The sequence below is a fragment of the Tamandua tetradactyla genome, chromosome 5, assembly GCF_023851605.1.
Source record: "Tamandua tetradactyla isolate mTamTet1 chromosome 5, mTamTet1.pri, whole genome shotgun sequence".
Classification (NCBI taxonomy): Eukaryota; Metazoa; Chordata; class Mammalia; order Pilosa; family Myrmecophagidae; genus Tamandua; species Tamandua tetradactyla.
Window position 1 is genome coordinate 85421651 of NC_135331.1, and position 281353 is coordinate 85703003.

At 43.2% G+C, this 281353-nt stretch overlaps 14 protein-coding genes, 2 long non-coding RNA genes and 3 pseudogenes across 48 annotated transcripts; 9 read left to right on the forward strand and 10 right to left on the reverse strand.

Moving 5' to 3' along the window:
- Window positions 1-14349: 14349 nt before the first annotated feature.
- On the reverse strand, window positions 14350-29908 carry GNL1 (G protein nucleolar 1 (putative)). Of its 3 annotated transcripts, none has more exons than XM_077161205.1 (14): window positions 29828-29908; window positions 29307-29712; window positions 28752-29158; window positions 28171-28336; window positions 27613-27749; window positions 27323-27474; window positions 27132-27203; window positions 25874-26081; window positions 25637-25732; window positions 25030-25227; window positions 15784-15962; window positions 15549-15711; window positions 15102-15242; window positions 14350-14714 (listed from the first exon to the last, which is right to left on the reverse strand). In XM_077161205.1, the coding sequence occupies exons 3-14, from the start codon at window positions 28822-28824 to the stop codon at window positions 14473-14475; spliced, it is 1827 nt and encodes a 608-aa protein (XP_077017320.1). In that variant the 5' UTR covers window positions 28825-29158; window positions 29307-29712; window positions 29828-29908; the 3' UTR covers window positions 14350-14472. The 3 variants fall into 3 exon arrangements, with proteins under 3 accessions (XP_077017320.1, XP_077017322.1, XP_077017321.1); XM_077161207.1 differs by having other exon boundaries at window positions 25030-25224; window positions 29828-29907; XM_077161206.1 differs by lacking the exons at window positions 29307-29712; window positions 29828-29908 and having other exon boundaries at window positions 28752-29296.
- Window positions 28755-34248, forward strand: PRR3 (proline rich 3). Of its 4 annotated transcripts, none has more exons than XM_077161213.1 (5): window positions 28755-30095; window positions 30798-30860; window positions 32576-32650; window positions 32747-32866; window positions 32970-34248. In XM_077161213.1, exons 1-5 carry the CDS (start codon window positions 29993-29995, stop codon window positions 33074-33076), a joined length of 468 nt encoding a protein of 155 aa, XP_077017328.1. In that variant the 5' UTR covers window positions 28755-29992; the 3' UTR covers window positions 33077-34248. The 4 variants fall into 4 exon arrangements, with proteins under 4 accessions (XP_077017328.1, XP_077017327.1, XP_077017326.1 ...); XM_077161211.1 differs by having other exon boundaries at window positions 28924-29366; window positions 29653-30095; window positions 32576-32866; XM_077161210.1 differs by having other exon boundaries at window positions 28924-30095; window positions 32576-32866.
- A 5282-nt stretch (window positions 34249-39530) lies between these two features.
- On the forward strand, window positions 39531-56143 carry ABCF1 (ATP binding cassette subfamily F member 1). 3 transcript variants are annotated; one of them, XM_077161202.1, is made up of 25 exons: window positions 39531-39727; window positions 46068-46114; window positions 46335-46424; window positions 46558-46687; window positions 46830-46867; window positions 46950-47057; window positions 47682-47756; window positions 47837-47950; window positions 49822-49923; window positions 50163-50285; window positions 50711-50811; window positions 50889-50974; window positions 51284-51423; window positions 51507-51655; window positions 51925-52008; window positions 52225-52349; window positions 52521-52633; window positions 52776-52947; window positions 53113-53187; window positions 53277-53347; window positions 54480-54512; window positions 54598-54766; window positions 54967-55031; window positions 55127-55199; window positions 55344-56143. In XM_077161202.1, the coding sequence occupies exons 1-25, from the start codon at window positions 39532-39534 to the stop codon at window positions 55508-55510; spliced, it is 2646 nt and encodes an 881-aa protein (XP_077017317.1). In that variant the 5' UTR covers window position 39531; the 3' UTR covers window positions 55511-56143. The 3 variants fall into 3 exon arrangements, with proteins under 3 accessions (XP_077017317.1, XP_077017318.1, XP_077017319.1); XM_077161203.1 differs by having other exon boundaries at window positions 46561-46687; XM_077161204.1 differs by lacking the exon at window positions 46068-46114 and having other exon boundaries at window positions 39617-39727.
- A 4732-nt stretch (window positions 56144-60875) lies between these two features.
- Window positions 60876-77232, reverse strand: PPP1R10 (protein phosphatase 1 regulatory subunit 10). Of its 2 annotated transcripts, XM_077161201.1 has the most exons (20): window positions 77054-77232; window positions 76312-76831; window positions 70028-70145; window positions 69314-69400; window positions 69022-69157; window positions 68015-68066; window positions 67052-67129; window positions 66732-66905; window positions 66395-66500; window positions 66160-66272; window positions 65570-65670; window positions 65156-65300; window positions 64920-65078; window positions 64564-64810; window positions 64340-64403; window positions 64030-64224; window positions 63636-63711; window positions 63282-63395; window positions 62413-63126; window positions 60876-62145 (listed from the first exon to the last, which is right to left on the reverse strand). In XM_077161201.1, the coding sequence occupies exons 3-20, from the start codon at window positions 70132-70134 to the stop codon at window positions 62036-62038; spliced, it is 2778 nt and encodes a 925-aa protein (XP_077017316.1). In that variant the 5' UTR covers window positions 70135-70145; window positions 76312-76831; window positions 77054-77232; the 3' UTR covers window positions 60876-62035. The 2 variants fall into 2 exon arrangements, with proteins under 2 accessions (XP_077017316.1, XP_077017315.1); XM_077161200.1 differs by lacking the exon at window positions 77054-77232 and having other exon boundaries at window positions 76312-77047.
- A 17-nt stretch (window positions 77233-77249) lies between these two features.
- MRPS18B (mitochondrial ribosomal protein S18B) lies at window positions 77250-83291 on the forward strand. Of its 2 annotated transcripts, XM_077161208.1 has the most exons (7): window positions 77250-77765; window positions 78959-79067; window positions 79167-79264; window positions 79391-79459; window positions 80673-80739; window positions 82079-82138; window positions 82686-83291. In XM_077161208.1, exons 1-7 carry the CDS (start codon window positions 77688-77690, stop codon window positions 82997-82999), a joined length of 795 nt encoding a protein of 264 aa, XP_077017323.1. In that variant the 5' UTR covers window positions 77250-77687; the 3' UTR covers window positions 83000-83291. The 2 variants fall into 2 exon arrangements, with proteins under 2 accessions (XP_077017323.1, XP_077017324.1); XM_077161209.1 differs by lacking the exon at window positions 82079-82138.
- A 531-nt stretch (window positions 83292-83822) lies between these two features.
- ATAT1 (alpha tubulin acetyltransferase 1) lies at window positions 83823-96292 on the forward strand. Of its 7 annotated transcripts, none has more exons than XM_077161220.1 (13): window positions 83823-83956; window positions 84425-84485; window positions 84605-84696; window positions 84819-84879; window positions 84978-85091; window positions 85271-85372; window positions 90881-90926; window positions 91042-91104; window positions 92207-92278; window positions 92486-92729; window positions 95339-95451; window positions 95544-95586; window positions 95945-96292. In XM_077161220.1, the coding sequence occupies exons 1-13, from the start codon at window positions 83850-83852 to the stop codon at window positions 96117-96119; spliced, it is 1293 nt and encodes a 430-aa protein (XP_077017335.1). In that variant the 5' UTR covers window positions 83823-83849; the 3' UTR covers window positions 96120-96292. The 7 variants fall into 7 exon arrangements, with proteins under 7 accessions (XP_077017335.1, XP_077017337.1, XP_077017339.1 ...); XM_077161222.1 differs by having other exon boundaries at window positions 95372-95451; XM_077161224.1 differs by having other exon boundaries at window positions 95761-96062.
- Window positions 92427-96877, reverse strand: LOC143684349 (uncharacterized). Its single transcript, XR_013175998.1, has 2 exons — window positions 94917-96877; window positions 92427-94597 (listed from the first exon to the last, which is right to left on the reverse strand). It is a non-coding gene; the product is annotated as an uncharacterized LOC143684349 (long non-coding RNA).
- C5H6orf136 (chromosome 5 C6orf136 homolog) lies at window positions 96478-100395 on the forward strand. Of its 4 annotated transcripts, none has more exons than XM_077161225.1 (6): window positions 96478-96747; window positions 98183-98584; window positions 98878-98966; window positions 99132-99332; window positions 99924-99993; window positions 100092-100395. In XM_077161225.1, exons 1-6 carry the CDS (start codon window positions 96676-96678, stop codon window positions 100203-100205), a joined length of 948 nt encoding a protein of 315 aa, XP_077017340.1. In that variant the 5' UTR covers window positions 96478-96675; the 3' UTR covers window positions 100206-100395. The 4 variants fall into 4 exon arrangements, with proteins under 4 accessions (XP_077017340.1, XP_077017341.1, XP_077017342.1 ...); XM_077161226.1 differs by having other exon boundaries at window positions 96479-96772; window positions 98529-98584; XM_077161227.1 differs by having other exon boundaries at window positions 96482-96747; window positions 98529-98584.
- On the reverse strand, window positions 100388-143572 carry DHX16 (DEAH-box helicase 16). Its single transcript, XM_077161214.1, has 20 exons — window positions 143020-143572; window positions 141573-141820; window positions 141314-141476; window positions 140959-141015; window positions 124879-125133; window positions 124477-124680; window positions 124204-124395; window positions 123391-123501; window positions 123121-123236; window positions 105631-105841; window positions 105342-105440; window positions 105088-105240; window positions 103501-103641; window positions 103165-103327; window positions 102941-103059; window positions 102753-102820; window positions 101885-102047; window positions 101627-101788; window positions 101163-101336; window positions 100388-100659 (listed from the first exon to the last, which is right to left on the reverse strand). Exons 1-20 carry the CDS (start codon window positions 143224-143226, stop codon window positions 100531-100533), a joined length of 3135 nt encoding a protein of 1044 aa, XP_077017329.1. The 5' UTR covers window positions 143227-143572; the 3' UTR covers window positions 100388-100530.
- LOC143684348 (ras-related protein Rab-18 pseudogene) lies at window positions 120030-121241 on the forward strand (annotated as a pseudogene).
- Window positions 143573-145259: 1687 nt separating the features above from the next.
- PPP1R18 (protein phosphatase 1 regulatory subunit 18) lies at window positions 145260-155424 on the reverse strand. 3 transcript variants are annotated; one of them, XM_077161217.1, is made up of 4 exons: window positions 155338-155424; window positions 152093-153719; window positions 146807-147017; window positions 145260-146187 (listed from the first exon to the last, which is right to left on the reverse strand). In XM_077161217.1, exons 2-4 carry the CDS (start codon window positions 153689-153691, stop codon window positions 146168-146170), a joined length of 1830 nt encoding a protein of 609 aa, XP_077017332.1. In that variant the 5' UTR covers window positions 153692-153719; window positions 155338-155424; the 3' UTR covers window positions 145260-146167. The 3 variants fall into 3 exon arrangements, with proteins under 3 accessions (XP_077017332.1, XP_077017331.1, XP_077017330.1); XM_077161216.1 differs by lacking the exon at window positions 155338-155424 and adding an exon at window positions 155164-155203; XM_077161215.1 differs by lacking the exon at window positions 155338-155424 and adding an exon at window positions 154798-154955.
- A 280-nt stretch (window positions 155425-155704) lies between these two features.
- NRM (nurim) lies at window positions 155705-158579 on the reverse strand. Of its 3 annotated transcripts, XM_077161229.1 has the most exons (4): window positions 158426-158579; window positions 157618-157814; window positions 156852-157028; window positions 155705-156498 (listed from the first exon to the last, which is right to left on the reverse strand). In XM_077161229.1, exons 1-4 carry the CDS (start codon window positions 158553-158555, stop codon window positions 156217-156219), a joined length of 786 nt encoding a protein of 261 aa, XP_077017344.1. In that variant the 5' UTR covers window positions 158556-158579; the 3' UTR covers window positions 155705-156216. The 3 variants fall into 3 exon arrangements, with proteins under 3 accessions (XP_077017344.1, XP_077017345.1, XP_077017346.1); XM_077161230.1 differs by lacking the exon at window positions 156852-157028; XM_077161231.1 differs by lacking the exons at window positions 156852-157028; window positions 157618-157814.
- Window positions 158580-163104: 4525 nt separating this feature from the next.
- MDC1 (mediator of DNA damage checkpoint 1) lies at window positions 163105-181879 on the reverse strand. 10 transcript variants are annotated; one of them, XM_077161233.1, is made up of 15 exons: window positions 181758-181879; window positions 179812-179950; window positions 178804-179184; window positions 178645-178741; window positions 176948-178368; window positions 176747-176812; window positions 176489-176581; window positions 175103-175894; window positions 174952-174995; window positions 167848-169938; window positions 167645-167764; window positions 167337-167519; window positions 166977-167102; window positions 166760-166870; window positions 163105-164620 (listed from the first exon to the last, which is right to left on the reverse strand). In XM_077161233.1, exons 2-15 carry the CDS (start codon window positions 179945-179947, stop codon window positions 164453-164455), a joined length of 5829 nt encoding a protein of 1942 aa, XP_077017348.1. In that variant the 5' UTR covers window positions 179948-179950; window positions 181758-181879; the 3' UTR covers window positions 163105-164452. The 10 variants fall into 10 exon arrangements, with proteins under 10 accessions (XP_077017348.1, XP_077017353.1, XP_077017352.1 ...); XM_077161238.1 differs by lacking the exon at window positions 181758-181879 and adding an exon at window positions 181551-181747 and having other exon boundaries at window positions 178645-178717; window positions 178804-178893; XM_077161237.1 differs by lacking the exon at window positions 181758-181879 and adding an exon at window positions 181551-181747 and having other exon boundaries at window positions 178804-178893.
- LOC143684352 (small ribosomal subunit protein eS24 pseudogene) lies at window positions 170527-171056 on the forward strand (annotated as a pseudogene).
- Window positions 181880-184851: 2972 nt separating the features above from the next.
- Window positions 184852-188539, forward strand: TUBB (tubulin beta class I). Its single transcript, XM_077161242.1, has 4 exons — window positions 184852-185089; window positions 186509-186617; window positions 186892-187002; window positions 187288-188539. The coding sequence occupies exons 1-4, from the start codon at window positions 185033-185035 to the stop codon at window positions 188343-188345; spliced, it is 1335 nt and encodes a 444-aa protein (XP_077017357.1). The 5' UTR covers window positions 184852-185032; the 3' UTR covers window positions 188346-188539.
- Window positions 188540-190176: 1637 nt separating this feature from the next.
- FLOT1 (flotillin 1) lies at window positions 190177-200062 on the reverse strand. Of its 2 annotated transcripts, XM_077161243.1 has the most exons (13): window positions 199580-199712; window positions 199201-199257; window positions 198842-198917; window positions 198664-198754; window positions 198239-198382; window positions 197981-198100; window positions 197797-197892; window positions 197437-197589; window positions 192327-192508; window positions 192096-192141; window positions 191841-191978; window positions 191441-191605; window positions 190177-190489 (listed from the first exon to the last, which is right to left on the reverse strand). In XM_077161243.1, the coding sequence occupies exons 2-13, from the start codon at window positions 199241-199243 to the stop codon at window positions 190460-190462; spliced, it is 1284 nt and encodes a 427-aa protein (XP_077017358.1). In that variant the 5' UTR covers window positions 199244-199257; window positions 199580-199712; the 3' UTR covers window positions 190177-190459. The 2 variants fall into 2 exon arrangements, with proteins under 2 accessions (XP_077017358.1, XP_077017359.1); XM_077161244.1 differs by lacking the exons at window positions 198239-198382; window positions 198664-198754; window positions 198842-198917; window positions 199201-199257 and having other exon boundaries at window positions 199580-200062.
- On the forward strand, window positions 199790-200604 carry LOC143684357 (uncharacterized). Its single transcript, XR_013175999.1, has 2 exons — window positions 199790-199932; window positions 200215-200604. It is a non-coding gene; the product is annotated as an uncharacterized LOC143684357 (long non-coding RNA).
- On the reverse strand, window positions 200183-201563 carry IER3 (immediate early response 3). The gene is made up of 2 exons (XM_077161245.1): window positions 201235-201563; window positions 200183-201139 (listed from the first exon to the last, which is right to left on the reverse strand). Exons 1-2 carry the CDS (start codon window positions 201442-201444, stop codon window positions 200879-200881), a joined length of 471 nt encoding a protein of 156 aa, XP_077017360.1. The 5' UTR covers window positions 201445-201563; the 3' UTR covers window positions 200183-200878.
- A 45741-nt stretch (window positions 201564-247304) lies between these two features.
- Window positions 247305-252651, reverse strand: LOC143682584 (N-acetyllactosaminide alpha-1,3-galactosyltransferase-like; annotated as a pseudogene).
- Window positions 252652-281353: the final 28702 nt, after the last annotated feature.

Here is a 281353-nt window from a genome sequence, read left to right on the forward strand (position 1 = left end):
AAATGTTAAAATAAATTTAGTTTGAAATTCTAGTGGTAAATGAAAGCGAGGGGTAAGGAGTATGGTATGTATAATCTTTTTTTTTCTCTGTTATCATTTTATTTCTTTTTCTGTTTTCTTTTATTTCTTTTTCTAAATCAATGCAAATGTTCTAAGAAATGATGAATATGCAACTATGTGATGATATTAAGAATTACTGATTATATTATATGTAGAATGGAATGATATCTTAATGTTTTGTTTGTTAATTTTTTAATTAATAAAAAAAGTTAAAAAAATAGAATAAATAATGGGGGAACAAATGCTAAAATAAATTTAGTTTGAAATGCTAGTGATCAATGAAAGGGAGGAGTAGGGTATGGTGTGTATGGTTTTTTTTTTCTGTTTTCGTTTTATTTTTCTGTTGTCTTTTTGTTTCTTTTTCTGAATTGATGCAAATGTTCTAAGAAATTATCAGGATGATGAATTTGCAGCTATGTGATGATATTGTGAATTACTGATTATATATGTAGAATGGAATGATCACATATTGGAAACGTTTGTGTTTCTTTCTGTAATTTTTAATTTAAAAAATGATAGTGACTGAATGTACGAATTTAAAAATGTTTTTGCATGAGGAAGAACAAAGGAATGTCAATATTGGAGGGTGTTGAAAATAGATGGTAATTCATATTTTAAAACTTTAACATATGTGTGAGACTAAAGCAAAAAAAATGTTTATTTGGTTCAAAATTTATATTTTAATTAGTGAATTTTCTAATATAACTTATGTGGACAGTTTAATTGAACACCATAAGTACGTGGAACCTTGAGTAGGGCATGAGATTTTGTAGGTTTGTTCAGAGTGATGCCCTGATAAATCCCAGAGTGATTTAAACAGTGAATAAAAATATATTTGCACTACCAGGGGACTTCCTGGAAGATGGCGGCTTAGTAAGACGCGCGGATCTTAGTTTCTTCTCCAGGACAGCTACTAGGGGAGTAGAAACGATACAGAAAGCGCCCAAAGCCACAACAGAGATAAAAAAGACAGCGTACCCCATCCTGGAACAGCTGGCTGGCTGAGAGAAGCAGCTCGGGTGAGATCGCCGAGGCGCGCGGGCCTCACCAGGCGGGGCGGCAAGCGGCCGGAGTTACTCCCTTCCCCCTTCCCGGGCCGGCTGGGAGAATTGGAGAGGCGGTCCCCTGAAACCAAGGTGGCTGGTGCCCACACCACGCGCAGCCCCCCAGACCAACTGAGAGAACTGGATCGGAAATCCCCAGGCAGTGGAGAACGGTGACGGGTGGGGGAGGCCCCTTCCAAACCCGTGACTCCCGGGGAACGTGCACTCTCTCGGGCGGGCCGCTGCCGCTGGCGCCCTCCCGCCACGCTTGTCGCCCAGGGCCGACTAGGAAATTCGGACGGGCTCTTTCCCGGGCTGCGGCGACCAGCAACCCTCCCTGCGTTCGGACCCCGGGCCGGCTAGCGAACCCCCCGGACGGCAAGAGTTTTCCAAAGTTTAAGGTCCCACAGCACCTTTTACTGGTGGGACCCGCAGACAAACGTGTGCCACGAGCGCCACCTACTGGGCAGGATAAGAAAAACAGAACCCAGAGATTTCACAGAAAAATCTTCCAAACTTTTGGATCCAATACCCAGGGAAATCTGTCTAAATGCGCAGACGCCAACAGAAGATAATGGATCACGCTCAAATAATTGAAAATATGGCCCAGTCAAAGGAACAAACCAATAGTTCAAATGAGATACAGGAGCTGAGACAACTAATGCTAAAAATACGAACAGAAATGGAAAACCTCTTCAAAAACGAAATCGATAAATTGAGGGAGGACATGAAGAAGACATGGGCTTAACATAAAGAAGAAATAGAAAAACTGAAAAAACAAATCACAGAACTTATGGAAGTGAAGGACAAAGTAGAAAAGATAGAAAAAACAATGGATACCTACAATGATAGATTCAAAGAGACAGAAGATAGAATTAGTGATTTGGAGGATGGAACATCTGAATTCCAAAAACAAACAGAAACTATCGGGAAAAGAATGGAAAAATTTGAACAGGGTATCAGGGAACTCAAAGACAATATGAACCGCACAAATATACGTGTTGTGGGTGTCCCAGAAGGAGAAGAGAAGGGAAAAGGAGGAGAAAAACTAATGGAAGAAATTTTCACTGAAAATTTCCCAACTCTTATGAAAGACCTAAAATTACAGATCCAAGAAGTGCAGCGCACCCCAAAGAGATTAGACTCAAATAGGCGTTCTCCAAGACACTTACTAGTTAGAATGTCAGAGGTCAAAGAGAAAGAGAGGATCTTGAAAGCAGCAAGGGAAAAACAATCCATCACATACAAGAGAAACCCAATAAGACTATGTGTAGATTTCTCAGCAGAAACCATGGAGGCTAGAAGACAGTGGGATGATATATTTAAATTACTAAAAGAGAAAAACTGCCAACCAAGACTCCTATATCCAGCAAAATTGTCCTTCAAAAATGAGGGAGAAATTAAAACATTCTCAGACAAAAAGTCACTGAGAGAATTTGTGACCAAGAGACCAGCTCTGCAAGAAATACTAAAGGGAGCACTAGAGTCAGAACCGAAAAGACAGAAGAGAGAGGTATGGAGAAGAGTGTAGAAAGAAGGAAAGTCAGATATGATATATATAATACAAAAGGCAAAATGGCAGAGGAAAATATTATCCAAACAGTAATAACACTAAATGTTAATGGACTGAATTCCCCAATCAAAAGACATAGATTGGCAGAATGGATTAAAAAACAGGATCCTTCTATATGCTGTCTACAGGAAACACATCTTAGACCCAAAGATAAACATAGGTTGAAAGTGAAAGGTTGGGAAAAGATATTTCATGCAAATAACAACCAGAAAAGAGCAGGAGTGGCTATACTAATATCCAACAAGTTAGACTTCAAATGTAAAACAGTTAAAAGAGACAAAGAAGGACACTATATACTAATAAAAGGAACAATTAAACAAGAAGACATAACAATCATAAATATTTATGCACCGAACCAGAATGCCCCAAAATACGTGAGGAATACACTGCAAACACTGAAAAGGGAAATAGACACAAATACCATAATAGTTGGAGACTTCAATTCCCCACTCTCATCAATGGACAGAACATCTAGACAGAGGATCAATAAAGAAATAGAGAATCTGAATATTACTATAAAGGAGCTAGACTTAACAGACATTTATAGGACATTACATCCCACAATAGCAGGATACACCTTTTTCTCAAGTGCTCATGGATCATTCTCAAAGATAGACCATATGCTGGGTCACAAAGCAAGTCTTAACAAATTTAAAAAGATTGAAATCATACACAACACTTTCTCGGATCATAAAGGAATGAAGTTGGAAATCAATAATAGGCGGAATGCCAGAAAATTCACAAATACCTGGAGGCTCAACAACACACTCTTAAACAACGAGTGGGTCAAAGAAGAAATTGCAAGAGAAATTAGTAAATACCTCGAGGCAAATGAAAATGAAAACACAACATATCAAAACTTATGGGATGCAGCAAAGGCAGTGCTAAGAGGGAAATTTATTGCCCTAAATGCCTATATCAGAAAAGAAGAAAAGGCAAAAAAGCAGGAATTAACTGTTCAATTGGAAAAACTGGAGGAAGAACAGCAAACTAATCCCAAAGCAAGCAAAAGGAAAGAAATAACAAAGATCAGAGCAGAAATAAATGAAATTGAAAATATGAAAACAGTAGAGAAAATCAATAAGACCAGAAGTTGGTTCTATGAGAAAATCAATAAGATTGATGGGTCCCTATCAAGATTGACAAAAAGAAGAAGAGAGAGGATGCAAATAAATAAAATCAGAAATGGAAGAGGAGACATAACTACTGACCTCACAGAAATAAAGGAGTTAATAACAGGATACTATGAACAACTTTACGCTAATAAATACAACAATTTAGATGAAATGGACGGGTTCCTGAAAAGACATGAACAACCAACTTTGACTCAAGAAGACATAGATGACCTCAACAAACCAATCACAAGTAAAGAAATTGAATTAGTCATTCAAAAGCTTCCTAAAAAGAAAAGTCCAGGACCAGATGGCTTCACATGTGAATTCTACCAAACGTTCCAGAAAGAATTAGTACCAATTCTCCTCAAACTCTTCAAAAAAATCGAAGTGGAGGGAAAACTGCCTAATTCATTCTATGAAGCCAACATCACCCTCATACCAAAACCAGGCAAAGATATTACAAAAAAAGAAAACTACAGACCAATCTCTCTAATGAATATAGATGCAAAAATCCTCAATAAAATTCTAGCAAATCGTATCCAACAACACATTAAAAGAATTATACATCATGACCAAGTAGGATTCATCCCAGGTATGCAAGGATGGTTCAACATAAGAAAATCAATTAATGTAATACACCATATCAACAAATCAAAGCAGAAAAATCACGTGATCATCTCAATTGATGCAGAGAAGGCATTCGACAAGATTCAACATCCTTTCCTGTTGAAAACACTTCAAAAGATAGGAATACAAGGGAACTTCCTTAAAATGATAGAGGGAATATATGAAAAACCCACAGCTAATATCATCCTCAATGGGGAAAAATTGAAAACTTTCCCCCTAAGATCAGGAACAAGACAAGGATGTCCACTATCACCACTATTATTCAACATTGTGTTGGAGGTTCTAGCCAGAGCAATTAGACAAGAAAAAGAAATACAAGGCATCAAAATTGGAAAGGAAGAAGTAAAACTATCACTGTTTGCAGACGATATGATACTATACGTCGAAAACCCGGAAAAATCCACAACAAAACTACTAGAGCTAATAAATGAGTACAGCAAAGTAGCAGGTTACAAGATCAACATTCAAAAATCTGTAGCATTTCTATACACTAGTAATGAACAAGCTGAGGGGGAAATCAAGAAACGAATCCCATTTACAATTGCAACTAAAAGAATAAAATGCCTAGGAATAAATTTAACTAAAGAGACAAAAAACCTATATAAAGAAAACTACAAAAAACTGTTAAAAGAAATCACAGAAGACCTAAATAGATGGAAGGGCATACCGTGTTCATGGATTGGAAGACTAAATACAGTTAAGATGTCAATCCTACCTAAATTGATTTACAGATTCAATGCAATACCAATCAAAATCCCAACAACTTATTTTTCAGAAATAGAAAAACCAATAAGCAAATTTATCTGGAAGGGCAGGGTGCCCCGAATTGCTAAAAACATCTTGAGGGAAAAAAACGAAGCTGGAGGTCTCGCGCTGCCTGACTTTAAGGCATATTATGAAGCCACAGTGGTCAAAACAGCATGGTATTGGCATAAAGATAGATATATCGACCAATGGAATCGAATAGAGTGCTCAGATATAGACCCTCTCATCTATGGACGTTTGATCTTTGATAAGGCAGTCAAGCCGACTCACCTGGGACAGAACAGTCTCTTCAATAAATGGTGCCTAGAGAACTGGATATCCATATGCAAAAGAATGAAAGAAGACCCGTATCTCACACCCTATACAAAAGTTAACTCAAAATGGATCAAAGATCTAAACATTAGGTCTAAGACCATAAAACAGTTAGAGGAAAATGTAGGGAGATATCTTATGAAACTTACAATTGGAGGCGGTTTTATGGACCTTAAACCTAAAGCAAGAGCACTGAAGAAGGAAATAAATAAATGGGAGCTCCTCAAAATTAAACACTTTTGTGCATCAAAGAACTTCATCAAGAAAGTAGAAAGACAGCCTACACAATGGGAGACAATATTTGAAAACGACATATCAGATAAAGGTCTAGTATCCAGAATTTATAAAGAGATTGTTCAACTCAACAACAAAAAGACAGCCAACCCAATTACAAAATGGGAAAAAGACTTGAACAGACACCTCTCAGAAGAGGAAATACAAATGGCCAAAAGGCACATGAAGAGATGCTCAATGTCCCTGGCCATTAGAGAAATGCAAATCAAAACCACAATGAGATATCATCTCACACCCACCAGAATGGCCATTATCAACAAAACAGAAAATGACAAGTGCTGGAGAGGATGCGGAGAAAGAGGCACACTTATCCACTGTTGGTGGGAATGTCAAATGGTGCAACCACTGTGGAAGGCAGTTTGGCGGTTCCTCAAAAAGCTGAATATAGAATTGCCATACGACCCAGCAATACCATTGCTGGGAATATACTCAAAGGATAAGGGCAAAGACACAAACGGACATTTGCACACCAATGTTTATAGCAGCGTTACTTACAATTGCAAAGAGATGGAAACAGCCGAAATCTCCATCAACAGAAGAGTGGCTAAACAAACTGTGGTATATACATACGATGGAATACTATGCAGCTTTAAGACAGGATAAACTTATGAAGCATGTAATAACATGGATGGACCTAGAGAACATTATGCTGAGTGAGTCTAGCCAAAAACTAAAGGACAAATACTGTATGGTCCCACTGATGTGAACAGACATTCGAGAATAAATTTGGAATATGTCCTTGATAACAGAGTCCAGCAGGAGGTAGAAACAGGGTAAGATAATGGCCAATTGGAGTTGAAGGGATACAGACGGTGTAACAGGACTAGATACAAAAACTCAAAAATGGACAGCACAATAATACCTAATTGTAAAGAAATCATGTTAAAACACTGAATGAAGCTGCATCTGAGCTATAGGTTTTTGTTTTGTTTTGTTTTGTTTTGTTTTGATTTTACTATTGTTACTTTTATTTTTTTCTCTATATTAACATTCTATATCTTTTTCGGTTATGTTGCTAGTTCTTCTAAACCAATGCATATGTACTAAGAAATGATGATCATGCATCTATGTGATGATGTTAAGAATTAATGATTGCATATGTAGAATGGTATGATCTCTAAATGTTGGGTTAATTTCTTTTTTTCCGTTAATTAAAAAAAAAAAAAGAGAGAAGGGATAATTGGAGCTGAAGGGATACAGACTGTACAACGGGACTGGATATAAAAACTCAGAAATGGACAGCACAATACTACCCAATTGTAATGCAATTATGTTAAAACACTGAATGAAGCTGCATGTGAGGTATAGGTTTTTTGTTTTTGTTTTTTTTTTGTTTTTTTTTTTCCTTTTTCTTTCTATTATTGTTTTAATTCTTATTCTGTTGTCTTTTTATTTCTTTCTCTAAATCGATGCAAATGTACTAAGAAATTATGAATATGCAACTATGTGATGTTATTAAGAATTACTGATTGTACATGTAGATTGGAATGATTTCTAATTGTTTTGTTAATTCTTTTTTTAATTAATAAAAAAATATATATATATTTGCAAAGTCCCCTTGGGAAATGGCGAGAAGGGGAAAATTCAACTTCCCCATGTGAAGAATTCCTGATATTCTTACAAGCAGTGGGGACAACCAAAGCAGTAGGCCAAGCCCTCAATCTTGGAGTTTGTTCATATGAAACTTATCCCTGCAAAGGATAGGCTAAGCCTACTTAAAATTAGGCCTAAGAGTCACCCCCAGAGAACCTCTTTTGTTGCTCAGATGTGGCCTCTCTCTCTCAGCCAACACAACAAGCAAACTCATTGCCCTCCCCCTCTCTACGTGGGACATGACTCCCAAGGGTGTAAACCTTCCTACTAATGTGGGACAGAAATCCTAGAATAAGCTGAGACTCAGCATCAAGGGATTAAGAAAATCTTCTTGACCAAAAGGGGGAAGAGAGAAATGAGACAAAATAAAGCGTCAATGGCTGAGAGATTTCAAACAGAGTGGAGAGGTTATCCTGGAGATTATTCGTACACATTTATAGGCATCACCTTTTTAGTTAAAGTATATTGGAGAAGCTGAGGGAAGTGCCTGAAAATGTAGAGCTGTGTTTCAATAGCTATGTTTCTTGAAGATGATTATATAATGATATAGCTTTTGCAATGTAACTGTGTGATTGTGAAAACCTTGTGTCTGATGCTCCTTTTATCTGTGGTATAGACAGATGAGTAAAATATATGGATTAAAAATAAATAAATAATAGGGGGAACAAATATTAAAATAAATTTAGTAGATTGAAATGCTAGTGATCAATGAAAGGGAAGGGTAAGGGGTATGGTATGTATGAATTTTTTTTCTGTTTTATTTTTATTTTTCTGAATTGATGCAAATCTAAGAAATGATCATGATGATGAATATACAATTATGTGATGATATTGTGAGTTATTGATTATATATTAGGAATGGAATGATCACTTGGTAAGAATGTTTGTGTTTGTATGTGGTTATGTTTAATAAATAAGTAAATTAATTAAAAAAAGAAATGCTAGTGATCAATGAAAGGGAGTGGTAAGGAGTATAGAAAAAATAGGGGAAACAAAGACTAAAATATATTGGGTAGATGGAAATATGAGCAGTCAATGAGAGGGAGGGGTAAGGGGTATGTTATGTATGAGTTTTTTTCTTTTTTCTTTTTATTTCTTTTTCTGAAGTGATGCAAATGTTCTAAGAAATGATCATGGTGATGATATACAACTATGATGATATTGTGAGTTATTGATTATATACTAAGAGTGGAATAATCATATGGTAAGAATGCTTGTGTTTGTTTGTTATGTTTAAAGAAAATTAAAAAATAAAAAAAGAAGTTTGAATGGCCATAGCCCAGATACCCCTAAAGAGTGTAAGAAAGATCAAAGGTGATAGTGGAGTTATACAGAAAAGATATGGTTTAAGAAATGAGTATGATTGCTGAATCATTATACTGATACTTCTTTTAGTCTCCAGTATCTAGAGCGCTAGAAGTAAAAACCTAAAATTGTGGAATTATAACCCATACCAAACTCTGAAATCTGTTCTACAACTAATTGTTGTGCTGTGCTTTAAAATTTATTGCTTTTTTGCATATATGTTCTTTTTCACAAAAAGAAAAATAAGTGATGATAAAATATATATATATTCCTTCCAGCCTCCAATATCCTGGAGCAGCTAGAAGGAAAAATCTGAGATGATGGTATGGTAGCCCATGACAAACTCTGGGATCTGTCCTGTAACTACTTGTTGAAGAATGCTTTGAAAACTATTGCTTTTTTCTTTCTTTGCTTTGTATATATGTTATATAATACAAAAAAAAAAGTTAAAAATGTTCAATGCCATAGGAAAGTTTGACTATGGACTTAATGTTGGATATTAGGGGATTATTAATTGCTTAGGCATGTTAATTATATTGTGATTATGTAAGAAAGGAATATTGAACTATTTAAGGATGGTTGGGCATGAGGTCTGCAACTTTCTTTTAAGTGCATTATTTAAAATATAAAAAGAAAGAAAGGAAGGAAGGAAGGAAGGAAGAAATTTAAGTGGCTAGCTCCCTAACTAGATAGGTAGAGAGGTAGGTAGATAGGAAGGTGGTTGGGTAGATAGGTAAATAAATGGATAGATAAGATGGGACCAGTAAAGCCAATACTAGGAATTGTTGCATCTGTGTTGAATACATTTGGATGTTTATTGTACTTCTCTTTCAGTCTCTGTATGTTAGATTTTTAAAATAAGTTGAAAGAATTTCCATACCCCTCTGATTTTTTGCACAGTTACAGAAGACATTCTAAGCTGCAACTCATTATTAATATTATCTCTTATTTATCCTCCTATAGGATCAAAACATTCTCATTTATGATATTTTAAAAGGCACATTAAGAAATATCAAATTTTGTTGTCTCTTCATTTAAGCTTGGCTTTAATATTTTATTAACAATTCTTGAGTTTGTAAATATTAAAACACTGCAACGTATTACGGCCGCAAGACTCACAGTGTACTAACAATAAAATCAAAGGAGAATCTTAAACTATTTAGAAGCAGTAGTAACTCCATAAACCAGGTAATTTTAAAGAGTTCCACAAAGGCGCGAAGCAGGCTTTCTGCCTGCAGTGGTGCCGGCCACCAGAAGATGGCGGTACAGAGCTTCTCCAGTGCAACGGAAAGCCCATTGGCTGCAGTTTAATCAAGTTAAACTGATGAATTCATATTAGAATTTATTTTATTAATTATTTTCCACTGCTTATTGCAGTTATTCTTATACTACTTACTGATACAGAAGTATTTTAATAACTGGTTGAGCTGTACCAGGGCGAACCGGCTGAATGTCAGCCCTGTTTCCTCCTGTTACTGTAGAAGCCACTCGTCAGCCTCAGGAAAACCTCAGGACCACTCGCCGGCTCCCCAGGGCTTGTTCCTTACTAACACATACTTTCTCTTGCGTTTTCAAGCTCTCCTCCTCCCTTGATCCTTCTTCCTAACGGCAAGTAAAATGCTCAAAACAAAAAACGAAATTCCTCAATCCCACATATTCTGCTCCTTCTATTATTCCTTTCATTGCAACCACAGCCAAACGTCTTGAAAATTATATCCTCACCACCACTGCCACCCCTTCCTGCCTCCAAATTATTCCTCAGTTCACTGACATCTGGCCTCTGATCTCACCTAACGAACTGCTTCCACCAAGATCATCGAGGTCTTGATGCCAGACCCAGGGGACTCACTTCAATTCTTCATCTCTTGATCCCTCAGAACATTCTACAACTACACGCTTCCTTCTTTCTTCCCTTGGATGTCTTATCACCCTTGCAGGTTTTATTCTAGTACTATGGCACCTCTTTCTCAGCCTTCTCTTTTATAAGCTCCCCACTTTCTTCCTCAGCATTCTTTTCTTATGCTGCACATTCTCTATGATGTGTTAGTTTCCTTCCACTTACCTGTTGATGATGCCCACATCTCCATCCCCAGCCAACTCCTCCCTTCCCCAAGTTCCAGTCGCATAAACCCCGTCTCAGTAAATTGGCCCCATGACCCACCTCGTTGCTCACGTCAGAAATGTGGGTGAACCTTGACTCTCCCCCATACAGGAAAACAATCCTCAAGATCTGCCAATTCTACCTCCTAAGCATCTCTTGAAACTATTTCTCTCCTTTTGGTCAGCCACTACCTTAATTTTTATTTCCATTCTCTCCCATTGGGATCATTGCAGATGTCTTTGATCTATTCCCTTCACAAACCAGTCTCCACAGTGCAACCAAGGTGATCTTTCCCAGGCACAGATCTCTCCTTGAAAGTCTTAGGCTTGCAGTCCTTCAGTATTCCCCCTGGATAAAGCCCTACATCTTCCCCACGGCTGAAAAGGCCTGTCAGGCGCTGAACAAAGCCCACCTCTCCAGCTGCACCTTTCACCATGTCCCCCTTACAACCTCTCACCACGTTTCTTGAAAATGGTATCTTCCAAAATTGTCATGTGTTCGTTCCTTGGCCTTTGCTCTTCCCTCTACCTGGAAGGCTCTTCCTTTCTCTGTGCCTGGCTAACTCCTGCTTAGCCTTCAGGGCCCAGCTTGGACCTCTGTTCATTTAGGAGGCTTCCCTTGACTTCCCAAGATTGGCTTGGCCACCCCTTTTCAGATGTTTTCATAGCAATTCTTTACCACAGGCTCCTTATATAACTGGCTGTACAATCATAGCTTCAAGCCCCGTTCCCTGACCCTCCCTGACCCAAACCCCAAGGTCCATCCTATATGAAGCCACCACTATCCCATAGGATCCAGTACCACCCTTCTTGTAGCACTTATCACACTTTTTTGTAATTGTCTATTTGTTTCCATTTCCCAATTAATTATGAGCTCCACAAAGGGTCATTTCTGCCTTGCATATCACTTAGCAATGACTAGCAAATAGTAACTGTTCAACAGATGCTTGGTAGGAATCCGTGTTTAGGAAGATTGTAGGGCCATCTTAATTAGGATAGGTCAATGGATAATGTATGAATCCACACAGCACTACAAAATTATGGTTTTGTTATTATTTGTATTATTGGATCAGTGTCTGACTGCTCTAAAAAGTCATGAATTCTACAGGGTACGGTTTATACTTTAAATATTCAGTTTTCTTTGGTCCCAAAACTCAGCATGCTTGGCACATACTATTTTCAACCAATTTTTGGTGGTGTGTCAATGATTATTAGAAATGAAGAAACAAAGGTCCAGATAAGTGAAGTGCCCTGAACCACACACAACTACTTTGTTCTAGAACCAGGACTAGAACCTAGAAGGCAGTCTGGAAAAAGCATAGGTTTTTCCAGAAGTTGATCGATGTCTAAATGAAGTTCCAGCATGGAAGAGAGGCAGTTTTCTCTCCATCAGGAGACTGGCCAGACGCTGTGGGGGCAGTGGGAGCCCCAGGCCTCATGGCCAAGCATCCACATAGTGGACACTCCAGGTAAGGAGTGAGGCCAGGGGTCTTGGATAGTTCAGCATAGAGGGGAGACTGAAAGCTGGGTTCCTTGGTTCCTTTCTCAGTTTCAACCTCAGCCTCGTTCTCCCGTGTTAGCAAGGCATGAGCAAGACAATGACAGCATATTGGTAGTCACTTACAGTGTAGCCCCTTGAGGAAATTACAGTTGCTTCCTTCCAGGTCATCAGCATAAAAATTTCCCCTCCACAGCTGCCCTCCAGCTCCAAGACTCAATTCCTAATTCCAACCCTGACTCTCACAAATGCCCCTGGTCAAATTCCTGACACTAGTCAAAGATGACTTTAAAAAAAGCAGCACAAAGGAGGTAGCATATAGAATCATGATTTTTCTGCCTTTTCTCCACTTTTTGAGACTGAATCCAATGTCCCTGCTCACCTCCAGCAACCCTGGGCATCATAACCCCACAAAGGAAGCTGAGCTGGGGCTCTTTTCCTCCATCAGCAGAACACTATTCATAAGGCTGAAGTGCTCAAGACAGGAAACAAGTGTTTTTTTTTTTTCAGCCAGGACTTTTTCTCTTTTCCAGGTCACTTTGAGAAACCTACAAGCACATACACACACTGGAAGTATTTTAAAGTCTGCACTGGAGTGTGAATACCGTGTTATATCCTCACTGGGAGCAGCGGAGGAAGTGGACTTAAGGGAATGTGTGGCCCAAATGCCTCAGTTTAATATCTTAAATACTTAAGTTTTCTTTGCTCCTTAGCTGGCAGGGTCTTGGTTGGGATCAGAGAAGCTGCCCAGTGACCCAGGACCAGAGTGGGATGCTTTAGAGAAAAGAGAAGGAAATTGATACTCCTCTTGTCCTAATGTCTACCCTAATGGCCAACCTATCAAACTTCACTACCATCCAAAACAGACCACACTGAGAGCAGGAACAAAGCCCATTCTTCCTTCTTCCAAGAATTAAATAAAAAAATTCAGCCACTCATTTACCAAGAAAGCGAGTCCAACAGGGCCTCAGGTGCCCTGACTGACAAGAGGGTTCTTCTCAGCTGAAATGCAGAGATGACACCATAAGATGGCTCTGGTCATCTGCTAACCTCTAGCTCAGACCCTGCATGCCACTTTTGCTCCATCTCCAAATCAGGGTAAATGGGATGCAGAAGGCTGATTCTGTGTCCTTTTATAGAGTTTGCACACCCACCTTGGTCCAAGCTGGAGGGAGAAAATAATGGGAAGAGAAGTCCATTTCCTTACCTGCTGGGCTTTTAAGTAATGAAACTTAACAATGTTAAGAGATGTTCTCCTCAAATAATAAATGTGCATACAAGTTGTCTGCCAGTAATTAAGACTCTGCTCCTAAACATTTAATCAATGTTTTCACTTGCATCTGTCTTAACTTGAAATTTCTATCAACAGGAAGTTCTAGAATTATACAGCATAAGCCCCTGGGATTTAGAGAATATAGTACACCCTTCTTTTTTCTTTTCTTTTTTTGGCATGGGCAGGCTCTAGGAAACAAACCTGGGTCTCTGGCACAGCAGGTGAGAATTCTGCCATTGAGCCACCAGTGCACCGCCCTAGTATACCCTTCTTAATCCAAATACTTAGTTGCCTAAGAATGGGTCTTTATCATGGCCAGGCTGGTAAACTTAGGTCAAGCCCCATTTGTGCATCTTCATATGCTCAGCACAGGGTGTGGACACACAGTGGATCTTTAATAAATATTTGCTGAGCTTAAATAAACCCTGTAAAAAAGTTTCACTTGGAGACATCAGCTTGTGACATGTTCTCCCACCGTTCCTCCCAAAAACTCCCTAGTCTGGAGGCAGGGGGCTCACAGGAGGGAATGATACAAACTCCAAAAGGGGGGTGGGTTTAGACCAAGCCCCAACAGTTTGACCTCCCGTCCCTGTACCCATCTTGATAAAGGGATTTCCAAGATGCAAAGAGGAGAGTAGGCAGAGGAAACAGTTTTCAGGGTCTTAGAACCCACCAAATTAACTTCTAAGAGAAGTCTTCCTTCGCTAGGAGAATATACAAGAAAAGAAGGCAGAAGAGGGCAGAAGCCTCCGACAGCTGTCAGCTGAAACAGCCTCTCTCACCTCAGTCCATTTGGGGAAGGGGCTACAAAGCAGACAATCTTTATTCACAATTGGGGCAGCAGAGGGGAGATACTCCCAGGTCAGTCCAAAAGCAAAGATATTGGGTAGGGAAGATGATGCAGGTATAGGGACTCAACACTCGTCCTCACCCAGAAGGGCATAAGGGTTTCGGCCAGGCAGGCTGGACCCTGGAGCCGAGGTCGGGGTATCCTCATCCCCTTCCCCCTCCTCATCTGCATCACGGTCCTCCTCTCCCTCCTCCTCACAGGAGCTGCTCAGCTCTTCTTCTTCTTCCTCCTCCTCATCACCTGCTGGCCCCACTCTGCCTTGCAACACCACCAGCTCCATGGTCTCTGGATGAGATTCCCAGGTACCTGGGGAACCAATATAAGAAGAGTTTTGAGTAGGGAACTAAAGCCAGAGAAAAATGGGGAGGAAGCAAACACTAAGAATAACAATAATTTGTAAAGTTGTTTGCATTCACTCATTCATTCACTCAACCAATACCTGAGCAACTCCCATGGGCCAGGCACCAAGCAGACGTCTTGTACGTATTAACCCCAATCTTTACAACAACCTTACTGGGGGGAATTTTTCCCCCTATTCTGCAGACCAGGAAACCAACTCAGAGATGTTAAGTAACACAGAGCTGGCCAAGAGGCACAGAATCCCAGCTTGGCCCTCATTTTGTCTCGCTATGAAGTCCTCACCCTTTGCCTACACGCTAGCAGGGGGTAGGGAAGAACATCTGGCTCTCTCACCTTTCTGTTCACTGTAGCCTGGGGGATGAAAACACAGGCTGAGGCGGCCATCCACGGCCAGACGCAGGAGGCTATTGGCTGCTCTGTAGACATCATTTCGAGCTGCCTTGGCTGTCTTGTAGCCACGTTTCTCTGCCCAGGCTGGGGAGAGAAAAGAATAACAGGTAAACAAGTCAGTTAACCAGGTCCCAGTCACAAGTCCCCATCCCCTATAACACAGCCCTTCCGGTTTTCCTGAGGACATTCCAGGCCACAGACCTTGCTGGCTCTGGGACAGAGACATATGGGTCAGTGGCCAGCTGCTTCATCAACCGCAGTCTCTGGGGAAGGGAAAGGAGTCAGGGACAGGTAAAGGGCAAGGCCAGAGGTAGGCAGGTAAGGGGGGATCGACTGAAACCAGGCAGGGAGAAGACAGGCCCAGGGAGAAGCCAGACCCATGGAGCTCACCTTCACAGATGTCCCAGGCACACCAGGGGTGTTCAGCTGAGGGGTCTTCAGCCTCTGGATGACGCAGATGGAGCAGGGCCTGCACGGGGATGCGGGAGGCCAGATAGCCCACAGCTGTGTAAGGCTCCTGGATCTGGGCGATGGGGTAGATCCCAGCCAGTACCTAAGGGAAAGCAAGAGCACTCAGCACTCTTCCTCCATTTCCCACCTTCTCTCCCTTCCCCTGCCCTCATACCTGCAATTGCCTGGGAAGAAGAGAGGGGAAGATGAGGCCTGGGCAGTCACAGAGCTTTACTGAGGGGGTGAGGAAGTAGGTCTGAAAGTAGCGGGTGTGGCCCGGGGTTCTGGAGACACTCACAACCTTCCGCCCCACCAGCCCGTTGATCAGTGAGGATTTTCCCACATTGGGGAAGCCTGAGGAAGGCAAGGAAAATACAAAGAAAATTAACATTTGACAAGTCCTTACCCTGCAACAGACAGGACTTGGTGCCTTGGCTACAGATGAAATGGGGACTGGAGGGTTCAGAAACTGCCAGTGTGACCTCAAGGCAATTTACTCAGCTTTCTGGCCCATGTTCCCTCATTTTACCTGTGTATACCTCCTACCCCAGAGAGGTCAGGGTTAAATGAGATAATAGCTGCAACAATATGGTCCAGTGCCTGCAGTTAGAGTAAGTGCTCAATATGAATCAGATACACATCCCATAATGATCACCAGTGCTATATCCAAAGAGAAGAGTGAAAGGCCTTAGCTCCCAAGTTGCTCTCTTCACGACCTGCACCACCATCATTTGGGCTGACTTCAATGTCTGCTTAGATCTGCTGCCTGGCACGCTGGCTTCTCAGGGTCTCAATCTCAGTTTCAAAGACTGTTTCCTTTACCCCACCTCAGCTACCCACTCCCATGGCCATGACCTTCGTCACTCTATACTTCAAAAATCTTGATTTCCAATACCCTTCCCTCTGCCCTTGCATTCCGTCTCTCAGAATAAGCTCACTTATTCTGGATCCTCCGTTCCAATAATCCTCTGACTCTGGCTCTAGCATGACAACACTTTTTAATACCCAACTCATGTCCTCATTTCCCTTTGTACCCAACTTGGATTTCATGATCCAGCTCCACAGCAAGTTCCTTTTATAGACCTTAAACTTCCTGGTCCTGCCTCTCCCCTCCATCTCATTCACCTGGAAAACCCCAACCAAGTAAAACGCAACATTCAGGACCTGCTCCCGAGCACCTGAAGGTGGCTGGGGAACGATGCCCCACTGGGCTGGATGCCCCATTGGGCTGGCAGAACTCCTTTTACAACATGCTGAAGTGTCTCTTTCTAATGCAGATAGATGGGAGGAAGGGAAGGGGGCATGAAGGGGGAGGGATAGAGAGAGAGAGAGGATTACAGATTGAATTATGTCCTTCAAAAAGGCAGGTTCAAGTCCTAAACTGTGGTCCCATGAATGTGATCCTATTTGGAAAGTTGACAGCAAGTCACCACCAGAACCCTACAGACTTCAGAGGGAGCAGGGCCCTGCCCACACCTTGATTTTGGACTTTCCGGCCCCTAGAACTGTGAGACAATAAATTTATGTTATTTTAAGTGACCCAGTTTGTGGGACTTGGTTACAAAAGACCTAAAAAACTAAGATAGAGAGAAAGAAAGAATCACATATAGATAGATGAAAAAGAAAGGGAAGAGAGGGAGGGAGAGGGAGAGAGAGAAAAAAAAAGAAACCTCATCAGACTACTCCCCCAACCCCATTTCTGTCTTCTGTCCTCTTTACACTAAAACTCCTTAAAAGACTTGTCTATTTTTTGTCACCACTTCTTCATGTCATCTTCTTTGTGAACTACAGCATACAAAACATGTGTAACACATAAATGTACAGCCTGATGAATGCCCTGGGTCCAGAGTGTGATATACTTCTACAAGGCGCTGTTTGTCCACTCTTGAATATAACCCTCTCAGTCTACACATGTGAACCTTGTCCTCACTCTTAAGGGATTCCATTCCTTACTTTCCTTTATAGATTTATGACTGTGGAGCCTAAACAATGCAATTTAATTTTGCAGCTTTTGAACTCTATATAAACAGAATCACACAGTACACCTTTGCTTGAGTCTGGCTCTTTTCATGCAAGTTTACATGAGGGTCACCCATAGTTTTGTGCATTCTCTCACTGGCCTGCCCCAACCTGGCTTCCTCTCCACCCCTCCACAGAAACCACTGATCTTCACATTGCCAAGGCTCTGTTCTCATCTTACCCAACCTCTCAGCAACATTTAATACAGCTAATCCTTCCTTTCTTTTTCAAATACTATTTACTTTTGACTTCTGGGACATACTTTTGGTTTTCCTTCTCTCCTTTGCCAGCTCCTCCTTTTCCCAACCTCTAAATGCTTGTTTGCTCTGGAGCTTGGTCTTGGGTCTTTCCTTCCCCACCTACCTCTCTCCCATATATCATCCTATCCCATGGCTTTAAATACAATTTATACCCACCAATGGCTGCCTAAATTCAAATCTCCCTTTAGCTCCAGACTCCTATACCCAGCTGCCTATTCCAACATCTCCACTTGGGATATTTAAAAAGACTCTCAATTTCAATTTCTTGCTCCCCTCCCTTCCCAGCCCTGCTCCTCTCCCAGTCTTCCCCACCTCTAAATTCCCAGGTGCTCAGGACAAAAACCTGTAAGTCGATGAGTGGCTAAACACACTGTGGTATATACATACGATGCAATATTATACAGCTGTAAGACAGAATAAAGTTATGAAGTATGTAACAACATGGATTGACCTTAAGGACATTATGCTGAGTGAGATTAGCCAGAAACAAAAGGACAACTACTGTGTGGGCTCACTGATATGAACTGACATTAGTGAATAAACTTGCAATATTTCGTTGGTAACAGAGACCATCAGGAGACAGAAATAGGGTAAGATATTGGGTAATTGGAGCTGAAGGGATACAGATTGTGCAACAGGACTGAATATAAAAACTCAGAAATGGACAGCACAACACTACCTAACTGTAATACAATTATGTTAAAACACTGAATGAAGCTGAATGTGAGACTACTAGAGAGAGGAGGGCTGGGGGCACAAATGAAATCAAAGAAAGAGAGATGATAAAGACATCAATAATCTAGGAATGCCTAGAGTGTATAATGATAGTGACTAAATGTACAAATTTAAAAAATGTTTTTGCATGAGGAAGAACAAAGGAATGCCATTACTGCAGGGTGCTGAAAATAAATGGTAATTAATATTTTAAAATTTCAACTTATGTGTGAGACTAAAGCAAAAAATGTTTATTTGGTACAAAATTTATATTTTGACTAGTGCATTTCCTAATATGAGTTATGTAGATAGCTTCATTGAACACCATAAGTACATGGAACCTTGAGTAGGACATGAGATTTTGTTGGTTTTTCCAGAGTGATGCCCCAATAAATCCCAGAGTGATCAGTGAATAAAAAAGTATTTGCAAAGTCCCCTTCGGAGAATGGTGAGAACGGGGGAAAATTCAACCTTCCTAAGTTGAGTTCTTGATATTCTCATAAGCAGTGTGGACAACCAAAGCTATAGGCTGAGCCCCCAGTCTTGGGATTTGTTCATAGGAAACTTAACCCCACAGAGGATAAGTCAAGCCTACTTAAAATTAGGCCTAAGTAAGTCAAGCCTACTTAAAATTAGGCCCCAAAAGAACCTCTTTTGTTACTCAGATGTGGCCTCTCTCTCCAGCCAACACAACAAGCAAACTCACCACCCTCCCCCTATCTATGTGGGACATGACTCCCACAGCTGTGGACCTTCCCAGCAATGTAGGACAGAAATCCTAGAATGAGCTGAGACTCAGCATCAAGGGATTGAGAAAACCTTCTCGACCAAAAGGGGGAAGAGTGAAATGAGACAAAATAAAGTGTCAGTGGCTGAGAGATTCCAAACAGAATCAAGAGGTTATCCTGGAGATTATCCCTACACATTAAATAGATATCACCTTGTTACTCAAGATGTAACGGAGAGGCTGGAGGGAACTGCCTGAAAATGTAGAGCTGTGTTCCAGCAGCCATGTTTCTTGAAGATGATTGTATCATGATATAACTTTTGCAATGTGACTGCGTGATTGTGAAAACTTTGTGTCTGATGTTTCTTTTATCTACCTTATGGACAGATAAGTAAAACATATGGATTAAAAATAAATAAATAATAGGGGGAACAAATGTATTAAATTTAGTTCATTGAAATGCTAGTGATCAATGAAAGGGAAGGGTGGGGGTATGGTATGTATGAATTTTTTTCTGTTGTCTTTTTATTTCTTTTTCTGAACTGATGCAAATCTTCTAAGAAATGATCATGTTGATGAATATGCAACTATGTGATGATATTATGAATTGCTGATTATATATGTAGAACGGAATGATCATAAAAAAGATAAATAAATTTTTAAAAAAGTAAAAAAATAATTACAAGCATACCTTGTTTTAGCGCACGTTGCTTTATTGTGCTTTGCAGATATTGCATTTTTTAAAAATTAAAAGTTTATGGCAACCCTGCATCAAGCAGGTCTGTTGGCACCATTTGTCCAACAGCATGTGTTCACTGCATGTCTCTCTGTCATGTTTTGGTAATTCACTCCCTAATTTCAAGTTTTTTCATTATTACTAGTATTTTAGCTCTTAGGTGATGTAAAATCAGTGATCTCTGATGTTACCATTGTAATCGTTTTGGAGCGCCATGAACTGTGCTCATGTAAGAGGGCAAACTTAATAGATAAATGTTGTGTGTTCTTACTGCTCAACCGCCCAGCCATTCCTCTGTCTCTCTCCCACTTCTCAGGCATCCTCATTCCCTGACACTATCATATTGAAATTAGGTCAATTAATGGCCTTACAATGGCTTTAAGTGTTAGTGAAAGGAAGAGTTGCAAGTCTCTCACTTTAAATCGAAAGTTAGAAATGAGTAAGTTTAATGGGGAAGGCATGTTGGAAAGCACACTGAAAGACAAGACAGGCCAAAAGCTAGGACCCTTGCAAGTTGTGAATGCAAAGGAAAAGTTCTTGAAGGAAATTAAAAGTGCCAGTCCAATGAACAAATAAATAATAAGGAATCAAAAGAGCCTTATTGAATATATGGAGTTTGCTAGTTTGAAAGTGTTGTGCACCCCAGAAAAGCCATGTCCTTTAACCCTTCAATATTGTAGGGTTTGAACCTTTGGTTAGATAGTTTCCATGGAGACTGACCCACTCAATTGTAGGTGTGGCCTTTTGATTAGATGGAGTTACGACTCCGCCCATGCAAGGAGTCATTCAAAGGGGGAAAATTTTGGAGAAAACAGTTTCTTCAGAGCCAACAGAGACACAGACATTTGGAGATGCTTGGAGTGCTGAAAAAGAGAGCAGATGCCTAGACAAGAACATTTGGAAATGCAGAGCCTAGCAGATGTCTCCATGGGCCTTCCCATGAGATGCTAAGCAAGCCAGAACCCAGAGTAGTGACCTGGAGGAGCTTAGTGAAGGCCCACAGATGCTTAGAGAGGAAACCTCCAGCAGCAGAAGCTGGAAGCAATGAACTGGGAACAAGGACCAGCAGATGCCAACCATATGCCTTCCCATGTGACAGACACTGGCCTTTTTTGAATCAAGGTAACTTTCTCTGGATGCCTTACTTTGGACATTTTTATGGCCTTCGAACTGTAAACTTGCAACTTAATAAATTCCCTTTTTAAATGCCACTCCATTTGTGGTATAATGCATTCTGGCAGCATTTAGCAAACTAAAACACAGAGAAAGTTTTAATGGTCTGCACAGATCAAACTAGTCACAGTATTCTCTTAAACCAAAGCCTAATCCAGAGCAACATCCTAACTCTTTTCAACTATATGAAGGCTGAGAGAGATGAGGAAGCTGTAAAAGAAAAGCTGGAAGCTAGAGGACACTGGTACATGAGGCTTAAGGGAAAGAAGTCATCTTTATAATATAAAAATGCAAGGTGAAATAGCAAGTGATGATGTAGAAGCTTGCAGCAAGTTATCCAGAAGATCTACCTAAGAGAACTGATGAAAGTGGCTATGCTAACATCAGATTTTGGAAGTATTCTGCTCAGAAAAAAAAGACTTCTTTCGAAACATTACTACTCTTTCTCATTAAACACTGGTGACCCAAGTGTTCTGATGGAGTTGTAGAATGAGACAAATGTTGTTTTCATGTTTAAACAACATCCATTCTGCAGCCCAAGAATCAAGAAGTAACTTTGACTTTCATGACTTATTATTTAAGAAATACATTCCGTAAGGTTATAGCTGCCATAGACAGTGATTCCTCTGATGGATCTAGGCAAAGTCAACTGAAGACATTCTGGAAAGGATTCACCATTCTAGATGTCATTAAGAATATTCGTGATTCATGGGAGGTCAAAATATCAACATGAATAAAAGTTTGGAGGAAGTTGATTCTTCTCCCATGGATGATTCTGAGGGGTTCAAGACTCCAGTGGAGGAAGTAATTGCAGATATGGTGGAAACAGTAAGAGATCTAGAATTAGAAGTAGAACCTGAAGATGTGACTGAATTGCTACAGTCTTATGATAAAACCTGAATCATGATATCATAATGGAAGACCAACAAAAGTGGTTTCTTCAGAAGGAATCTACCTCTGGTGACGATGCTGTGAACATTGTTGAAATGACAACAAAGGTTTTAGAATATTACATAAACTTAGCTGATAAAGCAGTGTCAGGGTTTGAGAAGACTGACTCCAAGTTTGAAAGACGGTGCACTGTAGGTAAAAATGCTCTCAAACAGTACTGCATACTACAGAGAAATCTTTTGTGAAAGGAAGAATCAAGTGATGTGGCAAACTTTCTTGTCTTATTTTAAGAAATTGTCTCAGCCACCCCACCCTTCAGCAACCACCACCCTGATCTGTCAGCAGCCATCAACACTGTGGCAAGAAACCTCCACCAGCAAAAAGATTACAACTTGCTAAAAGCTCAAATGATGGTTAGCATATTTTAGCAGTAAAACATTCTTAAATTAAGGTATGTACATTGTCTTTTTAGGTATAATGCTATTGTACACTTAATAGACTATAGTATAGTGTAAACATAACTTTTATATGCACTAAGAAACCAAAAAAATTTGTGTGACTTGCTTTTATTGGATATTCGCTTTATTGCAGTTGTCTGGAACCAAACTCACAAAAATTCTGAGTTCTGCCTATACTATTCCTGGTACTATTATCACTATTTGTCAGGTATTGTTAAGCATTCTCAACATTATTCCATTCAATTCTTATATCCATTTTAACTAGATATCAAAGTCCTTGTTTTAAAAATCAAAGTAACTGGGTGGTGTGACGGTGGCCCAGCAGGCAGAATTCCTGCCTGCCATGCCAGAGACCTGGGTTCGATTCCTAGTGCCTGCCCATGTAAAAAAAAAAACTTTATTAAAAAAAAAAAATCGAAGTAACTGACAAATATTGTATGATCTCACTGACAGGAAAACAATTAGAACTTGCAAACTCATCAAGTCAGAAACGAGAACACCGCCTACTCAGGGCCAGGGTGGAGGTGGATAACAGAGAATTGCTGGGTAATCGGTAGAGTTTCTGCTTGGGGAAAAACTGTGGCAACAATGGTGGTAATGGCAGCTCAACATCGTGAATGTAATTAACACTACAGAGTTGTATATTTCAAAGTGGTTAAAAGGGGAAGTTTTAGGTTGTATGTGTTATCAAAAATTAAAAAAAAAAAAGAATTGCCCAACACAGAGTAAGCCTAATGTAAACTATGGATTATAGTTAATAGTATAATTATAATAATATTGTTTCATCAATTGTAACAAAGGTACCACATAATGCAAAATGTTAATAAGGAAAACTATGGGAGGGAATATATGGGAACTCTGTACTTTCTGCATTATTTTTCTGTAAACCTACAACTGCTCTAATAAAATAAATAAATAAAGTAACTAAGACCCAGAGTATTTAAATAACTTGCCCAAGATCATACAGCTTGGGGACAACCAAATCAACAGGCCAAGCCCTCGATCTTGGGGTTCACCCCTATGAAACTTATCCCTGCAAAGGACAGGCTAAGGCCTACCTAAAATTAGGCCTAAGAGTCACCCCTAGAGAACTTCTTTTATTGCTCAGATCTGGCCTCTCTCTCTCTAAATCAACACAGCAAGCGAACTCACTGCCCTCCCCTCTCTACATGGGAGATGAATCCCAGGGATGTAAACTTCCCTGGCAACGTGGGACAGAAATCCTGGGATGAGCTGGGACTCGGCATCAAGGGATTGAGAAAATCTTCTCAACCAAAAGGGGGAAGAGAGAAATGGGACAAAAATAAAGTGTCAGTGGCTGAGAGATTTCAAACAGAGTCGAGAGGTTATCCTGGAGGTTATTCTTACACATTATATAGATATCCCTTTTTAGTTTATGGTGTATTAGAGTGACTAGAGGGAAGTACCTGAAACTGTACAGCTGTGTTCCAGTAGCCTTGTTTTTTGAAGATGATTGTATAATAATAAAGCTTTTACAATGTGACTGTGTGAATGTGAAAACCTTGTGTCTGATGTTTCTTTTATCTAGGGTATGGACAGATGAGTAAAAAATATGGATAAAAAGTAAATAATAGGGAGCTCAAAGGTTAAAATAAACTGAGTAGATTGAAATACTAGTGGTCAATGAGAGGGAGAGGTAAGGCATGTATGAGTTTTTTCTTTTTTCCTTTGCTTGAGAGATGCAAATGTTCAAAAAATTGATCGTGGTGATGAATACACAACTATGTGATGATATTGTGAGCTGCTGATTGCACACCATGTATAGAATGTTTGCATGTCAAACATGTTTATGTTTGTTTGTTAAGGTTTACAATGAAAATATTTTTTTTAAAAAAGGACATTATTGGGACATAAGAAAAAACTGGAATATGGAATGTAAGCTTTATGTTAAACTTCTTGAACTTGATAACTACACTTAAGGTGATCACATAAGTAAACAGCATTGTTCACAGAAAATGTACATGGAAATACTATGTGCTCAAGGCAACCTGCTCTTAAATGTTCAGAAAATAGATGGCTTGAGATAGAGATAGAAACAGAAGGCAGGAAGGGGAGGAGGAAAGGAGGGGAGGGGAAAGGGGGTAATGAGCTAAAATTGGTAGATCTGGGTATGGGGAGGGCGGGATGGTAGAGTTCACTGTAGGGAGTTTGTATTATTGTAAATATCCTGCAAATTTGAAATTATTTCAAAATTAAAAGTTAAAAATTAAAAAAAGATCATACAGCTGGGAAGTAGAATTGAACTCAAGCATCCTCATGATCCATCCACTATAGCAGATGGCCTCCTTGTCACAAAAACTGGCGGAAGTTGCCCCCTCAAAGGCCCTGGAAACTAATAAGGCCTGTCACTTTTCCTCCTGGTAAAAGCTTGAAATTCTGTACCTCCCTGGAGGCCACCATGCCTAGGCTGCTGCCTCCTTACCCACACAGCCGATGGTCACCACTCCATCCTTGTAGCGCTCCCGGGTTGGGCCAGTTGGCTCCATCGCTGAATCAGTCTGCTGCTCCACTAGGACTGCTGGCCCATCCTCCTCTTCCTCTTCCTCCCCAGAGCCATTACCCCAGGTGGCCCCAGCCACATCCCGAGCCATCTTCTCCCGCCAGCTGCTCAGGTCCACTGCTCAGGGAAGAAGAGAAAGGAGGGTCTCTCCATGGCTGCTGTACGGTGACAGATGGTATACTGCACAGCTCTGATGTAATCAGTGCCCTGTGGAGTTGTATCATGCCCAACCTGCACAACAGTGGTCCAGAGACTCTCCCCAGCTTTTACTTGATCTCAGCCCTGGAATCGTCTGCATTTCTCTGCCTGGGTTTCTGAAGAGTACACGGAAGACTGAAGGCAGCAAGCCACTGAGGTTCCTGCCTACCCGCTGCCCTACTTGTCCCACCAAATTAGTTTGCTCCCTATTTCATCCCTTCCTCTGGCCTCTCTTGAGGGTCTATAATAGAAACGTAGACTTCTAGAAAGGTGAGCAAAATGACTCTGGATCTTGGGTCTCTCCCATGGCCCTCCTCTAAGAGACACATACCTTTCCCAGCAGTGATGGCTTCACAGGCTCTCAGCAACTGCTCTGGTCCCAAGGCCCGAGTCCATCCTCTCCCCCGCTTCCGACTCTTCTTTAAGACTGAGGTCAGAAGGCACAAAAGGATTAGCACACAGGTTTCCACATTCCATCTTTCCTACCCTCGTCAACAAGTCCATTTGTTCTCCCCTCCTCCCACACCCACCCCAACTCTCCCACATTGCTTTTTTATTGCCTACTCACCACTACTAGAGTCCTGTGGGGAGTGGGGATCCCGAGGGAAAGATGTGAAAAGGACGATGTGGAGCTGGGGGTAGTGTTGGTGGAAATAATGCTTCCAGGCAACTACAAGAGCTGGCGGGGCCAGATCCACCTTGTTCAGTACCAGCACCAGGGCCAGTCCAAGTTCTCCAGTCACATACTCATAAAGTGCTGGTGGGAAATTCACAACCTGAGATGGGTTGATAAGAGGATGGAGTCATGAGAGGTGAACTGAGGATCCTCTACCTCCAGCTCAGAGACAATCTGCTACCCTGGAGGTAGCAAATTCAGGGGTAAAAATGGTAAATCAGTCAAACTGAGGAAAGCTCTAACAGGGACTAGTAACATCTGTGCATGAGTTTCTGGCAGGCTTCCTGCAGTTCATGATTAGTGACAAAGGTGACCCAAAATCAAGATAAAGAAATTGCAACACTCAGCACACTGAGGGAAAGGCCAAGACCAGGAACAAAGGATAGAGGATGGGAGTAGAAATGTTTTCATTCATTTCACTCATGCATTCAACTTGTATAAGTCTGTACATGTGCATACAGAGTGCATGTGTATGTAAACATGTGTTTGCATTTAGGGCCTGCATGTTTCCATTAAGTGTGTGTAACTGTGTGTGTAAATATGCCTATGTGTATAGATATGCACATGCACATATGCATGTATTTGTGAGGGTGTATGTAGGAATATGTGAGTACATGTTGTTAAAGATCTCAACCTAAATGTCCCCACAGACCTCCCATTCTCTGACTGGAGGACAAGAGTGAAGTGAAAAAGCCAGGATTTGCACAAGGGTAGTTGAGCACCAGATTCTATAACCTTAATCACTACTGTAGCATTCCAGGTGATACTAAGTTCCATAGTGTCTGACGTGGCAGTGCTAGAGAAATTAAGGAAGGAGAAAAGGACATCTTTGGGTGGTGTGAAGGAAGTTCCCAGCTATCTCTACAGAATCCCCTGGGACTTTCTTTTGGTTTAGCTCTCATGAGGTAGGAGACAAGAGACATAGTTCTTTGTCAAAGGGAGTGGAGAAAGATAAAGACAGATGACCTGGGGAGGAGTGGTAAATCATGACAAAAGATGAATAAAGAATTGGTCCCTGACTGCACACATCAGCAAGTGAGAGAGAAATCTGAGAAGGAAGAAGGATGCCTCTCTGTCTCCCAACTCCTGCCTCTGACCTTTACCCCACAGAACTTTGCTACCCCCACCCACCCTTATACTCAGTACTCACAGGATGTCGGATATCAGTGATGAGCAGGACAATGTCAGACATCTCTAACACCCGCCACAGCTGCCTCCATGTCTGAAAAGACAAGAGATGGTAGAAGAGAACCTGGACCCAGAGTCCTTCTTTCTCCTGACCCCAAGCCAACTTGACCATGGGTGGACTATGCCTCACTCCTGTCTCTGTGCCCGTCTTACCTCCAGATTGTGCTCAAAGTAGCTAAGTTTTTCAGAAGTGTAAGCTCCATGAATCTTCCCAAGATACTCCTGGAAGCTCCGTTCCTCCTGGCTCATTAGTTGCTCCTTGGACATCTCATAGCTCCAAGGAGGACGTCGGGGAAAGTCCAGAACTAGGAAACCAGGAAAAAGTCCAAGTAAGTATGAGGATAGCTTCAGGACTTGAAGTGCATCCCAGACCACTCCTTCATGATGGTCAGCTCTTACCCATCCAAGCTCCTTCAATATCCAAGTGTTGAGATCTTACTCACCAGAGCCAGGCTGATAGACTTCCCTGATATCCAGCTCCAGCACCTCAGCACTGACAGGCTGTAACACTTGCTCCCGGGCAGCCTTCTTTCTCCTCTCCACCTCCTCCCGGCTGTCTCGCTCAAAATGCAGCCGGTATCTAAGAGGACAGGAACCAAGGTATCCAACACTATAGATCCTGTGACTACAAATTCCAGTCTTTTCCCCTCTGGGGTGGACAACTTCTCAAAGCTGTTCCTCAAGTTGTTCGAGTTTTCTTTCTCAATTTGCCTTCCCCCTAGTCCCTCTTTCACGACATATGCAGCCTTCCCCTATGCCTCACCCTTCTGGAAATCAAACTCTCTCCGCCCTCTCTGGAAGACAGGATTGTGGCTGGCTCAGGGGAGCTCAGCGACCCTCCACCCACCTACATACCCACCCTGGGAAAATCTGTAGCATCCCTGCCCCGCCTCCTCCACTTTCAAGTCTCCACCAGCAGCAGCCCATTTCCCACCCCCAAACCTTCGGTCCAACTTCCAGGTGGGTGGGGAAGACCTGGCCAGCCCTCGGCCCACCCTCACCGATTTGGGTCATAGCCTCGTGGACCCAGCCCCTGGGAAGGCTGCTGGTTGAGCCTGCGGATATGATGGGTCACAGACTCTCCGTCTGAGGTGTCAGTCTGTTCCTCCCGCCGCTCCCGGCTCCCGCTGCGACTGTTGGAACTGGAGCGTAGCCCATCTTGAAGCCCTGCGGGGAGGGGCTGGTGACGCTGGGGCCGGCCAGCTCTCCAGGAGCTATATGAACCCCTCCCCAGGTGGCATGGCTCCCTCTCACCCCACCCCACTTCTTTCGAGGTCCGGTAGTCCGAGCCAAGCTGCTTGGGACCCTGCCGGATGTGCGTGGGGGGGAGTCACTCTAGAGAGCTGCGGGCCTGACGCCCCGTTGGTGCTGGAGGAATTCCCCTCCCCCAACTCCCCATGCTTCTCCACCCCTTCCAGTTGTAAGAGAGGGCTGAGGTGGGGGAATCCCATCCGCAGTGGCCCGCGCGTGTCGGCGCGCGCCCACCGCCCCTCCCACGCCCCCCAGAGGTGCGGCGGGCACACCCCTCCCTACAGATGTGCGGCTCCGGAGCCCCGCCCCCTCCTCCCGCTCCTGCACTGACCTCGCTTCCGCTCCCGCTTGTCCTGCAACTGCTTCTTCTTCTGCTTCACGCTGAAGGGCTTCTTCCTCGGCATGGCCCGGACCAGCCACCTGGCCCGCCCTCAGCCGAGCTCTCGCCGCCTCAACTGACACTCTTTGGGCAGCCCCCGCCGCAAGGGCCCAGGACCCTAGAGGGGGCGGGGCTACCCGGTGACGTCAGCGGGCGGGCCCCACCGACTCGCCGTGGCAGCCCGGGAGAAAAGCGCACAGGGGGAAATTCAGTCACTGCCCTCTGGGAGCGAGGCGAGAAAATGATGTGGGGTGGGCTACCTCCACAGGAGAACTAGCGGCGCTTTGACGGCGCAGGGGCGGCAAGGCTGGAGGCGCGCGTGGGAGGATCGGGCAGACTTCGTCACGGACGCTACCAACCTGCGTTCGGAGAAGGGGGGACGCGTGTCATCACTACCTTGCGCGCCGAGGAGAAGCTACCACTCACCTGGAGGAGGGGCGGAGCGGAGGACGGGAGAGGGGCAGCGTTGCGGGAGAGGGGAACGTGGACGCGCGGAAGCTACCTTACCAACTCGGGAACTTGACCTTAGTAGAAAGCCCAGACTGAGCGTCCCAGGAAAGAAACCAGGTTGCTGGGTTACGCTGGGGGCAGGGTCAGAGGTCATGTGGGGCGGGCGGCGGCCTGAAGGGTCCTTCCTGGGCGCCGCCCTGGTGAGACCCAAATTCCTTCTAAGAACGAGGATAAGGAGCAGATTTACAGATCATGAGTGCAAACGCGAGCGAGAAAGGAACCCAAATGGGACAAGGACTTTTGGGGGGAGGTCAGAGGGCATGAAGTTGTGACTGCCGCTGTTACCATAGTAACAGGGGACCGGATGTGGCGATCACAGGGTGCGACGTCTCTTTCTTCCCAGGCCTTCTGGCTCAAAAGGCTCTCCACGCTGTGACACGCCGGGAGGAGCTGGATATGTTGGCTTTTTTCCCGCGGGAGAAGAGAGGAAAAATTTTTTTAAGACTATATAGAAACGCAGCAAAGAGAATACTCTGCATTGGCGCCATGTTTAGTAAAGACGAAGGGAGGCAGTTTACGTGAGAATGGAGCTACAGTAAAGGTTCCCTGCAGCCTTCCGGAAGTGAAATGGCGGGAGCCTCATCCTCGCTGTCCACCAACCTTCCCGGAAGCGGAAACAGAATCTTAGTGTGCCCCTTTCTCACTGCCCTCCAAATCCCGCTGCAGCCATTGCCGCAGCCACGATGCCGAAGCGAAAGAAGCAGAATCAGCAGCAGCCACACCCGCCACAGACCCCACTGCCAGAGCGAGACGAGACTGGAGACGAGGAGGACGGGAGTCCTATCGGTGAGGAGCCCAGAAGGGGTGTTGCACATGTCAGTCAACGCGTCTGGGCGAGGGGCAATAGAATGACACCAGTTGGGGAGGGGGGTGGGCGTCTAACGGAAGGAGGAAGGTTGCAAGCATTGAGGTAGAGGTTCTATCCGGGATAGAACCCTGAATGAGTTCTCGTATTTGAACCTTAAACCTCAGTTCGGCCCACAAACCTTTCTAGGGAGGGCAAGGGAGGAGAGGATAAAGAATTTTTGTGCGCAGCCGCAATACAAGGAGTGAGAGGGGTTGTACAGAGGTTGCAAATTTAGATGAATGGGAAAATAATTTGTGAACACACTTTCACAATTGGAAGTGAAAGTTTGGCCTTCTCTGAAGGGGTGGGGGGGTGCATGGGCGGGGAGGAGAAGACAACCACCTGATTGGCCAACAGTTTAAGGCGAGTGACTGGATTACCTCTGGAAGAATTGGTGATGTTTTGGATAGCAACATTATAAGGGAAAGACATCCCCCAGAGATGCCTCTACGTTTTGCAAATCCTGAACAAGCATTGCAGTGGCAGATAGATAAGATGAGAACTCTGCAACACTGCTGAGAATGTACCTAGTTTTAACAGTTGGAGTAGGAAATGTGTACTGAAGAGAAACATAGAAGAACAGGATCATCAGTCCTTTATTTAGTCCATTCTGATGACCATATTTTCATGTCTACTCTCAGGACCACCTAGCCTTCTGGGCACTCCCCCCATGGCCAATGGAAAGCCTGGTGACCCCAAGTCAGGTGAGAAGGAAGGGGATCTAATTCTGGATTAAACCCTGGAGAAAAGGGAGGGAGTAAAACCGGGAGTGAGAGTGGGGACTTAAAATAAAAAGATCAAGGCTTCCATACCTAAATAAATGGAGAAGTTTTGTATATTCATAGAGTAGAAAAGTGATCATTGTAAAAATGTCGGTTCTTTCCAAATAGATTTATAGATTCAGTGCCTTCCTAGTCAGAATTCTTAGATTTTTTTTTGTGGAAATAAACATTCTTTATTTTTGTATGGCAATGCAAAGAGTCAGAGTGAGAAACTGCCAAGACAATCTTGAAGAATAGTGGGAGGGCTTACACTGAATGTCAAGATTTATTGTCAAGATTATTTATGCCACTGTGACATTAGCACATTGACAGGCATATAAGTCAAAAGAACAGCATAGAGAATCCAGTAATAGGTCTGCACATATGAACTTAATTTATGCAGGGGACACTGAAATGCAGTCTTTTCAGTAAATGATGCTGAATCAATTGGTTGTTTATGTGAGGTAGAAATGAAAACTTGACCTCCTATCATACCATACACAAAAATCAATTCCATGTGGATTGCAGAGCAAAGTGTGAAAAATAAAATAATACTTCTAGAAGACAGACTCATATTAATTATCAAAATAAGACTGATCAATTGAATTACATTAAAAGATGTAGGCTTCTGTTCATTAAATGACACTATTAAGAATTTAAAAGGGGACCATAGAGGAGAGAAGATATTTGTAACTTATATAACCGTAAAGAGAATATATGTTGAATATATAAAGAATTCTTCCAGATAACTAGTTAGGGAAAGGGCAAAAAATCAGAATAATCATCTTCTAAAAGAGGAGATCTAAATGCCCAATAAACATGTGAGCAAGTTCTTAACATCATAAGTCATTAGATTAATGCAAGTTAAAGACACACCACTTTTCATACTTACCAGAACGGCTACAATGAGAAAAGACTGACAATACCAAGTGTTGTCTAGGATACAGAACGATTGCTGGTGGGAGTGTAAATTAGTGCAACCACTTTGAGATAAAAAAATGTTTGACATCTGTTAAACTTGAGCACACATATGCTCTATAACCCAACAATTCCTCTATTACATATATATACAGCAGAAATGCATACTTATGTGTAACAGAGGCATGTATAAAAATGTTCACAGCAGCATTTTTCGTTATAGCCCCAAACTGGAAACTACCCACATGTCCACCAGTAGACTGGATAAATAAATTGTTGTATATGCATGCAGTGGGATACTACACTGCAATGAAAATGAACCAACTACTGCTACAGCAACCTGGATGAATCTCACAAGCATGATGTTGAGCGAAAGAAGCCAGACACAAAAGAATGCAGACTGCATGATTCCATTTATCGAAGTTCAAAAAAACAGGCAAAAACTAACCTGTGGTGTTAGAAGTCAGGAGAGTGGTTACCTTTGGGGAGGAGGGAGGAATCGTGGTTGGGAGGAGGCACAAAGGGGGGGCTTCTGGCATGCTAATAAGGCTCTCTTCACCTGGGTGGTGGTAACACAAGTGCGTTTATTTTGTGGTAATTGAGTTATACACTTAAAATTGGTATATTTTCTGTGTGTATATTGTACTTCAATAAAAAGAGTAAAAGAAAAATAATCAGGGCTTCTGTATCAGGATTAATTTGTCCATTAATCAGCTTTCTGTCTTTTTTTCCCTCTGCAGCTCTTAACAGAGGTCCTCCAGGATCAAGGGGACCAATGATTCCACCACTGCTGAGTCTCCCACCTCCTCCCCGGGGTAGGGGCCCAGTTCGGGGAGGCCCAGGTCCCAGGTCTGGCCCTTATGGTCGTGGTTGGTGGGGAGCCAATGCTGAACCTCCTTTTCCGGGACCAGGCCATGGGGGCCCCTCCAGAGGAGGCTTTCACAAAGAACAGAGAAACCCTCGAAGGCTTAAAAGCTGGTCACTTATCAAGAATACCTGCCCACCTAAGGATGGACCCCAAGTTATAGAAGGTGAGGTTCATTTTTTTAGCCTGTACACATTTTATACCTGTTACTGCCAGAGAGACCCAATTCCCAGGATGCCTATGACTGCCCAATTTTCATTGTTCCACAGACAAATCTGACCGCCCTGTCTGCCGACACTTTGCCAAAAAGGGCCATTGTCGATATGAGGACTTCTGTGCCTTCTACCACCCAGGCGTCAATGGACCTCCTCTGTGAAACTGTGCCTTCCCATCTAGGCTGGAATGAGCCCTCTGTGACTTGGCGGCCATGTATTTCCCTGTGATGGCTACTGTGAGGCCCTTCACCCAACACCCTCAGTCAATGACATGCCCACCTTCATTCATCACCTTCCCATGTGGGGTTCAGAATTGTGTTTCGCAGTGTGCGCTCTTTCTTCTGATCCAGCCTTGAGAGACTTGCCTTCAGGACCCCATCTTTGCTCCCTTCAACTGCCTCCTGGATCCCCTTTCTTCTCGCCAAGTGACTGCTGAACAGGAAACCTCGTTGGTGCTGTTTCTTGTGCATCTGTCCACCTGTGCCCCAGTACTGCCCTTGATTCCTGAGAGCCCTGATCAGTTTCCTACCATTCCTTTCTAGCTACTTATTTTAAGTCCTTTTTAATGTGATATACCCTACCTGCAATGTTGTCAGCTGCTCTGTGAAACTTAACCAGGTTGACTGGCCTGGGGTCTAATTTGAATGACTGGTACAGAGTTATTCCCTGAAAGGCCACTCTCCCTGCTTTTGGATTTTGTAGTTTCTGCGTCCATAGCATGATCCCCACCACTGTGGTCTGTGATCACTGTGTTTTGTGAAACTGTGCATCCCCTTGTAGCTTTTCTTAGTATCTGTGACATTTTTGTGATTTCCCAACACTAGAATAAGTTATCTGCCAAAATGAATGAGGCTCTTGGTGCCCTCTAGACTTTCCCTACCTCCCAACATGGGAGAATAGTGAAACTTCCATGAGACTGCCTCCCTGGTCCTCCCCTTTCTCACAGTATCAGTCATTCTGGGTCTGAAGTAGGCCCATGAAACATCTTTTAAAGCTTCTGATGGGCCTACCCTATCTTCTCTACAGCCCATTTTAGTTAGACTGTGTCATTGTGAGGCCACCAACCCTTTCATTTGAAATCTGTGAATCTCCACCTGGTCTATCTTTGGGTGGAATCTGGACAGTACTGTTGCTCTCTTCTCCTACATCTCTGGCACTGGTTGTTTTCTGTGAAAACAGCAATGAACAGATTCAATTTGGAACTGGCCCTGGGGAAATGGGTCAGTAGTTGTGTGGGCAAGAGGGAGGGTTGAGAGCTGTTGGAGAACTGAGAATGAGTTTTTTTTTTCTTTATAACATTTTTTTATATTAGTAATAAACACAGTGGAAACGAGCATTTTTTAAAATCCTGTGTTCCAGGCATCTCTGAGATGCCAGTGAGGCTATTCTTGTTGATGTCAGCTCATTCTTCATTTACTTCATGCGCAGTGGTGATAGAGAATGACAAAGTTTAAATTTCTTCCAGTTCAAAAGAAGTAATGGGTCCCCTCAACCTATAGGTTGTTTGTAGGTTTGGTGTTTATGGAATGGCAACGACAAAGCATTTTTTTTGAGGAATTCTTGTAGCATGCCTGTGGAACAGACAATACACTAGACAAAGAGACCATTGAAAGCTGAAACAAATGAGCCACTTGCAGAATTTAAAAATCCGAAGTGGAGACACTCATCAAATAATCACTCACATGGAAAGTTAAACTGTCAAAAGTACTGTGGAGGAGACACATGAAAGGAGAATATGTAATAAAGGGAGTTAGAGGAGATGACAACTGAGACAAGCTGAAAGAAGCAGGAGGTGGGCAAGAGAGCAGTCCAGGCAAATGTCCTGGGGCGGGCTAAGAGAAGTAGAGGAAAAGTGAGAGACAAAGCAGAAGAAAGGAGCTAGATCACTGACAGCTTTGTAGAATATAAGGATTTAGATCTCAAGAGAGAAATGTTTGAAGAGTTTTAAGCAAGGGAGTATCATGGATTAGATTGATATTTTGAAAAGATAAACTAACATGAAGAGGAGTAACCAAACTTGGAAGTGGAGGTTAGGTTACTTCATAGTTTAGGTAAGTCATGTTGGTAATTTAGACTTGGGTAGTGGCAGTAGAGTTGGAGAAAAGTAAACGTTTGGAAGTGAGAAGTGAAAAAGTATTTTGGCTTTTGGGGGATAGTTCTGGCTTGCATAACAAAGTGTCATTTAAGAAGAAAGGTGTCATTGGAATAGAATATAAGAATGTCATTAATTTGCTTTGGTATGATTAAATCTGAACTGCCTTTTGAGAGCTTGGACAAGTAGAGATAAAGCAGGGAGTTGGATATACAGAATTGGTATTCAGATTAAAGCTAGAGGCAGCTCTGAGGTGTTTGCATATAGGTGGTGATTCTAGCCATGATCATGGACATTCATTTACTCAGTAAATATTAAGCACCCACTGTTCCAGTTTATCAGGTTTAAATTCATTTGTAATAGAAACCCAGAATTAGTCTGAAAGCAAGATAAATTATTTCTCTCATAAGTCAAGAGATAGACAATCCAAGGCATGAATGACAATTATACCATAAGACATTCAAGTATTTAGAAATCCCATCCTCCAACTCTCAACTCCCCAATCCCTAGGGTGAGACCCTCTTATTCACAGTTCAAAATGAAGCTCTAACTTCCCCATCCATCCATGTTTCAAGCCTCAGGATGTAGGAAGGAGCAGAGAACACCACCTCTTTGGAGGAAATTTACTGGAAGCTAGCTAGCACACAGTTCTTCAACTTACATCCCATTGGCAGTTAACATCATCCCGTGGCCAATACCTAGCTGTGAGAGGCTGGGAGAAGTAGGCTGCTCCACGTAACTGTTGAGCAAAATTTCTGGGGTTCTCATCAGGTTTTCATAATAGGGTGAATAGCCTCTACCAACCACTAACCATGCTAAAATCTGGGCATGCGATAGAGAATAAGATAATGTATCAATACCCTTCAGCCAATGATCACCAAGAATACACTGATAGTAAAAACAGATTTGTTAACTAATGGGGTGACTGAGACATCTCATTAAGAAGGGATTTAAGATTAGGGCTTATGTTACATGATTCAGGGAAAGGTTCAAGGAAGTGGAGACTTGGTCTGGATTGGGTGTTGTCAGGAAGCAGGGGCAAGTCTATGATTGTATTTCTTAATGAACCTTGTCTAGAAGGAGGGAGGAATGAAACAACCCTAATGCTGTAAATGGTAAGAACAGTAGTCACTCATACTAACCAAGAGCAGGCCATTTAGTATTCTGTGGTTGGTATAGTGGCCTTGTTTTGACTGCTTAGTGAAGGTTATGAAGTTTGTCTCACTTTATCACAGTCACAGAAAGGCTTTGTTTGATATTGGTGTTCTGTGAGAATGTTATGCTCTGTTGCATGGCTGTGAGTGCCAGGTCAGCTTCTAGCAACACTAAGGCCCAGCTATTAGTGTCAAGCCAGTTGTCAGGGGTTGTTTTTCTCAAAAGTAGGCCAGTGAATAATTACAGATTGTGATTAATGATGTAAAGGAAATAAATGGTATATAGAGAATAATGGTTAAGGGCGACTCAAGACATGGGGTCAGGCTACACCTCTCCAAAGAATCTGAAACTGAGATCTAAGAAGAAAATGTCATACGGAAATAAAGGGACCAGTTTAGTCCTGAGGAGCTCTGATATTTAATGGCCAAGTAGAGAAGGACAAGGATGAGCCTGACAAGGAGAATGAGAAGGGATGGCCAGGAAGGCAGGGAGAAATCTCAGAGCATGGTATCATCTAGCTCCTTGCTGTGTGCCAGCTACCATGACAAGTTTTTTATATGCATTGTCATATTTAAGCTTCACATTCATTCAATGAATACTTCAGTGCCTGGTCTAGGCTAGGCACTATTTCAGGGCTGAGGATGTATTAATGAAAAGGACAAAGTTCCTGCCCATATGAAGCTTACATCCTATCAAGGATGATAGACAATAAATACGTGTAATATAATTTCAAGTAATAAGTGCTCTGAAGAAAAGCAAAGTGAAAGGAGAGGCTAAAGAGTGACAGGTGAAGGAGAACTAGGTTGACACTAAAATCAATATGGCTTCTTTGAGGAATTTACATTTGGAGAGAAACCTAAATTAAACAAGAGAACTATATGAATATCTGAGGCAAGTACATTCCAGCAAGGAACATCAAGGGCAAAGGCTTGGAGGCAGGAATGAGCTTGGGCTGCTTGAAGTAAAGATAGAAGGCCAGTGTGGCTAAAGTGTTGGCACTGAGATGAAGATGTATGGCAGAGGCCTGATCACCCAGAGCCCTGTAAGCCATCATAAAGTATTTGGATTATATTTGATTGCATGTATTGAGCAAATGATGACATTGTAAAAATACCACTGACAGTAGGTGTTGTGAACAGACTAGAGGATGAGAATGACAACAGGAAGACCACTTAGGAGGCCACTGCAGTGGTCCAGGGGAGAGAAAATAGTGGCTTGGCCTAGTAGAAAGGAGAGAGAAACAATCAAATCTGGGATATGTTGTGTAGTCTCAGTTGATGGCAACTCCATCTTTCTAGTTTCTCAGGTCAGCAGCCCTGGTGTCATTCTTATTTGTCTTTTTCCCATACCCCATAGCCATTATCAAAGCCTGTTATCTATTCTTTTCAAAATATTTTCAGGAACTGCCCTTTTCACCTGCACCACTATCACCCTCGTCTGAATCAACAATACTAGCTAACAGATCTCCCTGCTTCTGTTATTCTCGCCACTCCCTGGGCTCCTGCTCTACTCTCAACCCAACCTCCAGAGTCATCCTTTTAAAATAAAGGTTGGGTCATATCACTCTTATGCTCAGACCCTGCAGGGACTTCCCACTGTAGTCAGAGTAGAAACACAAATCCTTATGATGGCCTCCAACACCCTACACAATCCAACCTGGTTTTACTTTTCTGGTCGCCTCTCCAATGCCTCACACTCACTCATTCAACCCAAGCCACAGTGGCCTCCTTGTTGTTGCTCCTCATATGCCCCAAGTACTCCTGCTGTAGGGCATTGCTCTAGCTGTTCCTTCTGCCTGGGAGACTCTTTTCCCAGAAATCCACACAGCCAAGATTCTCACCTTCTTCAACAGTTTGCTTGAATTTCACCTCACTGAGGCCTCATGAATAGTCTTTTTAGTACTACAAACTGCCCTCTCAATACCCTTTATCTTACTTTTTTTCCCCAAGGCATGATGGAAAAAATTTCCAAAAGATATTTTCCTTTTTTTTCAATAGCATTATCTCCCCTGCTAGGATGTAAGCAGATTTCTTTATGTACTTTATTCAATGGAAGCCCAAAAGCCTAGAATAGTGCCTGGCCCACATCATACACCCAATAAATATATTTGTTGAATGAATGAATGCAGGAAGTAAGTTATAACCTGATGAATTAGCTAAGGAGAGTGAAGAAAGAAGATGATCTTCCAGTTTTGGCCTAAGTAACTGGATATAAGATGGTGCAATTTCCTGAAAGGGTGAAGCCTGGAAGAGACGCAGGTTTGAGAAGTTCAGTTTTGTATGTATTAATTTGAGATACTTAGCAGATAATTCAGGGAGATATCCAGTAAGCAGTTGGATACTGAGCCTGGAGTTCAGGGTTGAAGTTGGGGCTGTCAAGACACTTGGGATTCTTCATCCATTACAGATGATTTCTAAAGTCATGAGATTTAGGTGATAGATCTAGATATAGAAGACTGTCAAGGACTGAGTCCTGAAGCACTTCAACATTTAGACCTCAGAAGAAGCCAGCAAAGGATGAAAAGGGAGCAGCCCATGGTATGAAAAAGAAACCTAGAGGGAATGGTGTCCCTGAAGAAAACAAAGAAAGGAGGGAGTGACTACCTATATCAAATGCTTCTGGGTTGTCTGGGAGGTTGAGCAGGATGAGAACAGAGAACTAGTCCCTGATCTGATGGCCTTGGATTCAGGGAATGGTGGGGGCAAAAGCATGATTGCAGCGGTTTAAGAAGAAAATGCAAGCTGATAGGACTATGACCACCTTGACCAAGCTTCTACACCTTTTAAATGGTAGTTAAAAGTGAACCCAAGACTTGATAGTAGTGATGATTTAATGGGGATTAAAAGAATGTCAAAACTTACCGAATTTTACATTTTAAATATGTGCAGGTTGTTATATGTCAATTATGTCTCAATAAAATTAAATTTAAAAAGTGACCCCAAGCTCCACTACACTTGATTTCAGCTCACAGGGCTGTAGTTCCTCGTCTACAACTTGAGGGGTGGGGCCAGAATATACGTACAGGTTGGAATTTTACGACGCATCTCGATGGACGAAAAGGCCCTCTTCTTGAGTGGGTGCACTGCACCTTCTTTTCTGCCCCTAAGCGGAGGTAAGTGGCGGCTGTAAGGCAGCATCCACTTTTTTAAAAGAAGGTATATCTAGACTCATCAGTAAAAGGAAACAGTATATTAGGTTCACTCTTCCGAACAACGCTGCGTCGCACGGTCACCGAAGTTAGGATGCCTAGACGACCACAAACACGCTGCTGACGCGAAGGGAGTGGACGGGCATCGACCCCGCCCCTTCAGTTCAGGATGCTACCCTACTGGACCAGGGACACGCCCCTAGATGACGACATTGGCGCACATGCGCCGCCCGGGGGCGGAGTTGACAGCGCGGGCGTGGAGAGCTCGGCTACGGCTGGGCTCCACGCTGCCGGAAGCGGAAATAGCAGCGGGCGCCGCCAGAGTAGTCGTAGCTGTCGCCGTGATGCCGAAGGGTCCCAAGCAGCAGGCACCGGAGCCTGAGTGGATCGGGGACGGAGAGAGTACATGCCCCACAGGTGAGGCTGGTAGTCAGGAAGGGAGGAAAGAAGAGACAGGCGAGTGCGCGTATTTTAGGAAAGAGTTATGGGGCAAGAGACTGACCAGGCCCGTGTGAAGGCTACTGCGCATGCGTGCTGTGCAGCCGGGAAAAGTTTACCGCGGTAGGAATAGGTTTGGGGCTGGGGCGAAAGGAAAGGGGCTGGCAGTGTCGCGCATGGGCTTCAGCATCACTGGACAGAAGACTGGGAAGAGGAAATGGTACCGAGGGCGAGATGAAGGGACATGCGAAGTCCTCAGCCTTCTCTTTGGGACATCTTCCTCGCCTCGCTTGCACAGGAATATTTAAGTTCTGCCTGGTTTTCCCCTGCCCCTTGCACACACAACCTGAGGAGCCTATGATCCCCCATCTGTTTCTCAAGAGGATGATTCCTTTATGGAACTCTTTGATTAAAGAGGTACCCATCCAACTCAACTGGAGCAAAAGTAAATGCTGGATGTTGAAATGGGATTAATGTGTTACTACCCAGTAGTTTGAAGGCACAAACTACAATAGGTATACAGTGACTGATTTTACAAGCATTTGTTGGTTGCCTCTTGTATACTAGGTACTGTGCCAGAGGAACCGGGAATGCAGTGATAAGCCTTGCCGTCATGGGCACCCAGTCTAGTGGAGGAAACAGGAGTAACTAGACAGTGATGACACAGTGTGATAAACGCTTTGTAGGGTTACAGAAGAAAGAAGGGGTATCTGCTCAGAAAGCTAGCGTAGGTATGTCCATAAAGCCTCCTAGGACTATGTTGACAGCTGAGTTCATTCTTGAAGGATGACTATGAGTAAAGAGCATTCAAAACAGAGGGAGGAGCTTATGCAAAGGGACAGAGGGATAGGTGATCCTGGCTGATTCCTGATATTGGGTGACTAGTGTGATGGGGTTGGATGTGTAGGAGATACATGATGAAAGACTTTGTATGCTATTCTAGGGATTTTAATCCTAAAGGCATTAAGAAGGATGTTCTAGTTTGCTAGCTGCCAGAATGCAAAATTCCAGAAACTCAATGTCTTTTTTAAAAGGGGAATTTAATAAGTTGCAAGTTAAGTTTTCAGGCCAGAGAAATAACCCAATTAAAACAAGTCTATAGAAATGTCCAATCTAAGGTATTCAGGGAAAGATACCTTGATTCAAGAAAGCTCATGAAGTTTAGAGTTTCTCAAGTGGAAAGGCACATGACGAACACAGCATCAACTGCTAACTTTTTCTCCTGGCTTCCTGTTTCATGAAGTTCCCCGGGAAGCATTTTCCTTCTTCAGCTCTAAAAGTCGCTGGTTGGTGGACTCTCTGGTTCATGATTCTGCAGCATTCTAATCATTCTGTTCATCCTTTTGTGCTCTCTCAGAATCTCTTGCTTTCTTCAGAATGTTTCCTTTTTTATAGGAGTCCAGTAAATTATTCAGGACCCACCTGGAATGGGTGGATTAATGTCTCCACCTAATCCAATTTAACAGCCACTCTTGATTGAGTCACATCTTCAGGAAGATAATCTGATTAAAGTTTCAAACATACAGTGCTGAATAGGGATTAGAAGAAACGGCTGCAAAAAGTGGGATTGGGATTAAAACATGGCTTTTCTAGGGTACATACGTTTCAGACCAGCACAGGGAGGACCACGGAAAAACAAAAGGAGGAATAATATATATGATCAGCTCATCTTGACAACACTGAGGAGTGGAGAATAGCCTTGACGTGGCATAAGATTAGAGGCAGGTAAACTAAGAAGCTCTGGCAATGCCAAGACAATGAACACTAAACAGTTAATAAAGGAGGTGACATTGAAGAACTGGAAACTGACTAAATGAACCGAGAAAAATTAAGGATGACACTCAGGTAATTTAGTGGGAGCAATAATGAACTGTAGGGTAGGAGTGTGTGGGTGGGAAGAAATAAGGTCAGCTTTTGAATTCTGGGTTGGAAGTTTCTAAAAAATTGTTAGGGAGGAGGTAGTGAAGAGAGTTTGTTTAGTGGCTGTGGAGAGAGATCTAGACTAGAAGTAAAGACCCAGGCAAGTTTAGTTGAAGTGCTGGATATAGAGAAGGTCCCCAAGACGGGAAACGCAGATTTACGTGAAAGGTGGGCAGAAGGTAAGAACCCAAAGGGAAGAAAGCAAGGTAGGGAAGGAGGCTAAGGAGAGATGAGACTGAGGAAGAAGAGCAGCTAGAGAAGTTGGAGGCAAACCAGGAGCAAGAAGGATCCCAGACATTAAATACTTAAAGGAGAGGAGAATTAAAAAGTTGGGGAAGTGGGTAGTATGAAATGCTGCAGAGAAGTCAAGCAAAATAAGGACTTAAAAATACTTTTTTGATTGAGCAGCTAAGGGGTCAGTGGCAGCTTTAGTAAAACAGTATGCATTAGGAGATGATGCCCCAAATCAGATTGCAGTACATTTGAAAAGGAATGGGTGATGAAGAAGTGGAGCTTGTGTGGACTACTGTTGAGATTGTGAAGATGATGATAGGAAATGGTAATAAGAGGAGGGTGTGAAGTTAAGAAAAGTTTATATATATATATATATATATATACATAAACACATACATATACATATACACACACATAATTTAAGCTATTTATTTTGAAGTACCTTCAAATGTACAGGACAGTTAGAAGAATAACACAAACCCCATGAAGAGAATTCCCAACATTCCCTTGGCTTTCTGTTCCATACCCAGATCCACCAATTTTAACCTTACCACATTTGCTGTATCATTCTGTCTTTCCAACTGTCTACCTGTCCGTCTGTTTATCATTCCATTTTCTGAACATTTGTGTGTGGTTTGTATACATCATGTTCCTTGAACACTTAATACTGCCTTGTGTTTTTCCTAACACAGGGATAGTGCAGTTACCAAGTTCAGGAAGTTTAACATTGATATTAAAATGACAGTCTGTATTCCAGTTTTTCCATATGACCCGAAAATGTTTTTTTGGGGGGTCTTTTCTCCTCCTTTATTAGATCCTTTCCAGGATCACATGTTGCTGTTACTTGTTACTGTCCCTAGTTGCTCATTCTTCTTTTGAAATTGTGGGAACTTGTTATAGAACATGAACTTTCCCTTCTCAGCTGCTCCCAAGCATACTATTCAGTGGGATTATTCATAGTTATACTGTAAATACCTTACTGCCCTCCACCAGCAAAACCTTCTCATCTCCCTAAACAGAAACCTTATACCCATTATGCATTAACTCTCCAATCCCCCTGACCCCCCCCGCCCTTGACTCCCTCTGTTTTTAATTTCTTTCTCTATGTGCCTGCATATTCTCCAGTATTTTCTTTGTAGTTACCATGGGACTTAAATTTAATATCTGAAATCTATAACATTCTCATTTGCTTGGATAACTTTGATGGTATACACAAACTATATTCCTATACTCCTTGGTCCTCCCCCTTTAGATGTGGTTATTGCAATTGCATGGTTATACATTCTAAATCCCAAACTGCTGTTTTATCATTACATTTTGTGCATTTGCCGTTTAAATCCTGTAGCAAGTAGAAAGTGGAGTTTCAAACCAAAACTACAATTGCACTGGCGTTTATATTTATCCATGTTGTTACCCTTACTGGAGATCCTTATTTCTTCATGTAACTGATTTTTTGTCTAGTGTCCTTTTGTCTCTCGTGGAGACAAGTTCCATCAGCTTTTGTTTATCTGGGAATGTTTTAATCTTGCCCTTGTTTTTGTTTTTGTTTTTTTAACGCTTTTTTTTAAATTAAGGTATAGAGTCACAGCCCATATAATCATTCAGATTGTGCAGTCAGTGGTTCACGGTGTCATCATATAACTGTGTATTTGTCATCACGGTTGGTTTTTGCACATTTTCATTACTCCAAAAAAAAAAAAAAAGAAGAATTAAAGTAAAAATAAAGGTGAAAAAGAATACCCAAAACATCCCATCCCCCCTAGTTCTACCCCAGTCCCTCCATTTTGAAAGCCAGTTTTGCAGAAGATAGAATTCTTGCTTGGTTTTTTTTTTTTTTGCTTTCAGCACTTAAACGGTATCATCCCGTCGCTTTCTTGCCTCTTTTTTTCTGATGAGAAATTGGCACTTATTCTTACTGAGGCTCCCTTGTATGTGACATTGCTTTCTCACTTGTGACTTTCAGAGTTCTCTGTCTTTGGCATTGGACAGTTTGATTATATTATGTTGTGGTGTGAGTCTGGGTTTATCCTGTTTGGAGTTCGTTGAGTATCTTGGATGTGTGGAAAATGTTTTATTTTCCTTTGAAGTTAGGAAAAGCTTGAGCAGTATCCTAAAGGGGAGAAGCCATTTGAGGAGGAAAGATTGAAAATATAGAAGTTGGGAGGATCAGAGTGATGGTTAAAGTACAAAAGATTTAAAGGAAGGAGAGATGATGTGGTTGAGGAAAAATTAGTGTCCTGAATGAGTCACTCCTCAGTGACTCAAGGCGAGCTGATCATGTCATTCCTTAGGTACTTCTGTGAATTCTCCCTCTTAATGTCTATAGAATCCAACTCCTTGGACTAGTATACAAAGCCTTCCATTTTCTTTCTTCTGCACGTCGTTGCATCCCCATCACACTAGACAACCAGTAATACTGGGATCAGATTTTAAAGAGTGTTATGGACAGAGGACACAGATTAGATAAAAATAGACATAAGCACACCTGGGACTTAATGAAGGAACAGGAGACGCCAGTTTGTCCAGAGTATAGGTGTGAGTAGGGAAACAGATAGAGTAGAAAAGAGATAAGACAGGATCATTTTAGTCTGTAAAGCTCTAAATTACAAGGTTTATCCTTTGTTATCACCTTTTTTATCCTTTGTTTGGCATAGTAGATGCTCAGTAACATTTCTCTGAATAGGTAAATTTTTAATGTGGTAGATATGTGTCCTGAATGAGGAAACTTTTTTTTTTAATATTTAAATGATTACAGAAATACTTTTTGACTCTGCTGGATGGTATAGTTTAGAGGGAAAGATGATAGTGGGTAGGACTGGACGTGAAGGGAAACCAGGAGGCTGCTGGCTGCCTTCCAACCTGATGGGGGTAGCGTTGTTAGACATAGTCCTCCACCTTCAGGAGACAGGGATGAAAGGGAGGGAGGAGCTGGAATTTGTTTGGTTAGCAACTTTTATTGGCTTTCTACTTTCCTCCCTGAGAAAGCAAGCTAAACATTCTATCATGTCACTATAAAATGAAAAACTGACACAGTCAAATATGACTCAGTATGATATGGGCTATAATGTAGTGTGAGCAGAGCAGATGAGACTTAGACTCAGATGTTCATTTACTTACCTGGCAGCTTTGTGGGTGAGGCTTGCAGGTATCACAAGCAATCACAGTCCGAATTCATACCATCTTCTTGACCTTCGGCCCATGGATAGTGAAGGTAGTGCCAGAGAAAAGAACCTTATCCTATAGTTTTTGCTGAGTTTATGGCTGGTACACAGGCTCCTAATTTTGCCAGCTAAAAACATAAGTTATCCCTGAGTACTCTCTCCTCCTTATTTCCCACCTCTGCCCCCACCCGATGAATTCTGCTTCTCTACCTCCCGTTCAAGTCACAGTTGTTTGTCTCCTGGACTACTGCATCCGCCTGCCAACAGATTTCCCTCTCTGTTATACGTATTCCCTCTGTTCTTGCTTGACTCTGAAGCCAGAGTGAGAGTTTTAAAGTTGAAAAGTGATTATACCAGGTAAGTTCCCATTCCTTAAGCAGACCTTTATGGCTCTCCACTCTAGCTTCACCTTGTCTCTTTCTCCCTCTCAGTCTTTAAGCTTTAGCTATACTAACCCTTTTTCTCTTCTCCTGTTTCTCACAACTGGACCTGTGCCCAGGCTTTCCCTCTCCCTTTAAAATGGGAATAACACTGTAGGCCAGGCTAACTCCTCATACTTCTCATACATATGCATTAGCTTAAATGTCATTTCTTCATGAAAGCCTGGTACTAAGATGAGGTCATTGCCCTCTTCCTCTCCCCATGAGCAGTAGCCTTTACTGTCCCTTTTGGAACATTTAGCACATTTGTTTAAAAATTTCTCTTCCTAAGACTTGTGAGGTCCAGAGGAATCACTTTTGTCTTGTTCACTGCTGTGTCCCCACCACTGACACAGAGTCTAAAATGTAGTAGGTGTTTTGTGAAGTAAATATTTCTTGGATGAGTGACTTCAGATAGGAATGTTTATCTCTCAGGAATTGTGGGACTGTATAAATGTCTAGGGACTGAAGTTGAACTAGAAAAATAGTAAAATGAGGGAAGGGGAGCTACTGAGCTTTGCAGGGGAGATTAGACCACTTCAGAATTTGTAGATAAGTATTCATGATGTCACCTTAACCTTCTAGACAAAGTGGTGAAGAAAGGGAAGAAGGACAAGAAGACCAAAAAGACGGTGAGGAAGTAAGGGTTGAGAATGAGAAATGATTAGTGATGTTTCCAAGCAAAATAAGGGCCATGTGAAGAAGGTGGGAGGCCGAAGGGATGCAAAAAAGATCTTGTTGAGAGAGAAGGCAGGGTGAGGGTGGAATGGAGGGTCATTGGGCCTGGTGGAACAGAAAAGGGCTTGGTTGGTCTCTGAGCCAGTTCTCCCTACATCCTAACTGCTTTTATAGTTCTTCGAAGAGCTGGCGGTGGAAGATAAACAAGCTGAGGAAGAAGAGAGAGTGCTCAAGGAGCAGGAGCAGCAGCAGCAGCAACAGCAGGTGCAGTATTAGGAGAGGCATCTCGGGCCCACCCTTCCTGTCCAGCCCACGTTTGTTCACTTAGCTGATGTGGAACTGTGTGGTACAAGTAATAGCAGGGGCCTGGGCTTCATTCTTTCACTCTTGCTTGCAGCAGCAAAAAAAGAAGCGAGACACCCGAAAAAGTCGGCGGAGGAAAGATGTGGATGATGATGGGGAGGAGAAAGAGCTCATGGAGCGCCTTAAGAAGCTCTCAGTGCCAGCCAGCGACGAGGAGGATGAGGGTAAAGGCCCCAATGGGGAAATGGGTACTCAAATCCCAGAGTCATGAAGAGTGAAGTATGTCAGGCCTTGATCTTTCAAGTTGGATGAGATTGAGGAACTGGGCATCATAATTCACTTTCCTATCTCCTTTTGTCATTTCAGTACCTGCCCTGATACCCCGAGGAGGGAAGAAAACCAAGGTATGCTGTTTGTGTGGTAAACAGACCCCAAGGGTGCAACCTTGACTATCCTGGTGACTCCTCCTGCCCTTTCATTTTCTAGGGTGGTAATGTCTTTGCAGCCCTGATTCAAGATCAAAGTGAGGAAGAGGAGGAAGAAGAAAGACACTCTCCCAAGCCTGCCAAGCCAGAGAAGAATCGTATAAATAAGGTGAAAGTGGTGTCTCTGCCGATTATTCCCACCCCATTTAGCACCTTCTGACCAGGGTCTGGAAGTTCCCTGGTTTGCTTTCCTGCTTTCACACCAGCTCTTCTAGGTCTATCTTGCTTATACTGTCAAGGTCATCTTTTTTTAAATACTCTTCATCGCTCAGAAATCTACAGCGATTCCTGTTGCCTTTAAACTTAAAATCTAAAACAAAGACCTTCAAGTCTTTGTTCTTGGTTCCCCCACTGTCCTACATGGGACTTCTCCATATATACCTCTCAGTTCAGCCTGACCACATCTTGGCATCCAGTTTGACTCTGTTGAAGTTTTTGTTTTTTTGTGCTTCTTTTCCTCTATTCCCTAGAATGCCTTCTACTGTCATGTCATTCTCTTTTTCAATATTCTTAGGGAAGCTCTCCAGTCTAGTGCCACCCCACCCACATTGCTCACTTGCTTGCCTTTCTGTCTGTATAGAGCTTCACAGTCCCTTGACTGTGCAAATATTTTGTAATTAGTTATCTCTTCATCTCTTTGGCCTCAAGCTGGAGGCTAGTATTTTTCCAGGTCTCATTTCCAGCCTCTTTAGGCAACAAGGTAGCAAATTAATTATCTTTGTTTCTCTTTCAGGCTGTGTGTGAGGAGCAACAACCTGGGCTTAAGGGCAGAAAGGGAAAGGAAGAAAAGTCAAAGGGGAAGGCCAAGGTGAGGGAGTAATTGGCAGAGAAGGTACTGGGTCTCAGGAATTAGAATGTTTATCAGACCTACTGTCTTTTCCCTATTAGCTTCAAAATCAGTTTGCTGCTCTGGATAATGGAGAGGAGGATGAAGAAGAAGAAGAAATAAAAGAAAAGGAGCCACCCAAACAAGGGAAGGAAAAGGCCAAGAAGGCAGAACAAGTGTGTATTTTGGAGTTTGGGGAAGGTGGGGAGAGAAACTAGAATTCTATGGCCCTTATATGAGAGCCAGCATCCCAAGATAATGTTGCCATTTCATGGGTCAGAAAACTTTTTCTTTAAAGGACTACATAGTATATATTTTTTATTTTGTTGGCTGTATATACAATTTCTTTTGCATGTTCTTTTACTTCCTCTTTTTTTATGACACTTTAAAAAATAAAACCCATCTTTAACTCATCCGCAATACAAAAATAGCTTCAGATTAGATTTGGCCCATGGACTGAGTTCGTAACTGCTGATGTAGAGAGGAAAGGGCCCTGGAGTTAGCCTCAGTCTGGGTTTTAGCTCTGGTACTCATTTAAATGCGTATGACCTTTAATGCATCTTTCCATCTCCTTGGACTCAGTTACTTCATCTGTGTGATATAACTCTCGCAGCACTTTCTAATTCTGGGATTCTACTGGATTCCTAAGTGGCTAACGTATGAGTTAGCCCATATCCCTTAGCTCTCTCTCTCATTGACCCACAGTATTTCGATCAACCCAATTTTTAACTTTTCTCTCCCCCTATTATTTATTTTTTTATCCTTTTTTTAACTCATCTGTCCATACTAAGGATAAAAGGAGCATCAGACACAAGGTTTTCACAATCACACAGTCAGTCACATTGTAAAAGCTGTATAGTAATACAGTCTTCTTCAAGAATCAAGGCTGTTGGGACACAGTTCAACAGTTTCAGGTACTTCCCTCTAGCCACTCAATAATACACCATAAACTGAAAAGGAATATCTATACAATGCGTAAGACTAACCTCCAGGATAACCTCTCAATTCTCTTTGAAATCTCTCTGCCACTGAAACTTTCTTTTGTCTCATTTCTCTCTTCCCCCTTGTGATCAAGAATGCTTTCTTATTCTGATGATGCTTGGTCCCAGCTCATCCCCAGGTCCACGTTGCCAGGGAAATTTATACCCCTGGCAGTCGTGTCCCTCATAGTGGGAAAGACTGAGTTTACCTGCCAAGTTTGCTTAGAGAGAGAGGCCACATCTGAGCAACAAAAGAGGCTCTCCGGGGTGACTCTTAGACATAATTATCAGTAGGCTTAGCCTCTCCTTTGCAGGAATAAGCTTCAGAAGGACAAGCCACAAGATTGAGGGCTCAGCCTATTGAATTGATTGTCCCCACTGCTTGCTAGAATATCAGGAATTCCCCCAGATGGGGAAGTTGAATATTTATTTCTCCCCAGTCCCCCAAGGGGATTTTGCAAATAATTTTTTTTTCTCTGCCCAAATTGCTCTGGGATATTTGGGGGCATCACACTAACCTGTATAAACCACCAAGATTTCACATTCTGTTGAAGAGTCCATGCAATTATGGTGTTCAGTTAAACTGACCATGTAAGTTAAATTAGAAAGTGTGCAACCAGAAATATAATTTTGCACCAAATAAACAGCTCTCCCTTAGTTCCCGCACAGAGGCTGAAGTTTGGAAATATGGGTCATATCATCCTTTACCCAGATATCTGATTTACCTATATCCCATCCAGATCATTTTCGTTCACATCTCTAGATGATGTCTGATCACTTTTTCAATTTGGTAATTGTTTTTACATATACAATAGGTAATGTCTTATAACTCATACTGTCTGTCTTATACCATTCCTGGTGGCAAACATCAATAAAGAGCTGCAAGAGGCCAGGGGGTGGGTGTGAGAATGAGAGAAGGTACACTAAGTTATCTCAGGACTCTGAGTGGAAAAGAGTGTTGACGGAAAGAGCTGACGAACTGGGGGTGGGGATGAGGAGGGTTGAATGACATAAGATCCAAGTTCTAGAAGAGTCCCTAGTTTTATGCCATCCCCTGGTTGTTACAGGGTTCAGAGGAAGAAGGAGAGGAGGAAGAAGAAGGGGCATCCAAGGCGGATGATCCGTATGCTCACCTTAGCAAAAAGGAGAAGAAAAAACTGAAGAAACAGGTAAGACCTTGGGTTCTTAGTGATCAAAGGTAAGGGAATTTGATTTTTTATTCTTCAGCTAGGGAACATTAGAATTTGGGAACGAGAAGGAGAGCTTTGAGGGATATTTAAGTTAAATAATTGAAGTAAGGATTTGGATTGTGCTCTGCAAACCCTGTCTCTGTGTCATGGCACTGGATTATGTCATGGTGATGGGAAACAGGCAGACCATGGTCTTGAACCTAGTTTTTCCTTCTCAGATGGAGTATGAGCGCCAAGTGGCTTCATTAAAAGCAGCCAATGCTGCTGAAAATGACTTCTCTGTGTCCCAGGCAGAGGTATCCTCTCGCCAAGCCATGTTAGAAAATGCATCTGACATCAAGGTAAGGTCTGAGAGACCCAACCAGCTCTTGCAGGGAAATACCAGTTCTCTCGCCTTTCCCTGAGTGGCCTTGGCATCCAAAGCAGTGGGATGTGAAGGAGTCATTCCTCTGGCAAGAAAGTTTGTAGGTGTTTTTCACACCCTTGGGTTCTGCTAAATTTGAACGAGAAGATAGAAAACCAATGGAAGTAAAGGTGTACGCACACTTAGAAGGGAAATAGGGTAGAACATACTGGACCCACTTAGAATTTGGGAGATTCTCGTTAAGAGGAAAGAGGATTGGTATGGTGAGATGATTCCACTGGATATAGCTATCAGTTTGTCAAAAGGTTCCCCTGAAGGGAGAAATTTACAGCTCCTACCCCAAGAGGAGAATTCTCAAGTATTTGTTTCTTCCTCCTGCTACCCCTTCCCTTTTGTCTGCAGCTGGAGAAGTTCAGCATCTCAGCCCACGGCAAGGAGTTATTTGTCAATGCAGACCTGTACATTGTAGCTGGTCGTCGCTATGGGCTGGTGGGGCCCAATGGGTGAGGAGAGGAGGGGCTGGAAGGAAAAGAAGAGATTTCTGTGGTGTGGCCTGATTCTAATAGCACTTGTTCCTCAGCAAGGGCAAGACCACGCTTCTCAAGCACATTGCCAACCGAGCCTTGAGCATTCCACCCAATATTGATGTGCTGCTATGTGAGCAGGGTGAGACCAGGAGGCGGGAAAGGGACTTGGTGGAAAGGTGAACCTGAGGGGTCTTGGGGCAGCTGGTATAGAAGAGCCAGCCAGCAGTAGAAAGAATTGTGGTTATATGTTTGGAAAGGGTGTAAGAGAGACTAGACCTGAAAAGGAATGCTAAGGAAAGGGTGAGAATAAATGAGGGACTTGAGAATTTTTTTTTTAAATAAGTGCAAGGGGTGGGCAGGGTCAGGCAACAAGAAATGGAACTGAAGAGGAGAGGAAAAAGGATGCTTGGCCCTTGGACGGCCTGACTACTTTTCCTCTGTCCCCCAGAGGTGGTAGCTGATGAGACACCAGCAGTTCAGGCCGTGCTTCGAGCTGACACCAAGCGATTGAAGCTGCTGGAAGAGGAGCGACGGCTTCAGGGGCAGCTGGAGCAGGGGGATGATACAGCTGCTGAGAGGCTAGAGAAGGTAAAGGAGATGGCACAGGGGACACCATTTCAGACTCAGGGATTCCTGGGACCCTCTAACATGTGTCTTCTCCCTCCCCCCAGGTGTATGAGGAATTGCGGGCTACAGGGGCAGCAGCTGCAGAGGCCAAGGCACGGCGGATCCTGGCTGGTCTGGGATTTGACCCTGAAATGCAGAATCGGCCAACCCAGAAGTTCTCAGGGGGTTGGCGTATGCGTGTCTCCCTGGCCAGGTAGGCCACCACCTCTCCCCTCTTCTTTACAGTCCTAAACCACCATAGCTATTTCTCTTTTTATTCTTCTAAGGCCAAGTTTGAGATCAACTTGTCTCCCTTACTGTCTGTGTTTTGTGAACTCTGCCTGGTAGTGCGTTCTTGTTGATATCTGCCCAGAAATTTTTCTGAGGAGAGGTGGGGGAACAGCATTCATTCATAGACTTGGTTTCCACCAACCTGAGGATTTTTCTCCCCTCTCACCTACACTCTGCTGCCCCACCCAATAGGGCACTGTTCATGGAGCCCACCCTGCTGATGTTGGATGAGCCCACCAACCACCTGGACCTCAATGCTGTCATCTGGCTCAATAAGTGAGTTGCCTTTGATTATAGTCTTTGCATTGTTGGTTTCCATTCGATGAGTTCTTCCCCTTCTCTTCCTGACCTCACTTCCTTTAGCTGTTTTCCCGTGTTCTTGGCAGCTCTTGCTCAAGTTTGCCCCCTTTCGGTTCCATCTCCCATTGCCTGTTTGCTTCCTCGAACTTTGCTCTAACTTGACCATTATGACACTTCTTCTCTAAAATTCAGCTACCTCCAGGGCTGGCGGAAGACACTGCTGATTGTGTCCCATGACCAGGGCTTCCTGGATGATGTCTGCACCGATATCATCCATCTTGATGCCCAACGGCTCTTTTACTATAGGGGCAATTACAGTAAGTGGGATCATTTGTGGGCAGAGGAAAGGCCCAATGGGACATGGTGATAAGCTAAATTGTTTCAGAATTCAGACTGATCCCACCTGCCCAGATTCTCCCTCACCAGTTACTGGTTGTCTCTTGGGGAGTGGGGCCACTGCTGATACCCATTCTGCATTTCTGCCCCAGTGACATTCAAGAAGATGTACCAGCAGAAGCAGAAGGAACTGCTGAAGCAGTATGAGAAGCAGGAGAAAAAGCTGAAGGAGCTAAAGGCGGGTGGCAAGTCCACCAAGCAGGCAGTAAGCCCCTGGGGGATTTTATGGGTTGGGGAGCCTCTTTATTGCATGAGAATGGGGCAAGTGGAGGACTTTGTATCACCAATCTACTTGTCAGGGATTGCTGTGAAGGGTGCGGATTTCTCCCCTTTCCCTCCCTCCCCAGGAAAAGCAAACAAAGGAAGCTCTGACTCGAAAGCAGCAGAAATGCCGACGAAAGAACCAGGATGAGGAATCCCAGGAGGCTCCTGAGCTCTTAAAGCGCCCCAAGGAATACACTGTGCGCTTTACTTTCCCCAACCCCCCACCGCTCAGCCCTCCTGTACTGGGTCTGCACGGTAAGTGGACACAGGCTGAGTAGTAAAGGGCAGAAATGTTTGCACCTCCAAAGTCCTCCACCAAGTATGAGACCCAGGCCAAAAAGGCCCAAGGCCAGGACTTTTAGGAGAACCTTTGGGGTGGCTCTGAAAAAGAAATAAGGTGCTGGTTTTCCTGGCTTTCAGGTGTGACGTTTGGCTATGAGGGACAGAAAGCACTCTTTAAGAACCTGGACTTTGGCATTGACATGGAATCAAGAAGTAAGTTGGGGTGTTTGGTGACTCAGCTCAGGGTATGGAGGGAAGAGTTTCTGAGGTCATTCTTGTCTGACTGCCCATCTTCTTTGCAGTCTGTATTGTGGGCCCTAATGGCGTGGGGAAGAGCACCCTGCTTTTGCTGCTGACAGGCAAACTGACACCGGTGAGTTCTGGAGCTAGGATGGGGGGAGGAGTGTGATGGGAGGGCATGAGACTAGTGTGAGAACAAACCTGTTCACCAGAGGCCTGGAACCAGGGCACCCCCTTTGTAACAGGAAGTCATCAGAGATGATCCATTTCCCTAAGGGAGGCTATAAGAAGGAGAACAGTTTAAATCTGTTCAATGGGGAAAGCTACGAGTATTGGGATAGGACTACAGGCTATCTCCCATCCCACCCACAGGTGTTTGGGCTGTACAGGAAATGAATGTCCGTTATAGAACAATTAGAAATTGCATAAGGTAATGGAAGAATCTAGAGATAGCCAGTATTAATGTTTTGGTGGATAGCCTTCTCCGTTTTTTCCTATGCCAAGTGTGCAAAGTTTGTTTACCTCCCACCAAAAAAAAAGGGACTATGATAGGAGTTGTTGTGTAACCACCTATTTTCCAGGTAGCATCCCTGAAGCATTTTTCCATGCCAGTAATTATACATATACATTCATTTTATGTGGATCTATCATAATTTATCTCATTTAGATTATTTCAGATTTTTCACTAAAAGGGCAATACTGTAGTAAATATTCTTGTACGTTTTTATTAATTTAACCAGTTTTTCCTTAGGATAAATTGTTTTTAGGATTTTTGTTATGTGTCACCATATAGTGCTTTAGAAAGGCAACGCTCCTGTGAGGTGTTGAGAAGGCCCGTTTCTTCCTGCCCACAAAAAAATCTCTAGAAAGGTGTTATTAGGTCCTCCCAAAGACTGTGTTTTTTTTAGAGCTGTTGCAGGTTTACAGAAACATTGTGCAGAAAGTATAGAGTTCTCATATATCCCCCACCCCACAAACTCTTTTAATGCTCCATTTGAGGCAGAGCACTGAAAGTATGCTGTTCATAAGTCCGGCTGTATGGGACATGGGTGTTCTTTCACTATGGTCAGTCTTCTCCTGGTTCTGAATCTGTCTTTTTATCTCCTCTCCTTTGATCTTCTCCTACTCCACTGTTGCCCTTTGCTCTTTTAATTTCCTGAGTGTGCCTGGGTGGACATCCATGTTCCCTTTCTTGTACTTTAACCCAATTCTGGTATTTGTCTCCTTTTGCCTTACTCCTCTTATCTTTTGCTTTTTCCTTGCAGACCCGTGGGGAAATGAGAAAGAACCACCGGCTGGTAAGTTGGCTTTGGGAATTAAAGAATACGAATCTGATAGAAGAAGTATGACTTTCACTGACCACATCCCTCTCCTCTTGGGCAGAAAATTGGCTTCTTTAACCAGCAATATGCAGAGCAGCTGCGCATGGAAGAGACGCCTACTGAGTACCTGCAGCGGGGCTTCAACCTGCCCTATCAGGATGCCCGAAAGTGCCTAGGCCGCTTTGGCCTTGAGAGTCACGCCCACACCATCCAGATCTGCAAACTCTCTGGTACCACTGTTGAGGGGTTGGGGTAAGGGGGCACTCTCCTTATCATCATATCCACAAACTACCTAGAGACAGAAAGGAAGAGCAAGCAGGAATTGGGGACCTTAGTATGCAAAACGCACATATACACACACACTCAGCCTTCACCTTCAGAAGTATAAGGCTGTAGAAGTTGTGATGGACCTCCTTCTCCTTTGCTCCAGGTGGGCAGAAAGCCCGGGTTGTGTTTGCAGAGCTGGCCTGTCGGGAGCCTGATGTCCTTATCTTGGTGAGAGATCTGTGTTGTGGGAGAGGGAATGAGGGTAACATTCATGATTGGTACGAATTCTGAGTGCCGAGACATGGAGTTCCTCTTTTTCGTAGGACGAGCCAACTAATAATTTGGACATAGAGTCTATTGATGCTCTGGGGGAGGCCATCAATGAATACAAGGGTGGTAAGTCAGCTCAAGACATGTCCTCCTCTTTCCCTTGAGGACCAAACTGCCGTATCTTTCAGCCACTTCTCCTTTTTTTCATGTTCTTGATTGCTTTTTTCCTCCGTTCTCCCTCCCCTCCATTCTTGCCATATTTCTTCAAAGCTGTGATTGTCGTCAGTCATGATGCCCGACTCATCACAGAAACCAACTGCCAGCTGTGGGTGGTGGAGGAGCAAAGTGTTAGCCAAATCGATGGTGACTTCGAGGACTACAAGCGGGAAGTGTTGGAAGCCCTGGGTGAAGTCATGGTTAACCGACCCCGAGAGTGAACTTTCCTTCCTGGAAGACACCAAGAGGTCAACTTTCGTGGTCTAGAAGTCTCCTGCTGTCTCCTTTCACTACTCGGCAACTGATCCAGTAATCACTCGGGCATGTGAAGCAGAGAAAGGTCTTGATGCAACCAGGAGACCACTTTGATCTATTGCATTTCTCTGCAAGACTTCTCCATTGTGCTTTTCTTCAAATACTGAGCTGCCTTTATCCTTGACCACCTTCTATACTGAAGGTGACCTTCATTATTATGGGGTTCCATCAGTCAAGCCTGATGTGACCTTGAAGTCCCCTGATGTTTCCCTTTATTCCTCAGAAGCCTCTCTCTGGTCTAACTTAACACTTCAGACCCAGCTGCATCCTTGGTTTCGGAGTGGTGCAGTTCTTTTCTGGTGGATTTAATACTGATTTACTGATACAAACAGCTGTTGTAGCTCAGAGCTGAAAACGAGTTTCTGAGGCTTGTGCTGTCACTCAGTCAGGATTTGGTGTTTGCTTCTCATCTGGTTGAGGACTTGAGGGTAGGAAAGGAATGCTGCTGAACTTAAACCTCCCTTTATAGGTAAAGGAATAAAGGAAAGGTTGTGCTGCCACCCAGTTTCTCTTTGGAGATTTGTGGGAGCTAAAACTTCTCACTTGTGCTTTGCTTTATTTGCTTTCATAGCAGCGTTTGGCGTCCCTCTTCCCCACTAATACAGATGGATCTGATTTGCAGCCTTACTGCACTTTAGGTGGTGCTTGCTGTTTAAGCATCCTCCCTCCCTTCCCCCAACCCTCCGATGAAGAGAAGGGAAAGTGATTCTGCTCCCTCTTGGACACTTGAGCCTGTCCTGAATGAGGAGTTGCTTTGCCCTAAGGTCAAAGACCTGACTACTTATCCTCTCAGAAGTGATGAGACCAACCATCCAACATGCTTTGTACTGTGTGACACACAGAAAGGAAAAAGACAATGTCAGCCTTCATATTATTCTGAGTAGAGAAGACTTGAGAAATAAAACATGAGTTTAACGTGTAATCTAATTAATTGCTAAATGGATGGTATTTTAGATCTAAATTGCCACTTGTTCAAAGAAGGGAAAGATTGTTCAGAGCTTGGTTGTTTGGCTGAACATTTGAGGGTGAACCTTGAAAAATAACCTTGAACAGGCAGTTTTTCAAAACTAGGTAAAGGCTAGCTTTAAAGAGCAGATTTAAGACTTGGAAGGAAGGAAAACAAGACTATTGGAAAGTAAGAGGGAGTGTGGCTGCATTTGTTACTGGGTTGGAGAGATAGGTTTGGAAAGTAAAGTAGAAGCCATTGGTAATGTTTTTAGGTAGTAATGTGTGAGGTGGACTGTAAACTTAATGGACTTAACTTCTGTTACAGGGATAACTTTTTTTAATTTAGAAAAATTGTGGATTTGCAGAAAAATCATGTAGAAAATATAGAGCAACTAAATCTTGAATTCAGGTAGTAGATTTAGGGATGGAGAAGAAAAGACAAAGATTTAGCTGTGGAAGTTGGGGAGAGAGAGTGATCAGGAAATGTAGCCAGTCCTGGGGGCAACATGAAGAGCTATTCAGTTAAAACTTCTTGAGTTTGGACATCTAATTGGGAAGTTATTTTCTGACATAAATATACTGGACTTCAAGTACAAGGTTTATATCTGGAAGTGCAGGTTCGGTGTGGACATTGTTTGAAAGGCACCCATCTTAATAAACTTGAGGGAAAACACATTGGGATCTTGGTTGGGCATCTGAAAAGTAATTTAATTTTCACTATTCTGTAAAGTAGATCAATCACAGAACAGTTGGAACCCCACTTTGGGTCTACTTTCTAATTGTGTGAGTTTGGACAAACTATTCAGTCTCTTAGTACTTGTTACCTTTATTTTAAAGATGATAAATAGTACCTCCCTTATAGGGGATTGGATGTATACTTACTTGTAAATTGCTTAACGTTCTTTTATTTTTGTTGTTTGTATTTTATGTTATACCCAGTTCATTAGTCTATAGAAGATGATTCATAAAATATACAGGAATATTATTTATAAAAGGAATGCCAAATTTTGTATTTCAAAGTTTTTGATTACTATTTTCACTATAGGTATTTTAGATGTTCCAGGTACTTCCATCCACGTGCACAAATTTTATTTCTCCCCTCACAATGTACATAATATGTAATGGAATTAATGACTTATCTATATATGTGCAAAAGGATGTTGGGGGGAGAAAAGCATAGAAGTGGAATGCAGAAGGAAAGATGAGAACATATTTATATATTACAGTTCATAGGCAAATCAAAGCCTGAAAAAAGATGGAATTTCATCAACAGAATTAAATCTTTTTAGTCAAACTGAACTTTACCTACAAATCATGCACACAGGCAGTAGTACATAAGCACTATAGAAATGTTTTAAAAAGTCATGATTCTTCTCCACACCTTTACAAGCCTGTGAAGGAGTGGGACTGCCATGCCAGCCCTTGTTTAGCTGATTCCAGTGTCCTGGTTTTTTCTCGTAATCTCAAAAATTTGGACAAGATGACCAAAGTATGAGTCCCATCCAGGAAGGGGCCATGTTTTAGGAACACAAGAGGTATTTTAGTCAAGACTACCAGTACTACAGTGAAAATAAAAATTGAGACCAGGAAACAAGCACTGTGGCCACACTGGATTCAAAGGAGGCCTGAAATGTAAGAAGTGGTTGTCTTGTGTGGCCAGTGCTGAATATAAACAATTGAGACAGTTGGAAGTGGTGGTTCTACAGCAGCATCGGCATCGCCTGGGAATTTGTTAAAAGTGCAAGGACAGGAATTCTGCTGTTTTTGTCAAATAGAGCCAGTAAGGGTATAGGCTGAATGAAGGCAGGAGCAGAACTTAGGGGGGTTTGGCAAGAAAGACGGTAGCCAAGTTGGAGAAGGGAAGGGCTTTTTGGTTTGTCTTAGGATCTCCATGTGTTTTAAGGAAGCAAAGATAACTGGTATAAGAATGGAAAAGTAAATTTAAAATATGATTATAGATTGTAAAAAGTGGTATAAGGAAAAAAAAATGGTGCCAGGAGAGAAAAAGGGAGAGTTCTTTTAGATTGGAAAAGGCTTCCCAAGGGAAGTAGCATTAAAGCCGATGGCTGATGGATGAGAAAGAACCATCTAGATGAGTGAGAAGATGCCTTCAGGGAAGGGACCAGCATGTGCAATGGCCTTGAAACTGGATAGACTTTTACATTTTCAAGGAATATGGCTTGAGCAAAGCCTGGTACCCATACCGTTTATACCCTTGATAGAGATGGGACATAATTCTAAGAGGAGTAGAGGACTGTTTTTGGTGTTTAAGAGTTGATCTGGATTTTCACGTTTACAAGATTGCTCTGGTTGCTGTTAGAGAATAGGGGGTAGAAGGAAAGGGGATCAGGAAATCAGGCTTTTTCTTGGAAGGATGGAGAGTCCCTTCTTCCATCCTTTCAAGAAAAAAGGAAAATAATGTAGATTGGGATCCCTTTTCAGGTGAGGAAGAGAAATGACACATTGAATGGGGCTTATTTCTCAGCTGCCAGAGAATCAAGAAGACTTAGAAAGTTTTGCAGCAGTGTTGAACTAATGCTAAATATTTATACCGGGCCAACATAGGATATTGTGACTTGTCAGCATTATTTTTGCTGTATTAGGAAGCAGAAATTGAGTGATAGTTCGGAATTTGAGGTTGATCTGGCATTATGGGGAATGATAGATGGAAAAAGAACATCTAAAGTCTAAAGGGTGTGTTGGGAGTGGGGGGAGAGTAGAAAAGGGGAAAGAGTAGTAGGCCAATTGAAACAGGAGGGAGGGAGGTGCCTGCAAGGGTTCAGTGGAGAAACAGGCCTCAATGGAAATGGAGAAATAGATGAGATGCTCATTTTTGGCCCCAGCAAAAAGGAAAAAAATATTTTTCTATATGAGGGCCATGTGAATAATTTGAAAGAAAATGACTGCACTTTTTTTTTTGTATGCTATATGACAAGACCACATTTCCTTCTTGTTCCATGCAAGTATGACATTGTTGCAGCACCATTTGTTGAATTTTTTGTTTTGTTTGCTTGCTTGATTTGGGGAGTGCATGGACGGGGATTCAAACCCTTTTCTCCCACATGGAGAAAAGGGCAAGTGAGAAGTCTACCACTGAACTACCTTTGCACCCCTGAACTCGTTTTTATAGTAACAGAGAAAACTTGTTTTTAAAGTTTCTTGTGGCCTGTTGCAGGGGAGAGAGTGAGAAGCAGGCAGCAGAAAGAACAAGAGGGAAACACAAGGTGACCCAGTAGATTGTGTGACATGTTCATTTGTTTTTTTTCATGTGAGCTGTGTTCACTGGTATTTCACCACTTAATTTGGTCCATAGAGAACATCCTCTCCTCAGGTCTTCTTTTCCTAGTGTACAGAGAAATAGGCTGACTGACTTGAACGACACCCACAAGAGGTGGTTGGCAAAGAGGATAAAATGAGCCCCATTGGCCTTTAATGCAAATGTAGTAAAAAGTGGCTTATCAAGTGTGAGAACTTGTTGCCCTCATGTGGCCACTGCTGGAAATAGCAGCCAAATCGCTTGAGTTAACAAGGCAGGGGTTCTGTTCAGACCAACAGCCTCAAAACTGAGAACTTAATAGAAAGAAGCACATACTCTTGGGACCCAACTCACTCAGAAAATAATGCTGGCACCCCCCCACACACCCCCATGATCCTGATGCACACTAAATTAAAGTTGGAAAGTCTGTTCTCAAACAACTCATACCCCAACATTCCCACCCTTACTGCCTTCCATACATTACACACACAAAAAATGCTATATGCTTATAATTTCTAGTTTTAAGAATAACAGAACATCCTATTTAAAGTTAATCCCAACCTTCCATGTTCTGGTATACCATCACCTAGATCCTTCACTTAATATCTTTATAATCTTGACTTCACTTTCAGCAACAGGTCTGTTACTTTCCTCTCTACAGAGCTACTTTTTGGGGAATAGTCTGTAATAGTCTCCCTGTTCTTGCCTCTTGCTTTCTCAATCTGCTCTTAAAATCAACTAGTGACCTTTGTTTTCTTCTAGAGCTGTCACAAGTCTTTCCTTCCACCCCCCTCCACTCAAATTATCCCCTAAGCAGCTTCATAGAATGGGAAGTTCAAGTGGAAATGCAATGCAGACACCAATCCTGCAGCTCCAGCACTCCAGAGCTTCACTGGCTTTACCTCACACCCTTTATTTAGCATTTTGTCTGCTTTTCAAAGCATTCCTGTAACTGAAAGGTAAATCTTAGTCCAAAGGGCCAAAAAACAAGTACCACAGAGGTATTAATGTACCTAAAACAGCTGGAAGTGCTTAGGCTTTTAAAAAGAGTCCAAACACACCAAGGATTAAATAAGCTGCTTCTCTTCCCACTGTTTATTATTAATGTACAAAATATACAAAACCAAAAGAAAAAAAAATACTCATCCTCAAATCCATTGTGGCTCTAACCAAAAACCCTGCATGAAATCCAACCAATCCACTGTTTTCATAGAAAACAACTGATGCTGAGACAGGTGAAGGAGAGGGCTAGGAAAGGGCAAAATCATCCCCTTGACTCTGTCCAGGAAGGAACCTGGGAGGATTCAGAGGTGGCTGACTGGGCGAGGGAGCTAACTGGGTGAGGGACCTGGAAGCCTCCTACTGACAAGGCTCCAAGTGGGGACAAGGAGCAAGCAAACTCCCAGAGGCAGTGCATGTAGTGTGACTGTTAGGGCCAAGTACCAGGCTCAAGCTGATCTCACTGAAAATTTCATCAAGTCTCCAGAATGAACTGTAGGCAAGGGCACAGCCCAGCATCATGGGCCTCACGTTGCAGCTGAAACTTTCACTGGATGCAGACATCGATTTGCCATCATTGAACCCAGTAGACCCATGATGTAGACATGGGTGTTCACAGAAGGTTGGCAAAGTCTTACTTGAAAAAGGACTCAGTGTAAAGCCCAAGTCTGGGTAGGAGTGGGGATGATGTGTTCCAGAACTCAAATCCAGCCTGATTGAGCCCTCTCAGTGCAGTGGGATATGTATTACCCCTTACACCTCCCCACCCCATGAGGAATAATGAACTTGGCTGGGATGACTTCATAAGTGCAGCTGGTCCTGTGTCAGAGTTCTGTGTGCGTGTGGAGGACCCACAACAGGAGAGTAGAGGTGTTCTCCAGGATAACCAGCTTTAGGTTCTCAGGCATAAAAGGTAATACTGGAAAGGGGTTTAGGGTACAGGGTAAATCTCCTCCAAAAGTGAAGCCAGCTGGGTCTCCTTTTCAGCAGTCCAGGGGTACAGAATGTGTCCAGTCTCTTTCCTCCCCAGACTGGAGGAAAATATGTACATCAATGGGCACCAGTGATCAAAAAACCCCCCAAGAACCCAAGCAGGTGGGAACTGAGGGGGCCAGCTCCTCCTCAGCTGGGGAAAGGAAAAAACAGGCCTCACAGAAGCCATAACAGGGTTGAAGGAGCAAGGCTGCAGTCCACAGGGGGTGATGTGGGTGGGGTAGGTAGGTGGTCCCTAGGGCAAGGGGGGCCCATTGACACCCGGGTGGTAGAAGGCACAGTTGTTCTCATAGCGGCAGTTGCCTTTCATCATGAAATGTCGGCAAACAGGGCGGTTTGACATGTCTGTGGAAATGATGGTGGAATGGGTTAGATGGGAAACTGCTGAGAGGTTAACATGATCCCCACCCTCACCCCCCCACCCACCTCCCACTGAGAACTTTCAGGCATGGTCTGGAGGATTTGGGGGGAGAACAAAGGGGAGGACTGCCATGCATGCTGAGAAACCAAAAAGGACAGGGGGAGACTCATGTTCTGAGAAGGCACTTGCCCCACTCCCCAGGAACTCCTATGGGACACCAAAATCTGTAATGGGGCAGAGGGTATCCTCACCTCCTCCATGGCTGTGGCCTCCATCGTGCCCTCGGTGGCCCCCTCCCCCGTGGCCAGGACCATCATGGCCACGGTGTTCATGAGGGGGTGGCCCTCGATGGTCGTGGCCTCGGTGACCAGGAACATCATGAGGCCGGTGGCCATGGGGCCCACCGTGTCCAGGACCTTCATGGGGGCGATGGCCACCACTGCCACCCATGCTCCCACCAGGGCCTTCATGGGGACGATGGCCACCACCAGCACCCATGCCTCCACCAGGGCCTTCATGGGGGCGATGTCCACTGCCCCCACCCATGCCACCACCAGGGCCTTCATGGGGACGATGGCCCCCACCCATGCCACCACTTGGGCCTTCGTGAGGACGATGGCCACTGCCACTGCCCATGCCACCGCCAGGGCCTTCATGAGCACGATGACCACTACCTCCAACCATGCCCCCACCAGGCCCCCCTCGTCCATTTGGGGGTCCTCCTCCAGAGCGACCTCCTCTGGCCCCTCGGAATGGAGGAGGAGGAGGAGGTTCATTTCCTCCTCGGCCACCACGGCCTCTATGGTATGGCCCAGGACCTGGTCCTGGACCCCCCCGCATTGGGCCACCCCGCATGGGGTCACCTGGACCATCCCAGAAAGGATCACCCCCCCGGGGAGGGGGTGGGGGACCTAAGAGACGTGGACCCACTGGCCCACCAGGGCCCCCAGGGCCTCCATGGGGACCTGTTAAGGAAAAAAAAGGGCAATGGTCAGTTTCCTATTATGCTGAGGAACCCCCATCGCCCAACTGAAACCACCTTCCACCTTCTGGTAATGCTACTATTACTAGGCCCAAATTAAGCAGAGAAGCCCACTTCAACCTGTCATTTACCACCTACCTGGCATAGGTCCTCCAGGACCAGGGGGGAAATGCTGCATGCCCTTGGGGCCCCCAGGGCCTCCTGGTGGGAAACCATTGGCTATAGGACCAGGACCTAGGAGTCCATGTGGTACTGTAAAGAAAAATGAAGTAAAACAATCAGCAGAAGGATTCCAGAAGAGTGTCGACTTCCATCTAGATGTGGTCTGGTGTTCTGGTACTCTGAGGGACAATAACTGATCCTCTCAGAACAATCTGGCAAAGCAAGGCTCTCTTCTGTCCTCCCATTTGCTGCTGAGTGGCACTATACCAGCTCTGCAGCATCTATGAACCCTGCCTCCCCCTAGCCCCTGGGGTTGGCCCTGAAGATTACCCAGCATTTGCTTGAGCTTGTCTGAATAGTCAGGCTGTTTCAGCAGTTCTTCTGAGGGATGACTGTTTGGGCTACCCTGTGAGGATTTAAGAAGGTAAGGTCAACAAGCTGCAAGGGTAATAACAGGTAGAGAAACGGAGAGCCAATAAAGGAGGTCAACAGAAAGATAAGGAGTGGTGGGGGTGAAGAGACAAGGAAACAGAATGGAACAGGGAGGCTCTATCAAAAGTGGAAGAAGGGGGCAGGCCATGGTGGCTCAGCAGGCAAGAGTTCTCGCCTACCAGGCCAAAAAAAAAAAAAAAAGTGAAAGGATGCACAGGTGGTTCAGTGGCAGAATGTTCACCTTCCATGCACCCAAAAAAAAAGAGTAGAAGAGGGAAAGGAGGGCTCATACCATAATGGAGGTGAGGATCTCCTGGACATTGATGCCTCCTCCTCCAGGGCCCTGGGGACTCTTCCCTGCACCCATGCTCCCCATCAGATTAGCCAGAACAGGAGGCAACTTGGAGCCACCAGCCCCATCAGGTGAGCCACCTGCCCCTCCAGGCTCCAGGGTCTCAACATAGGTTGTTTCATCCATGGAACATTCCTGAAAGAACAGAAGAAAAATCAGAACTAAAAAGTGGTGAGCCATTCTCACATTAAAATTAACCAGTACCACACTCTCCATCCCCATTCCAGCACCTGCCTAGTATGGGACTCACCTCATCCAGGGGGATGAGTTTAGGGGGAATGGGCTCGTAAGGTTCAGGATCGGGCTCGTGAGGACTGTGAGGAATGCCGCAAGCAGTGGAAGAAAGAATGAGAGATTACTTATTCAGACATGGATTTCCTTCTAACTTCTACCCCCTTAATTATCACAGGTCATGTCCTCTTAGGAGTCCAACTGCTCATCAATACCCCAGGGCATGAACCCCACTCTGCTTACCTCTCCTTGTTCAGGAAGAGCTCCTGAAGGATTCCCTTCTCCCGTTCAGCCTGAATGTATCGCTCCTGGCTGTTGCTTCCAGGGGTGACAAGAGGTGAGGGCAGAGCCAGGGGCCGGGGACACACCCAGGGCACCTTTTCCTCCATGTTATCATGGCTCAGGCGACGGGCCGTCTCAAATGCATGGCGGTCTGACAGTATCTCTCGCTTGGCTGCCTCACCAAAGTCCTTGATCTTATTCACATTTACTATTGGCAGAGGAAAAAAAAAAAAAGCCAAAGGGAAAGTAAGAACAACCAAGTCCTTTTCAAATTCCCTACACCTATCTACTTACTATACATGCACTTGACCCCTTACCTCGTTCAGTTTCATCCAGTTCAAAGTAGAAGTATTCTCTCAGTTTGCCCTCTTCAGGCCATGTCACAGTTTTCCTCTTCCTGCCTTTACGTGTGAGTTGGCTAGAATCTCCAGGACTTTCCGCTGGCTTAGCATCCAGAGCCCCTGACTCCAAACATGCTGTAAACAAGAGAGGTTTCAGAGCCAGATCCCTCCTTTCAGAAAACCCCAAAATGTGAACTGATTTCCAGACTTACCAGTATCCATAAGCTCTGGAACTTCAACAGGGGGAACTGGGGTCCCTGGACGGTCAACGTCCATAGCCTCAGAAGGAGGTACTGGTTCTGGGGAAGAAGGTTTTGTGCTCGGTTCTGTGTTTGCTTTCCCTTCAAAGGGGCTTGGCTATTGTAAAAGAAAAAAATGAATGAGCTGACAGGAAAACCAAGACCAAGGCATGGTAAGGCAACTAGTCCTAAGTAAAACACCCCCAGTGTTTCCTATAAAGGAAGACTCTGCTTCTAACACTACCCCATTATGTCCTCCAGTCTACATCTGAGAGAAAACTCTTCCTTTATCGTCCTCCTCAATGATCTCTAGCTGCTGTGCCCTTCCTTCTACTTAGCCCTTATACCCTGTCTGTGGAACCCATTTCCATTTCCCAGCGCCTGTACCTTGGCAGCTGTAGGTGACAGCACCTTCTTCTTCTTCTTAATTTTGATGCCTGGAACAGGGGCTGAATTCAGAGCATCCAGAAAGCCCAGGCCCTCCATGGCTACAAAAGGAAAGCATGAAATAGACTCATTAGACCTCCTACATAGTCGTAATCTTAAAGACAAAGCATGAGCAGAAAACAAGTCAATGGAGACTTTGCTCAAGGTAACCGGGAAGCACATCAGGAAGATTCACATAAGAACTTTTCGTTACTTTTTTGGCAGGCAGGCCATGGCTTCGGATATGAATAAGAGCTCAGGCACCTGATGATGTGAGCACTTGTGTACCTGCGACTATTCTGCTGAGGTGTGAGTGGTCTTAACAGTCACTGAATAGTTTGCCTCCCTACCTTATCTCTAAAATGACTCCTAAGGAACCCTATGAGAGGGGAATTAAAGATTAGGTATAAAAATCAGAAGACATCAAAAAATCAAAGGAAGAAAATAAAGAAAGGGACAAAAACAAACAAACTTCCCCCTCCCAAGATATTCATTCCCATGAAAAGAGTTTGCTCCCAATTCAAAGTACATTCCCTCCACTTTAGACTCACGCTGTGGTGGGATGATCTTCACTTTAATCTCTTTGGTGGCATTGGGTGTTGTGTTGAGTGGCTTGTATTTCTTCTCCACAGTGGGGGCAGCATCTCCTGGAGTAGCTGCAGAGCTGTTAGAAGAAGAACTAACTGTCAACACCACCAACAATGACCGAAACTCTCTGGCTTGCCCTTTTCTCTTCCCTCATGTTCATAGATCCACCCTGTCCAAGTCCTAGAATGTGGTCCATACCTCTGACGCTTCAGGGGGATAGGTTTGAGGTTGTACTTGTCAGAAACCACCACTGCACTGGCATTCTTCTTCACAGGCACCAAAGATGGTGTTTCCAGCTCTAGTCCTGGGGGAAGAGATACGGTATTGGTAGTTGAATTCATCCTGCCACCCTCCTGACTTCTCGTTCTTGTTCCCACCCCCAACCTACACCTAGTCTTGTGTATGCTAAAACCTTTTCCAGTAGTCTTCCCTCTTCCTCAGGTTTAACATATCATAAATTAAACGGTGTCACCACAAAACCATAGGTGTATACATGCCATGGACTCTCAGTCTCCTGAAGCCAATCAAGTCTTACCAGTGGAACGGAACTTGGCATGACTGGGTGCTGTGGTTCGAAGAGACTTGGGTTTCTCCTTCTTCTTCTCTGGAACCTCCTCGGTCCGGGTCTCAGTCTTCACCTCAGTCAAGGGCCGCTCAGGAGGAGTGTTTCGACTCTTTCCCTCTTCTTTACGTTTCTTCTTATCTTTCTCTGTCATGGAAAAACAAAGCAGAAAAGGATTTTACTCAGACAAGAGGAGGTCTGTCAGTCAGAGGTATAATAGGCTGGGGACACCTGAAGGCTACATCCAAGCGCAATGGAAACAAACAGTAGAGGTAAAGAACTGAAGAGATTACCAGCAGGCTGGGTACTGCTCTGGGAACGGATGACAGCCATCCAATCGCTGACAAGGACTGAGGCCAATTTCCGGAGCTCTGTGGGTAAGAAAAAGGGGAAATGCCTAAATAAGTAAAAATGTTATTCTTTTAGTAACAGAAAATAGGGGTGGCTTGAAAATACACTTGGAAATCTCTGAAACAGAGATTTAGGTTTAGATGCTCCCTCCATACCAAACAGGCCAAAGCCTCTTACCAGAAGGACCTAGAAAACAATTCCCTTTATTCAAAGAGCAATCCTGTATTTTTATCAGGTATCAGGTCTGATATAATGTTGATCATTTGGTGGGATAAGTAATGTCTTGTGCTCCTGGTTTATGCATCTGGTAGAAATTACTCTCTAAAGGAAAGGCTGTGACTTTCTGGAGCTAGCTTTGCCTCGGAGCCAGAATTGCAGAGCCCTTCCAGGAGCTTGAAAACTCTTTGTCTTAGAAAAGGAAAAGACTCTATTGTTATCTGAGCTATGATAAATGCAAAGAGGCAAAATTCTGTCTGTGCTTTATAGGAATGTGTTTATTGGTAGAATGACTATATCTACTGATAGGAAAGCACATACTGAAGGTCCCAGAATATGCTATACTTATTTAGAAAAATAGAATAAGGAAGACATTTTTTCATTTTAAATCTATGCCTTTGCCATTTTAAGTGATCTTAATTATCACCATCCAGTTAAAGCTTCCCATTAAAGTATATCTTCAATTCAACAGTAGAGAAATGGATAAATCCCATTTGGAATTAAGTACAGGAAAATGGGGACAGGTTCAAGGAATGTAATTTTTTTAAAAATTAGAAAAATAAGGTGAGGGAGAAAGAGGAAAGTAAGGAATGAAGGGATAATCCAGGAATAGGGAGAGAAACAAAGTTAATTAAATGGAAATATAATGGAGAAAAGCCCATGACATAGAGGAAGAGCTGGCATCCTACCTTCATCCTCACTTGACTTGCTCAGTTGCTTCACCAGTTTGGCTGTGTTGTTCTATGAAAAAAGGCGAGCAGCAGAAAGGTAAATGCTACGAGGAAACTAAAACCAAAACTAACCACCCATACATACTCAGCTCCTTAATAGCCCTTTAAGAACAACTAATATTTATATGGTACTTTACCATTTATGAAACCCAGTTAGGAACAAATAATTGTTTCCACTTATAGGTAAGAACAATGAGGCCTTCCAAACAGAGTTGAGAGGTTATCCTGGAGGTTATTCTTACCCATTAAATAGATATCACCTTGTTAAAGACGTAACGGAGAGGCTGGAGGGAACTGCCTGAAAATGTGGAGCTGTGTTCCAGTAGTCATGTCATGTTTCTTGAAGATGATTGTATAATGATATAGCTTTTACAATGTGACTGTGTGATTGTGAAAACCTTGTGTCTGATTATCCTTTTATCTACCTTATCAACAGATGAATAAAATATACAGAATAAAAATAAATAATAGGGGGAACAAATGTTAAATTTAGTAGATTGAAATGCTAGTGATCAATGAAAGGGAGGGGTAAGGGGTATGGTATGTATGAATTTTTTTCTGTCGTCTTTTTCTTTTTCTGAATTGGTGCAAATGTTCTAAGAAATGATCATGATGATGAATACACAACTATGTGATGATATTGTGAATTAGGGATTATATATGTAGAAGGGAATGATCATATGCTAAGAAGGTTTGTGTTTGTTATATTTTTTAAAAAATTAAAGATTAATTTAAAAAAATTAATTAAAAAAGAATAATGAGGCCTGGATTTATGAAGTGCCTCAAATCACACACCTATTAAAAGGAGATAAATTTGAACTGAATCTTCCGACTCCAAATTCCCTTTTTTTTTCCTACCATTCTATCACACAAGGGCCAAGACTGCAGCCACCTCACTGTCAGTGTGAATTTCTCATCTATTAGGCTAAACTGAAAAAGAACCAGGATAGAAAGAATGATGGTACCTGCTTGAGATGGTCCACAGTAAGTGGCAGGTGCTGCAGGGTCAGTAGAATTTGCTGCAAGAGGGGAATATTGTTGGTTGTTTTTGAATATGTCAGCCAATTGTTAAGAAGCTTATAGCCACCAACATCAATAAACCTGTAGGCAGAAGGAGAAATTAACTTCATTCCTTGGTTGCCAAGATACCACACATCCTGTACTCCTTCCTAGACCTCCATCAGGAACCCCATTCCTCTTATCACCCCCACCTTCTAACTACATCTTCCCATCCCAGCAACCCAGATTCTTACTTACTTGACCAATACTTCTGGTGACCGGGTCTGCAGGAGAATGTTCAAGTAAGTACATCGACTCACCATCTTTCGTGCTTCCTTCATTAGACTGTAGAAGATGAGTTAAGGTTAGCAATCCAGCAGCCAGAGAGAGGCTCTTCTTTTAGCAAGAGAGTCTCTAAACTGTACAAGCACTAAAAGATACCTGCTCCAGGAGTGGGGGTCAATATAAGTGGACAGGATGAATCCAGAGTGACATGGATACTCATCAGTGGATGGAAGAAAACTGAGACACTGAAGTCTCTGGAGAGGGGGCATCACTGCTTTTCTAACATACAGGACCCGTCTAATTCTGACTTTAGGGAAAAACCCTAGCCTTCAACAACCACCCATCCCTCAGAAGGTTGTTCATGACTGGCTTGATCATCTGCTTTCCCTTTTGATGGGAAACTTGAGAATTTCTGAAGGAAAATTTTAATATCTGGAACATGATCTAAAACAGAACCAAGAATCCTATCATCCAGCTCCTCTGCTCTCATTCCAAAGTATTAACTCTCTTAGCACCACAGATGCTGAAGTCTGGCCAGCACCAAGGAGTTATTAGATTTAAATCCAATTGCATAGACTCTCTCCTTTCCCTCACCAGGAAGACTGATTCCTGTTTGCCTTAACTGTAGCCACATTACCATACTCAACACCTTCTACCCACAATGAACTCAAAGAAAGGCCGACTCACCTGAAGATCTTAGAAATCCCATCCACACTCTTTACTTCCCCATCTCGGTTAAGGAAGCTATCCAGGCCCTTGAGAAGCTCTTTGGGGTCTATGGGACCCGAACCCATGATCGTCGTTTCTAAGATGAGAAGAAAAAAGAAACGGGGGGGAAGAAAGCACACACATACAAAATAAATGGGTGGCAAGGATAGTCCCAGTATACCCTCTAATGAATCATCTCCACATTTGGCAAAACACAGCGACTGCTTATTCTATCTACATTCAACCACACTATCTTCTAGCTAAGAAAAATCAACATTAACCACTGTCCCTTCTAAGAAAACTGTCCTGGCAAGTACAGCATGAATTTAGTACTTGCCTGAATGGAAAGACAAGTGGTAAGGATTGGGGCAGCAAAACCTTATGTCTCTCCCAGTTATAACCTAGGACAGTCAAACTTCACTATATTGTATTAATAGCTAACATTCAAGTTTGCACAAGATGTTCAACTCTCCAAGGTATTTATGCTTGTTAGGTCCTCTCTCCTTAGTTGCTGGTAAATCTGAGTCGCAAAAAAACCGTAGTTTAATAAGAACTGGTCCAATCTTGAGTGATTAGCTACATCTCTTCTTTTTACCTTAGCCCATTAACACTCATAATCACCACAAATGCCAGAATATGTTCTGCTTACACCAGTAGACAATCAACTGAAGTGAGTAGGTAACAATGAAGAAAATCTTGGAAACAATTCCTCTCCTCTAGGGGATTGTAGAGCAGTCCCCAGAAATGGAGATAAATAGAAAGTCAAGCGGTTCCTCCTCAATCTTGAACAGAATGTCAATTCATTAAACAACATTGTGTAAATTTTTATTGTTTCAAAGTTAAGGGGAAGCTTGGTTTGTAGTTTTAAAAGCAAAAAACAAGAACCTGATCCCTTTTTCCCTCAAAAAACATTACCTTCCAACATCCCCAAGAAAAACCTGAAACTGGAAACCATGATGCCAAAAAGGATGGAAGGAATAAAGCTAAAGGCTTGAAAAATGCCAGTACATTTTAAGTGGCTTCTTCTGGCCAGGTTAAAATAGAAGTTAATTGAAAGCTAAACACTGCTGTTACAGAATGGATAAAGAAGAATGAAGCAATTTGTAAGACAACATAAATTCCATAGAGGTAATTTAGAATCAACATGATTCTGATTGGGATTTTTATCCACACTGCTTCTAAACACTGGCTTCTGAGAACCAAAAACGAAAATGACTTCTGTAAGATCTGCATTTGGGCTAACACTGGGTAAGAAGCCTAGAAGAAAACAATCTCCTAATCCAACACAATACCAACAGAGGGTGGCGGAAAAAAATTAGTGTTTTACGAAAATTTTGTACAGAAAAGAGAACAACTTTCTTATAAGAGAATGCAAATTAGTTCTCAAACCAAAAATGAAAACAAGTGCAACAATCGCAACTTTTTAGCCCTTCCCACAGCAGAGTCATAATATTTCTAAATTTACAGGTCCTAACAACCTAGGCAAGAGAGGGAGAAGCATTAAAAGGAAAGGGTGGTAGCACAGACTTGGTTGTCAGGATCACAACCTGTGGGGTTGAACATAAGGAATAAAAGAAATGAGGCAGAAATGCTGAGGTAAGCACATCTGAGTTAATCGTGCTGTCACTGCTGCCCTGGAACCTCCATGAGGACAAGTGAACCTGAAGTCAAAAGAAAACAAATTCAAGTGGAATACCAGATAAGTCGTCCATGGGCCAAGTCCGCTGAAGTACAGTGATGCAATTTTATACTCAGAGAGCAGAGAAAGGGATAAAAACAAAATTTTCCCATGTAGCTGAGATACTACAGATAAACAGAGAACAGATTTCCCATATATTAGAGACTGGAAAGGAATTAATGGGTCCAAAGAAGTAAATATTTATATTTACATACACACATACACCATCTATCATTAGGTCCCAAACCAAAGTATGTACAATTTGACCAAAAACCTTAAATTAAAATAAGATCATTTCAATCCAGTATCCCCTAAACATAGTTGACCCTATGGGTTCAAATCCAGAGCTGAATTTAATTTTGAGCTCAAACCTGGAGCACGTCTTTGTGCATATCCAGCTATCAAGTAATCTAATAGGCCCCCATTTTCTTCAGGAACTCAAAAAAGTTTAACTATCACCTGAGCTCAAATGTTCCTTCACTGATAGGGTAGGAGATGAGACAGAATAAACATCATCAGAAAGAACAAGGGATCAAAGAGTACAAGGCTAAATTCTGTCCTAATTTCCTCTGGTGGGACGGGAATCTGAAGCAACTTTTAAATTCCCATCCATATAATCAAGCAAGAATAAAAGAAAAAAAAAAACAAAGCAGAAGAAATGTTTAAGATTAATTTTCTACTATCAGTTTCCCTAGTATTTATATTTTGGAAGTATAATTGACCAAACTAAAGTTTGTCTCATGAGAACCAATCAAATGATAAAATGTAATTAGGTTTTCTCATGATGGCTTTCCTCCAAGCAGATTAGTTTCTACCATTTAAGACATATTTTTAATAAAACAGATTCGAAATATCTTAAAACCTAGTTTTCTAGAAGTCATTACAATTGGAAAGAAAGAATTCAAGAGACTTAAATGGAAAGGAAGAACCAGCATTTCTGGCACAAGACTATGGCATGAAAGACATGAGTCGGCCTGGGAAGGCAGTGGTAGTGACTGAGTGTCCTAACATTATCTACACATCACCTGGAGCCTGGAATGAAAGACTGAAGCAGCTTTCTGGAACCAAAAATTCAGGGTATGAAATGTTTTAATGAGCTAGTAATTTCCTTAAAGGTAGACCATGTCAAAGGAAAGGGGAGAATATCCCTCCCCCCACCCCCATCTACACCTTGTCTTACGCTGTTTTTCTTAGGGAAGATGATGCAAGTATAGATGTCCTCTACCGGCATAAAGTACTAGGGAATTTTCTACCACTATTACCAGAGATTCAAAGTTCAGGAAGTCACTCCAACTCCTGCCTCCAAACTGAATTTACTTGAAGGTTATTCAATTTTATAGAGTAAAAAATATCTGGTTGGCTCAAGTTATTACATACCCATTACTAATGGGACAATGAATTGGCTCAGGATAGAAATTCTATGCAACCTAGAGTTCTTCTAAAGAAGATCAGAACTATCTTCTAAAAGGAGAAAAGGACTCCAAATTTACCTCAACTGAGAAGGCCCTCGTACTTCTGGAAATGAAAACGCTTCGTAGCTAACCTTTACACTCTGTTCTGTTATAGGCATTTCCTACTATGCCTTAATAAGGGACTGAATTGTTCAAGTGATTCACAAGGCTATACCCCTCGCTTCTCAGTAGGCAGTCCCTACCCCTAAGCCATTTTCAAAACCTGGTACATGATCCTCTTTACTTATTTGCCTTCCACCATGGATGCCAAAATCATCCCCCTTCCCATAGGAAAGGATCCCAGAATACAATTCTGGCCACAAACTAGAGGGATCAGGTACTCCCAGGTTCTCTGGATGGATATGGCTCCCTAGTAGACCTTCTTGTTTCCCATCTCCCATGTTAAGGAAGCTCTTCTTTATTAATCCCCTGCTTGCTAGAGATCAGGAACCCCAATGGGTAGAATGTTCAGCTCCCAAGGAAGGTATGCTGCAGAGGAACATGGAAAACTGCTTAAAAGATAAAAAAAAAAAAAAAACTTTTGGTCAATGGATATAAGGAAGAGTCCCTCCCATCCAAAGCAGAAGTTTAATAATTTGGGAGTCCACATACAGTAGAAAATTAGCTCTGAAATCTCCCTCAAGTCACCCCAGGACAGTTATACAAAATGGTTTTCCAATTCTGCCTAGAACCTCCACCCTTCAATGCAGGACTTTATGGATACTGAGAAAGATTTGTGATTTGGTAAAGTTGTGGGGAAGAAAGAGACAGGGTATCCAGTATCACCCTCAGAAAGGGCATGGCTTTCAAACATGCACCAATTGCTACAGCACTGCACAAGTTGAAAATGGAAAGAGAATTTTTTTCTACCAATGTTAAGGGATTTTTTTAGAAGGGAAGGAAAAAGAAATTCAAAAAAAGGTGGCTCTCTGGGAAAAAGAAATGAAGGTTGTGAAATGTAATTAATACCAGAAAGGTTTTGCTTACCAGAAACCGTAGCTTGATTCCCCCTGCCTTGAGTTTACAACTGCCGCCTCTTTTCCTAAAGATTCACTTCTCATCTTAGTACCAATGTACAGGAGCTAAGCAACTGTAGAACGTGATACAGCACTGAACACAAAAGAGTTTATCCCCAAACCAAGAGGTGGGAATAAGGTTGATTTAGAAGGAAGTCCTAAAGTACCCAACCTCCCCCATTCTCATTACACAACCAAACAAATGCAGGAGGTTCAAGGAGCGGTGCCTGAGCATAAATGGCACATTTCAATTTCATTTATCTACTCAAATTACTCTTTCTCAAGCCTGTGTCTTTCCCCAACACCCATATATACATATACGACACACACACACACTCTTTCCCCCCACCTCCCCAAGATCCCAGTACAGTTGAATGTGACTGGTTTTCCATCCCTGGCAACTGAGGCAGGGAAAACTTCCAAGCAGTAGTGTTGAGTGCAGGTGAAAATAAAAGCAACGTGCTCTAATAATATAAAAAACTAGAGCTGCCCAAGGAGACGGACAGCCTCAAGACCTAATTCCTACGAGGTTTGATTTTTTTCGTTTTAAGATAAATAAGGAAAATTTCTCCTGTCTTCTCCTCAGCAGCAGCCTGCTTAGGGAGCGCCCAAGTCATCTGCTCACGGGTGGAGTTTCAAGAGGGTGGAGAGTGGAGGAAGAAAGCTGATTACATCACCTTTCAATGCTGCTCCTCCCCCTTGACCAAGTTTCTAGGGCGGCCCTAAGCTCTGGATGGCAAACGGGGTGAGAAAAACAACAAAGAAGCTGGGACGCCATTTTGTAATGGAGAAGAGGACTCAAATTAAAAAGCCACCCCGGCTCTGCCGGCAGCTACGGTTCCAGTATAAAAACACCCTTTTCTCGGTTAAAAACAAAACAAAACAAAAATCAGCCCCATCTTAAAAAAAAAAAAACCTAAACTATCTTTGTCTTTTTGAGTTAAGAGCGTGATGAAAATAAAAACAAATATTAAAAAGAACAATTTTCTACAGGGAAGAATTGAATTTGCAACTGAGGTTTAACCTGCTGCCACCGACCACCACCACCACCACCACCACCCCCCCCCAACAAAAGGAAAGGGGGAGGACCCGGACCCCACTCAACAAATAGGGTTGAAGTGGGAGGACAGGAGAAAAATGGGTCAAGAAACAACCTGCAACGCCGCTTGGAAGAAACAAAAGGACAAGGAAAAGTCGCCATATTGAAGCAGGTAAGAAAAAAATTCCTTTTAACGACACAAAATCTTTTAGAAAGCTAGCATTCAATTGCACTAAATGGCTTTTAAACTTATACTCCTGAATTCCACATTTCCCGTTTCACCCGCTATTTAACTGTATCCCCCCTCCAAAATATATCAAGTTAAAATGTTAATCATTTTTTTGCTTTTCAATAACCTATGCAATCTGCAACAATTACAAGACATTTTTTTTTACCTTCCCAACTATTGTATGTATTGGCACTGTTATATTTTGCCCTAAATTAAGTGTCTTGCAATCTTTATTCCTAGATTGCCACCTATTTTAGCCAAATATATCCCAAACAAATTACATTAAAATTTGAGAGGATTTAAAAATCATTTAAGTCATAGCCAGCTATTATTTCTCTGCCCATCTCCTTACCCTGCAATCTTTATGTACAGATTGCTTATTAATCTGGCAAATTGAGAGGCGCCCCTACTTGTCTCACACACAAAGAAGTGGGACTACTGGGGCCACAAGATCCACCATCTTTTGTATGTGAGCTCATTAACCCTTTTGAAGACTGCTAACCAGAGGAAGGTAACCATTCCTCCTCATAAGCCAGCACTACGGCTTCGGCAGTCTGGAAATTTGCTGTTTTACCAAGGGTTAACCATTAAAATCCTCACTTGCTGGCCCCCCCCCTCTACCTTTCTCCTTTCCTGCAGCAGTACAGGAAAGAGATCAGGTGGTAGGGAAGAGATAACAAGACTGTTCAGAGCCAAAGGCCCTTTTTAATGGAGATCAAGTGACCGGATTGGTCCTTCTCCAGTTCTATTTGTTCTATGATCTCATTTCTTCCTCTCATTATTTTTGGTTTCACAACGGGAAAGGTTGATTTCTTGTTGCAAGGCTGGTTTTTGAAAATTCGACACTTACTATCCAATTTTTTTGCGACGTCAGCACCTCGGGCTCAGGGGGGGAGGGGGCTAAAATTGGGGAGAAAAAAATAAAACCACCAACCAGGACCCAAAACACAATTATTTGGGGGGCCTCATTGGATGAAAAAGTCTCTTAAAAAAAATAAAGGCCAACTCAGTATTCATTCCCCCCCACCCAACTCCATTTAGGGAGGGGGGTTCGTAGTAAAAAATTCTGAGTGGTTTCAAAAAATTAAACGCTGGATGAGTGAATTTGGGTTGTTTTGGAAGGGAGGGTGGTTGATTATTTTTGAAGTTATGTGGTGTCGGTCCTTCGGCCACAGATTTCAAGTCCCAAGCAGCGTGGGCTTGTGGGGGGCAAGATGGGTGAGAAGGGGCAGAAGACACAAGTGGTTGGGCTGGTGGCTGCTGTTTTCCCTTTCCCCCCTCTCTCAGGATCCTTTCAAGGGCTTAGATGTTGCTGCGGCTTGTTTCTTTTTCCTCGTGGCCGGCCTGTCTTTCTCCGAGAAAACTCAAACCTGGGGTAAAAGGAACACAAGGGAGAAAGATGTAATCAGTACGGGTTGCTTCTAACACACCCCAAAGTATCACAAACCCCGAAATAAAGGCCCACGTCCCAATTCCAACGCAGCCGCTTTGTATAAAATGTGGCCCTCAAGTGAACCTACCCGACCCCCATTTCACAGGCCAACGCTCTCCGCAAAACTTTATCCACCCAATAAGATATCCACAAAACTTACCTCTAAACGAACCCCAGAATGGCGGCTGCCCGCTCGGGCGGAGTCTTTTATAGCAGGACGCCGCCCAACGCGCCCAAACGTGCTTGTGAAACGCCCTTGTCGCGAGACATTGTGCGCGAGGCGTGAACTCATTGGTCCACACGAACGACAATTCGCTCGCTGATTGGCTATCCCTCCTCCGCCTTCCTAGGCCCCTTTACTCCCCCCCCTTCCACCTCCTTCTTGTTCCCCGGCATGCGCGTGACCGGAGAGCCTAGCACCGCCCCTTCCTCTACTTCCACCACGTCCGCCCTGCGTGAACAAGTCTCACCCTCGGTTGGCAGAAAGGACCCGGCGCATGCGCACTTAGAAGAACTCGACCCAAAATCGCCTTCAAAATTGCTAAAAATGCTATTTCTACGTATCGGACCTAGAAGTTGTAGTGACTGGTTCAGAGAAATATAATTTTGATGCTTAATTAAGTTGTGACGCAGATGAAATTGGCTTCTCCCCGGGCTACTCGTTCACGCTTCCGTCCTGACGCAAGCACGTGGCCGGCTTCCGTACTGCGGGCTCGTCCTCGGTCGTACCTGTTCAGTTGCCGGGACATGCGCAGTCGCCTTTCCGGCCTTTCCTGCGTTTGGGCTGCGTCAACATGGCAGCTTCCTTATTGAACACGCTGCTGAGGCGGCTTCCTAAGATTCCACTCCTCAGAGGTGCCTACGGAGTTCAGGTACCTCCTCAGAACACACTGTGTAGTCCCAACTTAAATTATACTCTTTCATGGTCGTTGCTCCACTACCGGGGATCCGAGAGGTGGAGGGGGAGATTTTTCCATGTGCTCATGTTTGGGTGGGCTCGGGAACGCTTTGCTGCCACCACCATTCCTACCCGCCACAATACTTCGCACATTTTCTAATCTCGAACCGAAAGCAGAACCAGAGTTTGCGGTTATCCTCTTCCTAAGGTACTATCTCAGCTAAAGAATTAGGTGGCCGAATTGACCTTTATTATGCACATTCGTCTCTTAACTCTACAGATGGTGTCAAAATCTGTGATGACCTGGAATGTCTTTAATTTGAGGGACCCTAGCTTCTGGCTGTCCTCCTATTTCCCAGTAAAATTGGGATGCATCCTCACAACCTGAGAAACCAGTTTCCCAACTCTATTTATGTCACTAAGTCAACTTCTTATCAGATCATACTCGAGAGCTTCAACTCGGTCCTTTGTATTGAGATTTCCCTCCAACCTCTTGTACTCACCACCCTGGAGGTTCGTGGTAGGGCAGGACAGGTACCTTGGTGGAGCTGGGCAAGATGAGAAGGCTTGCCCAGCTGCCACTCCCTGAAGAGGGACTCCAAGAGTGTTGAGACTGGGGTCATCACGGATTTAATAACAGGCCTTGTAGCTTTAAAGCCTGCGTTAGGACTCGAGTTTGTCCTGCTCTCTGGAATGTTGAGCTTCAACTTTTTATAAGGCTGGACAACACAGTGACTCTGGATTGAGTTGGAGACGCATCAGTCCTATGCATCCTTTCACCACCACACGAATTTCCAAGAGACCAAACGTCTGCCCGTTTCCTTTCTTTTTCCTCTGTGACACTCAATTCATTTCCAAAAGTAATATCTTATAGGTGCCAGATTTTTAAATTGTCTTTTCAAATAGGTTTGCCTCCTGGTAGGATAGGGATTATCCTAATAATTCCCTGACATTAGCTTCTATTTTCAGGATTCGTTTGGAGGTAGGGAGAGTGTTTGTTGATTATGTCAACTTATTAACCCAACAAAAATATTACCTTCTGTATATATTACTGCTATAGTTCGTTAAAGCAGTGGGCATGCACCCCTTCCTCAAATTGTAGTAAGTGAAACAATGGAGTCCCTCTTTTTAATTCATTCTCGTTTTTTTTTCCCCCCCTCTTCCAAGGTTCCACTCCAGGTACTCTGCACCAAAGTCACCTCTGACAAAGATTCTTTGCCCCCAGCTCCTATTTCTCCTTATAAGGATGAACCCTGGAAATATTTGGACTCAGAAGGTACCTCTCAATGGAGAAGGGGAGAGTTAGGTGGGGGTCTGATGAAAGTGAGCAGAGACTTCTTCTCCCAGGATTAACTTGTACCATCTTTCATTTCAGAATACCAAAATCGCTATGGTTCTCGCCCTGTCTGGGCTGATTACCGTCGCAATCACAAAGGTGGTGTACCTCCACAGCGGACTCGAAAAATGTGTATCGTGAGTTTCTAGGGTGAAACATGGATGAGATGTGGAGTGGAATTAGCGGCCATAGTGACAATGACAATAGCACTTTTTTTTGACTGGGCTTTGGATATCTCACCTGCCAGTTTTTTCTCCCTGCAGCGTAAGAATAAAGTTGCTGGGAATCCCTGCCCCATCTGCCGGGATCAGAAGTTGCATGTCGACTTTCGGGTAAGGAGAATCCATATTTCTTTTCTCCATTTCTTTGCAATACTGAAGAAATTACTGCAGATGCTCCACACTTCTTCATATACTGGTGTCCCTGCAGTCTATTTTGTACTGGTGGTTTCTGGCACTATAAGGGCACTCCTTCCTCCAGCCTTTCCCCCCCTACTATGGATTATACTAAAAAACTTTGCCTTACCTGTGAAATTCACAAGCTTCTTGGCAGGTAAGAGAAATGCCCAAAAGACTTTTTTATAAGCATCACATTTATTAGCAATTATTGAACTGATTTTATTTTTTTAAGGTTTCCTTTCATTGCCTTGTCACTAAGGGAGAGATTAAGGGATTTGGGGCTGGATGGTGGATATATGAAGCAAGTTATAGAGGTCACTTGACTTTCTTTTTCAAAAAGCCTTCAATATTTTATAAAGGACATGTCTTGCTCCTTAAACAGCTAGAAAACTTTATAAAAATGCTAACAGGAGTGTGCTTGTCTGAGCTTGCAGTGCAGGTGTTGGAAGTGAAGCCAGATAGCACACATTCATGTATCAGCCAGCTAATTGAGGTGCCTATCTGCTCTAAGGGACATAGGTTATGGTGGAGTCACGCAGATAATTTCTCCATTTCAGTTGTATACAATTGGTTATGAGAAGAGAACAAGGGACAGAGAGAAATGAAAAATTAAATAGTGCAGATGATTCTGCCTGCCATCCACTCTTCCCTGGGGATCCCGTTTCCTGTGAGCACACTTGTTGGCTCAGGGTCATTCTGTGTAATTAAAACTGTAAAATTGTACTTAGCCAATATATACATTATATACTGTGTGAAACTATATATAATATTTATATACAGATTGCTGTGTATACTGCATTTTCTGGGTGAGTCCAGAAATTTCTATGTTTGATCATCCAAATGTTTTGGCTGCTATTAGAACTTAATCCTGCGGAGGAGAATTCTGTATAAGTCTTAGAGAACATAGGATGTGCATGTGAAATGGCTGAAAAGCCAGGAAAGGGGAAAAGTAGGCTGGAATTTTCAAGAATGCATTCAGTGAATTGATGGGGCTAAAACTTGGCCATGAAAGAGGGTAGATTTAAAAAGGTGTGGGAGGATTAAGGTAGTCCATGTGGATGTGGATTTTAAATACTTTGAGTCTATAAATTCTTGCCACTCTCCCCTCCCTCTCTTGCTCATATTTCTCTATTTTGCTTCCTCATAGAATGTGAAGCTCTTGGAACAGTTTGTTTGTGCCCACACAGGTATCATCTTCCATGCTCCGTATACAGGTTAGCTCATCAGCCCTATCACCACCAGAATAGCTTATCCTTGGGGCACTCCTTTATTCAGTCAGGCAACAGGTATGTGTTTGGTGGGTTCTACTTATGGCATATAAAGTGTGATTGAACCTTTTGGGAGTTTTTTTTTTTTTTTAACTTTTTTATTGTGAAGTATAACATATATGCAAAGCAAAGAAAAGAGCAATAATTTTTTTTCATCACATAATTGTATATTCATCATGATGATCATTTCTTAGAACTTTTGGAAGTTTTAATGGGCTGAATGGAGAGACTCTAAATCAGTAACACTAACAGTTACTTGTGGACAAAAGAAAAGCTACCACTACAAGCAAGTACTACTACAAGCAAACCATCTAAATGTAGCTCTGAAAGTTAAATATTGACAATTATTTCCTTTATATAAAATCTCTTCATATTTACAAAAGGGTCTCCTCATAAATAGGTTGACTATCAAACTTGTACAATTGATAGTTCAGTACCATTGACAGTTCAATTAGACTTCCTGAATTTGGAATTGTAAGCTTAATTCAGAATTATTTATATTCCTTAACTATAGCCCACAGGCCAAATACAGCCCACTGTCTGTTTTTGGAAATAAAGTTTTGTTGGACCACAGCCATGTCCATTTGTTTACATACTATCTACAACTGCTTTCAGGCTACTGCAGAGAGTTGAGTGGCTGAGATAGAAACTGGAGGCTCGCAAAGCCCAAAATATTTATTGTCTGAGCCTTTACAGGAAGTTTTCCAGCCTATGCACTAAAGCAAGATAAATTTATTAAAAAATAATCTGAACCCACCATTACTAGGATTATCGAAGGTGACAGCATGATCAGTGGAGTTCATGTTGTTGGAGAATTTTAAAGAAAGTTTTGAGTCCAGCTGTAAATGGCTGAAGGGGCTATTTTGTTTGTCTGATCACCTTCCCCAGATGTGAAATCCCTTTTTTCCTTGATGAACCTTTTTGTGGATTGTCTAACTGAACTCTTTAACCACACTTGCCTTTGAATTGTGTTCTGTCTTCTGTCCTGGTGTCTTTGCCATTAAATGCCCAATCATCCCTTCTTTGTAGTAGCTAGGCCATCTTAAGTCCTCATCCCAGCTCTCAGAGAGAGAGAGAAAGGATTCTCCCCCAATGGGAAGATGGGGAAATTGAGGTACATGGATGGGCCAAGGGAATCAAGGTCATTAGGTAGAGGCCAGGTCTTCTAAACCCAGTCCTTTTTCATCATTTAGAAGCAGTGGGTCCTTCTTTTTTACTCGTGCCTTATAGAATGAGTGCTGAGTTATATCTCTGCCCCTCTTCTCGCCCCCCCCCCCCGCCCCAGGGGTCTGTATGAAGCAGCACAAGAACTTGACCCAAGCCATCCAGAAAGCCAGGGATCATGGTGAGTGTGAGAAGAGTAAAGCTGTGACATTTCTGTGAGGCAGAAGGGTGGTTATAAATATTCCCACTTAACAGATAAGGTAGAACCCACCATATTTTTCCCAAGAATGCCTTTTCTTCACTGTCCTTTGCCCCTTCTGCTGAGTCCCATAACTTGCCATTGCCCTGTCCTCTTGGTCGTCCTCTTTTCCATTCTCTGTTATTTTTACAACTGCTGGTCCCAAGGCATAGGAAAATCTTTGTATAAATTTTTGACCCTGTTTGATGGTACATTTGCACAAGTAAGAAAAAGATTCCCCTTCTGCAGGATGGATGCAGTTTCAGAGCCCTGGTTTAGGGCAGCAGAGTTAAGGTTATATTGCCCCCTTGGCCTTTATGCACTGATAACATGCATAAATGTACCCAGTGGCTCTGATCCACCCCTCCAGTTGTCATTTTCTTTATTTCCCTCCCTCTCTGTTTTGTCCGTTTGTGTGTGTGTGTGTGTGTGTGTGTGTGCGCGCGCGCGCGCCCGCATGCATCCATGTGTGTTTTGATCCATTATCTAGGTCTCCTCAGATACCACATTCCCCAGGTTGAACCTCGGGACCTTGATTTCAGTACCTCTCATGGAGCTGTGAGTCGTACTCCACCAGCCCCCACCGTGGTTTCAGGGGATCCCTGGTACCCATGGTACAGCTGGAAACAGCCACCAGAAAGAGAGCTGTCCCGCCTCCGCCGGCTCTATCACGGCCATCTCCGAGAAGAGAGTGGCCCCCCACCAGAGAGAATGCCTGAGGTCTCCCCTGTAGTTGCAGCTGAAGTCTCCACCGAGCAATCGGGTACCCAGAGTGCTCTGCAAGAAGAGGGGCCGAGGAATTAGTAATTCCTAGTGCTTAGGATTTATGTCATGGGAACAGACTATGTATGTAGTCCAGGTCACCCTGAAGAAGCATGTCTTTTCTGCGGCTGGTTGCAGGCACGTAGCCAGATGTAGGAAATGATTGTTGAAGGTAAATAGACCTGAGACAAAGGGAGAGTAGTAGAGATGTGCATGGGAGACCGGAACCCCTATCTGTGGTAAATAAGTTAAATGTTGTTTTTTCAGACTTCTGTCAACTCAGCGTTTCCACAATAAAGCTCTCTCCACTCCGGCTTGCTTTGGCTGAGTTTCAAATTAATGCTATTTTACACGAGAACGCTAAGCCATGTTTGTATTTTTCATATAAGAAAAGTAATGGGGGGCAGGCCACAGTGGCTCAGTGGCAGCGTTCCTGCCTGCCATGCCGAGGACCCGGGTTCATTTCCCGGTGCCTGCCCATGTATTAAAAATAATGGGGTGGTGCCTTGGGGAGAGGTGGTGAAGCTTGAGGCAGCTCCGTCCCCACCCCGTGATTCCAGGCACCAGAAGCTTTCAGGGATGGGCAAATACGCGGTTCTGTCCCGGTTGCCTTTGTGGCCCCCTGCACCTGAGGCATTCTAGACACACAATACTCAGCTGTTCCACTGAGGGGCCGAAGGCTTTGAGTGTGAACTTCTGAAGCCAAGGAAAAATGCGTTGCCATGGCACGCACTACTGTGGGAGCCGGGGAGGTGGCAATGTTAAGGGGACAGCTGGCATGTAGGAAGAACGGGGTCTCCTGGGCCGGTCGCTAGGACGTTGACGGAGGGCGGGGAGGCGAGGGGGGCGGAAGTGACGTCTGAGGGGCGGGTCCGGCCGCGCACAATGGGCCATGGAGTTCCCGTTCGATGTGGACACGCTGCTCCCGGAGCGGATCACCGTGCTGGACCAGCATCTGCGGCCCCCGGCCCGCCGACCCGGAACAACAACGCCGGCCCGGTGACATCTCAAACCCGCCCCCTGGCCCTTCTCTCCCGGTTCCTCTCGAAACTTGGCCCCGGGGCCACGCCCCCTTCTCCCTGACTGTGGCGGCTCCTTTTGATGCCCTGCCCCCTCTTTTGGTGACCTTTGACCCTAGGCCTAAGGGTGGTTGATCAGTGCTTGAACCTGTGACTTTACACCCCTTTGCCCAATATATGGTCCCACTCAAAGGATGTGGATGATCTGCTCTTCCTGTTTCCCCACAAAAATCTCCAGGGAGGAGGGAGTATATCACAATGGAAGAGATGCAGCAAAAATTTGGGTTCCAGAGGGCTGGGATGGGGAAACAGATTGGAAGCCTCCAAGTCAGAGGCAGAGACCCTTATATATTGAACCTGGGCTGGAATTGTGGCCCAGGTTCTCAGGGATTGACAGCCCAAGACCTTCCAATTAAGTGAGTATCTGACTGTATATCCCTTTTTATAGTGTTGATCTTCAGCAACAAATTATGACCATTGTAGATGAACTGGGCAAGGCTTCTGCTAAGGTATTGGGGAATCTTAAGATGGAGTAGGGTGGGGAGCACTTTGTGGAGACAGTAGATATGGGAGGTACTGGGTACCTTGAAGGGGACTTGCAGAAAGTCTGTCTCCATCTTTCCTGCAGGCCCAGCATCTTCCTGCTCCCATCACCAGTGCATCAAGGATGCAGAGTAACCGCCATGTTATGTATGTGCTTAAAGACACTTCAGCCCGACCGTGAGTGCCAAATGCTCTTCCATCCTAGGCTTAATTCTACTCCCCATCCCTTTCCCCTTCTTTGATCCTCCCTGTTCCAGATAGCTGGTATTAGTTTGTTCATTATTTTCTCCATCCTGCAGGGCTGGAAAAGGAGCCATTATCGGTTTCCTCAAAGTTGGATACAAGAAGCTCTTTGTACTGGTGAGTGCTACTGTTTCCTGAGAACAAAAGTGATCAAGATCAGGGAACAGCTAAGATGCCTGGGTCCTAAAAGATATTTATTCTTCTTTATCTGTTAGGATGATCGTGAGGCTCACAATGAGGTAGAACCACTTTGCATCCTGGACTTTTACATCCATGAGTCACTTCAGCGCCATGGCCATGGACAAGAACTCTTCCAGTATATGTTGCAGGTATCACTTACGTCTTCATAGGATCTGCCCAAGGTAGAGATCAGAGGTGCTTTTGCCCTGAGCCTTCCAAAGGCCTTGTTTCTCCCTCAATTTCCTCTTTATCCCTTCCTAGGCTCCCTGGGTTCTTACTGGCTTACTCTTTCCACACCTCTTACCTCTAAGCTTCCTGTTCCTTGCAGAAGGAGCGAGTTGAACCACACCAACTGGCCGTTGACCGACCATCACAGAAGCTGCTTAAGTTCCTGAATAAGCACTACAACCTGGAGACCACAGTCCCACAGGTTAGAGATTTCAGAGAGCAGAACCCCACTGAACATTCCTATTGGATTTATCATTTGGGGTCAAAAAAGTGCTGCCTTCCAGGAGCAAGTTGTTGCTAACTATATAGGATTCAATTTCTACAACTAAGCTCCTTACTTTTCTTGTTGTATCACTCTTATCCTACAGCCACTTCACTAATCTTTTCTGATTCATCATCATGGGCTGTTTGCCAAACCTAATAATTTTTCACCCCTGTGCCCCAAACACAGCCAGCTCATTATCACCACTTTGTTTTTATGCAGGTCATTGCTCAGTTGTTCAGTTAACATTTATTAAGGGCCCAGAATAATATACATTCCCTGTCCTCAGGCAGATTTGGTCTAATATGGGAAATGGGTATTGTTTATAAAATGCAATGAAATGTTACTAATGCTATTCATTCATTCACTCACTTATTCATTCAACAAATATTTATTGAGCACCTGCCACCGTGTTCTAGAGTAGGAATATTTTACTCAACAAAACAGACAAAAGCCCCTGCCCTGTGGAGCTTATATTGTAGTGGAGGAAGATAGACAAACATAAAAAAAAAAAAAAGTATATATGATGGTTAATAATGAGTGCTCTGGAAAAATGAGAGCCAGTAAGAGGACTTGGCACTGTCGAGGCAGAGATGGGGGTGTGTGGCATTGGAAGTATAAATGGGATAATCAGAATAGGTCTCACTAAGAAAGTGTCCCAATGGATGTGGAAAAGAGTTAGATAATGTGTAGAGGGAGAACATTCCAGGCAGAGAGAATGGCTAGTGTAAAGACCATGAGGTGAGGAGTGTGCCTCTTAGAGCAGATTAGTATAGCCACAACAGAGTGAGTATGGGTGTGTTAGGATATCTGATCAGAGAGGAAAAACATTTAAGGCCTTATTTGCTATTGCAGAGACTTTGAAAAAAGGAGAACCCCCTGAGCAGAGGGATAATCTAATCTGACTTTTTATTGTAACAAGATCACTTTGGCTGTTATGTTAAGACACGGCAAATACTACTGGTCAGTGAGAGGTAGGGGTGAGGGGTATGTTATGTGTGAGTGTTTTCTTTTTATTTATCTAAAGTGATGCAAGTGTTCTAAAAAATGATCATGGTGATGAATACACAACTATGTGATATATTGAGAGCACTGATTGTACACCATGTATGAAATATGTGTGAAGATTTCTCAATAAAAATATTTTTAAAAAAAGGTGAAGGAGGAGTCATAACAGAGAAGTGAAGATTTAACAAATGAATATGACTGCTGAATCATTATATTGATATTTCTTTTTAGTCTCCAGTGTCTTGGAGCAGCTAGAAGGAAAAACCTAAAATGGTGGAACAGTAACGCATTCCAAACTCTGATACCTGTTTGGAATGTATTACAGATATCTGTTCTACTTGTTGCAATGTACTTTGAAATTCATTGCTTTTTTTGTATATATGTTGTATTTCACAATAAAAAAATGTAAAAAAAAAAAAAAAAAAAACAACCCAGCACAGGAGCAAGTATAGAGGCAAGTAGACCAGTTAGGAGGCAATAATACTGATGAAAAATGGTGGTGGCTCAGACCAAGGTGGCAGCAGTGGAGATGGTAAGGAATGCTCAATGTTAAATATTGTGAAGGAGTAACAAATAAGATTTCATGATGGATTGTATGTGGTGATGAAAGGGAGGAGTTAAGAATGACCCGAAAGTTTTTGGTCTGAGCACTTGGAAAGATGGAATTGCATTAACCAAGATGGTAGATAGAGCACCTTTTGGGGGGAAATACTAGGAGTCCATTTTGAATAAGTTAAGTTGGAGATTCAGTTGAACAAACAGTTTGGTACTTCCCTGGAATCCAGGGGAGAGGATTGGGATGCAGAATCCTCAGCATGCAGATGATATTTAAAGCAATGAAACAGGATGAAATCACTAAGGAGAGATGGAAAAGTGGTCCAAGGACTTAAGCCCTTGGGCTCTCTTTTAAGATATCAGGGAGAAGAGGAGGAACGAGAAAATGCAACCAAAGAGGGTGACTAGTGAGGCAGATAAAAACTTAAAAGTGAGGTAACCTGGAAGGCAAGTAAAGAAAGTGTTTCTAGAAGGCTTACTGGGTCAAATGCTGCTGATCAGTGACATGAGAGGAGGACTGAGAAGTGATTGCTGCATTTGCTTCTTCAGGCCACTAGTAATCTTTTTTTTATTGATATATATTATATATTCACATACCATGTAATCATCCAAAGTGTAAAATCAGTGGTTCACAATACCATATAGCTATGCATTTATCATCAAAATTGACTTTTTTTGAAAAATAATATATGCACAAAACAATAAATTTCAAAGCACATCGCAACAATTAGTTGTAGAACAGATTTCAGAGTTTGGTATGGGTTACAATTCCACAATTTTAGGTTTTTACTTCTAGCTGCTCTAAGATACTGGAGACTAAAAGAAATCTCAACATAATGATTCAGCAACTATTGCACTATCTAATTCCAGAACATTTTTATCACCCATAAAGAAACCCTGCATTCATTAAGCAGTCATTCCCCATCTCCTCTGTCACCCCCCACCCCCCCCCCGCCCTCCCCCCCCCCCCCCCCCCCCCCCCCCCACCCCCCCTCCGCGCCATAGCCTCTGTCAACTACTAATCTACTTCCTGTCACTATGGCTTTGCCTATTAAAGGCATTTCATTTAAATGAAATCATATAATATGTGAACTTTTATCTTTGACTTCACTTACCATAATGTCGTCAAGGTTCATTCATGCTGGAGTACATTCCTTTTTATGGCTGAATAATACTTTATTGCAAAAATATACCATAATTTGCTTATTAATCATATTTATCACTCAATGGACATTTGGTTATTAACACCCTTTGGCTATTATGAATAATGGTGCTATGGGCATTGGTGTACAGGTGTCTGTTTGAATCCCTGCTTTCAGTTCTTGTGGATAAATACCTAGGAATGGATTTACTGGGTCACATGGTAAGTCTATGTTTAAGTTTTTGAGGATCTGCCAAACTGTTTTCCACAGTGGCTACAGTGTTTTACTTTCCCACCAGCAATGCACAAGGATTCTAATTTCTCCACATACACTTGTTATTTTCATATATTGGTATTTCTTTTGGTCTCCAGTGTCTTTGAGTAGTTTGAAGAAAAAACGAAAAATCATGGAGTTTCAACCCATACCAAACTTTAAAATATGTTCTATAACTACTTGCTAAAATGTACCTGGAAATTTATTCCCTTTTTTTGTGTATATGTTATATTTTACAATTAAAAAAAAAAAAGCTAAAAAAAAGAGAGAAACCAATCTCATTGTGCTTTTGATTTGCATTTCCCTAATGACTAATGTGCTGAGCATCCTTTCATGTGCTTATTGGCCATTCGCGTATCTTCTTTACAGAAATGTCTATTCTAATCCTTTGCCCATATTTTGTGTTGTCTTTTTGTTATTGAGTTGTTAGAGTTCTTAGAGTTCTTTATATATTCTGGATACTAGACCCTTAGATAATATGATTTGCAAATATTTTTTCTCATTCTGCAAGTTGTCTTTTAACTTTCTTGATAGTCTTTTTTCTTTTCTTTTTTGACACGGGCAGGTTCTGGGAATCGAACCTGGGTCTCTGGCATGGCAGGCAAGAACTCTGCCACTGAGCCACCATTGCCCATCCTCTTGATAGACTTTTGAAGCACAAAATTTTTTTATTTTGATGAAGTCTAGTTTATCTTATTTTTCTTTTGTTGCTTGTGCTTTTGGTGTCATGTTTAAGAAACTGTTCCATTAATCGAAGGTCACAAAGATTTATACCTACATTGCCTTCTAGTGGTGTTTAAGTTTTAGCTCTAACATTTAGTTCTGTCATCCATTTTGAGTGAATTTTTATATACGATGTGAGGTAGGGGTCCAAATTAATTATTTTGTCTGTGGCTCAGTAGTACAACTGAGCCATGTACCATTTGTTGGGGAAAAAATATATATATTCTTTCCCTATTTTGTGATCTTGGCACCTTTCCTGAAAATTTTCTGGAATCTCACTTCTTCTCCATTGATCTTATTTCTGTTCTTACTCCAATACCACACTGTTGTTTTTTTGTTTTATTTTTTCACTGTAAAATATAACATATATACAAAACAAAGAAAGAAAAAAGCAATACTTTCAAAGCACTCTTCAGCAGTAGTTACAAGACAGATCCCAGAGTTTGTAACGAGCTACTATACCATCATCTCAGATTTTTCCTTCTAGCTGCTCCAGAACATTGGAGGCTAGAAGGAATAAATAGTTTATCATCATAATTGATTTTTTTTCTTTTGTGAAAAATAACATATACAAAAAAAAACAATAAATTTCAAAGCACAGCACAACAGTTAGTTGTAGAACAGATTTCAGAGTTTGATTTGGATTACAAATTCCACAATTTTGGGTTTTTATTTCTAGCTACTCTAAAATACTGGAGACTAAAATATCAGTATAATGACTGAGCGTCATACTCATTTGTTAAACCCTACCTTCTGTTGTAACTCCACCATCAACTTTGATCTCTCTATCCCACTTCTTAGGAGTATTTGGCTTACGTCCATTCTAACTTTTTCATGTTGAAAAGGACTGTTAATAATATGGGAGGGGGATGGAACTAGTTGATGTTCTGGAGAGGCTGGCCACTCTGCAATTCAGGATTTATCTGGTCCAGGGACTCATCTGGAGGTTGTCAGTTTTTGGAATATTACCCTAATGCCTGGACTCTTTGTAGAATATTATGTTTTTTAGGATTGGCCGGAATGGTTTTGGTTGGGATTTGGCAAGTTATGATAGGTAGCAGTGTCTAACTGAAGCTTATGTATCAGTGACCTCCAGAGTAGCCTCTTGACTCTATTACCTTATTTGTTACACTTATACCTTATTTGTTACACTTCTTATTTGTAGTGTACTGATACCTTATTTGTTACACTTCTTTTCCCCCTTTTGGTCAGGGTGGAATTGTTGATCCCATGGTGCCAGAACCGGACCCATCCCTGGGAGTCATCTCCCACGCCACCAGGGAGAATTTCACCCCTGGATGTCATGTCCCATGTAGGGGTGAGGAGAATGATTTCACTTGCAGAGTTGGGCTTAGAGAGAGAGTACTACATTAGTTTGATTACAGTAGCTTTGTAGTAATTTTTTTTTCATGGGCACGCACCAGGAACCGAACCCAAGTCTCCAGCATGGCAGGCGAGAAGTCTGCCTGCTGAGCCACTGTGGCCTGCCCTGTAGTAAGGTTTAATATGAGTTCTCCAACATTGCTCTTTTTCAGGGTTGTTTTAGCTTCTCAAGGACCCTTGCAGTTTCATACGAACTTTAGGATTAGCTTGTCAGGATCTAGATTTTTCACTAGGTCTGTCACCAAAGACAGGGAGGCTGACTTTTCCTCCTTCCAGTGTAGTTTTTTCTAGCACAGGGTTCTGAATCCAAATATATACTGAGTGGGTGAATGGACAACTGTATTTTGCTTGTTTCATCTTTTAGGTGAACAACTTTGTGATCTTTGAAGGCTTCTTTGCCCATCAACATCGTAAGTTTTCTTACTTTGTGTTAGTCATATAGTTGGGGTGACAGGAAGGAAAGAGGTAGATTCTTGGTTGCACTGGCCCCCTCACTGAGGGACACCACCTCTTCCTTCCTCACAGGGCCCCCTGCTCCCTCTCTGAGGGCAACTCGACGTGCTGCTGTGGTCGACCCCATACCTGCTGGTAAACCTGTACTAAATGGGTGGAAACATAGTGCACTGATGGCTAGTCCCTCTGTGGGCAGCAGGGAGTTCACTGCTCTCTGTGGGCAACTAAAGCAACCCTGTCTCCAGCAGTCATTTCCTAGTGGTCTTTGTCCTTCATGGGAGCTCAGTCCACTTTATACTTGGCAGGACTTCTAACTAAGGAAACTTATTGGGTCCTTTTGGATGACTGATGTTGATGGAGCTTCTTGCTGCTTCAGTCCATCAAAATAGCCCAGAGTCACATTTCCTTGGAAATTGCTCAGGTTTCTCTCAGGCAGTGAGGGACAGGCAAGTGCAGACAGCCCTTCCAGTTCCATTCACAGAACAGGTATAACGTGAATGATCCAAAGTTTAAATATTAGTTTTAAGGGATAACTCAGAATTTATAACATTTTCAACCAAATAATGAAGTTGACCTAGAGAAAACAAATCTGAGGGATTAAAATACTTCCTAAATTCCACATCCTAGCCTCAAACACACGCATTCCTTCCGCCCTTACTTTAGACAGTTCATTGTCTCCCAATACTTGGATAACTCCTTTTTGATGTCTATATTTCTCACCTTTCTTTTAAAAAAAAAAAAAAAGATTTAAATTTTGTCCCATCTTTGCACAAAAAGGAGAGGTTCTGTCTCGCCCCTAATGTCCCCTGACCTCTCCAAAGCAATTCCTGATTAAGGGCTTTATCTGCCTCATCTAGAGGGACCCAGGGTTCTTGGTGATCTGGCTGGGACCATTCCACAGCCCCAGAATCCCAATGACAGTAAGAGCGCACCTTCCTTTGGCTGTCTTACTCCTGTATCTCCCAAGCTCCCCAATTCTCCCCTTGGTCTTCCTCCTCATGGGTCTTTCTTCCCTAACTTTGGCCTATTCCATCTGGCTCTCCCCAGTATTCCTCCCCAAAATCCCTTTTGGTGTGCTGGTATTGCCAAAACGCTGATTCTGCAGCGGAGCTGAACTACTTCCCCAGGAGGAACTGGTGTCAGGGAGCAGAGGTTTGGGATTGTGGAGTAGTGGGAGGGGTGCAGAAACAGCTATATCTCCTAATGCTGACCTTGCCTGTGTCCCCTCCACCACCAGCTCCAGCGAGGAAGCTGCCACCCAAGAGAGCAGAGGGAGACATTAAGCCATACTCCTCTAGTGATCGAGAATGTAAGAAGGACTGGGGTGGGGTGTGTGGGCCCAGAGTATCTTAAAACACGGGAAGAGAATGCTTGGGGGACACAGGGGAAGGATAAGATTGCTCTAAAGGCTCTGATTTATCTTGTTTTCTACCCTAATATTTGCTTTCATATATCTGTTGTCTTCTCTCCTTTTTTTTTTTTTCCTGTCTCGCTCTTAATTCTCCCTCTCTCCCAGTTCTGAAAGTAGCTGTGGAGCCTCCATGGCCCCTAAACAGAGCACCTCGCCGTGCTACACCTGCAGCCCACCCACCACCCCGCTCCAGCAGCCTGGGGAACTCACCAGAACGGGGTCCCCTCCGCCCCTTTGTGCCAGAGCAGGAGCTGTTGCGTTCCCTACGCCTCTGCCCACCACACCCTACTGCCCGCCTTCTGCTTGCCACAGACCCTGGGGGCAGCCCAGCCCAACGTCGCCGCACCAGGTAATAGGGAGTTGGAGGGTTAGGGAGCCACAAAAGTGTCTTAGCGGATGCTGGAAATAGCAGAGGGTAGTTTGAATCTATCAGAGACTAGAAGAAATAGGATAGGTGGAGTCCTGAAACTTTGCAAGAAAAATATATTGAAAAATACACATGGAAGTGGTCTGGAAATTATAGTGAAGAAACAGAATAGGACTTATACGGAACCCAGAGACCCTAGTTTTAAAGTGAGAGTTGGGGGGCAAGGGCAGGAAGAGCACACAGATCCATTGGGTGGGGGGATTGAGCCTTCTCCAATTAGGCAGGTTGTGGTTTAGCACCTACTGGGAAAGGGGCAGTGTCTCTGACACAGATGGGAGCCACTGGCCCCGTGTGGCAGGAGTCCATCTCAGTGGGCAGGGAGTGGGCATCTCCTTTATTTCTCTCTCCAGCTTTCTTTTCACCTCTGACTTCTCTTTCTGTTTTTTTCTCCCCCATTTTCCTTCTCCCTTCTTCCTGTCCATGACATCCTTCCACAGCTCCCTTCCCCGCTCTGATGAGAGTCGATACTGACAGATAGCTACCCCTACTCCCCCTGGAGACTTAGGGATGGTAGCAACCCCTCTTGCTGAGAACCCCGGACCCACTGTTCCATTACATCCCCTAGAACTCATCACCTAGAAACCTGACAGAGTCCATAGGATTCCCTCTTCCCCTTGCTTGGAAAGCTGTATTGTCAGGGTCCCAAATAGTCTAATCCTTTGCAGCTTTTATTACCACAGAAAGTATCCCTTTTCTCCTAATGTGGGCTCTAAAGACTCTCCCCACAGACAGCCTAATCTGCTGCCAGACCCCTTGGCTGGGTGGCTCATATGTATTAACCAAGAAGCACACCCTTGCACGCTCTCAGACTCTATAACAAAATGGAAGGTCCAAAGGCCTTCTCTGCCAGGGAAACCTTTTAAGAAGTTTTGTCCATGGGATAAATCCCATATTACCTCTATAGTGTGTACCCACCAGGCTTGCCCTTTAAGCCTGCTATTGCCAGGCAGTAAGCTGTGCTTCTAAGCAGTCCAGATAGGTAGGACCGGGACCTTCAGAAATTACCAGCTCCCCAAAGGGAACCACTTAACATTGCCAAACTCTTTAATTTTCACGTTTTGTATATGTGTATGTCAGAGAACTCCCAAACTGATGTCTGCTTGGGGTCTCTACTGGAGACCCTAACCAGCACCACTTCCCCAAAATCAATTCTCTGAAGGAGTTTATTTCTTGGCAGTAGACCCTAGCAAGCACCCTGGGATTACTGTTAACCATGTTTCAGAAGATACTCCTGGGTCTCAAGATCTACTAGATCCTGGAATTTCCGCTAGCATCCATCCCTCCCTGGTAGCTAGATGCTGGTGTATTTCTGTCTTGTAAGATTGTCTTGAGATGATGGGAGACTACCCTTCCGTCTTTTTTTCTAAAATGTTCCTCCTTCCCTGCTCCACACCCCAGGATAGAGATACATCTTTCCCTCTCCTACCTTCTGAATGTGTAGATCAGGTATCCCACCATATTCCCCCAAATCCTTGGGAGCAGGATCTCCCTCATTCCCACTCACTCCTCCCTTTCCTTCTTCCTTTCAGTGTTGTCTGAATAAACTGTGAATTTTTTGTTTTTGTTTTTTAAATTGACATTTTCAATGAAAAAAAAAGTACCCCAAAAAAACCAAAACTTAAGGTCTCAGCCTCGTTTGTGTGTCGCCCCTTATTTTCCCCAGATCTCAGAACTCCTGTCACTCTCATCTTCCTCACCTCTAATATCTGCAGAGCTCTCCTTCCAAGAGCTGGTGTCTGTCCATCTGCATCTTTACTGCTGGGTCTCCTCCTGCAGATTCTGCATGTCTCCTGTCATGTAATCAAAGGATCCCTCTGTGAATGTTCCTTTATCTAGTCCCTCATTCCCTCCAGGAACCTTCACCTCTTCCCCCAATGACTTTACCCCCAAGCTAGCCCTTGCTGAGATGTCAAGAGTTATCAACATCTGTGGGATCCACTAAGTGGTATGTATGTGTATGTCAGGGAACTCCCAAACTGATGTCTGCTGGGGGTCTCTACAGGAGACTCTAACCAATACCAATTCCTTGGATAGCTTTTCCCACTTTGTGATTTCTGCCCTTCTCCCAACTAAACCCTTGAATATCACTCTCTCCAGACAATCCCTTACCTCCATTGAGAGTCCAACATGTTCTGTCATTTCTATTCCAAAGGATTTCTTCCTTTTCCTCCAGAATTCAGTCTTGCTCGGTACTCCCAATTTTCCTCAGAGGTATTCTTAAGGTAACCATGTTTTCCAAGCCAAACATCAAAGAACCAACAAATTCTTTTTTTGCCTATAGAAAACTCTGTTTTTATGATTTAGATCACATTTAGCCATACATTTAATACAGTATTCAACCAGAATAAAGCAACAAATCAGGACTGCTCCAGAAAATTTTGGGGTATAAAACGTGCCCCCTCCCTATTTCTGAGGCATACTTAGATTAGAATCCCATAGGGAAGGTAATTACCCCCTTCTCTTTGTTCCTTGCTGTTTATTTTATTACTCTCCTCTAATTCCTCCATACCCACCCATCTTTTGTCCTGTAGCTTCTTCCCCATCATCTCCCATTTCTTCTGCAGGGGAACTCCCCCAGGGCTGGTAGCCCAAAGCTGCTGCTACAGCCGCCATGGGGGGTTGAATTCCTCATTCCCTGACACAGGTAAGTATGCATTTTTCCTTACCCTCAAATCAAGTAGGCCCCATTCACAACCTACTTTAGCCTTCCCATGCATATGCCTGATATTCCCACAGGCAACCAAGAATCGAAGCAGGGGGAACAGGAAACAGAGAATAGGTGAGGGCTGGACCCCTACCAGCTATATACATATGCCCCCCCCACCACCACCACACTTTCTCATTCCTTTCCTAACACCACCCTCAACTACTACTTCCTCCTAAATCTGAACTGGGTACCAGCTCCTCCCTTAAGTCCTCTTTCTTAATAACTCATAAGCCTCTTTCCCTGTAGGTTCAACCTGGTGCTTCTCTGAGGGGCTTCAAATTGGAAGCCTCTAGCGATTCCAGCCTCATATCCTTCATGTGTCCTCTTTTACACCAAAACTTGACACTTGAAAGCCAGCCAAACCCTGAAGTCTGTGATCTTAATTCCCTATTTAGTACCCCTAATACTCCCTCTCCTTCCCACCTACCAGGTTTACCAGTGAGGAGCAGGTCTTTTCACAGGACAGGTGTGGGAAGGAACCAATGCACAGCGCCCCTCCACAGGTCCACGCCCCACCAGCACCCTCTTGGACAGTGGGCGGGGACGTTTTCAATGCCAGGTTTATTCGAAACCTGCAGGAAGGTCGCAGCACCAGGCCTTGGTGACCACTGCCCACTCTTACACCTCCAAAGACAGTGTTATCTCCTTCGCTACAAGAGCTAGCCAAAGCCCAGTTTTCATAGTGGTTGTATTCATTCACTCATTCATTCAACAGGTTAGCAGCTCCAAATCATCTGTATCTTATTTTTAATTAGAGTAATAAAAGTATTTATTTTTCTCATAAGAGCTATTCTAAGGTTTGTCATTATTTCAATCTCATCCCTCGCTCTCGTTACATCCGGCTGTTGGACCCCACCTTGGCTCAGCTTTCCGCGCAAGCGCTATAACTGCAGTTCACGGAGCCGCTAACTTACTACGCAAGCGCTTTAGGGCAGCCTCCGATCCGGCGAGCGCAGGCGCACTGATTGCGGACCGAGCGGCTCTGCTGGCTCCTTGAACCCGCAGTGCGCAAGCGCGCAACATCTTCATAGTTCTCCCCTCAGCCCCTTACCGCCCCCCCTCCCCCTTTCCCCTTCACGAAGCCGGTGCTGAGGCAAGCTCACCCCGGTGAGGAGGCCGGAGGTCGCACTCAAGAGGTGCTCTCTCCACTCCCAGAAGATCATGTACCACCCAAGCCGGGGGGCGGCCCGGCGTCTAGGCCCCTGCCTCCGCGCCTACCAGGCTCGACCCCAGGTGAGAGCAGAGAGGAAGCGAGAGGGTAAGAGAGGGGGCGGGGAGAGACCCTCAGATCCAGCACACGGGACGCACAGCGCACTGGCACTGCGCAGGCGCAGTGGCGCCCCACCGCCCCTTCCCACCCGGCCTTGGCGGCGCGTGGAGGGGTGGGAGGTCGCGGGGCGAGAGGGCGGTGCCACCCCGCCTGACGCTCAATGGGCGACGGCTAGCAAGGGTTTGGGTTGGGGGTAGGCGGGCAAATAAAGTCTAGGCTGGGGCAGCCAGGGGCGGCCGCTTGTGCGCCCTTGTTTCCGCGGTTACCTGTGGCTGGAGGTGATTTGAAGGGCAGGGGGCGGGGAGGTTACGGCTCGCCCGCGGTCCCGCCGGGGAGCCTCCTGGTTTCCATTCGACCTGCGGGCAGCGCTCCGCATCCTGCGCATCCTCCACTTGGATGGCGGACCCGGCGGGAAGGCCAGCCCGGGGGCAGCCGGCTCGGGGCCCCGCACCCGGGCGAACAAGATGGCCACGCCTCCGGCTGAGACAGCGCCTCTAGGGCACCGTTGGGGACAGAGGTACCCGCACTGCCCGCCTTCCCCGAAGTGAGACACACATACCGCCACCACTACTACCCACCCCACCTCAGGAGGCCTGTTTTTGAGTGACTTCCCTTATCGCAGTTATAGTGTTATTAAAATAGGGAAAATTGAAGCCCAGGCTCCTTGGGCTGGTTGTGTCATGTGGAAGGCCTGGACTGATAATAGCTCACATTTATATACCACTCTACAGGTTGCAAAGTTTTATTTCCATTCATTATTTCTTACTGCCTTAATAACCCAGTGAGACATTATCGTCCTCATTTATAGGACATTTATAGGAAAATAGCACAGGGAATGGAAGTGCCAAAGGTTGCACGGTGTAATTGGATTTCAAAGAAAAGCCTCCAAACTCCAGTTGGATATTCTTTTTTCTGTATATTTGCCTCACACACTTAATTATGGAGTTGTATTATAGGCCATATGATTTCATCCACAGCACAATAAAACCTGTTATTCATTAATTGGTTGATTCATCAAATATATATTCTGATATGATTCTTGCTGTAGAAGATGAAACTGACCCACGACAGCATTGAAATCTTAAATGTTAAGGTGTTGGCTAATGTTTTGGGAGGTACTTATTCCTGTGTATCAAGAAAGTGTTTCCTCCTGTTTTCAGGAGTGATGGCGATGAATCCGTTCCTTTTTTCCTGTAGTAATTCCATTTCTCTTGTCAGGAGGAACAGGTGGGAACAAGAAATCTGTTAATGAGCAGAATTTTTTTTGGGGGGGGCGGGTATTGCATGATCTGGGAATCGCACCCGGTCTCCTGCATGGAAGGTGAGCAGATAAGCAGAAGTTGAATGAAGGGACATCAGGCAGCTGGATTCTTTTTCCTCTTTGTTCTTCCTCTTTAGGACCGGCTTTCTTCACGGGCTCTACCATTCCCACCCCTTTGGCCCCACTCCACAACAACCACTTTTCCATCTTCTCCCCTCCTTTGGTCTCCTTCACCACCATGCTCTCTTGCTCAGCCACTTCTCCAGGCTCCCCAGCTACCTCTACCTCAGATTCAGGCCCTCAGCTCACCGTGGGTGGTCCTCCCTCCAGGAAAGAGGGAGGAGGGACCGGGACCTGAATTACATGGGGGCTGCCTGGATGGGCTTAGATGCCTCTTTGAGAGACCTCCCTGCCCCTCTCCTGGGGCTCTGATACCCTTCCAAGCCCCTGGGACCACCCACCCTTCCCCTTCCACACCATCAGGGGATCCCAGTATGGAAGAGCACCTGGCTGTTATGTATGAGAGACTGAGACAAGAGGTAAGTCTGTTTTAAAGTGGCCTTTGTCCACAGTGGGAGGGATGTAGGTAATGCTTGGAAATAGAGGATTAGTCAGCTGGATTCTTTATTTAACCACCACGAAGACATAGAGAGGCATTACAGACATTTTCCTGAGGAAAAGATGCTCCTCAGTTTGGGTTAGGGGAGGTTAGGGTTGGGATGAGATGACCTTTAACTTAGAAGGGAATAAGGAGGCTCTAAAAGTAAAAAACAGAGAAATGGGATCATCTGTTATCCTTCCCACTGGTCTAATGCCATCTTCTTCCACCTAGCTTCCCAACCTGTTCCTTCACTCCCACGACTATGCTCTCTACTCATCAGATGTGGAATTTATCAACGAGATCCTGAACATACGTACCAAGTGAGCCAGGCCACTGGTAGGGCCTTGGGGAGGAAAAGGCCTCTTTCCATTTCCCAAAACAGGCCCCAGTCTACTTCTCACAGCTGTTTCCATTCCTCAGGCAGAGGCCAGTTTGTATTCCTGTTTCTGCCATCATGAGGTTTCTTTCCCATCCCCTTCTCATAGAGGCCGGACATGGTACATTCTGTCACTGACCCTCTGCCGCTTCCTGGCCTGGAACTATTTTGCACAACTTCGGTTGGAGGTTCTACAGCTGACCCGCCACTCCGAGAATTGGACCCTGCAAGCCCGTTGGCGCCTTGTGGGGTTGCCCATCCACATATTCTTTCTGCATTTCTACAAACGTGACAAGGATGAGCTTTACCAGTAAGAGAAGAGTGAGAAAAGACCTACATTCATTCCCCAATGGGAATCATTTAGGGATCTAATCATTTAGTCTCCCAGACAATCTCTGATCTACCCTGACTTGAGTACAGCCTCCTCAAGGACAGTGATCTTATTTTAATGTAACAAAAAAAATAGGGCTTTGAGTATATTAGAAAACCTTAGAACTTTAGTTTCTTCATGTACATTACCTAACACATAGTAGGCACTCAAAATAATTCTTGAACAAATGAAAATTCCTGTCTCACAACCGTAGGTAAAGTACATTAGTAAAATTCTGGCACTGAGTAGAATCCCAAGAAATTGTCAGGCCTAGCCTCTACCATGTTTACACCACTGGTTCCTAAGCTTTGGTTCCAGTGGAATCACCTAGGGTTCTTTAGAATATACTTGTGCCAGTCATTCTGATTTAATTAGGACAGGGTACAGTCTGGGAGTCAGGGATTTTAAAAATTCCCCAAAGTGATCTAAGGAGAAGCAGTTTAAGAACTACTAGTTTAAATAAATGCATGAGTTAAATTTTGGGACAAGTTACCTTCTCCCTCAATAAGTCTCTCTTTCTCCCCTTCCCAGGACCTATGATGCCTATTCTACTTTCTATCTGAATTCCAATGGCCTCATTTGTCGCCATCACCTGGACAAAGTGAGTCCCAGAACTGGGTGGGTTGGAGGGGGTGGGGTAAGGACCATAACATTTGCTCCCTGCCTCCCCACCACTGGCATTAACCTTCCTTCCTGCAGCTGATGCCTTCACACTCACCCCCAACACCTGTGAAGAAGCTGCTAGTGGGAGCCCTGGTGGCCTTGGGGCTGTCAGAGCCAGAACCCAACTTGTACCTGTGTCCCAAGGCCTGATCCTGACCCAGGAATTGGAATGGAGGCAGCACTGAAGACTTTGTTATGCACAAGAGACAGCGGTGGAGGTCGTCAAGAATCTCAGTAGCCACCTTCCTCCCCAATTATCCTTCGTTCCTTTCCATCTCATGCTGTGTAAGGCTGCTGTGTAACTTAACTTGTAAATAATAAAGCTTACATGAATAAGTGAGATACGCTTTCTATATACCACTTTATCTGGATCCCTCCACAAGCTTTATTAAAAAAATAATTTTATTTTAATAGACATTAAATAATATTCAGAAGGACATGGAGCTGTGGTCAGATTTTGCAGATGTCTCCTTCTCTACCCTAGTTCTTCTCGTGTCTTGCCTGTTTTCTTGGGCATTTTCTTAGCATGGGAATCTTCTAGCTCCTTGGCCTTGTAATAGTGAGGAGCCACCTCCAGAAGCCAACTGCTTTCAATCTCCAGTACCTAAAAAGGGAGAGAAAAGATCAGTAGGCTTCTCTTCTTTCTGACCTAAATTATTTGGTCATTGAAAAGGGTTCTCTTCTTTCCCCTTTGACTGCAAACTAGGGGAAAGGTGCCAGGGCTCTATTAATATATATCCAAAGGTCAGACAAAGACACATTTTGTTATTCAGGATGCCAAATAGGTTATCCCTAAGAAAAGCCTGGCAGCTAGAGTCTCTATACTTTAAGAGGATAGAGTCCTCTGTCTGCCTTGTTCATCATTCTGCACCTAAAACACTGAAACAGCAGTATTCAGTTTGAGTGAATATATAGTTCTCAGCAGCTTTCAGAAGATGCTGAGACAGTTATTTGATAGGATGTCTCTCTAGTTTATCCTATCTTAAACTAATGTGTGTTTCTGTTTCTCTACCAGCCCCAGGAACTTGAACCTGGGTTCTTGGGCTTGCCAAAATACCATCTCCCCATATAATCTCCACCTGCCTGCGCAGGGGATGATACCTTTACCTGTCTCATGAACTCCTTGGTGGTCAAGACAAGTTCATGATAGAGCAACCAGCGTGGCTGTTCCTCAAAGAGGGAGGAGTTGGGATGAATGAACACTGTCTGCTGCTGTTTCACTGTGCGATACCCACTCCGAGTCAACCGTGCTGTGTGGTAGAAGTAACCAGCAGTTATGGCCTAAGGAGCAGATGGAAAGAAGGTCAAGGGGAAAGCCAGGTATCTGGCGACCCAGAGCATGCTAAACCTTCTTAGTTCAGGATTGAATTCTAGGGGACTAAAAAGATAAGGAACACATGAAGAACCCACTGAGAAATTTTCAGTGGGGTGGGGAACAAAGAGCCCAGAGAGAAAACATCTCAAGGGGAAGAGGGCACATTCTTAGGCTGGAGGAACTGCTACATGCCCCCAGCGGGGACACCTGCTCCCTGGAACATTAGGTGGAGACAGCTGACTGAAGAAATGCTGACCTTGCGTACACGAATATAGTCCCCCTGGCAGGAACTGAGACCAACTTCCACACGTTCCAAGAGCCCCTCCAGCTGTTCCCGCACATCCCGGGCTCGGCGCATTGACCGAAACTGTACAAAGTTCTCATAGCACCACTGGGAAGAGTAGCCACTCTCAGCCCACTGTGAAGAGATTAAAGGGGGCGGGGGCGGTTTACATATACAGCAAGACTAGAGACCCCCATGTCTCCCTCGTTTCCACTCATAAAACCCAGTGACCTGTGTATAAACATTCAGCAGAACCAGATGGTCTCCACCAGGGAGGAAGAAGTTAACACGGGCGTTGTCAGCATGGACGACCTTATCCTTGGGGCGGTAGAAGATGGAGTTGTTGACAGACAGCATAGCGGCTACTGTCAGGATCTCCTCTGAGCAACTGTACCTGGGGCAGGAAGGGGCAAGCAAGAGAATTCAAATCAGGACACACAAGATACACACCATGGGAAAAAGTGACTACTTGATAACTATTTCCTCAGGTGGGTTAGGATAGTGGCTACAAAGCAGATAGATTCTGGTGGTGGGAACAACTACATATGGTCAAGGAAATAGAGGCTATGGCTGAAAGGCAGTTGTATAAGAGTGCTATCCACGGAAGGGGTATAGGAAAGCACTGGGGACTCCTACGGGCTTCTGTAGTAAGAAAGTGTACATTATGTGCATCAGGGAAAGACGACCCTTTACATTAAAGGGATATGTGACCTCAACAATGCCAGAGGAATGGCATTTAAGTGGTCCCTCCACAGCCTCATCTAAATGTTCCAGTCTGAAATCTTAGCAGGAAGTAAGGTTTTAATTCCAAAACCAGCCTGAACTAAGTTCCTCTCACAGATGGAAAACTGCCTACTTTAATTCATGCCCCAGAATTTTCTATGTGTTTGTCAATCTTCCCATCTGATATCATCATCAAGAAAAGGAAAGTATCTTACTGACTCCTGCAGACCTCAAAAGAAGCAGTAAGACTTCTCTAATAACTTATTACTTGTCATTTCTTGAAAAAGAGAAAAAGAAAGAAAGACGGCCCCAAAGACAGAAGGACGCATGGCCAATCTGTGTGCTGGGAGGCTGGAATGGCAGGTACAGGGCTTACTTCTCAGAGGCCAAGATCATTTTAGATAGCATGGGGTCCACTGGCAGTTCTGCCATCTTTCGACCAGACTAAGGAGAAAGAAAGAGAAAATTGAAGCCAGTTCTCCCTCAGGTTCCCCTCTACCACTACAGAGAACCCCAGAGCCTCCCCTGACCCATGACCCACCCGACACTGCCCTACGATCTCACCGTTGTGAGCTCCCCGAGGTGGTTGAGGGCTCCCAGAGCATACAGCTGCTCCAAAGCCAGCAGCAGGGTCTCATATGGTGGAGGGTCCAGGAAATCAAAGTGCATCAGGTCATGGATCCCTAAAGAAAGATGTAAGGGAATAATAGAACAAAGTCCCCTTAAAATGACCCAGTGACTCCAGCCCCTACCTCCCTCCTCTCTCAGGACTGGAGCATTGCAGTCACCTAAGCTCTTGAGCAACAGCACAACATTGCCCAGGCTGGTCCTCTGGATCTCAGGCACTGTTGTTTCTTCTAGCTCGTGCTGATAGGCCCAGGCTGTGTATAGGCGGAAGCACTTCCCTGCTGCTACCCGACCTGCACGACCAGCTCGCTGATTGGCTGAGGCCTAGAAAGGAGAGGCAGGGTAGCTGACAGTTGGGTCAGAGAAAAGAGAGGAAGCAGTATTTAGGAAAGAAATCTGGGAGGAGGATGTGAACAGCTTATGCCCCATCTTCTAAAAAGCCCCCAGCCCCCTCCCAAGTTGGGCAGCAGAGACCCGGCTGAGGGGCCCAGGCTGACCTTGCTGCAGGGTGTGACAGTAAGCGATTCCATGCCTGTGCGAGGGTTGTAGCTCTTTTGCTTACAGAAACCTGGATCCAGCACATAAATGATGCCCTCGATGGTGAGTGAGGTCTCTGCAATGTTTGTGGCTACCACCACCTGAGTGAGAGGATATAGGGTCAGCCAGAGACACTGCCCACATACCTGCCTAGAAGAATGATCCCAGAAGGTGAGGAGCAGAGAAGCAAAGAGCAGATGAGGGGTAGGACTGAGGGGATTAGTGTCCCACATCAGGAGGTGGGGACAAGGCCAGCAGAAGGGTGACAGAGAAGTGGGGGTCAGCAGGTGCCTAATGAGGAAAGGAAATGTAGAAGAAGATTTAGGGTTTTTTCCATAGATGGGAGATAGAGGTATCCAGGTTCCTGTCCCCATCTTCCCCCCATGCCAATTTCATGATAATCTTCACGTATCACTTCCTGCAATAACAGCCTTCTAAACAACTCTCCCTGCTCCTACCACTAGCCTTCTTTGGCCTGTTATCACTTGGCATCCAAAATTTCCCTTTTAAATTGTAAACTTGTACCATCACTCCTCCATCCTTCAATGGCTTCTCACCTTACTTTACAACTAAACCCAAACTCCTTAAGGCCCTGTATCACTGAGATTATAGTTCCTTTCTGATCTCATCTCCTAGCATCCTGTCCCCGCTTCACCCTACTTCTGCCCAACAGTAGTCCCCTGACTTGTTTAAGCACACTTCTCACTTGGGTCTTTGCAAAAGCTATTCCCTCCACTTGGAGCACTTCCCCGATATCAGCTGGCTCCCTCCCTCACCAGTTCAGGCCTCTGCTCTACTTTCACCTTTTCCAAGGCAACCCAATGATAATACCTTCTTGCTATCCCTTATGCCAGATAGTCAGCGGCCATTTTCCTACATTACTTTGTATCTCTAGACCACTCATCACAAACTGATGTTATGCATTTATGTGCCTATTGTCTTTCTCACTTGACTGTAAATTCTATGATTCTAGGAACTTTGTTTTGTTTATCACTATATCCTCATCCCCTACAACAGTTTAATAAGAAGAACTCATTAAATGTTTGTTGAACGAAATTACATCTCTGCTCAAAATTCTTTGATTGCCATTCAGTTGTCTAAAGTCCAACTTCTCCTGCCTGCCATCAAAGGCCCTCCCCAATCTTGGCCCAAAGTTGCTTTTAGCTTTGTCTACTTCTCTTTTGCCATGTGAATGTTCCACTGCAAGCCCACTATATCACTTTCTGATCTCAGACATGCCTCTCTCTAACATGCCCCCAGCCATTTTTCTTAAAGGTCCAGCTCAAACCCCACCTCCTGGCAGATAAGGGCCTTCCTCCTTCCCTGAGATTCTACAGTGCTTACCTCCTAGGCTGTGTATTTGGCTCTCTCTTGGTTCATGCTGTATTCATCCTTTCTCTTTGGCTTCTGAGGCAAGGGATAGACTCCTACACAGCCTTGTATCTGCCCCTGTGCCCAAGGCACCTTGCATAGAGCATGTACCTATTTTTTTTTTTTTTACTACTAATCGTGTGAACTATAGGTGCAGAGTGGGTTTCTCCACTGACCTTTCGTGCCCCAGGTGGTGTAGGCTGGAAGATACGAGCCTGCATGTCAGAGGGCAGGTTGGCATAAATGGGTAGCACCAGAAGTTCCCGGATTTTGGATCCCAGACGGCGGCAGCGATCCTGGAGCATCTCACAGGCAGCTTCAATCTCCTCCTGGATTCATGGTGGAGAAAGCAGCTAGGGTCCCAAGTGGCCAATACACCAGTTCCATTTCCCCCTGGGGGACACACATCGTCACCCCCCATATCACACACCTGTCCTGTCAGGAACACCAATATATCCCCAGGAGGCTGGGTCACATGGATTTGTAGCACAGATACCACACAGGCTTCTAGGTAGTCAGCCTCTGGAGCCTAGGAACGGGGGAATGGGCACAGGAAGGCCACTTTCTTAGGCAAACTTTTCCCTTTCCTCCCAGCTCAATACTCATTTTACCTCAGTTTCCCTGTGACCCTCTATGCCACTTCTCCCTCCTTGGCACAATCTCCTCTAAAGGCGCTAGCTTCTCTGCTTCTCCCACCCCATCCTCCCCTAGGAGGTCACCTTGGTATAGAAGATGTCAACTGGAAACCTGCGTCCAGGGATTCGGAAGACAGGGGCATCATCAAAAAAGGTAGAAAAACGGGCAGTGTCCAGTGTGGCTGAAGCCACCAGGACCTTGAGCTCAGGTCGGAAGCGAGCAACATCCTTGATCAACCCAAAGAGAATGTCTGTATGTAGGGTCCGTTCGTGAGCCTCATCCACCATCACCACACTGGAGAAGCAAGAGAGAGAGCAATTAGGGAGGCAGCCAGGAAATGCAGGAGTAGACCACTAGGGTCCCCTGGATGGGAGTGGAAGGACAGATGCAAAGAGCTGGTCAGCTGGGTTCCTGGAGGGACCTCAAAGGTGAAAGTGGGGGGTACAGCAGATGGCGTTACCTGGGGCTTGAGTGGCTGAACCGGTTATCAGAGGACTGGTGAGAGAAAATGGCCAAGAATAAACCAAAAAGACAGAAGTCTAGGAATGTATTTCATATAGCCAGCCAAAAAAACTTTAAGACAAAGCAAAACAAGTTACCATGAATCTCAAGAAGATAAACATTGTGAATGATGAAAAAGTTAACAGAATAAAGTTTTGCAGACATACAAAAAGAACTTGCACACTTTTCAAAGGCCTTTACGTTGAACCTCTGCAGAAACAGCTGATTTTATTTTCTTGAATAATAAAGTTTATTTTTAGAGCAGTTTTAGGTTCATAGAAAAAATTGCACAGAGTTCCCATATATACCCCACTGCCAGAGGATTTCTCCTATTTTTTTTTTTTTTTTATTTTTTTTTTTAAAGGAAAGACAGAGAGAAGGAAGGAAGGAAGGAAGAAAGGGAAACATTTTTAAACATTTTCTTGTTTTATTGTATTCTGTTTCTCCGTTTTTGTTACATGGGCTGGGGCCGGGAATCGAACCGAGGTCCTCCGGCATAGCAGGCAAGCACTTTGCCCGCTGAGCCACCGCGGCCCGCCCTCTCCTATTTTTAACATCTTGCATTAATGTGATATATTTGTTATATTCAGTGAACCAATTTTGATATATTTTTAGTTATGAAGGTCTATAGTTTGCATTAGGGTACACTCTTTGGGCGCATATAGATCTGGATTTTTTGTTTTGTTTTTTTTTTCTTCATTCTCTTTTTAAATTTTTATTAATAAAACCAATCAACATACAATATGAACATTCTTTTGTTCATCACATAGTTGTATATTCATCATAATCATTTCTTAGAACATTTGCAAAAAAATAAAAAAAGAACATTTGCATCAATTCAGAAAACTAAAAAGAAAACAGGGAAAAATTCATACATACCTTACCCCTCCCATTCACTGATCACTAGCATTTCAATCTACTAAATTTATTTTGACACTTATTCCCCTATTATTTATTTATTTTTAATCCTTATGTTTTACTTATCTGACCACAAGGTACATAAAAGCATCAGACACAAGGTTTGCATAATCACACCATAACACTGCAAAAGCTATATCATTGTACAATCATCTTCAAGAAACATGGCTACCAGAACACAGCTCTACATTTTCAGGCAGTTCCCTCCAGCCTCTCTCTTACACCTTAACTAAAAAGGTGATATTTATTTAATGCGTAAGAATAACCTCCAGGACAATATTTGTAAATGATATATCAGATAAAGTTCTAGTATCCAGAATATATAAAGAGATTGTTCAACTCAACAACAAAAAGACAGACAACTCAATTACAAAATGGACAAAAGACTTGAACAGATACTTCTCAGAAGAGGAAATACAAATGGCCAAAAGGCACATGAAAAGATGCTCAACTTCCCTGGTTATTAGGGAAATGCACATCAAAACCACAACGAAATAACATTTCACACCCACCAGAATGGCCATTATCAAAAAAACAGAAAACAACAAGTGCTGGAGAAGATGTGGAGAAACAGGCACACTTATCCACTGTTGGTGGGAATGTCAAATGGTACAACCACTGTGGAAGGCACTTTGGCGGTTCCACAGGAACCTAAGTATAGAATTGCCATATGACCTGACAATACCACTTCTAGCTATCTACTCAGAGGATATGAGGGCAAAAACACAAACGGACATTTGCACAACAATGTTTATAGCAGCATTTTTACAACTGCCAAGAAACAGTCCAAATGTCCATCAACAGACAAGCGGCTAAACAAACTAGGGTATATACATACAATGGAATATTATGCAGCAGTAAGACATAATAAAGTTATGAAGTATGTAACAACATGGACGGACCTTAAAGACATTATGCTGAGTGAGGTTAGCCAGAAACAAAAGGACAAATACTGTATGGTCTCACTGACATGAACTAACATTAATGAATGAACTTGGATAATTTCAGTTAAGAACAGAGGTCATCAGAAGATAGAAATAGGGTAGATATTGGGTAACTGGAACTGAAGGGATACAGATTGTACGACGGGACTGTCTGTAAAAATTCAGAAATGGATAGCACAATACTACCTAACTGTAATACAATAATGTTAGAACACTGAATGAAGCTGAATGTGAGAATGACAGAGGGAGGAGGCCTGGAGGCACAAATGAAATGAAGGAAAGATAGATGATAAAGACTGAGATGGTATAATCTAGGAATGCCTAGAGTATACAATGATACTGACTAAATGTACAAATTTAAAAATATTTTGCATGAGAAAGAACAAAGGAATGTCAATAATGCAGGGTGTTGAAAACAGATGGTAAATAATATTTTAAAACTTTAACATATGTGTGAGACTAAAGCAAAAAATGTTTATTTGGTACAAAATTTATATTTTGACTAGTGCATCTCCTAATATAACTTATGTAGATAGTTGGTTGAATACCATAAGTACATGGAACCTTGGGTAGGACATGAGATTTTTTTGGTTTGTCTAGAGTGATGCCCCAATGAATCCCAGAGTGATTTGATCAGTGAGTGGAAAAGTATTTGTAAAGTATTTGCAAAGAATGGTGAGAATGGGGGAAAATTCAACTTCCCCAAGTTGAATTCTTGATATTCTCACAAGCAGTGCGGACAACCAAAGCAATAGGCTGAGCCACCAGTCTTGGGGTTTGTTCATATGAAACTTAACCCTACAAACAATAGGTCAACTCTACTTAAAATTAGGCCTAAGTGTCACCCCCCAAGAGAACCTCTTTTGTTGCTCAGATGTGGCCTCTCTCTCCAGCCAACACAACAAGCAAACTCACCACCCTCCCCCGTCTACATGGGACATGACCCCCACGGGTGTGGATCTTCCTGGCAATGTGGGATAGAAATCCTAGAATGAGCTGAGATTCGGCATCAAGGGATTGAGAAAAAACCTAGAACGAGCTGAGACTCAGCATTAAGGGATTGAGAAAAAACCTAGAACGAGCTGAGACTCAGCATTAAGGGATTGAGAAAACTTTCTCGACCAAAAGGGGGAAGAGTGAAATAAGACAAAGTGTCAATGGCTGAGAGATTCCAAGCAGAGTCGAGAGGTTATCCTGGAGGTTACTCTTACGCATTAAGTAAATATCACCTTGTTATCCAAGATGTAATGGAGAGGCTGGAGGGAACTGCCTGAAAATGTAGAGCTGTGTTTCAGTAGCCATGTTTCTTGATGATGACTGAATAATGATACAGCTTTCACCATGTGACTGTGTGATTGTAAAAACTTGTGTCTCATGCTCCTTTCATCTACCTTGTTAACAGATGAGCAGAACATATGGAATAAAAATAAATAATAGGGGGAACAAATGTTAAAATAAATTTAGTTTGAAATGCTAGTGATCAATGAAAGGGAGGGGTAAGGGGTATGGCATGTAAAATTTTTTTTTTCGGTTTTCGTTTCATTTTTCTGTTGTCTTTTTATTTCTTTTTCTAAATTGATGTAAATGTTCTAAGAAATGATCATAATGATGAACATACAACTATGTGATAAAAAAAGAATTTTGTATGTTGATTGGTTTTATTAATAGAAATTAAAAAAAAGAATAACCTCTTGAATCTGTTGAGAATCTCTCAGCCATTAATACTTTATTTTGTCTCATTTCTCTCTTCCCCCTTTAGGTCGAGAAAGTTTTCTCAATCCCTTGGTGCTGAGTCCCAGCTAGTTCTAGGATTTCTGTCCCACGAGAAACAGCTGATTTCTCAGCAGCATCATGAAATCAAACCAGTTAATGTTGACAAGGCTATAAGATTAATGGATCAGTTGTAAAATAGTGGTGATGCATCAAATTCCAAAAAAAAAGATCAATAAATTAAATGTTTTATACAACTTTAAAAAAAAGGTGATATAGCCTCCTACATTCTGGAGAAAATATGAGAGGATCATATGATAACCCATGACAACTCTGGGATCTGTCCTGTAACTACTTGTTGAAGAGTGCTTTGAAAAGTATTGCTTTTTTAAATTTCATTGCTTTGTATATATGTTGTACTATACAATAAAAAAGTTAAAAAAAAAAAAAAAAAGGGTGACTGTAGGGAGCAGGACTCCAAGGAGAAGCCAACCATTACTGTTACGGAAGACCAGTAGAGAACTAGATAATGCCAGGACTCTATGGTCTACAACCTACTCCAGGCTTGGCAGACAAAAGCTGGCAAGATCTGGAAACTGGCAGCTGAGGCCAGGACAAGTCAGACTTCTCTAGATCAAAGTCAGATTCTGTTTAGAGAAGCTGCTCTGAAAAGAAGAAGCAGAACAGAAAAGTTAGAAAAGGGACAAGAGGGCAACTGAGGCGGCAATTCGGGATTGCAGCTGACCAGGGAGAGCCTTTACACCACAGGCAGTAGCCTTGGTTGCAGAGGCCAAGGAATTGAGAGGCAGAAAGCTGGAGCCTGGCACGGAGGCTGCGGAAGTGTACGGACTGGAGCGCCAGTCTAGGAAGTAAGCCAGGACGTGTTCCTTGGGCATGCTATCCTCACCAGTGCAGCCCTGTGACCAGAGACTCACCCCACACCCCACGCGCCTGAGCCGTCACCCACTCCCATTCCCCACACTCAGACACCCCCACCCCACCTGCCCTCAGTGCACATACCTGCCCCACAACCCCACCCCAAGTGCAGCCTGACCCACATCTCCTGCACCCTTCCTGAGCACTACCTCCCCCTCCCTGTTCCCTGCAGGCTATAGCCAGTGCATAAAGGTTGGGGGCACTAACCTCCATACGTAGGTTACCCCTGCCCGCCACCCATAACATGGCACAGACTCACCCCACCCTCCCTGAGTTCAGCACATCCCTTTACATCACTCCCAAACCCACACATGCACACAGAACCACCAATCATGTCATTCAGCTCTGGGAACTGCACTTTATAGTAGTCCTAGAACGGCACATGCTACACAGCCCTCAGCCTCACTTCCCAGCTCTGAGCAAGTGCCAACCTGTGCAGCCCGATCACATCTGCCCCCAATCCATGAAGGCATAATGCCAACCTGCTGCCACAGCTCTACACATGCACACAAAGGGCCCCGTGCCTTAGACCAGTGCACACCAGGGTTACGCCCCCTCCCCAGACCAGTGCACCCACACAGCTACATCCTCCCTGGCTGCTGGGCGACTACATTCACAAGCATTAGCATGACATCACCAACCTGTGCGTATACCTGCCCTGAACCAAATCACTGTACTGAGTGCACCACCCCATGCCCTGGTCCCTGTTGTACAACCATTCCGCAAATATAAGGACTTAAACTACTGAAAGAAATCAACTTCCAAAGTAAATCAATCAAGATATTTACATGCAACAAAGACAGCAGAAGATCACTAAGCATATCACAATGCAGACAGATATAGCCCTGCTTAATCTAAATTAAAACACCAAAGCAGACACAGAAACTGGAACATCTAATCAAAGATGTTCATACAACTCTACTTAATAAAACGAGAGGGTTAGCAAATGACATAAAGGAGATCAACAAGGCAGTAGAAGGACACAGAGAGGAATCTGAAAGAATAAATAGAAAAATAGCATAAATCACAGAGATTAAAGACTCTGTTGACCAAATAAAAAACATACTAGAGGCACACAATACCAGATTTGAAGAGACAGAAGAAAGAGTAAGTGATATAGAGGACAGAATAATCGACTTCAAAGACTCAAAACAGCAAATGGCAAAAAAGATGGAAAAAATTGAATGGGAACTCAGGGAAATGATAGACAAAACAAAGGGCACAAATATAAAAATCACTGGTGTCCCAGAAGAAGAGAGTAGTAAATGGCTAGGAAAAGTAGCTGAGGATATAATGGGGGAAAACTTCCCAACCCTCGTAAAGGACATAAATATACAAGTCAAAGAAGCCCAAAGAAGTCCAAACAGAATAAATCCAAATAGGCCTTCCCTAAAGCACATTCTAATCAGTCTGTCAAATGCTGAAGTAAAGCAGAAAATCCTGAAAGTGGTGAGAAAAACAATCTACTACATACAAGTGAAATCAAGTAAGACTGAGTTCAGACTATTCTACTAGCACACTGGAGGCGAGAAGGCAGAGGTTTGATATATTCAAGATCCTGAAAGAGAAAGATTTCCAGCCAAGAATTCTGTACCCACCCAAATTGTCCTTCAAAACTGAGGGAGAGATTAAAGTTTTCACAAAGAAGTCCTGAAAGAATTTGTAAACAACAGACCGGCTGTTCTAGCTTGCCAGCTGCTGGAATGCAATATACCAGAAACGGAATGGCTTTTTAAAAGGAGAATTTAATAAGTGGCAAGTTTACAGTTTTAAGGCTGAGAAAATGTCCCAATTAAAACGAGTCTATAGAAATGTCCAATCTAAGGCATCTAGGGAAAGATACCTTGGTTCAAGGAGGCTGAGGAAGTTCAGGGTCTCTCTCTCAAGAGAGAGGCACATGGTGAACAGGGTCAGGGTTTCTTTCTTGACTGGAAGGACACATGGCGAACACAGAATCATTTGCTAGCTTTCTCTCCTGGCTTTCCTTCATGAAGCTCCCCAGGAGGCATTTTCTTTCTTCATTTCCAAAGGTCGCTGGCTGATGGACTCTCTGCTTTTCATGGCTAGGTTGTCCTGCTCTCTCAGAATCTCTCTCATTCTCCAAAATGTTTCCTCTCTTACAGGACTCCAGAAACTAATCAAGACCCACCCAAATGGGTGGAGACACGCCTCTACCTGATCCAGCTTAACAACCACTCCTGATTAAATCACATCTCCAGGAAGATGATCTAATTACAGTTTCAAACATGCAATGCTGAAAAGGGATTAGAAGAAACAGCTGCCTTTACAAAATGGGATTAGGATTAAAATATGGCTTTTCTAAAATACATACATCATTTCAAACCAGCACACCTGCCCTACAAGAAATACTAAAAGGAGTTCTGATAGCTGAAAAAAAAAGACAAGGAGATGAAGCTCTGGAGGAGGGCACAGAATTGAAGAGTACCACTAAGGGTAATCTAAATAATACAAAGAGAAAACAGGAAAAGAATATATAGATCTGACAAATAAAATTAAAAAGATAAGATGGTGGAATCAAGAAATGCCCTTTCAGTAGTAACTTTGAATGTTAACAGACTAAACTTACCAATTAAAAGATACAGATTGGCAGAATGGATTAAGAAACCTAATCCAGCTATATGCTGCTTATAAGAGACTTATCTTAGATACAAGGATACAAATAGATTGACAGTGAAAGGACGGAGAAAGATTTTCTACGCAAGTTTTGTAACCAAAAGAAAGCATGAGTAGCTATACTAATATCGAACAAAATAGACTTTAAATGTAAAGACATCATAAGAGACAAAGAAGGACGCCATATACTAATTAAGGGTCAATTCACCAAGAACATACAACAATCATAAATGTTTATGTTCCCAATCAAGGAGCTCCTAAGTACATGAGACAGACATTGGCAAAACAGAAGGGAGTGATGTTTCTACAATAATAGGAGGAGACTTCAATACATCATTCTCCTCTATAGATAGAACAACCAGACAGAAGATCAACAAGGAAACAGAGATGTCAAAAATATTTGATAAATGAATTAGACCTAACAGACATATATAGGTCACTGCACCCCAAAGCACAAGGTTAAACATTTTTCTCAAGTACTCATGGAACATTCTCCAGGACAAATCATATGCTGGGGCACAAAACAGGTCTTTGTAAATTTAAAACTATTGAAATTATTCAAAGCACTTTCTCTGATCACAATGGGATGAAGGTAGATCTCAATAACCACCTAAGAACAAGAACATTCACAAATATATGGAGATTAAATAACACACACCTAAACGAGTGGGAAAAGAAGAAATTGCTAGAGAAATCAGTAGCTATCTGGAGATGAATGAAAATGAAAATACAACTTATCAGAGCTTATGGGGCGCAACAAAAACTGTGCTGAGAGGGAAGTTTATTGCCTTAAATGCCTGTACTAAAAAACAAGAAAGAGCAAAAACCGAGGACTTAGCAACAAACCTGGAGGAACTTGAAAAAGAACAGCAAACTATCCATAAAGCATATAAGAAATGAGAAATAACAAAGATTAAAGCAGAAATAAATGCATGGGAGAACAAAAGAATAGAATCAATAAAACTAAAAGTTGGTTCTTTGTGAAAATCAATAAAATTGATAGGCCACTAGCAAGACTGACAAAGAATGAAAGAGAGAAGATGTAAATAAACAAAATCAGAAATGAGAAGGGTTGTGTTACCACAGACCCTGAAGAAATAAAAAAAATCATAAGAGGACACCATGAACAACTATATGCCAAAAAACTAGAGAACTCAGATGAAACGGAAAAATTCCTGGAGATACACAAACAAGTTACACTGACTTAAGAGAGACAGAAGATCTCAACAAACCAATCACAAGTAGAGAGATTCAATCAATCATCAGAAATCTTCCTACAAAGTAAAGCCCAAGGCCAGATGGCTTCACAGGGGAATTTTATCAAACATTCTAGGAAGAACTAACACCAATCCTGCTCAAACTTTTCCAAAAAATTGAGGAAAAAGGAACTCTACCTAATTCATTTTATGAACCTACAATCATTTTAATACCAACACTGGGTAAAGATGCTTAAGAAAGGAAAACTACAGTCCATCTCCCTAATGAACATAGATGCAAAAATTCTCAATAAAATATTAGCAAATCGAATTCAACAGCACAGTAAAAGAATTATACACCATGACCAAGTAGGGTTCATACCAGGAATGCAAGGATGGCTCAACACAAAAAAATCAATTCATCTAATATAGCACATTAACAAATCAAAAGGGAAAAATCACATTATCATCTCAATTGATGCTGAAAAAGCATTTGACAAAATTCAGCATCCTTTTCTGATAAAAAGACTCCAAAATGTAGGAATCAAAGGTAACTACCTCAATTTGATAAAAGGAATATCAGAAAAACTGACAGCCAGTTTTTCACTCTCAATGGAGAGAGACTGAAAGCCTTCCCTCTAAGATTAGGTACAAGACAAGGATACCCACTGTCACCATTATTATTCAACATTGTGCTAGGAGTTCTAGCTAGAGCAATCAGGCAGGACAGAGAAATAAAAGGCATCTAAATTGGAAGGAATAAGTAAAACTCTCATTATTTGCAGATGATATGATACTATACTTAGATGATGAGAAATCTACAGCTAAGTTACTTGAGCTAATCAACAAATTCATCAAGGTGGCGGGATATAAAACTAATGTGCAAAAATCAGTGACATTTCTATACACAAGCAATGACCTAGCTAAGGAGTCAGCTAAGGAAAAAACTCTATTCAAAATAGCAACTAAAAGAACCAAATACTTAGGAATGAACTTAACTATGGACATAAAGGACTTGTACACAGAAAACTATATAACATTGCTGAAAGAAATCAAAGGAGATCTAAATAGGTGGAAAGACGTTTCCTGCTCATGGATAGGAAGGCTAAATACAGTTAAGATGTCAATTCTCCCCAAATCAATCTAGAGATTCAACACAGTACCAATCAAAATTCCAACAACCTACTTTGAAGATTTGGAAAAACAGCTAACTACCAAATTCGTCTGGAAGGGAAAGAGACCCCGAAGAGCTAAAAACATTCAGAGAAACAAGAACAAAGTGGGAGGATCAACACTCCCTGACTCCCTGTTATAAAGCAACAATGGTCAAAACAGCATGGTACTGCCAAAAAGATAAAAGCAGTGACCAATGAAATCGAATTGAGACTGCAGAAATAGACCACATAATCTATGATCAGCTGATTTTTGACAAGGCCCCCAAATCCTCTGAACTGGGACAAAATATTCTTTTCAATAATTGGGCATGGAAGAACTGGATATCAACAGTCAAAAGAATGAAAGAGGCCTCCTTATTATATCCTACACAAAAATTAATTCAAAGTGGATTAAACATCTAAATACAAGCACTAGCACCATAAAGCTTCTAGAATAAAATGTAGAGAAACATCTTCAGGACCTAGTAATAGGAGGGAGCTTCCTAACTTTACACCCAAAGCACAAGCAACAAAAGAAAAAATAGATAAATGGAAAATCCTCAAAATCAAATGCTTCTGCACTTCAAAAGACTTTGTCAAAAAGGTAAAGAGGTAGCCAACTCAATGGGAGAAAATATTTGGAAATCACATATCAGACAAAGGTTTGATTTCCTGTATATATAAAGAAATCATACAACTCAATAAAAAAAGAACAAACAATCCAAATAAAGATGGCTCAAAAGCACATGAAGAGTGGAAAATGGTACACTACATGGCCATTTATTTGCAGTGTGTCTTGAATGGTGCCACTAACTGATGGATGGCAAGATTACATAGCAAGTTTTTATTTTGTTAAATCATGCAGTGTCCAAAGAACCAAGCAAAATAGCAAAGCTCTACTTTTTTAAACATTAAAGCGCCATAAATTTTATTACGCCTTTCTTTCCCTTAAATTATACTAACTATTGTGATTCCATCAAGCCTATACTTTTTTCCCCTCTATTTTGCAGCAGACAAACTACAAAGGTTTTTTTGTTTGTTTGGGTTTTTTTTGTTTTTGTTTGTTTGGTAAAAGTTTATTGTCATGCTGGTGCAGCTATATAAACTATCTTGAAGGCTTGGAATGGTTTATTGCTTATGGTAAAATTTGCCTGATTTCATACAGGCAACGTTTGGAAACTTTTTATTATATAGTTCTTTACATACTTATAAGTCTATCATTTAAAGACATGTACTGAAATAAATGTTGTATTTGTTTCATAAGCATCTTTCTGCAATCTATTATAAGGTTGAAATTAAATATAGAGAATGTTTTATTAAAAAAAAAGCACATGAAGAAATGCTCATTTTCATTGGCTATAAGGGAAATGCAGATCAAGAATATAATGAGATTATACCTCACACCTATAAGATCGGCTGCTATTAAACAAACGAGAAACTATAAACAACATTTATAGTCCCAGAGAAACAGAGACACTTATGCACTGCTGGTGGGAATGTATAATGGTGCAGCCACTATGGAAGACTGTTTGGCGGTTCCTTAGGAAACTAAATATTGAGTTGCCCTATGACCCAGCAATAACACTATTTGGTATATACCCAGAAGAGTTGAAAGCAACGACATAGATATTTGCATGCTGATGTTCACAGCAGTATTATTTACAATCGACAAAAGATGGAAACAAACCAAATGCCCATCAACAGACAAGTGGATCAACAAAATGTGGTATATATGTATGATGGAATATTATGCAGCAGTAAGACAAAATGACATCCTAAAGGACATGACAAGATGGATGAGACTTGAGGACATAATGCTGAGCAAAATTAGCCAGACACAAAAGGATAGATACTGCATGATTCCACTTTTATGACCAGCATAAAGGTATAATCAGAGGCCTGTAATACAGAATATAGAGGACTTAGAGATACATAGAAGCTAGAGATGGGTGAACCATTAGGTAATGAGGCTGAACTCCAATGCAAGGGAATAGATAGAAGCGAAGATGACTCTCTAGTGGGTCTAGAAGTAATACTACCATATTGAAGATGAAGAAGATTGAAAGGGGTTGTATAGACCTACGTGTCCCACTGACTCACACTCTAAATATGAATGAATTCTCATAAGAATTGCTTCAAAGATATGACTCCTGTACAAAGAGTGTTTAAGTCCAGACTACAGGGGGAAAACCATTGCATCCTATGAGCTATGCTCAAAAGGAAACCATCAGCATTACCACAGGAATAGCAGAGGTAAATAATGGGGTGAAGGACAAGAGTTAAGATGAGGTTTAGATTTCCCATTTGGTGAGGGTGTGTTTATTGGTTTTCGGTCTCTTGAGAACAATGCAATTATCTAAAATTGAGAATGTTGATGGACTGTGGATTTCGGGCCCTATACGTGATGCCTGATGAATGCAGGCGGCCGAGGGATACAGTGACGGGAAGTAGATTGGTGAACGATGGTGAATACTTATGAATGAAGGTTGTGCTACTACAAAAAGAACAACGTCATGAGGCATGTAACGATGTGAATGAACATTTGGGACATTTGGTGAGACAAAATAAGCCAGAAACAAAAAAACAACAATGGTATGGCCACCTTTAGAAAATGCTTATAAGAAAACAGGGGCCTAGATTGTAAGCCTTTAAAGGAGACACATCAAGTCCAGAGTGGTGATTATTATTTCTGGATTTTGAGAGGCTGGTTTATATATATAACCTGATATTTAGAGATAAGAATGAAGCCAGACAGGTTGGGGTTAAAGTAATTCAGAACACAACGGTATGGAAGATAGTGTCTATATTTTAGAACCACACATACTCTTCGAGACCAATGGAAGACAGATTTATTTGATCTGGAACTGAAATTTTCTGTAGTGCATAATCTAATTCAACCTATCTGCACAGCTCATTTGAACAACTGAAACACAGGAAGCACAGAATAAGAAAGAGGTCCTTTAATCCTGTATTGTAATGCCTGGAAACATCCTAGGGTATATTAAGCAGATAATCAAAAAGTATTAGCAACGTCCCCTGAGAGAGGGGAGGAAGACTACGGAGCTATTAAACCTTACCATCAGGGAATCCCCTGATACTATGTCAAACCTCAGGGATACCCAAATCAATAGGCCATGCCCTCGATCATGAGGCTTATTCTTGTGAAGCTTACATAGGTAGTGGAGAAGCTTAGACCACCTATAGGCATGCTTAAGAGTTACTTTTAGAGGACCTCTGCTGTTGCTCAGATGTGGCCTCAGTCTAAGCCCAACTCTGCAAGTGAAATAATTGCCCTCTCCCATACATGAGACATGACATCCAAGGGTGAAAGTCTCCCTGGTGACGTGGGAGAGGACTCCCAGGAATGAATCCAGACCTGGCACCATGGGATCAACAATTCCATCCTGACCAAATGGGGGAAAAGAAGTATAATTAATAAAGTATCAGTGGCAGAGAGAGTTCAAATAGAGTAGAGAGACTACTCTGGAAGTTGTTCTTACACAAGCTTCAGGTAGACCTTGCTACCTGTCATAACCTGCCAACCCCGAACCAGGAGCATTCCAGCCAATCTTAAAGTACACCGACGACAATATATAAGATTCCACAAGGGTTCTAGGCACTAGAGTAACTTTCCAGAAACCTACAACCTCCAGATGGGTCCCTGGTACAGGTAAGTCCTGAAACCTAGCCCAGCCTCTCCAGAACATCAGATAGTTCCATCTCTCTACCCTATATTAGTGATAGACCCTTCCAGTATCAAAAATTTAGAAATGATCATGATGATGAATATGCAACGATGTGATATTATGAATTACTGATTATATATGTAGAATGGAATGATCAAAAGATTTAAAAAAAAAATGGAAAAAGGTTAAAATAAAATCCCCAATGCAGATACAGGCAAAAAAAAAAAAAAAAGATTTGAGAATTACCATAGCGAAAACAACCCCAAAGAGAGGTATGGAAAGATCAAAGGTAATGGTGGAATTATACATAGAAGATAGGACTTAACAAATGAATATGAATGCTGAATCATTAAAAAGATACCTCATTTAGTCTCCAGTATTTTAGAGCAGCTAGAAGCAAAAACCTAAAATTGTGAAATTGTAATCCATGCCAAAGTCTGAAATATGTTCTACAAGGAACCATGGGTACTGTGCTTTGAAATTTATAGCTTTTCTGCATATGTTATTGTTCACACAAAAAAAGAAGGAAAAAAAGTGTATTGTGATGATAAAAAAGTATTTAAGCCCTCTAGCCTCCTATATTCTGGAGCAACTAGAAGGAAAAATATAAGAGGATCGTATGGTAGCCGACAAACTCTGGGATCTGTCCTGTAACCACTTGTTGAAGAGTGCTTTGAAAACTATTGCTTTTTATTTCTTTGCTTTGTATATATGTTATACTATACAATAACAAAAGTTAAAAAAAAAAAAAAAAAGAGGAAGCACAAGTAAGGATAGCTGTATTTAAAAATAAAAGTCAGGGTTAAGAGGCGGACCGTGGCGGCCAGCTGGGCTCGGAGCTGAGCTGGTCAGGATGGACGAGGACGTGCTGACCACACTTAAGATCCTCATCATCGGCGAAAGTGGGGTGGGCAAGTCGAGCCTGCTCTTGAGGTTCACAGATGATACTTTTGATCCAGAACTTGCAGCAACAATAGGTGTTGAGTTTAAGGTGAAAACAATTTCAGTGGATGGAAATAAGGCTAAACTTGCAACATGGGATACTGCTGGTCAAGAGCGGTTTAGAACATTAACTCCCAGCTATTATAGAGGTGCACAGGGTGTTATATTAGTTTATGATGTCACAAGAAGAGACACCTTTCTTAAACTGGATAATTGGTTAAATGAATTGGAAACATACTGCACAAGAAATGGCATAGTAAACATGCTAGTTGGAAATAAAATTGATAAGGAAAATCGTGAAGTTGATACAAATGAAGGCCTGAAATTTGCCCGGAAGCATTCCATGTTATTCATAGAGGCAAGTGCAAAAACCTGTGATAGTGTCTAATGTGCCATTGAGGAACTTGTTGAAAAGATCATTCAGACACCTGGACTGTGGGAAAGTGAGAACCAGAATAAAGGAGTAAAACTCACACAGGGAAGAAGGCCAAGGAGGAGGCACCTGTGGTGGTTATTGTTCTGTGTTATAAACTCTGGGAAATTCCATCTCTTGCATATTTGATCAGATAATGACATCTTTCTGTATATAAACTAACTGCTCTTTTAGGGACCTTGACATTTGCACATATTTGTTTTGTATCATGGCAGTAAATATTTGCAAGAAATCCCGCTCACCGGCTTTCCCAGGTAAAATGTTATAGTAAGCATGCATAATTTGCAGTCTACAGTTTTTTATGTAACATAAAATAGATGTACTTGTATAAGTACATTTGATTTTATGAATTACATTTATCATGTAATTTAAAAATCTATCCATCCAGTATATGTTAATACAAGGTCTGCTTTTGGTCTCCTCTTTGCTTACATCTTCCTATCAGTTACTGAATTACTTGGCATGTAGAGCTTCTGGAAACACTGGGACGTGTACAGGTATTATCACACTGGTCCTTCAGGATTAGCAAAATATGATTCCACAGCTTTTCTAGAACTTGTCCTGGCAGATTCTCTTTTAGTACTACACAAAATTCTTATTAAAGAATGTAGCCCAGGCCACTTATAATTAAATCTCTTTTTGTTTTGATGATACTTCTAAACTAGCATTGATACATTAAAGCAGTTTGGTCTTATGTTTTAATTTACTTCAATGAGTAACTCAGTTGCTTACCTGGAGTTTTTAATTTTGTGGAAGGTACACTGGATGAGTGGCCCCTTTGCACAGCCTGTTGGGTTATGCAGTATTGACAGAATGGCAATAAGAGCTCCCCCCCATCTTTGGTTTCACAAGAACATGAGTAGTGTGTTCATTGTGACTCATACAGTACTTACCACTTTGCAGTCCAACGCTTTTTTCCATAAATGTTGGTAGTGTTTGTCTAAGTACCTCAATTGTAGCTTGTTTAATGTTTATGAAGACCTGTATCTTATGACTTTCTAAATGTCTAGTCATTATTAAAAACCTATTTCTGTGTTTTGGGGGTGGGGTAGAAAAACTAAATGACAATTTGGAAAGGCATATTGCTTCCAGATTCTGATATGTGTGGGAAGATACTGTTGCAATGAAAACTTGATCATTTACTGTAGCAAGTAACCAATAATTTATCAAAACCAACTTGTACAGACTAATAAATCTTTTCCACAGTAAAAAAATAAAATAAAATAAAATAAAATAAAAGTGAGGGCAAGGCCTTTTCTGCGTAAGGCTGGGCTGCCAGGCTGGATGGAGATGAACTGATCAACTGAGCTGCTATCATTCAAATGACCCAGAAACCCCCAGGGTCCTATGGTACAAGAGCTGCTGGACATCCCTGGTGGCCCTGCTTTCTCTTCTCTGGATGGAGGAACACTGTGAGCCTTTCTACCCCAACTCTTAGAGGACACTGCAGACGTCTTAGTCTTTCCCCAATTTTGTTATTTGCATTTCCTTTCTCTCCCTTTATGCTTTGCTTTTCTGGGGTGCAATCAAGCCTGCAGGCGCACACCACTCCCATACCTTTGTACCTAACCCTGACCATGATGGTGAAGTCCTCAGGCATTTCACAAAGCAGACTGGCTCAATGGGAAAACCCCACCCTACAAACAGTCTTGAATTGTATGGTCTTCCACATTTCTCAGAAACTATTGTAAGGGACAAATCATATCTGACTATACTACTGTGCTCTTCCAGAACCATAAATTCATAGTCTCTAAGAGTTGAAAAGACTGGCCAGCTGGCCTGACCTCCCCCCCCATCACATATACGAATTTATGTCACCTCCTCAATGCAGACTCATCCAACCTGCTCGGCCATTTCTAGTACTGAGTAGATCTATTTCACAGACTAATCCATGCCAGGAACTGCGCCAGAGGAGCAAGAGCCTAGGTCCAAGCACTCTGACAGCCTCTGCGACATCTGGCCACTCTAAGGATTCCATGGCTCTTTATATGAGCTAAAATCTATCTCCCCGTACCTTCTTGCATGGCTCCTAGTTGTGCTCTCAGAAATTGCACAAAACAGGTCTGATTCCTCCTTCCCTGTAAGAGCACTTTACAAACTTAAAGTGAACCATGACGTCTCCCCTGAGTTTCTCCACTCTTAAGCAGAGTATCCTGTGTTCCTTCCAACATTTTTTACATGGCAGGATCTCAAGCCCCCACAGCAGTACTCTACCATCCTGGTTGTTTTCTAAACTCTAAAAATGATTAGAGAGGGAGGAAGAGCTTTTTCTGTAGTCTCTTCTACAGTACCCACCTCCATGGTACCTAAAAGGCAGTTCTTGGAACACTTGAACCATAAAGAGTCAATAATTTGTAGCTTTAACAGGGGACAATAGCCTAATTGGCTGGGTGGGAAGTAATGAAAGAAAGGCCAGAGATTAGAGGAGGAGATGGGATTGGAAAACCGTAGGGAACATCAGACGAGGAGGAGAGCAGGTGGGTGGCTCTCCCATGGGAGACTGGGGACCTTGTACGTACCTGTAACTTGCAAGATCAGGCTCAGAGAGGAACTCCCGGAGAAGCATCCCATCTGTCATGTAGCGGAGAACTGTTCGCTCTGATGTGCAGTCCTCAAAGCGGATGCTGTAGCCAACCTGGTCAAGGGGGCCATTAGTAACCAAGAATGGACTAGTAGTTTCTGAAGGAAATACAGGTCTAGAGGAAGGGGGCTGGATTCATGGTGCAAGGCCCTGAGTCCAGACACCAAAGGCTCCCCCCGCCACCCCCTCAGTCTTCCAAAGACTTCACCTCATTGCCCAGCTTTACTCCCATCTCCCGGGCCACCCGGGCTGCTACACTCATGGCTGCCACTCTCCGGGGCTGGGTGCAGGCAATCTTCATACCCTTCTTTGTGTAGCCCTGAATGACAAAGAAGAAAGAAGTTTTCTCTTTGCTAAATATCCCCTTGGAGGTCAGCACAATTCAGAGAAAGAAGTTGTAAAAGCAGAGCAAAAGCAGTGGAAAAGAAGGGAATAGAGAGAAGATGAAAAACAGACAAGAAGGGAAAATGGATGGGATCTGAGACCTAGGGTCCTCAGAGGAGTTCCTCACCCAGTCCTGGCAGTCCTAGCCCTTTGGTCATTAAATTCAGGGTTTGCTTAGATTTGGGCTGGAAAAGGAGAAATCAGCTGGGGAAAACCCAGAAGCAAAGGAAAACAAAAGGTTAAAAAGCAAGAAAATTAGTCCTTTAACTCTTCGTTCTTTAGGCCCCGCAGAAAGAAGCTGAACTGGATATGGTGTAGAGTGTGGCAGAGGTCCACATTCTCTCTCTCTCTCTCTCTCTCTCTCACACACACACACTATGTGGGTCACTTTACCATCCCTCCCAATTATACAATCTTTCATCAAGCAGGAACTGAATGTCTACCAGGTATGGACACTGTGGTGGGACAGGAGAAAAAGAAATATGAAAAATGTATAGTCCTCATGCTCCAGAAACTCACAATGTAGTGGAAAAGACAGCTGAACGATTATCAAAATATTATATAAGAGGAGCTGGGACAAGATTGTGCTTGTCAATGCCTGATATCCCAGCAACCTGGAAGATGTAGATGACCATACCTGCTCAAAGAGGTACTGGGGGATTTGGGTGGTCTTTCCTGAGCCCGTCTCGCCCTCAATGATGAGGACTTGATGATTAGCAATGGCAGCCAGGAGCTCCTCACGGAATGGAAACACCGGGAGGCTGCGGCGCACAGCCTGGATGGACTCCTTCTGCTGTGCCTGAGTTGGAGTGGGTGGGGCTGATGGCTCCTAAGGAAGGAGAAAGGGAGTAAGCTTTAGGGCCAACTTCAGACCCTCTTCAGAATATCCCCAGAGCTCTCCCTCTCTCACCTCATCGCCCTGGAGCTGAGTGGCCCGGACAAACTCGATGGTCTCCTCCTCCTCCAGCACCAACTGATACTTGGGCTCCTGGGACGCAGCATCTCGGGCCCCAAATTTCAGAGATGCTGCCCCCAAACGGGCCTCTTCCCAGCGCCGCTGCTCCTCCCCAGGGGCACCCGATTCTTCCTCTACCACATCCACAGCTCGTGCCGGCTAGGGAGAAAAGGGGCACATGAAGACGGAAAGACAGAGGATGCCCTCATTGTCCAGTCCCATCCTCCCCGACCACTGCTCCTGCCTCTGGGAAAACCAGTCAAGGAAGTGGCCAGCCAAGGTATTGCCCAGCTCCCTGAAGCCTCCCCTCCCCTCATGTTAGAGACCAGGCCTAAAGCAGACACCCCTTTGCCTCACCTGTCCCCGGGTCTCCTCGGGCATATGGTAGCGGTTCGTGGCCTCCAGCTTCTCCTGTTCCCCTGCTGCCCGGTATTCCCGGGCCAGATCCCGCACGCGGCGCTTGTATTTGAGCTCCCGCCGTTCATGGCGGCTCAGCTCCACATCCCCAAAGAGGAATTCCTCATCAGCCAGCTCTGCCTCCAAATCCTCAAGTTTCTCTCGCTCCCGCTTGGCCAGGTACTCTCGGCGGGATTTCTTCCGTAGCTCAGGGACCTGAGTCAGGAAAGGATGTCAAAACATCTCTCGTAGAGAAATGAGACAAAATAAAGTGTCAATGGCTGAGAGATACCAAACAGAATCAAGAAGTTATCCTGGAGGTTATTCTTATGCATTAAATAGATATCACCTTTTTAGATAAAGCATAACAGAGAGGCTGGAGGGAACTGCCTGAAAATATAGAGCTGAGTTCCAGTAGCCATGTTTCTTGAAGATGATTGTATATGATAGAGCTTTCGCAATGTGACTGTGTGATTCTGAAAACCTTGTGTATGATGCTTCTTTTATCTACCTTATGGACAGATGAGTGAAACATGGGGATTAAAAAAAATAAATAATAGGGGAAACAAATGTTAAAATAAATTTAGTAGATTGAAATGCTAGTGGTCAATGAAAGGCAGGGGTAAGGGGTATGGTATATAGGAATTTTTTTCTGTTTTCTTTTTATTTCTTTTTCTGAATTAATGCAAACATTCTAAGAAATGATCATGATAAATATACAAGTATGTGATGATATTGTGAATTACTGATTATATATGTAGAATGGAATCATCATATGGTAAGAATGTTTGTGTTTATATGTTGGTATGTTTAATAAATAAATTTTAAAAAACAAACAAAAACCTCTCTCTCTACAGAATAGTAACCCCCTTCCCTATTTATCTGTAAGAATGAAAAACTTACAAGAACTTAATGATGTATTCTCCATCCTCCCTCACGTAATGTACCGTCTAACGATGCACCCCAAGCTAGGCCTCCTTGGAATGCCATAAGCTGCTACCCTACACGGCTTTCAAGCAGCAGAATCCAAACGGAAGTGGATTCTGGGCAGTGTCATCATCTTTGTCAATATGACATATTAGGGCAATTAAATGAAAATGTCACATTTTACTCTTAATATTCGATCCAAATTAAAGAAAAGGTTGAAAACAAAAGGGCTGACATTGGTATTTAGAAGTCTAGGCCTCAAACTGAAAACAATAGAGAGAAAAATAAAAACTATTGGTAGTGCTGATGGTGAGAAATCTTCAGACCCAATTAGTTATTCCCTGCTTTTAAACAGAATGACTATAAATAATGCAGGGTATTGAAACTAGATGGTAATCAATATTTTAAAACTTTAACCTACGTATGAGAAAAGCAAAAAATGTTTATTTGGTACAAAATGTGTATTTTGACTAGTGCATTTCCTACTATAACTTACGCAGACAGCTTAATCGAACACTAGGGTACTTGGAACCTTGTGTAGGGCATGAGATTTTGTAGGTTTGTCCACAGTGATGCCCAGATAATTCGAACAGATTGATCTGAACAGTGATTAGGGAAGTATTTGCAGAATCTCCTAGGGGCAATAGTGAGAAAGGGGGAAAATTCAACTTCCCCAAGTGGAGAATTCTTGATATTCTCACAGGCAATCAGCTGAGCCTCCAATCTTGGGGTTTGCTAATATGAAACTTAACCCCGCAAAGGACAGGTTAAGCCTACTTAAAATTAGGCCTAAGAGTCACCCCCAAGAGAACCTCTTCTGTTTCTCAGATGTGGCCTCTCTCAACCGACACAGCAAGTAAACTCACTGCCCTCCCCCTCTCGACATGGGACATAACTCCCAGGGGTATAGACCTTCCTGGCAATGTGGGACAGAAATCTTAGAATGAGCTGGAACTTAGCATCCAGGGACTGAGAAAATCTTCTTAATCAAAAGGGGGAACAGCAAAATGAGACAAAATAGTGTCAATGGCTGAGAGATTCCAAACAGAGTTGAGAAGTTATCCTGGAGGTTATTCTTATGCATTAAATAGATATCACCTGCTTAGTTAAGGTGTAATGGAGAGGCTGGAGAGAATTGCCTGAAAATGTAGAGCTATGCTCCAGTGGCCATGTTTCTTGAAGATAACTGTATGATGATTTGGCTGTAGCAGAGTGACTGTATGGTTGAGAGAGCCTTGCATCTGATGCTCCTTTTGTCTACTTTATCAACGGACAAGTAAAACATATGGATTAAAAATAAATAAATAACAGGGGGAACAAAAGTTAAAATAAATTTAGTAGATTGAAATGCTGGTGATTGGTGAAGGGGAGGGGCAAGGGGTATGGTTTGTATGAATTTTTTCTGTCTTCTTTTTATTTCTTTTTCTGAATTGATACAGATGTTCTAAGAAATGATCATGATGATGAATAGACAACTATGTGATGATAGTGTGAGTTATTGATTATATAACAAGAACGGAACGATTATATGATAAGAATGTTTGTATGTGGTTATGTACCATAAATAAAAAGTAAATTAATTTAAAAAAAGAAGGGGAGGGGTAAGGGGTATGGTATATATGAATTTTTTTCTGTTGTCTTTTTATTTTTTTCTGAATTGATGTAAATATTCTAAGAAATGATCATGATGATGAATATCCAACTATGTGATGATATTGTGAATTACTGATTATATATGTAGAACGGAATGATCATATGTTAAGAATATTTGTGTTTCTTTATTGTCATATTTTTCTTAAAAATTTAAAAATTAATTTAAAAAATTAAAAAAACAGAATGACTATAGTTGAGAGAAGAGAGAAAAATAAATTACATTCAAAAAAGTTGGAATTAGAGCATTGAAGAGTGTTTTTGTAAGACAAATTGTTAATGGGAATGTTCAGCTCTCTGGGATTAACTTCTCCCCCCATACAGGGTGTCATTTGACTTCTACATGTTTACCTTCGATATAGGTTATTCAGGACACATTATGGATGACTGTAAAGACTGACCATATCCTTAAGGCCCTTGCCAGCTCTAATCACAATCCACCCACTGCTTGCTGTGGCAAAGCCCTGCTGATGGTCCACCCTGAGGGGCTCAGTTTCAATTTAATTGCTTGGCTTTTCTTGTTCATTATATGAAGTTGCAAAATGGAGTTGAAGATCATGACCTAATCTGAAAACCACACTTAAGTCACCCCTTCTGTCTGATAAGCGAGGCACATGGATGTCTATTTTTTTGAAATGTAGACAAAAAATCAAGGGAAGTTAAACATCAAAAAGAATAATGAACAAAAGATCATACATTGTAAAATATTGAAAAATAAAAATCCCTGAGTCCAATGTGAATCACATGTGCATACACAGAATGGAAAAAAACTTATTTGTCACCAGTGATGTCATTGTTGCACCAAACTTCTTACTCTGAAAACTGATAATTAAAAGGAAGCAAATCAACACCCATCCTGCCTCTCAAGAATAAATTATAGAGAGGTGTGGCCAAGATGGCGGCCTAGCAATGTGTGCATTTTAGTTCGTCCTACAGAACAATTGCTAAATAACGAGAAACAGTACAGAACAGCTCCTGGAGCCACGTCAGTGACGGGACACATGGCGTACCCCAGTCTGGATCAGCTGGACCAGCTGTGAGCCTTCCCAGAACTGTGAGTTCCCCAAGCCGCAGCGGCCGTCACCCCTCTCCCACAGGTTGCTCCCCAGTGGGGAAAGGAAAGAGACTTTAACAGCACCAGGGGCTGAGTCCAACCAAACACCAATTGTGGCACTAATTAACAAATTCTGACTACTAAAAACAGGCCCCCAGCTCAGGTAAACCTGGTCAAAGCGGAGGTCACTAACTGGGATAACGGAAAAAGAAAAAAAAAAAGAAACAGAAGTTTTTGTGGCTGTGTTTCTACAAAGGTGTTTCTTGACCACCTTGGATTAAGTGTCAGGATTTCTCAGCCTGCAACTGCCCCAGGCATAGAAAGAATCAAACTCCGTTCAGGGCTTGTCTCCAGCCTGTGCCTTTCCCAGGGGAGGGGTAAAGCCCAACTCAGGTGGAATCCCTCTCTCAAGGAATTCAGACCCCAGAGCTTCGTAATTTGAAGCCATTAAAACCAGCCTACAACCTCTCCTCTGTCTCCAACACTCCCCCAGCAGGGAGAGTCTTCCAAAGTTAAAGGTACCGCATAATCTTATGCTGGAGGGACCCGCAGGCAGATAAGCACCACAGACTGGGCAAGATAAGAAAAACAGAGCCCAGAGACTACACAGGAAGTCTTTTAACCTGCTGTGTCTCACCCTCAGGGAAAACTTTGATGCAGGTGACTTCTTTCCCCTGATAGGAGGCCAGTTTAGTCCGGGGAAACCCAGCTGGGGTCTATAATACCTACGTAGACCCTCCTAAAGGTGGGGTGGAAGGGCACCATACAAGCAGGGCAAGAAACAAGAAAACAAGAACTGAAAAATTCTCCTCTGTTAAACAAAACCTAAGCTAGAGGTCCAGAAAAAGCTGAACTGAATGTCAAAGAACAGATAGACAACAAATTTATCCAGTAAGAAAACCCTAGGTAAAAGAAGTGAAAGCAATCTCCAGAATAAGCTAATTAAGGTAATTAAATGTCTAGACGCCAGCAAAAAATAACAAATCACACCAGGAAAATTGAAGATATGGCCCAGTCAAAGGAACAAACCAACAATTCAAATGATATACAGAAGCTGAAACAATTAATTCAGAATATACGAACAGACATGGAAAACCTCATCAAAAACCAAATCAATGAATTGAGGGAAGATATGAAGAAGGCAAGGAATGAACAAAAAGAAGAAATCGAAAGCCTGAAAAAACAAATCACAGAACTTATGGGAATGAAAGACACAGTAGCAGAGATGAAAAAAAACAATGGAAACCTACAATGGTAGATTTCGAGAGGCAGAGGATAGGATTAGTGAACTGGAGGACGGAACATCTGAAATCCAACAAGAAACAGAAACTATAGGGGAAAAAAAATGGAAAAATATGAGCAGGGACTCAGGGAACTGAATGATAATATGAAGCTCACAAGTATACATGTTGTGGGTGTCCCAGAAGGAGAAGAGAAGGGAAAAGGAGAAAAACTAATGGAAGATATCATCACTGAAAATTTCCAACTCTTATGGAAGACTTAAAATTACAGATCCAAGAAGTGCAGCATACCCCAAAGAGAACAGATCCAAACAGACGTACTCCAAGACACGTACTAATCAGAACGTCGGAGGTCAAAGAGAAAGAGAGGATCTTGAAAGCAGCAAGAGAAAAGCAATCCATCACACACAAGGGAAACCCAATAAGGCTATCGTAGATTTCTCAGCAGAAACCACAGAGGTGAGAAGATAGTGGGATGATATATTTAAATTACTAAAAGAGAAAAACTGCCAAACAAGAACTCTATACCCAGCAAAATTGTCCTTCAAAAATGAGGGAGAGGGTGGGCCACGGTGGCTCAGCAGGCAAGACTGCTTGCCTGCCATGCCAGAGGACCCAGGTTCGATTCCCGGTACCTGCCCATGTTAAAAAAAAAAAAAAAAAAAAAAATGAGGGAGAAATTAAAACATTTTCAGACAAAAAAATCACTGAGACAATTTGTTACTAAGAGACCAGCTCTGCAAGAAATACTAAAGGGAGCACTAGAGACAGGTACGAAAACACAAAAGAAAGAGGTGTGGAGAAGAGTGTAGAAAGAAGGAAAGTTAGATATGACATATAAAATCCAAAGGCAAAATGGTAGAAGAAAGTACTACCCACACAGTAATAACACTAAATGTTAATGGATTGAACTCCCCAATCAAAAGACATAGACTGGCAGAATGGATTAAAAACCAGGACCCATCTATATGCTGTCTACAGGAAACAAACCTTAGACCCAAAGATAAACATAGGTTGAAAGCGAAAGGTTGGGAAAAGATATTTCATGCAAATAACAACCAGAAAAGAGCAGGAATAGCTATACTAATATCCAACAAATTAGACTTCAAATGTAAAACAGTTAAAAAAGACAAAGAAAGATACTATGTACTAATAAAAGGAACTATTCAGCATGAAGACATAACAATCATAACTATTTATGCACCAAACCAGACTGCTCCAAAATACATGTGCCAAACACTGAAAACACTGAAAAGGGAAATAGACACATCTACCATAATAGTTGGAGACTTCTATTCCCCACTCTCACCAATGGACAGAACATCTAGACAGAGGATCAATAAAGAAACAGAGAATTTGAATATTACAATAAATGAGCTAGACCTGACAGACATTTATAGGACATTACACTCCACAAGAGCAGGATACACCTTTTTCTCAAGTGCTCATGGATCATTCTCAAAAATAGACCAAATGCTGGGTCACAAAGCAAGTCTCAACAAATTTAAAAAGGTTGAAATCATACAAAACACTTTCTCAGATCATAAAGGAATGGAGTTGGAAATCAGTAATAGGCAGAGCACCAGAAAATTCACAAATATGTGGAGGCTCAACAACACACTCTTAAACAACCAGTGGGTCAAGGAAGAAATTACAAGAGAAATCAGTAAATACCTTGAGCCAAATGAAAATGAAAACACAACATATCAAAACTTATGGGACGCAGCAAAGGCAGTGCTAAGAGGGAAATTTATTGCCCTAAATACCTATATCAAAAAAGAAGAAAGGGCAAAAATACAGGAATTAACTGTCCACTTGGAAGAACTGGAGAAAGAACAGCAAAATAACCCCCAAAGCAAGCAAAAGGAAAGAAATAACAAAGATTAAAGCAGAAATAAATGAAATTGAGAACATGAAAACAATTGAGAAAATCAGTAAAACCAGAATTTGGTTCTATGAGAAAATCAATAAGATTGATGGGCCCTTAACAAGACTAAAAAAAAGAAGGAGAGGATGCAAATAAATAAGAACAGAAATGGAAGAGGAGCATAACCACTGACCCCACAGAAATAAAGGAGGTAATAACAGGATACTATGAACAGCTTTATGCTAATAAATACAACAATGTAGATGAAATGGACAACTTCCTAGAAAGGCATGAACAACCAACTTTGACTCGAGAGGAAATATAGACAACCTCAACAAACCAATCAGAAGTAAAGAAATTGAATCAGTCATCAAGAAGCTTCCTAAAAAGAGAAGTCCAGGACCAGATGGCTTCACATGTGAATTCTAGAAACATTCCAGAAAGAATTAGTACCAATCCTGCTCAAACTCTTCAAAAAAATTGAAGAGGAGGGAAAGCTACCTAATTCATTCTATGAAGCCAACATCACCCTCCTACCAAAACCAGACAAAGATATTACAGGAAAGGAAAACTGCAGACTGATCTCTCTAATGAATATGGATGCAAAAATCCTCAACAAAATTCTAGCAAATCGAATTCAGCAACACATTAAAAGAATTATACATCATGACCAAGTAAGATTCATTCCAGGTATGCAAGGATGGTTCAACATAAGAAAATCAATTAATATAATACACCATATCAGGAAATCAAAGCAGAAAAATCACATGATCATCTCAATTGATGCAGAGAAGGCATTTGACAAAATTCAACATCCTCTCGTGTTGAAAACACTTCAAAAGATAGGAATACAAGGGAACATCCTTAAAATGATAAAGGGAATATATGAAAAACCCACAGCTAATATCATCCTCAATGGGGAAAAACTGAAAAATTTCCCCCTAAGATCAGGAACAAGACAGGGATGTCCACCGTCACCACTGTTGTTCGGCATTATGTTGGAAGTTCTAGCCACAGCAATTAGACAAGAAAAAGAAATACAATGCATCAGAATTGGAAAGGAAGACGTAAATCTCTCACTGTTTGCAGATGATATGATACTATATGTCGAAAACCCTGAAAAATCCACAGCAAAACTACTAGAGCTAATAAACGAGTACAGCAAAGTGACAGGTTACAAGACCAACACTCAAAAATCTGTAGTGTTTCTATACTAATGAACAATCTGAGGGGGAAATCAAGAAAAGAATTCGATTTACAACCAAAAGAATAAAATATTTAGGAATAAATTTAACTAAAGAGACAAAAGGCCTATACAAAGAAAACTACAAGAAATTGTTAAAAGAAATCACAGAAGACCTAAATAAATGGAAGGGTATACCATGTTCATGGATTGGAAGACTAAATATAGTTAAGATATCAGTTCTACCTAAATTGATTTACAGATTCAATGCAATACCAATCAAAATTCCAACAACTTACTTTTCAGAAATAAAAAAACCAATAAGCAAATTTATCTGGAAGGGCAGGGTGCCCCAAATTGCTAAAAGTATCCTGAGGAAAAAAAATGAAGCTGGAGGTCTCACACTGTCTGACTTTAAGGCATATTATGAAGCTACAGTGGTCAAAACAGCATAGTACTGGCATAAAGATCAATATATTGACCAATGGAATCGAATAGAGTGTTCAGATATAAACCCTATCATCTATGGACATTTGATCTTTGACAAGGCAGTCAAGCCAACTTACCTGGGACAGAACAGTCTCTTCAATAAATGGTGCCTAGAGAACTGGACATCCGTATGCAAAAGAATGAAAGAGGACCCATATCACACCCTATACAAAAGTTAACTCAAAATGGATCAAAGAGGGCGGGCCACAGTGGCTCAGCAGGCAGAGTGCTCACCTGAAATGCCAGAGGACCTGGATTCGATTCCTGGTGCCTGCCCATGTGAAAAAAATTAAAAAATAAAAAAAAAAATTGATCAAAGATCTAAACATTAGGTCTAAGACCATAAAACAGTTAGAGGAAAATATCTTATAAATCTTATACTTGGAGGCGGTTTTATAGACCTTACACCCAAAGCAAGAGCACTGAAGAAAGAAAGAAAGAAATGGGAACTCCTCAAAATTAAACACTTTTGCACATCAAAGAACTTCATCAAGAAAGTAAAAAGACAGCCTACACAACGGGAGACAATATTTGGAAATGACATATCAGATAAAGGTCTAGTATCCAGAATTTATAAAGAGATTGTCAGCTCAACAACAAAAAGACAGCCAGTCCAATTACAAAATGGGCAAAAGACTTGAACAGACACTTCTCAGAAGAGGATATACAAATGGCCAGAAGAGATGCTCAACTTCCCTGGCCATTAGAGAAATGCAAATCAAAACCACAATGAGATATCATCTCACACCCACCAGAATGGCCATTATCAACAAAACAGAAAATGACAAATGCTGGAGAGGATGTGGACAAAGAGGCACACTTATTCACTGTTGGTGGGAATGTCAAATGGTGCAACCACTGTGGAAGGCAGTTTGGTGGTTCCTCAAAAAGCTGAATATAGAATTGCCATATAACCCGGCAATACCATTGCTAGGTATCTACTCAAAGGACATAAGTGCAAAGACACAAACAGACATTTTCACACCAATGTTTATAGCAACATTATTTATAGTTGCCAAGAGATGTAAACAGCCAAAATGTCCATCAACAGACGAGTGGCTAAACAAACTGTGGTATATACATATGATGGAATATTATGCAGCTGTAAGACAGAATGAAGTTATGAAGTATGTAACAGCATGGATGGACCTTGAGAACATTATGTTGAGTGAGATTAGCCAAAAACAAAAAGACAAATACTGTATGGTCTCACTGATATGAACTGACATTAGTGAATAAACTTGGAATATTTCGTTGGTAACAGAGATCATCAGGAGATAGAAATAGGGTAAGATATTAGGTAATTGGAGCTGAAGGGATACAGACTGTGCAACAGGACTTAATACAAAAACTCAGAAATGGACAGCACAATACTCTCTAACTGTAATACAATTATGTTAAAACACTGAATGAAGTTGCATGTGAGAATGATAGACGGAGGAGGGCTGGGGGCATAAATGAAATCAGAAAGAAAAATAGATCTCAAAGATTGAGATGGTATAATCTAGGAATCCCTAGAGTGTATAATAATAGTGACTAAATGTACAAATTTTAAAAATGTTTTTGCATGAGGAAGAACAAAGGAATGTCATTACTGCAGGGTGCTGAAAATAGATGGTAATTAATATTTTAAAATGTCACCTTATATGTGAGACTAAAGCAAAAAATGTTTATTTGGTATAAAATTTATATTTTGACTAGTGCATTTCCTAATATAACTTATGTAGATAGTTTGATTGAACACCATGAGTACTTGGAATCTCAGGTAGGACATGAGATTTTGTTGGTTTGTCCAGAGTGATGCCCTGATGAATACCAGAGTGATTTGATCAGTGAATGGAAAAGTATTTGCAAAGCCCTCTTCGGGGAATGGTGAGAATGGGGAGAAATTAACTTCTCCAAGTTGAATTCTTTATATTCTCACAAGCAGCGTGGACAGCCAAAGCTATAGCCTGAGCCACCAGCCTTGGGGTTTGTTCATATGAAACTTAACCCCACAAAGGATAGGTCAAGTCTACTTAAAATTTAGGCTTAAGAGTCACTCCCAAGAGAGCTTTTTTTGTTGCTCAGATGTGGCCTCTCTCTCCAGCCAACACAACAAGCAATCTCACCACCCTCCCCTTGTCTACATGGGACATGACTCCCAGGGGTGTGGACCTTTTTGGTAACGTGGGACAGAAATCCTAGAATAAGCTGAGACTCAGCATCAAGGGATGGGGAAAAAACCCTAGAATGAGCTGAAACTGAGCATCAAGAGGTTGAGAAAACCTTCTCGACCAAAAGGGGGAAGAGTGAAATGAGACAAAGTGTCAATGGCTGAGAGATTCCAGAGTCGAGAGGTTATCCTGGAGGTTATTCTTACGCATTGAGTAGATATCACCTTGTTATTCAAGATGTAATGGAGAGGCTGGAGGGAACTGCCTGAAAATGCAGAGCTGTGTTCCAGTAGCCGTGTTTCTTGAGGATGAGTGAATAATGATATAGCTTTTACAATGTGACTGTGTGATTGTGAAAACCTTGTGTCTCATGCTCCTTTTATCTACCTTGTCAACAAACGAGTAGAACATATGGAATAAAAATAAATAATAGGGGGAACAAATGTTAAAATAAACTTAGTTTGAAATGCTAATCATCAGTGAAAGCAAGGGGTAAGAGGTATGGTATGTATAATCTTTTTTTTTCTGTTTTCGTTTTATTTCTTTTTCTATTGTCTTTTTATTTCTTTTTCTGAATGGATGGAAATGCTCTAAGAAATGATGAATATGCAACTAAGTGATGATATTGTGAATTACTGATTATCTATGTTAACGTTTTATTACATTTGTTAAATGTTTTTTAATTAATAATTTTTTTTTTAAATTGTCAAAAAAAAAAAAGAATAAATTATAATGGGCATAGTTCAAATACCCATGAAGAATGGGAGAAAGATCAAAGGTGATGATAGAGTTATATAGAGAAAGTAGGGATTAACAAATTAGTATGATTTCTGAATCATTATATTAAATTTATTTTTGTCTTCAGTATCTTAGAGCAGCTAGAAGTAAAAACCTAAAATTGTAGAATTGTAACCTATACCAAATGCTGTAATCTGTTCTACAACTAATTGCTGAGATACACTTTGAAATTTATTGCTTGTTTGATATATGCCATTTTTCACAAAAAAGAAAAAAAACAGGAGGAGTATAACAGAGAAGATAGGAGTTAAGAAATGCGTATGACTGCTGAATCATTATATTGATATTTTAGTCTGCAGTGCCTTGGAGCAGCTAGAAGAAAAAACAAAAACTCATGGAACTGTAACCCATACCACACCTTAAAATCTGTTTTAAAATTACTTGTTAAATTGTATTTGGAAATTTATTGCTTTTTTGTATACATGTTATATTTCACAATTAAAATTAAAATCTAAAAAAAAAAATCATAAAATGTTGTTGTATTTATGTTACCACAATAAAAAATAAAAGGAATTATAGCTCATTCCCAGTTGATGAAAAGCTCTTCTTTACATAAAAATGCTTATAAATAGGGACTTCCGGAAAAGATGGCGGCTTAGTGGGACACGCGGGTCTTGGTTCCTCCTCCAGAAAAGCAACTAAAGAAACAGAAACAATACGAAACAGCTCCCGGAGCCACGACAGAGACCAAAAAGACAGCGTACCCCATTCTGGAACGGCTGAACGGGCAGGGAGAATCCGCTGCGGTGAGATACCCAAGGGGCGCGCGTTTTCCCAGCCGGGGGGGCTGGCGACTGGGGTCCCCTCCACGCACGTGGCTCCCCGGTCTGACTGGGAACGTTGGATAGCGGGGCCCTCCCGCCACGCTTGGCGTCTCGGGCCAGCTGGGCAATTTGGACCGGCACTCCCCCAAGCCACAGCGGCCGGCGATCCCCCCCCCTCCACGCGCAGTTTCCCCGGCCGACTGCGAGATTCGGATTGGCAAGTTAAAGCAGCCACAGCATCTTTTACTGATGGGCCCCGCAGACAGACGAGCGCCACGAGCGCCACCTACTGGGCAGGAAAAGAAAAACAGCCCAGAGATTTCACAGAAAAACCTTTCAACCAGCCGGGTCCCACACCCAGGGAAATCTGATCAAATGCCCAGACACCAGCAGAAAATAATGGATGACGCTCGGAAAATTGAAGATATGGCCCAGTCAAAGGAACAAACCAATAGTTCAAATGAGATACAGGAGCTGAGACAACTAATGCTGAATATACGAACAGAAATGGAAAAACTCTTCAAAAACCAAATCAATAAATTGAGGGAGGACATGAAGAAGACATGGGCTGAACAAAAAGAAGAAATAGAAAATCTGAAAAAACAAATCACAGAACTTATGGGAGTGAAGGACAAAGAAGAAAAAATGGAAAAAACAATGGATACCTACAATGGTAGATCTAAAGAGACAGAAGCTACAATTAGTGAACTGGAGGATGGAACATCTGAATTCCAAAAAGAAACAGAAACTATAGGGAAAAGAATGGAAAAACTTGAGCAGGGGATCAGGGAACTGAATGACAATATGAAGCGCACAAATATACGTGTTGTGGGTGTCCCAGAAGGAGAAGAGAAGGGAAAAGGAGGAGAAAAACTAATGGAAGAAATTATCACTGAAAATTTCCCAACTCTTATGAAAGACCTAAATTTACAGATCCAAGAAGTGCAGCGCACCCCAAAGAGAATAGACCCAAATAGGCGTTCTCCAAGACACTTACTAGTTAGAATGTCAGAGGTCAAAGAGAAAGAGAGGATCTTGAAAGCAGCAAGAGAAAAACAATCTGTCACATACAAGGGAAACCCAATAAGACTATGTGTAGATTTCTCAGCAGAAACCATGGAAGCTAGAAGACAGTGGGATGATATATTTAAATTACTAAAAGAGAAAAACTGCCAACCAAGACTCCTATATCCAGCAAAATTGTCCTTCAAAAATGAAGGAGAAATTAAAACATTTATAGACAAAAAGTCACTGAGAGAATTTGTGACCAAGAGACCAGCTCTGCAAGAAATACTAAAGGGAGCACTAGAGTCAGATACGAAAAGGCAGAAGAGAGAGGTATGGACTAAAGTGTAGAAAGAAGGAAAATCAGATATGATATATATAATACCAAAATGGTAGAGGAAAATATTATCCAAACAGTAATAACACTAAAAGTTAATGGACTGAATTTCCCAATCAAAAGACATAGAATGGCAGAATGGATTACGACCCAGCAATACCACTGCTAGGTATCTACTCAAAGGACTTAAGGGCAAAGACACAGACGGACATTTGCACACCAGTGTTTATAGCAGCATTATCTACAATTGCAAAGAGATGGAAACAGCCAAAATGTCCATCAACAGACGAGTGGCTAAACAAACTGTGGCGTATACCTACGATGGAATATTATGCAGCTTTAAGACAGACTAAACTTATGAAGCATGTAATAACATGGATGGACCTAGAGAACATTATGCTGAGTGAGTCTAGCCAAAAACTAAAGGACAAATACTGTATGGTCCCACTGAAGTGAACCGACATTCGAGAATCAGCTTGGAATATATCATTGGTAACAGAGACCAGCAGGAGTTAGAAACAGGGTAAGATAATGGGTAATTGGAGCTGAAGGGATACAGACTGTGCAACAGGACTAGATAGAAAAACTCAAAAATGGACAGCACAATAATACCTAAGTGTAATGTAACTATGTTGGAACACTGAATGAAGCTGCACCTGAAATATAGTTTTTTTTTGTTTGTTTGTATGTTTTGTTTTTGTTTTTTTCTTTTTCCTTTATATATATATATTTTTATTAGTATTATTATTTTAATTCTCTTCTCTATATTAACATTCTGTATCTTTTTCTGCTGTTTTGCTAGTTCTTTTCCTAAATCAATGCAAATGTACTAAGAAATGATGATCATACATCTATGTGATGATACTAAGAATTACTGAGTGCATGTGTAGAATGGAATGATTTCTAAATGTTGTGTTAATTTCTTTTCTTTTTTTGATTAATAAAAAAAATGCTTATAAATAAATGTAAAAGAAAGGCAGAACCCAAAAGTCAGTACCTAGCAATCCCCAGTGAAATAACGGATTCACAAAAAGAATTTGTAGTGGCTGCTAAAACCATTAGATGAAAGGCTGTTGGTAGAAAGGACATCTGCACTCAAAGGCTCAAAACTGAATATTATGTTCCCATAATGTGATGCCATGGAAAGCAGGCATCACCACCCAAGAGGCGTTCTTGGCACTATTTAACTGGAGTCTAAGCAAGTTCTTTTTTTTCCCTAATTTCCATTTTAAACGAAGTGCAGGGGATAGAAGAACTTAATGACACAAGATAAGGCTCAGACAAATCTGGAATGTGAGAAATTGTACTAGGTGACAGACACAGAAACAGAGAAGAAAACAAATAAACTTTAAGAGACCTAACAATCAAATGCCATGCATGGACCCTGACTGGATTCTGGTTTAATAAAAAAAAAGTAGTTATTTGAAAACATCTTAGAAATAAAAAAGCAAAAGTACAAAACCATCTTGGGACAATTTGAAAAACTTTATTAGACAAGCGTTCTCAACTGATATACATGAATTACTGTGCAGCTTCTTGGGTGAACATTGGGACTGTAGTTCTAGAGAAGACTTGGTATTCTGAGAGGTACACCTAATATACTTAGGGATAAAATGCCACAGTGTCTGCAACTCTTTTAAATGGTTCAAGAAAAAAAAAAACCCTCAGTACAAAGATATAGTAAATATTACACAGTAATAGCAATTTTTAAAATTCTCTGTACAGGTGTTCATTGTATTATTCTTTCAACTTTCCTATTTGAAATTTTTCATAATTGAAAAAGAAAAGAAAAATTAAATCCAAGCAAATAAAAATACTATGACACCCGTCACTTTGTGGGTGATACATAAGATGGTTGGTAAGGAGAGAAATGAGGCCCACTAAGCCATTCTAAGGACTCCAAGAGTCTCAAAATTCTAATTCTAGTCTGACCTGACCTAGAAAATCAGGCCTTTAGAAAACTACCTGACCTACCTGGATGCACACCATCAAAAATCTGGACTCATGTATTACAAGGGACTGTCCTTGTCCAGTGAGAGGACCAACTCAGGAAACTGCACAGGGAGATCACAAAGCCACGTGGGGGTGCAGAGATTACATAATATGAAGGTGTTTGGAAATGATGTGCACAAATCAAATTGTGAGCACACCCCCCGAGGGAAGTAGGACAACTATCCCACCTCCGCCCTTTCGCCATCACTTGGCAATGTTCCTTGACAAGTCGCTTTTTGCTTACACCCCATTTAAGTCTCAGGAACAGGAAAGGCTCATCTCTTCCTCACTGATATACTAATTAACTTTGGCTCTCCATGGTTACCAGTTAGGGAAGGTTTGGGATAGCTACCACTCATAGTTTCTGCCCTTGATAACTGATGTTCACCCAATGGCCTTCTCTAAGTCCCTCCATTCTCAGCTGGCTCCTGTCAACCAACCCCCCTCCTCCAAGACCTGACCACTACATCAGCATCTCTACCACATTTCCTTTGCATCCTTTCTCTCTACCCCTAACCCCTGATCAGAAAGTCTTTCCTTTTTCATCTAATCTTGGCTTCCTGGGCCCTGGGACTCACCATGGCTTTCCGGTCTTCCTCAGCCATCTTGAGGCGCTTCTGAGCCTCTTCATAAGCCTAAGAGAAGAAACCAAGAGTGGCGGGATAGAAAGGTAAGAAGCCCCTACACCCACAGTCATTTCCCTTCTAGAATCCCAAGGATCATTCAGATGTGCCTGAGCACAAAATATCCTCTCTCAGTAAGGAATCTCAATGGGTGCAGGAACAGCAGAGTCACCACAGCCAAAGGACCCAAAGGAGTGCTTTCACAGTCCTATGTCTTCCCAGAAATCACCATCTCTAGGAATACATTCAACCTCAGATTTGACTCAGGGATTTTTGGGGGGATTCAGAGGATATGCTGGCCTCTACACACCTTCTTGTCCGACCGCTCCACGACATTGCGAGTCCGATCTCTGTCCCGTTGCCGAACTCGCTCAGCAAAGGCATCACGTTCCTCCAGGTCCTGAAGGCGCTCACGTTCAGTCCTCTCCCACTCATCCTCAGACTCTGGCTTCTTTGTCTGCTGTTTACTCCCTCTGCAACCCCACCCAGGAGATTAAATAAGGGTATCCAGAAGGCTTATCAAACTTCATCCACCTGCCCCATCCTCTCTCACCCTGCTTCTGACTTACTCTGTTTTCCTCTTTTCTTTCTCTGAGGTCTCTTCCTCCTCTTCTTCCTCCTCCTCGTGGCGCTTCTTCCTGAGATGTTTCCGTTTCTTATGCTTCTTCTGGAGGCTTCTCCCAGCCCTACCGGCAATCTCCTCACCGCTCTCCCCACTGTCTTCCAGCAACTTATAAGATCGGTTCTTCTCCAGTAGGGCTCGGGCCTCTCGCTCGGCTACTCGAGCTGGCTTTTCTACTACTGCCTTCTGTGGTACCTGTCAGTAGAGGAGAAGATAAAAAGACATGAACAATTCCTGATCTCTGCCCATCTTACTTAGCCAAGGTTCTTAATTTCATGTCCTTTTAAGGAATTACTTGATCTCAAACCAGACTTCATTCTCTCTCTCCCCACCACATTCACATTATGTCCTTTGGCCTAAGTAGGGTTCTGAGCTTCCTTACAATAAATCATTCACTTAACAAACATTTATTAATGCCTGTTATGTGCCAGGCATTAGAGATACAGGAATAAATAAAAGAAACAAATGATCCTGTCCTCAAGGAGCTTATATTCTCAACCTCAATCTTTAAATGCTCAGCCACTTTCTCCTGGCTCTGTTCTTCCCAGTGATTGAGCCTTTCCTGGACAAGGATTAACAAGCCCCAAGAATTGTTTTACAGAAAACTTCCCCATGCTGGGCACTGGATCAGACCCCAGGAATACACCAGTGAACAGACACCTGGAGTCTCAGCCCTCATGGCATTTACATTCTAACCTCATCTCTTGCCAGGCACCACATGCCACAGCTTTACCAGGCTATTCTGCCAGGTTCTGAATATATGAAACGCGTTCTTTCTTTCTACATTTACAGAGAACTGCTCTGCAAGTCAGGCACTGTTAGCAGTAGAAATACAAAGACAAGAAATACACAATCCGATCCTGCCTGAGCTCATCTTTTACACTTTGACTCCTTCCCCCGACTTTACCTGACAAGGAAGACTTGCCTTCCCTGATCCCTACCCCCATCTTCTCTGCATTCCCACAGCACTTCCCCTATATGTCTTCTACAGCCCTCCTATTCAAAGTACGGCCTGTGGACCAGCAGCATCTGCATCAACTGGGAGATTGACAAAAATGTACAAACTAAGGTCACACCACAGAACTACCGAATCGGAATCTGCATTTTAACAAGGGCCCTGGATGAATCCCAGTTCGAGAACCACTGCTCTCTACCACTTCACTCAGCCAAGTGTAACACAAGTAAGCCCTCCCCTCGATCTTCTCCACTGAGCTGGATGTCCAGCACCTGGCATAATTCCCGGGTGACAAAAGATAAGTGCTTGTGAACAAGCTTATTTAACTCTTCTATGGACATTAAGGTCAGCCTCATCTGGACAAACAAGGGAGACTTCCCGTCTCCCGCCATTCCCACGCCGGGCCCCGCCCCAGTCGCGCTCCACCCCATCCCCACACCTTGTTCCAGAGTTTCAGGGCGAAGTCCCGGGCCGGTCCGCTGAGATCCAGCGTGTCGGTATCTCGCAGGCGCTGCAAGAACTCCTCTCCTGAAGAGCAGCGCTGAGCGGTGGCGATCAGGAATTGGGCCACGTGCCGCTCGCTCATCCCCAGAACCGAGTGCAGCTCGTCCTGCACCCAACGCTCCAGCCCAGCTGGCGTCGCCATGGCGACTCACGCTCCCTGCTCCAGGTCCTGAAGCGCCAAGAGCAGCCGAGCTGGCTGTCAGTCACGTCGGAGGCCTGAAGCCCCAAGTCGGAGCTTCAGTTCCGCAAGGGAGTTCCCTTAGGACTTCATGGTTCGGTTTCCAACCTAAAGCCGTCTTCCAAGACTGCGGAGGCCGGAAGGAAACGCACTTTTCTGGCCTAAACACTACGGTGGCCGAGAGAGTTCAAGCCTCGCGGGACCGTCCTTGAACACGGGGCTAAAATGCTTCCCATACCCATTTCCGCCTCTACGCTGTCTCTCTCTCGCCCCCTGATGGTCAGTCAGTCCTTCGGCACTTCATTCATTTAGTGGACAAATACCGAGAGCTAAATGTGTGCTAGGCAGTTTTAGTCGCTCGGGATACAGCAGAGATCAAATCAGACCAAAAAAATCCCTTGCCGAATTTACATTCTAGGCGGGTGTGGGGGTGGGGGTGGGAAGAGGCGGACGAGACATATAACAAATGTGTAAAATATGTAAGTTCTATGGAACCAAAAATAAAACAAGGTAAGAGAGGAAGGATTCTGTTTCAGATCGGAAGATTAGCACAGGATGGTTCGAAGTGACCTTTGATAGGACTGATACTTGCAACAGGGGTGGATACAGGTTAGTATAAGTTAGGCCCTCCGGGCCGGAAGAAACTTGAAAAATAAAGCAAAACAAAGGTGCCCTCTTTTCTTCTTGCTTTTCAGGAAGTTGTTTAAGACAAAAAATAAAAATAAATCCCCAAGCTAAAGGAATTTTGAGAAATTCACTGGTGGATGCTCATTTAAAAGCAGAACCTGTTACTTGATGCTCTGCTGTGTGGCCTCTGACCCTGCTTCATACTTTTATGGTTAATTGGATTTATCCAATTATTTTATTTCTGTTGAGAAATGAAACATTGTTATTATTCCAATTAACAGCCACAGGTGGATTCATATTATTGACTTTTTGGATGCATTGTTTTCTGTGTCTGAAATGGACTGTGGACACCCGTGGCATCAGAGCTTCTGGGCCAGCTTTCCTGGATCACAGCTGATTTACATCTTTACCCAATTAGCTGCTGCTGTCAGCACTGCTTCCCTCCATACCACAGACTGAACTGGCTCATTCTGTTGATACCTTGCTAGTGAATTAAAGATCTTCGGCATATGCCTAAGATCAACTTTGGGTTCTAACAAAAGGGTGTCCTCTGACTAGGCTGAGAGAGGCATCTTGTATAGTGATAGAGAACTATTGGTATTTAACCACGACTAGGCTGTAGAGCTTAGAAATGACCTGATAAGTAAAATATAGCAGATGCCCCACATTTGTAGAAGATAACAGTTTCTTTGAATTGGAAAAATCCACCATCAACTATACTTAGGGAGCAAAGCTGTGAGTTCTTAATCCTTTAGGAAGATAAAAAGTTGTCTATTCATGAAAACAGTTTTTCAGGAAACTCCACTTCTGTACATACTCACTAAATTTTGCAGCCATTTCTGGGGATTTACTACCTATGATCTCACGTATTGGCACAAATTAGCCACATAGGTTGTGAGTCATACATTATCTGGCTGCTTGCATTGCAGCAGGCTTCTGAATACTGGAATCTTCAACTCAGAGTTCCTCTTCTACAGATTTCTTAGTTCCTTTCATCTATTTATTCTTCTCTTCAGTCATTCATTTTAGAAATAATTATCTTGTATCTACCAAGTGCCAAGCTTGGGAATACTGCAGTTAACCCAACTGGCATGATCTGCCCTCTTGGAACTTTCAGTCTTGTGACATCTCAACTGCCTTTCCTCATGGCTCCAGCTTGTCCTTAGCAAGCCCTATGCAGGGATCTCCCCGAGCCCTTTTTTATACATTAGTGCTACGTTCCTGGCTCATCCCCCATATCGTTCCCTCCCATAGCCATGGCACTACCTCCTCTTCATGGCCAACAGGAAGACAGAAGCCAGGAATGATGAAACCAGAGCCTTCCCTGCTCCCCCATACACTTTTTTTCTCTAAACAAGCAGCAAGGGGAGTCACAGGGAGCTCCATTTTATTACAGAAAGTTAAAAAAAAAAACAACACACAAACAACTGATAAGGAAGAAGCAATGGGGAAGAGGTGAAATGCGTCCTTATTCACCCCACCACTGTACAATTCAATTCAATATCAATTGTGAACCACTAGCAGGAACAGAATTAAATAACTATCTGGGGATTAGGAATTAAGAATCCCAGCCTTTCCTCTTGGGGAAAACTGAGGCATAGTAATACTGAGCAAAAGTGAAGGAAGCCACACCCCCTGGCCACTCCCAGTGAGGTGAATGCAGAGGGCAGAGAGGAAATTCACGTGGACTCAGCAAGTGGGCATGGCTCGTAAACCTGGGACTTTGGCAGCATGGGCTGGGGGGCTGGTGGGGCTTGTAAACCAGGCTGTGGTCAACAGAGAGACAGGAGCTGTAAACACAGGGGTGATGATCTAGGGAAGAGGTGGGAGAAGTGCCTGTAAAGGGATTAAGGGCCAGGCCTGCCAGCCAGATGAGTACTTAAATCCTGCCAGTCCCCAGGGGGGTGATAGGGAACTGAGGAAGACTGTGGGGAGTGTCCCTGCCTGTGAAATGGGGCGTGAGGAGGTGTGTTCCATCTCCACCACATCACCCCTCCCAGTGAGCTCTGTGCTCCTTCCCAACACTTAGGGTTCACTCTCAGATGACCTAGCATGCACCAGCACATTCGACCCACCCACACCAGGGACCATGGTTTAGGGGTGAAGTTGGGCAATTGGCTGTGCCCCCAGAAATAGGATGAGAGGAAAGCCAGTTAGGGGATGTTGGTTGCCCTTCCCTGCAAGGCTCATTTTCAGGATTTATCTGCTCCAGAACTTCTGGGCTCCCGGATCTTCAGTTTTGGGAAGGAGGGAGGTAGAGCCCCATGTGGGAAGATGGTCACCTCCGGCAGGACTCATCTGTGTGAGAGGGAGCAAGAAAGATGGAGAGTGAGTGAAGGCCTCTGCCCCCCTTCCCCAACCCCTCCCACTAATGAAGGGCAGTTGACACTTAGGAAGTCCTATAATGTCCTCCAGGTTTTGATGCTTGCAATCATCAGCGACTCATTTAGCTTGTATTCTGTTCCAGGCAATGTTATAATAACTCATTTAATCTCATAATAGTCCCAGGAGAGGTTAAGTAATTTGTTGTCTACCCATGGTTCTAGGTGCGTGACAACAATTACTCACACCTCTCAACAACTCCAGGAGGTAGTTATTGTTAACCCCCATTTTACAAGAGAGGCCAAGAGAGATCAATTTCCCCGAGGACATACCACAAGATAAAAGTTGAAGTTAAAACTCAGGCCTGTCTGATCCAAACCCTGTGTTTTTAAGTATACTAGAGTGTTCAGAAAGAGCCCTGGTCTTGGAAACTGGAGACCTGATGTGCACTTCCCTTCCCAGGGCCTCAGTTTCCCCGTCTGTGAAAAGAGCTTGTTGGGCGAGAGTCCTGCCAAGCCCGCGCCTTCCCTCCAGTGCAGCAGTGCCCGCTCTGAACACCAGGGGGCGCGCTCGGGCGGGCGGAACTTCTGCTCACCCACTATCAGCGCCTTGGTTCGCAGCCCGCCTTGGAGCTCCCGTTGCAGAAGCAGCAGCTCCTCTTCATCCTCCTCATCGTCCTGCTGGGCCGCTGGGGGGTTGGGGGCACTGGGAGTCTCGGGCTCCAGGCCCAACTCCTCCAGCACTGAACTCTCAGAGGGGTACTGGTACGTGGTCTCAAGGGCCGTTTCGCTGAAGGAGATCTTGAGCTGGGGGTGGAAGAGAAATGGGGGAGGTGATGAGGCCGGCCCCAGAAGCCGGCTGGGAAAGCAGGTAGAAGTTGGAGAGGCAGGGACTCGTCTCCCCTCCCCATCCACTACGGGATCTGGTTTCCCTTTGCATTCAGACTCTTCAATTCCAGATTTTCCCTCTTCAATAATATCGTTTTAAAAACATCAGACTTTGGCCTGTGCTTTGGCAGGAGCCTGGGAGGCAAAAGAAATAACAGGGCCAACGTCGCTGCTGTTTAGAGTGTGGAAGGCAGAAGTATAAAAGGAAATTAAAATACATCAAAATCAGTCTGTGATCAGAACCCAGTCCCTGGGTGCCTTTGGGGCAATCAGAAAGGCGTCCCAGAACAGGTAAGATTTGAGCTGCTCAGCAAGAAAGAGTTGGCTTGGGATTCACCCCTATGAAACTTATTCCTGCAAAGGATAGGCTAAGCATACTTAAAATTAGGCCTAAGATTTACCCCCAGAGAACCTCTTTTGTTCCGCAGATGTGGCCTCTCAGCAGGTGAACACACTCCCCCTCCCTCCTACATGGGACATGACTCCCAGGGGTGTAAATCTCCCTGGCAATGTGGGACAGAAAGCCCTGGATGAGCCGCAACCCGGCATCAAGGGATTAAGAAAGCCTTAACCAAAATGGGGAAGAAGGAAATGAGACAAAATAAAGTTTCAGTGGCTGAGAGATTACACAGAGTTGAGAGGTTATCCTGGAGGTTATTCTTATGCATTATATAGATATCCATTTTTAGTTTATGGTGTATTGGAGTGGCTGGAGGGAAGTGCCTGAAACTGTAGAGCTGTGTTCCAGTAGCCATGCTTCTTGAAGATGATTGTGCAAAGATACAACTTTTATAATGTGACTGTGTGATTGTGAAAACCTTATATCTGATGCTCCTTTTATCTATGGTATGGACAGATGAGTAAAAAAATATGGATAAAAATAAATAAATAATAGGGGGACTAAGGGGTAAAATAAATTGGGTAGATGGAAATACTAGTGGTCAATGAGAGGGAGGGGTAAGGATATGGTATGTATGTGTTTTTTCTTTTTTCTTATTTCTTTTTTTCTGGAGTGATGCAAATGTTCTAAAAAATGATCATGGTGATGAATACACAACTATGTGATGATATTGTGAGCCACTGATTATACACCATGTTTGGAATGTATGTTGTGAAGATTTGTCAATACAAATATTAAAAAAAAAAAAGAAAGAGCTGGCTGAGAAGTGAGTCCCAGACAAAAAGGACAGGCTCATTGGTTTCCATAACCTCAGCTCTTTGCTTTTCCCTGGGAAACCAAGGGCCTTTGACACCTTGTCCCTCATGCTCTCCTCTCTCATCTCTTACAACTGGAGAAGACGCAGAGCAAGGGGACCTAGTACCTAGGAGAGGTTAGGAGACCCATGGAAAGGCCCAGAGGACCAAAAGACCTTCCCGTAGCTCACGGGGAGAAAGAGGAAAGTCCACACAAACAGAGGGAGGGGATGGAGAGAGCTCCAGAAGGGACAGACAGTGAGAGACAAAAGGCTAGAAAGGGGATCTGCAGGGGGCAGAAAATCCTTCATAAACACACTGTCCTGAGAGCAGGCTGAGCCCTAGCTGTCCTCACTGCCTTTCTACCCTTTCCCTTTGCCCTCCTAAGATCAGGGGGAAGGGGCAGGGTAGAATTAATTCTGGACGCCAAAAGGATTAGGGAGACCCAAAAGGATTAGGGAGACGAAACCAGAGGATTCCATGTGAACTGCTTGGAAGGGTCCAGATGATCTACTCAGGCCTTCCCTGGAGTCTGTTTGGAAGACTTGAGGCTGGGGCCCTGAGACCTTGAGTCTCTGCACAAACTGGAGTGTGAGAAGACAGAAGAAAAAAAGGTGGCTAGACAGGTGATGTACTAAGGGCTGTGACACATGGGTCCCAATGGGAAGCTGGGACTCAGAGACTGTTGCTCTTGGCTCCAAACCCTCCAATGGCTTCTCCACCTCGCTGGGAACAAGACAGAAGCCTGACCATGGCCTACAGGACGTTGTCCAGTGAACCACTGCCCCCTCACCTCTCAGACTTCCTCCCCCCTCCAGCCATACCAACCTTAATTTTCTGCAAGCCCACTAGGTGCCCTCCCAGCTCAGGGCCTTTGCACTGGCTAGTCCCTCTGCCTGAAACACTCTTCCTCCAGGTAAACTCCATGGCTCCCTCCCTCCACATCAATCATGCTATTAGTATATTCACTTCCCCCACCTCCTGGCCCTCTAGGTTCTACTTATGCCTTGCTCTATTTTATTCCTCCATATTCACTTAAGACCTTCTAACTTATTAAAGAATTTGTTATCCTTGCTATCTTTTTGCCCTCCACAAGGGCAGGGATTTTTGTCTGTTTTGTTGACATAGCTCAGCATCTACAGAACTGCCTGGTACATAATAGGTACTCAGTCCATGCTTGTGGAATGAATCAATGGGAACATGAAACTTGTGACACTGGGTAAACTAAGGTTCATCTAGACTTCCAATGAGGTCCCAGTGGAGGATCAATGCTGGGGAACCCATAGGGGGAAGCCCAGCCTGCATACAGCCGACCCCTTAGTCCAAGCCTGGAGAGAAGCTGGGAGAATCAGTGATAACAACCAGTATTCCCTTACATCCCAGCTTCCTACAAGGGGCCACCGACCAACAGTTGTGTCACTGGCAGATTTGACCAAACCTCTGGGAATCCATTTCTGTTTTATTTTCATATTTCCCCCCACCCCACCCCACCCCACACTTTGGGATAACAAGTTCCCCCATTTATTAGCCACTCTCTGAAGAGATTCCTTTTATTTGCTCTCAGTCTATGCTTGTCTCTGTCCACCCCCCCATTCCCTCCCCCCCACCCATCCCCACCCCCACTTCTGACTGGGCTTCTCAGGAATGCACAACCTTCATGGGGGGGGGGGGGTGACTCACTCATGTCTCTCCCATCAGCTATATAAGGTCACAAGGGGTTCCAGAGAAGGAAGGGGCTGTTCTCTTGGTCAGAGGGGACTCTGGGGAGGGACCCCAAGCACAGCCTGTCCTCTGGGCTGCAGTGACAGGGATAAGTTTACAATTATTTAGGGAAGGTGGGGGTGGGGAGTGAGATGCTCTTATCCTTGAGCCAGTGGGTTGGGGTAGAGCTGGGATGGGACCTGCCAGTCCTGATGAGCAGGATGCTGAGAGGGGAGAAGGCCTAAGAGAGGGTAGAGGTGAAGTGTTTGGGTCTAGGGAACTGTGTCTGCTTCTTCCCCACCCCCAACCCAGTGGCCGCTTCCTTATTCTCTCACCACATCCTGAGCACAGTTCTGGCAGGCCCACAGCCCAGTGTTCCCCACTCTGCCCCGCCAGCCTTCCGGCCCCCACCCCAAGCTTCCTGTTTTGGGCGATCTGCTTCCGGCTCCCCTATTCCCCTCACCTAGGTATAGTCACCCTCTCAGGTCCTGCCCTGCACCAGGTTCCTGGCTCCCTTTGGACAGACGCTGAGCTTTGGGCCTCAAAGATACTTGCCTCCCTTTCCTTCCTCCCAAAAGGCACAAGCCAACCTCAGCAAGAAGTCACCTTTCTGAAAACCTCCCCCTGGTAGTCTCCTGACGTACCTCCTTTGCATTCGCCCAGTCCTAAGGGGAAGAGGCTGGTAGCAGAGGGGCCAGAATAGACTGTCCCAGGGACCATGACTCAGGAATAGGAGCTCAAGCTACACGTGAAGATAATTTGGGGACCAACGGACCCTCAAAGTTAACTCAGACTTTTGGTCCCTGTGGTTTTCCACTGAAAACTAGGACACAAAAAACAAAATCCAAGGAGGAGACACCCAGAATGAGGATGGGAGAACAGGAAGGGTTTCCCAGCCTCTGGGGAAATGTGTGTGAGGTGGAGAGCCTTTTGCCAGCTGAGTGTGGGACCTCTCGTCCACACGAGATCTTCCAGCTGGGAACTTGGTGGTGTGTGTATGGAAGGAGGAGAGCAAAGGAAAGGGGGAGAAGTCGCCTGCTGCTCCCGCTTACTTGCTTGTCCTTACTCGAGTGTAACCTCTGACTCTTTGCCGGCCTCAGCCCCCACTGCTGTCCCCAACTCCCACTGTACTTCTGGGCCAGTCCTGGTGTACAACACTGTGTCTCCAAATTCACTTCTCTCTTTTTCTACCCTATGGGGAGGGAGAGGCCAGGGTGGCAGGAAAAGAGGGGAAAACCAATTGCTTAGCAAGTTCTGGAGAGGGAGGGGAAGTCCATAGAAAAAGGATGAGGGAGTAAAGGGTGGGGTATTTGGAAAAGGAGAAAGCCTTTTTTGTCCCAAGAGAGAAGGGAGCACTGTCTGATGCAGTGGCCCAGCTGGGGGTGTGCAACCCCGAGGTCACCCACTTCAAATGGGCTCTGTGTGCATCTCTCCCGTGGGGCAACTAGGGGTTCAAAAGCCTTCTCTCCACTCTTTGGCCAGCCCTGTTCCATTCCTCCCTCCTCTACCTTGGATGCCCCACTTAGCTCTGTTCCCCCACCCCACTCCCACCCCCAATCTTTGGGCTATGAGACCTTCGTCTCTTGACTCATCTCTGCAATTTCTCCCTAGAACCTGGCTCCCCACCGCCTCTGCCTCCCCAGACTTCTTCCGCTGACATTCTCTCCCCTTTAAGGCTGTAAGAGCCTTCTCCCCGGTGATCCACCCCCGATTCAAGGTTCTTGGGCTCACTCATGTCTTCCACCAGATGGGCTGGGATGGGTCACAAGCTCAGAGGAAAGAAGGGAAGAAAGGGGGTGGGGGTGGGGGAGAAACTCACAGCCTGAGGGAAGGGAGAAAGAACAGCTTGGTAGACCTGAGACACACCCAGGGAAAGCCTCTGATTGTGGGGCAGGATCCTTGGGCCCCAGAAATGAATGGAAAAGGAAGGCTACAAGGAGGAAGGGTGTGTGAACAGGAGGAAGGGTGGGGGCAGTAATTAACAAGAAATAATAGAGGAAGACAAGAATACAGGGGTATAAAAAAGAAAGACAGAGACTAAAGCCCAGAGAGAATTAGCAAGTGGGCTTCAGAGGAATCTAGCTTGTCTGCTCTCCTACCTGTTTGTGATGTCTTTCGGGGGACCCCTTGACAAGGCAGCTGCGGCTGAGGCGGAGGTAACCCCCCAGGACCAAGATCTCCTCAGCAGTCGGGTACCGCTTCTTCCCAGCCCCGGGGACTGCAGCATCAGCTGTGGCAGGGGCAGCCGGAGCGGCTGGGGCTGCAGGGGGCACAGACCGCCGGGGGTTGACTGTGAAGGTGTGTCCACTGCGGCGGGGGGCCCCCATCCCTGGCCCTGGCTTCACCCCATAGAACAGACGGCTCATGAGGGGATCCCCTGGGGGTTGGGGGGCAGGTGGGTCTGGGGGTGGGGGAGACAGAGGGGCTGGTGGTGGGGGCCGGAGTTCCACCACTTCCTCTTTCTGCTGTCTTGGGCCTCCTCCGGTCCCAGCGTCCTCTGGTGGGAGGGGGGAGGGCACAGAGCAGCGGTTCTGCAGGGTGTTCAGAGACCTGCCCTGAGCCCCCGCCTCCTCCTCCTTCGCGGCCTCCCATTCTCCAGCGTCTACCTCAGGAGGTCCCAGCCTCTTCTCAGCAGACTCTGAAGGTTCTGGTTTCTGCTTTTGAGTCTCTATATCCCTGATTGTCCATTCTCGAGCCTTCCCTGAGTTCAGAGTCCATTTCCACCCTTCTGTCAGCCTCAAACTCCTGTCGCCATCCTCCACTGGGCTTGGCCTCTGTTCTGTGGCCTCCACGCCTCTGGGACTGATGTCAGAAACCTCTCTGGTCAGGATCTCTGAGAGTCCTTTAATCTCTTCTGGTGTTATCCCTGGAATTGGCCTCTCTTCTTTTCTCCCACATTCCTCTGAACAGTTGTTTTTCTCTTCTGAGGTCAGTCTCCACTCTGATGCTTCCAGCTGTACCAAGCTCTCTTCCTGAGACTCTCTAGAGTCAGGCCTCCATTTATGGGTCTCTATCAGACCCAACTTCTGGATACCAGGCTCCCCGGGGCTCAGTCTGCTTTCCACCACCTCTGTTCTCCTGGGGCTTTGCTCTTGAGGATCTGCCAGTCTCAGACTCCGCTCTGGAGTCTCTCCAGGGCTCAGTCTCCATTTCTGCACCTCTAATAGACGGGAGCTCTCTCCTGGGCTCTGCCTCCAGTCCCGAGCCTCTGAAGGCCTGGGACTAGACTCTCGGGCTCCCCCTATACCCAACCTCCTCTCTCTGGTCTCCCTGGGACTGAGCCTCTCTTCTCTGGACTCTCTTCCTTTGGGGCTATGATCCCGAATCTCCCCAGGGCTGGATCTCCGCTCCTGGGCCTCAGCAGGCCTTCTCTCTGCAAGCAGCTCTTCAATCCGCTGCTGCTGCTGCTGCTGCCTCTCCTGTCGGATAAATCGATTCTGATGCACTGGACCGATGGCCTCCAGGAGGACAGCAGACTCGTCTGGGTCTGGAGGTCCCGCCTCTGCAGTTTCCGGTGCAGGGCTAGGCTCCCCAGGGGCAAGCCCAAGCTTGGCCCTGCGGCGTTCCAGGAGCCCCCTCTTCCAAGCTGGCATCTGGGAAAGGCGCTCCCTCTCCGCCTTCTCCCGGCCACGCACTGCTGCCTCCTCTTGCCGGCGCCGGGCTAACAGCTGTAGTTTCCAGTCGGGGATGGTGGTCATGGTCGCTTTAGGGTGAAGGTGGGAAACTCTGGGGGCAGAGGACAGGAAGAAGAGTTGGTGAGAAAGGCCCCGGGGGAGAGAGGGGGGTGGTGGTGAGAGGAAGTGGGGGGGGGGTAAAGTGGGAGACAGAGAAGAGGACAGGGACTGAGGGTGAGGACAGAGGGAAAGAGGGGAAGGGTAGAGAAAGGGAAAAAATTGAGAAAGTGCGAATAAAAAGATATGTGCCAAGTTGGGGTGGAAGGGAAGGGAGGTGAGAGGAAGAGTCGAGATTCTGGGCAAAGAGGGAGGAGTCAGATTTGGTAGCAGAAGGTTAAAGGGTATTTAAGTTCGGATGTGGGAGAGAAAAGGGAGGGTAAAAAGATAAGTTGGGGTAAAGGAGAGAGGCAGATCAGAGAAAAGAGAGGTTGGAAGTGAGGCGGGGAGATTGCTCAGGAGAGGCCGCCTCACCGCTACCCCGGGGGGAGGTGAGAGTGGAAACCGAGGTTAAAGAATCCCGCGAAAAGGGAGCGACGGGACCTGAGTAGGGGGTGGGGATGGGTATCCGGGAGATGAGGAGGGGTCTGAGAGTGCAGAGGTCTAGGGGGTAAGGGGAAATCAGGTGATAGAGGGGAAAGGCGTTTCAACGCGGCCCCAAAGCTCGCGGCTCCCCTTCCAGCTCCGCGCGGGCCACGCCCCTCGGCCCCCACCCCCCACCCCCCCCCAGCCCCGCACTCCGCCCCCGAGGCGGGCCAGGGGAAATACCCTCCCGGGGGACTCTCCGAACCCGGTCAGCGGATCTGCCGGCGTGTTCCCAGAACCCAGGTGTCCACCCCCACCCCGTTGGGTCACCACCGCCTGCCTCCCCAGCTGGCCGCGCCCGGGGGACCCAGGCGTGCCGAGGACGGGCTCCGCGCCTCTTCCCTCCAGATCCAGCAAGTCCTGGGCCCCGGTCCCGGCTCAGGGAGCCCGGACACAGCCGCCCATCCCCACCCCACCCTGTCCACCGCACAGACAAGACAATCTCGGCACAAAGAGGAGACAGTCCGAGGGCCGGGCCGGGGACGAAAGCGGGCACCGGGACGAGGAGACACTCTCTCCCCAAGTCTGAAGCCCGCAAATCAACTCACACGGCCGCGGGGCTCCCGGAGGAGGGGGATGCGGAGAAGTCAGGCGTCCGGAGAGGAGGAGAGGAAGAGGAGGAGAGAGGGAGAGAGGGAGATCCGGAGACGGGAAGGAGGGGAGGAGGGGGAAAGGAGGAGGGAAAGAAGGAGCAGAGGAGGAGGGACGAAGACAGAGACCTGGGGGCCGGGCGGGGGGCGGCGACCGCTTTGTCTGAGGACAATGGGGAGAGGGAAGGGGGTGCGGAGCGGAACCAGAGGAGGGGGCGGGGCCTGGCTGCCCCAGCCCGGGCGGTGGGAATTCGCTTCGGGTCTCCCCTCTTCCCGCCCCAACCCCTGGCCCTCAGCTCTCTGTCCTCTGGGGTCCTCACCCACCCCCACGACCCGTAGCCCTGGAGGCTCCAGTTCGCCGACCCAGGGCGGCGGCCTGTGACTCAGGCCCCTCGAGGGACTTGGGGAGGAAGCGGCAGCTGCTCTGAGCCGGGCCCGCCCTTCCCATCTCCCGCCGCTCCTCCCCACGCCTTTGCCTTCCCCGCCAGCCTTTGTTACTGTGGGGTCGAGGGCCGCTGCCGCCGGGCTGTAGGAGGCCTGCTGGAGACCGGGGTAGGGCGCGGGAAGGCGGAGAGGGAGGCGCCCAGAAGCCAACGGCTTTGGAAGCTCACTCCCCTACCAAAGTCGCGGTCCCCTCTTTTTAGCCTCAAATCGTGCCCTATGCGTCCTATGGTCTGCAGCAGGGGAATTGGGGGCGCTCCAGAAAGGTGGGGGCCGGTCTGCGGGGAGTGGCCGCCGCCCAGCGGTCGCCTCAGGGCGCGGTGGCCGCCCAGACCCGCGATTGGCGCGCCCAGGTTCCAACTCGCTTTCCTTCCCAAACCCAGCCCTGCAACCTGAGAGCCACTGACAGACAGCACACCAGATGTAGAAGTCAGGCTGAATTTTATTTTACTGCAGCACGTGTTCCTTGGAAGGGCGGGGAGCCTTAAATCACTGGAATTAAGAACCGGAGAACTCCTACCAGGTCGCCGGAGGTGGAGGTGGGCGGGGCAGGGGATGGAGGTGAGGCTGCCAGGCTCTGGCCCAGCCTCTTGGGGGCAGAAACAAGAAGTGGAGAAGGGGAGGCACTGAGGCAAATAACTGTGCCAGGGGAGTGGTCAGGAAGATATTTTCCCTTGTGGTGATGCTGGAAGGAAAGGGAATCAAGCGCTAAACCTTGAGGGGACAGATGGGTTTCACGCCCTCTCTTCCAGGCTGGGGAGAAGTGGACCTACTGAGTCCAGTAGCTGACACTCAGGATTTAGGGTATAGAGTTGGAGCCTAGCTAGTGGAATCTCAAAAAGGGGAATGGACAGTCCCTGTCTAGCATTTGGATATTAAGGAACTTAGAATTCAAAGGGAGAAGATGTACAGGGCTTAGAAACAGAAGTTAGCTCCTCATTCAGCCTCCCCATCCTGGGGCCTGGAGAGTAGGTGGAGTTTTCTTTTTAGCTGGGCCCGGAGGTAGCAGAGATCCTGCTGGTCGAGCCCATGAGCTAGGCCCAGGTAGAGGGTGAGGAGGAGAGCAAGGAGGAGGCGGTCGGCGCCCAGGGTAGGCACCACCCACAGCACAGTCAGGAGCTCCACACACACTGGATGGCGCAGGTGGGAGAAGAGTCTCAGAGCTCTGGGGGACTTCAGGGACAGTGGCTCGCCCAGCCCTAACACATGGTAGTACACCTAGGAGAGGGACAACAGCTTAGAAATGAAGTCAAGCCTCTTTCTCTACTTAGCCCCCTTTCCCTCACCTCCTCCTAGAACTCAGGCCCAGATACCCGGCCCCCTAGCCCTCACCCTTCTCAGACTTGGGTATCTCTTGGGTATCTCTTACTTCTCCACGCCCAGGAGGACCATGGCTAACCTTTGATGGAGTGTTGAGGGAAGACTATTAAAGGAAAGGGAAAGAGAAGTGAGGGAGTTGCAAGCAAGGGGAAGGCGGTAGAGCTTGGAAGAAGGGGGAGTGAAACCCTTGAATGGGGAAGAGGAGTTTTTGAAAGGGGCAGAGGCCTTGGGTAGGGATCTAGAAGCTTCACCTGTTTGAGGCCCATGAGCTCAGCGTAGTCAAAGACGAGAAGGATGCTGAAAATGAGGAGCCAGGAAATGACGTGGAGCACAAAGCAGAGGAGGGGCACCCAGGTAGCCCACGGCTCAGCCCGAGCTTCCCATAACACAGGACCTCTGGGTACAGGCTCCCAGTACCGCATCACCAGCTGGGGAAGGATGAGAAGTTGGCATTCCAGCAGCCTGCTCCTGAGAGACTCAGACTAACCCCCACTCCAGGATGGCCTGCAGCTCTCCCCAGCCCCCATCGCGAGCATCACCAACAAATATTAACCATGGGGCGGGGACTGGGTGGGGTCCCAAGGATATAAGGATAATCTGTCTCTACCAAGAGGATTTACGGAATAGGTGGGGATGATCAGAGACAGATACGAAGTAGCCTACACCAAGCACTCAGAGAGAAGGCACATGAACACTAACTGGGAAGCCTTTCCTTGAGACCTAGGGAAATGGGTAGTGAAGAACCAGTAGAACTGAAGAGGATTTAGGGATGGGGATCCCAAGCAGGGGACAACAAAAACAAAGTTGCAAAAGTGAGAATGCACATATTGTGTTTGGGGAAGGACATGCACACCCTTCTAGATAAAAAGCAGGATATTATGCTGTGGAGGAATGAGAGCTGAGATTAACTGCTGAACACCAAATTTCATCCTGAAGCCTAGGGTTCTTGCCCCTCCTACCAGGCTGCCCCTCCCACAGACTGTTCCCTTAGGGAACTTTGCTGCCAGGCTCTCATACCTGCAAAGCCAGGGCAGTGCATGCCACATACAATGACCTCTGCAGGACCCCAAAGTACCAGGACGTCCACGCCTTCACTGTCTCTGTAGCCATGAGGCTATGCTGCCCCACAAATAGTAGTAGGAGCCCCAGATTCTGAGCCAGGGGGGCAAGGATGCTGTGGTCCTGCAGGGCAGCCAGCCATCCCTGGCGGCCATCTAGGGGGTGTGGAGAAGAAAGGGACAAAAAGATCAAGAAGATTGGTGGGAAATACCTCTACTCTCATCTCCTCTTGGGGTTGGGGATTGGGGGGTGGGGGGGTGGACAATGTCCCGTAATGCTTTCCAGAGCCTTAATGCCTCCTCTCCAGGCCGTGCCCATCTCACTTTTCCATTCCCTGTTTCAACCCTCTTCCTCCGGCCTCGTTCAAAACCGGGGAAGAGGATTCACAGAAAAAAAAACGCATTTTGGGCAGTTACTAAAGGCATGGATGGAAGTTCAGCCCTGTATTGCCCCTCTTATTTCAGTTCTCCAAACGCTACCTCTTTTGAACACTCTCCCCTTTACAAAATCCTTTTCTTAGAAAACGCTAACAAGACTTTTATCGCCCTTTCCCATTCCTCTTCCCTCCCGGCCTCTTCAAACAGCTTATCCCCAAATTCCAAATTTAGTCCTCTGGTCCTGCTCCCCTGCAGCTTCATCGCGGCTTTCAGGGTAGCATTGCTCCTGCGGACTTCCCCTCGGTCATTTGCCTGCAGGCCCCGCCCCGCGCCCGCTCCTCCGGCTCCGCCTCCCTACCCCCAAGCTCGGCCTCGTCCCTCCCGCTCACCCGGACCAGACTCCGGGAGCCCGCCAAGAAGTGGCCGAAGGGAGGTGAAGCGCACGAACTCCACTCCAGTGCCAAAGGCCAGGATGAAAGAGGCAAGAGCAGCAGGGACCAGGAGCAGTGCAGGGGCCATGGCGAGAGGTGGAGAGGCGGGGTAAGGGGCGGGCCCAAGATTCCCGCGGCCGTCGGCCCCGCCCCCGCGCGGTATCCCGCCCAGGAGGGCGGAGTGCCTGCGCGCAGTCGTCTGGGCTTCCGGCGCGTCTCGCGCCGCTTCCCACCACTAGGTGGCAGGGCTGGTGCTGGAGTGTTTTGCCAGAGCCTGTCAACTTGGCGTCCGCAAAGGGTAAGATAGATACTAAGTGGAAAGTAAAAAAGGGCAGCGGCTCTTCGGCCAGTCGTGGGTTGAATCTCAGCTCCGTTACGTTTTCCATCTAAAATGAAGACATTTCCTCTCTTGCATGGTTGTGGTTGAAACAGCACACGCAAGCCTCCTTCTCTTTAACTTAGCCTTAGCTAGAAAACAACCAGAGTCAGAGGTTACAAACCTGGGTTGGCAGTTTAGTAATGAACAAGGAGAGAACAGAAGATTGTTGTCCCAGGCTGACTGTCTGAGAACCCAGGCTCTGAATCACCTATTGTATAGTGTTAGAATAAAAAAAGTTATTATTCTATCACAAAATAAATTAATGCTTATTCTGTAACTTAATATAAAATTGAGTTGTTACTCCTCCACTTTCTAAGAATGGCCAATAACTCATATGTGATACTCAAAGCTTTGTTCTCATAGTTCTGAAGACTGTTGGCTTGTAACCATGAAAGCCAAAATACGTTATCTGTGAGTGATTTGAACAGTGAATAAAAAAGTATTTGCAAAGTCCCCTTGGGGAAATGGTGAGAAAGGGGGAAAATTCACCTTCCCCAAGTGGAGAATTCTTGATATTCTCACAAGCAGTGGGGACAACCAAAGCAATAGGCTGAGCCCTCAATCTTGGGGTTTGTTCATATGAAACTTAACCCCAGAAAGTATAGGCTAAGCCTACTTAAAGTTAGGCCTGAGTCACCTCCAGAGAACCTCTTTTGTTGCTCAGATGTGACCTCTCTCTCTCTCTCTCTCAGCCAACACAACAAGCAAATTCAATGCCCTTTCCCTCTCTGTGTGGGACATGACTCCCAGGGGTGTGGACCTTCCTGGCAACGTGGGACAGAAATCCTAGAATGAGCTGGGATTTAGCACCAAGGGATTGAGAAAATCTTCTCAACCAAAAGGAGGAAGAGCAAAATAAGACAAAATAAAGTGTCAGTGGCTAAGAGATTCTAAATGGAGTCGAGAGGTTAACCTGGAGGTTATTCTTAAGCATTATATAGATATTACCTTTTTAGTTAAGGTGTAATGGAGAGGTTGGAGGGAACTGCCTGAAAATGTAGAGCTGCGTTCCAGTAGCCATGTTTCTTGAATACAATTGTATAATGATATAGCTTTCGCAATGTGACTGTGTGATTGTGAAAACCTTGTGTCCGATGCTCCTTTTATCTACCTTATCGACAGATGAGTAAAACATATGGATTAAACATAAATAAATAATTGGGGAAACAAATGTTAAAATAAATTTAGTTTGAAATGCTGGTGATTAATGTAAGGGAGGGGTAAGGGATATGGTATGTATGAATCTTTTTCTGTTTTCTTTTTATTTCTTTTCCTGAATTGATGCAAATGTTCTAAGAAATGATCATGATGATGAATATACAACTATGTGATGATATTGTGAGTTATTGATTATATATCAAGAATGGAATGATCATATGGTAAGAATGTTTGTGTTTGTATATTGTTATGTTTAATAAAATAAATATTTAAAAATATATGTTATCTGTGATAAAAAACTGCTTGTTCATTACAGTTGTAAGTTTTGCAGTAGGTTAATTTTATCCACGAATCTTGTGACAGTTGAATCACGGTAACCTCATTAGCTTGATTTCACTTAAGTGAGATAGCACTAAAATCATTTGTCATAGCATATTCTTTATAGACCTGCTTGTAATGACTACACACCAACACTCTCATCCTAAAAGCAAACTGAAACCAAGGTTTTCTCCAACCTGTTAAAGATTCTGGAGTTAAGGACTTAATCACCCTTGTCACAGTAAATTCCACAGGAGGGATATTAGGATTCATTAAGTTAATTCCTTCAATTTATAGATAGAAGAAACAAATTCCTAGAGAGATAAATTGCCCAAGATATTAAAGCTTCAACCAATGCAGGTTAAAACGTGAGAAAATCGCAAGCAGCATCCCAGACTCTGCTGCATTCCTTCCCCTCTCCCCCTAGACTCAATACATCTGCCTTTCTCTGAATCATTACTATCATATACTGCACCAGGCATTTCAGGTTTTCCCTCCAGATTCACTCTCCACCCTGCTCTCTCCCTCAGGAAGTTATACCGACTACAATGAACAAAAGTCACGGTTTCTGTTGAGGGAGCCCTACTTCCCCAACTGCTCTCTCCTCTCCTCTCTTTGGACTTAGGGGTGGTCATAGCTCTGCTGCCACTAGCTCTGAAGTGCTCCACTATTTTTTGTAATTTCCCTACACCTTTCCCCCTTCTTTGAAATTAATACTTTATTAAAACACATCCTAATTTGATTGAGCCAACTGTTTCCTGCTAGGACCTTCACTAATAGAGACGCTTATTACAAAAGGATGTGCAACAAGCTATGGAATTTATTAGAAGTGATTCATATTCATTAGAAATGCAAACGGAGCACTTAAATGATTCTAGTCACCAATTAGGAACATACCCCAGTATTAAATGATACTATAGAGACCATAGGTACCACAGGAATTCCATGGGCCACTGGAACATGGAGTTTCATAGTACAAAGGCTTTGAGTTGTGCAAGGGAACTAATAGGTCATAGGCCACACCCACAATGATTGTGCTTAAAATGTATGATTAGGTATGTTTAAAAGCCAGCACATTTGGTGAGGGAAAATAAGCTAGAAACAGAAGAGCAAGTATTGTATGGTCTCATTTAGAAAATACTTATAAGAAAACAGGGGCCTAGATTGTAAGGTCTTCTAGCAGTCATATTTAGTCCAGAGTGGTAATTATTATTCCTGGGTTTTGAGAGGCTATTTTATATAAGTATAACCTGGTATTTAGAGATAAGAATGAAACAGATCAGGTCAGGATTAAGGTAATTCAGAAAACAGGGGTAAGAAAGACATTGTGTATATTTTAGAACCTCATCTACTTTTTGAGACCAAAGAAAGGTTTATTTTGTCCAGAACCTAAATTTTCTATAGCACATAATCTAACTCAATCTGTCTGGCTAGATCATTTAAACAGTCCAAACACTGGGAGCCCAGAATAAGAATAATGGCCTTTAATCCTGTATTGCTTAATGTAATGCCTGAATACATCCCAGAGTATATTAAGCAGATAATCAAAAGTATTGACAAAGTCCCTTGAGGGATGGGAGAAAAATTATGGAGCTATTAAACTTTACCACCAGGAAAACCCCTGATACTGTGTCAAACATTAGGGACACCCAAATCAATAGACCAAGCCCTTGATCTTGAGGCTTGCTCTTGTGAAATTTAAGCATGTAGCAGAGAAGCTTAGCCTACCAATAGGCATGTCTTAGAGTTACTTCCAAAGGACCTCTTTCGTTACTCAGATGTGGCCTTTCTCTAAGCCCAACTCTGCAAGTGAAATAATAGCCCTCCCCACTACGTGGGACATGACATCCAGAGGTGAAAGTCTCCCTGGTGGTGTGGGATCAACAATGCCATCCTGACCAAAAAGGAAAAAGAAGTGTAACAAAAAAGCTATCAGTGGCTGAGAGATCAAATATAGCCAAGAGGCTATGCTGGAGGTCACTCTTATGCAAGCTTCAGTTAGACATTGCTACCTTGCCAAACGCCAACCAAAAGCAGTCCTGCTAATCCTAAAGAATACCTAGAGCATTATGCCAGATTCTACAGAGGTTCCATGCACTAGGGTAACTTTCCAGAAACCTACACCCTCCAGATGGGTCCCTGGACCAGGTAAGTCCTGAATGCAGAGGGGCTAGCCTCTCCAGAACATCAAGTAGTTCCATCTCCCTACCCCATATTTAACAGCCCAGGAAAAAGTTAGAATGGCCATAGTCCAAATACCACCCCCCCTCAAATGGAGAAAGAGCAAAGGTGATGGTGGAGTTATAGAGTAAGTAGGGTTTAACACGAGTATGATTGCTGAATCATTATATTGATATTTCTTTTAGCCTTCGGTATCTTAGAGCAGCTAGAAGTAAAAACCTAAAATTGTGGATTATAACCCATACCAAACTCTGAAATTTGTTCTACAACTAATTGTTGCACTGTACTTTGAAATTTATTGTTTTGTATATTTTATTTTTCATAAAAAAGAAGAAAAAAAAATGTCTTCTAGCCTCCAACGTTTTGGAGAAGCTAGAGTGAAAAATCTGAAATAGTGGCGTGGTAACCCGTAACAAACTCTGAAATCTGTTATGCAACTACTTGCTGAAGTGTACTTTGAAAATCATTGCTTTTTCTTTTGTATATTTAACAATAAAAAAACATTTTAAAAAGCCAGCACAGTGCAAGGCAAAGCACATGCTGTTTCTACACCAGGTTTCCAAACTCAAGTATAACTTACATGCAGAAAACTGCACAAAACTTATCAACCATTTTTTATTAAAGTGAAATTTATATAACATGAAACTCACCATTTTAAAGTGAACAATTCAGTGGCATTTAGTACATTCACAATGTTGTACAACCACCATCTCTGTCTAGTTCCAAAACATTTTTATTACCCACAAACAAAACCCTGTACCCATTAACCAGTCACTTGTCATTCCCTTCCTTCCCTCAGCCTCTTGCAAGTAATTTGCTGTCTCTAGGGATTGACCTGCATCTCATATAAATGGTATCATACAATATGTGACTTTTTGCATCTATTTCCTTTTACTTAGCATAATTGTTTGAAGTTTATCCATTCTGCAGCATGTATCAATATTTATTCATTTTTTATAGATGAATATTCCGTTGTATCAATATTTATCCATTCATCTGCCAATGAACATTTGATTTCTTTACACCTTTATAGCTATTGTGAACAGCGTTGCTATAAGCATTCATGTAATGTATATGCATACCTGTTTTCAATTCTTTGGGGCATATATCTAGGCATGGAATTGCTGACTCATATGGTGATTCTACATTTAACTTTTTGAGGCACGACCAAACTATTTTCCACAGCATTTGAACCATTTTACAATCCTACCAACAATGTATGAATTCTAATCATCATAATCAACCAACTTTTAAAATTTAAGAAACTTCATATAACCTGTCCTTAATAGAAGATGTTAAATTAACTACAAGTCCCTAACTTTAAAAAAAATTTTGTTTCTTGAGAACCAGACATTTAAAAGACTTGCGATACACCATAAGGCACAGAGTATTTATCACAAAGGTCAAACCTAAGCTTTTATTTATAAATACTTGAAATGCGGGCCAGAAAAGTGCAGAAACTTGCTCAAAGTCAAAGCAAAAGGATGCTTCTAGCGAGGTGGGACCGGGAGAGAGGAAAATATTTTAATATTATTCCATAACGCCATTATCTCAGATCTACTCATTCCAAGTATCCCTTCAAGTTGCTGAGGCCAAGGTTGTTTCTATCCTATGATGAGTAAGAATCTCACTAAGTGGAAAAGATATGGCTTTCAAATAGGAAATAGCACACTGTGTATATCACAGAGCAATAACTGGATCAGTCTAGCTAAAGATGAGCAGCCATTTAAGATATCTGAGCATAGGATTATTAAGTGGTCATTTTAGAAAACCCATGGCCCCCAATTTCCCTATCTTTCCATTTACCCCGAAGCCTTTCTGGCCTCACCCAAGTTCTAGGACAATTCATATCAGTACAGCCCAATGCTTTCTAAAGCCTTGAGTTCTGTTTTCAAATATTTCTAATACTTTATTTATTGGTCTGGGAAGAAAAAAGTGCATTGGGGTTTTCAGGTGGATGACACTTCCAAAAAGGAGAGGATGAAGGCCTCTGGCTTGGCTTCCTGCTTCAACACTCCTGTCAGTAGGAACTCCGGTGAGAGAAGAGGCAGTCCAACCCGAAATGGAATGGAGCATCGAGGGAAGTCCTGGGAGCATGTGATCACAACTCTCTGAGGCTGAAGAAAGACAGACGGCAAAGTTGGAAAGTTAGGTATGAAAAGGAATCCTAGAAGTAAGATCAGGACCCACAAATCTGTCTTAGCATCACTAAAATAGTGCCTCATGATAGGAAGCCATAGGTAGTACACCGTACTGTTTATGAAGTATTCTTGCCAAAAGAAGCTGAGCCTCAATTTAGTCAAGCTTCTAATGCTAACTGTAATTTACAGAACTACAGATGACAGAGGAATAAGATAAATGATACAAGGTAGTAAACAGAAAACTCCAGACTGGGGCACTTTCTAAGCACAATTGACTTACTTTCTGCAGGATGTCAATGGCATAAGAAATTCTGGGGTGGTTGGGGGAGCTGGTCTAGAGTGAATTAAAAGATATAACAGTTGCAGCAAAGTGAGGACCTTGTTTGGATTTTTATTTGGACAACACTAAAAAGGCATTTTCTCGACTCCTAGAGAAATTTTATTAATGGGATGAGTAAAAGATGTGGGCCAGAAAATTACTGTTACTTTTACTAGGGGTCAAAAATGGCATTGTGAACTATGTTAGAAAAAATAACAGGTTTGCAATTGCTTTAAAATACTTCAGCACATGTGGAATCAACAATGCTTTCCTAACCAAAAAGGGGAAAAGAAATGTAACAAAGCAAAGTATCAGTGTCTAAAAGATTTCAAATAGAGTCAGACTGTTCTGAGGTTTACTCTGATGCAAGCTTCAGCTGGATATTGCTAATTGCCATCATATGCCAAGCCCCAACCAATAGTATTCCTATAAATCCTAAAGAATACCCAGGGTTTTATCAAAGACTCTATAAACGTTTCACTCACTAAGTTTATTTTTCAGGAATCTAAAACCTCCATATAGTTCCTAGGCTAGATAAGCCCCAACACCCAGAGTTACCAGTCTTTTCAAGAGAATCAGTCAGTTACATCCCACTACTCCATAATGTCACCAACCCTCTCAACACAAAGAAGTTAGAATGACCATTGCCCAAATATCCATAAAGATCGGGTTAAAGATCAAAGGAAAAGGAGAAGTTATAAGAGAGAAGATAAGATTTAACAAATGAGTATGACTACTGAATCATTATATTGATATTTCTTTTTAGTCTCTAGACTAAAAACTCTTAGATCAGCTAGAAGGAAATATCTCAAACTGTGGAACTGTAACCCATAACATTCTTTGAAATTTGTTCTATAACTATTTGTCAAAATGTATTTGAAATTTATTGCCCTTTTGTATATATGTTATATTTCACAATAAAAATGTTTAAAAAAAAAACTTCAGCACAGCTAAGCCTACTTAAAATTAGGTCTAAGAGTCACCCCCAAGAGAACTTCTTTTGTTGTTCAGACGTGGCCTCTCTCTCAGCCAACACAACAAGCAAACTCACTGCCCTTCCCCTCTCTATGTTGGGACATGACTCCCAAGGGTGTGGATCTTCCTGGCAACGTGGGGCAGAAGTCCTAGAATGAGCTGGGACTCTGCACCAAGGGATTGGGAAAACCTTCTTGACTGAAAGGGGGAAGAGCGAAATGAGACAAAATAAAATGTCAATGGCTGAGAGATTCCAGAGTCTAGAGGTTATCCTGGAGATTATTCTTACGCATTGAATAGGTATCACCTTTGTAGTTAAGGTGTAAGGGAGAGGCTGGAGGGAACTGCCTGAAAATGTAGAGCTGTGTTCCAGTAGCCATGTTTCTTAAAGATGATTGTATAATGACATAGCTTTCACAATGTGACTGTGTGATTGTGAAAAAATAAAAAAATAAGTAAAAAATAAACAAAACTTCAGCACAGAAAATGAAAGAAAAGGACGGAATAAATGAGGAAAAATCTAGTAACTGCTGAATTTGGGAGACTGGTATATGGGGGTTCATTGTACTGTATTCTTCTCTCTACTTTTGTACGTATTTGAAAGCTTAAAAAAACACAAAACAGAAATAAAAGTAAGTCTACCTGGTATCAGGAGACAGCTTCCCTTATCTCCCAACCCTTCTTTCTATACCTTCGTTCTTCCCCTAGTCCTCTCTTATATGTTCCCACCTGTACCTTCATTTCCTCCTCCAACCTTTTTCTACTCTAGCTACCTCTTTATAATTTGCTATTTCACTAGGCCCAAAACCTACCAGCCATACCTTGTAGGAGCGGGGCATGCTGGGGAGCACAGTGCCCCCACAGCAGCTGATGATCTCTCCCATCTGAGGTGGTGGTGGCTGGACTCCAGGGGTTACATGAACCTCATAGCCCTGAGAAGAGGAAAATGGTGGAGACAGTACATATGCATGGAGATGGCACAACTTCAGGAGATCTCTGGAGGAAAGGCTGGAGCTGGAGCAGAAGATAGCTTCTCACCTCAAGTAGCCTTCGCTCCCTAGCCCGGCTCAGGGCATTCCGAAGGCTGAAGCCAAAGTTCCTCTCTTGCTCAGGATCAGTTACCACATATTCATCCGGGGGTAAGAAGTAACCAGCTTTGCGGGACTAAGAATACTAGCAGTTAGAGCTCAGCCCAAACCTTCATCCAGCAATACACCTAGCATTTTTATTAACTCACAACATGGTTTTTGAACAAACTGAAGGCTTCTGCTCCACCAATGTCTGTCTTCAATGCCTGTCTTCCTGCACACACCACTGCCCCCTACTTTCTAGATGGCTATGTGTAGTCTTCCCCTGTCACTATCTCTATTGTTCAGTCATTATCTCCTGGCCTCTCACCTGGTGCAGCCAGTCCAGTGTGAGGATGGGGATTCCTCGCCCCAGGGCACACAGGAACTTGACAGTCCGGCGAATTCGATCAGTGACTAAGTGTGAAGCTTCTGCCACTGAGCCTGCCAGGCTCCCACCCAGGGCCAAAACTGCCCGCTCTCCTCGGGCATCTACCACACCTGTGAAGAGCACCTGTGGAGGGGTAGTCTGAGCTGGTCAAAGCAGACAGTGCCACCAGCTCCCACATCTAAAACCCCTGGTCCCCTCCTGTCCTCACACATCACCCCTCACAAAGCTCTATGCCCCTTTCCTCTTACTCTGGGGGCTGTGGGTTCTTGGTTAGCTTTGGTCCTTCGGAGATTGTGGCTCAGTGTTCCCTTGGGCTCCTCCTCTGCTTGACCTCTCTTTCTCTTGCCTTGTCCTAGAATCACTGCATCCTGGAACAGAGAAAGATCTGGGTGGGAGTTTCCGAGCCCCCAAGCCCTTTTTCCTAGCTTCATTGTCCCAGCCCTCTCCTCACCTCTTCCTTTCTTAGCCTCTCTGTAGGTTCTTCCTCTTCCTTGAGGGACACTGTCTTCTGGGGGCCTTCCCCTCTTTGGGACCGTTTTTGAAGTGGGGATGAATCCATGATAGCTAATAGCCTCTTGCGACTTTGAGAGACCTTAGGCTGGGATTCTGGGGTGGACCCAGATATGCCTGATGCCTCTATCTTTTGGATCTGAAGAGCATGAGAGGGTGCCTCAAGAAACTGGGGAAAGGAAGGTTCAGGAATGGTCATAGAGGACTCAGTTATTCTCACTGCTCCTCTTCTTTGGCTCCGTGAAGAATAGGATTTAGTTTCAGGCGGTACAGAGCGGGGTTCATGGACAATGGGAGCAGTGAAGGACTCAGGCTTCTTAATGGCCCTCTGTCTCTTGCTGCAAATGGCTTGAGGGACAGGCTCAGGGGGAACAGGCTGGTCTGTGGGGACAGGAGGCTGGAATTCAGGAGTTATAGGAACTGGCACAGCACTTACTGAAGAAGACCTTAGTGTCCTGCTCTGACCACCTCGGGTTATAGACTCAGGGATGACAGGCTGTTCTGTGGAGGTGGAAGGCTGGAGTTCAGGGGCTATGGGGACAATTGGTTCAGAAGTCTTGACAGAGGACCTATGTACCCTGCCCCGAGTGGCCCGCACCATGGGTTTTGAGGTGACAGGCTGGTCTGTGGGGGTAGGAAGCTCGAGATGAAGGGCTGTGGAATCCACTGGTTTAGGGGTCTTGACAGAGGATCTGTGTGCCTTGCCTTGAGTTGCCTGTAATATGGGCTTGCGGGTAACAGGTTGGTCTATGGAGGTAGAAGGCTGGAGCTCAGAGGCTGTGGGGATAATTGGTTCAGGAGTATTGAAAGAGGACCTATGAGCCCTGCCCCGAGTTGCTCGTATCATGGGCTCTGGGGTGACAGGCTGGTCTGAGGAGGTAGAAGTCTGGAGCTCAGGGGCTGTGGGGACAATTGGTACAAGGGTCATTTCAGATGACCTATGTGTCCTGCCCCGAGTAACCCGTAACATAGGCTCACAGTTGACAGACTGGTCTGTGGAGGTGGAAGTCTGGAGGTCAGGGGCTGTGGGGATCATTGGTTCAGGGCTCATGAGAGAAGACCTATGTGCCCTTCCCCGGGTGGCCTGTAACATGGGCCCAGGATTGAAAGGCTGGTCAGTGGTGATAGGAGGCTTGAGATGAAGGGTGGCAGATTCCACCAGAACAGAGGTCTTGACAGAGGACCTATGGGTCCTTCCCCGAGTTGCCCGCAATATGGGCTCAGGGTTGACAGGCTGATCTGTGGAGGCAGACGGTTGGAGCTCAGAGGCTGTGGGGATAACTGGTTCAGGAGTACTGACAGAGGACCTATGTGCCCTGCTCCGAGTTGCCCGTTTCATGGGCTCTGGGGTGACAGGATGGTCTGTGGAGATAGGAGGCTGGAGATGAGGGGCTATGGATTCATGTGGTCCAGAGGTCTTGACAGCGAACCTACGTGTCCTGCCCCGAGTTGCCTGTAATATGGGTCCAAGGGTGACAGGTTGGAGATCAGTGGATTCTACTGGTTCAGGGATCTTGACAGAGGATCTATGTGTCCGGCCCCGAGTTGCTTGTAATATGGGCTTGGGAGTAACAGGCTGGTCTGTGGAGGTAGAATGGAGTTCAAGGGCTTTGGGGACAACTGATGCAGGGATCATTTCAGATGACCTACATGTTCTGCCACGAGTGACCTGAGATGCAGGGTCAGGGATGATTGGCTGGCACGTGAGGTGGGTGGTAGGGTGGGGTTCAAGGGCAGTAAAGGAAACTGGGCAATGTGTCATCCTAGAGGAACCCCGGGGCCTGACTTTAGACTTTGCATGGAGAGGCTCCAGCTCTGAGGACATGGGAGTCTCTGGAACTTCCTGACTCCCATTTTGCCTGGTCCTGGGAATGGGTGACTCTAAGGACAATGGAAGGGGAGAAAGAATGGGCTGGGGAACTGAAAGTTTTGGGCCTTGAGAGGTGGTCTGGGGTTTAGAGGAGGTTGGGAGTGAGGCTGAGGCTTCAGGTGCTGAAGGACGCAGACAAGCATCTGGGGATTTCTGATCACCCTGGGGAGTAAACAGAAGCACATGAGATGGGGAAGAAATAAACAGAAAAGAGACAGACCTTGGATACTACGTTTATGATCAATGTATGCTTATTGGAGTATCTCTTGCTGTCTGTGATGTGTCTTAACACTAGACTGGGAACTCCTCGGCGAGAAAACATTCCTTTTTCCCATGGACCTCTTTCCATAATATCAATACGGTTTTCTCTACATATGGATGATGGTGGTGAAGAGGGGGACTGGGAAAAAGAGGGAAGAAACAAGTTGATTCTTCTTAACCAACCAATGGGTCAATGAAAGTATCACAAGAGAAGTTACGAAATATCTTAAAACAAATGAAAACAATAATACAGTATAACAAAGCTTACAGGATGCAGCAAAGGCAGTGCTTAGAGGGAAGTTTATAGCTATAACACTCACATTAAAAAAGAAGAAAGATCCCAAATCAGTAATGTACCCTCATGCCTGGAGGAGCTAGAAAGAAAAGACTTAAACTAAATCAACAGAAGGAAAGGAAAGGAAACAGCAGAAGGAAAGTAAAGATTAGAGTGGAGATAAATGAAATAGAGAATAAAAAACAGAAAATCGCTGGCTGCCTGAGGATCACCCGCCATCATGAATGACACGGTAACTATCCGGACCAGGAAGTTCATGACCAACCGACTACTTCAGAGGAAACAAATGGTCATTGATGTCCTTCATCCTGGAAAGGCAACGGTACCTAAGACAGAAATTCGGGAAAAACTAGCCAAAATGTACAAGACTACACCAGATGTCATCTTTGTATTTGGATTCAGAACCCATTTTGGTGGTGGCAAGACGACTGGCTTTGGCATGATTTATGATTCCTTGGATTATGCAAAGAAAAATGAACCCAAACACAGACTTGCAAGACATGGCCTATATGAGAAGAAAAAGACCTCAAGAAAACAGCGAAAGGAACGCAAGAATAGAATGAAGAAGGTCAGGGGTACTGCAAAGGCCAATGTTGGTGCTGGCAAAAAGTGAGCTGGAGATTGGATAACAGAAAGAGTAAAGATTCTTCAGTGACTTGATCCGTGATTGTGCAGATATTTCACCAGAGGATTAATAAAACTAAAAACTTTAAAAAAAAAAAAAAAAAAAACACAGAAAATCAACGAAGCCAAAAGTTGGTTCTCTGAAAAGATAAAAATAATTGACAAACCTAGCTAGACTAACAAAAAATAATGAAAAATAGGATGCAAATAACTAAAATCAGAAGTGCGAAGGAGGACATTACTACCAACCTCACAGAAATAAAAATGATTGTAAGAAGATAATATGAACAACTGTACACTAATGAATTAGATAACCTAGATGAAATGGACAAATTCCTTGAAATCTAAACTGACTCAAGAAGAAATAGAAGAATGTTGACAGCATCTAAAGATGGCTGCTGGGCAACCGGTTCCTAATCTAGGTTCTATGCCAGAATCTGCAGCTCTTAGTCCTGTGCTCCAGAGGGGATTCTTCCTGTTTTGGGATTAGAGGGTGACACTGCCGCCAGAGAGCCTGCAGAGTTCTGGGTTGTGCAGCCAAGCAGGAAAAGGTGTACTTTTCTAGAGCCACCGTCTTGCAAGAATCTTGAACCTTAGCATCTTTCTGAAGTGCAAAGTCCTGAAAACTAACAATTTTGGCTGTGGCTGCTAGGTAGAGGAGAGAAACCTTAACTACTGGGGTCCTGGGGCTTAATCAGCATTGTATCAGACTGGGAGAGAAAGGAGTGTTGGTTGAAGCAAGGTTTGAGGTGACTGGGCATTTGGGGCACACATAATATAAAGCTCCATACAGAAATGTTTTAGAGCTGTAAAGTAATTCACAGATCATCTGATCAAACCTTTCATTTTATAGCTTAAGAATGGAGACGCAGAGAAATATAGTGGGGAGTGAATGATTAAATTAAAATTAGTTCAGTTACATGCTAAAAACTGAAAGCATATGAAATGTTATATAAGCTTAACTATAATCTGCATTAAAAAATAAAGTTTCGGGTGGGCCACAGTGGCTCAGTAGGCAGAGTTCTCACCTGCCATGCTGGAGACCCGGGTTCAATTCCCGGTGCCTGCCCATGTTAAAAAATAAATAAATAAATACGTCTCTATATTAAAAAAAAAAGAAGACATCAGCAGACCAATAACAGGTGAAAAGATTCAATCAGTAATCAAAAACTGCTCAAAAAAGAAAAGTTGAGGACCAAATGGCTTCACTGGTGAATTTTACCAACTATTCAAAGAATTAAGACCATTCTGCTCAAACTCTTACGAAAAAAATTGAAGAGGAGGGAACAATTCCTAACTCATTCTATGAGCCCAGTATCACCCCAATACCAAGGTCAGGAAAAGATATCAAAAGAAAATAAAATTACAAACTAATATTCCTTATGAATAGAGATTTAAAAATCCTCAGAAAAAACACTAGTAAACAAATCTAATAGCACATTAAAAGGATTATAGATCACAGTCAAGTGAGATTTATCCTGGAAATGCAAGGGTACTTCAACATAAAATTAATTAATGCAACAAACCACATTAAATAGAATGAGGGGGAAAAAAACCACATGATCATCTCCAGTTGATGCAGAAAAATACATTTGGCAAAATCTAGCACAATCTTTGATAAAAACATTTAGAAAACTAGTAACAGAAGGAAATTTCTGCAAGACAATACAGGGCATATCTGAAAAACTGAGAGTTAAACATACTCAACAGTGAAAGACTAAAAGCTTTCCCCCTAAGATCAGTAAACAATTTAGACAAAGATCCCCACTTTGTCCAACTATTTAACATTGTACTGGAAATTCTAGCCAGAGCAATTAGGCAAGAAAAAAATAAAAGGCACTCAAATTGGAAAAGAAGTAAAACTTTCCCTATTTGCCAGTAACATGATAAGGAGAAAATCTCCAAAAATCCACAACGAAGCTTTTAGAACTAATAAATAATTTCAGTAAAGTGGCTGGGTACAAGATCAACCCATAAAAATCAGTGGTGTTTGTATACATTAGTAAAGAACAATCTGAAAAGGAAATCAAGAAAACAATTTCATTTACAATACCAACTAAAAGAATCAAATATCTAGGAATAAATTTAATCAAGGATATAAAGGACTTTTGTATGGAAAATTACAAAACATTGCTGAAGGAAATTGAAGAGGACCCAAATACACTGAAGGGCCTTTCATGTTCATGGATTGGAAGACTAAATGTTGTTAAGGTGTCTATTCTACCCAAAGTGATTTACAGATTCAATGCAATCCCAATCAAAATTCCAATAGCCTTTTTTGCAGAAATAGAAAGGCCAATCATCAAATTCATATGGAAGGATAAGAGGCCCCGAATAGCTAAAACCATCTTGAAAAAGAACAAAGTTGGAGGAATCACACTTTCAGATTTTAAAATATATTACAAAGCAAAAATAATAAAAAATCATGTCATGGCACAAAAACAAACATACAGACCAATGGAATTGAATTAAGAATTCAGTATTAAACCCTCACATCTATGATCAATTATTTTTGACAAGGGTGTCAAGTCCACTCAATGGGGAAAGAATAACCTCTTTAACAAATGGTGCTGAGAGAACTGGATAGCATTATGCAAAAGACTAAAAGTGGACCCCTACCCTCATATCACATACAAAAATTAAGTCAAGATGGATCAGAAACTTAAACATAAGAACTAAAGCTACAACACTTTTAGAATAAAACATACAGAAACATCTACAGGACCTTATATTAAGCATTGGTTTCTTATATTTTATAGCAAAAGCAGGACCATCAAAAGGAAAAAAAATAGGTAAACTGGACTTCATCAAAATTTAAAACTTTTGTACATCAAAGGCCATTAACAACAAAGTGAAAAGACAACCTATAGGAGAGAAAATATTTGGAAACTACATATTCAGTTCAGTAAGGGATTAATATCCAGAATATATTAAAAAAAAAAAAACCTCCCACAACTCAATAACAAATAGACAACTCAATTAAAAGATGGGCCAAAGAACTGAGTGGACATTTCTCCAAGGAAATGGACAAGTGGCCAATGAACACATGAAAAATGCTTAACATCACTGGCCATTTGGGAGATGTGAATCAGGCTATGATAGGGTACCACTTCACACTAGCTAAGATGGTTATTGTTGGAAAAATAGAGAATAACAAGCATTGGTGAGGATGTGGAGAGATGGGAGCCCTGTCGTATGGCTAACGGGGATGTGTAGCAGTATGGCTACTGCTTGAGAATGGTGGCCACCATCGTTCCTCAAAAAGTTGGGTGTGGAGTTATCATACGACCTAGGGGTCCCAATTCTAGCTGGATACCCAAAGGAACTGAAGACAGGGACTTGGATGGATATCTGTGTACAGATAGTGTAGCAGCATTGTTCAAAGTGGCTGGGGAGTGATGGCAGCTGAGGTGTTTGTAATGGATGAACAGATAAACAGAATAGGGTATATATATGCCATGAAATATTGTTCAGCCATGAAAGGGGGTAGAGTTCTGACCCATGCAACAACATAAGTGAACCTTGAAGACAATGAGTTGAGTGAAATGACCCAGACACAGGACAACTATTGTATGGTCTCATTTGTATGAGTAAGTAGAGTAAGTAGATTTATAGAGACAAAAGGTAAATTATAGAGTACCAGGGCGAGAGATGGGGGTAGGGAATAGGGAGCTAATGCTTAATGGATATGAACTTTCTGTTGGAGTTGATAGAAAGGTTGGTAACAGATAGTGGTGATGGTAGCACAACATTTTGAATGTAATTAACACTACTGAATTGTATACTTGAAAGTGGTTAAAATGGTAAACATTATGTGTACTTCTGTTACCACAATACAAATTTAAAAAGTAGAAAAGGGCTTCCTTTCTGAGTCAGGTAGAGGGTGATAAAACTTGGGAAACAGGTATCATGGAAAACAATGGATACCAAGGGTAAAGGGAGAAAAGTAAACTAAGCAGTGGTGGAAACAGAAGAAAACTGAAAACAGCTCTCACCCTAGAAGTCTTCTCAGCTGGTGGCATCTTGTAATTTGCGTGGCCTAGATAGGAAGCAAAGACAGGGGTGGCTCAGTTCTATGCAGGTGATTAGGAACTGATTAACAATGGGGGGCATGTACACTTTGGGTTCCCTTTGGCTCTCGCTTACCTCTTTGCTGCCTCCTGGTGCTTAGTGGAACTACCCTTCCTCTACCTGACTGGCTCCCAGAAGTTACTGGGGCTGAAGCCAGTTCCTGAAGAGCTCCGGCTCCGACCCCAGGCTCTGCCTTTGGAAAGAAGGCCTGCCCTTTCTGGTCCTGGCTCCCTCCATCTTCCTCTCTCTGTGTACCTTTCTCCAGTATCACTTTGGGTATCTTTACTTCTAACCCAGCTGGCTCACTCACTCTCTCTGTTGCTGGTCTCTCTGCTTCTCTCTCAAATATTTCTCTTCTAAGGGTCTGCTCCTCTATTTCTTTCTCCTCTATTTCCTTGGATGTATCAACTTCTACCTTCAAACTCTCCATGTCCTTTTCAGTATTTGCATTTTTCATGTTTTTATCCGACTCCTGTCTCTGAGGGTCTCTAACTAAGAGCTGTTTTTGTTCTCTTTCCTGTATCCTCCTGGTTAATTCTCCCTCTCCTAGCACATCTTCTCTCTCTCCTGGTGGCAGTTTCTTGGTTTCCCTCTCCAGTGGCTCTCTCTCAGAGGTCACCCTCTCTGCTTTTATTCTTGGTGTACCCATATCTTTCTCCATGGTATGCATCCCTCTGATTCGAATCCCCAGTGGCTCTGTGTGAACTGGACTCTCTGGCTGTTGGTCTTGTAGAGTTGTCCTGGGTAGAGAGTGGCAGGTTCCTCGGGCCTCAGAGCAGGTAGCAGTGTGCTGGGTTTCAGAGGCCTCTGCCTCTCTTAGACAGAATGGCTGTGTAGCCAAGACCTCCCATGGCTCATCCAGGACACCTGGAAGTAAGGAGTCGCACAGAGTAAGAGAAAGAAGGAAAATGAGATACATATAGATTTAAAGACAATACACTGAAAAGGATTAAGATAAATTCATGAATGATAAATCTAAATGGGTTATTAAAGGAAAGCTGGGAATAAACATAATAGCTCTAACATTTAATGTTAGTTTCAAAGAGTAAGACCATACCTGCATATAAAAAGTAACTGTCTTGTAACTACTTGTGGAAGAGTGCTTTGAAAACTATTGCTTTTTCCTTTCTTTGCTTTGTATATATATCACACAATAAAAAAAAGTTAAAAAAAAAATTTCCCTTAGGAGTCCCTTAAAATAGCATGCTAGGGTGGTGCGATGGTGGCTCAGTGGCAGAATTCTCACCCGCCATGCCGGAGACCTGGGTTCGTTTCTGGTACCTGCCCATGTTAAAAAAAAAGAAAAAGTAGCATGCTAGACTAGTTGGTTTTTGGGTCTTACTCAGTATGGCACTGTTTTCCTAATGAGATAGAGAAACATCAACAAAATAGTCAAAGAATATGAAATAAATATGTAGAGGGAGATAATAAGAATGGACGCAAAGTTGAGGACACAAATACCGGAGGTATGGAAGCTGCAACAGGAAGGGCCAGCCTCTTGGGGTAGAGTAAACAGGAAGGCCTGGGTGGGTTCATCCTCCATGTTTTGGACTGCTACACAAGAAAAGATGGCTTAAGCACAGTTCCTCCATAGAATCCCAGGGTTCTATCTCCATTCTCCTGCCCTCCCCACTCTAGCCTTCACTCCCTTTAAGAACCAGCAGGTGAGCCTCCCAGCTTCCACTGGCACCAATACACAACCAACACAAATTTTCTTACCTTCCAAGCTCTGATTCTCTCTCGCCACAAAGCACTGGGTAGCTTGTAGGTCCAGATCTTCAGAATCTGGTGGGGAAGAAATACAGCATAATAGAAAATCATACTGATTCTAACTTCTTAGTTCATCTGTACTATTCTCTTCCAACCCCTACAACTGTTCTTTTATTAGGGGTCAAGAGAGGAAGAAAGGCCATTACTTACCATCATGACTGTCTTCAGAATCCTTGATCCCATGCACATGTGGTTCTCTCTCCCTTTCTGTGGGGGTCTGGGCTCCCTCTCTATGTGGCTGGGTGGGTTCCCCGGGAGTGCCTGTTCCCACCACCAAATGTGTTAAGTTCTCCCTTGAGACAGGGAGAAGGTCCTGTTCCACTTGTGTCACAGGTGACCCACCCTGGGCGCCCGCCTCAAGTGCTCTCTCCCGCTTGAGAACAGCTGCAGCCCACTCTGTCCCAGCATCCCTTTCTGCCGGAAGCTGGCTCTTTCTTACATCTGCCATTGCTGAGGTTGTTAAGGACATGCCCTCCTCTGCATCCATTTCACAGTCTGGAGGAAGCTGGGCTTCCTCTAGATGTACCACAGGCACCTTTGCTGGATTCCCCTCTGCTTCCTTATCTGTTTTATTTGTTCTCTCCTCAGGAACCTTATGCTTCTCCAGATGTGTAAAAGCTGGCCCTGACGGGACTTCCTCCTCCACTTCAGTGTTAATGTTCACCATGGTGGAAGTTTGGCTTCTCTCCAAGTGGGTCCCAAATAAGTCCTTATCTTCTACAACATTCACATCACTATCCCCAGGGAGAGGCTGGCTTTTTTCTGAAAGTGCTAAAACAAGAGCTCCATCCTTGTTTGTGTGGCACTTGGGGAGAGACTGTCTCTTTTCCACTTGGAGCTCTTCCTCTTCCATATCTATGTCACTGTCTCTCCCAGCAGAGGTTAGGCTTTGTTCTGGAAGGACCATAGATTGGGCCCTGTCCTCTTCGACATCAACATCTTTGTTTCCTGTAATAGTTCGGCTCTCTTTGAGAAGTGACAAAGCAAGTGCTGCTGAGATTTCGTCCTCATCATCTGTGTCGCTGTTGAGCACTATGGAGGGTTGGCTTCTCTCCAAAGGTGGTGGGGCCTCACCCTTCTCCACATCTGCATCACTACCAGCCTGGCTCTCTTGCAGATGCACCCCAGGACTCTTTGTGCTAACTCCATGGAAGATTTGCCTCTTCTTCACAGGAACCACAGCTAGGGTTGCAGGAATCCCCTCTTCTTCCACATCTGTATCACTGTCAATGAAGGGAGAAGACTGGCCCCTTTCCAAGTGGACATCAGCTGGCTTTTCTGTAAGCTTACTGTCATCATCCACATCTGTGTCACTGTCCTCCTCCATATCTGATTTCCCTGTATCACTCTCTACTTTTCTTTCATTGTCCACCTCCTTTGCTGAAGGCTGATTCTTTTTGAGGTGGAGTTCAACTGCAACTCCATCAGCTTCTGCAGTTGCACTTCTTCTGGAAGTTGAAGAGACCTCCCCTGATGCTGGCTGCTCACCTTCTTCATCTGTGTCACTTTCCAAGTTGAAGGCAAAAGGTGGCCCACCGCTACCCTGGGCAGGGGAAGCACTCTCTTCATCACTACGAAGAGAAGAAGAGAAAGATTTGGTAGACTCTATTTCCCAGGAAGGGATACTCCATTCAACCATAAGCTCCTTGATGACAGACCTGAGGTAGTATTTTTTTCTCTGTCTCCAGCAATTAGTACTCCATCTGGCACCAGAGGTGATCAATAAAAATTAAGCTGAGTGAATACATATGGTTCCCCTGCCCACTCTCATGATTAGAGATTCAATTCTCCAGTCCCTGGTTCCTTCTCCTTTTGAAGACACAGGTGTCTGGCCCTTTGGCACTCACCTTTCCGGCACTACCGTTGCCAAAGGAGAAGATGTGGACTTTGATTCTTTCACTATACACCTTTCAGAAAAATCTGTCAAGAATAGAAAGGAGCAAGCTGACAATTTTACATACCCCATCTGCCTCTGTTCACCGAGCCTCCCAACACCACAAACTTACCTACTTCTTCCTCTGAGTCCTCAGCCAACAGAAGGCCCTGGGGTTGAGTTCCTGCCTGTACCCTGGGTGTCTCCTCAACAGTTAGGGTACCTCGGGAGACAAAAGGCAGGGGGACATCCAGGCGATGGTACTGGCAAGGCAGGTCAGCAAAGAGAATCAGCTCCTGGTCCCTCAGACGATGACTGACCCCAGGGCTCAGAACCTTAGGAGGCCTGAGGATTTGAGTACCATTGAGGCTCCCACAATCACGGAGGAGAGGTGCCTTGTCCAAAGCCAAGATTTCAATTACTGCATGTTGTTTGGAGATGGACGGAAAGGGCAGGGCCACAGAGCAGTCAGGCTTTCGGCCTACCACATTCTTCCCAAGATATAGTGGGAAATCTAAGAATTAGAAAGGAAGATAGGTTCCAAGGCCAGAGTCTTTTCTTAGGAAAATGTTGCTGTTACGTTTTTCTCTACTCACTCAAGGCCCCCACTTGCATTAGAAAAACAAAAGGCTCTAGAACATCTAGGCACTGAAGAGTATACACAATGTATTATTCATATTCAATACTCTCTCCAAGGGAGTGCATGTTAGTTCAGTGGTAGAATCCTCTGCCTCCCATGCAGGAGACCCAGGTTTGATTTCTGGCCGATGTACTTAAACAAACAAAAAAAAACAGCAAACAAAAATAGTGCTGTGATACTGGGATATTCAATGGAAAAGAATGAAATGTGACCCCCACTGTACAGCGTATATATATATATATATATATAAGCCATATCCCTCCACCCTGAATTTTAATTTGAATCTCTCCATCTTCTCCTACGAAAGTAAAATCACTCCCACTGAGTCTAGGGCACTAGATTAGAACAATAAACTCAAATAGCATCTTTTCCATTTCTGATAAAAAAATTTTTTTCAAATCTCCTTGAAATATATATAAGCCTCCTGCAACCCTCCAGATACCTCCTCACAAAAAAAGTAAACGACTTATACAAACACTTCAGTACCCAATATCCCCTGACCTTTTTCTGGTCCATGGGCACTGCCGAAGATATGCAGTCGCCCTAAGGGCTCCAAACTATAACCCAAGGATTCACTGGCTCTCTCTTCCTCCTCCTCTTCGTCAACCTCCCAGTCAATAACCTGGGTATCTTCCATGACCTGGGAAAGAAACACATTATCATTGTCCTCACCATTAGTTCATACACACACAACATCAGAGAAGAAATTGATAACTGGAGGTAAAACTGGATAGTTGTGGAAACTGATGCTTCTTTTTCTCTCATTCATTCTCTCGATAGTCTTTTGAAGTATTTCTCAAACATTTTTGATGATGACATAAAGTAGAAAATGATATGGCTCCTGGTACAGATATATTTAAACCTTTGTGCTTATTTATAAAAATACGGTTTTGAGAAATAATGCTAAACCCTACTATTTACAATACACTGATATCTTTTCATTCTTTTTTTAAATTCTCTGTTTTTTAAATGCTAATTTGCAAACCACTACACTGATTTCACTATTTACTCTTGGGTCATAATTCAGTTTGAAAAACATAATTTTTCTTTTTTTTTGTATGGGCAGGCACCAGGAAGCCAACACGGGTCTCTGGCATGGCAGGTGAGAACTCTGCCACTATGCCACCTTTGCCCACCCTGAAAAACATAATTTTAAAGGGAACAAACGTTTGCTGAACATTAACTATGGCCCAGGCATTGTGTTACATGTCTGGCATTAACGGCCATATGAGAAAGGCATTTTGGAAACTAAGACTAAAAATATTAAATCATTTGCTCAGGATAACACAGCAAATGGAAAGGACAGGAATAAATGTGCTTCTGGCTGCAAGGTCCATGTGTTTTACACTTTGCCATATAGTGTGGTCAGAGAAAACTGCAAAGAATCACAATACCTGGTGACATACAGAGGCTTGCTTTGTGCAAAGCACTGTTTTAATTAATTCACACTGACTGATTCACTTAACCTGTACAAAACACTTTAAGGTAGCTGGTAGCTCCCATTTTTCTGATAAAAGAACCTGTGACACAGATGTGTTAAAGAACATGTCCAAGATCACCCAGATAATGTCTCGCCTCTGTCAATACCCGTTGAAGGCTTTCCATGATCCCAGGACAAAACAAAAACCTAAACTCTTTAGTAAAACCCTCAATTAGCTGAACCTCATGTCCAGCAATGCACTAACCTTCCTGCCCCAACAGCCTATGGTTCAGCCAAATGGGCCTTCTCCCCTATCTCTCAACATACTATCCCCGCATCTCCTTACACCTGCCTGCTTTAGCCCAGCTTGCCCTTGCCCTTCACTCCTAGTTTCCTTGTTCAACTCCCACTTATTCTTCAAAATTCCGTTTAAATGTCATTTCCTCAGCAAAGCCTTTCCAGGACGCCTGGTGGATCCTGTGTGTTCCACAGGGATCAATGGACTCGTGTCTCTCCTAACAGTTCTTATCACACTGGAACTATTACTTTCATTTGGGCCTTCAACACCCATTCGTGGGCAGGGCCATTAACCTTGCCCTCCTAGAGTTACATCGCCGAGCTTATCGAAAAAAGAACAAATGGAAGGAGATGTAAACTCAAAATAACACGGGTAGAATCCACTTAAAAAGATGCCACCCTAGAGAGAAACCATTGACTGGTGACAAGTAGGAAAAAGTGTTAACTCCGACCCTGTGAACAACTAAGCGGGTCCCCCACGACCCTTGACTCCAACCCAAGGGCCACCATCTTGGAACCTTACACCAATGGGTCCCCTCAGGATCCAACGTCTCCCTGCGTCTTCGGACCTAAGCTCGGGGCGGGGCGTCAGGTGCGGATGGGCAGGACAATCCCAGAAGCAAACTTCCGAGTCGCCTCCGCCCAGGCGCCCCTAGGGCACGCCCCTCCCGCCCTCCGGGAGAATCAAGATGGCACCCGGGGAGCAGCGGACTGGGCGTCCAGAACTCACCTACTTTGAGTCGTCGCGCGCGCCGCTAGTAACGGCCGCGATCCAGGTGGCGCGAGCGCGGACGCCGGGAAGGAGCCGATTCGCTGATTGGCTCCTGAGGCTGTCTTCACAGCTCGGCTGCACGCTGATTGGGGGAGCCTCCCGCGCTGAAGCAGCCCAAACTCCACCCCCGGCATGCCCCACCCCGCCCCGCCCGGGCAGCTTCTCGCAGGACACTGCGAGACACTAATCCGATGTTGCTCTGCGCGCAGGCAACTACGCACCTCGATTGGGCAGTTCCAAGGGACAACCCACCGCCGCTTCACCGCTCACTGCCCACTTCCCGCGCAGATTTCCAAACCGTGACCATAGAGTTTGGCGCCCGCTGCTTGCGGAGGATAGAAGGGCTATACGATAGCCATCGCTCAATGCGTTTGGTGCGGCCAGGGCGTCCTTTCTCGGTCCTCCCAGACATGGTGTCCGCTGACTCATGAGAAGTGGGTTGCGGCTTGCAGTCGTGGCTGCAGGCTGCAGTGCGAACAGGCCGTAGGCGTGGCGCTTGAGGACTCCTCATAGCAATGGAATTTCATTTCCTTTTGACTTGTCTTGTTCTGCAGAGGTCATGTCATTTCTTCTTGGGGATACATCACTGACGGAGATTTTGAGGTCATTTTCCTAAAGCACAGATCCCTAGGCGAACAGAGAGAACTGCTGGGCTAACCGTCTTAAAAGGATTACTGAGATCTGTCCGCACCTTTCAACGAGTGGGAGGATAATAAAATCATTTCAGTATCTCAAGCTGACATGAAAAGAATTGCAGCACTTTGAAATGCATTTATTTTTCCCATTAGTTCTCATTTAATTCTGACCACATAATACAAGAGGCAGAACTAGATTTTAACAAACGTAGGAATTGAAGCTCTGCGGTTTAAACGACTTGCCAAGGTTCCTAAAGCTAATGTAAGGTAGAGATAAATTCGAAACAAGTCCTCTAAGTTCTAAACTCTTTCCACTGCCACAAAATAATGGCTTTCGTTGTGATCATGGTATAGAACATAAAATATTCTATCTAAAGTGACTAGATGAGGAAGGGTCTTACACAACTTGATATTCCATTATTTAGAAGGTGACTTGAGAAATGTATTAAATCCAATGTGAATTAACAATGACGACCTTGAAATCACATCTCTATTATAGTGCTTCCCACACTATTGTTACTATGTTTATCCAACTCTCATCAAACTGAGGTCCTGGAAGACAGGACGCTAGTTCTTAATCATTTTTGTATCTCTAGCTTCTGGTTTGATGAACACGTAATATCTATCAAATGACTGGATATTTGGGAACAAAAGGCAAGCTACTGTGACATCATCCCATCCAATTTTTAAGATTATTTATATTATATATTCTCATACCATGTAATCATCCAAAGCGCACATTCACAATATCATCATATAGCTGTGCTTTTATAATCACAATCAACTTTTTTTGTGAAAAATAACATATACAAAAAAGCAATAAATTTCAAAGCAAATGGCAACAATTAGTTGTAGAACAGTTTTCAGAGGTTGGTATGGGTCACACTTCCACAATTTTAGGTTTTTACTTCTAGCTGCTCTAAGACACTTGGAGATGAAAATAAATATCAATGTAATGAATGATTCAGCAATCATACTCATTTGTTAAACCCTACCTTCTCTGTATAACTACACCATCATCTTTGAGCTTTCTCCCACTCTCTAGGGGTATTTGGGCTATGTCCATTCTAACTTTTTCACGTTGGAGGGGGCTGTTGAAAATATGGGATGGGGGATGGAACCAGTTGATGTTCTGGAGAGGATGGCCCCTCTGCATTCAGGATTTATCTTGTCCAGGGACCCATCTGGAGGTTGTAGGTAACCCTAATGCACGGAACTTTGGTAGAATCTTATATATTTCCCTGGGCACTCTTAGGATTGGCAAGAATGATTTTGGTTAGGGTTTGGCAAGTTATGATAGGTAACGATGTCTAACTGAAGCTTAAGAGTGACCTCCAGAGTAGCCTCTCGACCTCTCTCAGCCACTGATACCTTATTTGTTACACTTCTTTTCCCTTTTGGTCAGAGTGGCATTGTTGGATCCCATCCGATTTCTCCTTACCAATCGATCCCCCCATTCTCCCCATTTCATTTGTAGCTCTTGAAGTTAGCTACAAATGAAAGCAGCAAACTGAAAAAACATTGCCTTCATCAAAGTACCTAGAAAGGCAAGCTGGAAAGACCCTGCTATTTCTATCAGACATATAACTCCATAGTTCCTTGCTTGACAAGAAAACCAAGATGTCTACAACGCCCACATGAGGCCCAGATTCCCTACTGGACTGAAACTTCTGGCTTCACAGTACTCTGACATCAACTTGCCTAAACCATTCAACTTATTCTTTGAACATACCCTCCAGCAGCTACATCTCTATCCTGGAAAGTCCTTGCTGCAATACTGTTTCTCTTTCGAAACATCATTCGAAAATTCTCAAGCGAATAAATAAGAGAAGGACAATCCCCAACTGCTTCCTGAGGCGCAGTGGTTTACTGGAGTTCAGGTTTGGTCAACAAAGAACCAGACGTCGGGTAGCAGAGCAGGGTGCCGCATTTCTCCCCAGTTTTCGCTGAACTAAGCATTCCTATCTTTTCAAGAGCTAAGGCAGCAGGGAGCTTTCTGGGCGTGCCCACCCCACTTCCCAACGCCTGGCATCTCAGTCTTCCCAATTCCTGTATCTTCGAAAACTCCCTTTCTGTGCAAAAAAACTCAGGAGTAAAGAAAGCGATCTTGCACAAGGTCATCATTTTTCATTAAAAGAACAAAAGAAAACGAAACACAAAAAAAATCACCCGGTACCCACCCTTTAGTCACCTCATTTTGCGGCGTGGACAACAATAGAGGACTACAACTCCCAGAGAGGAGCGCGCTCGTCCACTGCGAGTCGAGACCAATGGACGGCTGGTATATGACTGCCATCAACTAATCAGGGCCAGCGTGGATGAGGCTTTGTCTCCCGACCGCCGCGCGGGGCCGGTTCTCCCGCCTCCCAGCCGCCGCGCACGCGCGCCCCGCCCTGCCCGCCTTCCCTCCCTCTCCCTCCCCCCTCCTTCTTTCTCCCTCTCAAAGCCTTCCTGCTGCCGCGTTCGGACCTTGCTGCTCCAGCCTCCGGGCCACGAGCCATCCTGCCAGCTTGCGACCCGCGGAGGGAAAGATTCCATATCATTCTCTTGCCCCGCACACACTTTGAGGCGAGCAAAAAGTTAAAATAAATTTTAACCATGAGGGAAATCGTGCACATCCAGGCTGGTCAGTGTGGCAACCAGATCGGTGCCAAGGTAAGGATTTTAAATCTCTTTAACTGTATTTCTTTTGAGCAGGAAGAAGGAAAGCCTTAAATTATGAAGAATGATTGTGGGATATTCGTGCTCTCCATCCTTAAGCTGGGGGGGGGGAAGTTTTATACATATTTGTGGCTAGAATTTGCCTTTGGAAAATGGGGGATTATTTTTCTTGGCAGGCTCACTTTCGGAAAGGACCCTTCGGGTTTCGGGGGCGGGAAAACCGAGGAGTTGTAAAATTGCACTTAGAGGATCTCCTAACGGTCCGAGGACTGGGGAGCGAGATGCGGAAACCTCCCGAGACAAAGCGAGGCGAGCCTGCCCCATGTGCATCTCGCGCTCGCCCCCCCCCCCCCTTGGCGGGAGTTCCTAGGGCGAAGCCCGAGGGGGAAGGGGCGAGGCTGGGCGGGCAGCTGCAGAGGGCGTCTAGCCTAACTGGGGGTGGGGTGGGGTACAATGCGCCATGTGGACTGCTGCCCGGCCCCCTTAACAAAAGATAAGGGACCCCCGCACGGCTCCGGTCCCTGTAGTTTTAAGTGAATGAAAGGATAAAATGTACGTGATCAATTTTATTTCATTTTTCCTTAACGAGATCCTTTAACGGAGTGAACAGATAGGGAGAGGGTGGAAGAAAAGGAGGGAGCATGCCCGCTTAAAATAGCCGTAGGAGACTAAGTGGGAGAGGGGCAACCCTCCTTTAAAGCAAGAAAAAGAAACTTAGCGAAGGAATAAAATTCCAAGGCCTAGGGTTTTTTTTTTTTTTTTTTTTTGCGCGCGGTTACAGTGTAGCGGGGGAGGGGACGGGAGGAAGTGCCGCTGCTACGTTGTAGCAGAAGGGCGGGCCCGGCGGGGCGGGGCGCCCTAGGCGCGCGAGGACAATGCGGTCCTGCTGGCCCGCGGGGGCGCGCGAGCCCCAGCCGGGCGCCGCCCCACGCGCCCGTAATTCAAGCCCTTGGCCCCGCCTCTCCCACGCGCGACGCCTCCCATTGTCGGCGGCTAGACCCGCGCGTGCGCTGCAGTCACATGAAGGCCGAGTTGGGGGCCTGGGCTGCAGCTGCAGTTCTGCGTCCAGCGGCCCTTTGTTTGCTGCGTGGAGGGGCGGGGCCCGGCGGGGGCGGGGCTTACCTAGGCGGGTCCGCCTGCTCCCTCTCTCTTCCCCCACCCGGGTGCCTGATACCTCCGGGTCCTCTCAGTCCCACATCACTTTCCCCAAACCGTGAATGAGCTGAATAAAACACAGAAGCTGCAGCTTACCCCGGGGCTGTGGGTGTCTAGGGGAAGGGTGTGGCTGGGGGATTGAGGGGATGCCGGGCCCTCGTACAGCACCTACCATGGGCGCGACTGGAATTAAAATAGGGGAAAGAAGGTGATAGTTGGGATCTGAGCGGTTGTGGGCTCATTATTCTTAACCGGCAGTTCTGGGAGGTCATCAGCGATGAACACGGCATCGACCCTACCGGCACCTACCATGGGGACAGCGACCTGCAGCTGGATCGCATCTCCGTGTACTACAATGAAGCCACAGGTGAGAGAAGGTGCCCCGAAGGCTTGGGGTCCTATATTATCCTGCTTCATGTCTCCATTCCCGAGGAACCCCCTTTGGATGAATCCTCGTCCTTTGGAGACCTTTCATTTTGATTTCTTCCCCGTCTCCCACCTGGAACCAAAGCTTAGTTCTGCTGCCACCTGGTGGCAGGGTTTGGAATCACAAGTCTAGGTCTCAGGCTCTTTCCTAACCCTAATATGTTATTTATCTTCCCCACCTGCCAATTCTCATTCCTGTACTTTCTCCCCTATAGGTGGCAAGTATGTTCCTCGTGCTATCTTGGTGGATCTAGAACCTGGGACTATGGACTCTGTTCGCTCAGGTCCTTTTGGCCAGATCTTCAGACCAGACAACTTTGTTTTTGGTGAGTTGTTAGTAGATACCATCATATTCAATTTATTTAGGTGTGTGAAAATAGAAAAGGTTTGGAGGTAGTTGTAGTGGAGAGTTTTTAGAGAGTTATAAAATCTGAAGGAGGAGGGTAGTGGTGGTAACTGCCCTAACTAGTAAATTATGAGGATGGATACATTACAGCTGAGGGAGAAAGGAAATACATCTAAAGGAATTATTGTAAAAGATAAAAGGTAGATGTATGGTCACATAGCTTCCAAACCTTCTTAATTAAGCTTACCTCTGAACTCCTTTCCAGGTCAGTCTGGGGCAGGCAACAACTGGGCTAAGGGCCACTATACAGAGGGGGCCGAGCTGGTCGATTCGGTCCTGGATGTGGTGAGGAAGGAGGCCGAGAGCTGTGACTGCCTGCAAGGCTTCCAGCTGACCCACTCGCTGGGCGGGGGCACAGGCTCTGGAATGGGCACCTTGCTCATCAGCAAGATCCGTGAAGAGTATCCTGACCGTATCATGAACACCTTCAGCGTGGTTCCCTCACCCAAAGTGTCTGACACAGTGGTTGAGCCCTACAATGCCACCCTCTCGGTCCACCAGTTGGTAGAGAACACAGATGAGACCTACTGCATTGACAACGAAGCCCTCTACGACATCTGCTTCCGCACCCTCAAGCTGACCACACCAACCTATGGAGACCTGAACCACCTCGTCTCAGCCACCATGAGCGGTGTCACCACTTGCCTTCGCTTCCCTGGCCAGCTCAATGCTGACCTCCGTAAGCTGGCAGTCAATATGGTGCCCTTCCCCCGTCTCCACTTTTTCATGCCTGGCTTTGCCCCTCTGACCAGCCGTGGCAGCCAGCAGTACCGGGCTCTCACTGTGCCCGAACTCACCCAGCAGGTCTTCGACGCCAAGAACATGATGGCTGCCTGTGACCCCCGCCATGGCCGGTACCTCACTGTGGCTGCTGTCTTCCGCGGGCGGATGTCCATGAAGGAGGTGGATGAGCAGATGCTCAATGTGCAGAACAAGAATAGCAGCTACTTTGTGGAATGGATCCCCAACAATGTCAAGACGGCTGTCTGCGATATCCCACCCCGTGGCCTCAAGATGGCAGTCACCTTCATTGGCAATAGCACTGCCATCCAGGAGCTCTTCAAGCGCATCTCGGAGCAGTTCACTGCCATGTTCCGCCGAAAGGCCTTCCTCCACTGGTACACAGGTGAGGGCATGGACGAGATGGAGTTCACCGAGGCTGAGAGCAACATGAACGACCTCGTCTCCGAGTACCAGCAGTACCAGGATGCCACCGCAGAAGAGGAAGAGGATTTCGGTGAAGAGGCCGAAGAAGAGGCATAAGGCAGAACCCCATCACCTCAGGCTTAGTTTCTTCAGCCTTCTTCCTTGTCTGCTGCCCCTTTCCTCTCCCTCAGAATTTGCATTTTCTGCCTGGTTTTTTTTTTTTCTTTTTTTTTCCCTTTTGCAGGGGGGTGGTTCTTGAACAGTGCCTGACATATAGTAGGCACTCAATAAATAATTTGCTGTTTGTTGAATGTCTCTTCTCTCTTTCCACTCTGAGAAACCTAGATTTCTGCCATTCTGGGTAACCCTGTATTTTCTTCTGGTACCTACTTCTCCCATCTGTCTAGTTAATGATACTTTCTCTGCTCTTAAGTCATTTCTCCAAAATGCTGGGTCTAATGCGGATCCCATTTAGAACAAGGAAAGAGGGTGGGATTTTACATTCTAGAGCAATTTTGAGGACAGGAATCCAGGTTCTTCAATGATTACGTCATGATTTCCAGGTATTTCCCGTTTCCTGTGTCAGCTGCAGGGACGGTATTAACAGTATTATCCCCACTTTCAGTTTCCTTCCAGGCTGTATCCTAAGCTCTCAGTGCCCTTACAAAGGGTCTGCCCTACTCTGCCACTGGATTCCTTCCTTTATGTGGGCCACCAAGAGGGAAGAGATTGACCTTGATCCCTAATCCTCCAGAAGGCTTATCCCCGCTGTCCCTACCTTCTCTTACCCCAAAAAAGGAATTGCAGCCCTGACATGGAAAGGTGCTTGCTACCACCTAAGTGGTTGAGTCAATTTCCTGGAAGAGGTGATAGGACACCCTCCATCTTTTTGTAACATTTTTTGAGACTGCCTTCCCCCGTGTCCATCTTTAGTTTTCTTCATATTCTACAATTCAGATTTCTTTTTTTGTGTTGAACTTGCTGCTTTTTTTCATATTGAAAAGATGACATTGCCCCAAGAGCCAAAAATAAACGGGAATTGAAAAAGAAAAGTTGCAAGACGTGTACTCATTTAGGGAATGATTGTGGGTGGAGACATGGGGCCCAGGTTCACTTGTATAACTTTGCACACTGCTTTCTAAACCAGTGAGAAAATCACCATACTTATTGACCCTCCCCCTCCCCCATCCTTAGGACCCAAAACTACCAGTAGCTGGGGTAGGCATAGGCTCAGTGTATATGTACAGATGAAAAATAGAAATTGAGATAAATATCAAACACTACATTTGTAGCTCCCAGACAATCAGTAAAAACATCTCCAGGAAACGGGCTGAGGATTTCTGTCCCACCCAGACCTACTGAATCAGAAGCTGAGATTGGAGCCCAACAGTCTGAAGCTGCTTTAGTGAGTGCACCATTTCCAATCTGCAGCTCCTCCACGATCCCTTCAGGTTTTTATGGGCACCTATGGCTATGAATTCGTTTTCTCTTGTCAACCTAAGAGCCAAAGATGACTACCAGGGGGTGCTCTGCCCTCCCCTCCTCTACGTGATCCCATTCTGAAACATCCTGTATGTTCCACCTAATGCCACCTGCTTTTCAGTGCACAAAATAATGTTCTCAAAGCTTTCCCCTAGTCATTCTTTTTAATAATTCTAGGGACCACAGCAATTCTCAACATTTTTCCCACATCAGCATATTTTCCTAACCAGATTTTGGGAAACTTGACCTGTGTACAAGCCATTGCTTTTCTCCCATTCTAGAAAACTTCCTGGAATGCAAGAGAGCAAGCTACATTGTAGCATCAATTTTATATTGGTTCTGCTTTATTAAGTTATTTGAGTTATTTGTTCTTAAAGTATCCATACTTATTAACAGCAGTTTACTCAGCAAGTAGAGACCCCCCCCCCCCCCTTCAGTCTTGATCAGGAAAGAACTCTAGTCCTCAGGCTGAGACAGTCTAATTTAATTAGGAAGTGAAATTGGGTGAGATGGGGAAGGATCATCAGCAGGCTGGCGCTGGTCTCAGATGGGCAGTGTTGGCAGCGTTGGGCAGGGAAAGGGAGCAGCTGTCCCCCTCCACAGCCAGGCACGGGTGATTTGGCAAGGAGATATGAGGAGTGGGGTGCCAATGATGAAGGCATGCCCAGGGAGGCCACTGGGGTACATGAATCTGGGGACCATTCAGGCCACCTGGAGCAATGAGGATGGGCACCAGTGAGAGCTGGGGTTCAGGTTGCTCTCAAAGGCTTGTGGTTCACCTGGCAAAGAAGAACAGAGTATGCCACTCAGGAACCAGGTATTCTTAGGCCCCATTCATACAAATAAGCTGCAGGGAGGACACACAAGCCCTGGAGTCTTAATTCTTCCCAGTACTCTCACCCCACTCCTTTTACTTAAACAAAGCCATGAGGATCCACATATGACAAATAGCAAATCATTGAAGAGAGTGGAGGGGTCGAGAGCCCAGCTTGCTTAGACTCTCCTTAGAGCCCAATCTTCAACTGCAGGAGTCAAGGAGGCCTCAAGGAACCCAGCTTGAGGGTCACTGATAAGGTCCAATGCTTTCATATATTTAGCACATACTTAGTTCTTACTATGTGCCATCATTACTCTAAACACTTTGCAAATATTTTAATCCTTTTGGCAATTCAACAGGGTAGTTACTATTACCTGATTTTAAGGTGAGGAAACAGGTTAGGTACCTTTTTTTTCAAGGTCACAGTGCATACTCTGGAGCTAGGCATCTAACCCAAACAGTCTGGTTTCAGAGGCCATTCTCTGACCCTCTACCACGATCTACAGACGAATAAACTGAAGCACCAGGAGGGGCAGTGATGTGCCTTGGGATTAATTCCCAACAGTGCTGCAATTAGTTCCTTCTACCCAGGCTGGGGGCTGGGGATGATGGCAAGCATAGGCTCCAGAAACTGCTTGGTTCGCTAGGGTATGACCTGGGGTAAGTTAGCCTGTCATATCAGTTTCTTTACTTTTGTAAAATACTATATACCCTAAGGGTAGTTTTGATGGGGGGAAAAAAATTAAACCATCTATGTAGAAGCTCAGCCCTGCGTCTGGCACACAGAAGATGCTTCATATATATCAGTGATGCCAGGTCTCCTGGGTGCTGGGCCAGTGCTGGGCCCGCTAAGCCACATGAAACAGGAACCTGGCAATTCTGTTCCACTGTCCCCAGAGACCAGTCCCCTCACCTGGGAAATGCTGACACCTGTGAGTCTCTCCACATTTTCTGGCAGGCGGCTTAGGATGTCCAGTACTTCTCCAGTCACTTTGGCTGCTCCCACAGTTCCACTCCCACTGGACACCAGTGTGATCTTGTTGGCTGAGGTCAAGGGACCACTGATCTCCTCTGCCACCTGGTAGGGAGGATGCCTGTTCATCCCCGTGATCTGACCATGCCCCTTGCCACACTCCTTAGCCTGGGTTTTAAGACCCTTTTCCTATTGATCATCTTTCCTCACTTTAGTCATTGGCATAAAATTCCCACCCCGTTTATGATTCTTGGCTGATTCTCCCCAAGCCCCTCATTTCACCCTAGCCCAGTCCCCAGTTTTGGTTCCTCCCCTTCCGGTGCCCACATGACCCCCACACCTGGGGCAGCTTCTCCAGCAGCATGTCCAGCTGAGCGGCCTCTTGGTACAGCTGGAACGCTTCTGCTTTCTTGGCCATCTGTTCGGCCTCTGCCCGGGCTCGGGCCCCGATGGCAAAGGCCTCAGCTTCCCCACGCATCTGTGGAGGGTAGGGGATACCTCCTGTGGTATTGGTACTGGTTAAGGACAAGAAACTCTAGCTTATGCAGCAATCTCACTCTGTCCCTAAGCCAGCAAGGGCCACCTTCCAACTCACCCGCACAGATTCTGCTTCTGCCTCCGCCTGCATAATCATCTGGGACCTAGGGAGAGAAGGAAAGTGGAGGGAGGAAGGAGTCTGGATCCCAGGAGAAAGGTCTAGGGATAGGTCACAGGGGGTCTTGTAAGCTCAGTTCCAGAGGAATCCAGGTGAAGGCCTCAGCTTTTCAAATGGGGGTGCCCAGGTGGTGAAGGAGCCAGGGGTGGGGTCAGGGAAAGGGGTGCTTACTTCTCTGCCTCGGCTAGGCGCTCCAGCCGGTAGCGCTCAGCTTCGGCGGGCTTCCGCACGCGGGCCTCCAGTTCCTTCTCCCGGCGGGCGATCTCCTGCTCCTGCACTGCCACCTGCTGGGCCCGCTCCACCACTTGCACCTGAACCCGCTGCTCCTCGATCTGCTGCTTAGTCTTGGCCACCTGGATGGGAGGGGCACTCAGCGTGAGAGCAGAAGAGCAAGTAGGCAGGTACCTGAGGGAAAGGCCTAGGCGAGAGCTCCAAGTTGGGATATAGAAATAGGAGCAGGTTTATGAAGATTGCTCACCACCAGTCCAGTGGCCAGGGTGGGGGAATGGGGGTGGGGGGTGGGGAAGGGAAGGTGGCCGGATGATACTTCCCAGGGTCTATATCAAAGAGGGCTGTTTGCCAGGCACCCTCAGCATCAGAGCTGGAAGGGACTGAGACTGGTCCCTGTTCTCCCCCAGGCCAGGTAAGGGGTCTCCCTGGTGAGCTCCCATATTACACTGTCTCCACACGTCTCTCCCTTTAGAGTCTAAGCACCTTGAGGGACTGACCACAACCTATCCATCTCCTCCCTCCACAGTCTCGCTCAAATGCATTCACTTCTCCCCATCTCCACTGTCACAACCTTAGTCCAAGTTGCCTTCATCACTAGCCCTGAGTACAACAACAGCCTCTACTGACTTCACTAACTTTTTCCCCCCCAAGGCATGTATTTTCTTCATTTACATCTTTTGCATATGGTATAAATGCAAAAGGAAAAGGTAAATAGCAAAAAGGCTTCCTCACACCTCTTTCCCCAGGCCACCAGAAGCAAACGCTGAGACCCGTGTTTGTGCATCCTTCCAGGGATACTCTAAGCGGCTACGAGGATGTATATATAGAGAATTTCTCTTACATAGGGAGATTTTATACACTATTCCTTGTAGCATACAGGAATCAGAAGGCTCTTGCCAAGATGCTGGTGAGGAGGGGCATCGGGTGAGGGACACATCTTTTTTTTTTTGCATTAAAAAATATTTATTTATGGCCAGGTTCTGTCCTTAGTGCTAGAGATAAACAGTGAACATGACAGCAAAGTTCTTTGTTCTCAGAGAGATGAACAACAAATAAAAGTATTAAATACATAAATGTGATCATTTCAGAGAGCAGTAAGTTCCATATAGAAAATAAACCAGAAAATTGGGAAGGAAAGTGATTGCGGTAGGGATTGGAAGAGGAGGGAAGGGCTGTTCAAGGCGAGGTGGACAGGACGTCTCTCTGGGGAGGTGACAATGATGAGGACAAGCCAGGCAAGAGCAGGCTGGAGAAACAAGCAGGTCCAGGAGGTCACAAAAACTTCAAATTCTTTGCAGAGCCATGAGAGGTCATCAGAAAGTTCCAAGCAGGGAAATGATGTGAGCTGACTTATGATTTTAAAAGGTGATTTGGATCTGGGCAGTACAATGGTGGCTCAGTGGCAAGAAATCTTGCCTGCCAAGCAGGAGACCCAGGCTCGATTCCCAGAGTCTGCCCATGTGAAAATAAAAAAGGTCATCTGGATTCTAAACCTATCTTTTCTGTCTCATTTCTCAGGCTTAGCCATGCACCATCACCCCTGTCAATGCAAGTGATGTTTCCCCTGACTCCCACCAGCCCATCTGTCCACTCTGGGGGAAGGATGACTCTGGGAAATGGTACCCGGCACTATCCTAGACCCAAAATCTTCAAACCTGTTACCAACTGGAATAGTTGCCTTCTACACCGGTGTGCAGCCATCGTGGTGCTATGATCCTCTCCCTTGATCTTGGGGATCCCTCTGCCTCGCTCCTGTGCTGGGTCTCCTATTTCTGTGACCCATCTTTTTTGGGGGGGGGGGTTTAGGCTCAGTTTGGTGAAGCTCAACCTCCAGTAGCTTCCTTAGAATATGTGGACAATACATTTTTTGAGTTCTTGTTTTTCTCAGATCTTTATTCTACCCTCCTACTTGAATGACAATGAAGCTGGGTATAGGCTGCTGTGATGGAACTGATTTTCCATCAGAATTTTGAAGGTCTTGGAGCTTCCATGATTTTCTAACTTCTTGAGAAGTCTAAAGTCATTTGATGCTTAATCCTTGGTTTCACATCTATGCTTTCTCTTTTTATATTTTATATTTTCTCTTCATCCTCAGTATTCTGAACTTTCACAAGGATCTATTTCAATATAGAGCTTTTTCATTGACTGTATTGGGCACTGGTGGGCATTTCAATCTAGAAACTTGGATGGCCTTCAGAACAACAATTTTTAAAAATTGTTTCACTGGTGATCACCTCCCATCTTTTTTTTTATTATTATTATTCCGTTAGATCTCCTGGACTGCTTCTAATATTCTTTTCTCTGTAAGTTTTCCATCTGTCTTTTTGTTCTCTTTTCTGGGAAATTAGAATTTCTTTTCCAATGCAAGTTTTTATTTTCCATTTCTGACATCTTATTTGCTACGATCTCCTTTTGTATTCAGTTCCATGTTCTGATTTCCTGGATGTGAACTCTTCTTCACCTCACTAGGATAATAATGGGATTTTACTTATTTAAGCTTCCTTCTCTATATATATAGTATGTACCCTTCAAATCACTTTACTGTTTGTGTTTGGTCTCAGACTTCCATGTTGGGAGGATTCCATATGTATCAGGTGATCCTCGGTTGTCTGCTCAAGTCAAGGAGGTCTAAAACACTAAAAGGGAGGTCTGGGGTTGTGGTGGGGCTTGTTGACTTTGACTCTAGGGTGACCTGGGCAGGACATTTCCTGGAGGACACCCTGATGCAGAATCTTTAGGTTTTTCATTTTGGATTGATCGTGTCTCCCACAACAGTCTTCTGATCTCTTTGGAGAATGGAGGGTCTGGGAGCTGAGTAGGGTGAGGGATAGAGGAGGCTGTCAGCATTTAGTTTTCAGTAGATATAGGGTCACTTCATACCTCTGTTACTGGCTGGCCCCACGTCACATCTGCTGGTTTATACTCTTCAGCATGACAGCGGGGCAGGAGAGGGACCCTAAGCCAGAGAGGGGATCTGAGAAGTCACTTTTCACTTGTTCCTGCTTATTTCACCAGGGTTCCAGAGGCACCTGGTGCTGCCAGCTCCTGAGCCTCAGAGCATTTCATCGTTTTCCTCCCTGCATGTTTCTCCCCTCTGCAGGCTTAGAGTTTGGCTGTCTCTGACCCGCTCACTTAATTACCCTTGTTTTCTCCTTCCAAATTGATGATGCTATGGCATCTGCTCCTATTCTCTCCATCTTTATGTTTGACTTATTTTTTTAATTGCTCCATGTGGTTTTAGCGAAGTTTTAAGAGGGAGTACAATTAGCTCCATTTATTCAATCCATCATCTACAAAAAAGCTTCCAGCTGACCTCTCTGCTTCCTCTCTTCTCCTTTCACAATCCATTTTCTCCAGGGCAGTCAGACTGATCTTTGTAAAAATATAAAGTAGACCATGGCACCTCCCTGCTTAAAATTCTCCAACAGCTTCCTATTATGCTTTAAATTCTTTCCTAAGTTTCCATGATGGCCAACCAAACCCTGATGATTTGATCCTCCTACCTCTCCTCACTAACAGCACAATGATCACACCAGATCAGAAACCTCCCCTCTGTTCCTAGAACGTATCAAGCTCTTTACTACCTCAGGGCCTTTGCACTTGCTGGTTCCTCTACTTAGCCATTAGTCACACATAGCTATATAAATTAATTAGACCTAACTAAATTTTAAAATGCAGTTCTCAGTTACATTAGTACATTCCAAGTGCTAACTTCACAGCACAGATATAGAACATTTCCATCACTGCAGAAAGTTCTTTTGGCCAGCACTAGCTTTGATCCACAACTCTTTACATATCGTTGGCTCCTTCTCATCTTCAGGTTTCATCTCAGATATCACTTTCTCACAGAAGCTTTCTCCTACCACCCCCAAATCTAATACAAGCCCCCCTGCCCCCACCCCACTGTTATTCATATCACCCTGTTATTTCTCTCATTGCACTTAAACACAATAATTACAGCCTGTAATGGTTATTTACTTGCTTTATAGCTGTGCTATACAGTAAGCTCCAGGACAGCAGAACCCTTTCTGCGTCATTTATTCCTAATCCTCCCCTCCAGTACATCGTCTGGCACATAGTGAGTCACTGATACCAACTGAACAGACCTCCAAACAGCCCAGTCCCTTGATTTTGCAGACAAGGAAAGCTACGTGCAGAAAATTCAGGACTTCAGAGTCTCACAGCAAGCAGTGAGTAAGTCAATACTTCTCAAATCCCAAGGCACACATGAATCACATAGAGATTTTGTTAAAATGCAGATTCTGATTCAGGAGGACTAGGCTGGGCCTGAGACCGAATTTCTCACAAGCTCTCTGGTGATACCAATGGTGCTCCAGGCAGACCACACTTTAAGCAGTGAGGCACCTTGCCACACTCCCTCACTCACTCACTCACTCAGCAAGGCACCCAGGAATTTAACACTATAATGAAGGCTGTTTTGCTCCTCATTAGGTTTTCAGTGTTTACTAACTAACTCTTAGCAGAAACTAATTTCATAACATGACTACTCTTTGAGTAATGGTCTCAAAGTACCTTCTGGCAATACCAAGGATACTGCACATCTCACTCGGAAGGAGTCAATGCACACATCCATGTTTTGCTTCCTCTTAGCCTTTTTTAGTCATCAGGGCTGCTGCTAGCCCAGGGAATACCTTTGTGCAAACCAGAAAAGGCATCATTTCCTCTGGGTGGATGCAGACTCATGCCAGGATGCACAGCTTGGTGAGTGGAGCACAGGCTGGATTTCAGTTCTGCTTCACCCTCCCAGCCAGATGCCCTTGTGTAGGGCACAACCTGCCCCAAACATGGGATCTACACTATCGATCATATCCCTTTCTGAGCCCTTTCTTTTTTTTTCCAGCTGAAGCATTTTTAAGTTTTTAAAATCTCTCCCCATTTGGGAGTGTTGGGTCAGAAACAGAAAGAGAAAATGAGAGAACATGAAATAGAATGAATATGAAAAATAATGGTGGTCTGAGATGAAGGGCCTAAGAGGGAGGGGGAAAGGGAAAATCCAGCCTAGCCATGTGCCCTGTGTGGTGGCTCTGACCTGCAGCTGATAAGCCAGGTCCGCCTGGGCCCGGCGGGTGTTGACCTCGATGTCATAGGCAGCCTTCTTCAGCTCATAGTCCCTCTGCGCCTTGGCCATCTCGATCTCACTGAGGTACTGAGCAGACACCTTTTCCTGCTTGGCCTTGGCCTCCTGTCCAGGCAGAGAACAGACGGCAAAAGTCCACATAGGAGATGAAGGTGACAAAGGTGAGAGCCTACTCCCCCCTACCCTTGCCTCTCCTATTTCTGCTGCCCATCCACCTCTATCAGCCCGTTTGGTTGTGCTGCCTCCATCACCTCCTCTCCTATCAGATGCCCAACAAGCCCGTGGAGTCCAAGCAACACCCATGTCTCTCACCCGGATCCCAGCATCTCTCTTGGCCTCTGCTTCCCCAATTCGAGCATCTTTCTGGACCTGAGCTGTTCGAGCCTTCCCCAAGGAGTGCAAATAATCCTGTAGGAGAGAAGCAGAAACCAAAGTCCCTGGGAGGGTAAATGAGATGGGAGCAGGGAAGCAGGGTAGGTTGACTGCCTAGATTTACCTGGTCATCATGAATGTCCTTCAGAGTGTAGCTAACCACGCTGATGCCCATGTTGACCAGGTCTGAGGAGGCCACTTTGAAAACTTGCTCTGAGAATTTCTGCCTGTCCTTGTAGATCTCCTAGGATAAGAGGATGGTATGAGGAAGGAGCTTTAAGTGCTCAGACCCTCTGGCTACTGTTCCCCATAGACTCTCCTGGACCTTAGGCCCCATTCTTTCAAGCATCCTTTCCAGATCTTTCCCTGCCCCCAGGCCCACCTCCACAGTCATGTGGGCCATGATTGCCCTCTGGTGGCCCTCCAGCGTCTCCAGTGCAATGTGGGCAATCTCAGCCTCCGTCTTCCCCAGGAACATCTGACAGGCAGCTGCCAACATCTCCTTGTTCTGCCCCTGAATTTTCACCTGTAGCCAGAATGAGTGAGGGAGTTGTGGTACTCCTCATGAAGTCAGGGATGCAGCAGGGAGAGAAGAGGAAGCCCTCTAAGAGAAGCATCTTCCAGCTCAGGGAGAGAAGGGAGGAGGGGTTAAGTAACTTGGGGGTGCCTAGAGAAGGTGAGATTAGCAGAGAGATGTCTCTGTAGGCAAGGGCTGGGAAGGCCATGGACAGATAACTCTCAATGTCTGGGGAGAGAGAGAAGATGGTGGGGAAGTGGATTTCGGGGGAAAGGCTCTGAAAGCCTCACCTGGGCAATGCCAGTGACTGAGATGGGGACCCCGTGGCGAGTATAAACCTTTTCACTCTTGACATTGAGGGTCAGTGTGTTGAGGGAGATCCTAGGGGAAAAAGAAGGTGCAGACAGTAAGAAAAGGAGAAAAGAGAGAAAACTGAGGTTCTGTTTTCCTGGTTTTCTTCTCACCTACCTCTGGATTTGCTGGATGCAGGGCAGGACAAAGACACGACCTCCAGCCACCATGACTGGGGGACTTCGGCAGAAACCTGCAAGGCCAGGAGCAGTGAATGGTGGTGGTGGCCAAGTGTGAGCTGGGGCTAAAGGGCTAAGAAAGTGGGGGCAGGAACAACCCATGAGAGGGATTCTGGGAGCTGGTGGGGAGGCAGCCTGAGCCTTGGAAGGGCAGTGGCTGGGAATCACAAATGGGTGGTATGTGGGCATCAGGGTGCACGAGGCTTGGCGCTGGGAGCTAAACAGGAGAGAGAAGGGGCAGAGGCCAGCCTAGCAGGGGGTTCGGGAGCCCCTGGCCGGGGAAAGAACAGTACTTACCCGAGACCACCATGGCCTCATTTGGGCCACAGGTGAAAAACATGATTCAGGGTGGAACTGGAGAAGAGGGAGAGAGAGTCTTTGCAGATGGGTGAGAGAGCGCCTTTCCCTTCCCTTGTCATCACACCGGGGCTGCACCCACCACAGCTCTATTCTTTCCGCACCTACAGACCCGCTAAAGCTTTTCCTTGTGCAATCACGCAGATCCCCAACGACACCTCTCTGACCTGCTGACGGCCACTCCCTCCCTCGCCGCGTCCCCGCCTTCAGTGCTGACGGTTTCCCTCTATCAGATACAGCATTTCGGCGAATAGAGCTTCTCAGACCGTTTTCAGACCTCCTCCGCAGCCCCACACCCTTATCTCCCGTCCCCACTCACCTCCCCGCACGCGGGCCGGGATCCTGGGAGGGACGGGGGCGCGCGGGGGCGCAGGAGAGCCACGCAGGGTAGGTGAGCGCGCTGGTCTGGCCACAAGCTGGGCCTGCGCCCCCCAGGCGGCCGCACCCTGCTGCTGCGGCAGAAGCGATCCCGCCCCACGCAGCCGGGACCAACCCCACCTCGGCCCGCCCCTTTCCCGGCAGGCTCCGCTCGAGTCCGCGGTGTGCGCACGGCTTGGGCTGCCCTGCGAGCCCCGGGTGGCCTCCCAGCGTCCCCGCAGTACACCGCCTCCCTTCCCGAGCCGGAAGACCAGCCCGGGCTCCTCCCCGGGACTCGGGACATGACCTCCATGGGTAGCAGCGTCCGGCACCCCTGTGGGGAGAAGGGGGGGTTGCCTCATCTCGGATTAGTCCCGCGCTAACTGGGAAAACCGCAGCCTGGGCAACCGACTACTGCATCCGGCGACCGGATGCTGGGGCGGGAGGAGGGGGCGGAGCGCCGCCTGGGACTTTTGGCCGCTAGTCCCTCCGGCGGGGCCTTAGCGCCTAAAGGCTAGGAGGGAATGGGGAGTTGCCGCTCGCAAAGACAAACGCCAAAGACTGCTGACAGTAAATCAAGTTTATTTGTGTTCACAGAACATACACGGCGACCCCGGCAGCGGCCCCCTGACAGCCCACCGACCCCGGACCCCGCAGCCAACCCCTTGGGGGCGACTGCGGGGAGATCGAAGGCCACGGACCTTACCCCAAACGGTCCGCCAGGGCCTCACACAGTAGGCCCCACGGAGTTGAGATGTTGGAAGACGGAGAGTGTCAGCCCCTAAACCTAAGACCCACCACCAGCCTAGACTCCCAGCCCGGAAGCCTTCCCGGACCCGGTCTCTCTACTCCCCTTCCCGAGTCCCAGGTGCCCTCCCTCCACCCATCCCGCAATGCTCCATAAATACCTAGCGATCTGCATCTGCACTGGGGGGGCACATCTCTACTCTTGCATAAGTTAAAATAAATATTACGTACACCCCTCCATCACCTAAAGGGACGTACATAAATACATATAAATATTAATTAGGAGCAATGAAAAATAAATTAACGACGGTCTTCTTCCCCACAGGCCTAACCTAAGCGTGTCAGTGCCGAAATCCCGCCCCAGGCATCCGCCGGCACCTCGGTTTTAGTGTTCTGAGTTTGATTTACCACGCGAGTCCCAGTTTGGGATATGCCCTCGCGCACCAGGTACACTTGGCGTTTCTCTGGATTTTCAGTTTCGTTTTTGAGGGGAGGAAGGGGAGCGTGTCCACGGCTAGAAGGCGGCCGGGTGTTGCTGGAGAAAAGTGCTGAGGTCCAGAGCGTAGTCCGAGGGCTCCGAGGTCACATTAAGAGACTCGAAGACGAGGGGCGCAGGAGTGGGCGCGGGGGACACAGGGCTGGGTACGTCCTCGGGTGCCACGGTCGCCGGCACCCCCTCTTCAGCCATCAGGATCTGACAGAAGATGATAGCGAGTAGGAGGAAGAGGAGCCTTTTGGCAGGGTTCGAGTCCTCGACTGGCAGCTGGCGTCGAACCTGGGGGGAGAGAAGAAAGGGGACAGGTCAGGGCAGGGGGCTCCCGGGCGTATGGCTGTTCCCCCACGACGGCTGCCCACTTCGGCGACACTCACCACGCGAGGGTAAAGAACCCTGCGGCTGCGCTTGCGGTGCCCGCGAGAGGCGCTGGGGCGCGAGGCAGGGGCCTCTGCGGGCTCCGGCAGCGGGTCGAAGGTAAAGATTTCGGGACCGGAGCCCCTCCTGGGTCCCGGGCTGGTGGTGGCGACGGGAGTCGGGGCCCGCACGACGGTCATGGTAGGAAAGGTGCTGCGGGAGCGACACATGGCGAGCCAAGCGAGCAGAAGGCGAAGTGAGGGACCGCGGCGGGGCAGAGGTAGTTAAGTCCGCGGGAGAAACTGGGCGGGCCTTCCTCAACTCCTCCTCTCGCAGCGGGGGAGCGGCTTGTCAGGAGCCATCTGGAAATTCCGACGATTAAACAAATGGGGGTGTGGGGGTGTGGGGTGGGGACTTCACCAGTACAATCCAAGGCACAGAGGTGTGTGAGCTGTGAGTGGGGGTGGGGCGGGACGGCGTGCACATGTTGGGACTTGTAGCACCTGAAAGATGGACCCAAAGACCTGCTTGGGTGATGGTTCAGGCACGCCCGGTTTAGGCTCCATCAGGAAGGTTAGGCAGGAGGGCTTACAGGAGAAAGTCCGGCTTTTAAAGCGTGAAAGATACCCGTGCACACTCACACGCTTGTAGGTACACACAGAAAACACACACCCCAACCTAGACGGGCCAGCCTTTCCAAAACATCAGCTAGTTCCATCTCCCTACCCTTTATTATTGACAGCCCTTCCCACATGAACAAAGTTAGAATAGCCATAGCCTACAACCTCCAGATGGGTCCCTGGACCTGATAAGTCTTGAAATGCAGAGAACCCAGCCCTTCCAGAACATCAACTAGTTCCATCCCCCTATCCCCTATTATTGACAGCCTCTCCCAGTGTGAAAAAGCTAGAATGGGCATAGCTCAAATACCCCTAAAGAATGGGAGAAAGATCAAAGTTGATGATGGAGTTATACAGAAAAGGTAGGGTTTAACAAATGAGTATGAGTGCTGAATTGTTATATTGATACTTCTTTTAGTCTCCAGTATCTTAGAGCAGCTAGACGTAAAAACCAAAAATTGTGGAATTGTAACCCATACCAAACTCTGAAATCTGTTCTACAACTAGTTGTTGTGCTGTGCTTTGAAATATATTGCTTCTTTGTATATATGTTATTTTTGACAAAAAAAAAGGAAAAAAGATGATAAAAAAATATGTATATTCCTTCTGGCCTCCAATGTTCTGGAGCAGCTAGAGGGAAAAGTCTGAAATGATGGTATGGCAGCCCATGACAAAATCTGGGCTCTTTGTCCTGTAACTATTTGTTGAAGAGTGCTTTGAAAACGATTGCTTTTTCCGTTCTTTGCTTTATATATATGTTATATTATACAATAAAAAAGTTAAAAAAGTAAAGAAAACACACACCCCAAAAAGGAAAGGCACTGCAGAAACAGTCAAGGAGACCAAGAGAAGTGAACACACTAGCACATGCAGGCACAGCCGTTGCCTGCCTTGGCACACATGAAAATGCATTCATACATATTCACATACACACAACATGCACACACAGCAAAGAGGCAGAGATGGCACAAGAGACAACTTGGCACAGCTACCCACTTAGGTGTGAGTAGAAATGTTCACACAAAGACTGTTACAGAGGAACCACAAAATAAAAGACTAAGAGGTCATTGGTCACATGGATTTGCCCCATGTATAGATCAAACAACAGAATTCATGTGAAGAACTTTTTAAACTGTGAGGCATTATACAAATATGGTAGCAATGGTAGTGATTCCATTTATTTTCATAACTGTTTTGACACAGTTGCTCATTGGACACAGAATTTGACACCTTCTGAGTATCTACCTGTGCCAGGTATCCTGTTAAATGTACTGTGGAGAGTACAGAGGTCAGTTATCCATGTATGTGCTGCTGAGTGGGGTGGGCTAGACAAAACTGTCACCTCAGCCTTGAGGGTCTTACCTTTCAGCCTGGGGAGGGGACTGTGACCAGGCACAATCTCTCAAGGGTCCTAAGAAAACTTAAGACTAAGTGTTAAACTTAAAAACTAAGGTCTAAGAAAACTTAAGACTAAGCCCCCCACCCCCACCCCAGTTACTGTTCACATTCTTTCTAATCGATCAAGGGGTCTTCAGAGAAGAGTTGCATTTGAGAGGACCTTGAATAGTGGGTGGGGTATCACAAATACAAATGTGTAGGATGAATTGCTGAGAAAGAAAATAGAGTCAGCAAAGGCCTTGAGCTGGAAAAATACAGGGTGTGTTTGGGAATTTGCAAGAAAAACAATCTCAAAGTAAGTTTCCCGTAAAGGGGTAGTGGGAAGAAATAATGGCTGGAAAGCTGTGGGGCAGAGTTGGGAGAGCTTAGCTGCCAGGCCAGGAGGCTGAGTTTGACTTTAGACAGTGAAGCTTGTGGGCTGGAGGATGATAGTAAAAGGAGGGCAGCTTCCCCTGGGGGCTGACTGAGATGAGGAGATGTCCTTGGTAGGGGAGAGCCTGAGGTGGGAGCCTGGAGGCTATTGGAGTGGTTCAGGTAGAAGGCACCAAAGACCTGAAGTCCTTGGTTGAGGGAAGCAAGAGAAGGCATGGCTTCTAAGAGACATTTCTAGCATAAGATCACCAGGATTTCGCAATTGGATAGATATCATAAGGGGCAGGGAGTATGGGGGGTGCTGGCAGCAAGAGGATAAAGGGATCAAAGATGACTCTGGGATTTGAAGTACATGGGCTTAGGCCTTTATACCATCATATCATGCCTCGAGTGTAAGATGATGATATGTCAGATCTCTTCTAGAGGCGTGTGGTTGCACACGCCATTAAACCCTTGCGTTATAGTAGTTGCTCAATAATCTTGTTAAATGAAAGATGAAAATGCAGAACTGTAAGTGCTAGAACTAAAAATGCACAACTATAAAAGCTTTTGAAACATGGGTACATGCCTCTAAACCCCACATACAAATTGACAACGTCTTGAAGAAAGCTGAGACAATTCTTAGGCAGACACCAAACTAAAAACACGGACGGGCATTTTCCAACCAAGGATGTGTGGGGATGCAAATAAAGGGAAAGCCCCATGATTAGGCTTGAAATGGATCTGTTATTACTGTTTCTTGCTTCTTAGGCCTATATGTCACTTCAGTTTACACCCGCCACTCCTGTCTAAACACACAGGACACCACCCACGTTATACCCTCCTCCACGAACAAAGACACATAACTTTCTCACATGTGCCTTTCACACATGCCATCATACTTTTTTCTTTTTAATTTTTATCATGGTAATAGATACATGATAAAACCTTTCCTATTTTAATCACTTTAGAGGATACAATTTAGTGGTGTTAATTACACTTGCAATGTTGTGCTACTGCCACCATTCAATTACCAAAATATGCCATCATCCTTACATGTACACTGAGAGCACAGCTAGCTGCACACCCGCCTACATCCTGATTCCAAAGCAACTCACACACATGCACACAACACAGTGACCAACATGGGTTGGCTACTTACGTGTCTACTTACACGGTGACTTACACATGTGGATGGACCCACGTGTTCACAGACACAAGCTGCTGGCAGTGGAGTGGGGGTTGGGGCACAAATAGTGAAGATGGAAGAAAACTGCTTGGTGGAAAAGAGGGGGAGGCACCCAGGACAGGAATGCATAACTTGTTTATGATGGAAAATTTCTCCAGGGCATTAGGCAGGGGAGGGAAAGGGGAAATGAAGAGGGGGATGTCAGGATTTCATTTGGCCATTATCTCCCACATCTGGAATCTGGGCGATTACAGATTCCAGCTGGTTCTAGTTTTCCTCGTGCTTCTGGCACAGAGAGACCTTTCTTTGTGGCAAGACCAGAATGAGACAAAGACAAATACCCAAAGAACTAGGTTGCCCACTATTCCTTCCCAACCTATCTGATCCCCATTTCTGCCACCCTCAGAGACCTGGGGATCTGCCCCACCCCCCTCCCTCCCACACAGGAAGCTAAGGAAAGGTTGAGAGTGAATCATTAAGCTAATGAAGGGGTAGGAGATGAGTTAAGGCCAGAAAGTGCCAGGGGCTGGGACCAGTACCTGAACTGGTTCCCACTGCCCTAATCCTAGAGAAACAGGCCCCTAGCCCCTTCCATTTTCCATCTCTCCTGGCTCCCCCTGATTTCCTTCCCATCTTCCTGAAGATCACTGTATTATTTCTCCAGGGAAACAGAACCGACCGGATCAACTGGACACCATAAACTAGCCAAGCTGACACATGAACTCAGCCGTCACAATCGCCATGTTCTTTCAGTTCCTCACTTGACCTCTTCTCTTGACCCCCCCGCTAACCTTTCTCCTCTTTTCTCCACGGTATTTGCCACAATGAGGAATAGTTTTATGTATCTGTTTAACTTTTGTTGTTTTTCCTCTCCTGTACTGGAATAAGGTCTCCCTGAGTATACTGGACCACATTTGCCCATTCCCCATTGTATCACTGTCCATCTCCAGTCCTTTGCCTGGTCCTAGTAGGGGCCTTAAGAAATATTCTTAAATAAGCAAATGGATTTGAATCCATCTCCTTTGAGGAGCCCAAACTACCCACCCCCGCAGAGGTGTCTGCTTATATAGCAGTGTCCCTTTAGAGTCCTTCATGTTTCCTCCTGGTAGAGGAGGCTGGGGGGGGGGGCTCAGCTCTGCTCAGGGTGATTTGCCTTTGAATCAGGAATGACTGAGAAGCCACTGATGGGGGCAGCCCTAGCCTTCAGCCACATCAGGCACATTCATAAGAGCTAGTCCCTCCTGTCACCGCACCTTGCTGACCATGGGTCTGGAATGGAGAACAGAGGTAGTGAGAAGTGCTAGAGGGAGAGTGAGCAGGGAAAGGGACACAGATATTTGGAGGTAGGAACTTCTGAGAAAGCGAAGCAGGGATGGAGAGATGGAGCCAGGGTTTTAGGGTCAGGGGATGAAAACTGGAAGCTCCTAGCTGCACCTGGCCTTTAGCTGATGCTCCATACATATTTGTTGGCTTGAGATGGGTTTGAGATGGGAAGGGAGTATGGACTGACATGAAGAGCATATCACAATCTAATGGTGTTAGAGGAAACTGGGCTTAAATCCCAACTCTACTACTTATTAACTGTGTGACCTTAGGCCAGTCATTTAACTTTTCTGAAAATTTGTTTCTCGGTTGAAATATGGGCAAATTGGTCCTAATTTCATTGTGAGGATGAAGATCATGAACATATTTCTCCTAGGCCCATAGTAGGTATTTCTTTTATTATTATTATTATTAAAGGAACTGCTCTGGAGCAGAGATGGGCAGCGGTGAACTAACCCAGGAGCAGTAGGCCAGGATGAGGATATAGTCTCCAAGTGCTAAGATCATCAGGAGATAGTTTCTCTTTCTTCACCACCACCCCCAGCCCCCTCTCTCAACCGCAGGCATGTTTCATGGCTTTTTCTTCTCTGTAACGAGTGGAGACTTCTGCATTCCTAGTTCTTGTTCAGCCAATGCGAGTGATATTAAACACCCTTCCCCTGACCCCCCTACACAACATTTTAGTAGGAACAACTCTTGCCAGAGGCATGGAGGTAGGGTACAGTGGAGAGTTCTAGGCACCAAGTTAATAAATGGCCCCCAAAGACGTTCCTTTGGAACTTTGGAAGGTCAACATCAGTCCATGGCAGTTTCTACTGACGCAAAAGTGTGGCAAGAGTGCCTGGAGCTCCAAGACAAGGTCTCTTATGTGACACAGTGTCCCTTGCCTTGGGATGCAGCTCAACCCAGTCCAGCGCAATTTAGCCAGACGTTTCTGGAGACTGCAGAAAGGGGAGCTTGGAAAAGGAGCCAGCATCCCTGTCCTGCACCAACACCCATACACGAGGTTCCCAGGACCCCAGGGTTGTAGCTCCCCCCACTAGCCTCAGTTTATCCCCACCAGATTATAACTCCATAAGAGCATGTCTTTCTGTCTATATCTTGTTTACTGCTCTACTTCCAGTGCCTAGAGTTATGCCTCTCAGCAAATACAGGGTGCCTGAAAAGGCTAGAAATACAGGGTTCTTTATTTCATTAATCCTACAGTGTTGTTCATGCAGGAAACAGCTGACATCTCCCTGTACATTGCTCAGGAGAATGTGATTAAGATCTAAATCAAAGCAGAGTCATGGGTGGGGAGGGGAGAGGTGGGAGTGGAGGGGTGCGGAAAGGGAGGTGAACAAGTAAATTATTTCCTGTCTGTGTGCAGCCATTTCTGACACCTTGTAGTTACTGGATGAATTCATCTGTCAGGTGCAGGGCTTAGATGAAGGACTCTCTAGTGTTTGTCGCTGTGCTGAACCCCACAATCCAGCAGCATTTCCTATCTCTATTCAAAAGCTGGAGGTGCCTCCCTCCCATTTCCCAAGGAGCACCTGCAACAGGCTCTCTTCTTTTAAGGCTGGGAGGATCCCAGGTCCCTCTCACAGAGGCCTCCCCTGGGTAGAGGCGGGTGCTCCAGGCTGGCCTGGTGAGCGGGGATCGCGTGTGAGGACTGACTTAATCAGCCTCCAGGAGGTGGGCCCCGAGGCAGTTTTCTGGGAAGGGTAGATGCCAAGTGTGACTCAGAACCAAGTTAGGGAAAAATCAAGCTCACTCAATCACTGGCACTCTCCTGCCTGGCCTGGCTTTGGCCATGAGCTCATGGAAGAGGAAGCTGGGCTGGGTGACAGTAACCCTGCTTTCTCTCATGTTTTTTATCCATCGCCTCACTGATTCCCTGGAGTGTCTGGGCCTCACACCGTCATCCTGGCTCCTGGGCAGCCCCGGCCCTTCCAAGATGTTGTGGGTCAGTTGTTTCCCCAGGCTGGAAATCCCGCCAGAAGGGGGATTTGCTCACAAAGCGAGGCTGAAAGTAATATTGTGTCTGTGGCCTAATTCCTCCACTGTGGACATGACCAGAACCATCAGTCTGTTCCTGTTACTGCTCCATCTCTGAAACAGACAAGCAGTGCAAGCCCTGGGAGCCTGAATTAAGTGGGCTGCTTGACAGCTGAGATTCCCCACCTGAAGAAAGAACCAAGGGGCTCCTAAATTACTAGGCAACCCTGAGGGTTGCTGTATCCTAGTTGGGACCTACTTACCCGAAGGCACATTTTTTTTTGTTGTTATTGTTTGTTTGTTTTTGCACGGGCAGGCACCAGAAATTGAACCCGGGTCTCTGGCATAGCAGGTGAGAATTCTGCCACTGCAGCCACCATCGCCAGCGCCCCCCCCCCCCACCACCACCTTTTTTTTGGCACGTATTTATTTCAGCAGAAAGGACAGAAAACCTTCCTAACTCTTCTCCCTCTAGTTCACCTTCCACCCCCTCCCCAATCTTTCTGGTTAACTGATAGACTTTACCAAGTCCCTGCCTTCTTCAACAACATCAGTGGTTCTAAATGCTCTAGTGGCATCCCTATCTGAATCCAGCCAAGCTCCCAGGCTGACAGGGGGTTCGCCTGATGCCCCGCTGGCACCCCGAGGTGGGTCTGATTTTGTGCTTTTTATCACACATGCCAAGCTCTTAACCCATTGGGCTTTTCACACATTCTGTTTCTCCTCCATTTTCCTTTCCCTCCTCCTGATTAAAATCCCACCCCGAGAGTCCCCCGTGCCGAATTAGTTCATCTGGTTTGCACAGAAATCCCTTGAAGCATCACACACAGTACAGTATGGTCATCTGTTTATTCATCTTTCTGATTGCCTGGAAGTACACATAGAATTATGAGTAGCTGTTTTGATGCTAGGGACCTTTTTTTTTTTTTAGTATTCCCATATTCCCATTTATTATTAACTTTTTGTAAAAATGTCATATCTTTGAAATAGCTCATGCAAGAACTTATTTATATTTTTAGTGCTACTCACTGAGGTACATGGCTCTAAACAACCCTTTTCAATCATATTCACCTTCAATATGGCACTATTGTTTAAAAACCCACTATTGAACTACCATCACCCCATCCGTTCCCAAACTTTTAAGTTCAATTTCATTAACTAGTCTGTATGTATTAAGTAACTGCTTCCCCTTCTCTCGCTTCTGTCTTTCTCTAGGTTCCCTATATTCTGCATTTTAAGACTCTGAGTTTATGTTTTCCAGGAGGTTCATCATAGTGAAATCATATAGTATCTGTCCTTTTGTGTCTGGCTTATTTCACTCAGCATTATGTCCTCAAAGTTCATCCATGTTGTCATATGCTTCAGGACTACATTTCTTCTTACTGCTGTATAATATTTCTTCGTATGTATATATCACATTTTGTTTATCCACTCATTTGTTCATGGGCCCTTGGACTGTTTCCATCTTTTGGCAATTGTGAATAATGTTGCTAAGAACATCAGTGTGATGCTAGGGACCTTTTGCCTTGACAAAGGGCAAAAAGGCTAGCATTTATGGAAATCAAATCATAAAATTAAATTCAGACACACAAAAAGAGGAGGCATCAAACACTTATATTAGGATATGTGGATAGCCAAGTGGGTCATTTAATTTAATGTAGCTTTAACAAAATAGCTATTTTTTCAGATGGACCTTGTAAACACTTCAAGAGCTAAGAGTCCAGGATTTCTGTATGTTATTAGGTGAAGTTTGCAAAAATTATCCAATCTTTGGTGCTATATTTTTAAAGCCAGGTTTGTTAAAGTAAAATTTACATACAGTAAAATCCATCTTTTTTATGTATATAGTCCCACAAATTTTGACAAATTCATATAGTTATGTAAACACTACCACAATCACAATATAGAATATTTCCATCATCCCCCAAACTTCCTCATGCACTGTTGTAGTCGATACTTTCTCCCCATCCTCATCCCCTAGCAATCCCTAACCTGACTTCTGTCCCTATAGTTTTGCCTATTCTAGAATATTCTAAAATAGCTGGAGAACCATTGTTGGCATTCTTTTGTTTCTGGCTGCTTTTTCTCAGTGTAATATTTTTGTGATTCAGTCATGTTCTTGCATGTATCAGAAGTTCTGTCCTTTCTATTTCTGAATAGTAGTCCATTGTGTAAATATACCAGAGTTGGCTTATTCATTTGCCTAATGATGGACATTTGTGGTTTCTGTAAAAAAAAAAAGGTTTTGTCTATTATGAATAAAATTTCTTTGAACATTACTACACGACTTTTTTGTGGACATATATTCTTATTATTTCTCTTTAGTAAATACCTAGGAATAATGTACCTGTGTGTATATATAACCTGCTAAGACATTGCCGTGCTATTTTCCAAAGTGGCTTACCATTTTATGGTCTGATAAGGCTGCTTTAAGGCAGCCACATCCAAATGCCTGTCTTGTAAATTCCTGCATCAGATCTGCCCAGTTAAAATGTTTTCTTTGTCAGAAGACAGGCTCCCACTCAGGCTTCCTTAGGAGATGAAGGTGGATTGGAAGACACTCTCTAAGCGGCCTGAAACGTTGGTGCTCCGGCAGCTTCAGGTCGAGCTGCAGCTCTAGGCACACACCCCACCACCCTGGATCATCCTTGGGACCCAGCCTCTCTCCTCACTCTTTCAGTTTCTGCCGATTGGCTCTGCACAAGTTGCATGGCGAAGTGTAAAGCAACACTAGTCCAGACTTCTTGAGCATTTCCAGTGCCTTAGAGGCGTTGCTCTGAATGCTATCTGTGATTAATTCATTAAGCCTCTACGACCGTCTTACTATCATTATCTATGAGGCCCATTTTACAGAAGAGGAAAATGAAGGTCAGGGAGGCAGCTCAATTTTCTCGAGATTACTTCACCAAGAAGTGCTGGAAGTTAGATTTGAACCTAGGTCTACCTACTGGTCAGAGGGAGCCCATTGCCTGGGCTCAATTTCGGGTTTGAATTCATTTAAACTTTATGAGAGGAGAGCCCTTATAGTCCCCACCCTTCAGATGAGGGGACAGCACAGAAGCTTCCCGCAGCAGGCAAGAGGCAGAGCTGGGACTGGCATCCAGGAAGTTTGACTCCAGTGCTATCAACTTCTACGCTTTCCTGCCTCTAAACAATCCCCATGATAAACATTATTACTTGGCTCATTGCCTTGGCTGTGTGCCTCTGGGATTTTACAGTGCTCTGACGTTTGTGTTCTTGCCTCTGTGCCTCACATTCATACTCTGAATGGGTGGCATCCGCAGTCCCCGGAGTAGGGTGACCTCGCTGGGAAGGCCTGTGGGGCGTTCTCAGTTCTGCCCATATTGCTAGGCTTTTACCAGCCCTTGGGAATGCCTCTTGCCCAGGCAGTGACCCTGATCATGGACAGGCCAGTTCTGGGTGACCCATGCTACTTTTTTCAAGAGGTTGTTGAATAACCTGAAGGCATGCTGAGGTCCTGAGGACATCCCAAGTAGATCATTTGCTTTCCCAAACAGATTTGGAGCTCTTTTCCATGAGAGAATAATCAGTGAAGCCACCACCAGTGCCTAATACAGTGCTTGACACATATCAGGTGTTCAATAGATTTCAGTTGAATTAATGAGTAAAGAGACCCAGATTCTCTAATTTAGCTATTCTCTAAATAGTGATGACTATTTAGTAAAGTTGACTAAATAAAATAAAAGATTCAGTTCCTCAGTTGCTTTAGCCACATTTCAAGTGCACAGTAACCACATATGTCTGGGGACAACCTTATTGGAAAGCAAGGACCTAGAATATTTCCATCACCACAGAATGATGTATTGGCCAATGCTGGCTGCCCATTACCACATGATGAATGTGCTGAAAGGAGGAAAACTGGTGCACTGGGATAAAATTTATTGTAGGTTGATGGCTTTCATGCTTTCGACACTTTAAAAATAGTCAAGATCAGTCCTTGCTCAGGTGTTTTTCTCAATCTACTCAATTTATTTTAACATTTGTTGTCCCTATTATTTGTTTATTTTTTATCCATATTTTTTACTCGTCTGTCCATACCCTAGATAAACAGAGCATCAGACACAAGGTTTTCACAATCAAGCAGTCACATTGTAAAAACTTTATCATTACACAATCATCTTCAATAAACATGGCTACTGGGACACAGTTTTACAGTTTCAGGCACTTCCCTCTAGCCACTCTACTACCTTAAACTACGAAGGGGATATCTGTATAATGCATTAGAATAACCTCCAGGATAACCTCTCGACTCTGTTTGAAATTTCTCAGCCACTGACACTTTATTTTGTCTCATTTCTCTCTTCCCCCTTTCAGTCGAGAAGGTTTTCTTAATTCCATGTTGCTGAGTCCCAGTTCATTCTAGGATTTCTGTCCCACGTTGCCGGGGAGGTTTACACCCCTGGGAGTCATGTCCCACGTAGAGAGGGGGAGGGCAGTGAGTTTGTTTGCCATATTGGCTGAGAGAGAGGGAGGCCACATCTGTACAACAAAAGAGGTTCTCTGGGGATGACTCAGGCCTTATTTTAAGTAGGCTTAGTCTATCCTTTGCAGGGATAAGTTTCATAGGAATAAACCCCAAGATTGAGGGCTCAGCCTGTTGAATTGGTTGTCCCCATTGCTTGCACAAATAGCAGGAATTCTCCAAATGGGGAAATTGAATTTACCCCCTTTCTCTCCATTCCCCCAAGGGGACTTTGAAAATACTTCTTTATTCACTGTTCAACTCACTCTGGGATTTATCAGGGCATCACACTAACCTGGACAAACCTACAAAATCTTATGCCCTATTCAAGTACTTATGTGTACTTGAATGTACAAGTACACTTACGTGTACTTGAATGTACTTAAGGTATTCAATTAAACTGTTCATATAAGTTAAATTAGGAAATGCACTAGTCAAAATATAAATTTTGTACCAAATAAACATTTCTTGCTTTAGATTCACAGAGAAGCTGAAATTTTAAGATATGAATGACCATCTATTTTCAACACCCTGCAATATTGACATTCCTTTGTTCCTCCTCATGCAAAAACATTTTTTAATTTGTACATTTAGTCACTATCATTGTACACTCTAGGCATCCCTAGATTATACCATCTCAGTCTTTATCACCTATCTTTCCTTCTGGTTTCATACGTGCTTCCCAGCCCTCCTCCCTCTATCATTCTCACATTCAGCTTTAGCTTTTTTTAAAAAAAAAAATGTATTTTGAAATACTTTCAAGCTTACAGGGCAGTTACAAACACAATATTAACTCCATATGGAGAACTTCAACGTACTCCTATCCCCCTAGATATCCAATCCACCAATTTTAACATTTTGCCACCTTTGCCAATTCTATCTACCCATCAGTCTATCAATCCATCTATCTGTCCATCTATTTCTCTATTTATCAATCCATTTTCTGAACAGTTGAATGTAGTCTGTATATATCATGCTTCTTGAACACTTAATATTGCCATATACATTTCCTTAAAGCAAGGATGGTTATACCACTTAAGTGCAGCTAACAAGTTCAGGAAATTTGAAATTGATATGAAACTTATGGTTTATATTCTAATTTTTTCATATGTTCCAAAAATATCCTTGTGGACCTTTTCCCCTCCCTTATTAGATCCTATCCAGGATCACAAGTTGCATTTAATTGTCATTGTCTCTCTCTCTCTCTTTTTTTTTTTTAACATTGGCAGGCACTGGGAACCAAACCCAGGTCTCTGGCATGGCAGGCAAGAACTCTGCCACCAAGCCACCGTTGCCCGCCCTGTCATTGTCTCTTTAGTTGCTCATTCTTTTTTTTAAAATTGTGGGAACATATACACAACATAAACTTCCCCATCTCAACTATTCCCAAGCATACCATTCCATGGGATTACTCATATTTACAATGTTTTGGTACCCTCATCACCTTCCACTACTAAAACTTTCCCATTTCCTCAATCAGAAACCCTATACCCATTATGCATTAACTCCCTATTCCCCCTGCTCCCAGATACCCGTACTCTAATTTTTGTCTCTAAGAGCTTTGTTATTCCCACATATTTTCTTTGTATTTACCATGGAGCTTAAGTTTAACATCCTAAATCTATAAAACTCTCGATTGCTTAGATAACAGCTTATCTTCAATAGTATATACACATTATGTTCCTTTACCCCTATGTCTCCCCATCTTTTTGTCTTTCTTTCACAAATTGAATGTTTATATATTTTGAGTTCAAAACCACTAATTTATCATTGCATTTTATTCATTTGCCTTTTACATTCTGTACCAAGTACAAAGTAGAGTTATAACACACAGGCTCTGTTTACTTTCTTCATTCTTTTACCTTTTTCTCCTCAGATTGAATGATTTCAATAGTCTTATCTTCCAGTTCACTGATTCTTTCTTTTGCCAGCTCCAGTCTACTGTTGAAACCCTCAAGGGAATTTTTTATTTCTGTTAGTGTGGCCTTCAACTCTGTTTCATTTCTTTTCATAATTTCCTTCTCTCTATTGATATTCTCTTTGTGTTAACCTATAATTTTCCTGATTTCCTTTAGCTCTTTGAGCATATTTAGGAACATTTTTGTTTGTTTGTTTTTAAATACTAAAGCTTGTGAATTAGGAACATTTTAAAAAAGTCTTTGTTTGATATGTCGGAGGCCTTGTCCTCATTGATAGTTTCTCATGCTTTAATCTTATTTGCATGGGCCACTGTTTCCTGTTTCTTTGTATGTTTCTGTGCTGGTTTGAAAGAATGTATATCCCCTAGAAAGCCATGTTTTAATCAAAATCCCATTTCATAAGGGCAGAATAATCCTTATTCAATACTGTATGTTTGAATCTGTAATTAGATAATCTCCCTGGAGATGTGATTTAATCAAGAGTGGTTGTTAAACTGAATTAAGTGACGACATGTCTCCACCCATTTGGTTGGGTCTTGATAACTTTCTGGAGTCCTATAAAAAAGGAAACATTTTGGAGAATGAGAGATTCAGAGAGCAGAGCAGAACAACATAGCCATGAAAAGCAGAGCCCACCAGCCAGCGACCTTTGGAGATGAAGAGGGAAAATACCTCCCAGGGAGACTCATGAAACAGGAAGCCAGGAGAAGAAGCTAGCAGATGATGCTGTGTTTGTCATGTGCCCTTCCAGATGAGATAGGAACCTTGACTGTGTTCACCATGTGCCCTCCCACTTGAGAGAGAAACTGTGAACTTTATCAGCCTTCTTGAACCAGAGTATCTTTCCCTGGATGGATGCCTTAGATTGGACATTTCTATAGACTTGCTTTAATTGGGACATTTTCTCAGCCTTTGAACTATAAACTAGCAACTTATTAAATTCCCCTTTTTAAAAGCCATTCTGTTTCTGGTATATTGCATTCTGGCAGCTAGCAAACTAGGACAGTTTCATACTCTTTTGTTGAAACCCAGATCTTTTGATATTTTAGTGTTATTGCTGGAATTTTAATTCTGAGGCATCTGTTCCTTAAGCTCATATCCAGCTAGCCTTATGACAGAGCATTTCTTGAATGCCACACTAACAACAACAACAAAAGACTTCACCTTTCTAAGGCTTTGCAGATAAATGTGTACATGTGCTTTCCTTCAGGGCTTATCCATGCAATTTGTTCAGAGAGTAGTTCCAAGCCAAAGTATAGGGCCTACCTGATGCTTTCATCATGTGATCTTTTCTTGTGCACATGTGCCCTAAGAATTCTGCCAGGTGCATAGATAAAAATATATCCTATTCCCTAGGAAACCATTTCCTCACAATCCCAGGAACTGCACTGTATGTCCTACAGCCAGCTCTCCTTTGCCCCAAGTAGCCACTTGACTGCTCTCACAGTGTTCTGTAGGAGAGTTCTATGGACCATTTTCTATATGCAGGGCAAGTCCTGGGATGGCAAGTCCCTCGGGCCATCACCAGACAGACTGAGTCAGACATACATGCACCCAGAATGTACACATGGGTTACTCTGCTGTCTCCAGAACCAGGACCAGGGACCCACACTGAGAGTGAGGGCTGGCTCTACTCTGAGCTAGTGGAAGTTGGGCAGGGATTAGCAAGGGTGCCACGAGATCCTACTGCTTTTAAGTTGCCTTTATATTGATTTGGAGCTTTCCCTGTTACGGAAAACCTTGAACTGTTTTCTGGAGCATTGAGAGAGGTATTTGTGCCTGTTCTAGTTTGCTAACTGCCAGAATGCAATATACCAGAAAGGGAATGGCTTTTAAAAAGGGGAATTTAGTAAGTTGCTAGTTTACAGTTCTAAGGTTGAGAAAATATCCCAATTAAAACAAGTCTATAGAAATGTCCAGTCAAAGGCATCCAGAGAAAGATACTTTGGTTCAAGAAGGCCGATGAAGTTCAGGGTTTCTCTCTCAGCTGGAAGGGCACACGGCAAACATGGTGGTGTCGGCTGTCTTTCTCATGGCTCTACAAAAAAGGACTCTCTCCAAAATATTTCCTCTTTTAAAAGATTCCAGTAAGCAACTCTACCTTCAGTGGGTGGAGACACACCTCCATGGAAATCATCTAATCAAAAGTTACCACTCACAATTGGGTGGGTCACATCTCCATGGGAACAATCAAAATGCTCCCACCCAGCAATATTAAATGAGGATTAAAGGACATGGCTTTTCTGGGGTCCACCACAGATTCAAACTGGCACAGTGCCATTGCTTGCTGATGGTTTAAAACTTCTGTGGGGGGCAGAGCCATATAATGTTTTACTCTACCACCTTAATCAAGGAGTCCTCTCCTCCCTCATTAGATTTTGTCTCATACTATCCATTCAGAGGTCTGGCAACCACTTCTTCAGAACTCTTTTATTAAAAGGAAAAAATAGGCCCGATCACATCTATGATCCAAACTTCTGTGAAACGAAAGACAGGAATTTGAAGAGGAATTAATACCACTGAGTTCCTCCTGTCACGGGTATCAGAGAACTAACAGATCCAGGGTGGGCTGCCCCCATTATCTCATCCAGTCCTCTTGGCACACCATGGGACACACAAAGGCATAGAAGAGAAGTTGCTAAAGGTCATATGCTTATTAAATGGTGGAGGCTGGGCCCCAAACTCAAAACCCCGGTGAGTTAACTGTCTTATGTGTTCCAACTATGAGCAAAAAAAGGTGGAAAGTGTATAAGAGATGGACCCTAGTCTCAAGATGTTTATAATCTGGTTAAGTGAAAATAACAGACAAACACATAATATTAATGATGATTAACTTTTCTTTTTTTACACATTAGAGCTTAACAAGGGTGTTTCCTCATATTAAGATTGTGCAGATCACTATGATAAATGTCCAGTGAGTGGAATGTGGATACAGAGAGCAAATATTCCAGAAATTAGAGCCGGGCAACCTCACGGCAGGCTGAGGTGATCTAGGAAATTTTAGCTTGAGGCATGGAACCAGCACAGATGCTGGCAGTCACACAGAACTGAATATAACTCCTCTCTTCCCTACTTTTAGAAACTTGGCATTGTGAGGCATGCAGAGAGGTGAATGAAACCTGAGGGCAGTAGGTTGAATGAAATGTGAAAAACAAATATTACCATGCCTCACTCATATGAATAACTATAATATACAAACTCGGAAAATTGAAATTGAGAGCATAAGTTATCAGGTTGAGGCCTGTTGTAAAGATTTCTAGATTGTAAGCTCTTACAGCAGTCATATCTATTCTGGAGTTGTGTTATTTCTAAACTCTGAGATGCTGAGTATAATCTGGTCATTCCCTGGAATTTTGGGTAGTTGTGTAACACCCGAGACTCAGAGTTAGAGCCCTGAAGCTATGAAAGTCAGCATCACTCTATGCAATAATTGTTTAAAAAGTTGAAAAAATGATCAGACTTCAACTAGAGATATGAATGAGGTTGATCTGGATAGGACTAAGGTAAATCAGAATACAGAGTTAAGGATGATATGGTCTATATTTTAAAAACTCAACTTCTGTGTGAAACCAAAGGGAGAGATGTTTATTTGGTGCAAAATTTATGTTTTGGTAACACAATATCTAATTTAACTTGTATGGTCAGTTTATTCGAACACCATGATCACAGGGAATATTGAATAGGGAGTGAGATCTGGTTGGTTTGTACAGGTCAGTGTGATGCTTCAGTACATCCTAGAGTAATTTGGGCAGAGAATAAAAAAGTATTTGCAAAGCCCCCTGGAGGGACAGGGGAGAAAGGAGGAAATATTCAACTTCCCCACCTGGGGAATTGCTGATATTCTTTCAAGCAGTGGGGACAACCAATTCAGTAGGCTGAGCCCTCATCTTGGGGTTTGCTCCTATGAAACTTATTCCTGCAAAGGAGAAACTAATCCTACTTATGGTTATGCCTAAACGTCACCCGCAGAGAACTTTTGTTGTTCAGATGTGGCCTTTCTTGTTAAAGCAACTTGGCAGATGAACTCAGTGCTCTTCACCCTACATGGGGCATGACTCCCAGGGGTGTAAATTTCCCTGGCAACATGGGATAGGACTCCAGAGATGAGCCAGGACCTGGCATCATGGGATTCAGAAAGCCTTCTTGACCAAAGGAGGAAGAGAAAAATGAGACAAAATAAAGTTTCAATTGGCTGAGAGATTTCGAAGAGTTAAGAGCTTATCCTGGAGGTTATTCTTATGCAATATGTAGATAATCCTTTTTAGTTTATGGTGTATTGGCTGGAAGGAAGTACCTGAAATTGTTGAGCTGTGTTCCAGTAATCTTGATTTTTGAAGATGATTGTATAACTATGTAGATTTTACAATACCACCATGTGACTGTGAAAACCTTGTGGCTGACACTTCCTTTATCCAGGACAGAGGAGTAAAAAATAAGGACAAAAGTATAAATAAATAATTGGGGAGGGGGAATAAGGGTAAAAAAATTGAGTGGATTGCAAGACTGGTGGACAGTGAGAAGGAGGCATAAAGGGTATGGGATGTATGTTTTTTTCTTTTGTCTTTTTATTTGTAGTGATGCAAATGTTCTAAAAATGATCATGGTGATGAATACACACTATGTGATGATATTGTGAGCCACTGATTGCATACTTTGGATGGAGTATATAGTGCTTGAAGATATCTCGAAAAATGTTTAAAAGAAAAATAAAGAAACTTGTCAGATTCTTTATCATTTGTAGTTTTTGAGGTCATTGTAAATTCATTTTAATTTCTAGAAGATTAAAATGCTAGGTAATAGTGCTTAGAGGCTTGAGTTTTCTTTCTGGTCCAACATCCAAATGACCAACATTAAAAAAAAAAAAGCTACAAAACTCTCACATATTACACAGTGAGATTAGAAACATAGAGTAATTTGGATCCTCTAGATGTAAAATAGTTTGAGATGCCTTTATTTAACAGCATCCGAAGTTATATCTCAAACACCTTTGTTAACACTCAGGGTTATATAACTTCAGCTCTGCCCATAATTCCTGCAGTACAGAGCACAGAAAATCCAGCCCTGCACTGGGTTTGCTTAGGTTCTGCTGAGAAAACTGTAGTCACATCTCTGCCAACATTTCTAACTGTTTTTCTAAAGCTCTGTGTCCTTTGCCTCACCTCCCTTCAGTTTTTCTAAAACTTTTGATTTTCTTCCTATAGCATTTGGATTTCTTGGGTTTTAAGCCACAGAAGCTAATTGTGGCTAATTTAAGCAAAAAAGTAGAGTACTTGGGAGGATATTGGGTAGCCCACAGACTCAAGGGAAGGCTAGAGAACTAGGCTCGGAAAACACAGGAAGTAGGGTAGCTCCAGAGGATTAGGTGGCAGGAATCAACAGTTTTATCCTGACTACCTGCTGAAATTAGACTTGCAACTCTGTTTTTTTTCTTCCATCCCACTCATGTTCAATATTGAAAGTCCTAGCTGAGAAAGCCCGATTACCTAGTTCAGGTAGAAAAGTCTAAGTGGTTGGCAAGGAGAAGGCAGTACACCTTAACTGACACAGGTAATTCCCCAAAGAATTCGATGACTATTAACAGAGCAGGAGAGAATGGATGCAGGATGGCCAAACCCCAGAAAATGTCCACAACATCCCCATTTTCTCTTCCTAAACTCCATTTCCTACTTTTTCTAATATTCATAATAGATGTGACTAATATTTCTTCCAAGGCTATGAAAAAAAAAATCTGCCTGAACTGGAATTTTTTTATAGTGAGAGATAACATATATACAAAAAAGCAATAAATTTCGAAGTACTTTGTAATAAGCAGTTATAGAACAGATTTCAGAATTTGGTATGGGTTGCAGTTTCACAATTTTAGGTTTTCATTTCTAGCTGTTCCAAGACACTGTAGACTAAAAGAAATATTAATATAATGATTCAGCAGTCATACTCGTTTGTTAAATCCTATCTTCTCTGTTATAACTCCTCCTTCTCCTTTGATCTTTCTCCCACTCTTTAGGGGTATTTGGGCTATGCCCATTCTAACTTTTTCATGTTGGAAAGGGCTGTAGATAATATGAGATAGGAGGATGGAACTAGTTGATGTTCTGGAGAGGCGGGGCCCTCTGCGTTTCAGAACTTATCTGGCGTAGGAACCCATCTGGAGGTTGTTGGTTTCTGGAAAGTGATTATAGTGCGTGAAACTTTGGAAGGATCTCAGATAGAACCCTAGATGTTCTTTAGGGTTAGCAGGAATGGTTTTGGCTGGGGTTTGACAATTCATATAAACAGTAATATCTAGCAGAAAGCTTGCCTAAGAGTGGTCTCCAGAATAGCCTCTTGACTGCATTTGAACTCTCTCAGACACTGGTACTCTATTTTGTTACAATTCTTTCCCTCTATTTGGTCAGCCAGGCACTGTTGATCCCATGGTGCCAGGGCCAGGCTCATCCCTGGGCTGAACTGGAAATTTTCTCAAAGGGAATTAATAGTTGGGAAAGGTTGGCTGTATTTACTTCTTAGCATTGGATACGAAGATTAAATAAGATAATGCATGTGTCTTAGTTAGCCAGGATTGGCTTAAGCAATGGAATTTATTGTCTAATGGCTTTGAGGCTAAAAGAAATCCAAAATTAGGATATTGGCAACGTTTGCTTTTTTTCCTGAAAACTGTATCATTCCAGTACCATCTTGCCACAATCCTTGGAGTTCCTTGGCTTGGCTTCTCATGTCACACAGTGATGTCTTCTGCTATTTTCTTCATGATCCTGGTGACTTCTGGATTCTCCCTGTGACCTTCTTCTGATAAAGCTCCCAGTAATTGAAAATAAGATCCATGTTCATTCAGTTGGTGTGGTCCAACTGAAAACACTAAATACTGATTGTTTTAGTTTGCTAGCTGCTGGAATGCAATATACCAGAAACGGAATGGCTTTTAAAAGGGGAATTTAATAAGTTGCTAGTTTATAGTTCTAAGGCCAAGAAAATGTCCCAATTAAAACAAGTCTATAGAAATTTCAATCTAAGGCATCCAGGGAAAGATACCTTGGTTCAAGAAGGCAGATGAAGTTTAGGGTTTCTCTGTCAAGTGAGAAGGCACATGGCGAACATGGTCAGGGTTTCTCACTCATTTGGAAAAGCATGTGGTGAACACGGCATCATCTGCTAGCTTTCTCTCCTGGCTTCCTGTTTCATGAAGCTCCCTGGGAGGCGTTTTCCTTCTTCATCTCCAAAGGTCACTGGCTGGTAGACTCTCTGCTTCTCGTGGCTATGTCATTCTCTGCTCTCTCAGAAATCTCTCCCTTTCTCCAAAATGTTTCCTCTTTTACAGGATTCCAGTAAACTAATCAAGACCCACCCAAATGGGTGGAGACACGTCTCCATCTAATCCAATTTAACAACTACTCTTGATTGAGTTCCATCTCCAGGGAGATGATCCAATTACAGATTCAAACATACAGTACTGAATAGGGATTATTCTGCCTTCACAAAATGGGATTTTGATTAAAACATGGCTTTTCTAGGGTACATACATCCTTCCAAACCAGCACTCTAATTAAATACTACTAAATAATAACTAAAATTAATGTCTTCAAACGTCCTACTTACAGTGGGTTCACATCCATAGGAATGTGGATTAACATTAAGGACATGTCTGAATTGGGGTACATAATCCAACCTACTGCAGTATGCAAAGTGCCTAGTACAATGCCTGGCAAGTAGTAAGACTCATTAAATGTTAGTTCCATTCTAGCCCTTCCCATTTGCCCAGGGTGGGTTGGAGCTAGCTCGTACCAGTTCACAAGAGCTAATCACTATATATTTTTAGGAATTTTGTGAGCCAATTGATATAATGTTGGTAACTTGAAGTTGATCTCAGTTGGAATATTTGCACCATGGAAGTGGAAAATGCCCCAAGTTAAAACTCGCACCCCTATCTCCCAGGCAGTGCAGCACTGCATCCACGAAGGATAGTGTGTCAGGGTTACATTCAACTGTGAGTGACAAAAACAAACAAATAAATAAGATGTGAGTCCATTTCTCTTTGACAGAAACAAAGTCCAAACCGAGGTAGGCAGTTCAGGTCTTGGATAGTACCTCTAATTCATTACCTGTCGTCCTCAATATGTGGTTTTTACTACATGATCTTAGATGGTGTCTCAAGCTCCTTATTCCAGCCAGTAGGAAGGGGAGGGGCAAAGAAATACACACTCCTTCCTGTTAAGTCCATTACCAGAAGTAACCTGCAATATTTCTGCTAATATCTAATAGGTTCAAACGAAGTCACAGCTCTTATGTAGCTGCTCGGGAGGCTCAGAGATGTATTTCTACCAAGCAGCCCTGTGCCAAGCTGGAACCTGAGTATAAGGAGAAGGTGGACACTAGGAAACAGCTGGCAGCCCCACCCACAAATGGGTAGAATTTAGGAAATAGTAGAAGAGAGGGGGAAATGGTGTTGGTTTGGTGGGAATGAGTGCAGTTTGTGGAACTCTGAAGGAGCTGGCTGGAATAGAAAATTAGAAATTCTGAAAAATAAAGTTAACTAAGCAAGGTGGAAGCCAGATTTCAGTGAGGGTAAAGGAAAGCAGACAAGAGAATTTTTCTTTAAAGCTATTAGAAACAGGAGGTACTGAACTTTTGAACAGGGGAAGCAATATGATCGGTGGCATTTAAGGAATTTTAATCTAGAACTTATGTGCCTGATATTGGCGTAGGGAGGAATAACAGGAAGTAGCAGGGAGGTAGGAAAGGAGAGTGACTTTACAATCCAAGTGTAAGGTGATTATGTGGGGGCAATGGGAATGAGGAGGAAGAAATAAATCTCAGAGGCATTTGCTGGAAAATGTATTAGGATTGATGGTTGCTGGGATAGAGAGATGAAGAGGAAGAGGAAGACAAGTCTAAAATTTTAGAATGGGATGGTCAAGAGATGAGATTCGTACAATGGGGTTTTTGGCAGGAAATGATTTGGTAGGTGTTTTAGATTGGATTATCTAGAAGCAGAGCCTGGGTCAGGGACTTTTGATCAAGGAATTTATGGGAGGAGGCTTTCATGAGGAGAGGGAGGGAAACAGGATAGGAAAGGGGAAGAAGCAAAGCAAGGATATGGGCTAAGCTTTGATCTGAGGCTATGGGGAGTCCACAAAATGGATCACAGAGTCAGTTCTACCTTGAGCAAAGGGGCATATACTCTTGTATCAGGCAGTCATTTGGCAGAGGTCTGTCCAAAATGTTTGGTGACGAAGAGTGGGATGGGAGTTAGCTCTAGTTTGCCTCAGGGCAACTCTCTATAAAGGGGATGTGGTAGTTAGATTCAGTTGTCAACTTGGCCAGGTGAAGGTACCTAGTTCTGTTGCTGTGGACATGAGCCAATGGTACGTGAACCTCATCTGTTGCTCATTACATCTGCAGTCGGCTGAGAGGCATGTGTGCTGCAATGAATGACGTTTGAGTTAATTGTCTAGTGCTTAAATGAGAAAGCTCAATGTAGCACAGCCCAAGCAGCTAAGCATGCCTCATCTCAACACTCTTAGCTCAGCAGGCCCTTGGAGATGAAGAAAGAAATCACCCCGGGGAAAGTTGTTGGAACCCAGAGGACTGGAGAGAAGGCCATCAGAGACCATCCTGTGCCTTCCCATGTAAGAAAGAACCTCAGTTGAAAGTTAGCTGCCTTTCCTCTGAAGAACTAACAAAATAAATTCCCTTTTATTAAAAGCCAATCCGTCACTGGTGTGTTGCGTTCCAGCAGCTAGCAAACTAGAACAGGGGACATGTGTTATCAGGCACCTTCCCCAACAGCTGGGAGATGAGTGGACCAGCTGGTAAAATGAATCTAGTGCAAAGGGGCCCAAATACCTTCCATTACAGTGAGGATGATGCCAAATTCCATTTTGGGCATGTTGGATTTGAGGTGGCTAAGAAGTAAGGAATTGGTGCATGATGAGTGGGAAATTGGAAATTGAAGACAGGTATTCATGTGAAAGAATAGAACTAGGTGTATAGATATGTATGGGAGGAGGGTCTTTGGCATGCAGGTTGTTCTGGTTTGAAGCTGTTGAGTATTCCAGAAAGGCCATGTTCTTTAATCTGTTTCAATATTACTGGGTGGGATCTTTTTGATTAAGTTGTTTCCATGGAGACGTGTCTCCACCCATTCAAGGTGGGGTTGCTTACTGGAGTCCTTTAAGAGAGAACCATTTTGGAAATAGCTGCAAGGCCCACACAGTCAGAGGCCTTTGGAGATGCAGAAAACATGCCCCTGGGAATTGTGAAATGAGAAACTGGGAGAGAAAGCTAGCAGATATCACCATATGCTTTCCCAGCTGACAGAGGTGTTCTGGATGGCATCAGCCTTTCTTGAGTGATGGTAACCCCTTTAATTTGGACATTTTTGTGGCCTTAGGACTGTAAACTTGCAACTTAACAAATTTCCTTTTAAAAAGCCATTCCGTTTCTGGTATATTGCATTCTGGCAGCTTTAGAAAACTATTATACAGGTGATGGTTCAAACTAGAAGGAATAAATTTGTTGAAGACTTTGGATAGAGGAGAACAGCCTTTGGGAAAGTAAGTTGGTTATACTTTAGGAGGAAGGTGGCTGGAAAAAGAGGAACCAAAGCAAAGAAGAGATCAGTGGAAAACTATGTTAGTGTAGTGATTGACCTTACATCATGGTTGGAAGTCAAGGGAGAGAGAGAAAGAATGAAAATGGAGAAAAAACTGGGGTGTTATTGTTTGTTTGTTGCTTTTCATCAGTTGAGGGATTGTTGGTGGCCTTTGAAGGAACAGTTTTACAGCAGGGCAGAGTAAGAAAGCACATGGTGAGAGTAGTCATGCTTTCTTCATTTCATCCCATTCCTTTTGACCAATTCTTAACTCCTCTGGGACACTTTCTGCTCCAAATTTATGTGGTCCTCATTCTTTCTTACCTTAAAATTACTGTGTTCTAGTTATCTCATGCTGCCTAACAAATTATATCAAAACTTGGTGACATGAGACTTTGCTGTGTTCATGGGTCCTGTGGGTTGACAATTTGAATAGAGGACACTAAGGACAGATGTCTGTGCCTGGAATGCTGAGAGGGAGAACTGGGCATGAACTGTGGGCAGTTTTTTTTTTTTTTTTTTTTTTTGAGACATATAATATATATACAAAAAAGCAATAAAGTTCAAAATAATTTGTAACACATTGTATTCTAGATAATAAAAAGAATACAATGTGTTTCAAGGTACTTTGAACTTCATTGCTTTATTGTATATATATTATATGGCTCAACTGAAAAAAAAAAAAGAACACAGTTCATGTCTGGTTCTCTCTCTCAGCAATCTGGGCACCATGAAAGAGAAGCCCTATCTGGACCACAGGGAGAGGAACAGAGACCCCTATCTTATTATCGGTACCTACCACCAGACATGAGAGTGAAGGAATGTCAGGTAACAGCAGCCCTCAGCTTTTGAGTCTTCCAGCTGAGGTTCCAGGTGTCATGGAGCACAGACAACTGTCCTTAAGTCACTGAAATACTGATCAAACACAGGATTCTCTGCCTGATGCATGTAACAGCCAATCTATGACACTGGAGTTTCAAAGGAAGAAAAGTTTATTGCTAAGCAAAGCAAGGAGAACAAATGACTTATTAGTCTAAAATCTGTCTCTCTCAACCATAGTAACTCTGATAATTTTATAGACTCAAAAGATGGGCAGGTTTTAGGATCATGAGCACAATGGTTCAGGATGATGAATTCGAGATGATCTAATTTATGAGCACGCATAGATTGAGTACATGCTTAGTCACAGAATGTATATAAGAAAATGGCAGCCTTAATATGATGATTGGTATGACTTTTAGTATTATAACAAGGTATAGGCCACTTATGGTTTAAAGTTTAAGCTATTGCATATGCCAAGCGGGCCCGTTTTGGTTTTATCCAGCTTCATCTAATAAGATAGTTCAGGAATTGGGATGGGTCAGTTCTGGGCTGACTCAGGCTTCTTCATTAACAAACATTAGGGGTTGCCTTTGTGCTCATAATACTCTAAAGTTGTAAAACAGGATAAGGGGGTACAAGTGGGGCCAGTCATGAGGTTTTTACAATCCTAAACTAAAGGTTATATAGTTATACTATCATTTCTGGATTGCAGTTCAGTGGGTGTGCCTATTTGAAATTGTTGTGTACCCCGGAAAAGTCATTGTTCTTTAATCCTCTTTCTATACTCCTGGGTGGGATCTTTTCATTTCATTTCCATGGAGATGTGATCCACCCAATTGTAAGTGGGGCCTTTGATTGGGTAGTTTCTATGGAGATGTGTCTCTGCCCATTCAAGGTGAGGTCACTTAATGGAGTCCTTTAAGAGGGAACCAATTTGGGAAAACTTTGAAGCCAACATGAGACCCAGACATTTGGAGATGAAGAAAGAAAACACCCCCAGGGAAACTGAAACCAGAAACCAAGGACCTCAGCAAATGCCAGCCACATGCCTTCCCAGCAGACAGAGGTGTTCTGGACCCATCAAGGGTCAAGGTAATCTCCAGAATGACCTCCTGACTTTATTTGAAATCTCATAGCCATTGAAATCTTATTTTATTTTTCCCCACTTTTGATCAAGAAAGCATTGCTAAACCCACAGTGCCTGGGAGAGTATACCTGGGGGTCATGTCCCACATAGGGTGTAAGGTGATGAGTTCATTTGCAGGATTTGGCTTAGAAAGAGGCCACACTTGGGCAACTACACAGTTTTCAGAGGGTGATTCTTAGGCATTATGTCATCAGAGAAATAAGTTTTATAAGTGCAAGTCCCAAGATTGAGGGCTTGATTTATTAGAGTATTTCCTTTTAATGAAACAAGTCTCATATATTCTAGAGTTTATTTTCATAAGTGTCACTATTATAAGTTTAAATGAGGATAATTTATGTTTTCTAAAAAGGAGTGGATGTTTTCCTAGAATGAGCTGAGACTCAGCATCAAGGGATTGAGAAAAACCCTAGAATGAGCTGAGACTCAACATCAAGGGATTGAGGAAAACCTTCTCAACCAAAAGGGGGAAGAGTGGAATAAGAAAAAGTGTCAAGGGCTGAGAGATTCCAAACAGAGTCCAGAGGTTATACTGGAGGTTACTCTTACACATTAAGTAGATATCACCTTGTTATTCAAGATGTAATGGAGAGGCTGGAGGGAACTGCTTGAAAATGTAGAGCTGTGTTCCAGTAGCCATGTTTCTTGAAGATGATTGTATAATGATGTAACTTTTGCAGTGTGACTGTGTGATTGTGAAAACTTGTGTCTGATGCTTCTTTTGTCTACCTTATTGACAGATGAATAAAACACATGGATTAAAAATAAATAAATAACGGGAAACAAATGTTAAAATAAATTTAGTAGATTGAAATGCTAGTGATCAGTGAAAGGCAGGGGTAAAGGGTATGGTATGTATGAATTTTTTTCTGTTTTCTTTTTATTTCTTTTTCTGAGTTGATACAAATGTTCTAAGAAATGATCATGATGATGAATATGCAGCTATGTGGTGATATTGTGAATTACTGATTATATATGTAGAACAGAATGATCATATGTTAAGAATGTTTGTGTTTGTTGTTATATTTTTTAAAAATTAAAAAACAAAAAGGAGTGGATTTTAGATTTAGTCCCTGCAATGTTCCTGGATTACAGTTTTATTAATTTGGAAGTCCTTTATTGTTTGAAGGAATATCAGGAATTCCCTCAGGTGGGGAAGTTCAATAGTTTCATGTTTTCTTTCTCCAGTTTCTCAAGGGACCTTGCAAATACTTTGATGCTCAGAAATGTATTAGGGTATTACATTAACCTGTACAGAATACTTAAGATCTTATTCTGCATCTTAGGTTCTATGTTTGTGGTAGTTAGATTCAGTTGTCAACTTGGCCAGGTGAAAGCACCTAGTTCTGTTGCTGTGGACATGAGCCAATGGTAGGTGAATCTCATCTGTTGCTAATTACATCTGCAGTTGGCTAGGAGGCGTGTCTGCTGCAATGAGTGATGTTTAACTTAATTGGCTTGTGCTTAAATGAGAGAACGCAATGTAGCACAGCCTAGCAGCTCAGCATTCCTCATCTCAGCACTTGCAGCTCAGCCCAGGCCTTTGGAGATGCAGAAAGAAGTCATCCCGGGGAAAGTTGTTGGAACCCAGGGGCCTGGAGTGAAGACCAGCAGAGACCATTCTGTGCCTTCCACGTAAGAAAAGAGCCTCAGTGGAAAGTTAGCTGCCTTTCCTCTGAAGAACCAACAAAATAAATCCCCTTTTATTAAAAGCCAATCCGTCTCTGGTGTGTTGCATTCCGGCAGCTAGCAAACCAGAACAATGTTAAATAAAGCTTTGTTGGGTTGTTTAAATGAACCAACTAGATGGATTAAATTAGATAGTGTGCTATAGAAAATTTTAATAAAATAAAATTTTTCCTTTTTGGTGCCTCACAGAAATTAAAGTTATAAATACAGATCATTTTACTTTTTAGCTTGTATTTTGATTCACTTTAGTTTTTAATCAGATTAGCCCCATTTATCTCTTCAATTAAAGTTTGATTCTTTTTTAGTTTCTTTAACAGTTGTATGGAATCATCTTTTTTAAATGAATGTTGCTTCCTCAGCACTTCAGAGCCAGAGAATTTGAGTTTCAGGGTCATGCAGACACCCAAAGTTCCAGGGAGCTACTAGGTTACAAACACAGAGCAAAGCATCTCAAAATTTAGAAATAATAATCAAAGCTCAGGAACAAATGTGACTTCTGTAAGAGTTTACAATCTAGGCCCTAATTCCCTTGTGAGGAATTTTTAAAATGAAGTTATTTCTAGAAATTAAAAAACTGACAATTAACTTATTTTGAGGTTAATAATTACAGACAATGACTGAAGTTTTGATTTGTTTTGTCTTTTCATCTTTACCAGGGTTATGTTAATGAACAGATAAAACATAATTTATAGATTTGCCTTGCTTCTTTTCTGAAGTTTTTTTTAAGATGAAGCTCTGACTTGTAGTTGACTGCATGAACTTTTAGAGACGCATTAGAGTAAAATAATATAACTGACAAGGAAATTTGGTTGTTTCTTTGACATAACATTAAAAAAAATAACTTAAAACTATGATTAATATCATATTGTCTAATATTATTTAGATAAGTATCAGGACATAACATGGACAGTGAAAACATTATGTCTTTAAAAGTCTTATACAATTTCTAAATACATAAATAATATTTCACCTATTCAAATTTAAGGTACAGAAGGCTAAAAGAATCCCTTTTAATTTCATAATACTTTCCAAACACTTCTTGTGTAACTCATATTAAATGACACTATTTTCAGCACCTCACTCTTTTTCTTTTTTAACTTTTTCTATTGTATAATAGTAACATATATACAAAGCAAAGAAAGAAAAAAGCAATAGTTTTCAAGGCACTCTTCAATAAGTACATAACGGACAGAATCCAGAGTTTGTCATGGGTTGCCACACCATCCTCCCTGATTTTCCCTTCTAGCTGCTCCAGAATATAGGAGGCTAGAAAGGATAAATATTTTTTTTATCATCACAATCGACTTTTTTTTTCTTTTTTATAAAAAATAACATACATACAAAAAAAAGCAATAAATTTCAAAGCACAGCACAACAATTAGTTGTAGAACAGATTTCAGAGTTTGGTATGGATTACAATTCCACAATTTTAGGTTTTTATTTCTAGCTGCTCTAAGATACTGGAGACTAAAAGAAATATCAATTCAATGATTCAGCAGTCATATTAATTTGTTAAACCTTACCTTCTCTGTATAATTCCACCATCACCTTTGATATTTCTATCCCTCTCTTTAGGGGTATTTGGGTTATGGCCATTCTAACTTTTTCAGGTTGGAAGGGGCCACCAATAATATGGGTTAGGGAGATGGAACTAGCTAATGTTCTGGAGAGGCTGGGCCCTCTAGGTTTTAGGACTTATTTGCTCCATGGACCCATCCGGAGGTTGTAGGTTTCTGGAAAGTTACCCTAGTGTACGGAAACTTTGTAGAAATTTATATATTGCCCAAAGTGTTCTTTGCTATTGGCTGGAATGATTTTGGTTGGGATTTGGCAAGTTCTGACAGGTAGCACTGTCTAACTGAAGCTTGCATAAGAGTAATTCCAGAGTAGCCTCTCGATTCTATTTGAATTCTCCCAGCCACTGAGACTTTATCAGTTACACATCTTCTCCCCCTTTTGGTCAGGATGGAATTGTTGAGCCCACCGTGCCAGGGCCGGACTCATCCCCAGGAGTCATCTCCCACGTCACCAGGGAGATTTTCACCCCTGGATGTTATGTTCCATGTAGGGGGGGAGGGAAATGATTTTACTTGCAGAGTTGGGCTTAAAGAGAGTGAGGCCACATCTGAGCAAGAGTCCTCCGGAAGTAACTCTTAGGCATGCCTATAGAAAGGCTAAGCTTCTCAGCTATCTACATAAACTTCACAAGAGTAAGCCTCAGAAAAACAAAGGTATATCAATATTGCAGGATGTTGAAAATAGATGGTCATTCATATTTTAAAACTTTAACTTATGTATGAGACTAAAGCAAAAAAAGTTTATTTGGTACAAAATTTATATTTGGACTATTGTATCTCCTAATATAACACATATGTACAGTTTAATTGAACACCGTAAGTACATGGAACCTTGAGTAGGGCATGAGATTTTGTAGGTTTGTTCAGAGTGATGCCCCAATAAATCCCAGAGTGATTTGAACAGTGAATAAAAAATCATTTGCAAAGTCCCGTTGCGGGAATGGTGCGAAAGAGGGAAAATTCAACTTCCCATTTGGAGAAGGCCTGGTATTCTCACAGAGCAGTGAGGACAACAAAATCAATAGGCTGAACCCTCAATCTTGGAGTTTGTTCATATGAAACTTGTCCCTGCAAAGGACAGGCTAAGCCTACTTAAAATTAGGGCTAAGAGTCACCCCCAGAGAACCTCTTCTGTTACTCAGATCTGGCCTATCTCTCAGCCAACACGACAAGCAAACTCACTGCCCTCCTCCTCTCTACGTGGGACATGACTCCCTGGGGTTGTAAAATTCCCTGGCAACATGGGACAGAAATCCTAGAATGAGCTGGGACTCAGCATCAGGGGATTGAGAAAACCTTGACTGAAAGGAGGAAGAGAGAAATGAGACAAAAGAAAGTGTCAGTGAGTGAGAGATTTCAAATAGAGTCGAGAGGTAGGTTATTCTTACACATTATATAGATATATATTTTTAGTTTAAGGTATATTAGAGAGGCTAGAGGGAAGTGCCTGAAACTGTAGAGCTGTGTTCCAGTAGCCATGTTTCTTGAAGATGATTGTATAATGATATAGCTTTCCAAATGTGACTGTGTGATTGTGAAAACTTTGTTTTGATGCTACTTTAATCTACAGTATGGACAGATGAGTAAAAAATATGGATTAAAATTTTAGGATGCTTTACATTCTGTGAAAACTAGTTATTTCCCCTTAGGACAAAGTTACACCCTTAAATAAGTTTATTAAATTTTAATCAGCATTGATTATGATAAAATTCACTTTTATAAACTTTCTACAACTTTCATATTTTTTCAGGTCTTGTCTTAAAATATTTCTGTAAAAATCAGTTACTCTACTTTAGGACAAACCTATATATTCTACTTTAGGACAAAACTACATATTTTTCTAAACAAAGCACATCTTTCATACTCTACATATCTGCATACTTTAAGTCACTAAAAAGATTTTTGAAACTGTCTACATCTTTCAAAATATAATTATTCTTAAAGTTTGTCAAAATAACAATTTCATTAAACACCAACTTACATTTTTTATTATTTTGAAGATCAGTAGATATAATGTGAGTTTGTTTAATTTAGTAAACTTGTTCAAAATTAGGGAGCTCATATTCAAGTAGAATAAAATTGTATGCTTAATAATGATAGCTCATAGGGTATGATTTCCAGAAATATTGTTTACTATTTTATCAATATTTTAGTGAGATATTTTTTATTATTTTGAAGATCCAATAGATATAATGTGAGCTTGTTTGGATATTCATCACCACGATCACTTAGAACACTTGCATCAATCCAGAAAAAGAAATAAAAAGAAAAAAGAAAAAAATTCATACATACCATATCCCCACCTCTCCCACTCACCGATCACCAGCATTTCAATTTACTAAATTTATTCTAACATTTGTTCCCCCTATTATTTATTTGTTTTTAATCCATATGTTTTCCTCACCTGTCCATAAGGTAGATAAAAGTAGTATCAGACACAAGGTTTTCAAAATCACACAGACACATTGTGAAAGTTATATCATTATACAATCGTCTTCAAGAAACATGGCTACTGGAACACAGCTCTACATTTTCAGGCACTTCCCTCCAGCCTATCCATTACACCTTAACTAAAAAGGTGATATCTATATAATGTGTAAGAATAACCTACAGGATAACCTCTCGACTCTGTTTGAAATCTCTCAGCCAATCACGATCATTTTTTAGAACATTTACTTTACTCTAGAAAAAGAAATAAAGAGAAAAAAGAAAAACCTCATACACATCCATTATCCCTTCCTCTCACTGCTCACTAATATTCCCATCCACCCAATTTCTTTTACCACTTGTCCCTTATTTATTTTTTTATCCATTTTTTTTTTACTCATCTGTCCATACACTGGGTAAAAGGAGCATCAGACACAAGGTTTTCACAATCACACAGTCACATTGTAAAAGCTATACCTTTATACAATCATCTTCAAGAATCAAGGCTACTGGAACCCACTTCATCGGTTTCAGGTATTTCCCTCCAGCCACTCCAATGCACCATAAACTAAAAAGGGAAATCTATATAATGCGTAAGAATAACCTCCAGGATAATCTCTCAACTCTGTTTGAAATTTCTTAGCCACTGACACTTTATTTTGTCTCATTTCTCTCTTCCCTCTTTTGGTCGAGAAGGCTTTCTCAGTCCCTTGATGCCGGATCCTGGCTCATCCTGAGAGTTCTTTGTCATGTTGTCAGGGAGGTTAACACCTCTGGGAGTCATGTCCCACACAAGAGGGAGGGCAGTGAGTTCACCTGTTGAGTTTTTAGAGAGAGAGTCCACTTCTGAGCCACAAAGGGGGTTCTCTGGGGGTGACTCTAAGGCCTAATTTTAAATAGGCATAGCCTATCCTTTGAAGGAATAGGTTTCATAGGGGCGAATCCCAAGATTGAGGTCTCGCCTCTTGATTTGGTTGTCCCCACTCCTTGCAAGAATATCAGAATTTCCCCAGATGGGGAAGTTGAATATTTTCCCTTTGTCCCCAGGCCCCCAAGGGGACTTTGCAAATAATTCTTTATTCACTCTCCAAATCACTCTGGGGTATATCAGGTCATCACACTAACCTGGACAAACAAACAAAATTTCATGCCCTATTCAAGATTCCATGTACTTATGGTGCCATAACATGTTTTGTCTTTATTACTCTTAATCTCCAGGCCTAGTAGAAAAGCCAAACCTACACCTCCCCTATCTTTTCTGCACGTAGTCCGTCTCTCATAGCTGCCTTGGCTTGTTTACTTTTACTACTTCTGTTTGAATTTGTTCAAGGTTCAAGAGAAGGCCTTGCAGGCAATGACTGATGAGAGAAAGAATGTGGAGGATTTCGTTTTCTAAGTTTTTCCTTTTGAATAGTTTTGTCTATTTAGATTTCTACGTGACTTCCCAGCAGTCCCTGCAAAGCTGGGCTTTGAATTTCAGAGCCTAGGCTCTTAAAAAGTTTTACACAATACTGCCTCTTGAATCTTCCTGGCTTAGAGTGAAAATGTCTGAGAATCTAGGCTTATAAATCTGAATGACAGGATTGAAGCTTTTTTAAACCCATTGAGTCTCCAGTAGGATTTGGGAGCTGTTAAACCAGGACACAGAGGGAGAAGGCAAAAGGAGTTTAAATAGTACTAGCACTTGATTTTCTTAATTTCAAGGACTCCAAGAGTACTAATTTATATATAAATAAAGAATGCATATTTATATATGCACTCTTTTCTCTTTAATTAATTTGAATACAGCTCTTTAAAGAACTTTTGTTTGCTGATTTGGTATTACCATCTGGAGGTAGGAAAACAAACATTGAACAAATAGACAAACACAAACAGAAAGTTAGACACCTAAAAATCAGAAACACAGAAATATAAAACTCACTAATTTAAGCCATAGATTTTCTTTTTTTCTAGTATGATTTGTAATTAAGATATCATCCACATATGTTCCATTACTGGTGGAACAATTTCTTCTTTGAATTTCAGTTGAAGTGGATCTTGATTAATATGACATACAGTACCTCGTAGTTGGAGTTTTACTTGAATTGGTTTTTTTTTTTTTTTTTTTTTTTTTTTTAAAGGAAAGACAGAGAGAAGGAAGGAAGGAAGGAAGGAAGAAAGGGAAACATCTTTAAACATTTTCTTGTTTTATTGTATTCTGTTTCTCCGTTTTTGTTACATGGGCTGGGGCCGGGAATCGAACCGAGGTCCTCCGGCATAGCAGGCAAGCACTTTGCCCGCTGAGCCACCGCGGCCCGCCCCTTGAATTGGTTTTTATTATTTTTCATGTCCACCTTCTCCATAAGTTTTTTATAGTTTTTAAGATTTCTTCTGGGATATAGGTGATTTGCTTATCTTTTTTGAGGAATAGCAGTACTGCTTGCCATACACACATTTGTCCTGGAGGCACTCCTTTTGATATATACTCTAGAGAAAAAGTCATTTGGACATTTAGTTTGGTTAACAGGTTTTTTTCCCCTAGCAAGGGAACATTTTAGGTATGTACAGGAAACTAAGCTTTAAATATTTGGTTTTAATTAGGCAGTCTAATGACTAGAGAAATGGTTTCTTTGCATTTTTCCTGGACACCCCAGTTATAGTAGCTGATTGCTAATCATGTTAAGTTTTTATTTAATCTCTTGTATTAATAAGAAAAGTCAATTAATTGTTTTCCTGCCTGTATTGTCACCCAGGGCTCCTGGTGGTGGACTGAGAGATGCGTTATTTTTTTCAGTAGAGCCCTGGAAGTACTGTTTGCCTTTTGAAGTATTTTTTTTTTTTAACTTGGTCCCTGTTGTAATACTTTAAAGGTGATTTCAACTAACTTAGAGATAGGTAATCTTAGTTCTCTATCTATTTTCTGTAGCTCTCTCCTTGTATCAGGAAAACTCTTAGTAGTAAAGGTTGTATTTAAAGGTTTGGCATTTCCGGATCCATTTTACTGTATTGTTGGTAAATGGTACAAATTCTTTCAAAGAAATTTGAGGGACTTTCCTTGGTTCTTATATTGTTTTGTTCATTTTTATAAGTTTATAGGTTTAGGAACTCTTTTTTGCAGACTTGTAATAATATACTTTTTTTCTTGGTGTTTTTTTTTTTGTGTGTGTGTATGAAATATAACATATATACAAAAAAAGTAATAAATTTCCAAATACATTTTAAGAAGTAGTTATAGAACAGATTTTAAAGTTTGGTATGGGTTACAGTTCCATGATTTTTCTTTTTTACTTCTAGCTGATCTAAGATGCTGGAAACCAACAGAAATATCAATGTAATGATTCAGCAGTCATACTCACTTGTTAAATTCTATCTTCTCTGTTATATTCCTCCTTCTATTTAAATAACATATATACATAAAAGTGAGGGAGGAGGACTGGGGGCACAAATGAAATCAGAAAGAAAGATAGATGATAAAGATTGAGATGGTATAATCTTGGAATGTCTAGAGTGTATAATGATAGTGACTAAATGTACAAACTTTAAAAAATATTTTTGCATGAGGAAGAACATAGGAATGTCATTACTGCAGGTGTTGAAAATAGATAGTAATTAGTATTTAAAATATTTAATTTATGTGTGAAACTAAAGCAAAAAATGTTTATTTGGTACAAAATTTATATATATATATATTTTTATTAATTAAAGAAAAAAAGAAATTAACACAACATTTAGAAATCATTCCATTCTACATATGCAATCAGTAATTCTTAACATCATCACATAGATGCATGCAAAATTTATATTTTGACTAGTGCTGTTCCTAATATAACTTATGTGGACAGCTTAACTGAATGCCATAAGTACATGAAACCTTGAGCAGGGCATGAGATTTTGTTTGTTTGTCCGGAGTGATGCCCCGATAAATCCCAGAGTGATTTGAACAATGAATAAAGAAGTATCTGCAAAGTCCCCTTGGGGGAATGGTGAGAAAGGGGGAAAATCCAACTTCCCCAAGTTGAATTCTTGATATTCTCACAAGCAGTGCAGACAACCAAAGCTATAGGCTGAGCCCCCAGTCTTGGGGTTTGTTCATATGAAACTTAACTCCACAAAGGATAGGTCAAGCCTGCTTAAAATTAGGCCTAAGAGTCACCCCCAAGAGAGCCTCTTTTGCTGCTCAGGGGCCTCTCTCTCTAGCCATCACAACAAGCAGACTCATTGCCCTCCCCCTGTCTACATGGGACATGACTCCCAGGGGTGTGGACCGTCCTGGCAACGTGGGACAGAAATCCTAGAATGAGCTGAGACTCAGCATCAAGGGATTGAGGAAACCTTCTTGACCAAAAGGGGGTAGAGTGAAATAAGACAAATAAAGTGTCAATGGCTGAGAGATTCCAGAATCGAGAGGTTATCCTGGAGGTTATTCTTGGGCATAAAATAGCTATCACTTTGTTAGTCAAGATGTAATGGAGAGGCTGGAGGGAACTGCCTGAAAATGTAGAGCTGTGTTCTAGTAGCCATGTTTCTTGAAGATAATTGTATAATGATATAGCTTTCGCAGTGTGACTGTGTGATTGTGAAAACCTTGTGTCTGATGTTCCTTTTATCTACCTTGTCAACAGATGAGTAAAACATATGGAATAAAAATAAATAATAGGGGGAACAAATGTTAAAATAAATTTAACTTGAAATGCTAGTGGTCAGTGAAAGGGAGGGGTAAGGGGTATGGTATGTATGAATTTTTTTCTGTTGTCTTTTTATTTCTTTTTCGAATTGATGCAATGTTCTAAGAAATTATCATGATGACAAATATGCAACTATGTGATGATATTATAAATTAATGACTACATATGTAAAATGGAATGATCACAAAAAAATAAAAGATATTTCTTTTAGTCTTCACTATCTTAGAGCAGCTAGAAGTAAACACCAAAAATTATGGAATTGTAACCCATACCAAACTCTGAAATCTGTTCTACAACTAATAATTGTGCTGTGCTTTGAAATTTATTGCTTTTTTGTATATTGTTATTTTTCACAAAAAAGGAGAAAAAAGTTGATTGTGATGAGAAAAAAATATTTATTCCTTCTAGCCTCCTATATCCTGGAGCAGCTAGAAGGCAAAATCTGCAATGATGGTATGGCAGCCCATGACCAGTTCTGGGATGCGTCCTGTAACTACTTGTTAAAGACTGCTTTGAAAACTATTGCTTTTTTCTTTCTTTGCTTTGTATATATGTTATAGTATACAATAAAAAAACTAAAAAAAAAACATATATACATAAAAGCAATGCATTTTAAAGTAAATCACAACAATTAGTTGTAGAAAAGATTTCAGAGTTTGGTATTGGTTACAATTCCACGATTCTACGTTTTCATTTCTAGCTGCTCTGAGATACTGGAGGCTAAAAGAAATATCAGTATAATGATTCAGCACTCACACTCATTTGTTAAACCCAACCTTCTCTGTATAACGCCATCATCACCTTTGATCTTTCTCCCACTCTTCAGGGGTATTTGGGCGGTGGCCATTATAACTTTTTCATGGTGGAAGGGGCTGTCAATAATATGGGGTAGGGGGATGGAACTAGATGTTCTGGAAGGGCTGGCCCCTCTGCACCCCAGGACGTATCTGGTCCAGGGACCCATCAGAGGCCATAGGTTTTGGAGAGTTATCCTAGTGCATGAAACCGTTGTAGAATCTTATGTAATTCCCTAGGTATTCTTTAGGATTGGCAGGAATGGTTTTGATTGGGGTTTGGCAAGTTATGGTAGGTAGCACTGTCTAACTGCAGCTTGTGTAAGAGTGACCTCCAGAGTAGTCTCTCAGCTCTATTTGACTCTCTCAGCCACTGATGCCTTATTCGTTACACTTCTTTTCCTCCTTTTGGTCAGGACGTAATTGTTGATCCCATGGTGCCAGGTCTGGATTCATCGCTAGGATTCCTCTCCCACGTCGCTAGGGAGACTTTCAACCTTGGATGTCACATCCCACGTAGCAGGGAGGGCAATGATTTCACTTGTAGAGTTAGGCTTAGAGAGAGGAAGGCCACATCTGAGCAACAAGAGAGGTCCTCCAGAGGTGACTTTTAAGCATACCTATAGGTAGGCTAAGCTTCTCTACTACATATATAAGCTTCACAAGAGCAAGCCTTAAGATCAAGGGCTTGGCTTATTGATTTGGGTATCCCTAATGTTTAGCACAGTATCCAGGGTTTCCCCAGTGGTAAAGTTGAACAGTTCTGTAATTTTTCTCCCATGGATGGGAGAAATACTTTTTGATTATCTGCTCAATATACTCTGGGATGTATCTAGGCCTTACATTAAACTATAGAGGACTAAAGGCTCTCATTCTTATTCTCAGGTCCCTGTGTTTGGATTGTTGAAATGATCTATCAAGACAGGTTGAGTTAGATTATGTGCTATGGAAAACCTAGGTTCTGGACATGATAAAATTTTCTTCCTTTGGTCTCAAAGAGTAGGTGAAGTTCTAAAATACATGTAATGTTTCCTTACCCCTCTATTCTGAATTACCATAATCCAACCCGATCAGCTTCATTCTTATCTCTAAATACCAGGTTATATATAAATAAAACAGCCTCTCAAAATCGAGAAATAAGAATTACCACTCTGGACTAAATGTGACTGCTTACAATCTAGGCCCCAGTTTCCTTATAAGTATTTTCTAAATGAGATCATACAATATTTGCTCTTTTGTTTCTGGCTTATTTTGCCTTACCAATGTCCCACAGGTTCATTCACATCACTGCATATCTCACAACTTTGTTCCTTTTGTAGCAGCACCATGTTTGATCATTTGTTTACACCATCGTTCACCAATCGACTTCTCAGTGCATCCTTCAGCCACCTCTATCTACTGGGCCTCATGTATAATGTCCAAAGTCAACAGCCCATTGACATTCTTAATTTTAGACAATTTCATTGTTCCCAAGAGAAAGATAGTCAATAAACACACCCTCACCAAATGCAATAACATACTTTTAATAATGCTTTAATTTAGTCTGGTCTTTAGCATTATTTCAATTCCATTCACGATCTCTTACTGGTGCTGCTAAATTTGATTTAGCAAACACTGGGTTGTCAGGATTTTCTCTTTTTTTAAAAAAAATCTTTTTCCTGCTTTGTTTTTTCTATTCCATTCTCTATTCTTCTCCATTTATTAAGGTATTTAAAGCCTGAATATTAGCCCTATTTGGGTTATACTTTGCTAATATCACGGCAACTAAGTTTCCATTTTCTTTGGGACTTCTCTATAGAGTGGGGTATTATTTTCCCAGTGATATAAATTTGATGTGGAGAATAGGGTATTTACATATATAAATCTTCCTAGGTCCTCTGTTTGTCTACTCCTACAGGCACTTGCCAGAGGGGTAGAAGTTTTGCAGGTGGCTCAGCTTCTGGCTTTAGAGAGCAGCCTTGGCTGAACTGAATACTTTGATGGGGTTGGGAGGGGAGACCATTTCCATCTCAGGCTTTTTTACATCTGGTAAAGGGAAATATAGAGGAGGAGGAGGAAGAGGAAGAGGAGGAAGAGGAGGTGGAGGAGGAAGAAGGGGAGGAGGAGAAGGTGGTAGAGGAGTGTCCTTCTCTCCTGATCTATTGGCTCTCTGGTTATAGGGTGGAGGTGGAGCAGATGAAGGAGTTGACAAAGGCTCTATTGTATCCTCTGGGTTTGAATCAGGGAGAGCATCTGTCTTTTCTCTGCTAATCTTTACAGGTAAAATTTAACATTTTCTCATCAAAATTGATTGCTGGGAGAGACAAGGATTGAAAATATATCTTTTCATCCTACTTCTGCTCTCCTTTGCAGAACAACTCTAACTGTAATGCGGTGTTCTTTTCTATAGAACCATTCTTAGGCTATTCCTCTCCTGATTTAAAATCACATTGAGGCTAGACTGTGTTACAGGAATAAACTATTTTTTAATTTTTTTAATAGGCTCATGACTAAAAATCTTTCTAATTTTTCAAAATATAGCTTCCAAGAGGGCTACATTTAATAATGCTATTTGAATTAGAATTTTTCATTTTAAAAACTTTCAGTAATTAGTAACCAATTATGAACAATTATACAATGCAAATACAGTAACACATAAGTTAACCATTTAAACAGATACTTAATACTTGCTATATCTGAATAACACACTGATTAACAATTAAACAATTTAATTAAGTACCAATTAATTGTAGGATTACTTATATTTCAGGAGTATACTCAACAGACAGATTCAGGTCAGGGCCTTAAATCCAGATAGAACAGTACTCAGAAAACAGAAATGTGCAGAGGTCAGAGCAGGGGAGAACCCAGGTCCTTGGTGACCCCCTCACCCAGACAGGTGTCTGGACCTGGAACTGGAAACTGTTTCTCAATTTGAATTTTAACGTGCTGATGAGACTGGGCCACCAAGGCAGGAGAAATCCTGGTTGCTGTGCCTCTAGACTGAAAGGTTCTAGCAGCTACAAAAGGCTCAATTACTGTGCTCACCTGTCCCACTGGGGCTCCCGAACTTCAGCTACTTGGACTTCTTATTCTTCAGATCCCCTCTGGGTCACCAAATTGATACTGATCAAATAAAGGGTTCTTGCCCAATGCACATAATAGCCTATCTAGGACACCAGAGTTTCAAAGGAAGAGAGAGTTTACGGCTATGCAAAACAAGAAGAACAGATTACTTATTAGCCTAAAATCTGTCTCTCTGAACTGCAGGAACTCATAATTTTATGGTATCAAAAGATGGGCAGATTTTTTTTTGATCATTCTGTTCTATATATATAATCAGTAGTTCACAATATCATCACATAGTTGCATATTCATCATCATCATCATTTCTTGGAACATTTGCATCTATTCAGAAAAAGAAATAAAATGAAAACAGAAAAAAAATTATACATACCATACCCCTTACCCCTCCCTTTCATTGATCACTAGTATTTCAAACTAAATTTATTTTAACATTTGTTCCCCCTATTATTTATTTTTATTCCATATGTTCTACTCGTCTGTTGACAAGATAGATAAAAGGAGCATCAGACACAAGGTTTTCACACACAGTCACATTGTGAAAGCTGTATCATTATACAATAGATGGGCAGATTTTAACTTATTAAGTATAATGGCTCGAGATAATGAAGTTAGAGATGATCTAACTATTGCACCTGTGCAGATTGATTACATGCTTAGTCAAAGAATATATGTAAGAAAATGGCATCCTTCATATGATGATGGGTGTGATTTTTAAAATATTATAATGAGATATAGGTCACTTATGGGTTAAAGTTTAAGCTTTTGCATGTTAGGTGAGCCAATTTTGGTTATATCTAGCTTCGTCTAGTAAGATAGTTTAGGAATTGGGGTGGGTTAGCTCTGGATTGACTTAAGTTCCTTCATTAATAAACATTAGGCACTTGTCTTTGTGATCAGAAGACTCTAAAGTTGTAAAGCAAGATAAGGGGCACAGGTAGGGTCAGTCGGGAGATTTTTACAATCCCAAGGTAAAGGTTGTATAGTTATACAATCATTATTGAAGGTCAAGGCATCTGGGTTATAGCTCAGTGGGTTTCAGTAATTCCTTTTGGCTGTTCTACAACCTCCTAGAAAGTAAAGAAAAGTCATCCGTGCAATGATTTGGTCATCCTAGTTATTAACTGTTAAGTCTTGCTTTTTCCATGGCAACTACATCACTTCACATGCTACGGTGGTCAGAGTGGTTGCAGCCCCACACAGGATCAAGGGGAGTGAGGAGAGACCCCACCATGGAGCGTCAGTCAGTGGCAAGAAGATCATGTTGCAAGGCTGGAAGTGGGTGGGCATCTTTGTAAAAACCAATCTGCCACATTCTGCACCAAGTTCTCCATTTGCTGCTCATGAGTGGACCCATCTGTCATCACTCATCATGTGAACAATAACAGCAACTTCAGAAACTTCCTGAAGGCCTTGTTACTTTCATCTTCTTTATCTTTGTATCTCCAGTATTCCACCATTATAGATCCACCATAGATGCCCGTGGACGGAAGGAATCCTTTTGAGTCTGTTGTTCAGTTTTTCACATTGACTGCATCCTTCAATCCATTTTGCAGTTAAAGAAACCAAGGCTTAGAGGGGTAAATGGCCATCCCACAATGACTCATCTAGCAAGAGCTTTTGGCTCTTGGCCGTGTTCTGAACTCGGGTCTCCTAGATTGACACTGGGTTTTATTAAGAACTTGCTACTTCCGAATGGCAAATACCATTCTTAGGGTCTGGGGTTGTTTTTTTCTCCATATTCAGTGTCACAAAGCCATCTATAGGCTGTGAACTGAGATCCCTCGACCGTTTGCCGACCAGTCCTGCATCTGGTGCGCTAATGATTTCATATGATTTTTTTTTTTTGGCATGGGCAGGCCCTGAGAATCACACTTGGGACTCCGGCATGGCAGGCAAGAATTCTGCCACTGAGCTGCTATTGTCTGCCTGATTTAACATTATTTTGCATCACTGTTTTACAGGACCAGAGAAGGACTCGGACACTGCCCCTTGTGTTGAATTCAACTTGCAGGCTGGGTGGAAGACCTGGGTGAAGTCCCACTTCCCTTCTCTGTTCTGCAGCAGGTGATGACCAGGTCGGGAGTGTGAGGTGAGTGGGAGATGCCGAGGAGAGTTCAGGTGGAGGAATCAGATGGTGGTAACAGCACAGGGAGAGAAGGAAAGCTTAAAGAGGGAAGTGGCTGAGGCAGTTCCTGTAGGTCCAGCTCAGAGGAAATATGGCACAAACTTCTGCCCCCTCTCCAGTACACATCCACCTCTGAAAATGCTTCACAGCCTCAGGGGCTGTCCCAGACAGTATCATTGGGAGGCAGCTGTGTTTATCAAGATCAGGGGTGGGTAGCAGCTGATCTGAGAACTTGTATCAAGTATCAAATTTTCCAAATCCTGCCTATGCCCCATGCCCCGTCCCCTAACCAATCTTTGACTTTATCTCTTTAGAAACATTCCTGGGCTAGCAGTTTCTCACAGATTGCAGATCAGGAAGAGATTTTGGAAACCACAGCTTCCACTTCCACTGTGAAGACACACAGAGCTGATCAGCGAACTCTTGGTGGCCTGGAACGAACAAGGGCGACCGAACTTAGCTCTTGGAGGTGATGCTACAGCTCTTAGTGGGTCTTCACTCTCTCACATCAGCCACCCAGGGACCTCTTGGGAGTCTTTTTGTCTCTAGTCTCTCCCGGTTCTGACCCCCTTTGCCAAACTCAGGCATGCCTCTCCCTGCACTGGCCCTCTGAAAGTTAGCTCACTAAGAGTTCTCAGATCACCTCCTAATACCTTAATCTCACCTTCCCTTGCCTCAGTAGACGGGACTCAGTCATATCATTTGTGAGTCACCCATGCTGCTTGGCTCCCCCACCCCACCCCCCACCCAGTGTGCTCACTGCTCTCCCTACGCAAGAATTACTCACTGCTTATGTCACCAATCCCCCTGGAATGTGCACCCAAAATGACATCCCTGCCCCCACATCCTTTATGATTGTGTTTAAACCAACAATGTCTTTTTTTCCCCCCTCCTCTGATGATTACAATAACAAGTTTGCTGTGGGAAATCTGTAAAATCCAAAATGTATACAGAAGAAAAGAAAAAGTACCTATAATTCCACCACCTCAATACAGCTAATGCTGCCATTCTGATGGATTTCCTTCTTGTGTCCTCTTCCCTAGATCCCCTCCAGCTGGAGATCTCATGCACGCTGCTTGTTTCCTCTGTTTTCCCTCCCTCATTCTGTGCGTAAATCGATTCCTCTTTATCATCATAAAGGTCATTTTCCCTTTAATCATCATTATATACTCACAGTACCCAGTACTTTTCCCTGTGACACTTAACACACTTGAAACAGTTCATCCATTTTGCACTCTGTGTTTAAAGTCTGTCTTACCTCCTGTATTTGATGTAAGGTGCATAAGGACTATGATGCTTTCTTTATTCCAATGGCCCTCGTGTCCACCCCAGCACCCTGTACATGGAAAACAGACACAACCCCGAGCCGTGATGCCTTCCTGGAAGAATTCTAGGTCTGGCCTCTCAGCACCATAAAATCTTCAGTTTAACAAATACAATTAATCAACTACCATATGCCTCACATAGATCCAGGATACTGAGCTAGAAGACCCCATTCTTGCCCTCAAAAGATCCCTTGATCTTTTTTTAACTGAGAAAATAATTGATTCAATTGTAAATAAGGAATTTTAGTTTTAGAAACATTTGAAAATAACTGTTAATAAGATCTTGAATTTGTCCATTTGGGATTTAAATTTAAATGAAAAAAAAATCAAGAAGATCCTTCAAAAGTAAACATTAGCCCTTTTCTCTAAACATTCAAGATAGATAGATGATTTCTTTGGTGCAGGGTTTAAGCTATCAACTGTCCCTTCTCCAGAATAGATCAAAGATAACTTGAATTATAAGGAAATAAGATTCCTGATTGAGATGTGGTCTTTTTTTTTCTTTCAAGCCCACTTCTTTTCCAGGGTTTCTATTTGTTTTGTTGTTGTTGTTGGATTGTGAGTTTTGGGGACAAGAATTTTAAAGAGAAGGAGGCAGCGGTGAACAGTAGAGAAAATGGAAGTTTCATTTTATCAAAGAAGTCCATTATGCTATACATAAAGCCACTGCAATAGCCTTTTAAATAAATTGCTTGAAAATGGAAATGACCTAAACTGGAATACAAGCAAATAAACATGTGGATATGTAAATGTTGCCTCCTAACTTCCTTTACCCTGACTTGCTTCATTTTAAATAATATTTAGGATTTCCCAGTTTTTCTTAGAGAAAGGAATTGAATGTTAAGCTGCTCAGTCATGAGTGGACTGGGTTTCCCATAACCATCTCTTGCTTTTACTATAAAATCAATTATCCTTTACCCTTGGGATGGGGTGGGGGTGGGGAAGGACTGAGAGATTACTTGATGGGATGGCTTTTCCTCTAATCCCCCCAATTGGAGTAGAGCCAGCCTCCGGCCTGAGTGTCCGCTAGTGAAGCTCAGACTCTCTCGTAAGTCTCTCTCTCTCTTTTTTTAAAAATATTTTTATTATGAACAATGAATAAACATGCAAACATTCTTGACATGGTTACAATCAGTGACTCACAATATCATCACATAGTTGTGTATTCAACCCCATGATCATTTTTTTGAATATTTGCTTCTCTCCAGCAAAAGAAAGAAAAAAGAAAAAACTCACACATCATGCCCCTTACCACTCCATTGACCATTAGTATTTCAATCTACTCAATTTATTTTAACTTTTGTTCCCCTTATTATTTGTTTATTTCTTATCCATATTTTTGACTCATCTGTCCACTTCGTTGATAAAAGGAGCATCAGACACAAGGTTTTCACAATCACACAGTCACATTGCGAAAGCTGTATCATTACACAATTATCTTCAAGAAACACAACTACTGGATTACAGCTCTACAGTTTCAGGCATTTCCCTCTAGCCTCTCTAGTACACCTTAAACTAAAAAGAGGATATCTATATAATCCGTAAGGATAATCCATTCAATCCATTGCAGACCTCTCTCTGCTCTGATACCACCCACTTCTTGCCAAGGATTTGAAGATTCTGCAAGTTGCAGTTTGGCCTGAGTGTGACTTGGGCAGAATAAGAAGCATCTTCCATTCAAGTCCCTGCTACTCTGATAGTCGTGGGGTGGAGGAAGCTGGAGACCCATCCAGATCCCTTCATCACCTGGAGTCACGATGTATTTAGATCCCACGCCCTCAACCCCATGCCCTGTGCGTTTTCAGTGTGCCACTGCCCCTCCCCCCATCCCACCCCCACCAAGCGATGAGCCCTCTTTCCACTTTTGTTTGCCATTTAATAGAACACTCACTTTGGGGTTTTGTTGTCACTTCACCCTGAGCACCCACTGATTCATTCAGATCCCATCATAGCCACTGGGAATCTCTACCAATCTTTTGCACAGACACCAAGCAACATCCTGATGAGAAAGGGACATGGGCCACAAATGGCCAAACCAATCTGCTGTAGAAAGTTTTTCAGTATTGCCAAGTCAGGTTGTGTCCTTACTGAGTTTTCCTGCTATTAAACAATTCTATGTTGTTTTAGACTCATCATGGAAAGGAAAACATTGAAATCTAGGGGCTGTTCCTGTCCTCAACTCTATCTTGTTGCCAAACACTTTCCTTAGAACTCTTTTCTCCAGTACATTATCTGCCACATATAGAATATTTCTGGCTTTTTAATTTTCTCTTTGGTTTAGCTGATAGTATTTACCCTGACTCAGAATAGATAAGCAATCACTAAGAATGTACATGAATATCATAGATTCATTCTCACGTTATTACAAGGATCAAAGTTACAAAGAGGAATAGATGTGTTTGCTGTGTTATTAGTTAGTTTATTTGTTTAGGTGCATGATCTGGGAATCGAACCCGTCTCCCATATAGAAGGCAAGCATTCTACCACTGAACCACCTGGGCACCCTGTTAGTATTTTTAAAGTGAAAATTAAGTGTTACTTTTCCGAGGAAGCCACCAGAATAATAGTCTTTCAAATTCAGAAAGGTACTAGGGCACAATTTGAAATCAAATATTATTTCTAACGAAATTATACTCTTATCTGCCAAAATATCTTGACAATTTTAATATCTGAAGGCAGGCCTATAGGATAATCGCAGCAGTATTCTGGTGATAAGATTTTTGTGGGTTTGTTGTTTAGGTGACTTTTATCATGCCGCTGTGCTCTGTAATTTTCCTTGTCTTGGAGGATTTTCTTGTAGTATTCCTAGGTGATGTTTAGAACCTGGAAGGGTGTTTCTCCAAAAATGGCCACATGGTAATAAAAATCTCCCCGGCTGGGACTGAAAAATAAACTTGAGACGATGGTTATCCTTGTCAGCTAAGGTCATATTGTGCCTTTTTAACCTTTTGCTCCTGGACTATTGAAATCAAGCTCTTATTGAATTAAGTCATACTTCTAGAGTGATTGAAAGGGCAATAGTTAAGGAAAGCAGCATTATGAGCATTTCTATTAATCAGGTATTAAAGCTGAATTTTAGCTTTACAGATATATCAGGACTTGTTTTCAGTTATGCAAAATCCAAAGTAAATGTCCTGCTAGTTGGTTTAAAATTGCTTTAAATTTATTATTTTGCTTGTTGCCTGTTAAGACATGACTGATAACAGATCTTGAAGATGTGTGTTTTGGGAATAAACAAGCATCAAGTAGTTTTAAAATATTTGAGCTACAAAGGCCAAAAATTCAGAAAATTAGGAAGGAAAAATCAAACAGTTTTGAAACCTGTGTGCCATTTCAAGAGCTACTTAATCTTGATAACTTTTATGCCTTCTCTTTTTTTTATTTTTTATTTCCTTCTTTTATTGGAATTATTATTTTTTATAATCTTTTTTAGATTTAAATATTTTATTTAAAGAAACAAATACACTTACAGCCACTAAAAATGGATATCTTAGTCCACTTATCCATAGCATACTGAAATAAAGTATCCAAATAATCCTTGTAAAGCTTGTGTTTATACAGTAAATTTCATAAAGCAATTTAAAATTAAGGCAAACAAGAAAAAAATCTACAGATATAGGTATCAGAGTTTCTTAAATTTTACATCTTAAATACTAACATATAACATTTGATTAGCTGTCAAAACTATGAATGTTCTCAAAATATCAAGTAGAATGTTATTAGAAATATCAACTTTGCTTTAGTAATGACCTATGTTACTGAACATTTTCAAGTTTTTGATTTTCAGGAAAATTTAAAGATATAAATATTTTTACAATTAATATATGAAAATCTTGTCCACCAAAAATGGATATCTTGGTTAGCTTATCCATAGGCGTATTAAATAAAATATAATCATTGTAAAGCCTGAGATTATACAGTAAGTTTCATAAAACAATTTAAAATTAAGGCAAACAAAGAAAAAACTAAAGATTCAGATATCATATTTCTTGAATTCTAAATATTAAACACTAGCTTAAATACCATTTGATTAGCTATCAAAACTGTGTATGTTCTCAAAATACCAAGTAGAAATATCAACTTTGCTGTAGTAATAACTTATGCTACTGAACATTTAATTTCAGGAAAATATAAAGATACAAATGTTTTTACAAATAACATATGAAAATCTCATCATAATGCCAATCTCACAAATACCAAAAAACACCAAACAAATGCAAACATTCCTATTTTGATCATTCCATTCTACACATATAATCAGTAATTCACAATATCATCACATAGTTGCATATTCACCATCATGATCATTTCTTGGAACATTTGCATCTATTCAGAAAAAGAAGTAAAATGAAAACAGAAAAAAAATTATACATACCATGCCCCTTAGCCCTCCCTCCCATTGATCACTAGCATTTCAAACTAAATTTATTTTAACATTTGTTCCCCCTATTATTTATTTTTATTCCATATGTTCTACTCGTCTGTTGACAAGGTAGATAAAAGGAACATCATTCACAAGGTTTTCACAATCACACAGTCACATTGTGAAAGCTGTATCATTCTCTTTATAAAACGCAAGCCTTGGATAAAAGGACTGGGAGATTTTCTGCAAAAAAAGTCCTTGACTTACCATTATTCATATAAAGGCCTTAACTGACATGGTATTTGTTGAATGGGGACATTCTGGATTAATTTTATCTTATTTTTTTAATTTTGTTAAAGCCTGGTGCTTTTTATCATCTCTTCTAATCCTTTAATATATGTATTTGCAATTGGGGGTTAGCACATTTTATCAGTATACTTTCTTTGAAGGTTTAGTTGTAAGTTTACCTTCTTAATGAACATGTGAAGTTGTACTGTGACTTTATGCAACAGCACTCACTTAAACAAGCCTTCCTTTCAGTTAGTGCCATAACAGACTACTGTATATTTCCTTTCACTATTTGAGTTGCCCATCTTGTGTCACACTAGTCACAATCTTATTTTAAGTATTTTTTAACTTCAATAGTTCACTTTTTTTATTTTCAAAATATTTTATTGAGAAATATCCACACAATACAGTCTAACTATATTATACAATCAATGATTCACAATATCATCACATAGTTGTATATTCTTCACCATGATCATTTTTTTAATTAATCAAACCAATCTACATACAACATGAACATTCTTAATGTGTGAGTATTCCATACTTGGTGTGCAATCAATGGCTCACAATGTCATCACATAGTTGATATTCATCACCAAGATCATTCCTCAGAACATTTACATCACTCCAGAAAAAGAATTAAAAAGAAAAAAGAAAAAAACTCACACATACCATACCCCTTACCCCTCCCTCTCATTGACCACTAGTATTTCCCTCTACTCAATTTATTTTAACATTTATTCCCCCTATTATTTATTTATTTATTTATTTTATTAATTAAAAAAAATTACAGGAAAGAAACACAAACACTCTCAATATGTGATCATTCCATTCTACATATATAATCAGTAATTCACAATATCATCACATAGTTGCATATTCATTATCATGATCATTTCTTAGAACATTTGCATCAATTCAGAAAAAAGAAATAAAAAGACAACAGAAAAATGAAACAAAAACAGAAAAGAAATAACCATACACACCATACCCCTTACTGCTCCCTTTTATTGATAACTAGCATTTCAAACTAAATTTATTTTAACATTCATTCCCCCTATTATTTATTTTTATTCCATATGTTCTACTCATCTGTTGACAAGGTAGATAAAAGGAGCATAAGACACAAAGTTTTCACAATCACACAGTCACACTGTAAAGCTACACCATTATACAATCATCATCAAGAAACATGGCTACTGGAACACAGCTCTACATTTTTAGGTAGTTCCCTACAGCCTCTCCATTTCCTCTTGGATAACAAGGTGATACCTACTTAATGCATAAGAATAACCTCCAGGATAACCTCTCGACTCTGTTTGGAATCTCTCAGCCCTTGAAACTTTGTCTCATTTCACTCCTCCCCCTTTTGGTCGAGAGGATTTTCTCAGTCCCTTGATGCTGGGTCTCAGCTCATTCTAGGGTTTTTCTCAATCCCTTGATGCTGAGTCCCAGCTCATTCTCAGATTTCTGTCCCACTTTGCCAGGAAGGTCCACATCCCTGGGAGTCATGTCCCACGTAGACAGGGGGAGGGTGGTGAGTTTGCTTGTTGTGTTGACTGGAGAGAGAGGCCACATCTGAGCAACAAAAGAGGTTCTCTTGGGGGTGACTCTTAGGCCTAATTTTAAGTAGGGTTGACCTATCATTTGTAGGGTTAAGTTTCATATGAACAAACCCCAAGACTGGGGGCTCAGCCTATAGCTTTGGTTGTCCACACTGCTTGTGAGAATATCAAGAATTCAACTTGGGGAGGTTGAATTTTCCCTCGTTCTCACCATTCCCCAAAGGGGACTTTGCAAATACTTTTCCGCTCACTGATCAAATCACTCTAGGATTCATTGGTGCATCACTCTGGACAAACCAACAAAATCTCATGTCCTACCCAAGGCTCCATGTACTTACATTGTTCAACGAAGCTATCTACATAAGTTATATAAGGAAATGCACTAGTCAAAATATAAATTTTGTACCAAATAAACATTTTTTGCTTTAGAATAGTTCACTTTTTACAATGCTGTTTACTGAAGTTATTTATTAAATAAAAATGTTTAAAATACTTAAAAAGTCCCCCTGGCCAAATGGAATGAAAGCTGCTGACTCCCTCCACCTCTCGTAGGTAGAGTCGTCAGGATGTGCCTTGAACCACCAGAGTTTTTGGCTGAGCCACTGCGTGGCCCAGAGTCTCCACCCCAAAATTGTCTTAAAGTCTTGGTCCACATCCATGCAAAAGAGGAAGTCAATTTCTTCCTTGATGTGGCCCACAATGTGCTCCCCTAAGGTCATCCTGCATATCATATTGATATCCTGCCACCTCTTCTCAGGCTTGATCTCACTCACTTTGAATGAGCAGAGAGGACCTAGCTCCATCAAAGGTATCCTGGACATATCCACCAGATGTCAATTATGACTTTGGGGTCAACCATGAAGTACCTTGTTCTAGTTCATAAGCTGCTGGAATGTGATATACCAGAAACAGAATGGCTTTTTAAAAGGAGAATTTATTAAGTTGCAAATTTACAGTTCTAAGGCTGTGAAAATGTCTAAATTAAGGCAAGACTATGAACATATCCAAACTAAGGCATCCAGGGAAAGATACCTTGGTTTAAGAAGGCCAATGTCATTCAGGATTTCTCTCTCAGCTGGAAAAGCACGTGGTAAAGTCTACTAGCGTTCTCTCCAGACTTCTTGTTTCATGAAGCTTTCCCAGGGGCATTTTCCATCTTCATCTCCAATGGTCTCTGGCTGTGTGGGCTCTAAAGCTTTTTCCCTCTTAAAGCGCTCCAGTAAGCAACCTCACCTTGCATGGGTGGAGAATATCTCCATGGAAACCATCTAATCAAAAGTTACCACCCATAATTGGGTGGGTCCATATATAATCAAAAAGCTGCCACCTAGTAATACTGCATGAAGATTAAAAGACTTGGGGTACATAACAGATTCAAATCAGCACAAACCTATTAACAGATGTTATGGGCTCCTACAGGTTATGCTTGATACATTTTCCAACAGCAAAAACTGTCAACCCCATGGTAATTTTGTTTGGTGTAATAGTTTCTAAGATGGCTCTGTCTTAAATGCTTCCCCATACAACAGGTGCCTGCCATTCTGTCTCCTTAAATCAGTCTTCTTCATCTTCCTTTCCTCTTTCTTTTTCTTTGCCGATATCTTCATGATAATTGTGGGTCTCGTTGTTAAACCAGATTGGAAGCCACCAGCCCTTCTGAGAGCTGCTGTCACTGACTTCTGAGTTTTTTGAGGGACATATCCACAAAAAAGAGCCCTCTGGGTGCATAAATATTGATGATGCTGTTAATGGACAAAAGCAATGGTTTCTTTTGCTTGATGCACTCAATAATCAATTCCAGAGACGCTGGGGTTTCAAAGAGAGAAAGAGTTTATTACTAGGTGCATAGCAGGAGAGCAGATGGCCTATAGGCTCAAAATCTGTCTCCCCAAACTGCAAGAATCCTCATAGTTTTATTATCAAAAAAGATGGTCAGTTTAGGATAATGAGCACAGTGGCCCCAGATGATAAAATTAGAGGTGACCTAATTATTGGACATGTGCAGATTTACTAAATGCTTAGTCACAGAACATATGTAAATAAATGGTGGAATGATGTATGGGCGATTTGTAGGTTAAAGTCTAAGCTACTATGCATGTCAATGGGCCCATTTTGGTTAGATCCAGTCTCGGCTACCAAGAAAACTTCGGACTTGGGGTGGGGGGTTAGTTCTGGGCTGACACAGGACCCTCCAGTAATAAACATTAGGGGCTGTCTTCAGTGATTACAAGGCTCCAAAGTTGAAAAACTGGATTAACTGGGTACAAATGAAGGTTAGTCACAAGGTTTTTATGATCACAGGGGTAGAAGATAAGAACTATATAATCATTACTAGAGATCAAGGCAACTGGATTACAATTTAGAGATTTCAGGTATTTCTGTCTGTATACTCCAATATACCAGAAAGCAAAAAGGAATATCTATATAATGATTCAGTAATCAAAATCATCCCTTAAATCCGCACTTCTCTGTGCGGAGACTGCTTTCCCTGCTCTTGGTTGTTCAGTGGACTTTTTGAATGTGAAGGCTGAGTTTACCTGTAAAGTGCCTCAGAAGTCAAAGGCATACATTTCTGGAGAGGTGTGCCAAGACTTCTTCCTGTTCAGCAGCCTCTCTGGCTGGAATCTCCCAGGCATTGTAAGTTTCCAAAACCACAGACGGTGTTTGATACAGTCCCCAAACACCACAAGTAGTCGAGATGATCAACATTTGCAGAATTACTTTTCCTTTCACATTCCTTATTTTCTTCTCATCAGCTGCTTCTTTCCCTGCAGGGTAATAGGTGAAACAACACAGTTCTATTAAGTTCCCTTCCACAGAAGGAAGCAGTAGGCTAGGAAGGAAAAGTGGTGCTCTTCAACTTCTGATCCACAGGATTTGAGAGGCAACCGCAGTGTTCGGGCTGGTCTCCTTGGCTCCCGGCCTGGCTGCATTTGCCCTTGCTGCCTCTGGACCAGCTGGGGCTAGCGCCCTCCGTCTTTTAAAGGAGGCAGTAAATGGAGCATCCCAGTAATCCTAAGCACACAATGATCAACCGCATTAAGCAAAGCACTGAAGAAGGGCCCCTAAACTCACCTGAGGAGGTGACTCCATCATCTTAATTCTCCTAGTTGATGCATTTACTTCATACAATCACAGGATACTAGAATTGGATGGGACCATGGGATCAGTGGGTTCTATCTCTTCCTGCAAAGCGGTAGAATGACATGGCTTGGCCAAAGCCATTGGGAGATATATTAGGGCAGAGCTGGGATTAGAACTTTGATCTGTAGACCATAAAGCTCTTTCTACTGTACCTTGAAGGCCTCTGGAGTCTCCCTATCCCTCGTCCTTCTATTCTGTTAATTCCCAACTCTTGCTGATTTTCTCTCCAGTCTCTCCACTTTTCCTTACCTCCATTTTGCCACACTGCAAGCCACCATCACCTCCAACCTGTGTGCCAACACTCGCCTCCTACCTTGTCCCTTTGTCTCTAGTATTGCTCTGCTCAGGTCCCTTCTCCAATTTGCAGCCAGAGTGAGCTTTCATAGATGCAAATCTGTGCATTTCTCTCCCTTGCTAAAACCCCACGCTTCCCACCAAGCTTTTGGGAATATGTTAAAAATTCTTAGCATGGCCTACTCGGCCTTTCTTTCTTTCTTTTTCCTTTCTCTCTCTTTCTCTTTCTTTCTTAATATTTTTACTGACAAATCCTCACACACATACATTCCATACATGGTGTACAATCAGTGGCTCACAATATTATCACATTGCTGTGTATTCATCACCATGATCATTTTTTTTAGAATATTTGCATCACTCCATAAAAAGAAATAAAGAGAAAAAAGAAAAAACTCATATATCCCATGCCCCTTACCCCTCCCTCTCATTGACCATTAGTATTTCCATCTACCTAATATCTTTTACCACTTATCCCCCTTATTATTTATTTATTTATTATCCTTATTTTTTTGCTCATCTGTCCATACCCTGGATAAAAGGAGTTTTTTGAAAACCAGACTCCAGGTTTTCAAAATCACACAGTCACACTGTAAAAGCTATATCTTTATACAATCATCTTCAAGAATCAAGGCTACTGGAACACAGCTCTACAGTTTCAGGTATTTCCCTCCAGTCACTCCAATACACCATAAACTAAAAAGGGATATTTATATAATGCATAAGAATAACCTCCAAGATAACCTCCCGACTTTGTTTGAAATCTCTCAGCCACTGACACTTTATTTTTGTCTCATTTCTCTCTTCTCCCTTTTGATCAAGAAGGCTTTCTCAATAATGCTAGGTCCCAGCTCATTCTGGGTGTTCTGTCCCATGTTGCCAGGAGAGTTACACCCCTGGGAGTCATGTCCCATGCAGGGGAAAAGACAGTGAATTCACCTGTACTAGGCCTTTCTTGATCTATCCCCTACCCATCTTACCAGTCTCTCCTTAGCCCCACTCTTCTCTCTGCCTTTATGCTTTTATAGGTTGGATTTCTTTTGGTCTCTGAACTCATCTTGCAACTCTGGTTCCTCCACTGCCATCCCTTCTTCCTCTGCCTGACCACTCTAATTAAGTATTTGTTAAGGAAAAACCTATCTATCCTCTAAGTACGAGGATATAGTTTTCCCCATTTTGACCAGAGTCCACCAAAATATCACATAATCTGTCTTGGGTCTCTTGGAGAACAGTCCATTCTTTTGAGACTTCAAAGCAATCAGTCACAAAGATGAGTGTATAGTCCCGTTTGCATGCCAGCGACCAGAATTCAGATTCCTGCTTTACTGGTGAGCTTCCTCTTTTTAGACTGATATCTAACCCTTTTAACTTCTGCCTGGGAGAGACACAGCAAACTAATTTCTTGAGGAACTTGGCTCTTGCCTGTCAGACAATAAATTTAGCTTCATTTTATTTTCCACCAGCACTGGCAGTCTTTATATTTTGATTTGCCACCTTCAAGTCTCAGTTTAAATTTCAGTTTCTCAGGGAGACCATCTCTGACACCCCATCCTGTGTCTGACACCCCATCCTGCGTCTGGCTCTTTATTCTCTGACACTCTGTACTCCCCTTTTTGTATAAGTCACCTTGGCATGTCTGTCCTCCTGAGCCTCTTGGAGCAGGAAGTCAATCCAGTGCCTGGCACTTAGCAAGAAATAAGTAACTATTAACTTTATTAGTAGATGCTCAATAAATTTCCATTGACCCAAGTTGCATTAAATAGTTTCTCAGATAGCGCATTTATATTGTTGTTTAAATTGGACCAAAATCTCTCCAAAGGATCCTGTCTGTTTCTTTCTTTAAACCCCCAACATTATGACTATCATGGGCCTCCTCATCCAAAAGACATTTCATGCATGCTTATTGATTTACCTCCCAATGATAACTTTCCCCAAAGACACTATATGTGAAGTGACACTCAAATGTAAAAGAAGACTTTATGTAGCAGGAACATTGACTATGAATGTAATGTGACAACAGTCTATTGAGAATTGAAAAGGGATGAAGGTATTCTTCTTTCCTTCCTTTGACATAGTTTCCTTGAAATTGGGGTTGGTATTTGTGTGTGTGTTTTAGAAGGGAAAGGAAGAATCAGGCTAGGTGGGGGTCTCTGAAAGAAAACCACCCCCATGTGAGCCTTGGCTTTGGAAGGTGCGAGGTGCCTGGTTTGGGGGGAGGAGGGGTGGGCCTTCGGAGGGGTAGTGGCCAACCCCTCGGTTGAGTGCTGGGGCCTTGGGCACTCTGACGGGAGAGAGGGGGTACAGTTTCTTCAGGGCATGTGGAGAGCTGAGCCTGTTCCAAAGCGGCCTGCTGGAGTCCATGAGGACAAGAACTAGATGCTCAGGACCTGGGCACTTTCAGCGCCTTGGCACACGGCCCCCACCTCCCACCCCTCCCAGCCAAGGCCACAGCAAGACTGCAGAGAAGCACTAAAAATATTCTGGTGTCCCTCTCTGTGTAATTAAAAATATAAACAACTACACGTAATCAAAAGCAGCTCTAAGGATGTGCCATAGAGTTGTGATGTTTACCTGGGATGACTACTTTCATGTTTCATCTCTTTCTTCATCTCCTTTTCCTTTTCCTCCTCCCCCTCCTCCTCTTCTGAAATACCAAAGTATTTACAAAGTTTGTTTTTGTTTGTGTTTTCCTTCCTGACTTTTCTGATGTCATGTTTAGGTAATTAGGAAGTGCCCAGGGCAGCTGAGTGGCCTGTCTTCTAAGGGACCCCACAGGCCTGGGCAAAGAGTGGCAATGCTGATTATGGTGGCTGGTGGATGAGAATCTCAGGACCGTGCAGGCCTGGTGTTCTTACATGATCCGAGGAGGGAGCCTGAGAGCTGTCAGATACTAGAATTCCAATTCAGGATAGCCAGGGCCAGATTTGACATGAGTGAGTCTATACACATTACCTGTATTGCAAGGAGCAATTCATGTCTGTTACATTTATGTGGATATACGTCTTTACACACAGATGTGTCTAGATAGACAGAGAAGGAACCAGTAACAATTACGGTTTCAGGAAGTTAGGCTGGTTTACCTTTTTTTTTTTTTTAACTGAGTGAGTTTTACAAAAACCATTGAAAAGCTATCATTTTTTCCTAATAAAATATGACTTTAAAAACTACAATGACTGCATCAATAAACTCAGTGGATTGCTCACTTCTTCATTCTAAACACTATAGAAAGGCTGGAGACTCTGGCATGCTGGATGGGTGAACTTGTGACCCTGGCCTGGGCTGTGAGGGGAGGCCAGCAATGCTTTCCAGCTGTGGCTGGAGAGGAGGCTGAAAGAGGAAGTGAAAGAGCATAGGCGAATGTCTTGTGCAAGATGAATCAGTGCTGGTGCTAGAGCATTCCTTCATCCATCAAAAGCACCCACCACCAGCCTTTGTTCCAGGTACTGGGGATCTAAGAGTGCACAAAGCAGACTGAGCTCCTTGACCCCCAGACTTTGAGTCTAAAAGAGGGGATCTGTGGGTCACACTGACCTAGCAGGAGAACAAAGAAGGAGTGGGGGCAACACACAGGGCCCAGGAAAATCCCCAGGTCAGGTATGGGGGAAGGGTGGGAAGGCTGTGTGCCTTTTCCAGGCCATCCAGGTTTTTAGCTCTTCCTCTCGGAATCTCTCATTGTTACTGGATAAAGGCGGTGGATTCTTTTGACTGACTATGCTCAAATGACCAATTCCTGAGATACCAAGTTTTCACAGACAGAAAGAGTTTAGTATTAGGCATGAAACAGTAGAGCAGGTGGCCTATCAGCCCAAAACTCTGTCTCCCAGAGCTGCAGTAATTCTGATAGTTTTATAACATTAAAAGATGGGCAGGTTTTTAGAATGATGGGCACAATGGCCCTGGATGATGTAACTGGAGGTGATTTAATTATTGGACACACACAGATTGATTACACGCTTAGTCACAAGAATATATGTAAGAGAATGGTGGTCTTAATATGATGATGGGTGTGATTTTTTTGTATTATACGGAGGTATGGATGACTTACAGGTTAAAGTCTAAGCTACTGTACATGTCAGGCAGGCCCATTTTGGTTAGATTCAGCTTTGTTTATCAAGATGACTTTGGATTTGGGGGTAGGTTAGTTCTGAGCTGATCCCAAACCATTAATAAACATGAGGGGCTGTCTTTAGTGATCTCAAGATTCTAAAGTGGAAACCGGATAAATGGGTAGAGTGAAGGTTTTTTTTTTTTTGCAGCCTCCAGGGATCTAACCTGGGTCTCCGGAATGGCAGGCGAGAATTATGCCTGCTGAGCCACCATTGCACCACCCAGTCACAGCGTCTTTACAAATTACAAGGGCGCAAGATAAAGGCTATACAATCATTATTAGAGATAATGATTAATAAAAAAAGATACTTAACATACAGTAAAATTGATCCTTTTTTAGTTACAGTTCCAAAGATTCATGTGATCACCACCACAATCAAGATACAGAATAATTCCACCACTCTCCAAAAAACCCCCTTATACTATTATTCCTTTGTAGTCATATCCTCCTCCCCCATCTCCTTCCTGCAAGCCTCTGGCAACAGCTGATCTGTTCTAGTTACTATAGTTTTGTCTTTTCAAAAATGTCATGTAAGTCAAATCATATAGTACGTAACCATTTTCTAAAACATTTTTATTGTAAAATGCAACAAAGCAAAGACGTAAAAAAGCAATAATTTTCAAAAGTATGTAAACTTTTGAGACCAGCCTCTTTCACTCAGCATAATACATTTAAGATTAATCCAAATTGTTGCAAATATCAGTAGTTTTGTTTCCTTTTATTGCAGAGTAGTATTTCATGATTATCCATTTACCAGTTATCCATTTATCCATTTTTAACCCAGTCTTTGGTCGTTACAAAGAAAGCTATGATGAACATTTATGCTTCAGGGTTTTGTATGAATACATTTTTAATTCTCTGGAATAAATAAGTAGGGGATTGCTGGGTCATGTGACAAGTCGTACAGCATATCACAAAATATTTTCCCCACATTTGTATCATTTAGCATCTCAACAGCAACGTATGGAGTTCCAGGTACTATGCATCTTTTGTCAGCACTTCTCAGTGCTGCCAATATTTTTTATTTTAGCCATTCTAATAGTTCTGTAATGATATCTTATTATGGTTTTAGTTCATCCTTCCTGAAAATGTTGAGTGTATTTTCTTTTTAATGCATTTTTGTTGGGATATTCACACACCATGCAATCCGTCTAAATGATTATATTTTTATGTGCTTATTTGTCTTCCTTACATTTTCTTTGGTGAAGTTTCTATTTCTGTCTTCTGCTCATTTTTAAATTGCATTGTTTGTTTTCTTGCTATTGAGTTTTGAGAGTTCTTTATACATTCTGGATACGTATTCTTTTTTGGATTTGCAAATATTTTTTCCCACTATGTAGCTTGTCTATTCATTCTCTTAGTAGGATCTTTCACAAGTAGACCTTTCAAATTTTGGTGAAGTTTTTTTTCTTATTTATTTTAATTGTGATATGACTGATATAAAGCAAAGTGTACATAACTTAAGTGAATTTTCTCATATGTATTCACCCATTGTTCTAGTTTGCTAGCTGCCGGAATGCAATATACCAGAAACAGAATGGCTTTTGAAAGGGGAATTTAATAAGTTGCTAGTTTACAGTTCTAAGGCCGAGAAAATGTCCCAATTAAAACAAGTCTACAGAAATGTCCAATCAAAGGTATCCAGGGAAAGATACCTTGGTTCAAGAAGGCTGAAGAAGTCCAGGGTCTCTCTCTCATCCGAGAAGGCACATGGCAAACACAGTCATGGTTTCTCTCTCATTTGGAAAGGCTCAGGGTGAGCACAGCATCAACTCCTAGTTTTCTCTCCTGGCTTCCTGTTTCATGAAGCTCCCTGGGAGGTGTTTTCCTTCTTCATCTACAAAGCGCTGGCTGATGGACTCTCTGCTTCATGGTGCTACAGCATTCTTTGCTCTGTCTGAATTGCTCTTCTCCTCCAAAATGTTTCGTCTTTTATAGGACTCCAGAAACTAATCGAGACCCACCCAAATGGGTGGAGACACGCCTCTACCTAATCCAGTTTAACAACCACTCTTGATTAAATCACATCTCCAGGGAGATGATCTAATTACAATTTCAAGCATACAATGCTGAATAGGGATTAGAAGAAATAGCTGCCTTTACAAAATGGGATTGGGATTAAAAAAATGGCTTTTCTAGGGTACATACATCATTTCAAACCAGCACACCCATTTAACCACCATCAAGATCGAGATAGCATCACCCCAGAAGGTTCCCTTGTGTCCTTTGCCAGTCAATATGCAGCAACTCCCTCAGCTCTCCCGATAGCCACTACCCTGACTTCTATCACTATAGATCATTTTTTCCTGCAAGATTTCCAATGACTGTGCTCCAAGTTTGGTGACCTATCTGGCTTTGTCTCGGGAACTGGAAGTCTCCCTAAAAACCTGCTTTGGGGAGAGAGCCCAGTGCTCCTCATCAGATGACATGCAGAGGTTGGTGAACACAGCCAAGCTTCATGGGTACCACCAAGCCAAGCCTCACACTAGGGAACAAAAAGTTGGCGGAAAATGGCAGCAAAGTCCAAGGCACACTAAAATCCAGTGAAGTGGGAAGGGTACAGTTCCGCAAATGAGAAATAAAAAAAGAAGATCCAGTGTATACTTTGCCACATTCTCTCTTCCTTCTATTGTGGTGACTGGAAAGGTTCCAGTTAGTGACTGGCTGTCAGCCTGGGTCCTGAGGTGAAGACAAATGACGGCTTGAAGCAGAGTTTTGGCTGGACCACCAGGGCAATAAACAAACCTATTGTCATAGTTTACTAGCTGCTGGAATGCAATATACCAGAAATGGAATGGCTTTTAAAAATGGAATTTATTAAGTTGCAAGTTTACAGTTCTAATGTTGTGAAAATGTCCAAATTAAAGACAGTCTATAAAAATATCCAAATTAAGGCACCAACAAGAGGTTACCTTCACTCAAGAAAGGCCAGTGAAGTTAAGGGTTTCTCTCTCAACTGGAAAGGCACATGATGAACATGGTGAGGTCTGCTAGCTTTCTCTTCTGGCATCTTGTATCATGACACTTCCCCAGGGGCATATTCCTTCTTCATCTCCAAAGGTCTCTAGCTGCTTGGGCTCTTGTGGTTCTTGTGGCTTTCTCGCTCTATAAAATGCTTCCTCTTTTAAAGGATTCCAGTAAACTAATCAAAACGCACCTGGAAAGGGTGGAGTCACAACTCCATGGAAGCCATCCAATCAAAAGTTCCCATCCACAATTGGGTGGGTCACATCTCCATGAGAACAAGCAAAAATCTCCCAGTCAGCAATACTGAATGGGGATTAAAGGACATAGCTTTTCTGGGATCCACCACAGATTCAAAGCAGGACACCTATGTTGCATAAAGTCTTTGAGATCTGGGATTGTTTGTTATTCTATTACCTACCCCTCCTGGCTTACTAGACTTACTGCCAGTATTACATGAAACACAATGTATGGAACTTCTTGTTACATAATGTTTGGTTTCCTTCTAACGTGGTGTGTTAATTAGATTCAGTTGTCAACTTGGTCAGGTGAGCATACCTAGTCTTGTTGCTGCTGACATAAGCCAATGGCACGTGAACCTCATCTGTTGCTAATTACATCTGCAGTCGGCTAGGAGGCGTGTCTACTGCAATGAGTGATGTTTGACTTAATTGGCTGGTACTTAAATGAGAGATCGAATGTAGCACAGCTAAGCAGCTTGGCATTCCTCATCTCAGCACTTGCAGCTCAGCCCAGGCCTTTGGAGATGCAGAAAGAAGTCACCCCGGGGAAAGTTGTTGGAACCCAGGGGCCTGGAGAGAAGACCAGCAGAGACCATCTTGTGCCTTCCACGTAAGAAAGAACCTCAGTGGAAAGTAAGCTGCCTTTCCTCTGAAGAACCAACAAAATAAATCCCCTTTTATTAAAAGCCAATCCGTCTCTGGTGTGTTGCATTCCGGCAGCTAGCAAACTAGAACACGTGGATTGAATTGTGCACCCTAGTTTGGACATGTTCTTGGTCTTGGTCTGTGTTCCAGTGGGAATGAACCATAAATAAGATCTCTTCAAGGTATTGTGTTAGTTAAGGTGTGGTTCAACTAAATCAGGTTGGGCTTTCATCTGGATTGCTAGAGTCCTTTATAAGCAGCGCTAAAATCTGATGAAGAGAGAAGCCATGGGGAGCAGCCAGAAGCTGGAAGTCAATGGAACCCAAAAGAGAGAAGGGAAGGAGCCGCCATGTGCATTGCCAGGCGATGGAAAGGTTAAGGACCAAGGATCTCTGGCAGCCAGACCCAGAAAGACACAGCCTTCTGGGAGAAAGCACCACTTTGCTGATGCCTCAATTTTAAACTTCTCCTAGCCTCAAAACCATGAGCCAATAAATTCCCGTTGTTTAGGCCAACCCATTGTTTTAGCAACTAGGAAACCAAACATCTTCCTTTAAAAATCTCCTTCTTGTGTATCAGATTCTGGCCTGAGAAGATTGGTGCTGTTTGTATGTTTGGGTAACATTTGTCCATCACCTATTGCAAAAGAAGTTTTCAGAAAACTTGTAACTGATCAATTTGTTACAAACTTATAACTAAATATTTCAGATAATGGGAGGATAGATAGTGCTGGGACATCCACATATGAGATAGGAGACCTTCCTGGTTGTTGATGGCAAAGTTGCATGAAGAAGCCTGATATTCCTATGAATCACATTCCCCAGCAGGTTACCAGAAAAAACTTTGCCACATTTGATTACATACCATGTATGAATGAAAGCAATGAGAGAGGTAATGAAGTTGAAAACTGCAAAGCTAAAGTTGAACTACTTGGGAGCTGTGATCCACAAAAACAACTTATTATTGAAGATCCCTATAATGGGAATGACTCCAAGTTTGAAACTGTTGGACCAGTGGTGTACTAGATGCTGGAAAGCATGTTTGGAGACGTCAAAGTAAAGCTGCATCCATTCATTGCTGAAGGCCACCAATGATTAGCATCTTTACATTGATGTTCTAGGTTTTACAGTCAGTGTGTTAAAACATAATGTTTTATAGCTCAAGGCAACAATTGATTTTTCAACTGACTTGCTGGTTTTTACCTTAAAAAATAATTATAGATGGAAATCAAGGTATGATTGGAAGAAGAATTGATAAAAATCTTTGATTCAGACAGTTTATGGGGGACATTAAATGTTCTTAAACAAATTGGACCTCTTATCATGCCCCAATGACAAAAATAGTGTAACAAACAAAATAGCAGAACCAGAAAATGCTTTTTGTGCATCTTGTAAAACAGTCATTTTTTCCCCAAGAGTTTCCAGCTAGCATTAGAATATCCTTAATTACGATCTTAATAAATAATGAAATAAAATATCACTTTAAGGCCTAATCAGTAACTGAACTCATTGAGACTTGTAAATAATCTTCCTCTTCAGTAAGTTGATATGGATACTTGATGGACAAAGGTCCTCTATTAACCTATACTATCGCTCATCTTTTTACTCGAGGGCCTTTTATTGATTTACATACCCCTAGTCACAATCTTGATTGGAAGCATTCTAATTTACAGACACCACTAGTGCACACTTGTATGTTAAAAGGATAAAAAAGAGAGAATGATTTATGAAATTAATCACTAGCACCTTTGATTATTCTTAATTTATATTTATCTAGTTTATTTCATGTCAGCTTTTTTTACTCCCATTTGGACTACTTTACCTCTGAAAATTTAATTATATCCCAAAGCACACTGTATACAATTTTATCTTATGCTCACTTTGACAAACGTGTCTGTGTTTATATGCACATACAACCCAAATGTCAAATATATATTGCTTAGACAGAAAAACTTAGTTTAAAAAGCTGAAAAAGAGAATTCTTTTATGTTGAAGTCCTTAAATAATTTGTTACATGTCCTTTGGTGTTTCATTTTTAGGAGAATATAGGTAATTTCTGTGTGCTTTGAGATAATTGCAATTTAAATTTATTTGGACATGTATCAGAAAATATTATTTTCAAAATAAACAGGGGAGTATAAAAATATCACTAACATCTTTATCTATCTATTTATATCTATTTATCTATCTCCTTTTTTCTCTCTGAGAAGTCGAATACTCTTACAGCCCCAAACCCTTGATAAGAGGCAAAAGACTAGACAATCATCACCTAAAAGAAAGACGGAGAGGAGAGGATACAAAGCAACAATGGGAATGGAAATATGACATAATAAGAGAAAAAAAGTGACAGAGAAAGGAGGACAAAATACATGAACAGCAGGAAAAAGGGCCAGAGGATAGTTGAGATACAGACAGAGATGATTCTAGGAAAAACCAAGTGCTGAGGAAATTGGAAACTGTATCTGTTTGAGGTATTCACCGCAACCCCACTCAGAGATCATCAGTTACAGTCTGTCACAGGCTTTGGCTATTGTTCCTGGTTATCTCTCTGCTAGTCTTGATCCCCCAGTGCTTGCTGAGCACCTACTCTGTGCCTAGCACTGTGCTTGGTTTTTCAGAGATAAGCAAGGCCAGAAGGCTGACTTCTGCCTTCAAGGATCTTCCTGTCCCTGGTGAAACAGACACACGGGCACTTAGGGAACAATCTGGCAAGTGCAGTGGGGGAGGTACTCGCAACGAATTAAGGGAGATGAAGGGTCCAAGGCTCTGCTTGGGGGAATCAGAGTGGGCTTCCTGGAAGAGTTGAGTCTAACTGTCTTGAAGGATTGTTAGGAGGTAGCAAAGGCACGCTGGGTGCGGCAGAAGAAGAGGGCATGCTGTGCTAGAAGGTAACGTGAGACAAGTGGTGGGACTGAGATAGTGTGGGGGTGCTGGAGCCTGGATGAGAGAAGCAGGCGTCAGGAGATGAGGTGGGACCTATTCCTGTCACGTTGTCATGTTCAGATGTTTGTCTTGCCAGCGGTGGGCTGGATAAGACTTTGGCTGCAAAGAAGATTTTAGCTAAATTGCCCTGACTGCTTAGGGACAGTAGGGTGGGGCAGAATCCTTGGGATCAGGCTAAAAGGCCCAGAGGCCTGCAGGACGGTTAGATGACTTCTGGAATAATCAGATTAGCCAGATCCTTGCGAGTGCCTCCACAGACAGGGCAATGTCCTACGTGCTGTCAGTGGTGTAACTCTCCCCACCCTCCCGAATACCTCTTGACAGGGGTATTCTTGTCGTCCCCATTTTATGGTGAGGTAACCGGGCACAGAATGGTTAAGTCATATGTCTCAGACCGCGACTCTGGAAATCAACACGTACCGCCTCTCCAGCCTGCCTCTCTGGGATCTCCCGGAAGGGTCTCAAAGGGGCAGCGTTTTCAATGGACATCCTGCTTCAAGTTTACACACTCTCTCACGCACAGTACCTCACTCCAGCCTTGCAACAGCAGCTTCTCGAGGCAGCTTTGATTATTCATTGCTAAGAAAACCAGCCGTAGGAAATCGAATGATTTCTCAAGGGTCAGAAGCCTGATTTCTCAAGGGTCAGAAGCCTGATTTCTCAAGGGTCAGAAGCCTGATTTCTCAAGGGTCAGAAGCCTGATTTCTCAGGCTGACGTCCTCGGCGTGTGAGCCAGGCGCAGCCTTAGTCAGCGCTGCAGCCAACCTCACGCTCCGCACGCTGCGGGCTTCAAAAGCCTGGGCGCTTTCCGCCGGCCTCCCCCCACCCCCGCCCCGACCTGCCTCCTGTCTAGGAAAATACTTTTCTCAACTAAGCGAGAAAGTCACCGCGAACCACGAGGCTGGCACCGCTTTTGTGGGATTGGGTCAGGGCTTCCGCCGGCGGGCCCCGGGACGTCAGCGGTCTGAGGACCTGCCAGCCTTCCGCCGCCCAGGATGCAGAGTTCCGGCCGCCTCGGGGCGGTCCCTGGCCTCCTGCAGGAGCGGGAGCTCAATTTCCAAAAGCCAGGGACTGAAAAGCAGTTTCAGGAAAGGTTTCCCCAAAGGGAAGGAGGAAAAGAGTGGGGTAGGGGAGCTCAGAGGAGACCGGGCGAGGGTGAGCAGGGAGACACTGCTTCTGGGGTCTGGGGCGGGGGGTGGGGGTGGGGGGTGGTTCTCTGAGCAGGACGGACAGCATCTGCTATCCGCCTGGGAGCTTTAAGATCTGTGACTAACAGAAACATGCAGATGGGGGTGGAGGGGGAGAAAGGTAAGCACAGCTCAGGGAGTCTGGAAGGAGATGCACGTAAACCAACACAGAAGATCAAAGACAGGCCGAGAATAGAAGGCTGACACGGAATCCTCAGGAGCAGGCACTTCTCTGAGGACGCAAACTACGGTACTGAAAACTCAGTAAAAACAAGAATAAAAGTAATACTCATTTTTTAAATTTTGAGTTATGAAACTATACCATTGTAAAAAAATTTTTCTAAACTTAGGTAAAAAAACTAAAGTAGAAAGGTGAAGTGTCCCCAACCCTCCCCCACCAGCAGCAACCCCACTCTCCAGGACTGATTAATGTATGTCCTCATTTTATTCCCTCAACCGATATTTATCTCATTTAATCCTCACAATGACTTTATGAGGTAATAACTATTATTAGGTCTTTATTTTTAATAGTCGGCTTTATTGAGAAATAATTCACATACTATAGAATTCACCCTTTTAAACTGTACAATTATTTTTTTAGTATGTTCAAAGTTATATAATCACCAAAATCAATTTTAGAACATTTTTGGCACCCCCAAAAGAAACCTCATATCCACTGGCACTCACTGTTCATTTCCCCCCAACCCACTCCCGCCCCTCCTCCCCCCTCTCCCCACCCTAGGTAACCACTAATCTACTTTTTGTCTCTACAGATTTGCTTATTCTGGCTATTTCATGTAAATGGAATCATATAATATGTGGTCTTTTGTGCCTGGTGTCTTTCACTTAGCATTAAGTTTTCAAGGTGCATCAGAACTTCATTCTGTTTAATGTTGAATAATATCCTGTTATATGGATATACCTCATTTTATTTATCCATTCATCAGTTAGTTGTTGGACATTTGCATTGTTTCCACATTTTGGCTTCTATGAATAATGCTGCTATGAACATTTGCATACAAGTTTTTGTGTGGTCATGTGTTAGTTTTCTTGGGAATATACCTAGGAATGGAATTTCTGAATCATGTAGCAACTCTATATTTAACCTTTAGAGGAACTGCCAGATTGTTTTCCAAAGTGGCAGTCTCATTTTATAGTCCTACCAGCAGTGTTTGAGGGTTCTAGTTTCTTCAATCTGTCTTTTTTGATTCTAGTCATCCTAATGGGTGCAAAGTTTGCATTTGTCTATTGGCTAATGATGTTGTGGTTTAAGTTTGCGTTTCTCTGTTGGCTAATGATGTTGAGCATTCTTTGATGTGATTGTTGGCATTTTGTATATTGTCTTTGGAGAAACTTCTATTCAGAGCTTTTGTCCATTTTGGAAATTGGGTTGTTTTTCTATTGTTGAGTTATAATAGTTTATATATATATATATATATATATATGCTAAATATAAGTCCCTTACCAGCCATACAATTTGCAAATATTTTATCCCACTCTGTGGGCCATCTTTTCAGTTTCTTCATGGTGTCATCTGAAGCACAGAAGTATTTAATTTTTATTACCTTTTTTATTTTGAAATACTTTCAAATTTACAGGACAATTACAAAAACAGTACAAACTCCATATGGAGAACTCCAGCATACTCTTATCAGCCCCCTTCCAGAAACCCAGATCCACCAAATTTAACTTTTCGCCACATCTACTGTATCCTTCTAACCATCATCCATCCATCCGTATATCTATTCATCTATTTTCTGAATATTGAGTGTATGTGGTATACATCATGCTCCTTGAACCATTAATATTGCCATGTACATATCCTAAGAATATTCACTTGTCTCAACAACATTCTTTGAGCCTTTTCTCCTCCATTGTTAGGTCCTATCTAGTATCATGTATTGTGTTTAATTGTCATTGTCTCTTTAGGTGTGCTTTCTTATTTTTTTTTAATTGTGGAAACATATCTACAACTTAACTTTTCCATACCAACCTCTCCCAAACCTACCATTCAATGGGAGTAATCACAGTCACCATATTGCAGGACCCTCAGCAGCTTTCTTCTCCTCCTGGAGTTCCCACAATGTGTTTACTAGAATGCTACATGGTGTCCCACAAATTCCCCGGGTTCTGTTCACTTTTCTTCGTGGTCCTTTGGTTTTCCTGCTGCTCGGACTGAATGATTTCGATTGTCCTTTCAAGTTCATGGATTCATCTGCCAGCTAAAACTTCTCTAGGGAATTTTTATTTCTGTTACTGTGGCCTTTTCAGCTCTGTTTGGTTCCCTTTCATGATTTCCATCTCTCTATTGATAGTCTCTTTGTGTTTGCCTATCATTTTCCTTATTTCCTTTAGTTCTTTGTCCATGTTTTCCTTTAGCTCTTTGAGCATATTTAGATCCATTTCTTTAAGCCCTTATCTGGTTGTCCCAGGTCTGATTCTCTTCATTGATGGTTTCTTATGCTTCCGTCGTCTCCTTTGCCTGAGCCATTGTGGTAGTTAGATTCAGTTGTCAACTTGGCCAGGTGAGCGTACCTAGTTTTGTTGCTGCGGATATGAGCCAAGGGTATGTGAACCTCACCTGTTGCTGATTTACATCTGCAGTCAGCTAGGAGGTGGGCCTGCTTCAATGAAGGATGTTTGACTTAATTGGCTGGTACTTAAATGAGAGACTGCAACATAGCACAGCCTAAGCAGCTCGGCATTCCTCATCTGGGCACTCGCAGCTCAGCCCAGGCCTTTGGCGATGCAGAAAGAAGTCACCCTGGGGAAAGTTGTTGGAACCCAGGGGCCTGGAGAGAAGGCCAGCAGAGACCATCTAGCGCCTTCCCACGTAAGAAAGAACCTCAGTGGAAAGTTAGCTGCCTTTCCTCTGAAGAACTAACAAAATAAATCCCCTTTTATTAAAAGCCAATCCTTCTCTGGTGTGTTGCATTCCAGCAGCTAGCAAACTAGAACAGCCATCACTCCCTGTTTCTTTGTATGTTCTGTAACATTTTGCTGAAAGCTGGATATTTTCATTTTTTAACGTAATCACTGGAATTAGACTCTGAAGTGTCTGTTCCTTAAACTTGTCTCCAGCTAGAGTTATGACAAAGCTTTCCTCAAGTGCCAGGAGCTAGCAAAACAAAACTTAACAAAAAAGAAAGAAAGGAAAAAATAAACAACACCTTTTTCAGTCTTTGCAGATTGACCTGTGTAATTACTTTCCCTCAGGATGTATTCTCACAGTGAGTTTAGAGAAGAGCTCTGGACCAAAGCAGAGGGGCTTCCCCGGTCTCTTCTGCTTGTCCTGGGCAGTCACCTGTGGCCCAAGGAATTATCTGTTTACATGTTAAATGGTTCCCAATGTCCCTGTTCCCTAGGAAATGGTTTCCACATAGTCCCAGGCACTGCCCTGTGTGTAAATAGCCAGCAATCCCTTGACCCTGGCATGCACTTGACTGATCTCCCACACATTCTGTAGGAGAGCTCTTAGAGCCCCCTTTTACACGTAGGACAAGTTCTGGGACAGCAAGTCCCTTAGGCAAACAGACAGACTGGGCCAGACACAGATGCTCCTGGTATGTGCATGAGAGTTACTCTGTTCTCACTGGAACCAGGATCAGAGATGGACACTGGGAATGTGGACCAGCTTAGTGTTCAGCTGGGGATGGGTAGGAGAGCTGCCAGTCAGGGCACCGTGAGATCCCTTGATTCAGCTCTTCCATTGTTACTGCAGTCCTTCTTTTTGGAGCTTTGAGAGAGGTGCTGGTTGTTCAAAGCTTCTGGGGGGAGATGGAACCCTGAGCATGTCACTCCTCCATCTTGATTGGGGTGGAGCCTCAAAAGTTTTAATTTCAGTGAAGTTCAATTTATCTGTTTCTTCTTCTGTTGCTTATGCTTATAACTAAGAAACTGTTGCCTTATCCACAGTCACAAACATTTGTATCTATGTTTTCTTGTAAGAGTTCAACAGTTTTTTTCATTAAAATTTTTTTAAATTTATTTTTTATGTATGATACATAACCATATAAAACACATTCTTACCATTTGATCATTCAGTTCTTGTTATATAATCAATACCTCACAATATAATTACTAGTAAAGAAATTGAATCAGTCATTATGAAGCTCCCCCAAAAGAAAAGTCCAGGACCAGATGCCTTCACATGTGAATTCTACCAACTGTTCAAGAAAGAATCAGTACCAATCTTGCTTAAACTCTATGAGGGTGAAGCCAACATCACCCTCATACCAAAGCCAGACAAAGGTATTACAGAAAAGGAAAACTATGGACCAATCTCTCTAATGAATATAGATGCAAAAATCCTCAACAAAAGTCTAGCAAATCGAATCCAGCAACACATCAAAAGAATTATACACCATGACCAAGTAGGATTCACCCCAGGTATGCAAGGGTGGTTCAACATAAGAAAAAGCAATTAATGTATTACACCATATCAACAAATCAAAGCATAAAAACCACATGATCATCTTGACTGATGCAGAAAAGGCATTTGCAAAATTCAACATCTTCTCTTGATGAAAACACTTCAAAGGATAGGAATAGAAGGGAATTTCCTCAACATGATAAAGAGAATATATGAAAAACCCACAGCTAACATCATCCTCAATGGGGAAAAACTGAAAAACTGATCTGATATGTGTTGTGGGTGTCCCAAAAGGAGAAGGGAAGGGAAAAGGAGGAGAAAAACTAATGGAGGAAATTATCACTGAAAATTTCCCAACTCTTATGAAGGACTTAAAATTACAGATCCAAGAAGTGCAGTGTACCCCAAACATTATAGATCCAAATAATGTACTCCAAGATACTTGCTAATCAGAATGTCAGATCTCAAAGAAAAAGAGAAAATCTTGAAAGCAGCAAGGGAAAAACAATCCATCACATACTAGAGAAGCCCAATAAGACTATGTGTAGATTTTTCAGCAGAAACTATGAAGGTGAGAAGACAGTGGGATGATATATTTAAGATACTAAAAGAGAAAAACTGCCAACCAAGAATTCTATATCCAACACAATTATCTTTCAAAAACAAAGGGGAAATTAAAACATTTTCAGGCAAAAAATCACTGAGAGAATTTGTAATCAAGAGACCAGCTCTGCAAGAAATACTAAAGGGAACAGTAGAGACAGATAAGAAAAGACAGGAGAGAGAGGTGTGGAGAAGAGTGTAGAAATGAAGACTATCAGTAAAGGTAAAAAGAAGAAAAATTAGATATTTTTGAGCATTCTGTCTCAGTGCATAAATAGTTATGATTGTTATGTCTTCTTGTTGAATTGTTCCTTTTATTACTACATAGTGTCCATCCTTGTCTCTTTTTAACTGTTTTACATTTGAAGTCTAATCTGTTGGATATTAGTATAGTTACTCCTGCTCTTTTCTGAATGTTATTTGCATGGAATATCTTTTCCCAACCTTGTACTTTCAACCTATATTTATCCTTGGGTCTAAGATGTGTTTCCTGTAGACAGCATATAGATGGGTCCTGTTTTTTAATCCATTCTGCCAGTCTGTGTCTTTTGATTGGGAAGCTTAATCCATTAACATTTAGTTTTATTACTGTATGGGTAGTACTTTCTTCTACCATTTTGCGTTTTGGATTTTATATGTCATATCTGATTTTTCCACATCTGTTCAAACATTCTGAATTAATTGTTTCAACTCCTGAGACCTAGCAGGTTGAAAGGCTTTCCTATTAAGTCTCTGGACTCTGTATTTTTCTTATCCTGCCAAGTATGTGGCCCTTTTCTGCCTGTGGGTCCCACCAGCATAAGGTGATGTGATACCTTTAACTTTGGTATACTCTCCCTGCCGGGGACGTGGTTGAGACAGAGGAGAGGTTGTAGGCTGGCTATAATCGCTTCACTTTTCCAGACCCTGGGGTCTGAATTCCTTGAGGGAGGGAATCCACCCGAGCTGGGCCCCACCCCTCTCCTGCAGAAGGCACAGTATCCAGACAAACACTCAAACAAGCTCAATTCTGCCTATGCCTGGAGCAGTTGGAATTGGAGAAGCCTTGCAGCTGTATCTAAAGAGTAGTCAAGCTGTAAAAACACAGCCACAAAAAAAAGAGAAAAAGAAAAATCCTTTTCAGAGCTGGACCCCCATTCCTTGGGTTTGCCAATCAAGAGCTTAAGTTGGTGTGTTGCTCTGCGTATCTCCAGGTCCTATGTGTGCCCTCCTATCCTTCAGGGCCCAGACCTTTTTAGATCCCCCAAAATCCTGTTTTCTTTTTCTGTCAGCCCTGCCCTCTCTGCACCAGGGCAAAAACCAGTGACCTCTGCTTTTACCCGAGGTTCAGCTGAGCTGGGGGCCTATTTTTAGTAGTCAGAATTTGTTCATTAATTCCACAATTGGCATTTGGTTGGGCTCAGCCCCTGCTGCCAGTAAAGTCTCTTTCCTTTCCCCTCTGAGAAGCGGCCTGTGGGGAGGGGCGCTGGCCACCACAGCTTGGGGAGCTTACGGTTCTGGGGGGCTCACAGCTGGTCCAGACTGGGATACACTGTGTGTCCGGTCACTGATGTGGCCCCAGCAGTTGTTCTCTATTGTTCCTGGCTATTTATTAGCTGCTCTGGAGGACAAACTAAATCCCACACCTCGCTAAGCCACCATCTTGGCTCTCTCAGAGTTCAATAGTTTTATATTCTTTATCTATTTCAATTAATTTTTGTGTATGGTGTGAGGTAAGGGTCCAACTTCATTCTTTTGCATGTGGCAACCCAGTTGTCCCAGCATTGTTAGGCCTCATCTGTGAGGACAAGGATTGTGTCTGGTTTTGCTTACTATTATCTGCCAAGAATTTACTTTGCCTGGTGCCCGGTACACAAAATCTATAAAACTGATAAAATAAAGGCTGAAAAAAGTATGTGAGTGTCTATGACTCAGAGAGTTAAATAATTTACATAGGTCACTTCAGCTGGAAAGTGGCCAGAAATGGTTCAAATCCAGGTCTTTCCATTCATTTCTAATTAAGAGTTTTATACTTTTAAGTTGCTGCTATTTTCTTGGACCAGGTTCTGATACAACCTCTTTTCCACAGGAACCTGAGTTCCTCAAAGTTTCATTTGCTACCTTTTCGTGTAATCACCCAGTTATTCCATTGCTTCTGAACAGACAAATTTCCTAAATCTAGTGCGTTTCATGTGCCTTCTCTCTTGACTTTCCCCATCCCAGCCTCAGACACAGGCTCCACTTCCTTCTGCAATGGTTTTATAGGTAGAAAGTTCTTCAAGATATCCAACCACATTCTCCTACTGCACAATTTTACCGTACATCCCATCAGTGTTTTGTGTGACCATTCATTATGGGACCTAGTTTGATATGGGGGGTAAGTGCAAAGCTTTGCGTGCTCTGCACTGTGTGACACGTTCCTCTGGCCTTGCACGCCCTTTTTGGACTGTGATTTCTGATTCCAGATGCATTATGCCATCTCAGAGTAGAAAGAAGCCAGGTGGTCTAAACCCCAGTTGTAAACCATTTTGATGGATTTTCCTCTCTTAGGACGAGAATGAGGGAAAGCACTGAAAGCTGTTCTCTTCCAAGGGGACCGAAGTTACAGAGGGAGCTGAGGCTGAGTTCTGTTGAGCTGCCCTTCCCCACCCTGGCATTGTTGAATTTGGGTGCCCCCTGTTGGACCCTTTGGAAATTAATTCTTGGGAACTGCAGGAAAATGAAGACAAGGATGACGGCAAAGGAAAAACATTTATTGAGAGCTTGCTACAAGTATATATTAGGCATTATTCAGATAGGTCATTTCATCCTCAAACTGATCCTACAGGTAGGCTTTTTTCAACCCCATTTTGTAAATATGGAAGCTGATACTTGCCCAAAGTCATATAGAATTTGAACTCAGAACTTCCCTGGCTCCAAAAGCCCACACTCTGTCCAGCAGCCTGAGAGGAGGGAGCCCGCAGGCATGAATGGGATATAAAGTTCCCTCCTTCCCTTCAGCTTTCATGGAGTCTGTTGCTCATTTTGTTGAGACATCTCAGGGCCCAGGCAAGCTCCAGGGATCCCCTTGAAGCTGTACTATGCTAGAGCCAGCTCTGACAGGCTGGTGAGAGTGCTTGTTAGATATTCTGGAGTTTTGCAAGCTGGGTTGTTAAAATGTTGGTAGATGGGAGTATTTACCCCATGGAAATTTGGGTTTTTACTAACAGGGTTTTGGGGGGAGAGGCTGTAATTTGTCATTAGAGTCTGTTTCTCTCAGATCAATGGGAGGGCAGAGCTAGCCAACTTCCGTGGAAGCTAGAAAAGGCCCCCAGACTGGGGATGAGGATGGGAGTGTGGATGTGGGAGTTGTGTAACCCAAAGAACAGAGGCTTCAATACGCTGTTTGTGGAAGGAAAAATGACTGTGCATTTCTCTAGAGCCTCAAAGGCTTGGGGTGGGAAGCAACTTGTGGACCATATTCCCAATGCTGAGACTACAGTTGGGACCCTTTTGCCTGCCAGGTGGTGGGTGACCTTGCTCTTTCGGGCCTCCTACCTACGCAGGGCTACAGGGTCTATGAAAGGCAGAGCTACTCTGAGCACCAAGGGAATCAAATTCCGGGGCTGACTCCTGGGCACTTTGGGTTAACTCCATTTGAGGCAGCTTCCTGGGCTACTTTGGATGCTGCAAAGAAACAGCCACCACTGGTAGCGAAATAAGAGGCACCTTCTTTATGGTGGACGGTGGTAGGAGCATCTCCTGGTGAGGGAGAAGCTGGACTTCCCAGCCCTGACACTCCCCAGAGGTTTCCCTGTCCCTGACTCCCCTATGCTTCTTAACAACCAGAGTTGAGGCCATCAGCACTGCAGAGAAGGAGACAGCTAAGACTTCCCTAAAGGCCTAGGGCTAAGGAACAGGAAAGAAAAGAATTGAGCAGCAGGTAGCCAGAGTTTTTGAGTCATGGACACAGCTGACTTATCTCCAGCCCACAGGAATGGCACGGGCTCCTCCTTCCTTTCTCCTGGCCTATTGCCTCCATCCTTGACATCAGACTGGAGAAGATCAGAGGGACATGGGCATTCCCACTCCTGCCTGCTCAGGCTCCCTTTCTGAGTTCCAGGTCCCTGTCTGAGGACCCCGCCCCAGCTATGCCTGCTTCATGCCAGAGCACCTGTTTCAAAGAGACCAGGGTTACTCCCAGGTGTGTGACCTTATCCTACAGGGCACAGTAGGAAAGCCACCATCTCTAGGCAACCAAGTAACCCAAATACAGCGAGGGGTGGAGCAGCGGGTGGAGGGAGGGAGTGTCATGTGGTACCAGGTGTTGTTAACTTGAAGTTCAACCTAGGGTAAGAGATTGCAATCGAAAGAATGTCAGGATTTGGATGCAATGGGTGTGGACACAGGGACAAGCTGAGACTGCTTTCCTTTAGGATTAATTAACCCTTGTGCAGAGCAGGATTCCACCTGGTGGTATAGCTCCTGGGCTTAGGCAGCCGGGGCAGCCCTCGCTGGCAAGGTGGATACTGGCACGGTGTGTGCAATGGAGGGAGGCTCGCACCCAGACGCTGCCCGTTTCTGTTTAAAGAGATTAGCACCATGTGGCACAGAAACCGATAATCAGCTAAATATTGGCTTAGTTACCAACCTCGTACCACCTTCCCTAACCTCTGAGAGAAACTGCTCCCCGCCACTGCTTGTTGAGCTGCTGCCTCTGTTAACCTCCCTCCCTCCCCCCTCCCCCCCCTCCCCTCCCTTTCTCCCTCCCTCCACAAATATTTAAGTTTCTGTTAGGTGCCGGGTGATAAACATGACACTGGGTATAGCCCATTTTGCTCACATCGAGGCCACAGACCACTGGGAAGACAGACATTGGACAAGAGATTAAGGGATGATGGTGAAGGAAGGATGTTGTAGGGGAAAAGCGCAGGGTGTATCAGGAGGTACCTAAGTAGATCTGGGGCGACCAGGAATGCCTACTGAAGAAGGCATCATTTAAGACCATACTTGAGAATTTAGGAGTGAAAATAAGCTCCACAAGGGCAGGAACCATGTCTGACTTGTTTGCTGGTGCCAGTGTCTGCCATGGAGTAGGTACCAATAAATACAGGTTGAAAGGATGAAGGAATTCAGCAGACTAAAGAGACTGTGCATGTACAGGGGCAGGGGTGGTGGGGAGGTGGGGAGGAGGGTGTGGTGTGTACCTTTAGCTCAGCTTGGAAAACAGCTTATGTAAAACTGCTGATGCTCTAACTAATAAATGACAGTGTGATATTAAAGAGATGCACACACTTAGAGGCAACTTATGAAAAGAACAAGCCCTGACATAGCATCCTTCCAACTTGGGTTTGAACTCTGACTCAGCCCCTTTGCAGTTCAGAGAACTCCAGCAAGTTCCCACCTTTTCTGTGCCTGCTTGTATTTTCTATAAGTTCTATATCTTAGCAAAAGGACAAAAGACAATGTATATAAATGGTCTGGAATATTATATTCAATACTTGGTAGCTACTATTATCATGTATGCATACCAAGCTTATATCCATAAAGGACAGACAAGTCATGAATATGATAAATCTGAATATTGTTAAACAAGAGTAAAAAAGTAAATCAAATAGGAGGGGAGGAAGAGGTGTGTATGCAATACTAGATAATATCTATGTAGAGAGAGGAAGAGGCTTTGGAAGATAAATCAGAATCCTTTTCTGTTGGGAAAGGGGCTCTATGCTTGGCATGCTGGCATCTTTTATCCTTAAGATACTCTTGTTCCAGAGAGTTTGCAATTGTTGTGTGTCAAGTTTTGGATGAGGGATATTGAAATGAGAAGGGGTTGTTATATAGTCACCCACTGGCCATGCTTGCATGAAGGAGAGCAGATCCCTGTCTGACCTTTACAAAAGATTTTTGTAAATCTCCAGATTGGATGATGCATAAATATTTACCCAAGTTTTCTCGTCCTTTCTCAGTTATATTTATGTAGAGAGTCTGGGGCTTCCTGTTTGCATTCTCTTACCACAAGTTAACCGCCGTTCCTATTTTCACTTAAATTCTGTAACTTACCCTGTGAGAAAGTTCTGAGTAGATTGGAAATATTTCCTGAGGTGTTTTTTCGAATCTCTTTTCAAATACCTGTTTACCGTGAGTAGTAGCGCCGAGCTACCATCAAGCCCCAAATGCCATTTTTAATTTACCCAGCCTTTAAACTACCGCTTGGTCTGAACGCTTCACATTTTCATTACTTCTATTACCAGTATTAGTGATTGGCTTTCTTTGGGGGCAATTTTCACCAAGAAACAAAAGTTTAAAAAAAAAAAGTAGTTTCTCATAGTTTCCTGCCTCTGAGGGAAATACAAAGCTTCCCTGTAAGGCCCTGATGGAAAGCCTCGGAAGCTAGGTGGTCTGCTCTAATCACGCAACCAGATCCAGCTCGACAGAACTGTTTGTGCCTGTGCCCCAGAAAATCAGTGAATTCCCACGTCAGTGGTCTCCACAGACTATTGAAACATCCAGAAACATTGCATTTGCAGATGCCATGTGTTTACTGTACTGAATATCCATATCAAGGAAACCTGAGCAAGCAGTAAAACCATGTGCCACAGTTTTGCTTCATCAATTCACTGGAATAATTCTAGATCTGATTAGTTGTAGGTACAGAGTTAAGTCCCTCTCATAGTGTCATAGTGTTTTTTTTTTTTTTTTTGGAGGGGGTGGAAATTAATGAGAACACAATTCAAATGTTGCTCTTTCACTTGGGACAGACACACCCCACATAATATAGTTTGCATCTTTGCCTCTGTGTAAATTCTTTTCTGTTTTCTGCCATTATCATTACATCATTGTTGAATCTTCAAGTCCATGACCCTTATTAGGAAATGATGGAGAAAATGCAGTTGCTCTATAATCACCAATTACATTATGGCTTTTTGCAAATAAATGCACTCAGCGTTCAGGCTCACATACTTGTTGTAAAATGGTAAGAGGTCCAACAAATCTTTGTTTAGAGGTTAGGTTCATGTGTTGCTTGCTGGATTTCTTGGGAAAAGGATTCAAGATAGTGTATGGCCAGACAAACCACTGAGAAGGGAGCAGTGACTGGGCACAGATCATGTCAAACAAAGCTCTGACTGCAGAAACTTGGCATCTTCTGCATATATTTTGCAGAGCTGACAGGTCTTTTTAGACAGGGCTCTGTTTAAAGAGTAGATGAAAGGCCCTTTGTTGATTGTACTGTGGAGATCCTTGACCTCAGACCTCCCACACTCGACTGGGTGTTCCTGCAGCATTTTTTTGCTATGCATTGCAAGGAACTTCAGTTATTGCATTTTACTGCTGGGTATTAGAAATAGGAAATAGATAAGAGTGTTCCTGAGAACACCTACAGGTGTGAGATTGCCTTTGAGAGAAAGATGTAGAGGTGTTACCTGCACCTGGCATGTAGTAAGAACTCAACAAATGTTACATTTTTATAATTATTATCTGCTACCAGCTTCAACTTCCTTGGTTTCATGTGTCCAGCAACACTTACCCATTGTCCCATTTCTTGCCCTTCCTTGTGTCCTCTTGTTTATCTTAAGTTCTTCTTCTGTCCCCTGAAATAAGAAGTCCCTCTCCATTTCATATCTGATGAGGTTAGAGAGCTCAGAGTATCAAGGGACCTCAAGAGATCATTTAGTCTGACTCCTGGTCTTAGAGTGGGTAAGGTATTAGTATCCCTTTTAGCGGAAGAGACAACCTAGCCTAAAAAAGAGTAAACCATTTGAGATTCTATAGTGTGTGTAGTGGTTGGTGGGGATAATGGCAAATTCCCAGAATGACAAATTCTGACCTTCAAGTATTCAGGTCCAGGGGTCTTTTCAAAACTGTGCAGTTGACAGCGATTGCAGTCAGTGTTGCTGATGGTAGTATTGGGTCGAGCATCTTAAGTCAAAGGCCCAGTTGGGATCAGGTCCCACAAGCAGAAGTTGTTCAGTTGGGGGTATCCTGAATAATGCAAAAATCCGTAATACGTGGGTGATAGGTTGAGTGAGAACTGCCTCCACCTGCTGGCACCTCATCCTGGTTGCTGAATGCTCCATCCTCCTGCTTCTTTCCTCTGCAGTGGGTTGTCCTGATAGGAGGACAGGCTGGGAGGCTGGGAAGGAATGGGGGTGATGCCTTGCTATTCAAATGCATACCCTGACAAGTAAAGAGGGAGATGGGCTCAACTCTGTGTTTCTGGACTCTGATGAGAACAGCAGCGGTTTCTGGGCTCAGGTCAGTGGAAACACAACCTGAACTCTAGGAATTCAGAACTTCTCTTTTTGAATCGTGACTGACGTAAAGTTCATATATTATATTGGTTCCTCATTTTCTTACGGCTCTCTTAATGTGTAGGTTCCCTGTTCTGTTCTTTTCCTATTTTTCCCTTTACAATATATTTGTTGAAGAAACTGGGTTGTTTGTTCTGTAGTTTCCCACAGGCTGGATTTTGCTGATTACATCCCTTAGGTGTTATATAACACATTTCTGTGTCCACTAGATTTCCTGTGAACTAGTAATTCAATCTAGAGTTCTGATCAGATCAAGGTTCAATGTCTAGTTTTGCAAACTCCTCAGGGAGTGTCGGGTACTTCCAACAGGAGTATTAGCTAATAACAGATTAGCATTGACTAATCCGTTATTTTATTAGGGGTTGCAAAATGGTGACATTAGAATTCTATCATTTTTGCCTTCGTTTACTAGCTGGACCACTTCTGTCAAAGAAATAGCCTCATCAGTCATGTGATCAGGTATGGTTCTTACAGGAAAGGCAGGATAAATGTTTGATTTTTTTGCCCCTTTATTACCAGTTTTTTAATTATTGAATTGAGTACCTAGAATGCTCCAAAAGTATCCAATTTTATTTAAATATCACTATTTAAATATACTTGTTGTACTTCAATTCATTACATTCATTACAGATATTCTTATTTGTGTTCAAATTGTCTTTGGGAAGTGGGAGTCTCTTAGGCTTCCTTTTGGAGGCTTTGATAGTTTCTTAATTTTGTGATATGGCAAGATATCCAACCATATCTTGTATATTTCCTTCCCCAGACTGAAGAAACGTTTCTTCAAAGAAACCTGGTTTCTTCTGATGGGAAATGGCAATTAGAGATTATAGTACAACTGTCAGGGAAGTTTATTGGTACTGAGTTGGTCTTTGTCTCGGGCTTTCTAGTGGAAAGGAAATACAAGCATGTATTTAAAGATAAAAGCATCCTTAGTTCATATTTTCAATTCAAATATAGACTCTCAATTTTTTTTTTTCGCATGGGCAGGCACCAGGAATCGAACCCGGCATGGTAGGAGAGAACTCTGCCTACTAAGCTACTGTGGCCCGCCTCTCAATGTTTTTGTGTAACTTCATATATCTTACATCTGTTCTCCTCTCTCCCAACCAAATATCCCAGTTCCTGAACACACCAACATTTGCTTTATCCCTTGATTTTCACACACAGTCTTAGACTAGCAACATTGATAATATTGCCATCAATATGATTAAAACCCATTTTTTTTAGCTATTTTTGTCCTTTGCATACATCCCACTAATCATATACAGTCATATGACTGTGGTTTAAAGTTACTTGAAAGAGTTCTCTGTGTGATTATGCTACAAGCTTACCGTGAAGTTAGTCTGTTTGGTTTTATTTTGTTTCTGATTGTAGGGAATATCTTTTAGTTAATTTTGTTTGCAGTTACATGAAATATTTACATGGTTCCAAAGTCAAATCTACAAAATAAGATGTCTATCAGAGATGCTCAGTTTCTAGCCTTATTTCCTCCACTGTTTCTTCCTTCCCCCATAGGGAGACACTTAAAAAAGTTTTTGGCTTATTCTTAGATAGGTAGTAGCATACTATGCCTATGCAGTTTTTCTCATTTTTCTTTTCAAAAATTATTTTTTAAATTGAGATTTCATTTTCAGACAGTTCCATCTTGATTTTTTTTCCCTTTAATATACG

What these genes read in the sequence shown, in the direction of transcription:
- GNL1 (XM_077161205.1), bottom strand. Translation starts at nt 28,824, where the DNA reads ATGCCGAGGAAGAAGCCCTTCAGCGTGAAGCAGAAGAAGAAGCAGTTG. An exon ending in CAAGCGGGAGCGGAAGCGAG is followed by an intron (nt 28,337 to 28,751) that starts GTCAGTGCAGGA and finishes CCCTCCCCGCAG; the next exon opens with GGCTTCAAGATGGGCTACGC. An exon ending in CGAGGCTATGACCCAAATCG is followed by an intron (nt 27,750 to 28,170) that starts GTGAGGGTGGGC and finishes CTGTCCTCTTAG; the next exon opens with ATACCGGCTGCATTTTGAGC.
- PRR3 (XM_077161210.1), top strand. Translation starts at nt 29,993, where the DNA reads ATGCCGAAGCGAAAGAAGCAGAATCAGCAGCAGCCACACCCGCCACAG. An exon ending in GGAGGACGGGAGTCCTATCG is followed by an intron (nt 30,096 to 30,797) that starts GTGAGGAGCCCA and finishes GTCTACTCTCAG; the next exon opens with GACCACCTAGCCTTCTGGGC. An exon ending in GCCTGGTGACCCCAAGTCAG is followed by an intron (nt 30,861 to 32,575) that starts GTGAGAAGGAAG and finishes TTCCCTCTGCAG; the next exon opens with CTCTTAACAGAGGTCCTCCA.
- ABCF1 (XM_077161202.1), top strand. Translation starts at nt 39,532, where the DNA reads ATGCGCCGCCCGGGGGCGGAGTTGACAGCGCGGGCGTGGAGAGCTCGG. An exon ending in CAGCGACGAGGAGGATGAGG is followed by an intron (nt 46,688 to 46,829) that starts GTAAAGGCCCCA and finishes TTGTCATTTCAG; the next exon opens with TACCTGCCCTGATACCCCGA. An exon ending in ATGCGTGTCTCCCTGGCCAG is followed by an intron (nt 51,656 to 51,924) that starts GTAGGCCACCAC and finishes CCCACCCAATAG; the next exon opens with GGCACTGTTCATGGAGCCCA.
- PPP1R10 (XM_077161201.1), bottom strand. Translation starts at nt 70,134, where the DNA reads ATGGGTTCGGGTCCCATAGACCCCAAAGAGCTTCTCAAGGGCCTGGAT. An exon ending in TGCCAAGTTCCGTTCCACTG is followed by an intron (nt 66,501 to 66,731) that starts GTAAGACTTGAT and finishes CTCTTCCCCCAG; the next exon opens with GACTAGAGCTGGAAACACCA. An exon ending in GAAGATCATCCCACCACAGC is followed by an intron (nt 65,671 to 66,159) that starts GTGAGTCTAAAG and finishes TTCCTTTTGTAG; the next exon opens with CCATGGAGGGCCTGGGCTTT.
- MRPS18B (XM_077161208.1), top strand. Translation starts at nt 77,688, where the DNA reads ATGGCAGCTTCCTTATTGAACACGCTGCTGAGGCGGCTTCCTAAGATT. An exon ending in GAGGTGCCTACGGAGTTCAG is followed by an intron (nt 77,766 to 78,958) that starts GTACCTCCTCAG and finishes CCCTCTTCCAAG; the next exon opens with GTTCCACTCCAGGTACTCTG. An exon ending in CTTCCATGCTCCGTATACAG is followed by an intron (nt 80,740 to 82,078) that starts GTTAGCTCATCA and finishes CCCCCGCCCCAG; the next exon opens with GGGTCTGTATGAAGCAGCAC.
- ATAT1 (XM_077161218.1), top strand. Translation starts at nt 83,850, where the DNA reads ATGGAGTTCCCGTTCGATGTGGACACGCTGCTCCCGGAGCGGATCACC. An exon ending in GGAACAACAACGCCGGCCCG is followed by an intron (nt 83,957 to 84,424) that starts GTGACATCTCAA and finishes CCCTTTTTATAG; the next exon opens with TGTTGATCTTCAGCAACAAA. An exon ending in GAACAGGAAACAGAGAATAG is followed by an intron (nt 95,587 to 95,944) that starts GTGAGGGCTGGA and finishes CCCACCTACCAG; the next exon opens with GTTTACCAGTGAGGAGCAGG.
- C5H6orf136 (XM_077161225.1), top strand. Translation starts at nt 96,676, where the DNA reads ATGTACCACCCAAGCCGGGGGGCGGCCCGGCGTCTAGGCCCCTGCCTC. An exon ending in ATGAGAGACTGAGACAAGAG is followed by an intron (nt 98,585 to 98,877) that starts GTAAGTCTGTTT and finishes TCTTCCACCTAG; the next exon opens with CTTCCCAACCTGTTCCTTCA. An exon ending in GTCGCCATCACCTGGACAAA is followed by an intron (nt 99,994 to 100,091) that starts GTGAGTCCCAGA and finishes TCCTTCCTGCAG; the next exon opens with CTGATGCCTTCACACTCACC.
- DHX16 (XM_077161214.1), bottom strand. Translation starts at nt 143,226, where the DNA reads ATGGCGACGCCAGCTGGGCTGGAGCGTTGGGTGCAGGACGAGCTGCAC. An exon ending in ACCTCGGGGAGCTCACAACG is followed by an intron (nt 102,821 to 102,940) that starts GTGAGATCGTAG and finishes CTTTCTCCTTAG; the next exon opens with TCTGGTCGAAAGATGGCAGA. An exon ending in CCAAGGAGTTCATGAGACAG is followed by an intron (nt 100,660 to 101,162) that starts GTAAAGGTATCA and finishes CTCCCTTTTTAG; the next exon opens with GTACTGGAGATTGAAAGCAG.
- PPP1R18 (XM_077161217.1), bottom strand. Translation starts at nt 153,691, where the DNA reads ATGACCACCATCCCCGACTGGAAACTACAGCTGTTAGCCCGGCGCCGG. An exon ending in CCGAAAGACATCACAAACAG is followed by an intron (nt 147,018 to 152,092) that starts GTAGGAGAGCAG and finishes TTCCACCCCCAG; the next exon opens with CTCAAGATCTCCTTCAGCGA. An exon ending in AACCAAGGCGCTGATAGTGG is followed by an intron (nt 146,188 to 146,806) that starts GTGAGCAGAAGT and finishes CCTCTCACACAG; the next exon opens with ATGAGTCCTGCCGGAGGTGA.
- NRM (XM_077161229.1), bottom strand. Translation starts at nt 158,555, where the DNA reads ATGGCCCCTGCACTGCTCCTGGTCCCTGCTGCTCTTGCCTCTTTCATC. An exon ending in GCACTGCCCTGGCTTTGCAG is followed by an intron (nt 157,029 to 157,617) that starts GTATGAGAGCCT and finishes ATCCTTCCCCAG; the next exon opens with CTGGTGATGCGGTACTGGGA. An exon ending in AGCTCATGGGCCTCAAACAG is followed by an intron (nt 156,499 to 156,851) that starts GTGAAGCTTCTA and finishes TCCCTCTCCTAG; the next exon opens with GTGTACTACCATGTGTTAGG.
- MDC1 (XM_077161233.1), bottom strand. Translation starts at nt 179,947, where the DNA reads ATGGAAGATACCCAGGTTATTGACTGGGAGGTTGACGAAGAGGAGGAG. An exon ending in AGAGAATCAGAGCTTGGAAG is followed by an intron (nt 176,582 to 176,746) that starts GTAAGAAAATTT and finishes TTTCTTGTGTAG; the next exon opens with CAGTCCAAAACATGGAGGAT. An exon ending in AAGAACCCACAGCCCCCAGA is followed by an intron (nt 167,520 to 167,644) that starts GTAAGAGGAAAG and finishes ACCCCTCCACAG; the next exon opens with GTGCTCTTCACAGGTGTGGT.
- TUBB (XM_077161242.1), top strand. Translation starts at nt 185,033, where the DNA reads ATGAGGGAAATCGTGCACATCCAGGCTGGTCAGTGTGGCAACCAGATC. An exon ending in GCAACCAGATCGGTGCCAAG is followed by an intron (nt 185,090 to 186,508) that starts GTAAGGATTTTA and finishes CTTAACCGGCAG; the next exon opens with TTCTGGGAGGTCATCAGCGA. An exon ending in GTACTACAATGAAGCCACAG is followed by an intron (nt 186,618 to 186,891) that starts GTGAGAGAAGGT and finishes TCTCCCCTATAG; the next exon opens with GTGGCAAGTATGTTCCTCGT.
- FLOT1 (XM_077161243.1), bottom strand. Translation starts at nt 199,243, where the DNA reads ATGTTTTTCACCTGTGGCCCAAATGAGGCCATGGTGGTCTCGG. An exon ending in TGAGGCCATGGTGGTCTCGG is followed by an intron (nt 198,918 to 199,200) that starts GTAAGTACTGTT and finishes CTGGCCTTGCAG; the next exon opens with GTTTCTGCCGAAGTCCCCCA. An exon ending in TGCTGGAGAAGCTGCCCCAG is followed by an intron (nt 191,606 to 191,840) that starts GTGTGGGGGTCA and finishes CCTCCCTACCAG; the next exon opens with GTGGCAGAGGAGATCAGTGG.
- IER3 (XM_077161245.1), bottom strand. Translation starts at nt 201,444, where the DNA reads ATGTGTCGCTCCCGCAGCACCTTTCCTACCATGACCGTCGTGCGGGCC. An exon ending in GGGTTCTTTACCCTCGCGTG is followed by an intron (nt 201,140 to 201,234) that starts GTGAGTGTCGCC and finishes CTCTCCCCCCAG; the next exon opens with GTTCGACGCCAGCTGCCAGT.